The following is a 250892-nucleotide window of genomic DNA, read 5'->3' on the forward strand; positions in this document are numbered from 1 at the left end:
TAACATGCCACTTCTCGGTTTCCAAATAAGCTTACTACGTTTTTAATTAAACTTCTCAGAGCAGTTTGTCAACCTTGGCATTTACACATAAAACACTGACAATTACGTAAAGATTCTTAAGAGATTTGTTTAGAATGTTTCGAGTTAAGAAGCACAGTGCTGGAGAAAGGGCAAAATTAAAGCACTAACGCAGTCTTGTTCACGTAACAGCTCTGGAAACAAAAGCAGTGTGCAGCAGTGCATCCCGCAGAAGGGAATCCTGCTCACTCGTTAGCCCCAGGGGGAGAGAGGGAGCCACGCTGAAAGCACGGCCAGGCACCCTGGCGCTTTTCCTGGGGAACTCTCCTCTTTATTTCTGGAAAAGTACTTAGAAACACCTGTAAGAACTAACAGTATCAACTAGCGGCCTGTGCTTAGAGCTAGCGTCACCGGCAAAGCCCATTAACAATTCCTGGGAAATTAGAGAGTCTGGGTAATAAAATAAAGACTAACCTTTTTGTTTCCTTTTCCTCTGTGCTTAGTTTCACTGGCTCACAGGGTGCTGCATGACGGGGTGTCACACCCGGCACCTGACGCGAAACGACTGCACCAACACCTCAGCTCACCGGGCTGTGCGTAGAAGCGCCGCACACGCCACCTCAGTTCAAGATGGCGGCGGCGAGGCGTGCGCAGAGAGGCTGCGCACCTGCCCTCGATCTGAGGCGGGAGCAGCACAGCTCTGCGGCCTCAGGGGAACCCCGCCCCCCGCCCCGCCCCCGCCCCGCTGACTGTCGGGATCCCCATAATGCAGTCCCGGCCTCGGCCTGTCTGAGAAAGCGAGCCCCCTGGGGTAGAGCTTGCACCTCTCCATTCTTTGATAAAAGAACAAAACTTTCCTTAGCTTCTGAACCAAATTTGGTCTCGTTCTACTGGCACGAGTGACACCAGGCAGGAGGACCCTTGCTGGACCCCAACTGGAAAGGTCGGTAACACTAGCACGGTATCCCTATCGGAAGGATGCAGGCATATGGGGAGGGAGGGAAGCAGAGACAGAGAGATACGACTAATGCTGATACTATGTTCCAAGAAACAAAAATACAGCAGCTTATAAATCTCATTCTCTTAAAGAGAAAGATCATCCGGGTTGTGGATACAGATGAGGTCAGAGGAATAACTGTCACCAGGCAGGTATTGCAAGGCATTTCCAAGGCTCTCTTCTTGCTCTTGTGGACACACAGGCCTGCTCTCACGTGGGCTCCCGGGGCACCGAGCTTCCATCCACTGGCACCTTAAGGGTCCAAGGGGCACCGCCTCGTGGAAGAGGCACCAGGCCGCCTCCCCGGACCTGCGCCCTCCTGTCTGCCATCGCCGCCTCCTCGGAGCCCTCGTAGTGCACTCGGAGCTCTGCAAAGACGGGGAAATGGCTTCCTTCCCTTTCTAGGTGACATTCCGTCAGAGGTGTTCCTAATCGGGGCAGTTTTTCTCCCAGGGACTTGTAGGGTTTGGGTCACAGAGCTGTTGCTGTTTACTTCCAGGCCGCTCTTCAGCACACAGACTTGGGCTAAGAGCTGATCAAGTGAGAGAAACTACAAGCCCTGCTTCGAAGGCCTCTCCTTCTGGAAACCAAGACTCCAGGGCGAGAGAGGGCTGCTGCCTTCTTCTTTCCTGGGTTGAAGGGCCTTGACTCCAACACACTGGGTTCTTGTACTCCCCCCACCCCACCCCAATCCACCAGATACACACAGAGACATCAGAGTCCAGAATTAGGACAAGCATTTGTCATGTGTTTCTCCTCTGTATCTCATTTTAATGTTCTTACTACATAAACAAGAATAGATGTAATGTGTCACACAGCATAATAATAAATGAAATGCCTGTTATAAAACCACCCGACTTAAGAAGTAGAATAGACCCACTACTACTGTGTGTGTTCCTTTCCTATCCCAGCCTTGTGCCCCCAGCAGGCGACACCTTTCTTGAACGTCAGGTTTCTCATTTCCTTGCTTTTTTACATATACATATATGGTTTTATCACATATGCATATGTGTCTTATTCCTAATTTTAAAGCGAAATGTTTCTAATAATTCCTTATGGAAAATCATATTTGTGATTGGTAGATATTCTTTATCAGATTAAGGCAGTTCTCTTCTGAGTTTTTATTTAGAATGTGTTTAGTTTTACCAAATGCTTTTTCTGAATCTATTGAAATGATCATGTGTTTTCCTTTTAATCTATTAAAAAGAATTCCTGGAATAAACCCAGGAATTATAGAAACCCCGTTAGTTTTTTCTTCTTTTTAAAAGTATATGGCTAGATTCAGTTGTTAGTGTTTAGGAATTTTAATCTACGTTCATAAATGTAATTGGCCTGGGGTCTTTCCCATGCTATCTTTGTGTTGTTTTGATATCTAACTTATAACAGTGTCATAGCTTATGTCATGAGGTAGGGAGTAAACTCTTTTTCTGTTCTCTACAGGGTCTCCTGAAACTTTGATAGAACTTGTCTATAAATAATCGGGGCCTGGTTGTTTCTTTTTAGGGATAGCTTTACTGATTCTCTATAATTCAAACTTTACTTTTCTTCTTTCCTCAGTTCTGTTTTTTTTAAAGAAATTTGTCAATTTTATCTAGAATATCAATTTAATTGGCATAAAGTTGTGCACAGTATTCTTATCTTTAAATCTTTCTGTGTCTATACATATGTCCCCCTTTTCATTCCTAACCTTATTTGTGACTTTTCCATTACATGTATCTAATAAAATCAATAGATTCTTTATAAAGAATCAATTGTTGGCTTTGTTAAGTCTGTCATGTTTGTTTTCTATTTCTTTGATTTCTGCTCTTCCTTCCTTCTACTTTTTTTTTTTTTTTTAAGAAGACGTTGTGGGTAGGAGTTTATTAATTAATTTATTTTTGCTGTGTTGGGTCTTCGTTTCTGTGCGAGGGCTTTCTCTAGTTGTGGTAAGTGGGGGCCACTCTTCATCGCGGTGCGCGGGCCTCTCGCTATCGCGGCCTCTCTTGTTGCGGAGCACAGGCTCCAGACGCGCAGGCTCAGTAATTGTGGCTCACGGGCCTAGTTGCTCCGCAGCATGGGGGATCCTCCCAGACCAGGGCACGAACCCGTGTCCCCTGCATTAGCAGGCAGATTCTCAACCACTGCGCCACCAGAGAAGCCCTCCTTCTACTTTTTAAAGAATTATTTTATTTTCTAATATCTTAAGTTAGGTGTTTCACTTACTAATTTTCAGACTTCTTTTCTAATGGAACATTTAATGCTATAAATCTCTAAGTACTGCTTTTGCTCCATCTCATAATGGCTGATATGTATTATCATCATGGATGATACTAAAATTTTAAATTTCCCTTATGATATATTCTCTCAGTCTTCAGATGTATGGAAATTTTAATCTTATCTTTATGGAATTGCAGTCAGAAAACAAAATGTGGTTCACATAATATCAGTTCTTTGAAATTTGTTGAGAATTGCTTTATGGGCTAACAGATGGTCAATTTTTGTAAAGTATCCATGTGTGCTTGAGAAAAATGTGTATTATCAAAGTTTGTGGCCCATCACACTAATTGACCAACATATTGTTTTGTTCAATATTCTGTATCTTTACTGATTTTTTGTTTAACTTAATAATTGAATGAACTGACCTATTAAAATGGATTTGTCCCTTAGTCTTTATATTTTTTATGCTATTTTATTAGTGCACAAATTTAGAATATATATTCCCATTAAAATGATCCTTTTATTATTATGTAGTGATAATGCTTTTTTTTTTATGTAGTGATAATGCTTTTTTGTCTTAAGGTATCTCTTCCTCATATACCTTGCTCAGCTTTCATTTTGTTATTATTTGCTGGGTATATTTTTCCACCCTTTAATTTTCAATGCAGTATTTTTTAAAGCGTGGGTTTCACTCTGATATCAGGGAAGAAATGAACTTTTTTAGCGTTTAAATCAATAATAAAATTTTAGTTTTTTTTAAGAAAACATTTTCAATTATTTTTTTCTTTAACATAAAGGAGTTCCTTATGGTTTTACATGTCAAATGAAGTCAAAGCTACATGGAAACTGATCCAGGACAACAGGTCCATAGCTCACTCAGCATAACACTCTTGTCTGAAAACACCTGACACTGTCTTCCAAAGTCAGTTACTCCATCATCTCCACCTTTGCTTTGATCATTTTCCACAGACTCTTCATGTATCTGTTTTATCAATTAAAAAACTTTGTGACTTTTCTGCTCAATTATTTTTAAAACCACCAATAGTAATACCTATCCCCCAAGGTTAAGATGTCGGATTTCCTTTTGAACTTTATTCCATGCATACACATATATGTACAGACAATATGTGTATCTCTGTAGAAACAGAGAGAGATCAGATTAGGGACCCAGACAGACCTAAATTTAGATCCAGCCTTGTCATTTTCTGTGTGGCACTTCCAAGATTAATGGGTTGTTAAATGCCTTTCAGTTGTCCTGGAATTTTGTCTAGGGCTCCGCGAAAGAACAAAACAATCCGTGACACCCGCGCAGAGTAGAAGATGAAAAGCGCCCACTCAGGAGGCACCCAGACTGTGATTTCACCCGCGGTTCTGCGCGCGTCCCCTGCCGGGCGGGGAGGGAACACTCAGCTCTGCAAGTCAAGTGGGGAGAGGGAGGCAGGGAGGTCAGGGGGACCATGGTGTGACCCGGCAGTACCTGGAATCCGGTATCCGGAGTCCAAGGCACGGGGACCGGGCCTGCAAGGTGAAAAGGAGCCTGTCTGTGATCACCCTTAAAGGGATCCTTCCCGAAGGGCCCTCGAGGGAGGAGCGAAGTCTGGAGCCCAAGGCGTCGGGTCACCTTCTTCTGTGGTCAGGGTCCCCCATGTCCCGGGGTGCCAATACCAGAGGCCATCTGAACCAGATTATAAATTTGGTACATTTGTTATCAGAATCCCTGAGTCTCGGTGGGTTACCTCATTTGTAAATGTTGATAATAATAGTAGTGATACCACAGTTTCCAGGAGGGCTCAAGAGATAATAATAAAGTACTCCTGGGTGCTCTCCGGATTCCCCTCCTCACCTCTGGCTCTTGGAATCCCCCAAAACTCTGACTGATGAGCAGTCCTTACCCTGGCAGGCCTCTTTCTTGGACAAAATCTCTTTTTAAAAAATGACCCCAAGCTATTCCCTTACCCAAGTTCCACATCTGGTGCCCAGGATTCTGTGCTGTGGACCAGCCAGGCCAGCAGACCGGAGGGTATCACTTCTCAGGCACTGCCCAGGCGCAGCCTCCCTCCAGCTGTCTTGGGCCTCTTCAGCTCCCTAGCCTGGGCTAGGACGCCCAGCAAACCCTCACAACGCGTGCGATGGGGTGGTGCTCGAAGCATGGCTTTTGATCTGAGAAAATCAATCCTCTCTTCCTCCCCACACAGTCAGCTATTTTACATCTTCCCTTATATGTAAGATCGCTCATATCTTTTCTGACCAATTCTCAAACCGCACATTCTATTCACAGCAACACCACTTCTGGGCGGGGGCGGGGAGAGGGGGGAGTCTGTATTTTATTTAGTCTTCCTCTGGTCGTGGCTCCACATCCTTGAGCTCTAAACAGCTCTGCACCTTACTCACTGATGTCTAAACACATCAATTTATGAAGGAAGCTCCACTTTTTTTTTTTTTTTTTTTTGCGGTACGCGGGCCTCTCACTGTTGTGGCCTCTCCCGTTGCCATGGCTCACGGGCCCAGCCGCTCCGCGGCATGTGGGATCTTCCCGAACCAGGGAACGAACCCGTGTCCCCTGCATCGGCAGGCGGACTCTCAACCACTGCGCCACCACGGAAGTCCAAAGCTCCACATTTGAAATCCTTCTGCCAAGAAAATAAGCCCCTTCAAATGCAAACCATTTTCTTTTAAATTAGTCACTCTGCATTTGAATGCTCTAGCTTTAGTGAGATTTTTTTTGTTTTTGTTGTGCAGCAGAAAATTTTGTAGACTTAAGTAGAGAAGAGGGGAAATATAAAACTTTACAGGCAAAGAGGGATAATTACTTCTGTTGCATTTGGCTTTTGGATTGGATTACGGTAACTGCGAGCATTATTTCTCCTACTTAAGCTCTACAGGCATATCAAAGTGTCAGGGATATGTGGACCAAAGGTAGCATGAAGTACAAAAAGAAAGCCAAGGGGAGGAAAACTGACACGCATGGAATAGGAGCTAAGGATCAGCGGTTGGAAAGGTCAACGTTTCCAAAAGCTCTAGAGCTCACAGGAAAAATGGAACTGAGAACCAATGTCAGGCAATGAAGGAGGAACCAGAAACTAAAAGAGGCAAGCACACCTGTTGCTAAGTCACTCACTGTGGCAAGTGGAATTTCCTGGAGAGCCACACCAATACATATCCCTTTCCCAGGCTCATCTTACAGTGCCACTGACACTTCTCCAACGAGAGGTGGGAGCTGTATTCAGGACAAATGACAAATGTGAATGTAGAATAAATATATTTTCAGACATTCATATACTCACAAAGTTTCCTTCCCATAACCTTTTCTTTCTTAGGAGCTTACTTGAAGGTGAATTCCAGCAAAGTAAGGAAATAATCTAAGAGGATGACATGAGATCTAGGAAACAGATTCTAAGAGAAGGAAAATCCAGAATGAGAGCTGCACAGAAAGACAAAGCTCCAAGGGAGAGGTTCAGGGGAAAGCACGGGGGTGGGGCTGGGATTCAGGAGATTTATTGTTCTGAGAGTTTGGGACATTTCATTGAAGGCCACTCCATAATACTAGATTTTCCCAACTATGTACATTATTTATAAAAATTAAAAATTTTAATATAAAATAACACTGATATTCTTTGTAATTTGTGGCATACACTTATGGCTGTTTCTTTGCTTAACTCAATATGAAGTTTTCTTGTTTTCTACTTATTTTAATCCTTTTCAATGGTTGCACTGGTATGGAAAGAAAAAGAAGTCTTCTGGTTTTAAACAGTGCGATAAATAAGATTCCATGAAGGTCTATACCCAAGGTATCAAGTTGGGCCATTTAAAAGGAAAAGCTAAAGTTTAACAGGTCATAAGCAGAAGGCACAGGGCTTAGTCTCAGATCCAGGTTTGGTTTGGATTACAGCAGAGATATAATAAATAGGAATCAAAACAGAATCAGTGGTGTGAAGAAACCAGAACCCTGTGCACTGTTGGGAATGTAAGATGGCACAGCCATTGTGGAAAACAGTATGCAGGCTCCTCAAAAATTTTTAAACAATTACTACATGACTCAGATTCCAGCTTCTGGGTATATACCCAAAAGAACGGAAAGCAGGATCTTGAAGAGATAATTGTAGCACTCACGTTCACAGCAGCATTACTCACAATAGCTAAAATGTGGAAGCAACTCAAGTGTCCACTGATAGATGAATGGTGGTTGCCAGGGGCTGGGAGGAGGGGGAAATGGGGAATTATTGTTTAATGGGTATAGAGTTTCTGTTTTTAAAAAAAATAGTTTTGGAAATTGATGGTGGTGCTGGCTGCACACTATGAATGTAACTAATACCAGTGAACTATGCCCTTAAAAAATGGTTAAGATGGTAAATTTTGTTAAGTGAATTTTTCCACAATTTTTAAATATTGGGAAAAAAATCCAACAAGATCAGTGCGCAAGATGAACTATCATTTGGACAATGAGCAATGGTCAGGATTTGAGAAACCACCGAAGGTGGACAGAAGACGGCAACATAGTTTGTATATTCCCTACCTCTGTTCCAAAGCAGTAAATATAATATAGATACCCTAACATACACACACCCACATGGAACTCTCAGTTCCCCATGACTGTATCTTGCTTTTTCAGTTAAATGTATTTTCTTTAAGGACCAACAATTACCCTCTTGTCCAAAAGTGGGTAAAGATCCCAATAACTGAATTACTGATAACTGAGGACTTTATCATCCACAGATCTTTTTTTTTTTACACACACTATTTTAAATAATTTGATTGACTACACTTTGAGGGTTTTTTTTTTAAGCTATTTACTCCCGTTTTACAGATGAGGAAACTGCAGTACAGACAAGTAAAATAACTTGCCTAAGATCATACATCTGTTACATCTGCAGAGCCAGTAAAACGAAAGCTCTGTTATAGCTATTTGTCTACACTTTCCTTTACACCTGGAGTATCACATGGAATGAACAGACCTACATCTACATAAAGTTTCAATAAATGTATTTTCCATATATGTAGTAATATCATTCAAATGTATGTAGATAGGAATAAAAACTTACTGACTGTGGCAAATCTAAAGTTGCCATACAAACTTGGGTATAGCTGAAAGTACCCTTAAAATCCCTTACATCTCCCATGATTTTATATACTTAACCCCAAGCAGTGTTTCCATGCACACTAAAATTTGAGAATCAATGCCCTAAACCTATGAAAGGCACAAAAGGATGTCAGGGTATCCAAACAACTCTGCCTTTAAAATAGCTATGAAAACACTGGTGAATGGAAAATAGGTAGATATTGCTTCTTGCAATATTTACTTCATCTTATTTAAATATTTGCATTTTATACACTTAGTCATTTTTTTTTTTTATTTTTATTTTTGCCACACCACTTGGCTTGTGGGATCTTAGCTCCCCAACCAGGGATTAAACCTGTGCCCTTGGCAGTGAAAGCGCAGAGTCCTAACCACTGGACCACCGGGGAATTCCACTTATTCAACCTTATTATATTATATGCTGCTGAGGAGATTAAAGAAGCTAGTAGAGTCATATCTTTCAGGGGGAGTAGGTTTTAAAATTAGTGTGTAAGTTAAATATATTTGTGATGTGGCTCTACTTATTATGACTTTATATAAATTTTCTCAATGGATACTGAAAGTACAATTTCTACTGTGCAGAATTCAGCAAAACTTTTTTGCCTTTAGAAAGAGGAAAGTTCATAACTCTTACATTAAGTTACAATGCCAGTTAAGGAGTGGGTGAAAAGAAAAACCACTACTGAAAATAACAGACATTCAGAAGGGTAGGAAGAAAATCCTATTCTAACAGTGTCACAAGGGCCAGTCAAAAAGCAAGTGATACAGAGAAGTCCTGGAGAAAGAGGATTGAGAAGAAAGGACTGGATTTGGTCATTGGTGATCTACAATAACAATTCTGTAAAACTGGACAGCAGAAGCCCCCGAGGAACTGAAGTGACTCCAACTTACAGTGATAAGCAGCAGTAGCATAACCAGACTTGCTAAAGATAGTGTTTGTTTTGTTGTCTTTAAAGCAGCCCTGGAAGGCTCAGTCAGAGATGATGCATTAAGTATAAGCTTAAGAAATTTTCATTTCCCCAGCAAACAAAAAGAAAATGGGTAGGGACACAACATAAGTGCTGGAATGAAGATGGAATTCCACTGGATCCAGACAGAAGATTAGGTGCTGGCAACTATCTTCCCTCATAAAATGAAAGCGGATAAGAACACGCACACATACTCCAGATAAATCCACAAGAGAAAGAAACATAAAATTTTGGCAAATTCTGGAAAGAAAAACAAATCTTTTAAGAAGAACCATAGCCCAGAACACATGCTAGAGAATAGCATTGCAAAGGTAAAGTTCAGATGTGGAAGACAATTCGAAAAACTCTAAATATCTAAAAAGAATTCCAGAAACAGAACAGAGAAAATGAAGGGAAAAAAACAGTAAAGATAGCTATATGCTGTTTTAAAATCAGATATAAAACAAAATGACAGAGGGAAGCTTGAAAAAAGGGGTATCAAATATTTGTATCAGTCACAGAACTTCTAAGACCCGAACTCTGAAACATATGAAGTTAAAAAAAAAAAAAGAACTATCTCCTAAACTAACAGGTTTGACAGATGATAAAACCAAGATATATAAATTTAAATAACCCAATAAACAAGCTCAATCTAAAACACACATACATACACAAAAGTTGGTACACAAAACACTGTGAATAAACCTAAATAAACCTTCTTTTCAGGCACATATGGAAACAAACAACAAAAATCTCTCAATACAGACCAAGAAGTAAAATTACACAAGTGACATTCTTAGCCTACGTTCAGTTAAATTAGAAATTAATCACAAAAAGATAACAAAATCACCACCACCATGCCCAACCCTATCTACTCAAAATTTTTTAAAAGTCTGCTGGGAGAAAAAGTCCCACTAAGCTTAAGACTCAAAAGAAAAATTATAAGCTATTTAGAAATTGAATAATAATGGGGAACACTACAAAACAAAACCTTTGGAATGTAATCAAGCCATAGTCAGAAGAGAAATGTATATATTATTAAAGACAGACTAAAGGTAAATGAACTGAGTATATACCCCCAAGAGACTAAAAGAAGAATTAACAAATTCAAATAAATTTGAAAAAAGGAATGAAGATTATTGCAGAAATTACAGAAATAACATGTAACAACAACAAAATGCTCAATCAATAAAAACTAAAGCAGGTTCTTAGTCAAGGAAATCCAAGGATAGAGGGAAAAAAAAAAGATAAAAAAAATTTTTTTGAACCCAGAAAAAATAAATATATAAGAGATGCTGCAGAGGAGATGTACGATATAAAGTAGCCTACTTGAACAGATTTTTAAATCTAGACATGCACAACTGCTACGGAAAACATGAGTTACCAAAATTTCACTTCAGGAAGACTGAAAAACTTGGATTAACTAACCATAAATAAGCTAAAAAGATAATAAAAGCTTCAGCTCTTAAAAAAGCTTTTAGGCCCCAAAGGAGTAAGGGTAAAGGAGTGAGGATAGACTAAGCCAGTGTTCCTTATCCAACAGCAACAATGAGAAAAAGTAATTTTAAAGAAAAATAGAGTTTGCAAGATTGTTGTGAAGTAAACTTTTACTTATGGATATAAAAGACACCAACCAACCCAATTCATGGATGGAAAGATTTCAATATTATAAAAATGACCATTCTCTCCAAAAAAAAAAATTTCTTTTAATTCAATGCCATTCCAGTAGAAATCCTAAGGGCTTCTCCCAGAATTTGGCAACCTGATTTTAAATTCATGTGCAGGTGTAAAAAGACAAAAATAGCCAAAACAATTTTGAACAGTAGTAATAAGGGAGATGCCTTACTATAAAACTACAGTAATGAAAATATACTAGTTGCAGGAGTACTTACATAAACTAATGGAAGACAAAAGAAAGCCTAGAAACATTATAAACATAAATATGACATTATTTTAAATATATTCTCAACATATAAAGGCACTTGGTATATGACAGCTATGGCATTTAAATCAAAGTAGAAAGAATGAACTATTTAGTAAGTAATAGTGCTGAGGTGAATGGCTATACATTAGAAAAAGATACAGTAAGACCCTAACTCACACCACATACAAAGTTAATTTCAAAGGGATTCAAATCTAAAAATTAAAAGCAAATAACAGCTCTTATACACTGCTGGTGGGAGTATAAAGTAAGACAACCACTTTGGAATGTAATTTGGCAATACCTAGAAAGTAGAATACCCATATTCATTAAACTCAACATTCCCATTCAAAATAACCATTTATGAGACAGGAAGGATGCCCACTTTGGCCCTGGCTGTAATAATGAAAGTGTAAACAATCTGATAATAAGAATAAAAATATGAAAAATGATTAACTGCTATAAGAATGAATTAACTGTGGTATAGTCAAACAATAGAATACTTTACAAAAGCAATTAAGAGGAATTTACAGAACTTCATCAAATTTAATACGACATCGTGATTTAAGAAGCATCCTAATTTCAGAGATGTTAAATCGTGAAAATATAGAACAACATGTAACAAACATGGCTATACCTATACCTCAAAGACACAGTACTGAGTAAAAATAGGTTTCAAAATTATAGATACAATGGATTTTTTCCCATAAAATTTAAAAATATACAAAATACTCCTATGCACTTTTTAAAATACACATACGTAAAAGAAGGATGAAAACATGCATGGGAATGATACACATTAATATCAGGATATTTACTGCTTAGTGAAGAAGGGGGGTAAGAATCAAAAAAGGTTATAAGCTTTAACTATACCTTTTAGTATTCTACATCTTAAAAAAAAAAAAAAACAGGAATGTAGTTTTTACATAAAGTGAGTTTCTCCTCCCCATGAAAGGACAGACACAAATGCAATCACTCCACATCATCTATGACACAATTATGGAATGTTTATTCTTAAAACACAATAAAGAAACACTGCTTCCTAAACATTCCTGAGAGATTTTACTGCTCACTGGCAGAGGGAGCAGACAAAGTGTGTGTGTGTGCGCGCGCACGTGCGTGCCTGTGTGCGCGTGCGTGCATGTGTGTGTGTGTGCATGTGCGTGTGTATGCACGCGTGTTGGGGTGGGGGGAGTTATCGAGAATTGAAACAAATATGGTGAAGTATTAACATCTTTTAAACTTGGAGAATGAGATCATGATGGTCTGCTACATTATTTCCCGGATGCTGGAAATATTTTTTACTTGAAAATTGAAAAAACAGAACTAAGAAAAGCACCATGTACAATGTAAAATGTGAGCTCTATCAAGATTTCAGAAAGTAAATAATTCCTACATTATATAAACTGTTTCATAGACAAATAGAGAGACCTTTCCAACTTAATTCTAAAGGCTGGAAAAACCCTTCATACCAATACTGGAGTAAAGAGAACACAACAAAGAAAATCACAAACCAATCTCAATACCCGACATGAATATAAGGATAATGAGTAAAATGTTACCACGCTGAATCTAATGGCATGACCAAGCTGGGTTAATCCTACCAAAGCAAGCAAGGATGATTCTATTTATGAAATCTATTTATATAATTCATTACACTGACAATTATATATTTTTTAAAACATAAACTGCCATGCAAACATGGAATTCAACACACATTCCAGATTTTATTTTTTAATAACTCTGATTAGACAGTAATAGAAACTTTCTTAAACTGAAAGAAGAGAGGCTGCTTTCTATTTAACAATGCTCTGGAAGTGCCAACCAACACAATTAGACCAGAAAAACATGATAAATAAATATCAGAACATCTGAAATACTGACAAAACTCTTTGCAGAGTGTTATCTATCTAACAAATCCAAGACAATTAAATGAAAAAGTCTTACAACTAATAAAAAGTTCAGCAAAGTGGCTGAAAACATACACAGTGGGTATAACCAGTTAGAAAATAGAATAACAATGTTAGCAATAACAATAAAATTCATAAAATATATTTTTTAAGATGCAAAGCCTATTCTTATGAAGAAAATAGTAAAACTATATTGAAAGGAAGGACTTTAAAAAAAATCTCAGTGGGCAGACTCAATATTGTAAAGATGTTGATATTTTGAGTAAGAGAAAATGACAAGAATGGCCAAGAATAACAAATAAGACATTGTTAAAATTAAGGAAAATTTCTCAGACCAAATATAAAAACTTATTATATAGGTATAGTAATTACATTATATATTGGTTATAGGCAGAGACAAAGAGATCAATGAAACATGAGTCCAAAACCAGGTCCAGGTAGATAAAGATATTTACATCATGATACCTGTAGCATTTCAAACCAGTGGAGATAAAGGAAACTACACAATAAACTGTGTTAAGAAAAGTAACTATACACTTAGGAGAAAATTAAGTTAGACCATAATTACACACAATATACAAAAGTAGTCCCCAGGTAGAGTAAATGATTTGTTAAAAAAAAAAGTGTATGTATTAGAAAACAGGAAAATAATTTCAAAATCTTGTAGTAAGCACAAAACTCAGAGGCCATATTGAAAAATACTGAGAGATTTGAGCTCACAGAGAGGAAAAACTCTGACATTATATGACAGAAGACACCACTAAAAAAACCTTAAAGATGGGAATTCTCTGATGGTCCAGTACGTTAGGACTTGGTGCTTTCACAGCCTTGACCTGGGTTCAATCCCCTGTAGGGAACTAAGATCCCCCGCAAGCTGTGTGGTGTGTGGCCAAAAAACAAAAAAAAAGCTCATTGATAGGTGACTAACTAGAAGATATCTTCCACGGACTTAACAAGCAAGTGAATAATGTGAGAATATGTAAAGAGCTCATGGAAAGATCGTAAGCTCACTTTTAGCATATATGCTAGCCAAAAACTACAGTATATTTTTGTAACAAAATGTAACATGGTGTGGCTAAAGTCCACAACCCATCCCTACCTCCTTTCTTTTTACCCAGAGATAAACAACAACGATAAAAAGACAAACAGCTACATAGAAAAATGCGCAAAGAATATGAACAAGGAAATCAGGCACTTCAGCACAAAGACATTAACAGGAAAGATCATTTACTGCATCATTTGTAACAGTGAAAAATGTAAATAACCCAAATGCCCATCAACAGAACAGTGATTAAATAAATCATGGCATACGTATACAATGAACCTTATGCAGTTGTTAAAAGGGTGCAATAAACTCATATGGCTGATAGCTTTATAAAAACATTTAGTAGAGGAAAAAGTTGTAGAAGGGTATAGTATGGTCCCACTTACATAAAAACAAGATATACAGGTATACATAAGCAAGGAAGTGAGACTGAAATCCTGATCAGGTGAAACGAAGGGTGATTTTCATATTTTGCTCTGAATGCCTGTGTTGTTTCTACCTCCTTTCTATGGGAAAGGATTTAGGAAGTACCTGTGTAAGGTTTTAAATCAAAAATGACGTTCAGCTGGCTGTTACTTACTGTGAACGTTGTCTGTTTATTTGAATAATGGAACTACAGAACTCAGGTCTAACAATTACTAGTTATGAACACTTTGAGGCTTAAAAACTAGGTAATTGCTTCTTCAGAGCAAACTACTAAGCTAATCTTACAGTGAACTAACTGGACTAGTTTAGTAGTCCCTTAAACTATATTGTAGTCCCTTAAACTGTATTACACACCCTTCTAAAGCTGTCATGTGAAAAGTCCTAATAATTTCCTAGCTTCCTTCTTTTGCTCTGAAAAATCCATCGGTAGCTCCCTTAACTGGCTTTGTAACTCAAAGCCCTAAACTATGTTCTCCCAAAATACTTCTGCAAGAGCATCTCCCCACTACCCAACCACAACGCAGATAAAGTTCTCCCCTTCAGCCAAGTTGATCTCAATTCCCAAATGAACATGTGCGGTATGCACCCAAGCTCCAAACATCCACATACTATCTATAAGGGGCTAACAGTATTATCACCTCTCCAGGATTTTTTTCATGATAACTAGGGGCATCCAAGGGGCATACGCAGAAGACTACCTAGTGAACCAGTTAAAACCATCCACCAAAGAATGCAAATTATGTAAAGTAAATAAATTTACATTTTTATCCATCACTATCTAAGATTTGTCTTATGCATTTTATATGCTTTCAATAAACAGAAAGCAGCCTGGGTTTAAGTAAGTTATTTGAATTCTAGTCCAAACCAATGGCGTAAGTATTACTTCAGACCATCAACTCTGGCTCTACTCTGTGACCTTTGGGCAAGTCTAGGTTTCTTTATAAAATGTTGATAATACACATTTCTCACAATGGGAGATAATGTAGGGAAACAGGTAACAGAGTATCCAATAAAATGTGGCCAATGCTAGGTTATCACCTTGACTGGGAAATTCCAACATAATTTGAGAATTACATCACTACTTCTTTAAGACTTATTAATATTTATTCAATCAATGTTGGTTTGATGATTAATATTTGAGGTAGTACCAAAAGGGCATAGCTTTGGAGTAAAACACATGTGATCGACCCCTCAGTCATCACTTTAGAGATGAGGAATCTTGAGTAAACCATTACAATCTCTGACCCTCAGTTCCCACATCTGTTAAAGGGCATACCATCAATGACCACAGAGCTACAGTGAGGACTACATGAGATGACAGTGTATGTAAAGCTTTTAGTAAGTTTATCTGGCACAATCAATTAACAGACTTCTTCGTCTTAAATCGAACAATTTTTACTGTCTTATCTACATTTTAATAAAGTTAATTTAGATTATTCAACAAACGTTTTTGAGTACTATGTACACTAGGCACTGTGCTGTGTGCTAGAGATAAACTAGTAAAAAAAAAAAACACCACCTCTGTCTTCATGTCGTTTACAATGTTGTAGGCAGTAGGACAAGCGTTAATCAAACAATTCAAATGCCAACTGTGCTAATAAGCTCTATAAAGAGGTAAACTAAGGGGGCGGATAACAGTGGGGTTTGTCCTGATCACAGAAATCTAGAAAGGCTTCCTAGGAAAAATTCTTACTTGTAGTGTATGAAACAACTAGGTGCAGCAGAAAAAGGAAGAGTGCTCCAGGCAGAATGAATAGACTATTATTTTATCGTTTGAATGTCTATATACCTTTATATGCACCCTAATAACTTGTACCTCTGGCAGCTAGGTATAAGGGGACTGAAAGACTAGCCTAGCTGACAGAGACTAAGAAGAAAAGACTGGCTGGATAGGACTGACCAAAGATGCTGAGCTTTGTAGGGCACATTATCCTAAACGCAATGGTGTAGTGTTATGGGATTGGAGGGTTTATACTGTAGGGTTGTTGCTGTTGCTGCTGCTGACAGGATCACTGTATTTCAAAATATAGTCTGGCTACACTGTGAAAATAAATTTGAGGTCAGGCAAGAGCAAATGTGAGCAGACAAGTTTGGAGACAAAGAAATGAGAACTACTTTTTTTTAATACACTGATGAAAAAAAGTAGAAAAATTCCAGGAATAATCAGAAGGTAAAATCAACAGGACTTGATGACACAATGGATATGAGCATAAGGAAGAGGAGTTGGGAGGTAATTTCTAGATTTCTGATCTGCATTGCTAGCTGAATGCTAGTTCTATTTTCAGATATATAAAGACGACCAGATCCAGGAAGGAAAGGTTATGCACTCAGTTTTAGACATGTTGAGTCCAAAGTATTTTTTTTTAATTAAAAAATAAGAAAGAAAAACAGGTCCAGATCTTGCCACTCTCCTACTCATCAAAGCCCTGCAGTGGATTCCCATCAAACTCTGAACAAAAGTCCCAAGAGGCATACAGGTATGATCTGATTCTTTGCTATCTTCTGAATTTCTCTCCTACCCTTTTATCCCTTGGTCACTTCCACTCCAGAAACACTGCCTTCTTGAAATCCTTGATGTACTTATTCTTCCCTAAGGACTTTTGTACGTACTCTTCCCTCTGCCCATAATACTTTTTCCCCCCATATGGCTTGATTCCTTCACTTAATGGAAGTCCATGATCAGATGTCACCTTCTCAAAGAACCTTCTTTGCCTGTCCTATGTAAAACAGTCTTCCTGCTGAGAGGCTGGGCTGGAGAGAAAAGCTGAATGACATCTCTGGTAGTCTTGCAAGGCGTGTCACATAATACAAGTCTTACTCTCAAGACTTTTGAAACAAGTTTGAGTCTAACAAAAGCTGCAACCCAAGCCCAACTCCACGGATTGAGGTAATCAAGCCCTAAAATGCCTAACAGAAAAACAAGGCAAATTCTCTCCTGGTGGAAAATGACATCAACTTCAATCCTTCAGTTCTTTTATAAACATTCTCCTGCAGAAGGGGAAAAAATTAAAAGCCCTATAAAGTGAGAGAAAGAAGTGTGACCAGGAAAAATGTGACTGGTAATCAAGAAAAAAAAGAACTAGGCAATGGGATCAGATCCACAGATGATGCAGATGTTAGACTTAGTTATATAATTCAAATGTTTGCCAGCTGTATTTTTTTTTAAATGGGAGGAAAGAGTAAAAAGACAGAGACATTCAAAAGAAAAATGAAATCTAAAAAATATAACTGGACATTGTAAAACTAAAAAATACAATATTTGAAGTCAATTAATTGGGTTGATTAAATGGAAGACTGCACAGTGCAGAAGGCAGGCTTGATAAATCTGAAAGATGGGTCAACAGAAAACACCCAAACAGATGCACAGAGAGAAAAAAAAAAAAGGCAGAAAGATCAGGGAAGAAAATAAAAAGCACATGGGACACAAACAGTAAAGTATATTTATAACTGTAGTGTCAGAAAGAGAGAAGTGATAATAGAGTAGAAGCAATATGTGAATGGATAATTTTTCACAAATGATGGAATACTTCAACCCACAGATTCAAGAGCTCAGTAAACCCCAAGCATGATAAATAAAATGAAAAACGTAAGTACGCTCAGCACAGTCAAACTGCTAAAAACAAAGATAAAGAGAAAATCCTAAAAGCAGCCAGAAAAAAAACACACATTACCTACAAAGAACAAAAAGGTTTTAAGGTGACTTACAACAAAAAATATGAAAATCAGAGGACAACAGAATGCTAACTTTTAAGTTGCCAAATAAATAAAACTGCCAATCTAGAATTCCATATCCAAGGAAAATACCCTTCAAAAATGAAGGTGTGATTAAGACCTTTCAAACAAACGCTGAATGAGTTAACTGCCCCCAGGCCTGCAGCATAAGCAATATTAAAAGTTCTTCAGGCTTAAGAAAAATGAATTAAGATGGAAGCACAAAACTACCAAAAAAAATAAAAAATAAAAAAGTGCAAAGAAAAAATGTATGTATAAACAAGTAAGAAAACTATTGAAAGCATAGATATTCCGACATTTATAACCACAAAATATATAACAACTATAGCACAAAGAGTAGAGGCGCAGCAAATGAAATTGAACTGTTTTCAAATCCTTGCATTGTTCAGAAGGTGGCAAAAACATTAATATAGTGCAGACTATAATAAGTGAAATACAGATATTATAATCTGTAGGGTAACCACTGAAATAATAATACAATCGGGTGTAACTAAAAAGCTAATAAAAGAGATAGAATAGTAAGAAGTACTTTACCTAGCCAAAGGAAGGTAGGAAAAGGAGAAAATAAAGGAATAAAGAAAAAATTGGCAAAAAAATAGCAATAAAAGCTACAGTATCAGTGATTATACCAAAAATAAATAGTCTAAACACTCTAATTAAAGAACAAAGATTCTAAGATTGGATAAAAGAACAAGACCAAAGTATAAAATGTTTACATGACATGCACTTTTAAACATAAGGACATAAACAGGTTGAAAATAATGGAACAGAAAAAGTTTTGTCACGCAAACAATAGTTAAAACAAAACTGGTTATCAATTATCAGATAAAGTAGGCATGAAGTATTCATACAGCTAACAAATGATGTTTTATAATTATAAAAGTGTCACTTCATCATAAAGACATTAACAAACCTAAATTTTACTGAATAATGCAGCTTCTAAGTATATAAAATAGCTTCTCCTCCAATCATTTCTACTCTCTATCCTGCTTTCCTTTTCTAATCTCCATACTTTTCACAGTATGACATTATATATTACTTATTGTTTTCCTTAGTCCCCCACCTCTTTGTGGAGAATGTAAGCTCCACAAAGGCAGAGACTTATTCTATCCTGATCACACTATATCCTCTGTAACTAGCCTAGCACATAGTAGGTACTCAATAAATATTCACTGAACAAATTAATAAAACTGTCACTACAGTAACTTATTTTCTTAGTGTTTACTTTTAAAGTTTATATTATACATTTCTTTTCTTCAGTTATGCAACCTTTTAAATAATACTTAGTAAGTCTCTGCCAGCCAAGATGTTGCATGAGAAGTTTAAACAAGAAGTCTGAAAAATGTTACTAGGAAATATATTTCCTCTTTATGAAACAAAGCCTCCAAAATTAAAAATCACTAAAATGTGCCTTCTTCCATTTAGTAAACATATTTAAATATATATAGATAGATTCACATAAATAAAATAATACAGTTATATATTAGCTTTCATGTTTATTCAACTTCACAGAAAATCCAAAAGTGTGTCTGAAAATTGATTATCTATCTAAATACCAACTGTTCATTACGGTGACATAATACTATGTGGTAGGGGAGATATGCCTAAGTTAAACAAATTCTTAAATTCCTGACATTCTTTAAGTGGGCAAAAGGAAAATCAAAAATCAAACTTACAAGTTATAAGAAAATACAGAAAGTAATGTAACCTTTAATACCCGGAACAAGTTTTACAGCCACATTTGTAATTTACATATACAGTGGAGATCACTGAAAAAGCTTCCTGTTGCACTGCAGCAAGAAATTTTATTATAGTGTAGATTAAACGGATTTGCTACAGAGTGCAGCAAGACAACCTCACTGAAGAATCGTAAGATCTTCATAATGGAACTTGTTACAGTGAGTTAAATATTTTCTTAACTTTTTTATACAGTATATATTTTCAAAATGAACATTATCACTGAAGAGTTTGCTAACCACTGTTAGCAATTAACGTTTTACACATACTTAATTTTACTTTAGTTACAGTATGTGGTTCTCCAAATGTTAGTACATGAAATGTTAAGTTTCAACATAATGAGATAATCCCCTAAGATGACTCAGGACATCAAAACTTTGAACATTATTGCACCTATTTTTTCTACAGAAAAATGGAAAATTTACATCATAATCCTCCCAAAAAGTGAACAGACAAGTTATAAAATCACAGACTCACTGTCATTGAACAAAATCTACAATGAACATTTTTTGTGAACTGATGTACAGAATTAAATGTGCAGTGAAATTTGGTTAACTATGATCATGCAAATAAAAATCCTCCACAATCATTTTTTCACTGTTTTATAAAATGGTCTTAAAGATATACTCCCATAAACATTTCCGGTGCAATTTAGTCAACGACAAAAATACAAAGCTATCCCTTATTCTTTATTTTATAGATTTAAAAACATGCCTTTGTACTGCTGAAATAGAAATAGTGTGTTTGGGAGAACTGAGCTAATGACACATTTAAAAACCAACTGTATCTTGGTCCAACATTAGCTGCCTTGATATACAGCAGCCTCCCATAATCACTGGTGTCAGTACTGTTGTAGATGAAGAATAGTTAAATATTGAGAGATCAAGACACAATTCAAAACTTTTTTTTAAAAAATAAAAGGCCGTTTCATAAACATGAAGAAATCTTCAAAAGAAAAATAATCACATCAATTGTGATATACACTGGAAAATAGTAAAATGTCACTTTCCAAAATAGTTTCTTTATTATATCCCCCATCTATTATAACCAACTTGGAAATATACCTTAAACATAATGGCATATTAAATGAAAATGCTCCATTATCCATTGTGATAAATTTAATAAGTTAGAATACGATTTTCTTTTCTGATGGTAACCATGAAAAAATGAAAGAACAGCACCTGAAATACTAAAATGAATTTAGGAAAGCATTAAGTTGTAACCTATATGTTTTGGTTGAAAATACAGTTCATAAAACTGTATAAAGGATGCTGCCTTTGTTTCTATATTTTGTAGATTACAACAAAGAAAAAAGATATGCTCTAAACCCAAATATATTTCCACTTCTCCCAATCTGGACAAAGTGGAATTCCATTCGAAGTTCATAAGATTGTGAACCTACAGTAGCTCATATAGTTGGATATATCACTCCCACCCTGCCCCTCCCCCCCAGAAACAATTTTTGGCTCCAAAATAAAGTACAATAATAAACTCTTGATGAAAAACTATGTTATGGGGCAATCTATCATATACTATGGCTAAATACGAATTTACAGAAAAGAGCACATCCCATTTTCAGCACTTTTTTTCATAAACATGCAACTCACTATAAAATACAAAACACTTGCTTTCAAGAACAGCTTTATAAAGACACACTGCATCAATAAAATTTTTTTCTTTCTGATTAACTTTACACTGTTATGGAGAACTGAAACATTTCTAATGTGTATATATCAGATTTTATATTATAGTGTAACAATTTGCATTTTCTGAATATAATGTTCAAGAGGAAATATCTATACACAATAACATTCTAGACTATTAAAAACTAATTCAAACTGCAGAATTTTATTGATACAGTAGATTAATAAAAACTGAAAAGGGATGATAAAATGGGATAAAGAACTCAGTACATTATTTTTATAACACACTCTTTAAAATTATAATATTTTAAATCTCTCTCTTTTTAAAATTTTCCTTGCCATGAAAGGCCAGAAAATTCTGGGACCAATACTGAGGTGTAAAATAATCAAACAACTTCAGGACTATTCCACAGTTTGCGTGGCGTCCTCCCATCAGAGGCATTGTTCAGGTGTAATGGCAGACAATTTAGCACCTCTGAAGATTAAGGGTGCCCAGGAGTAAACACTAGGTAAGATACACAAGGGAAAGCGATCATTTTAACTCTCCAACAAATTGTGACATCAAGAAAATGACACCATTTGTTGAAAAAAAATTTTCACAGTAAAACTGCAGAGAATACAAATACAAACACTGACAGATTACTGCTTAAGATCTATCCTAACAAACTCTTTTCAAATCAATAGATCCAATAAACAGCTGGGTACTGTCAGTTTAAAGCCGCAGATAAAAGCTATACAAGCACTTTAGAAGTCAGAAACATTAAAAAAAAAGAAGAAAAAATATATTTACAAGTTTCTTCTTTATGTCTACATAGCCATCGCACATTAGACTTTTTCACAAGACTCCATAGTCAATGTTATACCGTGCGCATGGCTAAAGCACGTGACCACAAATACATGAGGTCATCAGAGTAAGGTCCAACTGTCCACTCTTCAGCAGTCCCACTTTGTGCATCAAAGGCTTTACTCAGCCTGAAGCTTGACAAAAAATTATTTTTTTCAAAGCTTTCACATAGAAAGTTATTAATGACATTTGTTCATCGCCTTTCTCTTTTAGAACTTCGCCGCCGTACCTTGAAAGAAATATCACCAGATGCTTAATTAAAATGGGTACATATTAATTAGACACAGCAGTAATTATTATTATTTTTTAACCAATCATTATTCTTACATGTTCTTGATTTTCTATGCTTTTCTTTCCTCAAAACCTTTCTCCTATGTTAACTTCCTGCCTTGACATCACACATTTAGACGTACATAATACATGAATGCCCATAAACAGCCTTTCTCAGGATAGCAAAACAGAGAACTATTTTACTTTTCTATTTAATAATTTTAAAGAGAAATGAACAGAAATCAATGCCAACAGCAAGAAAAACAATCGCAAATATCACCTTTTTACTTATGTTTCTGTAGTAAAAGAAAACATTTAATATTTATGAATTTAGGCTCACAGCTGTCTTTCTCAGAAAACAGCTATTGAGTTTGGATCATAACAACTATCAAATACATATAAATAATCTGAAATTCAGACATATTACCACTTACTGGCAAGTACTAATGAAAGCATAAAACTTTAGTTCAAAAAAGATCAGTATTAACAAGAGGAATACAAATAGAACAGGATTTTAATTTAATTAATTTACAGTATAGTTTTTCTTTGATGAAGACACCAGTCACTATGTACAACTCTTCAGCCTTATTTTTACACCCCCCTAAAACCCTTTACAAACAAGCCCAACTAGTTTGAGACCATAATTCAACATATTTATCTGTGGTCTTAATTCATTCACATAAATGCATCCTGATGCAGAGAGAAGTGCTGATTATATTAAATAGAACAGAGGGGCAGGGATCAACCCTGGAACCTGATCAAAGAACACAGGTTTCTCAAACAAAGATGGCTGGCTGAGCTGACCCAAAGATTCACCATTAATGTTAGGAAGATGACAGCTCTTACTTAAATGTGTTAGTTATATTTCTTCCAAAGAGAAAAAAATCTGAGATGTAACCAGCAAAACCATTCATTTCTTTAAAAAAAAAGTATCTCAGGAAGCATCACATTCCTACCTCTGTAAAAGAAGTGTCTATTACCAATTTTATGAATTCCAAAAGCTAATTTTAGTTAAAGACATGATTTTATTCTATACAACTAACTACTAGTAGCTAGTGGGAAACTCAAACAAATACTTACGAAACAAGAGTATATATAACAGATACAGGAAGAACTTAAATGCGTAAAGTGTTGACATCAGACTGCCACTTGTTCCTCTCTGCATTCAGTTTTAAACTGGGCATTTACACTTTCACTAGGCTACGTCTATTATTCTCACTTGGTTTCAGGTTTTCACAAAGGACATAGTCTCCACTATCTAAGCCGGCAGATGAAACACTATAAACTAATGAAGAAAAATATATAAATATTTAGAATTATTAAGTAACAGCAAGTGCTAAATGGACCTGACCAAATATTTACCAACTCTAAGTCTATATTCCATACTATTACACATGGCACTTTCATAAACACATACATTTACTGCAGAAACTTCTTCTTCCTCTGTTTCTTCCTGTGGATTTTCATCGACAGGAGAGCTACCCTGAAACACATCTACTTCTTCACTTGAATCATTTTCTTTAGTAGCGGCTTGTTTGGAGCGTCCTACACGGCTAGAGTAAAACACATGTAAAATAAAATGAACATTCTGATCCTTAAGTGGTAGGTTACTTCATAACAGGAAATGCTTTAAATATTTCACAGGCTTTCATTTATTATCATTTTTATTCTCAATTACCTTGTAAGCCAAGAAATATTTTTCTTACATTCCGAACCCTAGACAAGCACTTAATCCTAGAATCTTACATATAAAAAGATCTACCAAATAACAAGTCAGTGTAACTGAGACCAATACCATAAAGGATTTTAAAACATAACCCAAAGTCTACTCTTCCTTTTACCTTTCCCAACTCAGTAAAAGGCTGAGTTGCTCAAAGCAGAAATTTTAAGTCTTTCATCATAGTCTACAACTCTTTATCTAGCCCTAAGATTCTACTTATAAAGAAATCTCAAATCCATTCACTTCTCTCCATCTTCATTGTTACTACATATTTCTAAACCATTCTCATCTCTTGCCTCTTGTCTCTACAAGTAATCTTTCAAAAATGTAAAAACAGCTGATGCCACGCCCCCTAGAGAGCCCCCTACGTACTGAGAGTAACTGCATAAACCTCCTTAATACAGTATATAAAGCGCTGCAGACAGGCCTTGCCTACCTGTCCATTCTCATCTCCTTCCACTCCCCAGTTCCCCACAACTACAACACAGCAATATCCTTGTCTTCCTTCAGCTCTCTGAATTTGCCAGGATTTTTCCCACTTCAGAACCTTCCAAAACAGTGTTCCCTCCACCTGAGTTCCTCTCCCTACTCTCTATCAGTCTAACTCCTACTACTCTCAAGGAACCAACTGGTCACTTTCCAAAGAGAAAAAAACTTCCCCAATTCCCCAGCCCTGTCCTTACATTCTCCTACAGCACCCTAACTTTATCCTTCAGGGCACATATCACAATTTACTATTCCATATTTATGTGTGATTATTTAATGACTACATGCCCATTTAGATGGTAAGTCCTATAAGGATAAGAATCGTGCCTGTTTCGTGCCACTATATTCCCTAGCACCTAGTACCCTCTGAAACAGGAGACACTCAAAAATATGTAATAGATGTCACCATTTAATTAAATGTATCTCTCTTGATAAATATTTGTTTTTTAATTAAGAACTTAGCCTATCATTTCTATAAGCAATCGAAAATAGATATTGTTTAATCCATACTCAAACCAATTACTCAAACGTACTTGATTCAGTTTTTCAGAATTAACAGAAGAAAATACAAGGAAAATAATACAATCTTTCTCAATTCCACTGAGGTCAGAACAAGAAAACAGACAAATCGTAACATATGTTATTACATTACCTCTAAAAAGGGGCTTCCCAGTGAAAGGAAGTTAGGTTGTTAAGACAGAATACAGAATCTCTTTCTGTATTGATTTTTTAACAGAAATGTTTGTTTGATTTAGAACACTCATGTGAGGAACTTGTGTAATTTTAGGAGGTAACATGATAATCATCTAAGCCCTTAATTTTATGAGGCCCAAACAGAAACAAATTAAAGTTACAAGCATGAAAGATATTCACCCTGATATATTCTTGTTATAAAATTAACGACGGGAATTTAAGATGCCTTAAGAATATTTTTTTATCGAAAAAACAATGAGTTTCCATGGTTGAATACAAACACATTTATGAAGCTGCCACAAAAATGTACTTACCTTTACTTTTTATCTGAGGGAAAAATTATATGGAAAAAGGCAGGAAGTACTGGCTAGACACTCAGGTAACTTTTCCTCTTCCTATGGAATACACAGGAACAGGAAAAACTTTGAAGGTAACTGAGTATTTAACCAAGGTCTGTTGGCAACTCTGAAAAGTCAAGCTATTCAAGTATGGGATTACTTTCAGAAAAACTGCAAAAGTTCTAGTAGAAGACACGCTATTCTATTTCTACTTTGAGGAGAAAAAAGTGCCAATTTACAAATTACAACACTGATGCCCCTGTCACTTTAATAAGTTTGGACACAGATTTGTTACTGTAACTCTCCTATAAACATGTACATGTGTGAACATCCAAAACTATCTATAGATACAGATGTGTTAATGTGATTAGAAAACAAACAAAATCAAGACATCAAAAACTTGAGATCACCATGTGGTAATTTCTACAGATGTAATTTAAGAAAAATGATACCTGTTACTTTCCGACATGGTTCAAAGAATCAAAGCAAAAGTGTAAAAGCTATTTTTTAAAGCTGTTGAGGAAAGACACGAAGAAAAATTGTAGCATGGAATGACAAGGTAACGTGGTCTATACTGTAATTATTTAAAAATACTTCATCATCTCTTCAGGTACCATAAAGTATGTATTGGAAATAATAAACTATTTGGTATTCATTTATAAAGTTTTGTCTAAAACCTGTAAAAATGTACAAATGTCACCAAAGGTTGACTGAGTATCAATCACCTAGGTAAGTTTACAAAAATGTTATGTTATCTAGTGTAATGGGGCTAAATATATGGGATTTAAATACAGCCCTATGTATATTTAGAAATTTATGAACCCCTGCAAAATAATTTGAAACTGGTTTGAAATTTAATATTATTTACAACTTACACATTTTTGGGGGGTTGTGATGGTGATGGCGTTTTTGATGGTCTTCCTCGTCCTTTCTGTGGTGTGGATTGTATGGATTCAACTGCACTAGTTTCAGGAGATTCTGCTCTGCTTTGGGGAAGACCCAAATGTGGATAGCATCAAATTATGATTTATAATATAGTAACCAAATGTATGCAGTTTAGAGTTAAACATACTTACCTTTGTTGTGCTCTCCTTGAAGTTCGGTGCTGTTTACTTTTTGACTTCTGTTCTGTGTTTCCACTTTGTCTTTCTTCTTCTTCCTCTTCTTCTGCTGTTGAAGGTCCAGGTTTTTTTTTGCTTCCTTTTTTAGAAGTTTTCATTGTTGGCTCTTCTTTGGGTGTACCTCCACCAGGAGGTTTTGGTGGTCGGCCTCTTTTACCTTTTTTTGGTGGACTATTCTGTTCATCCTCATTTTCTAATATATCTTCTTTGAGCCTCTTTTCCTCAGGCCACTGCTGTTCGTCTGATTCTGAAGCCGTATGGCCTCTCTTCCTTCCACGCTGACTGCCTTTAGGTTTCTGTTCCTGTACCAACTTAGTCAGGTCATCCATCCCTAATTTCTCCTCTGAATCTGTTACAGGTGTTTTTTTCCGGCTTCTAGGTTTGTCCAATTCAGACTAGGAATAAAAGCCACAATTTCAAATATAAAACTTAGTATGCATTGTTAGTATATGTATTTTTAAGAATCAAAAAAAAAATCTGTTATCCACTTCAGTCATAAAAATGTACCTAAATAAGGTATAGAGTTCTGAAGTACATCAGAACGATAACTACTTACTTGCCTTTATTAATAATTTTCTAATTTAAAACACTATCTGGGGGTAAGAGGGTACGTTTTTATTCTTACTCAAGCTAGAGAGCCTCAAATGAAACCCCTCAAGATCAGTATTTGATTAGATTATAAATTTTTGGTGAAGAGCTATTTCATAAAAAAGAACATTCTAAATTGAATGCTTAAATAATGGACAACTATACTGAAGTATAATGGATCTGTTTTGAGTCAATTTAAGTAATCCTAATTTTACCACACAATGTATAATAAGACATAAAATATCAACTATGTTATATATATATCATGCATACACATCATAAAAGAACTATTTTTATTTTATAAATGGAGGTTGCAAGATACAAAAGTTTAAACATATTCATCATTTATTAAAAATTCTGAAAACACTTCTGAATCAAAGATATCACTTCTTCCCAGATACAACTAACAAAAAAAATAACTTAAAAATCAGTGACTTTCAAATTTAAAATAAAATACCAGTCTACATTCACTGAATTTAAGCACTGACCAGCAGATGGAGACTGAAGAAATTCTTCAAAGAAACCAAGAATAGTGTATATGAATTTATAATGCTCTCCACAGGTATACACATGTACATAAGACACATAATTTTTTTTTTTTTTTTTTTTTTTTTTTGTGGTACGCGGGCCTCTCACTGTTGTGGCCTCTCCCGTTGCGGAGCACAGGCTCCGGACGTGCAGGCTCAGCGGCCATGGCTCACGGGACCAGCCGCTCCGCGGCATGTGGGATCTTCCCAGACCGGGGCACGAACCCGTGTCCCCTGCATCGGCAGGCGGACTCTCACCCACTGCGCCACCAGGGAAACCCAAGACACATAATATTTATAGTACTAAGTTAATTTCCAAAACGTCTGTTCCAGTTCACATTCTTAAAAAAACAGTGAAAAGAAAAATTATCTAATTACTTATAATTTTTTAATATGTTTAATTAGTCACTTGTGTTTCCTGCCTGTGAACTGCCTAATTATATCCTTGGTATTATGCCCTTTGTCCATCTGTTTATTAAAGTCTGAGTTTTAATCTAAATATTCTACATTTTTGTGTATATTTAAATTTTATTTCCTATTTGTTATGAACTGAATTGTGTCCCCACAAAATTCATATGCTGAAGTGCTATGATACTATACTACTTGGAGATGTGGCCTTTGGGAGGTAATTCAGTTGAGATAAGGTCACGAGGGTGGGGCCTTCATGATGGGATTAGTATCCTTATGAAAAGAGACACCAGAGAGATCTTGCTGTCTCTCTCTCCACCATGTTAAGAACACAGTAAGAAGGTGGCCGTCTGCAAACCAGGAATAGAGCTCCCACCAGGAACTGGAATGGCCCACACTTGATCCTGGACTTCCCAACATCCAGAAATGTGAGAAAATTAATTTGTGTTGTTTAAGCCTCCCAGTCTATGATATTTTATTATGGCAGACTGAGCAGACTAAGACATTATTGTATCTTGTTTTAGAATAGGATGCTGAGTTGAGGTTCTAAACTGTTTTTCCTACTTCCACTGCCAAACAGACATCTAATCAATTTCAAAATCACTTATTTGTAATGCTTCCTTTATTTTGCATTATTTTTCAAAAAATAATGTGGGCTTCCCTGGTGGCGCAGTGGTTGAGAGTCCGCCTGCTGGTGCAGGGGACACAGGTTCGTGCCCTGCTCTGGGAAGATCCCACATGCCGCGGAGCGGCTAGGCCTGTGAGCCATGGCCGCTGAGCCTGTGCTCCGCAATCGGAGAGGCCATGACAGTGAGAGGCCCGCATGCCGCAAAAAAAAAATAAATAAATAATAATAATGGTTCTGGGCTAATGTAACAACAGTGCAATATTTTACTAATTATAGCTAAGTATGTTTGTGTTTGGTTGGGCTGATCTTATTACTCCTCTTTTTTGCATCCATTTTATTCTTCCACATGGACTTAAAATCACACTGGAATTTTACAATGATATCTTCATTTAGAAAGAACTGTCATCTTTTTAACTCATTTTTTCCATGAAGGAATATGGCATGTCTTCTCTCTCTTCTGTTTCTCAGTTTTGGTATTTTCTCCACATAGGTTCCCCCTACCTCTTTTTAAGGTTATGCTTAGATCCATCTATCTAATTTCGTTGTTGTAATGGCTAGTGTTGTAAAGTAAATCCCCTTTCCCCCAAGTGTACATCTGATATAAAGTAAAATTACCAGAGTAAAATTATAGTTACATATATACATACATACGCCTACACTCTTAGTTTTTCAACTGCTTCCCTTATTTTTTTTAAGAGTACAAAAATAAAAATAAATTTGTCTCTTCTTTTTCATTGTCATACTTCTGGCTCCTATTTACTGTCTTTCAGAACTGGTCAAATATTCTAGAACAATTTTAAACAACAGGTTGTTTTGTTCCTGAGTTTTAATAAGAATGTTTCAAGTATTTTGCCTTTAAGAATAATAATTTTGACTAAATCACTGACTACTGATTTAAACAGATAAAACTTTTAGCATGTTAATGAAGTATCCTTCTAGTATTAATTTACAAAGAGTTCATATTTGTCAAGAATGAATTCTAAATTTTATTTGTGTCTGCTTGGCATGATCTGAGATTATCTTGTTAGTATTTTTATTTGGGATGTTGATTTGCTTTTTATTCTTTTTAGCGTTTAAATTATCCTTGAAATCTAGGGGAAAATAAAGCCCTATAAATAATTGGTTTTAATTTGTTAGTATTTATCTAGAGTTTTGTACATAAATTAAAAATTACCTGTCATTACTTATGATGGGAAGAGAAACATTAAAACTAAACCCTCCAATTTTCAATGCTACAATTCATTCTGACATCCAAAGATCTGAAAAAGTGGCTGAATTCATTTATGCTCTGGAAAAGGTTGTTGGCAAACCCGAAATTCAATGTCTGTTTTCTTGAGAATATCATAAAATAATCTAAGCTTCCTAAAGCACTACATTCTCTAATTTTTCATTTTGTACCGTATTGTTTTCAGAACAGAGGGGGTATAAAATTGAGGTTAGAAGCAGGAAATGGAGAAAATATGTTATTTGTAAAGCTAAATATTACAATACAAATGTATATGAAGAATAATTCCTTTGCAGTGAAATTTCAATGTGAAGCTCGTAGTATATAAAAAAGACGATACTCTTTCACCATAATCTATTGGTCTTTAAATTCAACTTCTGTCTCATAATGCTCACCTCTTTGAGAATATTTCAGTTGAAATGAGCTTATTAATAAGGTTCTTCTGAAAATGGATCCAATGTTACACAAAAGACCGCCAAAGGCCTTCATTAATTATATAAATAAATCTTAAAACTCAGAAATTCAAAACTGTTCTATAAAAAATAGACTTCAGGGTTTCCCTGGCGGCGCAGTGGTTGAGAGTTCGCCTGCCGATGCGGGGGACGCGGGTTCGTGCCCTGGTCCGGGAGTATCCCGCATGCCGTGAAGCAGCTTGGCTCGTGAGCCATGGCCACTGAGCTTGCGTGTCCGGAGCCTGTGCTCCGCAACAGGAGAGGCCGTGGCGGTGAGAGGCCCGCGTACAGCAAAAAAAAAAGACTTCGTTCTGCATTGCTCCAAAAGGTAGAACTAGATATGGAATTTATAGGCTAGCAAAATATTAACCATGCTTCCTAATTAAGGGGGTAATGGGGAGGGAAAGGAGGCAGTATATGTGGGTATGGGTAGCCTAGTTGAGGTTTCCAACAAATGAGAGAAATTATAAGCTCTCCACTTAAGGCATTTTCAAGCACCAACTCTCATAAATGATAATGAAGAAATTTCTGCACTAAGTGAGAAGCAGGACTACAAGACATAAATACCTTTTCCAACTCAAAGATTCTTCCATAAATCAGGATAACAGGATTCCTTTCTGGCTAAGCAATCAATTTTTAATTCTGTTTGGGTGAAAATTTTAAACAGCCAATAAAAATCCGAATTTATAGTATAGTTAGGATTTAGTAAGAATTTTAGAATTTTAATTTTTTTAAGTGGAAAGAGAAACAATCTGCTAAAATAAATTACTGGAGAAATCTGAAAAAAACTGAAAATAATTTAAACTTCTTGGGATATGTAAGCTTGGGCCAGTGGAAGACAGGAGTGCAAGTTCTATGTCAGAGAAAGAAAATGTTTTTATTAATAACCTTTTGCCTCTATTAATCGAGTAGATTAAAACATTAACTTTCATTATTATGATAATCATTAATCAAAAATATTAATCTTTATAACAAAACAGCAGCAACAACCATTCATTTGGGCTAATTCATTTATTCTGATAAACCTTACTAGCTAAGTATCCACACTTCACTGATAAAGGAACTCATTCAGGGAACCTAATGGGTTATTCAAGAAATGTTTAGAGCTAACCTCGAAAGTCAAAATATACTCAATTATTAATGCCATCAGGTTGTGTTGCAATACACAACTGTATTCTGTATCTTTACTAAAAGTACCAAATTTGTCTTCAAATGACATTTATAAATTATGCCTATCACACACACATCAACATCATTGCTATTAAGATTTTAAAACTAAACAAGGACTTTATGAAAACAGTAGCATTTCCTACATTTACTAGAAACTTACTTAGTAATTAAAGGCTCAAGAAATCAACTAAAATGAAGGAAACTTTAAGGACCCTCATTCTAGCCTCCTTCTCTAAGGCTAAGCCTAAATTTACTGTGTTTAAAAAAAAAACACAAAAGCCAAGCAGTTCTGAGTATGGAACTGGCATGTTTGATTCCAAAGCGCTAAAGAATAAAGATTGCTTACTAGAATGACAAGAAACACAAGAAGTTCAATATACTTAAATTACATGGTAGAGGATAATTATGAACTCAAATTTGTGAGTAAAATCAGATGTCAAACTTGAGAGTAAAATTAACTGGTTTCAGTGTAAAAATGATTATTTACATAGTAAAAATAATAATTATTGTACTTATTATAAAATCAAACCAAATATCTCACCCTTACAAGATCAGAGTCGTCTCTCTTGTCACTTTTTTTCCCCGGCAAAGGTGAAGACATTGTGTAATCTTCATTTTCACTGTGATCCATTTCAGAGCTATCAAGCCTTTTAATATAGACATTTGTAATTGTTATTACAATCAAATAACCTTAGAAGTTTTTCCTTTTCCCTAGTGTAGCTTTATAACTTTATGAGGAAAAGTTTCATTCTTTTCAAAAAGTATCCGGTTTTAGTATATTTAACACCATTTGGCTATTTTCCATCATCTTCCCTTTTCATCCCTTCCCCAGATTACTATTAGCTGACTCCAAAGTGGCATTTCCTACCTCAATTCTAGTGCCTCTATTCTCCACCAATAATCTGGGCAATCTTTTAAAAGCACAAATTAGACCACTAGACTCCAGAACATCTTCCAGTTTTACTTAAAATCAAACCCAAATTCCTTACATTACCCACAAAGTCCAAACATAATCTGGGTACCTCACACCTTCATCCCTGACCATTATTCTCTCATTCCTACTCTCCAACCAAATTGATCTCTCAAACACACCTAGCTCATTCCCTTAGAAAGAATCTTAGTGAACCGATGGGATTTGGAGAAAAAAAGCAACAGAGGCTGAAAGAAAGTTTAACCAAAAGTAAAGTAGGGAAACTACAAGGCATTTGTTGTGAAAAACAATGGGAGATGAGGACTGGGTAAAACTATATATTGGTCTTGAAAACAAACAAGGGAAGCCAATTAAGATTTCCAAGCAATGGAATAACCTGAAAACATAGCATTTAAAAAAGATTATCTAGCAGTGACATGATATACCATACGCAGACAGAGGAATAAGAAAGGGAAATATCCAAATACTACTGTAATTAAAGAAAGGGAATGAATACGATGATAGCAGAAAAGAGAAATATTAAATAAACATTCTAGAGAAAAATAACTGGCAAAACTTATTAGCACAGGGGAAAAATCAAAGACAATTTTGAGGCTCTTAGCCTAGATGGGTGAATTAGATCATCTTTGATTATAACCAGGAATTCAAGGAGAAAAGCCAGTAATTTAGGAAATGAGTTGCTGGAAATGTTTTTGGTCATGTTAAATATGAGGCCATCCAGTAGAAAAATGTCTAAATGACATAGGTAAAGAACGGTCACTTAGGTATCAGCCACTAATATGCATTAAAACAGGAATCTAGAAAAAACAAGAACTTTAGATGTAATTTTTGTTTTAATTCGATTATACTATATATCATTTACTAATTTATTCATTACAAGGAAACTGATAAGACATTTTAGAATGTCTCCTCCCTTCTTTACTGATTGGTTATGAATAGTGCAAAAGACAACATAATCTTTCATAATAACTTAGCAAAATGAATAAATGGTGGCAGTTTAGCCTTGTACGAGGCTCTGCTGACAAATGGTATGCTAAGCCCCATGCTAAAACCAGTTAAAGTGTGATTTTCCTTTTTTCTTTCTTAAGAAGAAAAAAAAAATCTCCTGCAAAGCATAATTCAAAAGTACGTTTTTAAAGTATTTTTTAAACAAAGAAGTTTATATACGTACATGGTAAAAGAAATTCAAACCATATCAGAATATAAAATCACCTCCCTCCTACACTAGATTATTGTAAACACTATTAAGACGTTGTGTACTGTTCCCCAAATTTTCTATGCATATACAAGCAAATGAAAATACAAACCCTTCTTAAAAACTCAAAAATACTTTACACTGTTCTATTCTTTCCCTTTTTCACTCAATAATATATTGTGGAAACTCTTCATATGAGCTCATACCTCATCATTTTTTAATGACTATGTATTCCATTGTATGGATGAACTAGACATTTAGTTTGGAAACTAGCTTATGTCTACCAACAACAACAAGCTAAAATATGAAAGGCTAAGATGGAGTACCTACCTAAATGAGTAAGCAAATACATTTAACTTATAAATGGCTACCAGTGTTAAAATAGGAATGTTCAGCTATGCACTGATTTTCATTCACTGACATTAAATGTAAATGATGTTATTTTAGGTCTCATAGCCTTGATGGAGTCCTTAAATGTTAAGTATGGTATTTCTTATGTACTTACCTTCCTTTTATTCTTCCAGGAGAGCTTGGATTTGAGCTGCTGCTTGCATTGCTTACAGTTTCCATTCGTGATGACTTTGTCTGAGATTGTTTGCCTGCTGATGAAAGCGGCTTATTAACAGCTCCTAGAACATTGGTTGTTTTAGGCTGAAATGAAAAATGCATATCTTTCTATTTGATTAAAACCAAAAGAAGTTTAGATGTAAAGAAACATAAATAGTACCTGTCAAAGTATTTACATATACAAATCATGAAAAACTTGCCTATCCTTAAGCAAAATAAGAATAAGAATTATAAACTGAATATCACTGAACAAAGACTATATAAACAGAATAATAGTTAAGTTTCTTAGTTACCTGCAGTAAAAGGCTTACATAGGAAGTGAGAGCACATAAAATGTATAGTCAAAAATGAAAACTGATAATTAGACTCTTGCTAGGGAAGGACATAAGAGGATGTCTTTTTACTTTCATATTTTTATCTTAATATTACAAGATAAGATATTTGAAAGAACGTCTCCAGGGTTTTATCATAAGCTAAAAAACAAGTTCTATATCTCAGCTTCCATCTATATAGTAAATATAACTATTTCTTACTAGTAAATAGAAGATAATACTTTTGATATATCAATTTTTAAAGAAATACTAAATAACATAATTATGCCAACAGTCACACTAAAATAAACTACCACATAAAAATTAAAACAATTTTCAAAACATACTTTTCCAGGAGTGAAAAACGATTTCATTTCTGGAGGCAGATAATTTTTGGTGTTACTGAAGTTCTACAAACAAGGGAAAAAAAATAATAGTCAATGACTACTGAAGTACTATATCTAGGAGGTGATTCAAAAGCCAACAAAGCATAGAGCAGCTTTTGTTTTAAAGTACATTATAAAATACGTATTTGTTTAAACTAAACAGTCAGTTGAAACACAAAATTTTAGTCACTGATTTTAAATGCTGTAATAAGCTTAAACTAACCTCGTACTAATTCTAGTACTAACACAACATATTTGAGCTCTAACATGCTAGAGCTCTAAGAGCTCATCAGCAAACACATGCTTATGTAATAATACTCTCCAGGGAAGAGACTTCGTATACTCCTATTATCTTAATCACAAAAAGGTGAATGCTTAAAAGCAGACAGTCCCTTTTATTGGGTGAACTTACAGGACTGTTCTGATCTCTGTAAACTGGGTAAGACGTTAACCGGTATTTTGCTTTAAAAAATAAGAAAAAGGTAGTGGCTGTTTTCTCTCAGTTACTTTAACAGGCTTAGATGCACTATAAAACTCCAAGAGAGATTCTAAAAAACACCTTTTTTAGTATCATACAATATTTGAGTTTTCTGAGAGTGGTTTGGGAACATCCCTGTAGTGTTGCCAGGGTCTTGGGCCTGTTTAGTGTCAGTTCTCTGCTTGTTTCTTCATACCAGTTAGAAATCTCAAGGGCTTATCAGACTATCCCTATCAGCATTCTCCTTCCCATTTTGGATCAATGGCCATTATCTCATAGATTTACAAGCTTTGATCATTTTTGCCTGTGCTCTTAGACTAGCATAAAACTTGGAATACAAACTCTAGATCATCCTAACTCATCTCGGAACTTATTTGTGTCCTCCAGTTTGGCCCATATTCTGGTCTTGAACCACACTGTTAAGACTCACGGCAACCTTTTCATGACATTAGTAGTGTGTCACTTCTTGATACTGATTCTTCGTGATCTTCCCACAACCTAGTGCTGAGAATACATTTTATTTCAACTTATACAAACAAATCCTAAAATAGCTACCTTGTCAGGTTGGGTGAAAAAACGAGCTGGTAGTACTGGGTCTTTAGGAGATTCCAAACTATATGTGGTGCTTTTTGACATAATGATATTCATGGCAACATCACACACAGTATACAGTTTCTGCAATGGTATTAAAAGAAAATTAGGTACTTAAATCAGTATCCTAGACTCTGAGAATTAGTTGTAATTCTAGAACATGCATTTAGTATGCAGTTTTCAGGACAATAGTGTAAGTTAAAAGACTTACTCTATTATTTTCGTTAGTTTACTAGTAACAGCATTATTACTAATTCTATATTAATTCTATGTTAGTAAGTCTAATTACTACTAATATGAATACTACTAACTATTTATTATACTACTAACAGAAAAGACTGATGTTGTCTACAGAAGTTTCATACCCTATACTCAAATGCTTGAAATCAACATGGAATCATAACTATTTACAAAGAATTACATACTTCATTCATTTTTGCATCATCTGGTCCTTGAGCATCTTTTGTTTGTTTAATATTTTCTACCATCTTTCTGATAAATGCATGACTGTTATTTTCATTTTTAGCCATTAATATTTCCAGAACAAACCAAAGACACCTAAAAAATACCAAGAAAAAAAGAAAAAATTCACTGTTAAATACAGATATAATTCTAAATATAAATGTAATGAACTCCAGGAGCAGGAAAAATTAAAAAGAAACAGCTGTAAATCAATAGAGAAAAAAAATATGTCACATACATATCACAACGTATCGGCAATGTACGTGCGAGGTCGTAATACCCCTTCTCAAAGTCTCACTAACTTTCTTAGGGAGGCAGGTTAAAAAGAAACAGAAATGGTGGAAAGAATGAAGTGATCTTAATCCCTGGCTATGACAGGAAGGGAAGACTGCCTAAAGGAATAACTGGGCCATAGATAAAGTGAAGTCTCAAATATTCAAGACTGACTGTAGTCCTGAATGGAAGTCTTCAAGAAAATCTAACCACCTTACTCAATAGTAAGAATCTTCATCAATAAATCTGAGGAAAAAGTCATGGCTGACAACTCTGTATACTGTTTTTGCTTAAAGAAAGAAAAAAATAAAAGAAAGTGTCAGTACCTCAGTTTTAAAGTTAACTACATTAAATTCTACTCAAGAAAAAACTGAAAGTGCTTTGTCTCTGTGTTATGTAGACAGAATGGGACAGAGGGATAGCACAGAGGAGAAAATGGGAGAAGAGAGAAATGTGAAACAAGGTATCATTCTAGAAGGGAAAAAAGTAACCTTTGAGACCTCAGGCACAGGATAAGTTCTTCTGGTGTGGCTCTCTGCTGCAATGGAGATCACTCATGGCTGTACTAGGGCAATTTACAAATACCGCCCAAAATGTTTAGTAAATTCCAAAGAATATTTTATCTATTTCAAAAACTAATGTGTTCCGACAAGGAGGAGTGGCTAAAAGTTGTCATTAGTTATATAATCACTCTAACACAGAATTCATTTTGGGAAAACTAATTGCTTATTTTTTAAAAATAGAAACTGTGGCAAAAAGAGGGTAAAATCGTTTTCTCTTGTCATGAGAAAGTTATCAATAATTTCATTTTATTCTCTTGAAGCATCTCAAATATTTAACTATAAAATATTTCTATGAATCAAGAAACCAAGAGTTATTTTCCTTTAATAAGAAGCTAAAGGCATGAGAAATTAATTTATTCAAAGCCACAAAGGTCATTCTTTATTGTAACAGAAACAGGGTCTCATCCATATTTTAAAGAACTCTGGTAGTCTTACAAAGACTTCTCTAAATACCGTTATATTCCCCTATCCCACACCCAGGCATATATAGTCTTCTGGCCTCTCAACAAGAATCTTTGAAAGAACTGTTAACTGTCATAAACTTTAATTAGACAATCACCAATGAAGTAGTAAGTGGGATCAGTTGCCTGGTTATCAACTTGGCCCATTATTAAATTAGACTATTCTCTATTCCTTATAGAGGAAGATAGTAACTGCAAAGAAAATGTGCTTACTATGTGAATAAAAGAGAATATTAATTCTCCCCACATGAAAATCTATACAGTGTTTCAGAAGAAAGTAGGAAAAGATAAGAACTGGAATGGAAACTCTTAATGGGTTGCTTCAATAAAAAAGAAATGCCAGACTGGTAGAGAAATATGTCAGTAATACAGTAATTATGCTAAGTTGTTTTGGGAAATTATATAAGAAATGAAACATGAAGAGATGGTATGAAAAAAGAAAAATAAGAGAACAAATAAGGTAAAGAACCTGAAACTCCTAAGAAATGAAATAAATTTAATATACTAATTATAACTGAGATTCCATTATCAGCAAGAAAGGGAAAAAACTTTCAGAAAATATGAAAATGGGATGGAAAAAGTCTTACTCTTTAACATCTTTAAGTTGTTCAATATCCTGTACTTTGACATAATCTGGGTCATGTGCCAAAAGGTGAATTGTATATGGAACAACATACTCGGGTAGAAGAGACAATAATTTTTCTGAAAAAGAAAAAGAAAAAGAAAAAACAAAACAAAACAAAACAAAAACAGCCAGGTTAGAAAACCAAATCTTACTCATTCTCTTTCTCTCTCTCTCTGATACTATGTTTCCTGCATCCCAATAGTTTACCACAATATGACTGGAAGAAAAATATATTAAAATGTCCAGTGTTGAGGTACATCATAAATTAAGGTTTATTCATTCATCCATCATGGCCAATATTGATTTCCCTACTAAATGCACCATGTGCTGAGGCTACAAAGACAAATATTTCAATTTTCAATAGATATGGGAAAAAGTGACCCAAACTATATTCAAGACTAAGGAACATAAGATCTATTTTTTTTATTATTAGTAACTCTATGTTCAACACTCCCTTGTAAGCTACAGAGCAAAATGAAAAAAACTAGTAAATTTTTCAGTTAGTATGACACAAAAACAGGAAGTAACGGTTGATACTATTTGCTATTATTTGTAACATAAGAACAGATATAAAGGAATAGACATTGTTTCTAGGGCATTTTAAATAACAAACATCTTTTTAGTTTAAATTCAAATATTTTAATATTTTGACTGAGATCAGCATATTCCATTAGAGGTAGAATGGAAGTCCTAACTAGTTTTAATAAAGGTTACTCAAAAGACTAGGATTCATATTCTGAACAATTCTTTTTATATTTCCTCTCTCAAAATTTTAAATCAGATGTTGAATCTAGAGTATAATAATGTATGTGTCAATAAGGCACCAAGTTTTCTTTATTTCTACTGCTGAACTCAAAGAGAATAAGTTTGTGTGTAATATCATTCAGTTCAAGGTAGGTATAGAAGAAAAAAGTAACAAGGTTCAAAAGTCAGTGAAAAAGTCTGTCAAACATTTATTGAGTGCTTACTCTTTTCCAGACCTTCTATTTTTATTGGGGCTATTTTAAATATAAAGATGCATAAGACTAGATAAAAACCTCATACTAAAGCATGGACAGGACAAAAGCTATACTTCAATGTGGACAGTGCCCTAAAATAAAAATAGCTAACAACTACTGAGTACTTCTTTGGACCATGCATTATGCCAGGTGCTTTATACACATAACTTTTTAATCATAATCATAACCACCATAAGCTATGAGTAAAACTATACCAGTCTTACAAAAAGGAAACTAAAGCTCAGATTGCACAAGTAACCCGCCCAAACACAACCAGTAAATGGCAGTGGTGGGATTTGACTCCAGAGCCCTCATTTTTTCTAAGGTGAGGTAGGAACAGAAAGAAAGAGGGTCCTAGTGATGCGGTAACACCAAAACTGTATTTTAACAGATTCAAAAGGGGCAAACCACTCTCCTTCGTTTTGTTTGTTTGTTTGTTTGGACAGAAGGGGGACGCAATTTCCAGACAGAGTTGACAACAGAGAAAAAAGATGGCGATACAGATTTCAAATAATCCAGAGTACAATGAGCACAGAATTCATAGTCAGGAGTAGCTAGAGAGAAAGCTTAAAACTCAGGCTGAGGGCAAACTAAAAAGGGCCATGCTGATGAGCTTCAACTTGACCCTATGAGCAATAAGCAATCGACAAAGGTTTCAAGCAAGGAAGTGATGTGATCTCATCTGTTTTAGAAAGATAATTTTGACAGCGGTGTGGCACAGCTGGAGGTGGGTCAGAGGCAGGGGAACATTTACAACAGGGAGTTAGTTAGGAGTATATAAAATAATCCAAGTGAAATACAGCAGTGTAGGAGAGTTGAGGAGAAATATTCAAGATATCCAGAAGAAGAATTAAGAGGATTTAGTGACCAACGAGAGGAAAAAAGAAGGCGTGAAGAATGCCTCTGATTTCTGACTTGCATAACTGGATGGATTTTAATGCTGTTGATCAAGTCACAGAAGTCAGAGGGGCACAAAAACTAATAGTGTGGATGGGGTAAAGTGAGCAGATTTTAAAAAGGCACACAGGAACCCGCTATTAATGTCAGCTACAGGTGAGGACAACCAATAAAGATCGAAGACCGGTACTTTTTTAAACTAAAAGATAGTACTTAGACAATCTACATAAATGTACCGCTTACTGTTTTATTTACCTCCAAAGTCACTGATTTTTTTCCCTTGGCCTTTTAGTCAGTTGCATAAAGAGCTATGGGTTGATATTTAAATACCCATGCATTTATATTTTAAAATGACCTATTAAAAGGAAAAGCTGCTATTGAAAAACAGTAACAACTTCTTATTTAATGAGGGCAAGTTAGAATATAATAAATAACAGTAACATCATTTTGTGTTCTATAAAACTGAAACTGGCAGGATGGGAAAGTACACTTTTCATTTTCATATACGCTTACCACTAACAGCTGCATGCTGTTTCAGATACTCGCGTCTCACATTGATATTTTTTACCAGACACTGCCTGGCATGAGCTCTTCTTTCTTTTACAGGATCTTTTGCACAAAGTGCACAAATTGCCATATACTCAAGTGGAAGCCGTAATCGGGAAAGACCTTTGTGCAGTTTCTGAGCAAACACTTGTCTTACTTGATAGCATTCATCCTGAAAGACACAATTATTTAACATATTATCCACATGGTACCAAAGAGTAACAACTTTAGATATGAAATTTGCTATATCAAGTAACCAGAAGGGTAAACATAGCAAGTTTACCCACAATCACTGCTTCTGTTCACAAGACTGAAATGTGATAAGTTAATATCAAGGCTGGAGTGACCACCTGGACCCTAATAACTACCAGCTACCTGGTGTTAGAACATATTGAATGTAATCTTAAAACAGATAACACTAGTAAATATTAATCCATCCTAACTTAAATAAATGAGATGTGTAAAAAAAAAAGTTTGAACACTATCTAATATTTAGCTTTTTCGTTTGCTGAGCAAGATAAAACTGTCCAATTTATATATTTTAGTCCTATCATTTAAAAAACTATTCAGATTAAAATGGACAACTCTGAAGGCAAGAGTTACTAATTTCAGAAACATCACATTACTTTCAGTTCTATAAATGAACCAATCTGTTCATTGCCACTGTGCCGGCTTTCTTCACGCTCCCCACTCTCCTAGACCACCCACCTCCACTCTCCTAGACCTCATCTTTAACGACAGATCCTGTATCTTTCAGAAATCACTGAGGAATCTGTATCCTGCATCCACTTCTGTGCTCCCTTAGCCCTCTGTGCTTATCTCCACCACAGCCTTTAGTATACAGTATGAAAACAACTGGTTTATCTGTCTTATCCAGTGCTGTTTGTTCTTTGAAGATGAGAACGACGTCTTTATTTTTCTTTGTGCCTCTAAACCTAGCACAATATCTGGTACACAGATTATCAGAATTTTTTCTAAACTACAGGGAAAAGCTCATATGACTTTTGAGCCATATACGAGACATACAAAGACCTTCTATGACATAAAAAGACTTTCATTATTACACCTTACACTCCACCAATGAACATAACATGTGGTATGTTTCATATTATTGCAACTTTATGTTTATTTCTTCTATCGAGAATATAAATTTTGTTTTTCTTCGAAACCTAGGTCATAACATCTTGCCCTTATCATTAAATCCCTATTTTGGGTATCTTCTTTCATTTAACTTAAACTTCAGTTTATTACAATACCAAATACCCACTTTTAAAAAAGTAGTCAAGTGCAGCCACTATGGAAAACAGTATGGAGGTTCCTCAAAAAACTAAAAACATAGTTGCCATATGATCCAGCAATCCCACTCCTGGGCATATACCTGGACAAAACTATAATTCAAAAAGATACAGGCACCCCTTTATTCATAGCAGCACTATACACAATAGCCAAGATATGGAAACAACTTAAATGTCCATCAACAGATGAATGGATAAAGATGTGGTACATATATACAATGGAATACTACTCAGCCATAAAAAGAATGATACAATAATAATTCCATTCTTTTTTATGGCTAATATTCCATTGTATGTATGTGTGTGTGTGTGTGTGTGTGTGTGTGTGTGTGTGTGTATATATATATATACATACACACACACACACACACACACACACACACACACCATATCTTCTTTACCCACTCATCTGTTGAAGGACGTTTAGGTTGCTTTCATGTCTTGGCTATTGTAAATAGTGCTGCTACGAACACTGGGATGCATGTATCTTTTCAAATTAGAGTTTTTATCTTTTCCGGACATATGCCCAGGAAAGTGGGGTGGGGGAGGGATGGAGTGGGAGCTTGGGGTTAGCAGATGTAAACGATTATATATAGAATGGAAAAACAACAAGGTCAAGGTCCTACTGTAGAACACAGGGAAATATATTCAATATCCTGTGATAAACCATCATGGAAAAGCATATAAAAAAGAACATATACACACACACACATACACACATACCTGAATCACTTTGCTGTATAGCATAAATTACCACAACACTGTATATCAACTATACTTCAATTATAAAAAAGAAGTAGTCAAGCTTTCACAGAAATATTGTCTATTATCTACCCTCATAATCCACAAAAGGAAGTTAAACTTATCTCATTCCTTCCTCAGTATTACTCCTATAGGGAGAGGAATTCTCAGTATTCAATTATTTATTACAAAAATACCCAATTACAAACTATGTAAGTAAAAGTCAATATATCACAAATATATTCACAAATGAACAGACCATTCATTAAAATATTAAACAAGAGGGAGAGGAACAAATTAGGAGTATGGGATTAATAGATACAAAGTACTATACATAAAATAGAAAAGCAATAAGGATTTACTGTATAGCACAGGGAATTATACCTAATATCTTGTAATAATCTATATAGTGGAATATAATCTGCAAAAGTCAACCTGAATCACTAAGCTGGTTACACCTGAAACTAACACAATATTATAAATCAAATATACTTCAATAAAGCAAACAACAGAAACACTGAATAGCACTCAAACATCCCTCCCCCTATCCCTATCCCCTAGTTAGATACACTAGGGGGATAGAACATGTCATTCTCTCATTAAGCATCGAGGATCCAACAGTACAATGCAAATTCATTACAAAGTCAATTGTGAATCATAGCAAAGGTAGGAGAGTTTCAAAGTCATTAAAGTGATGTTAGAAAAGAACTGTCAAATCATATGCCAGGCAACTGACACATTTAACAACAAAAGATTAGAAAACTGACCACAGTGATGATACAGTATGTACATCAAAAGAGAATCATGTGAATAAAGATTAAAAGATGTGCTCCTGGGAACTGAGGAAGTCTTCCAATGTTTGTTTTTTGCAAAGATTTACCCTTTTCGTTAGGTTATAAAAAAAATATGAAGGACAGATTTATCCCTTTGACTAGGTTATTAAAAAATGTGAAGTAAAGATTTACCCTTTTGACTAGGTTATAAAAGCATGTGAAGTAAAGGATAGAGTGATACAATTTTTATCAGGAAAAATACACTCTCAAAAAAGCACACTTGATACTTTCATGGTTATACTTATAACCAATAATTGGTTCAACATAAAGAAGATGGTGTCTAATACTACAAAATATTTTTCCCAAGGATAAAGTTCTGATCAAAGCTTTTATTCACTACTAAGAAATTAATTTTAGTCTGCATCTTAAATTAAATTTTAATGTCCTTTTTTAAATTGAAATATAGTTGATTTACAATGTTGTGTTAATTTCTGCTGTACAGCAAAGTGTACTTTTTAAGTATAAATTATCCTCAGAGCTACTTCTAGTATCTTGCAAATAATTCAATTACTCTGTGTACTGCACTGTGTTATCAACACTTATTTATATTTTCTGTTCTCCTAAGAGGTTATCTTCTTGAGGGCTGTAGCCATGACTCATCTTTGCATTTACAGAACCTAGAACAATGCATAGCACATAGCAGTATACAGCAAATTTTAATGAATTGCATTCAAATTCTAAAATACCTAAGTAATTATTAAATAATTTTAAGATTATTATTGAATTTCTATTCCTCTATATTTACTTTCTATTCAAATACATGACAAAGGTCACTGAGACACAATATTGCCTTTAAAGATCTCAACTCAAGCAAAGAGAAATAAACCATAGGTACATAACTAAGCACAATGCATGTATGTACCGGAGGACTAGAGACAAAATCTGTAGCTGTAAGAACAAGAGCAAGTTTTGTGGAGAAGGCTGTGCCTGAGCCTTGATTTGCAGAAAGGGTTGGATTTGGATGTGTAGAAATGAGAGGGTGAAAACAAAATTAGAGGCAGCAAACCACAGGTACATAAAAGAAAAAAATGTTCGGCTTTGTTGAAATAAGCATGGGTAAAGGGCAGTGTGCTAAACAGAATTTTTAAATGTATATTTGGGTCCAAATATTAGAAGGGCTTGAATGGCAATGTAAAATATATGCGATTTTTTCTTTCTTACGAGTGTAAGAGCCTAAATATTTTTGACCAGGGGAATAACATGATCAGAACTGTAACAGAGAAATTTAACGAACTACAGAGAATAGCACAGTTGAGAGCTAATGATGGGTACAGCAGTAAGAATGGTTAAGAAGGTATGAATAAAAAGAGATATAATAGATATCAAAGGACAGAATTATCTGTACTTTTGCAACAAGGTGCAACTACAAGCAAATAGTCAAATATAACTCATCATTTTAGGTCTAAGAAATGCCAACCAGCTTTATTTAATGCTTATTGAGGCTCTCTGCAGGTCAGGAAAGAATAGATTTGGGAAAGATTCAGTCTTACCTTCACAGAATATGAAAGTTTGAAATTTCTGTTTAGCACTGGAAGTGGGACTGGAAACTTGAGAAGGGCCAGAAAATGTAGTCGAGAAGCATGACAAAGATCAGGAGACAAAAAACAAAGAAGAGCGTTTCAAGAATAAAGGTGCAGTGAGCTGTGTCAAATGATGCAAAAAGGACATGTATAATAAAAATTAAGATCATTGGGGCTTCCCTGGTGGTGTAGTGGTTGAGAGTCCGCCTGCCGATGCAGGGGACACGGGTTCGTGCCCTGGTCCGGGAAGATCCCACATGCCGCGGAGCGGCTGGGCCCGTGAGCCATGGCCGCTGAGCCTGCGCGTCCGGAGCCTGTGCTCCGCAACAGGAGAGGCCACAACAGTGAGAGGCCCGTGTACAGAAAAAAAAAAAAAAATTAAGATCATTGGATTGGGGGACTTAATTAGACCATTTTTGGAAAACAGTGAAGGCAAATGGCAAAATATGAGTAGTGAGGAGTGAGAGGATCAGAGAGACAAAGATACAGATTACTCTTTCTTGAGGTTTGGAGGTTTAAAAAGAAGAGACAAGCATGTGGTTTAAAGGAAAAGCATAATTAGGAAAAAGTTTTGCATAGGATAGGGTAATCTCATGTTTGTAAGTTGTGAAAATGTGCTAATAATTAACTCTGAACCATTAACACATGTTCCACAGTCAGAATTTCAAAACAATCTTTAAACTTAGGTAATCTGAACTTTGACCTTGGGAATCTGGTGACTGAGATAGTAACATAAAACAAATAGTGTGCTAGAAAAGAAAGTCTCTAGAACTTACCAAGTGTGGATGCTTTTTGCACGTAGTGGACATTTAACTAATGATCTGCACAAACTTATTACACACAGGGAGTTTCAAACAAAGCCCATCTCTTTTAACATATTTTCATACATACCTTTTTAAAAAAAAAAAAAATTTCTACTTCACAACCGACAACACCAATACACTAACAAATACCAGACCAAGAATCCAACAACTCAATGGACTGCAACTCAATGGGAGAAAATATTTGCAAATGAAGCAGCTGACAAAGGATTAATCTCCAAAATTTACAAGCAGCTCATGCAGTTCAATATCAAAAAAACCAACAACCCAATCCAAAAATGGGCAGAAGACCTCAACAGACATTTCTCCAAAGAAGATACACAGATTGCCAACAAACACATGAGAGGATGCTCAACATCACTAATCATTACAGAAATGCAAATCAAAACTACAATGAGGTATCACCTCATACCAGTCAGAATGGCCATCATTAAAAAATCTACAAACAATAAATGTGGGAGAGGGTGCAGAGAAAAGGGAACCCTCTCGCACTGTTGGTGGGAGTGTAAATTGATACAGCCACTATGGAGAACAGTATGGAGGTTCCTTAAAAAACTAAAAATAGAATTACCATACGACCCAGCAATCCCACTACTGGGCATATACCCTGAGAAAACCATAATATCAAGAGAGTCATGTACCACAATGTTCACTGCAGCTCTATTTACAATAGCCAGGACATGGAAGCAACCTAATTGTCCATCGACAGATGAATGGATAAAGAAGATGTGGCACATATATACAATGGTATATTACTCAGCCATAAAAAGAAACGAAATTGAGTTATTTGTAGTAAGGTGGATGGACCTAGAGTCCGTCATACAAAAAAAAAAAAAACCTAGGGGCAGGACAGGAATAAAGACGTAGACATACTAGAGAATGGACTTGAGGACACAGGGAGGGGGAAGGGTAACCTGGGACAAAGTGAGAGAGTGGCATGTACATATATACACTACCAAATGTAAAACCAATAGCTAGTGGGAAGCAGCCGCAAAGCACAGGGAGATCAGCTCACATAGCAGAGGGAGATCAGCTCGGTGCTTTGTGACCACCTAGTGGGGTGGGATAGGGAGGGTGGGAGGGAGGGAGACGCAAGAGGGAATTGATACGGGGATATATGTATATGTACAGCTGATTCACTTTGTTATAAAGCAGAAACTAACACACCATTGTAAAGCAATTATACTCCAATAAAGATGTTAAAAAAATAAAAAAGAGTAAATGTACAGAGATACGAAAAGTTTGAGTTGCCTGACACACGTCCCAGCAGAAGTCAAACAAAGCAATGTTCTGCCTCCCTGCTTCAGCTCTCATTATCATAAACAAATGTCTGTTTGGTGGTCTCTCTAATGCCACATTTTTTGCATTTTTATACTTTTTACTGGTGATTTTGTTGTTTAAAATAGCTCCCATGCATACTGCTGAAGTGCTGTTTCGTGTTCCTAAGAGCAAGAAGGCTGTATGTGCCTTATGGAGAAAATCTGTGTCACATAAGCTTCATTCAAGCATGAGTTACAGCGCTGTTGGCCATGAGTTCAATGTTAATGAAACAACTATACACTAAAAAAGGTGCCATTAAACAGAACCAGACAAAAAACAAAGTTGTGTTCTACTGCAAGTAACAAGAATCAACTGTACTATGTCAGCAACCCACAATTCAAATGACAGTTTTAGAACTCTAAAATGTTTCACATACATAAATTTTCCAAGAGGAGACACAAACATTCAAGATTTTTATCTCTTTATCACAGTGGACTTTCTCCTTCCTAAAAGTCAAAGACCATAGAAAGTCATGTTCTATATAGCCATTTTCCTTACATTGATAGCTAAAGCACATAGCTGATATTGTTCTAATGTGATAATTTCATGATAACAGGGTTCCTGTGCCAGCTTCACAATAGCACTCCCAGCAGCAAGTCTCAGACGTGACATATCTGGTTTACTGAAAAATAAGCAAGAAAGAATGTGAATTAGATTTCTAAATGTCTGCACAAAAACATTCCTACTTTGAATATTTAATTTTATAAAAATTCCTCTGGCCAAGGAAAAAAAAGGGTAGAAAACAATTTAGTGATACTGAACACCATATTATGCTTCCTTCACTTCTCTAAGATGGTGTGTAATGCCACAAAATTCTTCTCTTGAACATAAGTCTAGTCATTGAATTCTCTTATCCCACACAAAACAGCTTTCAGCCAAGCCTAGAACAAATATATTTGTATGTTTAGTTGTTAGGTCTTAAGTCTTCCACTACAGATTTTTTTTTAATGTGTTTACTTATACATTAGGCATAAAATATCCTAAGTTCCTAATCAGTCAACTGAAACTATGGTGCTAAGTACAAAAGAAGTGGAATGAAAGCAGGTGTAGTGGATAAAACATTACTACTTTTAGCTAGTATTCAATCTTTGAAATACCCCCAAGAGCCTATATTTAAGAAATTTTTTGCTAAATGGGACATACTTAAACAATTAGGAAATTCCTGACTAGTAAATATATTTAAACAATCGTTCCTAATACACTGACATGTTAGATGAATTACTAATGTAACTGGACTAATGTAAGGAGGGAAACTGTAACTCCTTAATTAGGATCCCCTATGTAGTTCCATAGTAAAAGATTATTATTTAATATTCATACAACAAATATGTGTCAATTTTATATACAGTACTGAGAGGGACTTAAAAGAGACAAAGCTCATTAAAAGAGACAAAGCTCAGTCTTCCAAGATCTAATGATCTAGTTGGTTTAAGACTCTTCCTTTATCTTTCTAAGGATTTATTTATTGAATGTAAAAATATTTATTGAATGTATGCCAACATTAATAAGGTTCTGAAGTTACAGGTCCCAGAGGTGCTTTTCAGTTCATCAACAGCAATATTCCAAGTAGTTAATATAAGGTAAATCACCCAACCACTGCTAAGGAAAGTCTGATTTTTCTTGTTGGAGTTTTTTTAGTACAAATAAAAAATAAATAATTACAATACTTTACAACTACGTTTTTGAAGACCCAGTTTAAAAACGGAGACCCAGTGAGTGCTCCTGCAGCGGGGACATGTCAGGTCTTAGCAGCTGCAGGCTCTGTGGGCATGTACACATGGGGGCTGGGCCAGGCTAGGGTCTGAGCTGCCTCCATAGCTCCCACAGTGGGTCCAGGTGCACGACTACTGCAGTCCTGAGACCTGACTTCAGTGGATCTGCACTGGTGGCCTTGTGGAAACAACTCCTGAGAGACACCAGGGACAACTGCTGGCATACCCACAGTTGAGGTGGGGCCGAGGGCAGTACCAACAACAGTGTACTTTGTGAGTCTGCACAACAGGTGAAACGTGACACAAAAGAGCACACTCAGTTGAACAGCTCCAGTGGAAGAACACTCAGTGGCTCCTCTCCCAGTGGGAGCATTCCAATCCCACCTACCTTGCACCACAGCTTAGAAACGTTATCTGGGGCTTCTACTCCAACAACTAGGGAGCAGACCCTGCCCCGACAAGGCAATGACAACCACAGAGCAAAGAGAAGGCCCTGGTCAATATCCTGTGCAGGCTCTGGTCACCACAACATCAGTCACACCTCCTATCAAGGGGATAATGGCCAGCATACACTGAGGAAAGAGGTGGCAGGCATCCATACTAAAAACAGCCCTCACACCAAAAAATATTAAACCCACACAGGCTACACAGGGACATTCCCACATAAAAATACCCTCCAAGACCACAGTATATAACTGTTTCTCCTAAACTCATAGAGCAAGAGAAATATAAGTAAAATGAAGAAGCAGAGGAACCATTCCCAATTAAAAGATCAAGAGAAGTCCCCTGAAAGAACAAACAATGAAACAGACTGCTTCAATCTAATAGACACCAAGTTCAAAAAGGAGATAATGAAAATACTGAAGGAATTAAGAAAGGCTATAGACATAGATGCAGATTACTGTAAGAAGGACCTAGAAACTGTAAGGAGGAGCCAAGAAAAAATGGAGAATTCATTTGAAGAGACGAAAGCTGAACTAAAGGCTATGAATAGCAAAATGAATACTGTAGAAGAAGGAATAAGTGATGTGGAAGATAGAATAATGGAAATCACCCAGTTAGAACAGCAGACAGAAACCCAAATGAAAAAAAGAACAATATAAAGCGTGTCAACCTACGCATAATAGGGATTCCAGAACAAGAGGAAAGAGAAAAGGGGATTGAAAATGTATTTGAAGAAATTAAGGCTGAAAACTTCCCAAGTCTAAAGAAGGAAACAGATATCTAGATACAGGAAGCAAAGAGGGTCCCAAACAAGATAAACCCAAACAGACTTACACCAAGACATATTATAATAAAAATGGCACATGTTAAAGATAAAGAGAGGACTCTACAGGCAGCAAGAGAAAAACAAAGTGTTAATTACAGGGAAACCCCCATAAGACTATCAGTTGATTTCTCTACAGAAAGTTGCAGGCCGGAAGGGAATAGCAAGATATATTCAAGGTCCTGAAAGGGAAAAATCTGCAACCTAGGATACTCTACCCAGCAAGATTATCACTTAGAATAGAAGGAAAGATAAAGAATTTCTCAGACAAACAAAAACTAAAAGAATACAGCAATACTAAACCTATCCTAAAGGAAATGCTGAAAGGTCTTCTCTAAGTAGAAAAGATGTAAGGATCTATACGAAAGAGAAACTCATAATTGGAAAGTAAATCACTTAAATAAGCAAGTACACAGATTAACAAAACATCAAAAAATTTCTGTGAAAGCGATGATTACCACAATGAACAGCAAAAGTGTGAACATGAAGATGTAAAAGAGGACATCAAAATCATAAAATGTGGTGAAGTAAGAAAACATACATTTTTTTTTTGAATTTGTTTGAGCCTGTATGACTACCAGTCTAAAGCAAGGAGATATAGGAAAAGTGTTAACGTATTTGAGAAACAGGGCAACCACAAATCAAAAACATACAAGAGATTCACAAAAACAAAGAGAACATAAGAATAACACAAAAGAAAATCATCAAACCACAAAAGGAAAAAGGAAAAGAAAGGGACAAAGAAGAAATATAAAATCAATGGGAAAACAAGGTTTAAAATGGCAATAAATACATATCTATCAGTAATTACCTTAAATGTCGATGGACTAAATGCTCCAATCAAAAGACACAGAGTGGCAAATTGGATAAAAAAAAAAAAAAAAAAAAGAGCCTACAATACGCTGCCTACAAGAGACCTACTTTAGGGCAAAGGAGACACACAGATTGAAGTGAGGGGATGGAAAAAGATATTTCATGCAAACAGAAATGACAAGAGACCGGGGGTCAAAATACTCATATCAGACAAAACAGACTTTAAAACAAAGGCTATAAAGAAAGATAAAAAAGGACACTATATAATGACAAAAGGATCAGTACAAGGAGAGAATATTACACTTGCCCACTTATATGCACCCAATATAGGAGCACCCAAATACATAAAACAAATACTAACACACATAAAAAGAGAAACTGACAGGAATACAATAATAGTAGGAGGCTTTAACACCCCATTCACATCAATGGACAGATCTTCAAGACAGAAAATCAATAAGGCAACAGAGATCCTAAATGATACAACAGAACAGTTAGACTTAATTGATATCTTCAGTACAATACATCCAAAAAAAGAATACACATTCTTTTTAAGGGCACATGGAACATTCCCTAGGAGAGACCACATACTAGGGCACAAAACAAGCCTCAACAAATTTAAGAGTATAGAAATTATTTGAAGCATCTTTTCTGACCACAACGGCATGAGACTAGAAATCAACCACAGAAAAAGAATGAGAAAAAAACAATTACATGGAGACTAAACAATATGCTACTAAAAAACCAACAGGGCAACGATGAAATCAAAGAAGAAATTTAAAAACGCTTTGAGGCAAATGACAATGAAAACACAACCATACAAAATCTATGGGATACAGCAAAAGCAGTTCTTAGAGGGAAGTTCATAGCAATACAGGCCTTCTTTAAGAAACAAGAAAAATCTCAAATAAACAACCTAACCCACCACCTAAAAGAATTAGAAAAAGAAGAACAAACAAAACCTAAAGTCAGCAGACTAAAGGAGATAATAAAGCTCAGCGAGGAAATAACTAAAATCGAGATTAAAAAACAATAAAAAAAATCAATAAAACCAAGAGCTAGTTCTTTGAAAGGGTAAACAAAATTGACAAACCTCTGGCCAGGCTCACCAAGAAGAAAAGAGAGAAGACATAAATAAACAAAATAAGAAATTAAAGATGAGAAATCACACCTGATACCACAGAAATACAAAAAAAAAAAAGAGAGAGAATACTATGAACAATACTGTGAACCTAGAAGAAGCGGACAACTTTCGAGAAACATACAGCCCACCAAAACTGAATCAAGAAGAAACAGATAACTTGAACAGGCCAACCACTAGAATGATACAGAATCTGAGAAAACAAACTCCTACAAACCAAAGTCCAGGACCAGATGGTTTCACTGGGGAATTCTACGAAACATACAAAAAAGAACTTATACTGATCCTTCTCAAACTCTTACAGAAGACTAAAGAGGAAGGAACACTCCCAAAGACATTCTATGAAGCCACCATCACCCTGACACCAAAACCAGACAAACACACCACCATAAAGCAAATTATAGGCCAATATTTTTGATGAATAGACACAAAAATTATCAACAAAGTATCAGCAACCTGAATCCAATAACAAATAAAAAAGGTCATACACCATGATCAAGTTGGATTCATCCCAGGGTCACAAGGATGGTTCAACATACGCAAATCAATCAATGTGATACATCACATCAACAAAAGAAAGGACAAAAACCACATGATCATCTCACTAGATGCAGAAAAAGCATTTGATAAAATTTAACATCCATTCATGATAAAAACCCTTATGAAAGTGAGTATAGAGGGAGCATAGCTCAACATAACAAAAGCTATTTATGACAAACACACAGACAATATAATACTCAACAGTGAAAAGCTGAAAGCCTTCCTGCTAAAATCTGCAACAAGACAAGGATGCCCACTCTCACCACTTCTCTTCAACACAGTATCGGAAGTCCTAGCCAAAGCAATCAGAGAAGGAAAAGAAATAAAAGCTATTCAAATTGGTGGGGAAGAGGTAAAATTATTGTTATACACACATAATATTAATTATCAGAGAGCCCAGAAATAAACACACACACCTATGGACAATTAATCTTCAACAAAGGAGACATGATATTATTATATGTAGAAAACTCTAAGGACTCCACACAAAAAGTACTATAACTGATAAATGAATTCAGCAAAGTAGCAGGATACAACATTAACATACAGAAATCAGTTGCATTTCTTTACACTAACAATGAAATATTAGAAAGGGAATGTGAACAAACAATCCCTTTTCAAACTGTACCCCGCAAAATAAAATACTTAGAAATAAACCTGACCAAGGAGCTGAAAGACTTATATGGTGAGTACTACAAAACATTAACAAAGGAAACTGAAGATGATTCAAAGAAATGGAAAAACATCCCAAGCTCTTGGATTGAAAAGAATTAATGTTGTTAAAATGGCCAGACTGCCCAGAGCAGTCTACAGATTCAGTGCGATCCCTATCAAATTATCCATGACATTTTTCACAGAACAAAAATAAATAATCCTAAAATGTATATGGAACCATAGAAGACCCAGAATTACCAATGCAATCCTGAGGAAAAAGAACAAAGCGGGAAACCCTCCCAGACTTCAGATAATACTACAAGGCTACAGTAATCAAAACAGCATGATGCTGGCACAAAAAGGGACATATGGATCAACAGAACAGAACAAAGAGCCCAGAAATAAACCCACACACTTAATCTTCAAGAAAGGAGGCAAGGGCTTCCCTGGTGGTGCAGTGGTTGAGAGTCCGCCTGCCAATGCAGGGGACACAGGTTTGTGCCCTAGTCCAGGAAGATCTCACATGCCACGGAGTGGCTAGGCCCGTGAACCGTGGCCGCTGAGCCTGCACGTCTGGAGCCTGTGCTCTGCAACGGGAGAGGCCACAACAGTGAGAGGCCCGCGTACCGCAAAAAAAAAAAAAAAAAAAAAAAGGAAGCAAGAATATACAATGGGGAAAAAGCAAGTGGTGCTGGGAAAGCTGGACAGCTGCACGTGAATCAATGAAGTTAAAACACACCCTCACACCATACACAAAAATAAACTCAAAATGGCTTAAAGACAAGATACCACAAAACTCCTAGAAGAGAACAAAGGTGCAACGTTCTCTGACATAAATCATACCAATGTTTTCTTAGGTCAGGGTCCCAAGGCAATAGAAACAAAAGCAAAAATAAACAAATAAGACCTAATGAAACTTAAAAGCTTTTGCACAGCAAAGGAAACCACAAACAAAATGAAAAGACAACCCAGAGACTGGGAGAAAATATTTGCAAATGACGCAACTGACAAGGGCTTAATCTCCAAAATATACAAACAGCTCATACAACTCTACAACAAAAAAAAACAAACAACCCAATCAAAAAATGTGCAGAGGACCTAAATACACATTTCTCCAAAGAAGACATACAGATGGCCAATAGGCACATGAAAAGATGCTCAACATTGCTAATTATTAGAGAAATGCAAATCAAAACTACAATGAGGTACCACCTCACACTGGTCAGAATGGCCATCATTAAAAAGTCTACAAATAACAAATGCTGGAGAGGTGTGGAGAACAGGGTACCCTCTTATGCTATTGGTGGGAATGTAAATCGGTAAAGCCATTATGGAAAACAATATGGAATTTCCTCAAAAAACTAAAAACAGAGTTGCCATATGATCCAGCAATCCCACTCCTGGGCATAAACCCAGACAAAACTATAATTCGAAAAGATACAGGCACCCCCATCTTCACAGCAGCACTATTTACAATAGCCAAGACATGGAAACAAGCTAAATGTCCACTGATAGATGAATGGATAAAGAAGATGTGGTGTATATAATGGAATATTAATGGAATATTACTCGGCCATCAAAAAAGAATGAAATAATGCCATTTGCAGCAACACAAATGGACCTAGAGATTATCATACTAAGCAAAGTAACTCAGAAAGAGAAAGACAAATACCATGTGATATCACTTACATGTGGAATCTAAAATATGACATGAATCAACATTATCTATGAAACAAAAACAGACTCACAGATATAGAAAATAAACTTGTGGTTGCCAAAGGGGAGGAGGTGTAGGGGAGGGAAGGATTGGGAGTTTGGGATTACTAGAGGCAAACTTCTATATACAGGATGGATAAACAAGGCCCTACTGTATAGTATAGGGAACTATATTCAATATCCTGTGACAAAATACAATGGAAAAGAATATGAAAAGATTTTATATATATATATATATATATATATAAATGTTTACCTGAGTCACTCTGCTGTACAGCAGAAATTAACACACCACTGTAAATCAACTATACTTCAGTAAAATTAAAAAAAAAAAGCAGACCCAATGTAATTCAAATACATGTGCAGAATTCAAGTACACACGTGATTTTATTAAAGAATAACATGGATAAAAACAGGTGAGGGACTTTCCTGGTGGCGCAGTGGTTAAGAATCCACCTGCCAATGCAGGGGACACGGGTTCAAGCCCTGGTCCGGGAAGATCCCACATGCCACACAGCAACTAAGCCTGTGCACCACAACTACTGAGCCTGCACTCTAGAGCCCGCGAACCATGACTACTGAGCCCACGTGCCACAGCTACTGAAGCCCACGCACCTAGAGCCTGTGCTCCACAGCAAGAGAAGCCACTGCAATGAGAAGCTCGCGCACCGCAGTGAAGAGTAGCCCCTGCTCACCCCAACTAGAGAAAGCCCGCATGCAGCAACGAAGACCCAACGTAACCAAAAATAGATTAAAAAAGAAACAAAAACAGGTGAGATCTAAAGTGCACATAAACAATGTAATTAATAAATTTAAGACAAAACGTATTAATACTAAGGAAATTTTTCTCTAATTATTATGTAAATCTTGAACGCTAGCATGTAATTATAAGAGTAGAAGGTGAAGACAACTAATTAGACTGAAGGAAGGTAAATAAATGAGTTATACATGTGGAATGCTTTACAGAGTTTTCTTATTATTTGATTTGTTTGAGAAGAATGTGCTACTGTTAATATTCTATGCAAAAAATACAGCAAGAGCAAAACATATAAGAAGAAAAGAAACAAAGATGGAAAAGTATTAAGCAGCTGGCAATCACCATTTATATTTTGTTCTAAAGACTTGAAGCTAAATACATATGTTAAGGTGGGGGAAGTTATTCTCACATGTTTTATTACCAATAAGAGACAATAAATGACACTTGTGTTTTCACAGAGGACAAACTTCTAAATTTTAGCTAACCTTGACATAATAACCACTACCACCATCAATACTTCTAATTACTATGTGCTGGGCAGTGTTTTAAATACATTAAATATACTAACTTATCTGATTATCATAACAGCTAGACGAGATAGGCGTAATCATTATCTCTGTTTTATAGATGAGGAAACTGAGGTACAGAGAGGTTAAAGTAACTTGCTGAAAGGCACCTCGCTGCTAAGAGGTGGTGCCAGGATTTGAATCTGGGCTCCACAGCTCATGTTTTCAGTCACTATACTATACATCTTTCAAAGAAAACAAAATAAAACAAACAAAAAGGTATATGTATTTTTTAAAATTTGCATCAAGTGCATTTTTCACATTTGCATATATTTATACTTCTGGAAACAGATTCAGTAAGTTGCCTTCTATCCAGTCTGTTCTTTTAGCTTTAGACATTAACAAGAATGTAAAACATCAGTTATTGATTGGTACAGTAACATTTTCACATTAGATATTCAAAACAGTAAACATCTATTGTTTAAAATACTTAACATTGCATACCAGTACCTTGCACTAGACATGAGACTGTCATTTTGAAATAACCACTATACAAAAGCGTATTACAATAAAAATATATGCATACCTACAAAGCAATATTAATTATCTTTTAAAAAAGAAACCATCATTCAACAATTACACCAGACATTAAAATAGTGTGTAATCCAAAGAACTCTGAAGTTGTAATTACATACCTAATTTTCCCCTGTTCTGTCAAGTCTCCATCACTATGCAGTATTGTTGTGAGCAATCTTAAAGTAGAAGTTCCTGATTTACTGTGATTATTTTTCATTCCAAGTAGCCATCGAACCATCATTTTAATAGCCTGAATCTATTTAAAATACAAATTGACAAATAAAACATTGCTACCATTTAAAGAAATTCTATATCAGCCCTGAAAAAGAATGAAGAAATGTTTTTAACAGATATTTTTTAAGAAAAGGAAAGAAAAAAATTATTTTTTTCTGTATGTGTGAAGATAACTTTTTGAATGTTTTAAATTAAAGATGTCTCACCCCCAGGTAGTTGACAAATGAACGATTTATCTAAAAACTGGTTCTTTTTGCTTTTTAAAAAATGCTTCCCCAACAAACACTTTACCCTTTAGAACCCATAGTAAAATCGTGCTAACTTCCCTAGTCCAGAAAGATCCCAACTGAAAATTATATTCGATCTTTTGTGTCTAAGAGTTGATACCACCTTACATTTGTACTGCATTTGACAATTATGAAGTACTTAGTACTTTAAAACCTGTTATTGCCTCTAAGGCTTGCAACAGCCCTTTCAAAGGGGTGCATATTATCTCTTTTTCACATATTATCTTAATTTTTACAGATCTGAGGCTCCAGAGCTAAATGGGTTTTGAACAGTGGCATGTGGCTACCAGTCTTAAGATCCTCTTCCTGGGCCACTTTGTAACCATGAACTTAAGCGCAGGCGGCCCGCCTTCTAGTGCAGTGCTGCCCAATTATACAAAACTGCTGCTTGAGACCAAAGCTGAGAAAACAGGTTTATACTGGAACTCAAAATTTTCAAGCATCATTCAATGATGCTAAAGGAAAGACTGCCCTACAGGTCTGGAGAAATAGTATCAGAATCTGAAGCTGCAATAATGTGACAAAGTAGTTCACAATATGAAACATAAACAAATACACATACAATGAAAGGATCTGCAAGAAATTATAATTAGAAAAACAATATTTAATATATTTGTTCCTGGCCTTTACACCTTGGGCAGTGGCTTGATATGAGGTCTACATTACGGAGTACAGACAGTTTTAGTAAAGCAATACTTTACAGCTGTGATGAGCAATCCTTTTACCCATAACTCCTAATTCAAGAAATTACAGGTTGAATTTTCTTTAATAAAAATAAAAAACTATATCAAATCCCATGGAAAAGACGAACAGTCTTAAAACCTGGACGACCATCTTTGCTGAATAGGAGAATGTACCTAAGAAAACCAGCACTGCCCTTTCCCATTAAAAGGTGGATATCTAAGAAGCAGCAACATAGAGAAAGTTTTCAAACTTTGTTTTCCAAACTACATTATGTGCAGCTGCCCACAGGCCTCAAGTTTCTCATTATTGCCCTACACTCTCACAGCACAGAGGATAATGTCATACAATAAATATAAAAACCTGAATGATTTTAATAGCTGTATCTTTATAACAGGAACAGACATTTTAACACCTATAATAATAATGCAGTATATTAAATATATTAAAATCAACAGATCTATGCATATCACTCACTTTGACCATTGTCTCAGGTGAAACTTCTTCATCTGGAACCCAAAGCTTAGTTGTCTTTTTTCCTGGAAGCTAAACAAAAATTAAGGACTTTAAAACACAAATACACATTCTCATGTGTAATTAATATTTAGTGAATGAATGAAATTTTTATCTTCTGCAACAACAGTCATTATACATGACTATGTTTTCTGTTACTTACTCAAAAAGGTTGAAAGGCCTGTCTTCACTAGCACCACAAATGAACCTTATACATCCATCACCAGCTGGTTCTTTGTAGGTGTGAGATAGGCCCAACTTTAACCACTTATATATATACTTCCTTACTCAATCCCCTTTAATCTACTGTTTCAATTATTTAAAGCAGTTGGCAAGGACTAAGATAAAAATCAATGGAGCCAAAAAGTGTACAGATGACCCTTGAACAAGACAAGTTTCAACTGCACAGGTCCACTTTATATGTAGATTTTTAAATGTACACCTGCTACAGTAATACACAATCCACAGCTGATTGAATCAGAAATACCCCGTGGATAGGGAGGAACCACATACAGAGGGCTGACTACAGATTACATTAGGATTTTCCACGACACAAAGGGCTGGCACCTTTAACTTCCATGTTGCTCAAGGGTCAGCTATAGGTCATAAATGATGAAGGAAAAGGTATCTGCAAAACATCTTGAGCAAGGAACAATTATAAAGGTTTGCAGAAGTAACAGAAAACATACATTAGTGTCTTCCTATTTAAATCCCACCAAAATGGCAACACACACACACACGCACATGCACGTAAACACACACCAGTTAGCTGGGCTGAAAACAAAAGGGGCCCCCCAAAAAACCAAAGAAAAATTTCGAAAAGCAAAATATACAGTAAAAAAATATTAACAGAGCTAAGAGGGCTTACAACTCCAGAAAAGCACAGAAGGAAACACCCTCCAAAAAGCCTTTTTTTTTTTTAGCACAATCATAGTATAACCCTGAGATGATAAGCTGAAGGTATTAAGAAATGTGAATTTACAGTAGCAGCCAGGAAATTAAATAAGGTGACAAAAGAGCTGAACCCAATCTTGGAACACTGGAGGTCCCATTTTTACCTCGACCTGACATGAGTAATTTCCAGTTGGAAACAAATCAAAAAGCACCTCAGGTAACCCTTTGGCAACAGGATAGGTAGCTCAAACATCCGGAAGGCAAACTCCCCAAACAGAGCTATTTACAAACAGCTTAAGAATTAATTCTTCAGCTGAGAAATGCCTTCAAAGTGTGAAGTGAAAATAATGAAATAAGGATCTCATTAGAAACATACTGATGAAATTTCTGAACTAAGAATATCCAAAAAATCTCAAAGCTTGCATGGAGGAACCTACCAAAAAAGAAACAAGAACCATATCAACTTCAGATTTCTTTACACACCAAAAAACAACATTCTGAATTTTCTGTTAGCCAAGTGACTTGAAAAATAGAATTCTAATCTTCAAGAATGAGGAGGAAAATATTTTCAGAAATCAGAGAGAAAGCTTCCAAATTACAAGCCATTTTGAACAAATTATTCAAAGATGCACTCCACTAAAATATTTAATTCACAAGAAAATTCAATCAGCATAAATTATTACAAATAGAAAACAAAAAAGTTATCATAAGTAAGACCAACAGACAGGTTCAAACAAAAAAGTTATAAGTAAGACCAATAGAGAGGTTCAAATATAATAAATGAAACCACAACAGATGCAACACAACCAAAGACAGAAAAAATCTAAAACTAATGGACAAATACACTAGTCAAGATCTAAAAGCATTTAAACAGGATATGGATTTATATGGGATACTAATATAAAAAGTATATTGATGTACTTCTCTTTAATCTTACATAAGATATAAAATTCATGAACATCTGTAAAACTAGCAGTTTAATATCAAAACAAACCAAAACAAAAATGATTTTTTAAAAAAAGAACGTCGAAAACTTCATCATCACAGCAGTAGACTTGAATATACCTCTTTCAAAAACTGACAGATGAAGCTGAGATGAAAAAAGGTAAGTACAGGAAATACATATAGAAATATAAGGAAATACATAGAGATAAAATATTTAAGGATTAAAAAAAATCAAAATTGGCCTTTCTCATAATCATGATGAAAAGTAAAGAGAAAGGAGTTTAGCAAGACAAGATGATATGAGATTAAAAACTACAAAATAATTCCCCAAATCCACCACAAAACAAAATAATTTTAAAAACTGAAATACCTAACAAAGTTGTGTAAGAGGAATATTTAAATTTTCTTTACAGAGAAAATTATAAAACTTTAATGAAAGAAAATTGTAGATGAGCAAACAAAGCAATGGGAAAGAATAGAGGCCGTCTATGATATGAATGTTAGCACTGCAGATGACTGGAAGAAGGAGAGATCATTCCATAAATTCTGCTGGGAAAGTTGGTTACCCTAATGGAGAGTAGAAAGAAATGGAATCCTTAAGTCACAGCATACAAGAAAAAGCAAACAAATCAATTCCAGATGTATTAAAATTTTTATTGTGAAAAGAAAACTTTAAAACTTTTAGAACATATGGGAGACTATTTTTATGACAATGGCATAGGAAATGATTTGTTAAACAAGATATAAAAGCATTAACTACAAAGGAATGATAAATGTAGTTAAATTAAAATTAATAATTTTTGTTCAAAGGACACAATGAAGGGAGTAAAAAGACACACCATAAATGAGATTTTATGCATTTTATGAACATACTTCAACATGTACCTGAAAAAATATTAGTGTGTGTAAAGATTACCTATGAGAAAAAGACAACCCAAGAAAAAAAAGCAAAAGACATGAAAAGGAATTTCAGAAAGGAGGCAACATGAATGATGACTAGACATATAAACTTTTTTAGTAACCAGGGAAATGCAAATTAAGACTATACTGAGACACTGTTTTATATCTAATTAAACGGGCAAAAATTAAGAAATCTGACAATAATGTGTGTTATACACTGCTGAGAGGAAAATAAGTTTTAACAACCATCTTCAAAAATAATTCAGCAATAAAGTGAAAAGTTAAATATGTGTACAAACTGATGTTCATCACTATATCACTCTTGTGAATGTAACCTGGAGAAATCTGTGCTCATATGCATCAGAAGGCCTCTGTAAGAAATTCACAGGAGCACTGTTCAAAAGAGGAAAGAAATGGAAATACTCCAAATGTCCATTAGGAGAATAAGAGACATTTCACACAGTGATATAATACAGAGTAATGAATGAATGAACTACAGCTAGATTTGACAACAAGGGTTATTCTAAGAAACATATCCATAATGATAATATCAAGTCACCCAAGAATATATACGGTATAAAATAACTCTTATAAACTTCAAGAACAAGCAAAATTAAACAAGTACATGTTTAGAGATGAATATATGGTAAAATGGTGTTTTGTTTTAGTTAGGGAATAATAAACCAAAATTCAACAAAGTGGTTACCTGGGGCAGGAAAGAAACAGGAAGAAAAGTTTGGAGAATAATAAAACCAGGTGCTAAGAATTCATGGGTGTTGAATCTTTGCAGGCAAAGTTTCAAAAGAGGAGAATAATCAAGAGATTTGAGTCTGGCACTAAAACTGCTTTTCTTATATAAATGATGCCTGATTTTGAAAGTGAAAAAGGTTAAAAGGTTGAGCAATGTTTTCATCACTGTCACAGAGGTAGAAGGAAAAAAAAGTGGAATTCTGAGTTCAATAAAGAGTAGAGTCCTTGTTAAACACCCTAGACTTGTGGGGGGATCCCAAATAAAAACATCCTAGACATAAAAGTGACCAGAAAAAGAATGAGCCTGTCAAAAACTGAAGGCTAGCTTCCAATCACTGCAGTCTTGACTGAATGAATGTGATCTGACAGTAGCTCAACTGCCTGTCAGAAGCAAAAATAAATCCTGTTTGGAAGAATTATAAAATCATCCAGAGCCTCAAATTATCTCTACAATTTTTTGTTCACAAAGTCTACAGCTCAATCAAAAATAACATGTGCAAGATAAGACTTGACCAAAAATCAAGCGAAAAACAGACAAGAGAAAAAGAGCCCCTGGAGATCCAGATATTGAGGCTAACACACATAAACTTTAACATAATTAAAGATGTTCAAGGATTAAATGATAAGAAAAAGAATTTCGTCAGGGAACTAAAAACTATATTTAAAAACTAAAGGAAATTACAGAATAAAAATATATTAAAACTGCAATTAAGAATTCATATTTATAGGTTTAACGTAAGATTAGACAAATCTGGAGAGAATGAGTAAATTCAAAGATGGGTCAGAAGAAAAAAAAACTGAAGCATGAGCAGGCTGAAACAGGTATACCTCTGAGATACTGCAGGTATGGTTCCAAACAACCACAAGAAAGCAAATATTGCAATGAAATAAGTTACACAATTTTTTTGGTTTACCAATGCATAGAAAAGTTATGTTTACACTATAACATGGTCTATCAAATGTGCAATAGCATCATGCCTAAAAAAACAATGAACATACCTTACAAAATACAAAACAATACAAAAATATAAAAAGAAAAAGCTATTACAATAGCAACTATTAATAGTAATGACTATTTGGGTCTTTTGCCCATTTAAAAAAATTGGGTTGTCTTTTTGTTGAGTTGTAATCGTTCTCTTATAGAGTCTAGATGAAACTCTTATCAGATATATGATTTGCAAATATTTTCTCCCATTCTGTACGTTCACTTTTCACTTTTTTTTCAAATTGATAATTCTTTTTTTAAAAAAGGAGACATAGGGCTTCCCTGGTGGCACAGTAGTTGAGAGCCCGCCTGCCAATGCAGGGGACACGGGTTTGTGCCCCGGTCTGGGAAGATCCCACATGCCGCGGAGCGGCTGGGCCCGTGAGCCATGGCCGCTGAGCCTGCGCATCCGGAGCCTGTGCTCTGCAACAGGAGAGGCCGCAACAGTGAGAGGCCCGCATACACCCCCACCCAAAAAAAAGGAGACATAATTGGCATATAACATATTAGTTCCAGATGTACAATGATTCAATATTTCCATACACTATGAAATGATCACCATAATAAGTCTAGTTTTCACCCATCACCACACAATTTCTTTTTCCTGTGATGAGAACTTTTCAAATACACTCTCTCAGCAGAAACTTTCAAATATACCATACAGTATTAATAACTATAGTCACCATGCTGTACATCACATTCCTTGACTTATTTATTTTCTAACTGTACCTTTAGAAGACTCCCTTTACCCATTTTGCACATCAGCCATCCCCTGCCCCTGACAACTACCAATCTGTTCTGTGTATCTATGAGTTTGGAGGGTTTTGTTATTGTTGTTGTTATTCAGTGTTTTTTAGATTTGATTCCGTGTGTAAGAAAGATCACACAGTGTTTATGTTTCTCTATTTCACTTAGCATAATGCCCTCAAGGTCCATCAGTGTTGTCACAAATGGCAAGATTTTTTCTTCTTTTTTATGGCTGAATAATATTACATTGTATATATACACCACTTTTTCTTTATCCATTCACCCAACAGATGGACATTTAGGTTGCTTCTATGTCTTGGTTATTGTAAATAATGATACAATGAACATGGGGGTGCAGGTATCTTTTTGAGTTAGTATTCACATTTCCTTCAGATAAATACTCAGAAGTGAAATTACTGGATCACATGGTACTTCTATTTATAACTTTTTTTCCTATTTTTAATTTTTGGAAGATTCTCCATACTGTTTTTCATGGTGGCTACATCAATTTACATTCCCACCACCAACAATTTATATTCCCACATCCTCACCAACACTTGTTATTTGTCTTTTTTATGTTAGCCAACCTAACAGGAGTGAGGTCCTATCTTATTGTGGTTTTGATTTGCATTTCCCTGATGATTACTGATGTTGCGCACCTTTTATATAATTGTTGATGATTTGTTTATCTTCTTTGGAAAAATGTCTCTGCCTATTTTTTTTGTTTTTGTTTTTTTTTTGCGGTACGCGGGCCTCTCACTGCCGTGGCCTCTCCCACTGTGGAGCACAGGCTCCGGACACGCAGGCCCAGCGGCCACGGCCCACGGGCCCAGCCGCTCCGTGGCACATGGGATCTTCCCGGACCGGGGCACAAACCCGTGTCCCCTGCATCGGCAGGCGGACTCTCAACCACTGCGCCACCAGGGAAGCCCTCTCTGCCTATTTTTTAATCAAATTGTTTTTTTGCTATTGAGTTATATGTGTCATTTATATAATACGGATATTAACCCCTTATCAGATACATGATTTGCAAATATTTTCTCTCAGTAGGTTTCCTCTTCATTTTGTTGATGGTTTCACTTTCTTGATAATGCCCTTTGATGCACAAGAGTTTTACATTTTGATGAAGTGCAATTTATCTGTTTTTGGTTTTTATTTTTTTAGTGTTTGTGCTTTTGATTTCTCATGTAGGGATACACTGCCAAATCCAATATTAGGAAATTCTCCAGGATGTTACTGTTACTTTTGTTCTAAATCATATGTATATAATCGATTATGTTTCATACTTTCTTAATTATTATAACAAGGTGTGATATCTTGTAGCTTAAGTCCTCCAAATGTCTTTAATGATGACTTCTGCTGCTGCTGTTCCTCCTCCTACTACGACTACTTCATCATCATCATCTTCTTCTTCTTCTTCTTCAAGATGATTTTGGCTATGCCTTTTGCATTTCTATTGAAATCTTACAATCAGCTTGTCGCTTCTCCGTATACCACTCTATGCCAACATATACACACATCTGGCTAGAATTCTGATACATATTGTATTGAACTGTAAATCTGCAGATAATTGTCATCATTATAGTATCACCATCCCATTCCATGGTATTATAATACTGACCTTTTCATTTCATGAAGACAGTATATACCTTAGGTGGCCTTTAACTTCACTGAGGAATGTTTCTTAAACATCTGTGTAGAGGTATTGCTTACCTTTCTTAAGTATATTCCTAGGCATTTAACGGTTTTTGATGTTATCGTAAATGTAATTTTTAATATTTATTTTCTGTTTATTATTGGCATAGAAATATAAAGTTACTTCTTTTTTATACTGACTTTGAATCCAGGGACCTTGTTAAAGACAATTTTTAATTCTATTAACTTTTGCATTCTTTTAGGTTTTCTCCGTTCGTAGTAATAACAGCTTTTTTTTTTTTTCCTTCATTCTTAATGGATTTTATTTCTCTTTCTTCCTCCTAGAATGGCCAGAACCTTCAAAACAACACAAGTGGTGACTGGATATTTTTATCCCATTCCCAATCTCAGGGGGAAAAGACAGAGTAACAGTAACTAATAGAAGACTTGAAGACTTCTAAATGTCATATATAGAACTGTACACAACCCAGTTCTGACAAACTTTCTGTCAACTTTGTATTTAATTAGCATATTCTGCTTACATGTTATGTAAATAGTGATTAGGATTAATTGCCACCTGAGGAACTTCCCTGGTGATCCAGTGGTTAAGAATACACCTGCCAATGCAGGGGACACGGGTTCAAGCCCTGGTCCAGGATGATCCCACATGCCGCAGAGCAACTAAGCCCATGTGCCACAACTACTAAGCCTGCGCTCTAGAGCTCGCAAGCCACAACTACTGAGTCCGCGTGCCGGAACTACGGAAGCCTGCATGCCTAGAGCCCGTGCTCCGCAACGAGAGAAGCCACCACAATGAGAAGCCCGCGCACCGCAATGAAGAGTGCCCCTGCTCGCCACAACTAGAGAAAGCCCGCACACAGCAACAGACCCAAGGCAGCCAAAAATAAATAATTATTTTTTTAAAAAACTGGCCAAAAAATAAAATAAAATAAAAATTTGCCACCTGATGTTTTTTCAGTTTGTTCTATCAGTTCTGTGTTCATTTTCATCTTCTTCTTGCCTTATTTTTGGTAAAATAGTTTTATTCCATTCTCCTCTTTACTGGCTTATTCGTTTTATATTTTCCTATTCTTTTAGTAGTTGTCCTAGAGAGTAGTGGCCTTAACTTATTGAAGGCCAATTTCAATAATTCTGTCTTAAACTTTCAGAACAGTAGTAGGTTCAGTATTCTAAGAAAACTTAAAATACATCAACTCCCTTTATACTCTGATGCTTACTGTGCTCTTGTTCACACAGGACCATTACTGTTCTAATTTTATGCAGTTAATATTTATTTAGACTTACCAACATATTTTCCTCTTTCTCTTGTTTTTCACTCTGTTTTGCCTCTGTGATAATTTGCTTTCTACCCAAAGAATTAAAGTAGAAATTCTTTTAGCTGGGATAACTGCTAATGAACTCTTCCAGTTTTTGTTTGTCTGAAAATGTCTTTATTTTGCCTTCCCTTTTTTTTTTTTTTTTTTTTTTGCGGTACGTGGGCCTGTCACCGCTGTGGCCTCTCCCGTTGTGGAGCACAGGCTCTGGACGCGCAGGCTCAGTGGCCATGGCTCACAGACCCAGCCGCTCTGCGGCATGTGGGATCCTCCCCGATCAGGGCACGAACCCGTGTCCCCTGCATCAGCAGGCGGACTCTCAACCACTGCACCACCAGGGAAGCCCTTGCCTTCCCTTTTTAAAGGATATTTTCTCCAGGTTTAGAATTCTAGATTAATACATTTCTTCCACTCGATAATTTCAAGATATTATTCCATTATCTTCCATTTTCTTATCTTTTCTTTTGAAGTCAAGTGACAGTCTTATCCCTTTGAAGGTTTTCTGTCTTTTTGCTGTAAATGCTTTCAATCTTTTCTATTTTGATTGGTTCCAGTTTTACTATGATGTATCTGGGTGTGCTTTGTGTTATATTTATCCTATTTGGGGCTTCTATCTGATCTTGAATGTACAGCTTTGACGTCTTTCACAAATTTTGAAAAATTTTCTGGCATTATCACTTCAAATACTATTTCTGTTTCATATTCTCTTTCCTCTCTTGCTGTAGTTCTAATTACACTCTAAATATACAGTATTTTTTTTTTACTGTGACCCAGCTGTCTGACATACTTTTTGTATACAGACAAAAATTGTTTCATTATGCTTCACAGATACTGCATTTTTTACAAATTGAAGGTTTGTGTCAAGCAAGTCCATCAGTGCTATTTTTCCAACAGCATTTGCTCACTTCATGTCTCTGTGCCACATTTTCATAATTCTTGAAATATTCCAAATGATTTCATTATTATTACATTTGTTATGGTGATAAGTGATCAGCGATCTTTTTTTTTTTTTTGCGGTACGCGGGCCTCTCACTGTTGTGGCCTCTCCCATTGCGGAGCACAGGCTCCGGACGCGCAGGCTCAGCGGCCATGGCTCACGGGCCCAGCCGCTCCGCTGCATGTGGGATCCTCCCGGACCGGGGCACGAACCCGTGTCCCCTGCATCGGCAGGCGGACTCTCAACCAATGTGCCACCAGGGAAGCCCGATCAGCGATCTTTAATGATACTATTGTAATTGTTCTGAGGTGCCATGAACCACTCCCACATATCATAGTGAACTTAATTAGTAAATGTGTGTGTTCTGACTGCTCTACAGACTGGCCATTCCCCCAACTCTCTCCCTCTCCCTCAGGCCGCCCTATTCCCTGAGACACAACAATGCTGAAATTAGGCCAATTAATAACCCTACGATGTCCTCTATAAAGTGTTCAAGTGAAAGGAAGCATTGCACATCTCTCACTTTAAATCAAAAGCTAGAAATGATCAAGCTTAGTGCCGAAGGCATGTCAAAAGCTGCAATCAGCTGAAAGTTACACCACTTGTGCCAGTTAGCCAAGTTGTGAATGCAAAGGGAAAGTTCCTGAAGGAAATTAAAAGTGCTACTCCAGTGAACATGTAATGATAAGAAAGCAAAACACCCTTATTGCTGATATGGAGAAAGTTTTAGTGGACTGGAGAGGAGATCAAACCAGCCGAACATTCCCTTAAGGCAAAGCCTAATCCAGAGCAAGGCCCTAACTCTCTTCAATTCTGTGAAGACCTGGCGAGGTGAGGAGGCTGCAGAGGAAAAGTCTGAGGCTAGCAGAGGTTGGTTCATAATATTTAAGGAAAGAAGCCATCTCTATGACATAGAAGTACAAGGTGAAGCAGCAAGTACTGATGCAGAAGCTGCAGCAAGTTATCCAGAACATCTAGCTAAGATCATTAATTAAGGTAGCTATGCTAAACAACAGATTTTCAATGCAGAAAACAATCTTCTATTGGAAGAAGATGCCGTCTAGAACTTTCATAGCCAGAGAGAAGTGAATGCTTGGCTTCAAAGCTTCAAAAGGACAGGCCTACTCTCTTGTTAGGGGGCTAATGCAGCTGGTGACTTCAAACTGAAGCCAATGCTCATTTACCATTCTGAAAATCCTAGTTTTAAGGTTTTCTTTTCACACATATGTGTATATATCTAAAAACACAAAGACGTGCATAAAACTCCACGTAACTGTAAGGGGTCAATTCTCTAAGACCCAACATGTCATGCCCTACCCCAAATACTCACATACTGGAGACAGAGAAAATCACTATTTCTTTCCCAATGTTTTCTCCCAAGGCTCTTTTAATTCTCTCTTGTATGCATGAAATGCAACAACTACTATCATAACAACCATATTATAAACTAACCTGTCAGTCTTCACATTTTTTAAAAAAGATGTCATTATAAAAATTAAACCCCTATAAAGTTAAAATAGACAGAATCAGGTAATATTTTGTATTTATGAAGGAAAGTATTCCAGGTCATAGTCCTATGCTCAACTAAAGAGATGTTTCAATGTTGTTTCACTTACAATGGAGATACAGCATGTTAAAAAGATAGGAAAACCTAAAATAAGTCAGCCAAATTGAAGTGTTATTTACATCATTTCACTTCTCTCTTTGATGCATAAAATTTTAGAAGATAGCATTATGAAGAACACACAACTAAAAAATAAAAATTACCCGATCATTCATGAGAAGATCTTTCACAATGAAAGTAGCTACCAAAGACTTCAAAGGAGCAGCAAACTGATCCGGTGCAAGGAGAGCAATATGACCAATAGTAACCAGTGGTGTTATGAGATGTTCCAGGTTGCTTGGATCCAGGCTCTTATGCAGAGGCTGAAAATGAGGAAAGGAAAATGATCAACTCCATAAACATGCAAATAAGCTGTTCACATATTTCACCTTCAAATTTTAAAAACTACAAAAGTTCCAATACATGGTTTAAGTAGTAGCTCAAGCTTACGTTTAAACTTTTATAGGTTATTTATGTAGAAGGCATCATATTTAAATATTTTCAGTTTTGCCCAAGTTATATTTTAGAGGTTATGTATAAAGAACATTTCAGCATGAAGAATCATATTATGTATCGTATATTTTATGACCACATATATAAGTATGTTAGAGACTGCTAAGGCTCACCAATATCCACTTCCATTCAAGGATGCCTATATGTGCAGTTAGGTGAGGATGTGAATAAGTTCTGGTTACCAGAATGGGAATGAAAGTGAGGTATGCCATGCCTGTACTGAGGCAGATATGAGCAATGTTTCTTCTCCACATTCTCTCTCTTTACTCACTGGCTGTCTTAATACCAAGGATCCAGTGGGACTCAAAGAGAAGCCACTGGTCAAAAAGGGTCTGTGTGCCTAAGCCACTGATTAGAATACAATCAAAGCACCCAATTAGACTTTTTTCAGGACCAAGAAATAAGTTTTATTATGTACAGTCACATGGATTTTTGTGGATTTTTATAGCATCAAATATTAAGTACCATAACTAATAAAATTATTTTTATTATTCTAATAGGAAACCCAGCCATTAATATTCATTTTGCCATGACAAAAGCATGAGGCTCCTTATATACTCACATAAATTGATACCTAAAATATATTGTTAAATTTTTTAAATAGGAAAATCAGAAGAGTGACTACAGTATACTATCATTGGCATAAGGAGAGGGGGAAGGGACAAAATATGTGTGTATTTTGTGTATTTACATTACTTGCATATGAATAAAATCTCTCCAGAGAAGTACATTAGAAACTGATAACATTGGCTGCCTCTAAGAAACTGGGTGGCTGGAGATATGCGGGTGAAGCAAAAGAGAAAACTCTTTACTCTTTAGTATTTATTACTGGATATTTGTTTTGTATCTCTTGATTTTGAAGCAAGTGAATATATTATCTATTAAAAATTTTAATGACACATTTTAATGAAGAATTGATGCTCTATCCTCCTACACTGAACACCAAGAATTCTAGGCTTGAAAAACAACACAAAACTGTTCTTCCCAACACACTGGGGCAATATGAGAGGCTTAGTTTAGTCAAAAGTATACTTAAATGAGTTTACTTCTTGCTATTCTTGATGACCTCCCTCAGTACCTCCACTGCACATCTAAGTGATAACTTGTTTACATTATAAACAAATACCTGATAGTGTACTTTTTTCAATTCATTTATTATAATGTGTAACAATTTTCCACAGTAAGATAATAAAATCATTTCTGAAAAAGCAAAATAAATGGCCAGTCCCTCGATTAACAGTAACCTCATAAAGGCCATATGTCTCTATGAGACCTTTTCTCAGAAAGCCAGCCAATCCTGTATGTCATAGTAGAAGGATTACCAGTTAGGTTCTCATAAAGATAAGTAAAAGATATCAAAAATGAAAATAAAAGTACCCTAAAAATTCAAGTTATTATCAGCATTATCCTCCTCCTCATCATCATTGGAAGGAACAAAAAGGAGATTATTCAAGAAAAACAAAAGCTTTCTAGAAATCAACATGAGTTCATTGAAGTCAGCCTCTTATTTAAAAAAAAGACTATAGAAAGTATTTCCACCCCCAAATTTAAAATATATTACTATTTGCTATCTATAGCAAAGATGCTGTTTAATAAAGAAAACTTTTTTTCCTCCTTTAGGTCTTTAACATAATATATGAAAATATGACAAAATTAGCATAAATATTTCTAAAACAGAGATAACAAGTCTAAGTATTTATGGTGGGTTAGTTTCAGCATAATTTCCAAATTGTTTTGACTTCATTCAAAGCTCCTAAACTAAAATTATAAGTTAGGATTTTATAGATTTTCTGCTTAGCTTCTATTTGCAGGAAGAATGCTAAAGACAGCCCCTGATTATAATAGCTTGTAATGAAATTGCAATGCTTAGAAAGGATAATAGTAATTCCAAGTACAGAAAAAATAATATAAAATACATATTGAAAAGATGGTCAGTAGACATTTGGTCCTATCCAATACATCCATAAGACGCTTGGTCTACACACAAAGGTCCTCGATATTTGTTCATATTTGGTCCTGTCCAAAACCATTTGGCATGGACCAAATATGCCCACAGACATTCTGGAGAGCACCAAAATATCAAGAACCTTTTGGTGTGGACCAAATGCTCTGCAAGGGAAAAGGCACATTTTAATCTGACATAAAATTATGTCAGTCACTGAAGTACAAACTTATACTTATTTACCTTACATTACAAATTAGTATGGATTTATAGAACCCCACACTTCAGTAGTATCTCATATATAGAAATCTAACTTTCAAATCTGTAAACTGATAATCATCTACTACCTACTATCAGTAAGTAGGATTTTATATGTAATTACTTACTAATGAAAAATAGTTTCCTAATACTAAATGTATAAAGTAGTGTCAAAAAAATATTATACAACTGTTTGATTTCTGAATCTGAGTTAGCATTAAACATCTGAATAATCAGATATTTTCTGATTTTAATCGCCCATCAATATTGATTATACTAATTCAAATTTTGAAAATAAACTATAAAATGATACATATCCAAATGTGAACATCCTATAAAATCATTCATATTTGTTTTTTAACTATAACATGAAACAAACAAAAAACTTTTCTCTTTACCTCAAATATCTGTGCAAACTGTGTCTCTTTACTAGAAAATATTGCATGGATACAATGAATAGCATATTTGGCTTGACGGGGGGGTCCTTTCTTAGATTTGTGATGTAAAACAGGAAGCAAAGCTCTAAAAAAAAAAAAAAATTAAAGAAAAACAATTAACCAGAAAAAACAACATGACTTCCACTAGATAGCTTGTATTTTTTAAGTAATGTTTTGTAAGAACAAAAAAAGTCATAACATCTACTCAGACATTTTCAATCTATAATTTCGCTTTATAAATATCTATATTAAAAATATAATCCAAATAAAGTATTTTTTACTTAATAATTATAAAAACAAACAAGGATGGTGACCCATTTCTTCTTTTTAATGTCATTCCTTTAGCCTTTTCTATTTCATTCTCACTGGTACCACTTCAGCTAAGCTTCTGCCACCTTACACCTTCTTTCTCCAGGCTCTTCCTCTTCCAATTCACTTTTTACTTTGTGCCAAAACAACCTACATGAACAGAAATTTGATCATTTAACCAATACAAATTGAGCACTTACTATAGTGCCAGGCACTATTAAAAGTCCCAAATCCTTGCCTTCATGCTACCAGCATATTAGGGATAAGACACATGATTATACATAAATTAGCAAAACATATGTTATGTCAAATTGTGGTAACTCCTGTAAAGAGAAAATAAGAAGCAGAAGAAGAAAAAGAAGACAGGAATAGGGAATGGGGCTAAGTGTGTGACAGTGTTACAATTTTAAATAGGGTGCTTATAGATGTGCTTATAAAGTAACATTGGAGCAGAGTTCTGAAAGAGGTAGGGAATGGGTCATATAGCTACCTGGAAGAACATTTATGTATCATATCATTCCACTATATAAAAACTTAAAATCCTGAATAAAGCAGAATCTCTTAGCTCAACTATTATGAATACATCTCACAGTGAAAGCAACTTCTGAATCCTCCCCCTTCCCCAATAACAACCCAGTGCTCCAGTAGAAAAAAAAAATTAGAGATAAAATAATTCATTATAATAATATCAGAGTCTCAGAAAAGATACCAACAGCAAAATATAATAAAAATAAATAAATGACAAACTGAAGGGAAACTTTGCATTTCATGTTACAGGGAAGGGTTAATATCCCTAAAATGTAAACATCTACAAATAGAGAATGAAAAGACCAACAATATCACAGAAAAATGGGTTGGATTTAACAGAGCAGAAAGCTCGTCAAAAGAAGATAAACAAATTACCCAGTTATGTGTGAACAGATGTTTACCTTCACTCCTTTAAAAACATATATAAATACAAATTAAAACTATACTCAGAGGACTTCTGCTTCAGATTAGGACAGTATATCTGAGACTGGGTTTACTCTTTTACCTTAAACAAGTAGAAAACAAGATAATATGTTAATGGTTTCAGACACTGGACAATAGGAAGCGCAGTGCGAAAATCCGTAAAAGATGGGAAACAAACTAGAAGAGCCCTACATCTGCCCCCAATTACTGCAAGGAGGTAGTTTCCAGACTGCAGTACAAGGAGAAGTAGAGACCCAAATAGAGCCTGGTGGTTGCATGCAGTTGAGGGAGACAGGAATGAGAATTCAGGGAGGCCAAGGGAGCTATACTTTCTACAGCAAAGCACCACAGAGGAGGGAGCTACAAAGAGAGAAAGAGAGCTTGAGTTCTGTAGACCTGAAGAGGGGTATCCCTGAGTCTTTGGCTGAATAATGATCCGCGTCACGCAAGAGCAAAAACTACCTAAGACCAGGAAAAGAATGTTAGAAAGAAGTAGGCCAAAAAACTCCCTACCACACACAGGGCTGGTAGCAATTCATGTTTCCACCAGCCACAGCAGAAAGACCTTCAAATATATAATCAGGACAAAATTAATCAATAGACGCAGTCCCCGAAATGGCACAGGTGACAGAATTAGCAAAGACATAAAAACAGTTGTTATAAATATGCTCCATATGCTCATGAAGGTAAGAAGAAAACATGAACGTGATGAGGACAGAAGTGAAATATATATATATTAAAAAGACCCAAATGGAACTACTAATTCTGAAAAATATAATACCTCAAATTAAAAATATATACATAGAATAAAAGCAGATTATATATGTTATAGAAGAAATGATCAGTGAACTTGAAGACATAGCAATAGAAACTATGCAAAATAAAACAAAGAGGGGGGGACAGGAAAAAAAATAAGAATGGCACATCAGTGACCTCTAAGACAATATTAAGTAGTCAAAAATACATGCAATTGGAGTCCCAGAAACCAAGGGGGTGAGAAGGGGAGAACATTAAAAAAAAAAAAAAAAAAGAAAGAATGAATTACCAAAACAACTCCAAATATGATGAAAATAAACCCACAGTCCCAAGAATCTCAATAAACCTCAAGCAGAAGAAACATTAAGTACACCATTCCAAGGCACATCAGTATCAATTTGGTGAAAACAGCGATTAAAAAAAAAAAAATCTCAAAACCAGTCAGAGAAGACATATTATGTACAGAGGAACAAAGAATGAAAGATCACTTTTCATCAGAAACTATGCAGTCCAGAAAATAAGAGAGTGACATCATTCAGGTACTGAAAACCAAAAGAACTCTCAACCTAGAATTCTTATTCCAAGCAAAAATACTTTAAGAATGAAGATAAAATAAAGACTTTTTCAGACAAAGAAAAGCTAAGATAATTAATTATAAGCAGAATTATACTCTAAGAAACATTAAAGTTATTCAGGAACAAAAATGATACCAGCTGAAACTATGGATAGATATCCAAAACATGAAGAATGGTAAAAAAGGTAAATATATGTGTACAAATCAAAGAAATATGCTATTGTTAATCTGAGATATATCAAAGTGTTTAGGGCAAAAATATCAGTAACATATTGTAGCATTTATAACATACATAGAAACAAAATGTATGACAACAAAAGCACAAAAGCCTGGAGGGGGAAGGCATGGAAGTATACTGCTGCAAGATTTTTACAATATACATTAAGGGGTATAATTTTATTTGAACACAGATAAGCCAATAAAATAAAATCATTAAAAATAGTCAACCTCAAAGAGGGCAGAAATAGAAAGAAATGGGAACATATATTAAGATGGCAGCTTTAAACCCAACTGTATCAACAGTTCCATTAAATGGTAAATGGTATAAACATTCCAATTGAAAGAGTGTGTCAAATTGGATTAAAACAACCAAAATCAAAACAAACCAACAAAAACAAAACAAAGACCCAACTCAAACTATAGGATATTTACAAGGTATTTATTTTAAATATTAAGCCCCAGGAACATTTACAGGGAAGGAAGGAAGGGGGGGGAGGGGACGAGGGAGGAACGGAATGAAAGAATGAGAGAACTGGGACTTCCCTGGTGCCACAGTGGTTAAGAATCCGCCTGCCAATGCAGGGGACACGGGTTCGAGCCCTGGTCCAGGAAGATCCCACGTGCTGCAGAGCAACTAAGCCCGTGTGTCACAAATACTGAGCCTACGCTCCAGAGCCCGCAAGCCACAACTACTGAGCCCGCACGCCACAACTACTGAAGCCTGCGTGCCTAGAGCCCGTGCTCCACAACAAGAGAAGCCACCGCAGTGAGAAGCCCACGCACTGCAACAGAGTAGCCCCCGCTCGCCACAACTAGAGAAAGCCTGCGCGCAGCAACGAAGACCCAACACAGCCAAAAATAAATAAATAAATAAAATTTTAATGTTAATAAAAAAAAAAAGAATGAGAGAATAAAAGACTGAAAGAAAGAGATATGCCTGGCAAACACGAATACAAATGAAAGTAGATGCTGCTCTCAAAGACTGCAGAACAAGGAAGCTAACCAGGGACAAGGAGAAACATTTCATTAACAACATAGTCTGTAGACAAGGCTATGGGGAAACAAGTACATTCGTACACTGCTGGAGAGAATGCGAAATGGTATAACTACTACAGAGGGAACTGTAACAATATCTAGTAAAATTATGTATGCATTTATTCTATGATATATCCACAAAATAAATATTTCAATGTGGAATAACTGCTAGTATACATAAAGAGAAAAAAAGCAAGGTGGAGAAAGGCATGTATAGTGTACTTTTTATCATTCTTCTATCAAAGAGGTCATGTGAACACACATACATATACACATACGCACTGAAACATATCTAGACCGACATGCATGAAAAGACTTCTTTTAAGTTTATCTATAGGTAAGAAGGAATAGGGTAGAGTGTTGACGAGTACAAGCTAGACTTCTTAGAATATATCTTGCTTTTTCAGCTTGTCTTTAAAACCTGTGAATATTTCATATAATTAAGAAATGAAAATTTTTTAAAGTAACCTCAAAAAATAAAAAGAAACAAATGAACGAAAGTGTGCATCCATTTGGTGGCATAACCACACAAAGAATCATTCCAAGTAACTTTAAAACACAAGAATTTGACTGTAAATCCCTAGTGTGATGCACCCTAAATACATAAGAGAACTACATAAGGCAAACAAACAGCTGTTTTTAGGAATCACACTGGTGGTGCTACTACTATTCTGAGACTGTTCTGTATTTATTATGGGATAATTCAAATGAGTTATTATGTAATATCATAGTTTTATCATCCTGTATTAGCTCGGCATAGGGGAAAAGATAAAAATGTAAAATTGAAGAGGCTCAATAAAAACCCAATTTGAACTGGAATAATCAATATAAACATACAATGCATTTTATCTTCCAAAAAACCTTTTTTTTTTTTTTAAGCTGTATGCACAGAATTGTCCTGGAAAAGTGACCCACACATTAGCAATTAGTACACACAAGACTGACATTCTGATTTCTTAATACTATTCCCATTAAAAGGAACCAGGGCTCCTCAGAGAAATGGCTGAATCCAGGTCTGGGGCAGGACATGTACAAGATGGGTCTGGAACATTTTGTCATACCAGGTTGCAAAGACATTACAAAGATTAGTGGAGTTATTCAAAAGGATTCAGAAGTCAATCTGAATAGCCTATAGATGGGACAATGTGAGCATCGAGTGATCACTGTAATTGACTGAAACACAAATATGAGTAAATCCATCAGTTTATAATGATATTTTTAAAAGACGACAACAGAGGATACTAGTAAACTCCTCACTCTTTATTTTGAACTCTGTTCAATACATAAAAGAATCACCCACTACTTACAGATATGGAAAACAAACTTATGGTTACCAAAGGGGAAGTGTGGCAGGGAGGGATAAATGAGGCGCTTAGGATGAACATATACACACTACTACATATGTATAAGACAGATAACCAACAAGGACCTACTGTAGAGCACAGGGAATTCTACTCAATATTCTGTGATAACCTATATGAGAAAAGACTCTAAAAAAAAAGAATATATGTATAACTGAATCACTTTGCTGTACATCTGAAACTAACACAACATTGTAAAGCAACTATACTCCAATAAAAAAAAGATTATTCATGATGTTTAAAATAAACTGATAAATTAAATGAAAAAAAAGCATTTTAATTTTTCTTTATGTGCTTTAAAGTAATGTTTATGTTTCTGCAAGTTAACTGACTTAGAGCAAAACGAATAATATTAGGTACAGAAAAAAAGCCTGAATAAATAACTTCTGACGCTAAAAAAAGAAAAAAGGAAAAAAAAAAAGTATCAAGCACTTATCCTGCCAAAGAATAGATGAGAAGTTCCTCTTTATAAAAGTATTCAGCTAACAAGTGATAAAGGAATGACACAGTATCATTACTGATTACTAAATATGATCAGCTGCTAACATCATAAAAGAGAAACAGCCAGGTATTACATTCCTCCTGACAGAAGAGCATACCACCACCTGCAAAGTGGTCCTGTGACGACAAAATAGCTGAAGCAGAATCCAATCAGGCCTCTGGATTCAACTATCACTTTACAGAAAACACAGGAAAACGTTAAAGCATGCCAAAGGCACACAATTAGCAAAAATCAAAAGTCAGTTTATGTGAAAGTATTCAAGATAAACAACCTGGTTTCTTCATCAAACACAAAGAGAAGAGCTAACTGGAGGGGGAACCTACAGGAGAAAAGGGACTTCAGAGACCTATCAAGCAGTAACAATGCAGAAACCTCACTTGGATCCCGATTCAAAAAAAAACCAAACTGTTAAAAAAAAATTACTATGTTTTAATTGGATATTATTATTAGGAAATTATTATTAACTGTGTTTACGATAAAAGCATTGTGATCATTTTTTTAGAGTTCTTATCTTTTGGAGATACTGAGATGTACAGATGAAAATACAGAGTCTGGGATTTGTTTTCAGATATAAGGGGAATGTGGGGAGTGGGCAGAATTATAAATTAAACAAAGTGGCTTTTAGTTATTTATATATAAACGGGTTGGTGGATACATGGGAGTTCACTATTATATTCTACCTCTTCTTTATATGTTTGAAAACTTCAATAATAAACTATGTAAAAAAACAATTCGAGCCTCACCAAAATGCCCTCTTTTTAGTCTGTGATTTGTGGCTTCCTTGTGAAATGAAAAATTATTATTTTCTGGTTACTTCAGTAACTGAAGTCCCCAGGGAAGACCTATCATCTCATAAGTCACACACAAGTAAGAAGCAACTATGGTGGGACGTTCAAAGATAGCATAAGAAATTTTAAGTTCATCCAATGTTCTGCATTCTCATTTCAACAGAAAACAGAAATAAACCAAAACAATAAGGAAGGGAAAAAAAACAATTTCAAGAATTCTAAAGCCCTAGGCAGACTGAGAAGTTAATGAACGTAAATGAAGCGACTACCTTCTGACTGCTTTTTATATTAATAAGTTTCTATTAAAGGAAATCCTTTATTCCCTCATTAAATTGATTTTTCCCCTTCAAATTCAAGGGGAAACCCCCCTGCCGCCCCACTTGCGAACAAAACTGAAAAACACATTAAAAACACTAAAGAAAAAAACTCCAAATCCTACTACCCTGAAATAATTAGTGTTAACATTATTTTAGAACTACTTCTAAAATTTCTCTGTACATACATACACATATTAAATAAATGAGAATACAAAACATATATTTGGAAACTTTTTTTTTTTAAAGGTCACACAGGTCTTCAGTGTCTGGCTATACCACAATTAATCTAACCAGTCTCCTACCACTGAACATTTAGATGGTTTTTTTTTTTTTTTTTTTAAATCTTGACAACAAACAATGAACATCCCTGTGCTAGCTCTTTATCTAGTGTCTCTGAGCTTTATATCCTATAATCTGCTCTGAGATCCTGGAGCTGTAAATCTGCAAATTACATTTCCCAGACTCCCACAAGAGCTGGTAGGTTCTTCCAACAAGAGACACCACAGCTTCTTTAAGGCCTTCTCTGCAGTAGCTGTGCTGCCCTGCAGCAAGAGCCAGGCCACCCCTACTCTGACAGTTAGTTGGCACAATGTGGACAGGCTCTTCCACCCATTGGGCAGTCCTTAACACCGCTTATTCCCAGTTGTTCCACCAGCCCTAAGGGTGGTAACTGCTTCCGGCAAATCATAATCTCTGAGCTGCCAAAGCAACTTTTTGCTCTTTCAAGCTTCAAACATCTGTATTAATTAATTTATTTACGTTTAAAATACCTGGAATGGTTTCTGCTTCTGACTGGACCCTGAACCATATAACCACTATGTAGACGTATTTTCTAATTATCTCTGGGATAAATACCTCAAAGTGAAACTACAGTATTAAACACCACACACATTTTAAGTTGGTAAGTATTACCACATTACCAACTCAGAAAAGCTGCATCTGTTTATATTCCAACTGACAGCAGCACTGGCATGCTAGCTAAAACTGGTTATACAGCACGTGGGTATTGTATTTTCCTCCAGCACTCTTAGCAGGCATAAATGTCCTTTCCTAATGTGATGAAGGACTTCCTGTTTGTAAATTTCTTATTTATTCCCTATGTTAGTATTCTACTGTGAGATATGTCTGTTATTCCTTTGTTAAGAATCTTAATACATTACAAATATTAACCTTTTCTAAAGTCATATATATTGAAAATAGCTTCCCAGCATACCAGTTCTGTTTCCAATTTATTTCATGATTTTTGCTTTTGTCTAAATAGTATTCTCCCTCACTAAAATATAAGGGCAGAGACTTAACCTGTCCTTTTCATTTTAACATCCTCAAGTACCTTATACACAATGAAGGCTCTACAAATATTTTTTCAATAAATGAATTTTTAAAAATCCAACCCATCAATATTTCAATTGTGACTTGGCATCAGTGTCCCTTTCACCACAAAGTAAGAAGTTACAAAAAATGTACTGGTTACTAATACGTTTATTAATTAATTTTATATATATTTGAAATCTTAGATATATGAATAATCTTTGACTCATCTGGAATACATGTAAAAGCAAGTAAGCAGTCTACATTAATTTTTCTTTTTAAAACAGCTTGCCAATTATTTACTCAATAATCTAAGTTTTCCTAATTTCTTTGTTAAATATTATACCCCTCACTATTACAGGGTTGCAAATTTCTTATACACTTTACTTCTAAATCTTCTGATTTCTACTCATATAATATTTTCTAAATGATTGTTAATGGTATACAAAGAAAGCTTTGGATTTTTACATACTTATTTTGCCCATCTTATTTTTTAGTATTTTACTAGTTCTGCAGTTCATTCTCTTGAATTTTTCTTAGAATATGATAACTTTGCTTCCTCCTTTCCAACGCCTCCACCTCTTGTTTTCTTATGTAATTATATTGGTTAATGCTTCCAAAACAATGTTAAATCATAGCAGAGCTAGTGTATTTTCTCATCTTGCTCCTGATTTTACTGGGAATGCTTCTAGTGTTTTACCATATGATGGTGTATACTGGTTTGAGAAGTATGAAGGCATTAAACCGTATTTTATTGGGTTTAATTATAAATAGCTGATTTTTTCTTATCAGAAGCCCTTTCAGCAGCTGTCAAAATGATCTATTGTGTGCCCTTTCCCTTTTACTCATTTATACAATGAATTATAACATGAATATTAGGCTTTTTAGTAGTAACCCTTTTTGTATTCCTGGAATTAATCACATTTGGCCATAGTATATTCTTGTTTTACTGTAGTAAACTCTCTTTTTGATAATATTTTATGTACAATTTTTGCATCAACATTAGTAAGATTTGTCTTAGTTTTCTTTTGGAGGGATATCTTTTATCAGGTTTTAGCATTCCTGTAGTTACCTTGGCTTTATAAGAAGTAATCTAAATGCTTTCTTTTTCCCCCATGCTCTAAACAACTTAAATAAATTAGAATTCCTATGTGGTTTATATATATATATATATATTTGAAATACCTCCTTTAACACACACCTTTTATTTGCCCTTATTATTATTATTAGAGGGTAATTTTCTCTAATTCTTTTATAGTTATAGTCTATTAGGTTTTCTTCTTCCCTCTACTTGACCCAATTTTATTTATTTACATCACCCTTAAAAAAAAATTCAGGTTTTCAAATATCTAAGACATAGATATAGCCACATCTAAAACTTAAATAATGAAAGTAAAATGATGAGAAAAGACAAATCAGAGAGATGCAGACAAGAAGAAAACAAGAGTTTGATTTAGGGGCATAAACTAAACTGAATGCAAAGGGGAAAAAAATCACACAACTTGGTAGACAGAGTGACCTCACGATAAAAAGGGGCTAGGGCTTCCCTGGTGGCGCAGTGGTTGAGAGTCCGCCTGCCAATGCAGGGGACATGGGTTCGTACCCTGGTCCGGGAAGATCCCACATGCCACGGAGCGGCTGGGCCCGTGAGCCATGGCCGCTGAGCCTGCGTGTCCGGAGCCTGTGCTGTGCAATGGGAGAGGCCACAACAGTGAGAGGCCCGTATTAAGGGGCTAATACATTCCTTAAGTCCTTGAATCCTAAATAATATCCTTCATTTCCCCTTATTTAAGCACAACTTGGCTAGTTAGGAAATGCTTTAGATACATTCTTTTTGTCCATCAGAACTCTCTAGTTGTTGAATCATTAACTTTGGAAATCTTTTGTGGTTGAAAAGAAATAAGTCAGCCTCATTACCTTTCCATTGTACATGATCTACCTTTTTTTTTTCCCTTGATGTTTATGAAATCACTTCTGTAATCTCTGAAAAGTCAGTAAATTCCATCACAATATTTTCCTAAAACATGAGCACTTTTAATCTCCAGATTCATGTTTTCATTCATTCTAAACAAGTTTACTATTATTTTTTCAAAATGTTTTCCATTTCCCATTATTCTGTTGTCTTCTCCACAGAAACTAATCATGGCTTTTCACTATCTGCAATTCTCTCTAACTGCCTTCATTTCTTTGCCCACTGTATCTACATTCTATGCAGTTTCCTCAAGTTCAACAGAACCCTTCCTGGTTACATTTTCAATATTGTTTACTCTGCTCCTTGCTGTTTATAATAAATTACTTTCTGTAATACAAATATGTTCCTGCTCTTCTTTACCCTTAGTTCTGCCATTTCTCTTTTTATGTTATCTTATTTTTGTTCTTTTTTTTTCCAGATGTCATTGGCTGTTTAATTTTCTTGGCAGTTTAGAACAACTGTCTAAAATTTTCTTTTTTCCTAGAAAAATACAATTCTTCCAAAGTGCTGATCAGCTATCTTTTGAATGCTAAATTATCCCCATAGGATTCATGTTTGTTAATTTATTTGTATTCTGTTAATTCATCTTTGAATAAGAGAAATTCTCTCTGGCTCCACCATTTAAACAAAAATGCAGATAGTGTCTCCCTGAGGACTGAACATTGGGCACTTGTTTTAAAAGATTAACATCAGAACTCTCAACTCAAACTACACTTGCTTAATTAGCTGGATAAACAGCATGGAGGAAGAAGTTGGGACTAAATGTATCAAGTCCTTTTTTTCTGTGTAATTTCTAAGTCTGCTTAAGCTCCCCCAATTGAGAACCAGCTCCACTTGGACTATGACCACAACTTATGCTGTAGGGGACTCTCAGTTTTGGCACATCTGCCTACTTTAGGATGAGCCAGATTCCTGAGAGACTTACTGAGTCATAATGGAACCCATAATTCACCATAATTTTAGTTTAGTGGGTCAGCACATAATTTTTTCTGTTCCTGTAAAGTTGGTGAGACGTTTGCTTCACAATTCTACTCTAAGCCTTACCTCACCTGTAAGCTTTGCTCCTCCTGTTAAGCCCAGAGAAAAATGGTATGACCACAAAGTCTCTCCTTTAGCTCTATTCCAGCTGAAATTAGATTTTCCCTATTTCTCTCAAAGCTGCCCATATCTCAAACTCCTCCCTCTAAATGAGCTAATGAAAGAACACTTATTATACATTCCCTTAAACATCTGATTCAGGGATACATTTATCAACTGTCAATGTTTTCACACTCAATTCAGTCTAAATGGCTTATCTAGCACCAATTCTGTCCAGCATGTGGTAGCTTCTACTTAGATACACTTTTCTTTTAAATTATTTTAGGGAATTCAAGGGAAGATAATTTAATAAACATTCATTTAACTCTATCGTTTTTCCTCAACATCAACTCACCCAATTTAATAATTTAAACATAAAATCTGCAAACATATTTTATCTCCTGGAAGACATATACTATGAATTACTTCATCGAGAACAGTGTGTACACACAGTAGGTATTCAATATCAGCTGAATTAATTCTCCTCATGAGAGATATCTGAAATATACTCAGCATATATATCAAATAACTCTAAGTACTTCAGTTCCATATTAAAGCAGAGTATGTTTTAAAATGCCCTCGTGTGTTCTAAAATGTCCACCTTTCAACCTTGTTCTCGTAGTTCTCCTACAAATATATCAAACAATGTTTCTTTAAAATATAAAGCGTACTAGGAAAGACAGTTTAGAATGAAAACTAAAACCTCCACTGAATAAATCAAACTAAAACTTGTTTAAAGCTCCAATTAAGAAAGGAACTGTGGGGGCTTCCCTGGTGGCGCAGTGGTTGAGAATCTGCCTGCCAATGCAGGGGACACGGGTTCGAGCCCTGGTCTGGGAAGATCCCACATGCCGCGGAGCAACTGGGCCCGTGAGCCACAACTACTGAGCCTGCGCTTCTGGAGCCTGTGCTCCGCAACGGGAGAGGCCGCGACAGTGAGAGGCCCGCGCACCGCGATGAAGAGTGGCCCCCGCTCGCCGCAACTAGAGAAAGCCCTCGCACAGAAACGAAGATTCAACACAGCTAAAAATAAATAAATTAATTAATTAATTAATTAAAAAAAAAAAAAAAAAAAGAAAAGAAAGGAACTGTGCCATAATGGATATGGTACCATAAGCACTGCAAACAAACAGGCCTATATTCAAATCTTCACTCTGCTATTTGCTAGCTATGTGACCTAGAACCATTTACCTCAAGTAAACATTAGGTTCCCCATTTGGAAGATTAGGATAATTCCTACAAATCACACTGAATTGTTACAAGGTTTAAATGAGATAATACAATAAGTGGGCATTCAGTATATGGTAGAGTTATATACAGTTTATACATATAGTGTGTGTGTATACATATATCTCCAAATTCTGATCTCTGATCTGGATAGGAGAGTCGCAGCTCCATTCCAAAGGGAAATTTATGTTCTAGGCTCCCTTAAAAATTAAGAAGCCAGTTCTAAACAATAAAGTTTCTTATCCTTGCTAAAAAGTATACTGTTACAAAATTATTTTATGTTTCAATTATCACTTAAATAATGCTTTTGTCCTATATATCAATAGTTTCTAGAATTAAGTTTATGCAAGTAGAAAGTAATAACAGAAAGTATACCTGAGCCTCTAAAAGCTAGCTTTGTCCAAGTCTCTTTCTAAAGAAAAGAGCCGCAGGCAATTCTTCAACATGAAGAAGCACAGTACCCCAACCTCAACTAACTAGACCAAAAGTAACGAGCTGGAAGTAAAACCAACCACCAGTGACTATGGCAATATCAAGACCAATTATCAGCTATGCTCTCCAGGAACAGGGAGGAGAGATGCATACAGAGAAGTAAGCAGGGATTCATAAAGAATGAAGACTTATTATTTTTGAGCTATTAGAGAATTTGAGCTATTAGAGAATCTTGAACAATAATCAACCACTATTAGAGATCACCAGGATAAGAGCACAATTTCCAATTCTTGGAAATACTAGAACACACAAACACACACACATAACACACTGCTGTTAGGATGCTTATACCATGCTTCTCTGTTTCCCTGTGCCAAATAAAGCAATACTTCTGAAAATTTTCGAGTCAATACTCATATCACAGGAGAAAGTAAAGAGTGCTATGGACAATCCTGCTGAAATGCCTTTGGAATTTCCCATTGGATCTTAAATTTTCATGAATTACTTATCCTGTGCCATAATATGCCAAGGAACTGTTTTACTGTAAAACTGTTTTCATTAAAATCTTTAAGCACGGGCTTCCCTGGTGGCGCAGTGGTTGAGAGTCGGCCTGCCGATGCAGGGGACACAGGTTCACGCCCCGGTCCGGGAAGATCCCACATGCCGCGGAGCGGCTAGGCCCATGAACCATGGCTGCTGAGCCTGCGTGTCCGGAGCCTGTACTCCGCAGCGGGAGAGGCCACAACAGTGAGAGGCCCGCGTTCCTCAAAAAAAAAAAAAAAAAAAATCTTTAAGGGCTTCCCTGGTGGCGCAGTGGTTAAGAATCCGCCTGCCAATACAGGGGACAAGGGTTCAAGCCCTGGTCCGGGAAGATCCCACATGCCACGGGGCAACTAAGCCCGCGCGCCACAACTACTGAGCCCACATGCCACAACTACTGAAGCCTGCGTGCCTAGAGCCCGTGCTCCACAACAAGAGAAGCCACTGCAATGAGAAGCCCGTGCGCCACAACGAAGAGTAGCCCCCACTCACCACAACTAGGGAAAGCCCGCGTGCAGCAATGAATACCCAACGCAGCCAAAAATAAATAAATTTTTTAAAAGTATATATACAATTCAAAAAACAAAATCTTTAATCAAAACTGATGCTTCAGAAAGAAACGCCATGCTCACCCTACATTTTCATGAATCTTCTAAAACCAATCAATGCTTTCTCCCAGGAAATGAGAATCTAAACTGAATATTTTAGACTTAAGATAACCCAGACATTATTTCCTCAAAACTGAAAAGATTCCAACTATTACATAAATCAAGAAACAGTAAGTATTTTTCTGTCTTCCAGAATATTTATCAGAAAAATCTCAACTCACGATCTGATGTGTGGGAAATCCTCTTCAATTTTGCTTCCTGTGTTTTTGAAAATTTGGAGTGCAGCTTCTGCTACTTTTTCATCATCCATTTTCAGACAAGCCAGGAGAGATTCAAATGTTTCAGCAGAATGAAACGAGATGGGATGTGTAAATGAGAGTACCTAAAAAATGATCATAAAAAATGATCTGTAATCCTTTTCACCTTTATAAATCTGAAATGTTACATATTAGAAATACTACAAATCCAAGTAAATACAAAAATAATTATGCTAAAAAATCAATAAGAGCACTATAAATAAAATTTAAAACTTACTCAAATATATAACAGAAATGTTCTTGTGTAGGAAGACTGTACAGTCTAAAGAAACAATTACCTTCAAAATTAAATTACATGTACCATAATTCTACTCAGAATAATCTGGATTTGGTTAATGTTTGGAGAGGGGGGTGGTGGAGAATGAAGGTAGGAGAAAAGGAAAATGAGAAGAGAGAATTTTAAAAAATATCTCTATGATTCTAAACAAAGATCATTAGAAGAGACCAGCTAATAACATTTTCGGAAAAAAGTAATCTAGGGAAGGGGGTAAAACACCAGACAATAAACGATATTGTAAGGTTACAATAATCAAATCAACATGGTACTAACATTAGAAGCAACAACAACAAAAAATAAAGCAATAAATAGAGCTTACCGTATATATGCACTTAAGATAGGGTGTAATACATTATAAAGATGGTAACAGAAAATAAATGAGAATGGATGGAATTTTTATTTTTAATAAATAGTCCTGGTAAAGGTGGATAGTTATTTGGAGGAAATCAAATTAGACCCTCCCCTACAATACACAATTTCAAAATAAATTTTAGCTGCGTTGTTTCAAATTTAAAAATCACAAACAATAAAAACCCCTCTGAACATGACAGGACTTTTAAGCTTAAAATAAACAATTAGACTCAAATGTAGAATGTAAAAACAAGCAAGTAGTAGAAAAACGTATGAGCATAATGCCATATTTGTAAGACTGAGAAACAAGCAAAATAAGTGATGTTATTTAGAGATATAGACATAAATGGAAAATCTATACAGAATAGTTAAGAGAATAATAAACTCCAGATTCAGGACAATCAGACCTGGAAGATGTGGGGTAAAAAGCCACTCAGTGAACTTCAACAGTATTAATATTCTATTTAATTTGAGTTCGCATTCCTTTTACTTTCTATTAGTATTCATTTTATTACTATACTTTATAACTTAAACAGAATACATTTTATTTTTTTATATATCAAATATGTCCTATAAAAAAGCCAAGGAAGTTAAAAGCACACTTAAGTCAGTTAAAAAAACAAAAGATTGAGATGTCAGTATAAAATGAACACAGGATAAAAGCAATGAATTCACTATAGAGAAGACACTAATGATCAACATATGAAAGGTGGATCTCACTAGCAATAATTATATAAATTAAAGCATTATTTTTCGCTTATCAGATTAGTAAAACTTTTAAAATTTTATACTATTCCAAATTTGTGAAGATAGGAGATAGGCACCTTCATACACTGTTGACTGAATTATATATACTGTATGAGTACGATTTCTCTGTAAAGGAATTTGAATACACATATATCCAAGAATTTTGAAAGTGGTCATTCTCTTTGACCCAGTAATGTCCTTCTAGTATTTAAAAAAAAAAAAAAAAGAAAGAAAGAAAGACATTAGCAGGAGCTCTTAGTTACCTTAGCAGTAATAAAATTAGAAAAATCTAAATATCCAACAATATGAAAGTAGTTGGGAACACTATGATATCTCCAAAATGAACTAATCAAAAAATAATGTTTATTATTATTTTTAGTATGAGCCAGACACTCTGCTAAGACATTAAGTACATGATTTAATTTAGTCCCTGTGAGAGAAGTACTGTTACTAACTCCATTATAGATGAGGAAACAGAGGCAATTAACTTAAAGCATACATCTAAAATAAGATCTGTTTTTTGACACTTAAAAATACTGTCAAAAAACACTGAGAAAAATGCTTATAATTTATTATGGGAAAACAGTCAAGATACGAAATTGTATTTTCAGTCTGATCTCAACTATATAAAAGTGTACATTTTTCTAAAGATTAAAAGGAAACAAAATATATTTATGAATGATAGGCTTCTCAATGTTTTCTTATTAGTTTATATTTTCAATTTTATCAACAATTAACTGATATCTTTGTAATCAGTAAAAGGTAAGTAGTATATTTTAGCTAACAAAATAACACATAAAACAGACTTTAAAATTTTGGTTCTTCCTGTGGTAGGGGTAAGCAAGTTCTTTGTTTACTAATGAAAGCTTCAAATTATAATCCTTAATATAGTTAATACTAGGTTATATTATACAATTTAAACCTGAGAATATTTAGCTTACATGTTAGAATAAACATGCAATTTCCAAATTACCTAAAAATGATTAAGAAAATTTTACTTCAGGTTCTATAAACCTAAAGAAGCAAATCTCAAGTCTAAAAAATCCAAACTATATATGTTTAACAATTGTCTAATTAGGCACTTAATTTCACCTTAAGCATATTTACCTTAAGCAGTTCAAGACCTGCCCTGATGGCTTGATCAGTTGGAACACCCTCATCTTCATCATCTGCTGTTCCATCTATTGACTTGTTTACTTGCTTTATAAGAGCACTAAAGCATGAAAAAAAAATTTTTTGTCATTTTTTTAACTCTTCTATTAGCAATGTCTAAGAAAAATAATCCTGAATATTTTCTATATAGACCACAACTAAACCACATAAAATTTGATACAGCTGTTGCCCAACCATTATGGCAAAACAGAAAGCTATAGTAAATATAGCTTCTTTCTGAAATGATATTTTCCTTTGTCCATTCAAATGAGGTCAAAATGTTACCTGATTTGCTGTTTATTAATGCTATATTTTTATTCTTGTATTTTCCATGTAAAGTTTATGCCTAAACATGTGAATGATAATAGATGTTTTCTAACTATCTAAAGTTCGTTATTACTCCAGTAAGTAGAAAAACGTACACTGAAATAAAGGATAAATGGCAACATTAAGCACTTTCAAACCATCTAGCAAATATTACTGTGTCTGGGACTGTTATGAAAGCCAGAAAGGCCTCCTCCTGAAAGGTGTAAAAATGCCACATAACAGACACACAATAAATCCTCACTAGAACATTCAGAATATATTAAAAAGGAAACACAATGTTTTGAAATTTTCTTCTAAAAACAAGCTTATGTAATTTTAAAATAATTATTTGTAATGCACTGTCTATTATCGAAAATAATCATTCACTCTGGTAGGTATTTGTTCTTTTTACAAAAAAACAAGTAATAGACACCAGGTTAGAGACATAATACATATCAAAATATAAGAAAATTCAATTATTCAATGTTCCTTAAAATGTTTAGTAGATCTACATTTCTACAAAAACATTATGTACTCAAATCTAAGGTCAAGCTACAAGTCAAATATACCTGTCTTCCTTGCAGCGTCCTCTTAAATTTATCATTCCTTAACAATTAGTATCTTTGAGGATGTTTTGTCCTTTTCTGCCCATTTTCCCTGATTAACTGATTCTCATAGCTCCAACCACCCCAAATAAAAATCTTCAGCCTGAATCCTCTTCCCATATTTTCATCAGTCCCAAGGTTTCATTTTTACCTAGATGTACCATAGGAATGAAAAATACCATATACCCAAAATTAAATTCATTATTTTCTTCCATGAGTAAGAGCATGAAGCTCTCAAGTCTAGCGAGGGAAGGCCAAAGGCCAAAAATAAGCAAACAAATACATTAAAATCAGGGAACAATAGGACTAGAAAGAAGGCCAAGACAAGAAGACAAGACCCTTGGTTAACCAGGGCAGTCAGGAAAGGCATTCCTGAAGACGTACAATTGAGCTAGTAACCAAAGAACAAGAGCCAGTGATATAAAAAAAATCTATGAGGAAAAAGCATCAACCTGGAAAACCAAAGGGAATCAACTGAAAAACTATTACAAAATACTGATAGTTCAGTGAGGTGACACCAATAAAACACTAAAAATCGACTGTGCTGTTCTGTATTAGCCAAAGCCACCTAAAAAATACAGGCGGGTAAGGGGTAGAAGAAATCTATTTATAATGACAAGCCAAAATATACAAAATAACTAGGAATAAAAAGTTTTAGGGGCTTCTCTGATGGCACAGTGGTTAAGAATCCGCCTGCCAATGCAGGGGACACGGGTTCAAGCCCTGGTCCAGGAAGATCCCACATGCCGCAGAGTAACTAAGCCTGTGTGCCACAACTACTGAGCCTGTGCTCTAGAGCCTGCAAGCCACAACCACTGAGCCCTCGTGCCACAACTACTGAACCCTGCGCGCCTAGAGCCGGTGCTCCACAACAAAAGAAGCCACCGCAATGAGAAGCCCGCGCACAGCAACAAAGAGTAGTCCCCGCTCACCACAACTAGAGAAAGCCCACGTGCAGCAACGAAGACCCAACACAGCCAATAAATAAATAAATGAATGAATAAACTTATTTTAAAAAGTTTTAAATGCACAGAATCTGTACATAACTTCTGAAATTATATTAAGGGAGCATAAAGATTTGAAAAAATCAAGACAAGCATGGAAACACAGAATTACACAAATGGTGTTTTTCACTACATCTCAGAGGAACACAACTTGGTGTAGGACAAGATTCAACAGACACATTCTATAGCTCATTTGGAAAAATTAATTAATGTTTGGGAACATCTAGTACATTTTAGGGGAGGAGGGATGAAAGAATTTTCTCAATGAGATAAAAATGTATCATAAAAGCCTCAAAAGACAAAGAAACCAAGGCAAAAATCCAGTAAGACCCCAAATGTAAGAATTTATGCTATAATGAGGGAACATCTCGAATCAAATGGGAAGGAATCAATTTTTCAATAAATGGAGCTGATACAACTAGCTATCAGGAATTTAAAAAAGGATGGATCTCTATCTCCACCTTACAACGAAATGAGTTCCAGACCAATTAAAGACTAAATGTAAAAAACATAACCATCTGATATGATACCAAAGGCAGAAAGAAATCATAAAGGAAACAAATAATAGATTATATAATTTAATATTTATTAATGTCAAGCACAAATTTAAAAGGTAATCAAACTGTGTTACTAGCCTTACTTTATAAAGCATTCATATAATCAATAAGACAATTCCTCTAAGCCACTCACAGAAGAATAAGAAGAAACACAATTAGCCAAGAAACACATAGGGAAAAAATGTTCAATTTTATTCACAATTTTTTGTTTTTTTAAAAAAATAGTACCATCATTCACCTATAAAAAGGCAAAGACTGAAAAGGTTAAGTCACTATCAGGAAGAGTTAGGTGAACTGGACACTCATTGACTACTGGTGGGGAACAAGAGTGGAATCTTTCTGCAGTGTGGTGGCTAAAGCAAGAGGGCGCTGGAGCCAGACTTCCTCAGTTTAAATGCCGCTAGCTATTTCCCAGCAGTGGGAAAGTTACTCAAACACCTGTGTAGCTCACTGTTCCTTACCTGTAAAATGGGAATAAAAATATTTCTTGCCTTATAAAGTTAAGAAGTAAGTTAAAACACGTAAAACACAGAGAATCAGCCCAGGCACATTATAAGCACTAATGGCTACTACCTGTTACTATTATTTATGTTTGAACACTTCTTCTGTAACACCATGACCTACTAACTGCTAAAGTCAAAGACCTGTTTTGGTCCTCAGTCTTTCTGTTCATCACACATATTACTGCTGGAAACTTTTTCTATCCTAAGTTTCAAAATACTGCAATAACCTGGTTTTCTTACCTTTCTGTAATTTTTCTACTGTTAAAAAAAATTTCAAGGTTCTGTCCATGATCTTTTGATCTTTTTAACTTTTCTCTACATAATCTTGCTCAGGGAACTATCTATTCTCACAGTTTCACTTTAAATTTAATTTGCCTTGATTAAAAAAAAATTGCGTCCAAATAAGCAGCGCATCCTTTCTTACCAGCTCCTTTCATTCTTTTCATGGTAATACTATTCATCATCTGGACTTCACCCCGTATACTTGTGACTCCTCCCTTTTATTCCCCATTTCCAGTAAGATGACCCATTTTTTACGTTGTTCTTTTAAAACCTTCCTCAAATATGTTCTTTCCCTTCCATCCCACTACCACCATCCACAGACAATTATAACAACACCTTAGCAGTCTATCTTTTTGACTTCCCTCCTCCTATCCATCATCAATCATTCCTGGTTCTCAACAGAGCAAAGAACAAAGTAAAAGCTCTGAAGTTAGATCTTATAGCCTTTCCACAATCTGATCCCAAATGCTTTTTTCTGTTGTGGCCTCTCCCGTTGCGGAGCACAGGCTCCGGACGCGCAGGCTCAGCGGCCATGGCTCACGGGCCCAGCTGCTCCGCGGCATGTGGGATCTTCCCCGACTGGGGCACGAACCCGCGTCCCCTGCAACGGCAGGCGGACTCTCAACCACTGCGCCACCAGGGAAGCCCCCCAAATGCTTTTTTAGAATCACCTCATAACACTTTTACACTTCTCCATATTGTACTTTAAATAGATGGCAATCATTTTCTAAATATCCTTGTTCTTTCCTATCCCAGTTAGCTTGGCTTATATTAATCTCAATACCTAGAATACTCCTCCCATTTCTGTAGAAATACAATCTTACTCCATTCTTCCTCTTAGGTCAAATACTACCCCCTTTGAGAAATCTTCTTTCAGTCCTCTGAACACTATCTGCACCAATTTTATAGAACTATAATATAATTTCCTGATTAAAACTCTCTATTCCCTTACTCAACAGAAGGTTGATGAAAAGCAGAAAATATGCTTTGCCAATATCTAACTAGCATCACTTCAAATATATTGTAGCAGGCATGGGATTATTTATTTAATTAATGAATTTCAGTCTGATTCAGATTCTTCCTTGTACTAATATAGAAGTTCTGGTTTTTTGTTCTGTTTCCTTTTGTTTTTCAAACTGAAGAACCCTTTCTTCAAATGAAAAATGATGCAAGAGGAGTCCAAAGTGACAAATGGGCATCCAAAGTAGGGTCTGTCTCCCTACTCTATGGAGGGTCACAAGTGAAAAGCTACACCCTATGCCCTCAAAAAAAAAAAAAAAAAAAAAAACCCCAAAGGGGCTTTACTGAGTACAGAGTGTACCATTATTATTATTTATTTTGGAATCCAATAAAGCTCTGAAAGGTACTACTGATCACTAATAAATCAGTGTGCTATATACATATTTTATAAGTACTTTCTTTTTTCAACCAATTGAAAGATTTAAGGAAAAGCTATTAAAAAAAAAAAAAGAAACGGGGACTTCACTGGCGGTCCAGTGGTTAAGACTCTGTACTCCCAATGCAAGGGGCACAGGTTCGATCCCTGGACAGGGAACTAAGATCCCGCATGCCACATGGTGCAGACAAAAATAAATAAATTAATTAATTAAAATAAAAACTAAAAAGAAATAAATAAATAGAAAAGAAAAGAGCTCTTCCCACATTCTATAAAACCAAGTACAGATATAAATAGAAAGTATTTTCCAAGATATCACAGTCAGGTGATAAAGTTTCAGGATGAAGGTTGTTTTAAAAATAACATTTTCAGTTCTCAGATATCTGTGAAAATGCATCATATGTTGTTTTACAACATATTCACTTAGTTTTCTTTTCCTGAGAACAGAACTGCAATTTGTTTCTATTAGTTAACCTATGCAAGCTAACTAACTAGTATACTAGTAACAGACAAAAACTAGGCTTGGATTGACAAATTCTCATCCAAGTTGAAAGAGTACCTAAATTAAAATATATAACAAGAAAAACTAAATACATACATATATATATACAGAGGAGTGTATGTATATATACAAACATATACATATATATGAATAGATCTATTTACAGATATCTACAGATTAGGGTATAGCCATTATGTATATACATAAACCTATACTATGAGTGCCTTACTCAATAATGAGCGCAGGTACCCAATAATGATTGACTACTAAAGCATGAATGAATTAATAGTAATGAAAATTCAATATTTTAATATACAAATACCTGATAGATTCAGTATCTATGTGCACAGGTGCTATCCTCTCCAAGAGAAACTTGATCATTTCCAGAAAAGGATTTGTAGGCTGTTTGGGGTTGCCCAACTTCTTAGTTATTTCTCGCTGTAATGTAGATTTTTAAAATATTAAAAAAGTATTTTTAAATAATTCATTACATTAAAATGTTAAGAACCTATAATAATTAAAACCACATAGTATTGGTGCTGGAATAAACAAATCAATAGGAATAGACTAAGAATTTAGCATAGGAGAAAGGTAATATTTCAAGTAGGTAGGAAAAAGGTAGATTATTCAATATATTGTTATATTGAAATACCTGAACAGACATTTAGAATAAAAGCAGAGTTATATCCCTATCTCACACCTTACACCAAAAATATTCCAAAACGATGAAAACAAATACGAAAGAATAAAACCAAGGGTCAGTGGATATACAAACTTCAACAAGCAAAATTATTAGGGGAGCCCATTAAAACTACAGATTCCTGGGTCTCATTGTGAAGATTCTCGGTTAGTCAACCTGGCGTAGAGCCAAAAATCATCTTTTTTAAAAAAGAATTTAGGACGATGCATGGGCAACAGATTAAGAAATACTGACATCAGGGACTTCCCTGGTGGCGCAGTGGTTAAGACTTCGTGCTCCCAATGCAGGGGGCCCGGGTTCAATCCCTGGTCGGGGAACTAGATCCTACATGCATGCCGCAACTAAAAGTTCGCATGTCACATCTAAGGAGCCTTAAAGCCGCAACTAAGGAGCCCGCGTGCTGCAACTAAGACTGAGCACAACGTAAATAAATAAATAAATATTAAAAAAAAAAAATACTGACATCAGTAAACATTTTCATTGACCTGCAACAGAATGGGATTTCATAAGCAGGACTCCAAAGACAAAAACCTTGAGGAGACTGCTGATAGACTTAGCGAGATAACAAAAGTATAGTATGTAAAGGACATCATAAACAAAATGAAAAGGGAAAACTACAACAGATAGAAAACTATATCTGCAGCTTAATTAACATACAGTGCCATGACATACTAACAAATGAGATAAAGATAAATATTCCAGAAAAATAGGCAAAGACTAAAAAACACACAATTTACAAAAGAAATAAGAATAGCTAATATACTGAATGAGAAAAAATGGTCAGATGACTAGTAACCAATTTTACAAATCCTATCAAAATAATGATGTTTTTGTTTGAGTTTTGCTTGTTCCCAACAGTGATAACTGGCCAATAATGAATTTATCCTAAAGAAATGAAATCAAGACTGTGTAAAATTACTTAGCTATAAAGATTAAGTATTCTTTACATTAATCAAAAACTGGGAAAAAATTTAAATGTGTAACACAAGTGGGCCGTTCAATAAATTATGGTACACGTATTCAATGGTGTGCTATGTTGCTACTAAATATAATACTGCAAAAGACTAATTAACGAGAAAGTAAAATGTACGAAGATACATGTATAATATAAACATACACCATAATATTAACCACTGTCTCTATAGAGGAATTACAGTTTAATTGTATTGTTATTTTTGTGATATTTTCTAAATTTTACATAACAAATTACAAAAGGGGACAAAAAAGATTTGGAGGTTTCTCCAAACATGAGCTCTTTTTAAATTTCTCTCCTTACCACACAACCTTCAGCCTGTTTGCAGGAGCATGTTGGACTAACAAGTACTTCTAACTGTTTTCTTATTTTCTCATCATCTTCTAACACCTGTGTGAATTTCTTCATGAAATCCTGAGCCTTACCAGGATCTGGCAAATTTCCTTAAATTAAATTAAAATTCAATTAAAATACAATTTTAGAAATTTATCAAAATAATAAATGAGATCAACATTTTTCATTCCTTTTATTACTTTGATGAATAATCCTAACTTACAAATTCATTTAATTTAATGTGATAAAAATTGTAGAGCACCTTCAATAATAAATTTTCACAAATAAAAATCTGTTTCCTAGAAACATAAAATAAGATCATTGTGAAGGACCATCTATGCAGAGAAAGACCAAACTGGCTATTTCTAAATAACTCCTTATAATACTTAAAGGCATTACATGTCTACCTGAGTAATACCAATTTTATTACTATCCCTTGAGCTTGTTGTATACATTGTTCTTTTGCAATTCAGAGTAAGAGATGAAGATCAGTCAGTTTTACCTAGAAGAAACCATTTTCCTGTACTGCACTGTTTACTGTTAAACCATCCAGAGATAATGCACACATGCACGCATGCTACTTGGCACCAACCCATGCTGAGCAACACGTTCCAGGTGTTACTGCTGGGTAGGCCATTATCACATGAGAAAGGATGAGTTCTTGTAGAATCATAGATGAGTTTTATACTACTCTTCTAATACATCATGTATCAAAACACTTATGAAAGCTAATAAAATATTCATCCTAGAATCTTTTTTTTCTGGCTACTCACAACTGTGAGGGAGAACAAGACTAGGTAGGATCCTTCTAATAACAGAAATTATAATATAGAACTATGGACTCTAATAAAAGTAGTAGAAATGTGTTGAATCTTAAAATATGAATACAGTAAATGCAGTCTTCAAGTTCATATACAACTCTGAAATTCCATTTTAACTCTTGGCTAGATGACTGAATATAGTAAGAACAAATTTTCCTCCTAACTACTTGACTGTATGACATTTCCATATTTCTAGAATACAAAAATTCTACTGTACTGTTTGTCAACAGTTTTGGAAAATGTCACTTTACAGCCCCTCCATAACATATAGGCATCATATTAAAGGCTACAATAAAGCATACCATTTAAGAAACAAAACAAAAAGAAAGTGAAATGGGGATAGAGGGAGAGGGAGGGAGAGAGAGAGGAGGGAAGGACAGAGATGGAGACAGGGAGGAAGGGAAAAACAACAACAGAAAACCCCTTTATTTCAGGATTCTACAAACGTACTAGACCATGGAACTCTTTTTTCTGATGATACTATTAACACCTGCAGGATACTGGCATTCTTCACAACAGAATTTGGGAAATACTGTACTTGTTGTAAGAAAATGGATAGGGGGTTAAAAAAAGAAAGAATATAGGAGACGATCTCCTGTAGGGGACAGTGTCTGCAGCCAAACAACCAGAGAAATAGTTGTTAAAAAGCAATAGCACAAAATCACTTGCTTTAAGTTATCCAAAGGGACTGAAAACTAATTTATGTTTAACTACTCAGGACTAAAAGACATTTTGGTCTTTTTGGGAAATTTCTACTCATGCTAAAACTTCTATCACTTAGTCTAATACCCAGTGAATTAGGTTACTGTTCTCTTTGGTGTCTTAGCATTACTTCCACACACATCTCGGAATATTTGTTAACACCTCAAAAATCCGTCTAAGAACTCTTCATTACTACCACATGGAAGCTCAGTAGAAGCATTCCTCCAGGTGTTCCTGATTTTCCCTCCATCCATATGCTATACACAGTGATCCCTGAGGTGAGAGGAAAAGCAAATGACCTACAAAAACCGCTACTTTTTCCTACCCCTGCCCTGAACAAAGGAGATGTGCTACACAATCCTTTAGTATTTACTGTTAAAGGCAATTAAATAACATTTTATTTAAAATCACTGAAAGTAAAAAAGCAAATTAACTTTTTTTTCAAAGAAGCTCTCTTGTAGTTATTAGGTATATCTTTCATTGTAAATTTTGACTCAGGATGAAATTAGCTTCAGATAGATTCACATTAGACCAAGCAATACCAAAGCACACATGCAGTTTTTAACAGCAAGGTTACGCAGTAATTTGAATGTATTCTCAAAAATAAATTTATGTAATAAAACCCAGCTTTTGCTCGTATCAACACACAAAATAATCCTGTGTAGTATGCAAAATAAATGAAAATCAGGGAAAAAAAGGAAAGCTGGGCATGTTGGGGGAAAAAAAAAATCAATCAAAAAACTTTAATATTTTCCTATATTATCATAGCCTAAAATGGAACTCCAAGAAACACTTTATATTATCCGAAAGAAATGTTTCAAATAAACCTTAAAGTTTACATATATTTGAAATAACTTACTTGTAATAACCATCACTTTTGAAAATATGGCCTTGACACTGGCATCTGTCTGTAAATCACACAAAAAATGCAAAATTAGAACCTCCTGTACCAAGTATACCACACTAAAACAAGATGTAAATAATAAGGGAAATGGGGAGAGGGTAGGGGTATATGTAAACTCTGTACTTTCTGCTCATTTTTCTGTAAACCCAAAACTACTCTTTTAAAAAAGTCTTTTAATTTTAAACAATTAGTAAATAGCAAAAAAAAAAAAAAAATCTCCTAACAATAATCTTCACTGTATTCTTCAGAAAGTTAAGTAAGTAAAGTTAAGTTAATCCATTCATGCTCTCGGCCCACGCCCTGACCACCACTATATGCTCCTTCTTTAGCCATGTTTAAACTCCAGATGAACCGAATGAAAGGTAGAAGTGAAGTCATACTCCACTGTCGTTGCCTCTTCCCTTGTCCTGTTTTGTCAGCCTCCAAAACAAAAACAGATGACTGCTACATCAACCTTTTGGGACACAGAGATATTTTGTTTTTCTGAAGTACTCAAAGAACAGGACAACTAAGTTTAAAAAAGGAAACTAATCTGGAAATGTTGGTTTTCACATTTTTAGCCTATCTCAAACAAAAAGTTGACAATTAAGTATATAATTCTGATTGAACCGAGGTATTCCTAAAATCGTTAACCCTGAGGATTATAAGGCATAGTCATGAAGCCACTGGGAAGACACTGGATGAAGACAATGAAGATGCCACTGACAGGTACAAAAATTTTCCAAGAGTGCTAGTTATTTGTTGCATCAGGGTAGTATTTCAGTGAATGAATGTGTTCATCACATTGTGCTGCACGTAATACACTCTGTAAAGTCACATGTATAAAAGATGTTTCTAAGAATACTAGTTATTCATTCCATCAGGTGTTATTAAAAAAAAAAGTCCCTGAGCAACTCTGCATAAAATACTGAGCTAGAGAAACATTGGGGTGAAAGCAACAAATCAAAAAATAAACAAATAAACTGTCCCTATTGAGAAGGAGCTTTCTAAAAGGAAGGAGAGACAAAGAATAATAGAATAGCATACAAGAGCTAATTCCCAAATATTTGGAACTTAATAGATCTGACTAGAAACATAAGATTTCTATTGTTTTTCAATTTGGGGGGAAAGAGGTGGTGCTGGCCTTACTAGAAGTTGATCCACATGAAAAAGAAACATCACCAACAAAGTACAATACTGCAGGGCTTCCCTGGTGGCGGCGCAGTGGTTGGGAGTCCACCTGCCGATGCAGGGGACGCGGGTTCGTGCCCTGGTCCGGGAAGATCCCACATGCCGCGGAGCGGCTGGCCCATGGGCCATGGCCCCTGAGCCTGCGCGTCCGGAGCCTGTGCTCCGCAACAGGAGAGGCCACAACAGTGAGAGGCCCACGTACCGCAAAAAAAAAAAAAAAAAGTACAATACTGCAAACTATAGAGTCACTTTGAGTGACACTGAGCAAATCAATTTAGTTACATGAAGTAGAAGGGCTACATTACTAAGAAAGAATAAAAACTATCTTAATCAGAAGGAATAATGAGGAAGCCAACGAAACATGTACTGATTATTATATCTAAGAGTCTTCCTGGTAAAATAGGCAGAATTATAAACAGCCAAAAGTTAAACACAGCTTTGTATTTTTTTTCTAACTTTATAATATCTACTACAATTCTCAGTATAAAGTGAATATTAAGTAATAAGAGACTATGAATTCTCCTTTCACTAGAATTCCACTTTAGAGTACTATCCTCCTCCATTCTGTTTCTTCTTCATCCCCCACCACACATGAATGAGAATTCCCTCTTTGATTTGGATAAGTTGTTAATTATTTTAAGATAATTTAAAGGAAAATACCACAAAGTAGAAGGGAATAAAACATTGTAACTGAATTGAGATTGTATTTTATTTCATGTAGACTGAACAGGAATGTCATGAGACCCTCCCAAGTTTTTATGAACAGGCAAAGGACAGAAGCCCCCACTAAATAAAATTTAAAGGGACAGTGAGAATCAAAAACAAAGTTATTTTTGGTTACCGTCTCATACATCACACTGTTCAACATATGATCTACACACTTATGCTATTCGGCTGCTAATGACTTCAATAATGCCTAAAATCAGGAATAATTTTATACACATGCAAATAAGAACATTCTTGCAACTTTACCTAAAGGAAGTAAATTAACAAGTCCCTAGGTGGCAAAAAAGGGCACTTTAACCAGAGCTTATTATCTGAAACACATCAACACTGCATTATAACACTGACTAACACACGTTTATTTGGTTGAAACACACTAACTTAACTGGGATTTTCCAATTTTCCTCCTTTGCACAGAACGTACTGAAATAGCAGAATCTCTAAAACTAGTTTTAAGTCATTGACTATAAGGAAGAACTTCTTCTAGCAGGTTCAATATACTCAGGAATCACAGAAGGTTAAATTATGTTCAATAAACCATAAACAAAGAGGTCATTGTTAGCCTATAAAACAAAAAAACTACTCAGTTGTAAGCTTCAATCAGGCAAACAAGTGGTATGAAATGCCTTATTACTAGTGATTTAGAGGTTAAGAAAAAAGTGAGGTCACTAAAAACCACTCAAACAACTACTGTTAGCTTACTGATTTTTAGGGCAAACGGCAAGATTTACACCTAGGAAAACTGGAAATTTTCTCCCCTTAGATGAAAACAACTCCATTCTGTTGACCTCTGTCCTATGAACATGAGGTGTATGTCGGGGGGGGGGGGGGTGGTCTACTGTGCTTGAAAAAGAAACAAAAAATAACACTACACTGTTTTCCCTGGATGCAATTTAAAATGACCAGGCACACTGATTTTTAGATGAATTATACTTTTTATAGGCCTACATACAACATTCTCAAACAACATCAACTGGATGAATAACCACCATTAAATTATAATTATGAAGACCAGGTAATACATTAAAATTACCATATTAATTATAAGTAAAAATATCATGATACTAAACTATAATTACATGATATTAAAACTTTCTATAACCACAAGACTATATAAAGATGATGGGAGCATTTCAGTATAGCAACATTAAGTGTAATTTTACTGTTTTCTATGCTTTCAATAATGCTGAGTTATTGTTTTGGTTTTATTTTTTTAATTTTAAAGCTACCAAAAAAGGCTTCATTCTGTGTACACAGAAGCACATTCTCCTTCCTGTTGGGTATCACCTTTTGCAGATATAGTAAATTTAAATTTTTCTAAGCAATAAGTTTCTTAAAAATTTCAGTGTTCTAAGTTAGAGATCATAGGTTCTAGAGTCAGAAGTGTTCCACACAGAAATAGTTGTTCAACACATAGCAAAAATGTTGATAACTTACTTTGGGTTGCTTAATTAAGTCAAGCAAATCCTTTACTTGATGTCGGAGCAGATTTTGACATTTCCACATTTCATTCAGTGCTCTGAAAAACACATACATAAATTTAAATAACAAAACAGGATAAACATCCTTCCAGAATATCCCAACCATGTTAATTTTTTCTAAGAGTTCAAATTACAAATGGAGATGACAGAGAAGGGTAAAATTTACAGGACTAAGCAACCGATGATACATGAAGAGAAAGAGAGAAGTCAAATATAAGAGATAATAACATTTGAAGAGATGGCTATATCAAAAGAAAGGGATTAGTGGTGGTTGTTTTTTCTTTTGTATAAAAATAGCGAAAATCTATCATTAACTGGAACATGTTTGTAGGCAAGGGCATAGCAATGAACTGCAGAGATTACAAACTTAAGAAATAAAGCAATATTTAATGGAGTAAGGTCTTGTATTCAATAGCAGGCCGGATGAAAAGGAATGAAAGACACAAACGGAAAAGACTGAGCCCTGAGAGAATGGAGATACTTTTTCCTGAAACAAAAATATTATAATTTTACATTATATTATATACTTTTATTTATAAGTAATATTTATAAATTACATTATATGTATATAAGTGAACATTCATTTTATATGGCAAAAATTTTGATCACCATAACACTTCTATTGTTCTCAGGCAGAAATTTAAATCTAAAAAAAATTATATAGGTACTCAAAAAAATATACATAAATCACAGACAGCAGTTAATGTTATTTAAATACTAAGTTATAGAATATCAGAACCACTCACATTTAAAATTTTAAAAAGGAAATTTTCCAAAACCAAATAATACTTCTCATTGTTTTCAATTATCTATACTTCTATTAACCTCCATTATCACACATATGAAGCACTGCCATAAGAGTAATTTAATATAGAAGCATATAAAACCATATAAAAACACACTTTTTCTTTTGATAGACAAGGCAATTGTTTAATATTTTCACCCTCCTCAGCAGTATGTTTTAAAAATATCTTTGCATTTTTTAAAGGAGACAAATTAGCTTAAATTTGGACAATTCCTTCATAGTAGTCCCTTCAACATGGTACTGGCAAAACAACAGTACTGGGGCATTTTCATCTTGAAATAGCTAAACTTTACTGTCTTCCAGTTACTAAAGTTCCACAAAGTTTAACTGGCACACTTTAAGAATGTAAACATTAAAACAAAAATGACCATTATCCAGAGGACTGTAAATAATTTTCAAAGAAACAGAGTAGTCATCTGTGAAATTACTTGTGAACTCCAAAGTCAATGAATTCTCTCCTTACCTATACATTTTATCACTACTTAAAACTTTTGAAAGCCCTGGATTTTGAAACTTGCTTTCACTTAAAGCAGAAAAATAAAGCAGAAATTATCTTATTTATTAACTTAAAGATGAAATCTTAAGCAATTCTAAAGCTTATTATAAACTACCATGGCTATAGCTTAAATCAAAAAGTGACCATCACTGACTAAGAATTTGTATTATAACATTCAGGGGGAGCATCCTCTTGAGCATTTCAATTAAATTATATTAAGCAGCAAAGACAATTTGTCCTTGTGCTTTGCCTTTCTAAACAGTACTTAAGGAAAAAAGGTTGTACTAGTAGAAGCAGTATTACTACAATAGGAAGACAAATATCCATTTATTTAACATTAGCCTGAATTCCAGCTCTGTCACTAAATAAACGTGAAAAATCTGGATAGAGCCTTGGATACTCTTCCATTTGTTAAGTGACATTTTAAGTAGACAACTAGTTCCCTCACTATGGCTTCTTGTTTGCACCAACATACCACAGGTTTGCGTCAGTTCAAAGAAACAAACGACTACCATTGGGCTGCAGTCAGAAACCTGTCCAAATGTTGAAGAGAAACTCTCCTCCAACCTTCTACTCCCAACTGGCAAATTACCCATCAGACTCCACAGTTCAAAACTGTCTAGATGAGAGCCTGATCAATGAAAGAGAAGATCACAACCAGGACACCTGATACTACCACTTACTCTTGTCACTGACAGTTGTTCTGGGGAACTTGGGGGAAGTAGAAATACACACCATGATCAGACAGTACCCAAGCTTGCCTCTATTCTCCTTTCCAGTAATCAGTATACTTACAGTTAACCTAGGGACTTACCCAAAAGTGGGTACACATCAAAAAGTCTAAAATATAGGAAGTATTTTGTCTTCCCCAAAAGAACACAGATATAGAATAAAATATATGGCTCTTTCAGTAAATAAGAAAAATCCTTACCAAACAAGTTCTTAGCAGGAACCCGCCTGCCAAGCAGCTATTTTTTTTTTTTTTTTTGCTGTACGCGGGCCTCTCACCGTTGTGGCCTCTCCCATTGCGGAGCACAGGCTCTGGACGCGCAGGCTCAGCGGCCATGGCTCACGAGCCTAGCCGCTCTGCGGCATGTGGGATCTTCCTGGACTGGGGCACGAACCCGTGTCCCCTGCATCGGCAGGCGGACTCTCAACCACTGCGCCACCAGGGAAGCCCCCTAAGCAGCTATTTTAAAATACTTTTCAAACTAATTAGAGGTCACAAAAATTCAAATGACTTTCTGGGCTAGAATGGTAAGGTAAATGAATGAAGTAGGACAGGTGTTATAATACAGAGTATTATATACAGAGGACTGTGGTGAAATTAGAAACATTAAGTAAAACATCAATATTATTAGTATTCAGACCAATGAAAAAAATGAGAAAAAATGTGACCCCCAAAAGATTGGCAAAAAATAAGATGCCTGATAATGTTTTGGAGTAAGAGTATAAATTAGTATAATTATACTGGGAAATAATTTGACTAGTTTATAATGCTGAAAATGTGCATCCTCAGCAATTCCAGTCATAGCTGTATACCAGTGATCCTAAACCCTGGTTACCCATTACAATCTCCAGAAACGCTTTCCTAAAAACCCCAATGCCCACACTACACTCCAGACAAAATTAAATGACGATCTCTGAGGATGAGATTCATGTGTCAGTATTTTTTAAACCTCTCCACGTGATTCCAATGTGCAGCCAAATTTGAGAACCATTCATAACCATACGTTAGAGAAACCCTTGCATGTGTACACTAAATTGAAAAATGTTCACAGTAGTACTATTTGTATTATTAAAAAAATGGAAAGACACAAATGTCCATTCTTTGCACTGACTCAGATTTGCAATGCCAAGATGATGGAATAAAACTGTGGTTTAATGACAAAGTAATTCAGTACCACAGTGAAAATGAATGACCCACAAGCTATACATATAGAGTAGATGAAGCTTAGGAACGTAATAGAGTGGCGTGAAAAAACAAGTCACAGAAGAGTATACCCACAATTATTCCGTTTTCATAAAGTTCAAAAACAAGCAAAAATTAAAAATATATTATTAAGGGATACATACATACATATGATAAAACTTTTTTAAAAGGAAATGAGAAACACAAAATTAAAGCTAGTGGTTTCCTCTGGGAGGAAGATAGGAGGATGAAAGAGAGAAGTGTTCACAAGTTCATACATAGTTTTATTTTATTACTATGCTTCAAAACTCATGATTTGTGTGCATTAAATACTTCATGATAATAAGTGTAAAGACTTTTGGAGAAAATAATCACAGATAAATGTAAAGTTAAAGTGTAAGTAATAAAATGTTAAGAAGCACTAGGTGTATAGTTGGTCACTTAATTCCAAGAAGTTGATTAAAATAAAAAGTAATTTTAAAAACATTATCTCTCTCTCTCTCTCTTTTAAGTATTTTAACTTAAAAGAGATAAATACTCATTCACTCACCAACCATTTCTGTAGAATCAATTGATCCACAGATTGGAAATTACTTTCAGCTTTTCCATGACATTATCTTCCAGTATATCTCCTATGTCACCATTTTTTCTTTTTAATTCAATCAAATGGACTTGTCATTTAAGTGATGAATGCTATCTGATAAAAATATTTAGTTTTGAAACTGCTATTTATGTTTTGTGTATTCTATTTTCAATTATTTTTTATTTTCTTTTCCACTTCTGGTATTAAGGTTTTCATTAATTTTTTGCTCCTATGGGTTTAGAAGTTATACATTCGAATTCTATTTTTTTAGGGGTGACTCAAAGTTTTAATATGCACACTTGATTCATGGTCTAATTAATCAACATGTCTGTCCTCACTCTTATATGACAAAAGAACATTAGAACACTTTACCTGCCATCTTAACATGTTGTTATCTGACAGGGTCTACCCTGGCATGGGGCAGGGTATCCTAGGGACTCTCAAAAGAGTTCACATATCATTGCAGTGGTGTACACTGGCACAATATCAGCCTAGATGATAACCTACTTTTTAATCCAGACCCCAACCCCTTGTAAAGAAAACTTTATCCTATTCCTTCCTTCTGGATTCAATTTCCTTTTTTATTCTTTAGTAATTTTTTCAAGTAGGATTTATGAGTGGTGAACTCTCATTTTTTGCTTGCAAGTGTCTTTAATTCATTTTTACTCCTGAATGACAGTTGAACTGAGTCAAGGAGTCCAGATTGGGTGTGATTTAAATAGGTTGTTTCAAATGGGATATATACATATCCTATCTCATCCATTCTAAGAGGCCATCAACTGCACCATGAAGAAAAGGATGCATTACAATTCCACAGATGCTAGCATATGAAAATTTTATGTTTTACAATTAATTATAGAGGTAACATATTTTACTATACGCAGTGGAAAAAGAATGAGCTTTGGAACCAGGAAGAACTGAGTTCAAATTCTGGCTTTGGGGCTTCCCTGGTGGCGCAGTGGTTGAAAGTCCGCCTGCCGATGCAGGGGACACGGGTTCGTGCCCTCAGTCCGGGAAGATCCCACATGCTGCGGAGCGGCTGGGCCCATGAGCCATGGCCGCTGAGCCTGCGCGTCCGGAGCCTGTGCTCCGCAACGGGAGAGGCCACAGCAGTGAGAGGCCCACGTACCGCAAAAAAAAAAAAAAATTCTGGCTTTGTCTCTTATTACTTGTGTAATTTTGTGCAAGTTCACTGATCTCTGTGGGATTCAGCTCATCATGTGTAAAACAGAAAAAAAAATCATTTATACTGGGAGTTTCCAAGCTTTTCCTATAAAAGGCCAGAAAGTAAATATTATAAGCTTTGTGGGTCATAAGGTCCCTGTTGAAACTACTCAACTCTGCCAATTGTAGCAGAAAAGCAGCCACAGTTAACACATATTCCTGTGCCTGAAGTACAGTGGGTATCAAGAAATGTACATTTCTCCCCCTACAACCCTTTTTCTCAACATTCCTATGAAAGATATAAATAGCATACATAATAATTTCCATGTGGGAAGTGCAGTTAAAAGTCCCATTAAGCTGTGGTAGGAATGAAAATTATATACAGCTCCGTATACTTCTAATTTCTGAATATTTAATCCCCATTAGCTGGGGATTAAGTTACACATTCACTGGAATACTGATGATCTAAACTTTCTGAAACCTAGAGCATATCCATCTCTAGGCCTCAATTTCCTAAGCCTCAGTACGATTCAATTAGCAATGCCTCTCCCATGTCCAAAATGCCAATTCCCTACAAAGCCATACAAAAGCACTTTTTGAATGAAACATGGTCATAAAAATGTATTTGTGCTTACCTTTATATCAAACTATAACACCATGTTGAGGCTATGCAGCACAGAAATATGTATCCTACTGCCCTACTCTATAATTCAAATCAGTATCAGGTGAAAATAAGAAAGTACTAATTTCACAATATGGACCTTTCTAATGCCTTAAGGAATACAAACAAAAACAAAAGGTACATCAGCATTTCTTGAGACAACAATATGAAAATCTGGAGAGAGAAAAACTAAATCCTAAAAGATTCCATGTCAATCAGCTCTGTTTTTTAATTAGTTACAAAAATCCTTGTTAATCTCATGTTAATAGCAGTACTTTCTGAAAAAATATCCTATCCAAGTATTTTATTGTGTCTGACCATTTAAACAATGTTTGCACTACATAAATTGTTGACATTTAAAAATACAGTTGTTTTCTTTTCCATAAAATCCAACATACTGCAAAAGACGGAAAGAACAGAGTTTAACATTTGAAACATACTTCACAGCATTTAAATCCAGTGTGGCATACAAATAATATAAGCATTTCATCCGTTCTGTAGTTTCCAAATTGTGGGGGACCATGTATTGAGCAAAGATCCGTTCAACAAGCAATCTACGAAAAAACATAAAGTACTATATTAATTTCTTTAAATGTACGTATTAAATATGTATGTAAATTTCCAAAACACATAAAGAACACATATAAAAGAGCATCTTCTTTCTGAGTAGAGATGAGATTTCCAAATCAAAGATTTCTTTCTATAAGAAGAAGAGCCAAAGAAAAAATTTTAGCTGGATGTACTGGAAACAGTCTTATACCTAACTAAGATTAACTACTTCTGCATGACCTTGGGCAAGTTATATACCAGGGACTCAATTTCATTGGCTAAATAATAAAGGGTTAAAAAACTACACCAGAACCTTCCAAGTGACAAATTCTAAACATCTATAAGTTAACCATAAAGAAATGTTTAAGATTCTTGACTTTTTGTAGTGATCATCATGAAAAGAGACCTAGATAAAAGTAAAAAAAAGAAAAAAAGGAGAAAAGAAAAATTAAATGGTGGGGGGTGGGCTATGAAACCATAATGCAAATCTCTGTGCACTGATGCCACACGCTCAAAAAGCTTAAAAACGTCAATTTTCTAAAAATAATAACTATAAAGTCTCTTAGATAATATCAACCTAAGATACTCAGTTTCTGCTTCCCATACCTCTTAAAATTGTAAGATGTCCTACTGGTTCTTAATTTTCTCATTCTCACCTGTTAATAAGCAAGATCATTTGGACCCCACTAAAAATTCATCAAATCAATGCAGACTGCAAGCAGAATTTACAGTTCTACTAACTACTAAATCGCTAGGTTCCATATAAGATCTAACCTTACACACTGGAATAGAAAAATACAAAGATTATATTCAGATAATGTGTTTTTATATAAATTTATAAACTAGTTTTTTTAGCCTTGAGTAGGAATTGTTTGTATTTAAAATGTCTAAATCCAAAGGTTGTATACTTATTTTAATTTTATTTGAAAAAATGAATGTGAATCCTTATAACACAATTATCTATGAAACAAAATTTAAATAATTACATACACTCCTACTTTCAAATATTACTCTGTTAAAACACAGTATACGAAAATGACCATAAAAGACGTATCCATCCCTAAAGTTATATGTACATTACTACTTCATTTATGGCTTTGGTGGGAAAGCAACTAGTCACTCACTACCTTTAATTTGCAGTAAAAACTGAGGAGGGAGTTTAAAGTTATAAAGAAAATAGTTAGCCTAAAACAACAGCTCAACAACAGTTATATAATACCAAAAGCACTAAACATTTTACATGTGGTGTCTTTAACTTACCTATCATCAATACTATTTTGATAATATATATGTAGCAATTTGTCTTTGATCCATGAAATCTGTTTTGCAGCATCTTTCCCAGCTGCTGATTGTAAAGCATATTTCTTATAGATCTGGGCAAGTCCCATCATGGCTTCTTTGCGCACTCTCCACTTAAAAAAAACAAAAATTTTTCTCGTAATTTAAAAATGCCTCCGTTATATTAATTCAGTAAAGTCTAGTTTCCCAGTTTTTTTATTTACTTTATACAATTTATTTTCATCATACCTCAGTTCCTGGATGTCAATCTGTAATGACTGTATGAAAAAACACAACTATCATTTTAATATATCTACTATGTCAAGCACAGACATCTATTAACGTGTATAAAGAATTTTAATGCTTTGATATCTTATACCCATTACCAATCCCTAAAAAACAAAACTCAATCACAATCTACTTAATGTCACTTAGAATGAGTGAGGGAAAGCATGCTACCAAATTGTAAAAGGCAAAGACAGTTAAGTGGATAAACTGTGAGCTATTCCTTATAGAGTTTTTTCCAAATTATGGTCTATATTAAGCATACGTGTATTAAAGGTATACATGACAATGGCTTTATCAGATGCTGAATGCAAAGACACATCAGTGGTTCATTTTGTATATCTGGCAAAGACGTTCAGGTATAAAGGTATTCAACTATTTTCTAAAATAAATACATATCTGTTATAGTATACCTAACATTAATTATCTTGGTATGAGTTTAATCTTAAATTTTACATAAACACAGCACTATAATCAGTAGGGTGTAAGTAATATTAAGAACTTCATGAATCTGCGAAGATTATTAATTTTTCCTTTGCAGTCTGTCACTCACAGCAACATTTTTCTCTTGGTTTCTCTTTCAATTAATTACAGTAAATAATAGTCCTTATTTCATCCATCCACTGCATACATATTGAAATAAAAGACTTCAAAAGCTTTACTCATAAAATAAAAATTCAATATGTTTGTAAAAACTTTATCTCCAATTCCCTATCTTATCTCTAATTCCCGAAAGTGCTACTTTAGGGAAAATTTAAAGATATAGATAGAGCATATTCTAATACTGCCAGTAACATAAATATATTTAATTATTTTTTGGTACTCAATTAATATTTATATGAATGAACCAAGCAGTCCTATGATGAACACACCATGATGATCAAAAACATACATGAATTATGATCCCAATAATACACAAATACTTAGCTTAAATTCTAAGTTTAACTATGAAAAAGTTTACTTGAACACTTAGAAGGCTGTTATCCTACCATGATGCAAACCTCCTTTTCCTTCTTTACAGCTTTTGGCCTTTTCATTGTTTAATACCGTACTGAAATATTCAATAACAACAAGTCTAAATTTATCAACTAAAATAAGTTGCTCTGAATACCTATAGATTTGGAGGGAAAACCATGCAATTCCTGTCCATGTATTCTCCATCCACAACCCACATGATCAAAGAGAGAATTAAATGATGGAGACAGCACAATCGACCATACAAGTGACTTTCAAAATGTTGTGAAGTTTTTACCTAGTTAGAGCTATTAATATCTACCAAGAGGCCTCCCACTTTCTTTGCTTATTAACCCCTAAATACACCAAAGATTTTCATCCTTCACCAAAATTACTCTTAAGTCTAAGTCTGTAAAATCCATGCCATCAAGGAAAGGCAAAGGGGAGGAGGGGAGAATAAATATTCACTGAAACACTTACTGAGTGCCTAATACATTCTAGGCAACATGGAATACAAATGTAAGACACAGTGCCCTCTTCAGAAGCCACTAACTAAAGAGTGGAGCTGTTCAGTGCTCTAGAAGGAAGATTTGGGGTCATGGGAGATAGGCTCGAAGCATGCTGCTCTGCTGGGGTTAGCTTTGCCATGTTGAAAACATTTTTGGGACTTCCCTGGTGGCGCAGTGGTTAAGAATCCGCCTACCAATGCAGGGGACACAGGTTCGATCCCTGGTCCGGGAAGATCCCACATGCAACTGAGCAACTGAGCCCGTGCGCCACAACTACTGAAGCCCACGCTCCTAGAGCCCATGCTCCGCAAAAAGAGAAGCCCACGCTCCTAGAGCCCATGCTCCGCAACAAGAGAAGCCGCTGCAATGAGAAGCCTGCACACCACAACAAAGAGTAGCCCCCACTCGCCACAACTAGAGAAAGCCTGCATGTAGCAACAAAGACCCAACACAGCCATTAATTAATTAATTAATTAAAAGAAAAAAGAAAACATCTTGTATTTTCCATTCCATAGAAATTATAATACAATCAGCTAGAGGACTATGAACTGATACCCATATGAAAGGAAAAAGAGAAAAGAGAAGTTGTGTTCAGAGGCCTTTTCAAAGGTCACTTACTAAAATTAGTGTACAGGTTAAACATCTGATTACTCTACCATTTAGAGCTGACCCATTTTGAGGATGAGAACAAATAATCCTAATAAAGAAAAACTAATAAAATTTAATGTAACAAAAAGTAAAATCTTCTCATAAACATTATTTTAGATATTAAAATGCCTCCCCCCCAAAAAGGGCTAATTACATTTAAATCTCAATATTTTCAAATGAAATACTATTAAACTTCAAGTATTCAAAATGCAAACCTACTAATAATTATTAACCCTACTTACCCGTTTGTCTAATGTTCTCTCTCTCACAAAATTAAGTAAGTGATCATTGACCAGAAGAATATCCTTTTTAGCAGCTGTAACTATAGACACAATAACATCATGTCTAATAGCTTCCTCAGGGTCATGTGACCTCACTTTAAGATACTCTGAAAGATAAAATTTTATTTGATTAAAATGAAACTTTGACAACTAAAATGTTTGAAAAGATTGCATAAGATCTTTGAAAGTAAACCACAACAAAAACAAAACCTAAGTAGAAGGTTCAATATTTCAAAAACATTAGGAGTAGGTAAGAGAGAAAGGGAGAAAGAGAAGGAAGAAGGAAAGAAGGTCAGTCCTTCAGGCAAAATACAGTAGTTTACATGCAACTGAGGAGTAAATCCCCTCCCCATTTGTGGGACAGGGTAGTTAACTAAGGAGTTCCTAAACTCATTAATTCAACAAACCATATAAATGAACCAAGAAGTATATCAATGTTAAATATTTCACTTTTGTTTTTTAAATGGTTAAAATATTCAAGTCAAGTGGTTCTAATCGGAAAAGGCTAGAGAATTCAAGTTTCTGTCCCTTAACTACGTAAACCCTTAGTGAGGTTATTGAAAGAGTAAAATTAAGGTAATGGCAGCCAAGAGATAGGATTACAGGAAAGACCATAAGGCAATTCTGTTTAACTGAACTAAAAGGAAGGCCAAAGGGAAGACAGAAGAAATGAAACACTTAACAATTACGAGTGACTAGAGGAGAATCTTAAAGTCAAAAACATGGAAGTTCAGATCTGGCACTGAGAAAGCTGAAAGAAAAAATTAACAATCTTCAGTAATGATATATTAGGTTTAAAGAAGAGGTACCACAAGTGAACATAAATTATTATTCAGCTTTTTAATTATATGACCAGTAAGATAAAATTTCGTTGTTTGGACCTGGAGTAACATACATAGCCATGTCTATAAACAACAAACAGAGCTTATGATTGTGAATGGATTTACTTCTCAATAAATTAACAGTTAACAATATAATGCAAAAGCTCATAAAATCAATGCCCACGTCCTAAGCCCCTCCACCTTGAGCATTCTCTACTAACAGGAACTATTTCAAAAAGTGTTTAAGACAATATGTCGCTAAAAAACTTCTGAAGAAATGGAAATATTATTTTATGTATCACAGAAAACAAGGTTATTTTTAGTATTGATTTCAAACGCCCCATGCTAAATATATCTCAAATTCATTTACCCCTCAAGATAAAGACAGGAGTTTTTATCTTTCGCTGCACTTGTTTCAAATGTAATATGTATTATTATTTCAGGTGTCACTAAAAAATGGAAAAACCAATGACACACCATCAATTTTCAGATACATCCTCATTTCACTAAAACAAATCATTCATATTAAACAGGTATACACAAGAGCTATTAACCTATAGATATTAACTGTGCAGAGGAAGAGAAAACAGGACAAAGAAGAAATTCTCAACAGTTAGCATGATGCAGCATCTAACAATACTCTTCCCAATATGGCTACGTCCCTCAAAACTTGGCTGAAGGCACAGGATGAAGCTCACAAACACACTATGGAGAAAAGAAGATAAATGTATGTTTTTAACATATTTATTTCAGCTCACTCCTGAAACCCTCAGAAAATGTCTTTTAAAAGGGACAAGTAACAAGAGAAGAGATCATAGCAGAAGAGATTTCTCACCAAAATTTTGGCAGATGGATGACTGGTAAATGCCCAGAGACAAAAGAGAAGGATGAAACCTAAAAGGGAAAGAAAAGCCATAGACAAGCTCATTTCCAGGGTAGAAGAACCCTGAAATTCAAGGCACCAAGCAATGAGAAAGGCAGAGATGAAGACAGCAGCTGAAAACATGGAATGGAGTGGTTGAAAATCTGCATTAATAGTTAGACCCCTAGATTTTTCAAATCTGTCTTTTAGCCAACTCTAAAAATTAAAATGTGCCAGGAGGCTAGAGACTAGGAAATACATAACAAGATAAATGTTTCATAAAAAATGAAACTGTACACTATCCTTTGATAAAGCAAAACATTCAAAACAATGAGAAGGACTAAAAAGGTTATTGGTGAAATTATTCACATGTAAAGTATATTTCAGACAGCTATAAAAAAACAAAATATCTATTATTTAGCCAAGAGTGAACAATGCACTGAAGTTCTGACTATGGAAAAAATACTTTAAAAAGATACAGACTATGTACAGAACTACTACAAATCAACAAGAAAAAAAAAGACGAACAAGCCAATTAAAAAAGAATGGGTTTAAAATTTAAACAGATACTTCATAAAAGAACATATGTATCAATATGCACATAAAAAGATGACTAATCTCATTAGTCATCAGGAGAATGCAAATTAAAATCAGAACAAACATCAAGACCTATGAGAATGGCTAAAACCAAAAAGACTGACCATACAAAATGTTGGCAAGGATGCTGAACAACTGCACCCTCAAACATTTCTGGTGCAAGTGGGAAATAGTATAACTACTATGCAGAACTTGGTCATTTCTTATAAAGTTAAACATACATTTACCCTATGACCAGCAATTTTACTCCTAAGTAGTTCCAAAGAGAAATAAAAACATAAATCCACAGAAACACTTATACAAGAATACTCACTGTAATCTTAATCATAATCACCCCAGACCAAAAACAACCCAGATATCCATCAAAAGAAAAAAAAATGGATATAAGCAAATTATGGTGTATTCATACAATGAAATACCACTCTATAATAAAAAATAAAGTAATAATACTTGGTGTCCCAAAGACACAAGCAATTAAAATTAAACTCCTGGTAGGATACTCTTTTCTGGGGAATCTGAATAGCCAAAGAGAAAGTATCTAAACTAAAGGTTTTCCAACAAACAACCCACCCTGATCACCCTACAGTGAAGTTCAGAGTGAACAATCCCATCCATACGCTCAGGGCTTTCTGAACAGCTTTTAATTTAGTCCCCCACTCTTAATAAAAGCCGACAGTCATGGATTGCCAAGCATTTGAGGAAAGCCTCTAACATGGAAAATACAGACAAAAGCAAATAAAAAGTGGGAAAAACAAGTGGGTGAAACAGACATTTTTAAGAAAACGAAAACTCCAAAATACTATCATTAGTATTCTCAGAGAATACTGTACCCATAACACAAGAAAAGGGTGCTCCAGAGTAAAAGAAACATCCAGGATAAAAGAGAAGGAGGAAGAGAAAAGGAAGAAACAGACAGACATACACAGACACACCCATGCACGCACGCGCACACACACACTCAGGGTCACACAGAAGGGGGGAGAAAAGAAGGGAAGGAGAGGGGGAAGGCAAAAGAGAGAGGAAGAACAAATCATCTTAAGATGAATGCTATAAATCAGAAGCTCACACACAGCGAGCAGTCCAAGTTCAGGTGTCAGCAGGTAGACAGAGGGTTCTCCAAGCAGGATATCTCCCAGAAAAAGCAGTTTAAAATGTACTACAAGTTGGTAAAATTTTAAAAAGAGTAAATAACTAAATAATAACAAGCAATAATATGAAAGATGGGAAGGTAGTGCTCAGGGGTAAACCATTCAAGGGTCCTGGATTGCTCAGAAAGAAGCTAGTGTTCTGATTAATTTCAGACTTTATTAATCAACTATGCAGTAAAAGCATGAAGGAGAATGTAACTTCCAAGCCCGTATGGATAAAAAAGGAAAAATGAGAAGAAAACTAATCAGTTGGGCAGAAGAGAAGAAAAACAGAAATAAAAGAAGCAAAGAATAGGCATGCAAAATAGAAAACACAAGATAGTGGGAATAAGTTCAACTATATCAAATTCAAATTATTTCAATAAAATTTTCAAATCACATAAGAATACTATATATAACTTATGTACAGATACACATGTGACATAGATAGAAAAACATGAACAGAATGCACAACAAATTTAATAGAGAGGTTACCCTCTACAGAAGTAGGAATGAGAGGAGTTGTGAACAGCATTTCAACTGTATCTACAATTTACTTTCTTTTTTTAAACTCCTAAGCTAATACATCAAAATGCTAACATTTCTGAGGAAGACAGTGGCTGCTGTATTCATCCGTATTCTCTGAACTATTTCATAACTTTAAAAACCTTAACAGAGCAGCAACAGTCAGATACACAGTATTTTCATTACTATAAAAATGCAAAGTTCTGAAATACCTCATCAATATACAGATTTCAGAAAAGTTACCTCCATTAAGCATGGTTAAATTAGTTCATAAATTAATGACTCTCACCTAAGTTCTCAAAATATTAAAGACGACTGAAGTTCCATAATCTATTCAAAGTCAAGACCTGTTCAAATCCAAATGCCTGAAATACTTGTAGAATTGTTCTTAAATTAAGAAACCGATATTGTCTCTGATAATGCTACTTTTTATGTAAGTGCTTCTAGCCTATGTAGGTACTAGGAGGTAAAAACTGTAGCTTCACCATGATGATGAACTGAAACAAGAAGACTTCACTGAGAATAATCACAAAAAACAACCAAAAATAAAAAGGTTTTTTTCCCTATATATAAAACCAATTTTTTTCACCAAAGAGCATCTAGGAATATTTGCCATTATAGGTATACAGTACCTGTTAAGTCCTTTGCTAAATCAGGATGGTTCATGAGACAATGGCTAGCAAATTTCACACATTCCAGGCGGATTGGTACATGGATATCATTAAACCTGATAAAATATAAAGTCACAGAGTAATCTTTAAAATACGAGAGAGAGATAAGTGTTTATCCTGCACTTACTTTATATTTATTTCTCTAATTAAAAGAAAAAACAATTTATACAGGATAATTCAAAGCAGAACCAGACTATTTTAACAAAGTTTTTGATATACTATGTATGTAAGAATGCTTTGGAACCTCTATATTAAACTAGGTCAATCTCCTGTGAGAACTATGTACTTTTAATGAGGATGTTTAAACAGTACACATTTGGCTCAAATACAAGAACTGGAATGACAAAATTTTTCCTATAAATAGTATACTTTCTTTTTTGTTATATATAAATTTATTTATTTTATTTTATTTATTATTATTTTTGGCTGTGTTGGGTCTTTGCTGCTGCGCGCAGACTTTCTCTAGCTCAGGCGAGCAGGGGCTACTCCTTCATTGTGGAGCCCAGGCTTCTTATTGCGGTGCCTTCTCTTGTTGTGGAGATGGGCTCTAGGCATGCGGGCTTCCGTAATTGTGGCATGCAAGCTCAGTAGTTGTGGCTCGCAGGCTCTAGAGCACAGGCTTAGTAGTTGTGGCGTATGGCTTAGTTTCTCCGCAGCATGTAGGATCTTCCCGGACCAGGGCTCAAACCTGTGTCCCCTGCACTGGCAGGCGGATTCTTAACCACTGTGCCACCAGGGAAGCCCTATAATTTCAAATGTATCTGTTTATGCAAGTATATTGTGTATACATAATACACATATACATTATTAAATCCCACACTGAAAAGAAAGCTTTTCCTCAAATTATTCTTTCTTAAATACAGAACATTCACAAATGTTTGGTAGATCTTGCACTAAACCCTGTATTACTTTATATGACTCTAAAATTGTGCCGAAATTACTCCTATCTATCATAATTATTTCCACTAATATCAAAGCAAATTTTTACATGTATATGTAAATACCTTAGTATGTATCTCTAAAAAGTTAAAACTCTTTCGTTGATAAGTCATTTAAGTATCTTTTACTCATATTTTTTCCCTCTCTATCTTTTTCTTTTCCTTTGTAATCTGGTGAAGCAACTGTTTTGTGTTTGTGTGTGTAGTGTTTTTCCACAGTTTAGATTTTGATAATTTTATCATTCTGATGTCAATTAACAGGTTCCCCTCTCTCCTAAATCCTGCACATTAGGAATCAGGTCTCTAGACTTGATCATATTCAGGTTCATTTTTTAGCAAGACTACTTGATAATGGCATTGTGTTCCTCCACCAGGAAGCACATGACGCCTAGTTGTCTCTAAACCATTGATGTTCAAAGCCTATACACATAAGTTCACTGTGGACTACAAAGCAGTGTTTTTTTTTTTAAATCTTAAGTAACAACAAGAACGTTAAAGTGAAGCAAGAATTTTCCATTTGACATTTTCATGTCTTAATTCTCGAAGACCAAAAAGTCTCCAAATCTTGTATCACCTAATACCATAAGAAACAAAATTTAGCATCAAAAAGAAAAAAAGTCTTCTGAAGGAGCAACAAATTACTCATAAAAGATTATTATTAGGAAACAAACTGCTTTATGAAGTACACTCAAAAAAATCTAGTCTATAAAATCTAGTCTCTGGGGTTTCCCTGGTGGCGCAGTGGTTGAGAGTCTGCCTGCTGATGCAGGGGACACGGGTTCGTGCCCCCGTGCCCCGGTCCGGGAAGATCCCACATGCCACAGAGCGGCTGCACCCGTGAGCCATGGCCGCTGAGCCTGCGCGTCCGGAGCCTGTGCTCCGCAACGGGAGAGGCCACAACAGTGAGAGGCCCGCGTACTGCAAAAAAAAAAAAAATCTAGTCTCTGGTCTCATATAGTTTCCTGAGTGTTCTGAACCCAAGTACTCAATCCCTATACACTTTAACCTTTCTCAACTAAACATGTACCAAATAACCATTAAAAGACATCTTTAAAAAAATACTCTAGCTCCCTAAAATTGGTAATAATGTGCAAGTTTTATGTCATTAATAAAAGAAGGAAAAATTACAATGTAATCAAAAGGTAAAAAGTTTAAATTAGAATTTTTCCTCCTAAAATCCTATAAAGTCTGGCTAATCCAAGTCCTGATTTAAAGATATATTAAATGTCTATATGTAAAACTGTATTTGTTTTAGCACATTAAATAAAACAGATTTTGATTTTAGTTGCACAGTTTAATTAAACAAACTATTTTGCCCTCTTGCTCATTGTATTTAAGGGGAAAAAGTCTAGAAATCACACTCAAAATGACAATGGTTTAATATTTATTAGTTTAACACACCTTGTTAAATATTATTATTGAGCTACATAAGAGATAAGAAAACAGAGTAAGAATTTAGGGCTTAACATATAAAGGCTTATATGATTTGACAAATTAGAAAAACAAGACCAGAAGAGATTATCTTTATCATAATCATTGATAGTTCTGGTAACAAAATGGAAAGAAAAGTGGTGATGACAATGCAAATATTTCAATACAAAGAAAACAGAGTAAGAATCTCAATCCTATTTACTTGTTTATTTACAACTTAATTGCATGATTTGTTATAAGCATAATTATAAAAGGGAGAAAAAATCCTCCTCTATCCTCAGGGTCAAAGTAGGTTTCAGCCAGGGTACTTGGAAGTGGTTTTAACATATTCAAGGTCGGGGTATCTTTAGAAAAGTAATAAAATAAACCCCTCTCACAGAAAAAATATAGAAACACATTCAAAATTTTGCAACCGATTTCAGGAGGTTTGTGGATCATTAAAAGCATATAAGAAGCCCAGGTTATCATTTCCTCATTATCATAAGAAACGTAGAAAGGAGGTTAGTAGGAGGAATATACATAATCATTTATTTATTCATTCTATGGATACCCTTTTATCTTTACAATGTCTCCAAATAATCTAATTAAATATAATTTCTTTGTGGAGAGGCTGTATCTCACCATGATGTATTTCTGGTTGGAATTAATCAATCACTGCTATGTAACAATACACTTCAATTTCATGATTATAATACTTTGTGAGATAGTTTTTTAAATGTATCATCTTTTAAAAATTAATGAAGACAAAATAAGAAGGGGAAACTGTAAATATGGCCAATCACCATCAGCATTCAAGAATTTCAAAATATAAAACCCCTCATTTTTATGATTTCAGAAAACAATCTTAAATGTGGGTGCTGTTTTAAAATAGTAAGTAGATATAAACACATATTACTGTTAAACAGGACACCAAAATCATATACCTGCCCAAGTAACACTGCCAAAGTGGTTTGTTTTGAGAAGCCAATTCTGAATCCTTTGCCCCAAACATTTTTGCCAGTAGTTTAACAACTTGAAGGCGTTCCTCATTATCATTGCTCTAAAACAAAACACAACCACAGCTTTAAAACCATGAGGTAGATATACTGAGAATAATTTTTCCCCTGATTTCCCTTAATCTCCAATTCCACAGAAAACTTTTTATTAACTTCAGCTGAAAAATTATACATAAAAATGTTTAATATATTTTTCATAAAATTAAATGTTACCTTAAATATTCTAATCATTTCAAATTACATTAAAGGAGTACTCTCCTACATGAAAATTCATCCCAAAGTCTGATTAAAATTTAGTGGCCTCTCCTACAACTGAGGCTTGTTTCCATTCAAAATCAAAATCAAAAACTAACTTGCATCAAACCTACTTGGGACCCTTGAAAAACTATTCATGGTCTTTAAGAATAGACACTGATAGAGGCCAGTCCTACAGTAAACAGAGACTTATGTATGAAGGTACTTGTTAAGCCCTTTGTAGAAATAAATATGCACTAAATCTCCCAACAGGAGAGTCCGTTCATCTACATACACCAGATTCATAATGCAGTTCAACGACATGAGGAAGCCTTACACATGCAAAAACTAAAGTTTCCACTTTATATAGAAAATGGGTACTCTGGGGATGAGAACTCAAATTTTATTACTGCTTTTGGTACCTCCAACAAATGACAATATTTAAATGAATGAGCCAGCTACAATACTAGACTTGAACACAAAATGTGACAGAGATTGTTAAATGCACTAATATTCAAGGTACTTGGATGGCACTGTACAGATCTTTTAAATTTTAAACCAATGCCAAAGCCCAGCATTTAAAGCCCCCATGATATGACCCGACTCATCTCTATTATTTGATTATTCCTCTAAAAAAGTACGTTTTAACCCTGGCTGCACGTTAGAATGACCTATAAGGCTTTTAAGAAACAACAAACAAACAAACAAAAACTCATGTCTGGACTCCACTGCCAGAAATTCTGATCTGGGTTAATGCCTGGACATCTGTTTGTTTATTAAGGCTCCACAGATGAAGATTCTAATGGGCAGCCAGGAATGATTTAAACTTACTTTATGCTACCATGCAACTGTAATTCTTTGTGTTCTGCAAATTCACCCAGCACCTTCCTACCTCTATATGATTCTGCATGCTGTTTCCTTTGCTTCAATTGTATGCTGTCTGTATCTTTTATGATACTTATAATATTTGGCCTCTTATTAGATATGGATTTTTTCCTCTTCCTCCCATAATAGATGTTAAATTTGCTGAAAGCAGGGATGATAATTCTTATTTTTGTATTTCTTACAGTATTCAATATTTTTATTAGAGAAAATCAAAGCAACAAATAATTAAAGGTATGACTGCCTTTTGCCCATCAAAATTGCTAACTACATGAAAAAAGGGGGTAGAGGAAGGCCAGTGAATCAAATGTTTCACTTGAGAAATACACCAGAAATATGCCCCAGCATAAAATGAGAATAATTATTTGCTGCATTTTGGGGGTATTTACACTACCAACATAAACTGTTTATTTTGTAGTTTTCAAAGCGACAAATTCAAATTTTTAGAAACAAGAAATACAACACAGAAATCATTTAAAAACTTTTCTGGGTGGTACAGTGGGGTTCATCAAACAGTATTAATTATAACCAGATTTATTTAATCTTTATGTAATAATTTGAAAGAGAAAACATGCCCCAAATCTGCAAATGAAACTCAATTTTATGGCATAATTTAATGGCAAGGCAATAAGGACGTTACCGAAAGATTCCAGAAAGCCATGTGAAAAGCAAAGGAGCTTTCAAGATAGGCTAGGCAAGTACAAGATAATATTCATAAAGGGAAAATATTTCACCCTATGTGGATAACAGATCCTAAACTATTTTTATGGCACATCAAGGGGTCTTGGGAACCACTATAAACTATGCCTTAAAAATGTAAAAGTTTGATGTATACCCATGACCTCAAAAGTTAGTCACAACCCAGAATTTATCTGGAAAACATCTGAAGGAAAATATCATTCTGCTAACCATTAATTCATCAGATTTTATCTGCTAGGCACCATGCCAGGCACTGGAGATACACAAATATGCAAGGCACAAACATGTAAATAAATAACAGTAATACCACCACATGGGTAACATTCAGTTAAAACCACTATAAGGATTAAAAATCCACAAATAATGTGCTTTGCTAATCTGGCTGATAAAACCATATTATTTTTAGAATAGTTACCTTCAATTTAAATTCAAGCTGGGGTAAAACTGAGAGCAGCAAATGACTATCAATATTATAGAGCTCCAAAATTAAGTCAAAGACATGCTCTGACAAATCGCTGATAGATGTTTTCCCAAGCATCAGAACCTGATTAAAAAACTTTTGAGAAAGAAAATTTATCATTAATAGAAACAACATAGATAAAGTGAATTTTCTGAAATTTTATTATTCAATTAAGTTCATTATCGTTCTATACAGAGTCAAAACAGGCATACTAAAACATTTTCTAAGAAGGTGGGAAATCACTACTGGCTACATAAAACATGGAATTCACCTCATACATATTAAAAGACAAGCAATTTGTACTGACTCATCAATTAGCATATCAATAAATACCCTACCTACCAAATACACTTTATTCCACATTATGGTACTTACCATATTTTATCCTATATTACAGTTATTTGTAGACATGTCTTAGTTTCTCTACTAGATAAATTTCTTAAGGGCAAGGGATCACATTTTGTTCACCACAGCAGTATGGGAGACAACAGTATGGAAGACAAAGCCTTACACCTTCATAGTAGAAACCAATTCCATTTTTAAAATACGTAATTTTATATTTACAAGGCAAAACAATATCTTTCTAATACTTTGTCTTCTTTTATATTCTGATAATGTATATATACATACAAAGTTTATAGCACTAATTAAAGTCCAATTAAAAGCACATACAAACACAAGGAAAATCCAAATGTGAACAATTTTTTTCTATAAGCAGCCAGCACTAACTAGTTTGCACACTCATTCATCATATTATTACTGAAAATGGTAAAAATACATGGCATAATGATCAAGTTCCTTTCTATTTAAAGTCTTCCAAATATGTAAAAAATTAACCCAGAGCATATCCCACATATTCTCCACAGTATCTTTTATCTCCTTGAAGAAGGAATTAAGGATTCTTTACACCACACAAGCTGCCCTGATCTCTTCTTTCTGTGACAGTTAATAAACAACTTGGCTTAATCAGGTTTTCTATCTGGAAAGTACAGTCAGGACTATACATTTCAATGTCTCCTCTGATTACTTTTAGTTCCTGTGTTGTTCTTAAGTTTTTTAGATCTATGAACCTGTACCAACCACCTAGCCATGAAGGGATAAAAAGAAAAAAATTCTATTCTACTATTCTTTCTTTATTGGTTTTAAAAATAACTTGTCTGTCCTCCATGTTCATCAATTTTGTGGGAAAAGAATTTCATGACACCAAAGGTTAAATTCTCATTCAAGTTGAAGATAAAGTGCCTTCGTTGTTTCCATTTGAAAAATTTCTCCTGTTTAAAAATGATAAATCTACCTTTCTTAACAGAAAATAATCCTTTCCAATCTGGCCATCTTGGTGATCAAACCATCCTCTTCTTCTATCAGTCTGGGGAAAACTCATTTGAAAATGGGAAAAAACAAAACAACAACAACAACAAAAACCCAGTGTAACGTCCTACAAATTCCATCAAAAACATTTATTTGACACTTATAATCTCCATCTATCTCCAAATCAGTCTTCACTGTATAACAAGAACCTGATATACTGCCTGACAGAGGTATCCAAAATAGATTCAATAAATGAATGAATGATATGTAACAGGTACTATAATACAACTATAGGTGAAACAACCTTCCTGAGGGTATGCAATTCAGTGAAGAAGCAGATATAGATTTGAATAAAGTATTTCCTACCAAAAAACATTAGTCTTTTACTTACAAATGGTAACTAATTTTCACATAACAAATTAAATTATAACAACTGCCTCCTAATGAAAAGAGTAAGAGGAGTAAGTTAAAGGTCGATAAGAAATTCTACCTTAGATTTAAATGATCAATTTTAATTACAAAAGTGCTTTCACATCAGTTAACACATTCTCTACCATCAACCCAAGCATTATTAACTCCAATAACTAAGGCTAAGTGAGATTAAGCAAATTAACCAAATTTTACCTACATCAAGACAAGCTTGATACATTTTTTCAATCCAACAAAATACTTTTGTGCTATCCCCTAAAACTTGTGATTAAAAAGATCTGGTAAAAAATAACAACGTTACCAAGAAGTGATCCATGTAGGATATTTTTTGAATTGTCACTATATACTTTTCGTTTTGATACTGTTGTACCTTTTATATATATATATATATATATGTGTGTGTGTCTATATATATATATATATATATATATATATATATATATATATATAGACACACACACACACACTTTAGTTTCATGAGTTGTCAAGTTACAAAAAAATTTATTTTAAAAAGTAATCTAGGGCTTCCCTGGTGGCGCAGTGGTTGAAAGTCCGCCTGCCGATGCAGGGGACACGGGTTTGTGCCCCGGTCCGGGAAGATCCCACATGCCGCAGAGCGGCTGGGCCCGTGAGCCATGGCCGCTGAGCCTGCGCGTCCGGAGCCTGTGCTCCGCAACGGGAGAGGCCACAACAGTGAGAGGCCCGCACACCGCAAAAAAAAAAAAAAGTAATCTATAACGCCACAGTGACTTCTTAAGTTCTATATATGTAAACAACATTGTATATAAAGAGGAAACTTGAATGTGTCTATATGCATGAGACTGAAAAAAGACACAAGTAAAAAAGAGATAGAAGTGGGGTTATTACTACCTTGACATGCTACCTCTATTTCTGCTTGCTAATTCTCTACTAGGAAGATATATGAATAATGGCTATTACATGTACAAATGCAAAAAGGCTGAGAATGAGTTTTACACTGTACTAAAATCTCACAAGGAATTAAGCTCACCATAAAGTATTTTACATGTAACTGTAGATTTATAAGGGAGAAGAGGAGGAAAAAAAAAGCAATTCTTAATGACTTCTTAGCTAACTCTCAAATAAGTCAAGGGACAAGAAAATAGGGAAAACAGAGAGAGATAAGAAAATAATGACAAAGTAATGGGAATAAATAAATATATAACTGAAAGTGTGCTCAGACTATTCTACTAATCCTTTGCCTCTTGCCCCCAGCCCCAGCTTCTGATAAAGACATAACCAAGTATGGATGGGGCTGTCTATTTCTGTAGGTAAGGCAGGAAATTAACATGAGGTTTAAGTGACAGTGAAATGTTTTTACCTTGATTTACCTGGGAATGCTAAAAGTATTTCCTTCATCCTTCTATCTTTCTTTTAATTTTTATTATAAATACTTTCAGACATACACAGATGTTGAGAGAATAGTATAATGAACCTAATCACCTCATTCTATCTTGATTTTTTTTCTTTTATTACCTAATCAAATATTTATTTTCCCAATCCTAGGAAATATATCAACGTAGTATAGTGTTAATTTCTTATTTTTATGCCAGAAAAAGGCATCAGAAAAAGGTAAGTGTTCCCCTAAAAAACATCTGGCTCAGCAATATCAACTTAAATAAATGACCACCAGGAGGAGCTCACCTAAGTGTATCTAATGGCCGCAGAAACAGTCATTCACAGGCACTTGAAGCAAAGGAAAAGGCAAGGGGCACTTAATAACAGAATGCTTAAATCTGGTTCTACAGATTTCAAGTGCCATTATGTCATAACAGAAAGAACTCAATCCACTCAATCTAACCAATTTACTGCAGCCAATACCCAAGACTCACAAAACTTGCAGAAATCAATATTTAGAATTCCCTGGCAATCTGACTGGACCTATTAAGACAGGTTACACAATTTAATTCTGCAGATTCTGAAAGTCCACCCTCCAAAACAATTTCTTTACAAATTAAATACATTTTTCCAAATCATCATGTGCTCACAACTATTTAAGGTCATAAGCCAGTAACAAAAACTGGAATTTACCATAGTACTGTTCCATAAAGTATGTTAATTTTCAAAGTACATCTTTTCATGATGTATTTTTATATACTAAATTTTGTATTTCTTCAAGAAAAATTCTCCAATAAACTTCAGGAAAATTAAGTACATAAGTAATTATAAAAGGCTTTCTTTCTCACTTTTTTCAAGAAGACAGATTTACATGTTTAGATGTGGGTAAAACTGGAAAGCAGGTGGAGAGACAGACCAGCTACACAATTCCAGAGGCCAACATCAAGACTGCATTCTAGATTTGTTCCAGTAGGTACCATTCACATGGAAAACAATGTGAATGGTGCCACCTAGAGTTGTGCAACTCAACAGAACTATGGGGGAAAGATTAAAACTTATAATAAGTTTCTATCAGTGAATCTATCAGATAAAATACATTTCTCCTGAAAATAAATAGAAGATCGTTAACCATAAATAAGTAGATTTGAGATGATAATGAAAGGGCTCATTTCATTGCAATTCTTCCCCCTTCTCAGAAAAGGTAGATTTATATGGAATCTACCCCAGGGAGAGCAAGATAGGCAACTTTCACCACACCGCTGTTATTCATACTTGCCTTCAATTTTTATGTCTTGATACTAGTTCATATCTTCTTCTTATACAAATCAATTTAATTTCCAAAAAGCTGTAAGCAACTTCTCTGAATAATGATAAGTTCCATAAGATTTATCTAATTACATTTAACTCCATTTCCAAGAACAGAAACAGTATATCTTGCTAACCAAAATAAAAACTGTTTTAGTTCCTAGGCAATTTGAAAGAGAGAAATGAATGAACAAATATGAGAGCTAATTTTCTAGAAAGTATTAACCAATAATAATTTTAAATAAGGAGAAAGAAAATACACTTAATTATTAAAACAATACGAAATGTTAAAGTATGTATCACTTGCCGAAATTCTGCTTCTAGCAGTGTTTAAAATTTTGGCTAATCTTTCTGACAACCAATTGGACAAGTAAAACTTACATTGGTAATATATGGTTCAATAGCTTGAGCTGTCCTCTTCAGTAAAGCCTTTGCCAAATCATATGCTTGCTTGTTTAAATTCTGAAGAAAAAAAAACAGTATCTATATTATACACCACTAAATATGAAAAAGGAAATATTACCTGTATTCAAAAAGCTACTGTTAAATCAATGAATGAGAAAACTGTTTAAGATTCAATTCGAATAAAAGGGCGATGGCAAAGTCACTTTTCTCCTAAGACTAACTGATCTAGTAGATCTTAAGATCCCTTCCAAGCAAGGATAATTATATTCTCTTCATATCTTATTCACAGCATAAGGTAAACCACATAGAAAAGGTCAATAAATGTTTATTAGACAGAAAAGGAGATACTGAGTCACTGTAAAGCTAGTTGTAAAGTCAAATCAGTTCAGCTGAGTACAAATACAGGCTATTTCACTCCAAGACCAAAAGAACCAAAACATCATAAGAGAATGAACTGGGTCCTAGTGCGGGCAGAAATGGGGAATCCTCAGGTGGCTGAAGACAAGAGTTTGGGGCAGCTATGGGAAAGCAGATTTTCCCGAAGCACATCTCAGAGCATAGGGAAGCCCAAGGATATAAGAAACATAACAAGGGAATCCCCTGGCCGTCCAGTGATTAGGACTCAGCGTTCTCACTGCCGGGGCCCCGGGTTTGAGCCCTGGTCAAGGAACTAAGAAACCACAAGCCATGCAGCACTGCCAAAAAAAACCCAAAGAAACATAGTCAAGTATGAAAAGAAAAAAAGTACAAGAAACAATACCTTAAGAATATATGTTTCTAAGAGATTTTGATGATGGAAAGAATCATGACCAAAGATCTGAAATGGAATCACTACTCCAGTTCAAACATATTACAGACAGCAGGAAAATTGTATATATCCTGAAACTCACATTCAGCGTATTTTTAGATTTATCCGCATTGACGCTTTGTATTGTATCATTTCATTAATATCTAACTGCTGTTTAGTATTTTCATATATAATATGCTACAGCTTATTTACTCATTCTCCTATTCATAGACATTAAGCTGTCTTGTATTGATACATGCCTCCTTGTGCATATAAGAAATAATTTTCTATAAATACTACCTTTGCCATTTTTCAAATGAGCTGTTTTGTCTTGTTCTTATTTGTAGAGTTTCTCTATACACTAAACATTTGCCAATTACATGCACAACATATCTTAGAGCCTATACCTATGTTTTTACAATGCTTATGGTATCTTAGGACATACAAAAGTTTTCATTTTAATATAACCAAATATATTAATCTTTTCCTATTTGGCTTGTGCACTCTCTATATTTTTTAAATTCTTTTCTATATTGAGGTTAATTTGTTGTTTTATATTTTCAAATAAAATTTCAAAGATTTGCTTTTCAGATTTAGATCTTTATTCTGCCCGTAATTTATTTTTATGCATGGTGTGAAATAAGAATCTTATATTATTTTCCATATGGATATTCAAGTCCATTATTCCCTCCAATGACTTCCCTGTAATACTCACACTCTCAAGTTTCTAGACAACCATGTACCATTTGTAAATTTTCCATTACTTCCATATGTCCCTTTGTCTATTACTGCCTGATTACAGTCAAAGAGACATATGGAAATAATGTCTTAACACCAGGTAAGATAAGTCCCCACTTTCTTATTCTTCAAAAACCAATTTGTCAAACTACACACACATGCACATATACACACGCAATACACATTCACAATTTCTATTTTGATTAGGTTATCTATTAGTATGCAGAGGAATGAAATTATTGTGATACTGAGCTTCCCATCACATAAACAATTATAACAAATCATGCAACATATTTAAGTCGTCTCTTACACTTCAACAACAACTGTAATAACTTTGAACATTAAGGTCATGCACATTGTTAATAAATTTCGAAGTAGCTCAAGTCTTTGTTAAAGATACAAATAAAAATTTTTTGAAATTATACTGACAGATTTTTGTATATTGATCTTATATCTAGCAACTTTGCAGAATTTTCTTATTTGTTCTAGAAACTAATCTGTACATTGTTTTGTGTTTTCTGCACAGGCAGTCATAACATCTGCAAATAATTTCAGTTTTGTCTCTTCTTTCTAATCCTTTTATCTTTTCTCTTGTTTTACTCCACTAACTTAAGGCTTCTAGTTTAATGCCAATTCGAAATAGCATACTTGACTTTTTCCTGAGTAGAAGTGACATCTTGACAATGTTCCTAACTTCAAAGAAAATCCTTCAGCATTTCACCATTAAGTGCAGTTATCATACATAACCTTATCAATTTAAGGAAGTTCCTTTCTATTTCAAATATGCTAATAATATTTTTTATCATAAGTTATACTGAATTTTATCAAATGGTTTTCTTATACATCTATTGACTATTTTTTCTCTTTGTTCTGTTAATTTCCACAAATAATTTTTAATGTTAATCCATCTTTGAATTCCTAAAATTTAGCCAATTTGCTCATTACCAATATTACTTTATATCATTCTGGATAGTGTCCACTATTATTTTATATTGGATTTACATGAATGTATTATAAATTAAATTAGCCTATTATCCTCCTTTCTTGAACTTGGTTTTCTCTAGTTTTCCCTATGAAGACTATATTCTGCTCATAATGTGAACTGTGGAGCATGCCTTCCTCTTCTATAATCTGAAAAAGTTTGCTGAATATCATGATTATACGGCACTTAAATGATTAAAAGAAATCTCCTGGTGATGTGTTTAAATTCCTTCATACTTGGTTTGAGTTCTGCTGCTGTTGCTATTATTACTGTCATCGTTGTTTAGGAGGAAATATTTTTGTTTGTTTTATGGATATAGTTTTTAAAACCAATTAAATTTCTTTTATTGGTTAAAGGTTATTCAAGATTTTCTCTCTTGAGAAAAATTGGCAAGTTTTATTTTCTAGAAATTTGTTTTGTCCAACTCCAAATATGTTAGCATAAAATACTGTTCATGGAATTGTTTTTTGATCTTTTTAATGCCTGCTGTTCCTCATTTCATTCTAAAATTGTATATTAATACCATCTCCCTTTTTCTGATTCAAACTGCCAAGGGTATGCCTATTTAATATACTTTTTGAATTACCAACTTTAGGTTTTTCTGAAATGTCACTGTGTTTTCTATTTCATTCATTTCTGTTCTTCACGGTTTACTTTCTTGTACGGACTGTATATTCTAACGATACTTTTATAATTTCTTGAACTGGACACTTTAACTATAAAGTTAGATTAGGGCTTCCCTGGTGGCGCAGTGGTTGAGAGTCCGCCTGCCGATGCGGGGGACGCGGGTTTGTGCCCCGGTCCAAGAAGATCCCACATGCCGCGGAGCGGCTGGGCCCGTGAGCCATGGCCGCTGAGCCTGGGCATCCGGAGCCTGTGCTCTGCAACAGGAGAGGCCACAACAGTGAGAGGCCCGCGTACCGCAAAAAAAAAAAAAAAAAAAACTAAAGTTAGATTAAAACAACATTTAAGTTGAATCCCACAGGTTTTAATATGTATCATTTTAATTATTATTTCTAAATTTTTTATAACTGCCATCATGATTTACTCTTTTGACAGATTAATTATGAATGCTAGAGGCTTGTTAGTTTTTTGTTTTAAAATCCTCAAGAACTGTTGGTCTATTTGACTTATAATCAACTGGAAATGTATTAAAATGGCCCACCAAATTGTGAGTTTGTTTCTCCTTATAATTCTTCCAATGTATGCTTTATATATTTTGAGCCTATGTGAATACAAGTTTAGGCATCTTCCTGAGAACTAAAACTTATCATTGTATAACTCCCTTCTTTACCGGGTAAAGACTATAACATCTAAAATCAATACAAGTTATTTCAGTTTTCCTTCAGTTATTATGTGCCTGGCACGGCAAATCTTTTCTCCATCCTTTTAGTGACAACCTTTTTGTGACAATATTTTTGTTATCTCTTATTAACAATGACCAGTTGAATTATTTTTAATCTAATCTGACAACCTGAAGTAGTAAATTTGGGCCATTTACATTTATTGTAATTCTTCCTTGCATTGTAATCCTTAAAATTTTAACATGAATACTTCATTTAAAGTTCAAAGTAGGGCTTCCCTGGTGGCATAGTGGTTAAGAACCCACCTGTCAGGGACTTGCCTGGTGGCACAGTGGTTAAGAATCCGCCTGCCAATGCAGGGGACATGGGTTCGAGCCCTGGTCCGGGAAGATCCCACATGCCGCGGAGCAAATAAGCCCATGCGCCACAACTACTGTGCCTGCGCTCTAGAGCCCGTGAGCCACAACTACTGAAGACCGCGCACCTAGGGCCCATGCTCCGCAACGAGAAGCCACCACAGTGAGAAGCCCACGCACTGCAATGAAGAGTAGCCCCCGCTCACCGCAACTAGAGAAAGGCCGCACACAGCAATGAAGACCCAACACAGCCAAAAATAAATTAATTTTAAAAAAATAATAAAGTTCAAAGTAAATCAATAGCTCTGTACTCCTAATCATCAACAAGATCATATCACTCTTTGACTGTATTAGGCCATTCAATCTTACACGTTATTTTTATCCAGTGGTTTAGGACCATTTTGTTAAAATCCCTTTAATTAATCATTATAATTATTATTGCTACTGTTTTTGTTTTATACATCAGTTCTTATTTAGAGCATTTCATTGTTCACCAATACTTCTTACATTTCACTTCCTTCAAGTTCAATTGCCATTATTCTGAAGTACTCAAATAGTAGTTCTTTCAGGAAGGATCTATTGACAAGTTGTATATTTAATGTCTTAATTTCACTCAAATTGGATAGCAACTGTGTGCCAGCATATACAGTTATTTTATCTCAGTACTTTGGAAATATAGGTCCATTATGTTCTGGCATCTATCCTTGCTACTGAGAAGTCAGCAATCAGTTTAATGTTTATTCCTTGTTAAGGGCTATGTCTTTTCCCTCTGGATGCTTTATAGATTATTTCTATTTTGTCATTTTACAAATTCTCCAAGATATGCCTACACTGGGATTTATTTTTATTTATTCTGTTCATGACACTTTTGTTACCTAACTCATAAATTTACGCTTTTCGTCAGTTCTAGAAAATTTTAAGCAAATATCTACTTGAATATCATCTCTTCTCCATTCTTACTCAGTGTTCTGCATCACTTTTAAATATACTGGACCTTTTCATCCTATCGTTTATGTTTTCCTTAACTTTACCTCACTGTATCTGTACAATTTCCTCAGCGCTACCTCCTAGTTCTCTAAATATCTTTTATAATCCAAAAAATATTTTGATGTCTATGAACATTTTTCATTTCTACTTTTCCTAACCATAGCTTCTTCTCCTTTCAGATGTCTAGCTATCATACTTTTTAACTCTTATGCTTCTAGAGATTAAAACATAAAACTGTTATCTTTAATCCTTTTATAGGTATTTAATGTTTTTATCTAATAAATATATTATCTGAATTTTTACTTAGTGTCTGATTTTCAGTATTGATGGACTTCTTAAAAGTTTGGAAATTTTGGATTATGAGGTCATTTTTAATGAAGCATTATATTTGTGAATGCTGTGTAGCTATAAATTTAAGTTATATCTTTCCAGAAAGGTCTTAATTTTGCAGAGACCTTTATACTGGTGAATCACAGAACCATATTTCCAACTGCTTACTAGAGTGTTAGTCATTTTCAAAGAACGAAACATACAAAAACACACACAACACCCACACAACTTGATTAATATCACCCAGGCAAGAAATACTTGTGTCATCAACATATCCTTTTCTCCAAGTTAGTAAAGACTTCCCCTTTCTTTGTGTGTTTTTTTTGCAGTATGCAGGCCTCTCACTGTTGTGGCCTCTCCCGTTGAGAAGCACAGGCTCCGGACGTGCAGGCTCAGCGGCCATGGCTCATGGGCCCAGCCGCTCCACGGCACGTGGGATCTTCCCGGACCAGGGCACGAACCCGTGTCCCCTGCACCAGCAGGCGGACTCTCAACCACTGCGCCACCAGGGAAGCCCAAGACTTCCCTTTTAATTTCACCCCTCCCCGCCATCTACACCATCACTGTCTTTTACCTAAGGCCTTATTTGTGTTCCTTGAAACATAATCCTATACAAAACTGAGTTATTACAGATACTTTATCACATGTACTAACTCTGTTATTTCTTCATTTAATTAGTGACTAATAAGTGTATCATGTTTTATTAAACACAAGTGATGTACATTAATATTAATCAATAAAAGTCTCCAGGGCTTCCCTGGTGGCGCAGTGGTTGAGAGTCCGCCTGCCGATGCAGGGGACACGGGTTCGTGCCCCGGTCCGGGAGGATCCCACGTGCTGCGGAGCGGCTGGGCCCGTGAGCCATGGCCGCTGAGCTTGCACATCCGGAGCCTGTGCTCCGCAACGGGAGAGGCCACAACAGTGAGAGGCCCGCGTACCGGAAAAAAAAATAGTAATAATAAAATAAAATAAAAGTCTCCAAAACTATAAAGCAGGATAAATTGCATTTTAAACGTAAGCAAATTCTGGACCCTAATATTAACAAGCTTTTGATACATTTCAATATATATTGCTACTTACCTTATGGGCAGGTACCAGATTTACCAAAACTGTATCCAAAAGCTCCTGAGATACTGTATCACCTTCACAAATAATAGAACTCATGAGATCCACCATATGCATATGAACTTTCTGATTGTGGCCATTGCTGAAATTCAAAATTGATATTTCATTTAAAGTATATCTGAAATTTATAAGATTTAATCATAACATAGAACATTACACTTTATTTTAAACTGATACTCAGGTATTAATTAAATCAAATTCTACATATTCATTTAAAGCTTCCCTCTCTTCCAAATCTTACAATAGCATCCAAAATATTTTTTAAATTACATTTGCAGGATTACTTTTTCCTAATTTTTACCAGTCTCACAATCAAAAGTAATTAAATCAAATGCAACTTTAGTTTTGCCTTAAATTCAGAAAATCAAACTACTTTGCGGAAGTTAATTCTAGTAGATAAATTTAAGGAATACACAAAGAACTCAACTATTCACATGAATTAAGGAGTCAGTAATATGTGATTTAAATAAAAGAAAATAACATAAGCCAAAATAAATTTTATATTGGCTATAGATTACCTTATGCCACTCTTATATTATTCTCTACAGTACAGAATTAAGCTGTATTCACTGTCCAAACATCTATAAAAATTATGTTAATGAGTTCTTAAGTTATAACTCTTAGCCTTCCAATATTCATCATAGTTAACAGTTTATGCAGATTCACCTGTAAGTTAAAAATTCTTTACATTTAAAAAAAGATTATATTCTTTGTAAAGTAAACTTACTTTATAACTGAAAATAATGTTCTGTATAATTGGGTAAAAATTTCATTACTGTCTTCCAACTCAAAGCATATGTTATATGACTTGACCCAAGCAATGTTCTAAAAATAAGACATAAAAAAGGAAAAGGGTAAAATTTTAATTAGTAAAAATATACAAGCACAAAACCCAGTTTAAAATGTCATCTCAAGATAGAATATATTGCTTACCTCAAGTAAATAAAAATACCTATTGAATTGTGGGCTCTTTGTATCCTCTAGCCCCTTCAACTGCCTTGTTATAAACATAAATATATCCTTTAAAAAAAAAGACAAAGTTTTGTTTAGATTATGAAAATATCCACTAAATTCCTAAAGATGATTCAGCACTCATGTGTATCTATCATGATAAATTGTAAAGAACCAGTTTAAAAAAATTCTACTTGGCTGGAATTTTTTAAATGTGCATCATCATGAAAACACCAAATATCTTACTGCCCTTTAAAGGAAAACGGTAAATCATTTACTATGATCTTAAAGTAGAGAAAGAAAAACACCTTACTGTAGGTTAAAAAAAACAGACCTGAAAATGGAGTAAACTAAAATTTATGCTGTCATTAAAACAAACAGGTTGCAATGACTGAGAGCTGAACTGATCAGGTTTGCTGGAATAGCACTATATATGGTAATTATATAGCAAGAACATGGTTTAGGAAACTTGAAATTCCAAAATAAAATCACCAAGTGAGAAGACAATAGATTGCAGAAGCTTAGAAGTTTTAAAAAGACCCACAGAAGTTAACTCGTCAAGCTTCCTACCTTGTCATTATAACTACTTGTTCTCCCCTACCATTTATCAATCTATCCCCATCTCTTGCTTTCGGTTTTTTACTGCACACCCCTTTATACCTGGGTAAAAATAAGTTCAATATCACTTTGAGTCAAATTTTTATGACGATAGTTTTTGAAAAATTTGGAAAAGGTTAAAATTATTAAAGCTAATTCTACAAAGGAAGCATGTTAATCAATCAAAAAGAAAAAGATGTTTCCCTCATAAGTAAAACGATAAACAAGCATTTCTTAAAAGGGAAGAAATAGGATATGCAGATTACTGAGTAGCTTTTCAAGAAAAATACTATCACAAGTACATCCTTCAAAAATGGTTACTTTAAAAAAAGGTACAGTTACTTTGTTAGTAGTACTGCATTAAATATGTCCTCCATGAACGAACCCTTTCTGGTTCGACTAAGAGAGAACAACTGCTGTACTGAATCTACCTGGAGATGGAAAGACAATATTCATTGATCATCTCTCTAACAAGCACTGACCTAAACATGAAGCTGGGTATATAAAAAGGGTTTTCTGATGACAATAACAAACTGACAGTGGAAAGGTAAGGATCAAAGTGTCACAATTTTCTATTATTACTACTGTAGACAAAAATACAAACTTGATACTAACCAAAACAGAGTGAAAACTATTCTATAAGTATTCAGAAACACCCTCAAATAATTTTTAATACTACCCCAATAAAAGAAAAAAGTGGCATTTAAAATAAGAGCCAAAAAAATTGACCAGAGGGGGAAAGCGGGTGGGGGGAAGAGGGGTGGTGGGATGAATTGGAAGATTGAGATTGACATATATACACTGATATGTATAAAATGGGTAACTAATGAGAATCTCCTGTATATAAATAAATAAATTAAATTAAATTAAAAAAAAAACTGACCAGAAAAAATAAAATACTTAAAAATTTTAAGCTAGATTCTAAAAACTCTAATTTAATCATACCTCTTCAATATTCTTCTCAAAAACTGTCCTATTATTAATAGAAAAGATTTGTAGCTATTCTTTTGGGAGGACTTTCATTACCCCAAACCCTTGAGACAGATCACTGATAACGCAAACTGAGAAATCCACAAGAGAGGTAGAAGAAATCATGTAGCAGCACTCTTAAGTTAGACTTCCCTCTTCATGAGAATGCCAACAAAACATCTAGTGAGGACGAGCCACAGCCCACAGTCAACCAAATACAATTACTCCTTAAACCAATTAAGTACCTCAAATTAAAGGTTCACAATTAGAAATCAGGATATACATCTGGGTACACAACTCCACAGGCCAGCTCATATTATCTACTTTAAGTCTCTCACCATTCTCAAATCTTACAATTCAATTTTACTTGTAGATGACAAATATTGTCCCCTACCTCCCCCATCCTAAGATATATGAAACAAGCGTGTCCACGGCAGTTTGGGCATTCCTTACTGGAGTCTTGGCTGACTTGATCAAATGAGCAGGTTCCTCACTCCAGTTTTTAAGAAGCAACTCCCTGAGTTCAAGAACTGAGTCTGGGTTGTTTTTCACCAAGGTAAACCCAGTTCCTGACATATAATAACTAACATCAATATTTGTTAAATGAAATAAACCTAAATTGTCTTTTTGTTCCATACTGGGTAATCTTCCTAGGGACTCATTTCCTAACCAACAGTTTCCACAATTATCTTTTATTATTGTTGGCTTTTCTAATTTTCTTATAACTTGCCTCATTCAATAAATTTTTGCACAGCTCTACTTATTTTCATGCTTTCTACCCACTGGATTAATCATGCTATTCTCCTTCTTTTCTCATCTTTTAAAAATTATTTCATTCACATGCCTTTACTTACAACTACCATAACCAAGTACTAAGTGTGCTTTCTACCTTTCATTAAAATTTTGTTCATTGTATTTTCTTCAAAACAATTCTCATCACACCTTACATTAAGTGAATTAGGATTCATATATTATAAATTCAGACTTACACTAGATACTGTGTTTTAAATAATGAACATGGTCTTCAATATGAATTTTTAAAAAGGAAAAGCAAGTGTCCCCAACTGATACTGAAATACCACTAATGATGACATAATATAAAAAGTATAGGGAATTCCCTAGCGGGCCAGTGGTTAAGACTCGGCACTTTCACTACTGTGGCCCAGGTTCAGTCCCTGATCAGGGAACTCAGATGCCATAAGCTGTGTGGCATGGCCAAAAAAAAAAAAAGTATAGAAAACACTTTACTAATTAACTTCTTATTCTGAAGATCAGAAATTGTTTTACAAAATTAAATACTAATGGGGGGTAGGAAATTCTACAGAAAACAGAAGTACAATAGTTTAACAAAAGACTGCTGCAGCTAATGTCAAAGAATCTAAAGAAATAATCGAAATACTTTAATTCCCATTTTAGACAGAAAGATAAAGTATCAGTCAATCTTGGCAGTTCTTTTAATCAGTACTTGCCTTTAATTTATCAGGGGATGTGTAAGGAGCTTCAGGAGCATAAATCCTAAAAATATCAGCAAGGCAGCAGGCTACCAGTAATCGAACATCTTTATCAGGATGCTTGAGGAAAAAATCTGAAGCAAGATGTAAAGCTAGGTTTAAATAGAGCTCCTTTTCTTCTTCAGAGTCCTGGTCCATATCCATGAAAGTTTTCACAACCATCTATATAAAAACAAAATAATCAAATAATGAAATCCTCCATGTAAAAATATATTTATTTGAAATAAAAGCCATATTAATTACAAAGGTTAACTTCCAATAAATACACTTTCATGTTTCCCCTAAAAGTATCTATCTGAGAGAACAAGACCTTTCTGAACTATAGGGCAAATACAACTTTTCTTTAAAAGACTAAATAGGGCTTCCCTGGTGGCGCAGTGGTTGAGAGTCTGCCTGCCGATGCAGGGGACACGGGTTCGTGCCCCGGTCCGGGAGGATCCCACATGCCGCGGAACGGCCCGTGAGCCATGGCCGCTGAGCCTGCGCGTCCGGAGCCTGTGCTCCGCAACGGGAGAGGCCACAGCAGTGAGAGGCCCGCGTACCACAAAAAAAAAGACTAAATAAAATACTTTTCATTTACCCATCACACCTGCTAACCAGATTTTAAAAGTTTAAAAGTAGCTTAACATAGTACTTCTAGTCTCACTTTTACAACACTGAGCTAAAAAAGAATATATAAACAGATTCAAGAAAGGATGACAAAGATGAATCCCTAAACATTAAAAAGCTACCATGAAGTAACTACTGTAGCATCCAATTAAATATTTCTTGTACCACAGTTAAAGACAATATGAGATGGACAATTCATTAGTAGGACTCAATGGCATGTATGGAGTGAGCAGAAGAAAGCAAACATTTACATAAAAGAAGTGGGATGGAAACTACAATGGTGAAAAATCATGTAGTTTGAATTCTGTGAAGAGCTTTCTCTAATTTTAGTATCAGCAGTCACAAGGAAGCCTCAGTCTGTACTATTCCTACTTCACGTAAGACTTGACAAAATTGCTGAACTCGTCAGGGACATTTAAACACAACTTTAATGCAAAGGTGACAACCTGGCATCCACGAGGTGGCGCTACAAATACTAATCAACAAGTAGGGCTGGACTTGGTCTTTGAGACATAACTGCATGGATTTCCACTCTGCTGTAGAGTTAGACTTCTGAGTAATGAATTGTCCAATGTATTACTGAATTCTCAGAGCAGCTGTGGGTAACAGCGTTCCTCACAGAGCAGACCCTCAGTTCTACTACACCAGAGGCCAGAACCATCAGTAGACTAATCTTTCCAGTCTGACACTACAATTAGTTTAAGGGTACAATGTCCAGGGCTACTCTCCTAACTTTTTAATTTTATTACTTTTAAGATATATGCTTTGATGGCTTTGATGTATTATGAAAAAAGACCAAAAAAAAAAAGCTATATGCAAGGAACTCTTTCTTTCCCTGGAATCGCTTCACAAGAGTGAGAGATTCAGTATATTTTGAATAAAATGTTATAAGAAATTCTAGAAATTATATAAACAATGACACTTTACATATTAGCAAGTTTTTATAACTTATAAAACTTATACCTGTACTTGTACATATCAAAAATTACCATCATCCCACATTAAATCCTTCCTATATTTCTCCAAGACGGTTGCTATAAACAGTGGGCAGTGTAAATCAGGAAAAAAGAAAGAGAAGAAAAGTAACCAGATTATTGCTGAGCAGAAATGTCTACAAAATAATGAAAGCTTACTACAAGCACTAAATGTGAGCACTGTGGAAATCATTCCACCAAAACTATCAATAAAGTTTATTCAAGGACTAGATAATGGGAACTCCTCAATACTGTGACCAACTCAAATGGTGTTATAAAACTCACGAATAACTCATATATGAGTCCTCTAAATTAAAAAAGATGTCTGAGAAAATAACATCCATAAAAGACACTAAATGCTAAATGCTTGTAAGTATAGTCTCTGTGTTCAATGTTCATTTCTTAGCAAACAATAAGGATGATATCATTGCTGAAATATAAACAAATCTGAGGAAATAAATGTATTCTTTCTCTAAAAACTTAATAGGTCAAGAAAATCTAAATACATAGAAATGAAAAATTTCATATCTAGGGTTTGTAGCTTAACCATTTTTTTTTTTTTTTTTTTTTTTTTTTGCCATACACCAGCCTCTCACAGTTGTGGCCTCTCCCATTGCGGAGCACAGGCTCCGGACGCGCAGGCTCAGCGGCCATGGCTCACGGGCCCAGCAGCTCTGTGGCATGTGGGACCTTCCCGGACCGGGGCACGAACCCGTGTCCCCCGCATCGGCAGGCGGACTCTCAACCACTGCGCCACCAGGGAAGCCCTGTAGCTTAACCATTTTTAATAAAATATACACAGTTCCCAACTAGATATAATATCCACATATTAGTAAATTTAATCTGCTCAAAGATGTCTTTTGCTTTGAATAACAAACACCTTATATCTGACATTCTAATACTTTATGCACAGGATATAATACTAAGACTTTATGTGAAACTTACAATAGTACTAGGGTCTTTTTCCTCTAATAAATAAACCATGCAACAATAAAGTAGTACTTCAAGGCTCCTGGGTCTTCAATGATTAATTAAGGTAAGTCTTTTACACTTGAAATACTGGTAAATATTGATAATGATATAACAAGCAACATGTCTAGGTAGATACAACATTGAACTGAAAAAAATGCTCAAAAATAAAGACCATCTGAACTAGTCAGCTTAACAATCTTCTTGGCCACTCTGCTCTCTTAACCATTTTAATCACGGAGACTATCACTGCCTCGAAGACAAAGATGAAATATTATTCAAACAAATGTGAAGAGAGTCTAACCATACAGTGACTGCCTCACGAATGGAAGTTCACCATCAGTCTTGACTCACTGCTGTACATCAGAAGCAGAGAGCTAAAAGTAAAGCTCTTTAACCTACTTTCAAAATACAAGAAAGTAAAATACAGCCTTAGTATTCAGTAGAATTAAAATTTCTTTTCTCAAATTAAAATGGTTGCTTTTATGAAATAAATGAGATATAGGAGGAGACAACTTTCTAAAGATAATAATGAGTATAAGCGTATTGTGGGTTTGTTCTTTATACCCAAGTATAGACAGCCCTAGAAAATGTAAGCTTCACCTTTCTAATTGCACTCCCATTAACAATAGCTAAGGAAACCCTACAGTTCTTTATCTACTCCACTCTCTTAGCTCCTAATTACAGCTAATTAGTTTTGGCCATGAGACATTTTCTGCTTTGATTTGCTTGAAGTTGCCCTAACAAGATACAGCCCTATGTGATTTCCACAGGTGTCCTCCACCAGCTCTGCTTATCCTAAACAGATGTGCAAAGGACATAACCCAATTTTACTCACCTTTAACCGTCTCACCATTTCCTCTTTAGATATTTTATCTGAGATTTCCTTGACACCAGGAGGATAGGTAATTTTTCCATCATTGGTCCTTGTCTTTGAATGAGCCATGATGGAAATATCTTTACCCCTAAAACGAGAAAACTATTAGATGCAAACCAAAAAATAAGTATCAACAACATTCATAATAAACATGAAAAGGAATCTCTCCCTACAAAAAATAACTACTTCCTAATTTATAATAATTCACTTATCTAATTAATGAAAATCATTTTACTGAATATTTCCCCAATTTTTAAAATTTTATTTTTACTTTCCATTAGTGGCAAGCTAGGTTATTTGCACTGACCCTCCAACAAAAAAACTCTAAGTGATTTTATTTACTTACTTATTTACATATATATAAAATACACACAGCATTTTTTTTAATAGCACCACAAATTACTTGGGCCAAAATCTAAGGGAATTCAGGAACCCAGAGAACTAAATGGAACTTTATATCCACTTACACCCTGAAGGCACCTGCCAACCCTGTCAAATCCAGAGTTCAGTTTTGCTGATCTTATGGAAAAAGAAGGACAGAGTCCTGTCAAGGAAGAACATCAGAGACCCTCCTGACATTAATGTAGAATACTACCCCAACCCAAAAAAGATAATACCTGCAAAGGAAAGAATTAAACCAAGTCAACATGTGCCCATGCTGCCATTACCACCCACAGGGACAGCAGAGAAGGCTGCCTTGGTATTAAGCAGAGCAAAGTAATAGCAGATACAAGGGAGGAACAGCTAATTAGTTTTGGCCATAAGCCTACACATTTGCTGAGGTTCACACTGCCTACGTAGTCCAGAGAACCTCAATACAAGAACTCAGTGACCCTCAACTGGTAACACCCCCATAATATAAGTACATTCAAGCCCTCCTAGAGGAGGGCACCTTCATGCTACACTTCAAATAATCCCCATATGATGTTTCTAGGACAATAAGCATTATCAAGTCAAAAATAACCAAGCATCTAAGCAAGCAAGGCACAATGAGCAAGAACCAGCAGAAATACCAGACCCCCCAAAACTTCAAATATTACAACCATCAAATGGAATATAAAACTACTATACAACTGTAGAGTAGCCCTTGAACAACATCGGTTTGAACTGCATGGGTCCACTTATACACAGAACTTTTTCAGTAAATACTACAATACTACACAGCCTATGGTTGGTTGAATCCGTGGATGTTTGTAACAGTGAATACAAAGGGTCAAGTATAAAGTTACACGTGGATTTTGAACTGCGGTTGGGGGGGGGATCAGCACTCCTAACCTCCATTAGTTCAAGGGTCAAATGCATTTATAATTTTAAAGAAATAAAAGATAAGTTTAAAAATCTACAAGGAATAAAAAAATTATACAGTAAATTAAAAGATATGAACAAAAAAGACCTACTAAAAATGAAAAAATACAAAAATTGCAAGTAAAAACTTAATGGATGAGTTTATTAGCAGATTAAGAAAAGCTATGAGACTTAATGAGCTACAAAAGATGTCCGAAGAAATTATCCAAAAATACAGAACAGAGAAACAAAAAACTGCAATACACAAAAGAAAAAGTAAAATAGCTTAACTTATGATTCATGGGAGTACCAGAAGAAGAGGAATAAGGCAGAGGCCTCTCTATGAGGTGAATATCATAAATACCAATTCACAAATTCAAGAAGCCAAACAGAAATAAGTTCAAAATAATAATTCCAAAAAAACACACAAAACCTTATAGAAGACATATTACCTTCAAAGGAACAGTATTTAAACTAATAGTGACTTCTCACTAGCAACAATATAAACCAGAAGACAGCAAAATGTCACCCACAATGTGGTTAAAGAATATAATTGCAAAGCTGAAGTTTATATCCAAGGAATATAAGTTTTAGGAATACAGTGAAATAAGGACAAATGAGCCAGACAAAACTTGAAATGTATAATAAATTACTATATATAGTACTTAGAACAATATTTAACATATATCAGTATATTATAATATGGTATATATGGTGTACATGATCACATTAAAAGATCAAGATTTTTAAACTTCAATATAGAGAGATTACAAAAAAATTTTTAAATAATGATATGAGATACTGAAAGTAAAAGGATGGAAAAAAAGGATGCAAACACTAAACAAAATAAAGCACTTAAGCTAAACATAAATTAACAAGCATAAATAAGTAGGCCCCAAGATACACTCCTTGGTATTTACTCAACGGAAACACATACCTGCGTCCACTACAAGACATAAAGATGTTCATAGCAATACCATTCATATTAGTCAAAACAGAAAACAAAAATACCTATCAACAGTGGAATGAAGATACATTGTAGTATAGTCATACAATGAAATACAACACAGTTATGAGGGTGAATAAGCTACTGCTTCACACAATATGGATTAACATTACAAAGAAAGTTAGGTGAAAGAAGCCAGATATAAAACACTATACATAAAATATGACTACATTTCCAGAATTCAAAAATAAGGTAACCTAGCCGATGATGTTAAAAGTTAGAATAGTGAATTCCTTTGGTGGGAGATGTAACTTGAAAGAGGAGTAAGAGAATATTTCTTGGGTACAGGTAATGTTCTACTTATATATCTGGATGCTGGTCACACTATTGTTTTCACTTTGTATAAAGTCACAGAGCTAGCCATTTATAATTTTTATACTTTTCTGAATTATGCTATACTTCAACAAAAAAAAAGAAAATCTCCAAACATTTAAAAATGTAAAGTGCTTTCTAAGAATCAATGAATCAGGAGTAAAGAAAAAAAAATAAGCGTAAGATCAACGAAGTAAAAAATCACAGGCCAATCTTACAATTTTTGACATAAAAACATTTAAAAATTTAGACAAACTGGAGAAAATCTATACCTTACCAAAATTTACTCAAGAAGAAAAAATGCCACTAAGAATGAAAATCAATAATCAATAAACCTTTCCACAAGGACAAACACCGAAGGCTACATGACTTTACTAATGAGTTCTACCAAATAACTGAGGAAGAAATAATTCCAATGTCATATAAATATTTCCAAGGACGAGAAAACAAGGGAATCCTTCCCAACTAATTTTATGTAACTAACTAGCATAACCATGGTACTAAAACCCAATGAAAAAAATAAGAGAAAGGAAAAAAAATCACAGACCAATCTTTTCTGTGTTTACAGATACAGTATTTTTAAATAAAATATTGAGAAACCAAATGTAGCTACATATAAAAGACTGAGTTTAATCCAAGGAATGCAAGGTTGAATTCATCATATTTACAGATTAAAAAAGAAAAACCGTGTGATAAGGTCAAAAATGAAGAGACAATGATAAAAATTCAACATCAATTCTTGACTATAGAACAAAATAGAAGAAAAAGCTCAACAAACTAAAATTTATATGAAAGTTTCCTTTATCTGAGAAAGGTAGGGTGCTATAAACACCCTACAGCATAAATCACATTTATTGATGACCTTTTGAAAGTGTTCTACTTGTTTTTAGGACCTGTAAAAACATACCTGCTATCATGACTTCTATTTCACACTGTAATAGAGATGCTAGTCAACACAGGAAGAAAAAGGCATCCAGTATAAAGATACAAAGTAAGGAACAAAACAGTCATTACCTGCAGATTACGTGATTATGTATACAGAAACTCCAAAGATTTATAGATAAAACATCAGAATTAATAAAATTGAGTTTAACAAGGTTGTAGAGTAGAAAAATCAACATGCAAACATCAATGACCTATAGCTAACAAAATACTTCACGGCAAAAGACTGAATAATTCCTCTCAAAATCAGAAACAAGACAAGGATGTCTGCTCTCACCACTCTTATTCAACATAATACTGAAAGCCCTAGCCAGCACAATATGGCAAGGAAAAGAAAATAAAGGCATACAGATTGGAAAGGGAGAACTAAAATCGTCCTTACTTCCAAATGACATGACTGTCTATACAGACGATTCCTGGGGAATCTTAAAAAAACAAAAACTAGTTCATCAAGATTACAGGATATATTGGACTTCCTTGGTGGCACAGTGGTTAAGAATCCACCTGTCAATGCAGGGGACACGGGTTCAAGCCCTGGTCTGGGAAGATCCCACATGCTGCAGAGTAACTAAGCCTGTGCGCCACAACTACTGAGCCTGCACTCTAGAGCCTGCAAGCCACAACTACTGAGCCCATGCGCCACAACTACTGAAGCCCGCGCACCTAGAGCCTGTGCTCCGCAACAAGAGAAGCCACCGCAATGAGAAGCCCACGCATCGCAACGAAGAGTAGCCCCCGATCTCTGCAACTAGAGAAAGCCCACGCACAGCAACGAAGACCCAACACAGTCAAAAATAAATAAATTTTTTAAAAAAAGATTACAGGATATAAAGATCAACATAAAAATCAATTTTATTTCTATATACTCCCAAGAAACAGAAACCAAAGTTAAAAGCACAATACTACTTTCAATCACTACCCTCCCTAATATTAATAGAACGTTTTAGTGCAAACCTAACAAAACATATACAGAAAAAAAAAACAACATATACAGGACTGGTATGCTGAAAATTACAAATCACTGATGAAAAAAAACCACAGAAGATCTAAATGAATGGAGAGATATACTATGTTCATGGACCGAAAGACTCAAGATTCTTCCCCAAACTGACCTATGGATTTACGGATTCTAACAACATCCCCGCAAGATTTTTCATAGAGACAAGCTTATTCTAAAAGTTACCTAGAAAGACAAAGGAACCAGAAGAGGTGAGCTAATTTTAGAATGAAGTGAGAGGAACTCATTCCACTAAACTTTAAAATTTCCTATATAGCCAGAGTAAACAAGACAATGTGAATTTGGCAGAAGAACAGACACACAGATCAATGGAACAGAACAGACAACCCAGAAAGAGATCCACACAAGCACGTCCAACTGATTTTTTTTTTACAAAGATACAAAAACAACTGAATGGAGCAATAACAGACTTTTCCACATATAATGCTGGAGCAACTGAATGTAAAGACTAAAAAAACAAAATAAAAAAAGACCTAAATACCTCTTTTTTTTTTTTTTTTTTTTGCGGTGTGTGGGCCTCTCACTGTTGTGGCCTCTCCCGTTGCGGAGCACAGGCTCCGGACGCGCGGGCTCAGTGACCATGGCTCACGGGCCCAGCCGCTCCACGGCACGTGGGATCTTCCCGGACCGGGGCACGAACCTGCATCCCCTGCATCAGCAGGCGGACTCTGAACCACTGCGCCACCAGGGAAGCCCCCTCATACTTTTATACAAAAATTTTATATAGATCATGAACTTAAATATAAACTGTAAAGCAAACAAAAAACTTTTAGAAAAAAACAGAGAAGAAAATCTTCAGTACTGAAGCCAGACAAAGAGTTTTTAGAAATGACACCAAAAGCAAAATCCATAAAATTAAAAATTGATATATTGGACTTCAAAAATTAAAATCTTTTACTCTGTGAAAAACTGTTGAGAATGAAAAGATAAGCTACAGAATGGGAAAAATATTGAAAATACATATATGACAAAGGACTTATATCTAGAACTCTCAAAAGGATACTATAAAAAACCAAACAACCCAATTACAGGATGGGCAAAAGACATGAACAGACATCTGAACAGGATATACAGATAGCAAATAAGCACATGAAAAGATATTCAACATCATTAATCATTAGGGAAATGCAAATTAAAACCACAATGAAATATCACTATATACTATTAGAATGGCTAAAATAAAAACTAGTGATAATATCAAACATAGGCAAGAAAGCAAACAAAATGAATCTATCACACATTGCTGGTAGAAATGTAAAATAGTACAGCCATACTTAAAAACAGTCTGGTAGTTTTTCATAAAACTAAACATGTATTTACCATACAAACCAGAAAATGCACTCTTGGGCATTTATACCAGAGAAATGAAAGCTTCTATTCAAACAAATCTGTACAAGAATGTTTATAGCAGCTTTGCTCATATACCTTAAAACTAGAAGTAATCAAAATGCCCATCAATGGATGAATGGTTAAACAAACTCTGATAGATCTGCATAATGAAATACTACTTGGCAATTAAAAAAAACTGTTTTACTGATAAATGCAATAACTTATTACTGAAAGAGCCAATCTCAAAAGGTTATATACTGTTATGCTCCCATTTATTTAACATCCTCAAAAACGACAAAACTATGGACATTGAGGACAGATTAGTGGTTGCCAGGGAGCATGGATGAGCATGACAAGTAGCACAAGAGAATTCCTTTACAGTTCTGTATGTTGACTGTAGTGGTGGTGAAATGAATCTATACATGGGATCAAACTACACAGAAGTACACATACACATACAGGGAGAGAGAAATAGCGAGGGCAAGAGCGAGCAAGCATGGAAAAAAGTGAGAAAACTAAGGTCTGTAATCTAATCAACAACACCATGCTAATGTTAATTTCCTAATTTGATATTGTGCTACAAGTTACGTAAGATGTCACCACTGGCAGAAGATGGATGAAGGGTTCACAAGACTCTAGGTAGTATTTTTGCAACTTTATGTCCATAATTATTTCAAAATAAAAAGGTTTTAAATGCAAAACAATCAATTATATTTATATAATAGCAACCAAAAACTTTAAAAATACAATTCACATTGAAATGCATAAACTACCCAGGAATTAATCTCACGAAAGATGTGTTTTACAGAGAAAAATCATAAAGCTTTATTAGTAGAAGTTAAAGAAAATTTAAATAAATAAAGAGATATCTTGTTCACAGAAGTCTCAAATATTATAAAGATAGCAAATCTTCCCACACTGATTATGGAGTCACTACAGTCCCAATCAAGCCCAGGTTTTGATATTTAAAGAAAGATGACAAGTTTAATTTTTTAAACTCGTAAATTTACATGACATGTACAGTCAAAAGGCCAAGAATAGCAAGATACTGAATACTTAAGAAAAACACAGTGAATGGACTTTTCTACCAGATATCAAATCCCTTTAGAAAGCTAAAGTAATTTAGATGGTGTGGTATTGGAGCAGAAAAAGATCAATGGGAAATATTAGCCCAGAAATAGACCCACACAACGTGAATGTAATATATGAATACAGTGGCATGGCACATCAGTGAGAAAAGGAGAAAACAAAATTAGAAGTTCTAAATATTGCTTAATATTTTAACAATATTAAGTCTTCCAATCCATAAACACTGGATGTCTATTTATCTGTCTTCTTTTATTTCTTTCCCCAATGTACTGTAGTTTCCAGTATGTCTTTTACCTCGTTAATTTCTAAGTAATTTGTTCTTTTTGATGCTATTATGAAGGGATTCCTTTGTAAAATTTTTTTTCATATAATTCATTGTTAGTACATAGAAATGTAACTGATTTGTTCATTTTGTATTCTGCAACTTTACTGAATTTGTTTATTAGTTCTAAGAGTTGTAATAGGGTCTTTAGAATTTTCTACATATAAGATCATGTCATCTGCAAACAGATTAAATTTTACTTCCTCCTTTCCAACATGCATGCCCTTTACAGTTAGCCCTTCATACACGAGTTCCACATCCTCACAGTCAACCAACCGCAGATTTAAAATATTCCCAAAAACATTCCAGAAAGTTCCAAATGGCAAAATTTGAATTTGCCACATACAGACAACTATTTATGTTGAATTTATGCTGTATTAGGTATTATAAGTAATCTAGGGATGATTTAAAACATATGGGAAAATCTGGTTATATGCAAATACTACACCATTCTATACAAGGGAATTAAGCATCCTTGGATTTTGGCATCCAAGGGGGATCCTGGAACCAATCCCTGACGGATACCGAGGGATGTCTCTATTTCTTTTTCTTGCCTACTTGCTCTGACTAGGGCTGCTAGTACTATAGTGAATAGAAGTGGCAAGAGTGGATATTCTTGTCCTGTTCCTGATCTAAGAGGAAAATTTTTCCATTTTTCACCACTGAGAAATGCAAATCAAAACCACAATGAGGTATCACTTCACACCTGTTAGGACAGCCAAAAAAAAACACGAACAAAAGATAAAAAAGTTTTGGCAAGGATGTGGAGAAATGGGAACCCTTGTACATTGATGGTGGGAATGTAAAATGATGCAACCACCATGGAAAAAACAGTATGGAGGTTCCTTGAAAAATTAAAAATAGAACTATTATATGATCCACCAATCCTAATCCTGGTTATATATCCAAAAGAATAGAAATCAGGATCTCTAAGAGATAACTACACACCGATGTTCACTGCAGCATTATTCACAATAGCCAAAATATGGAAACAACCTAAATGTTCAACAGATGAATGAATAAAGAAAAAGTGGTGTATACATACAATAGAATATTATTCAGCCTTTAAAAACAAAGAAAATCCTACTATTTGCAACAACATGGATGGACCTGGAAGACATGCTGAGTGAATTAAGTCAGACACAGGACAAATACTGCATGATTCCATTTACATGAAGTATCTAAAATAGGCAAACTTATACAAGCAGAAAATAGAATAGTGGTTGCCAGGGGATGCGAAGAGGGGGAAATGGGGAGTTGTTATTCAACAGATATAAAGTTACAGTTATGCAAGATGATTCAGATCTAGAGATGTGCTGTACAACACAGCACCTATAGTTAACAAGACGGTATTATGCACTTAAAAATTTGTTAAGAAGGTAGATCTCATGTTAAGTCTTCTTACCCCTTCCCCACCCCCAAAAAAAGGCAAAGGACACAAGGAAACTTTTAGAAGTGATGGCTGTGTTTATTACCTTGACTGTGGTAACAGTACCATAGGCGTATACATATTATGCATATGGCTGCATGTCCAAATTACGTGTATGTTCAAGTTGCATACATTAACTATGTGCAGGTTTTTCTGTGTATCAATTTTACTTCAATAAAGCTGAAGAAAGAGGGGAGGGGAAAAAATGAAGAAAGGAGGAGCGGGGAGAGGAGGAAGAAGAAGAAAAAGAAAAGAAAAGAAAGAAAGAAATGGCCAGTGGGCAATTAGATCTCCAGAGAAATGTCTGAGCTAGAGACAGATTTGAAAATCCTCGCTGATAGATAAAACCAGGGGCACATGACAGCATTCAGGAATGTTTTTATAAAGTGACAAGAGTGATAGGCCAAGGAAGAGATGAGAGAAGACCCATCTTTGAAATGGGAAGAGGAAAAAGAGCTTGCAAAACAATCTGAGAATGATCAAAGAGGCTGGGGCTTCCCTGGTGGCGCAGTGGTTGAGAGTCTGCCTGCTGATGCAGGGGACACGGGTTCGTGCCCCGGTCCGGGAAGATCCCACATGCTGCGGAGCAGCTGGGCCTGTGAGCCATGGCCGCTGAGCCTGCACATCCAGAGCCTGTGCTCTGCAACGGGAAAAGCCACAACAGTGAGAGGTCCGCGGACCGCAAAAAAAAAAAAAGAAAAAAAAAAAAAGAGGTGGGCGGAGGACCCAGAAGGAAGCACTGTCAGAAAGGAAGGAGCACACCAAGTTTCAAGAAAGGAAGTGGCCAAAAGTACTGGATACTGCAGAGAGCTCAAGATGAAAGCTTAAAAAGAATCCAGTGACAGATTAATTATAAATTGGCATGAGAGATATTACTGGACTGATAAAAATATTCTAAAATTCGATTATGGTGATGGCTGCACATCTCAGTAAATTTTATGGTATGTAAATTACTCCTCAATAAAGTTGTTTAAAATTTTTTAAGTTCTGAGACACTTTCATATCTCTATGGAAAAAAAAATGACATTGTACCCATTATCTCACACCATATACAAAACGAATTCCAGGTCGATTAATGACCTAAATGTTGAAGCAAATGTAAAAGCTTTTAGAATATAATGTAGGAGAACAACTTCATGACCTCAGATTAGGAAAAGCAAGAATCAAGCCCACAGCTGTCTGTGTTCCTTCAACCAAAGAAGATATTCAGCAAATGCAACAAATCATTCCACAGGAAGGTAAGTATAAACATGACAGGATTCCCAGTTTTCCACAGAACCTGGAATAGAAGGAAGTCTCTCTGCCTTACCTCAACAGGAGCAAAAGTTGTTCATCTTCCATAACAACAGATATACCATTGTGACCACAGATCGCAGCTAAATAATGTAGACATGCTGCCTTCGTAGAATACACTGATCCATATAGTCAAAACTTTATCAAGTGCCTATTACTTGCATGACTTCTTAGCAGTGACTAGAGGGCAAAATGAGGTAAGATAGATCTCAAAATCTACAAAGGAAATAGACTTTCCCCCTAAATAATTAAATCACAATGAATTCTGAAGTTACCAACAGAAATAACAAAAAATGAGCTTGGAAAAAAAAGACTGAAAGAAAACCCACTTCCATACGTAGATGGGGATGAAATATTAATAATATACAGAACAAAAGGACAGAGAAAACAATTTGAATAAATCTTAGAGAAGAAAGTTCAGAATTTGTTACTGGTCTAAAACCATGACAGAAGGAAAAAGTAGAAGGAAGTAAAGAGAGCTAAGAAGGAAAAGACAGAGCCAACAGAGAAGCAGGTTACTCAGTTTCTACTTCAGTTTTATAAGCAATAGTATTGTAAGCAGAGGTTTGAAATACATCTGTGAATATTCACAGGCTGTTTCCTCAGAGTAAGATAGACTTAACTGGCCTCTCTCTACCAAGCAAACTCCATGTACATTAAATTCTCAAGTCTATGTTTAAACTTCCCCTGACCTCTCCAGGCAGAGCTAGGCTCCTTTCCCTACAGCTAGGCAAACTCTGAACATATCATAATTAGCATTTATCACATCATATTTAGTAAACTTATTTCTATGTCTGTTTCTCCTACTAGACTGTAAGCTCCTTAAGACGAAGAGAGTATGTATCATTTTAGGCATCCTTACAGAGCCTAGAACAAAGTAGGTGCTCAGGAAATACTTGCTGAATCAATGACCAGAACTATTTTAAGAGATGGTGGCTCCAACAGGAAGTACAGACTAGACAGAGGAGAAATCAAATACACTAAAACCAGTTAGGAAATTGCTACAAAGTTCCAGGTAAGAACTAATAAGGTGCAGACTGCAGGCAATGACTGGAAAATAAGAAAACTGATGCAAAGACCATGAATGATTATTTGAGAGAAGTAGAAGATGATTACAAGATTCAAAGCCTTTGTTCCTGGAAAGTCAATTACTGAAATATTTACCGAGATTTTACTTGGTGTGATATAGCACTCTAGGCACTAGGAATACAATGGTAAGCAAAACACATACAATATATGCCCTCATTATAGCATAGATAGGGAAAACCAGAGAGAGATCAAATCAAGCCTTTGGAAACATTAAGTTTGGAATACAAGGCAACTGGAGATGTAGCGCTGAAGTTCTAGAGAAAAGTCAACGACAGAAAATATTTTAGCTCATGTTTTGTGGGCTTACAACATCAGTAAAAAAAAATGTGTAGGGTGAGCTGAGATACCAAGACTGAACTTTGAACTTTGAGAAATATCTATATTGATGGGGGAGAAGGGAATCAGGAAAGAAAAGAGGGTCAAGAAAGACAGAAAAATAGTTTTTTTTAAACTAGAAAAAAATGAAGATTAAGAGGTGGTATATAGGGTTAGTTACTTCAGAAATACACATCACTGGTACAAAATAACCTCAGCAAATACTCCCTTGGACTTGGTAAGTTGATCTCTTTAAGAACTTTCTGGAGAATAACAGGAATGAACACCAAATTACAAGGTAAGAGAAAAAGGGAAAGGAGAAAGAGAGAGACGAAGGGGAGCAATGCAGAAGAAGAAAGGAAGGTTACAGGAAAGAAATAGGATCTTCAATTGTTATCTGAAGTCAAAGGGAAAGATACATTAATATACAGTTGCTCCTCTGAGGTAAAATAGTGTCAAAGAAATTTTTTGACATTCATCTTTGTGGAATTTCAATAATATACATTATGGTAGAGCAGATACACTGATAATGAGAAAATGATAACTTAAAAAATTATTTATATAAAACTGACCTGTGTCAGAATCCATTTATACACAGCATATAAATGTATATAGTATATATGTATATATTAATTTCAAATATCATTATATGCATGTTGTTATAAATATTTATATTTTGGGGTCTGGAATGAAAAAGAAACATCAGTAATTTTAAAAATCATACTAACAATCCTAGAAAAGAAAAAAAAAATGAAATCATCATTCTTCCTCTGATACTACCAGATGTAAATAAATGTTCACAAGATGAAACTAATAAAGACTGCAGTAAAAATATTTAAGATCCTTTCAATGAATGGAAAAAAAGAACAAAGCATTCACTGGATTAAAGAGCAAGGGTAAGAGCAATAGCAATAGTCATTTTTTAATTGATCTGGGAATAAAGAAGGTATCTGCCATTTTCATGATCATTTTTCTTAAAAATCCAATATGTGACATGTTCAGAGACACAGAAATCAAATCAAGCCACTACTAGAATCTCTACTTGGCCACGTTTATGAAAAGCTGTTTTTCCTCCTGGGACTTTACTGCAGGTTTAAGGTGGAATTAGAAGGAAGGTGGAATTAGAAGGAAAACAAGATTTTGCGAAGAGTCTTACAATTGCAAAAGGCAGGCTTCCCAGAACCGGTACCTCTTATAACCAGCAGATGGTGCCCTCCATAAATACAATGCTTCCAGTACATAGTCATTACATAGTATAAGAAGTTGGGTTTATTCTTGGCCAGAGACAACTAAAAAACTAACGAGAGTGTGTTCTAAGAAAAAATAGACAAAATAAATTACGTTATTCTCCCCTAAATATATAACCTTAAGACTACATTTACATATTTTCCAACTATTATAAAAAGCTTTTTTCCATATAAATGGAAACTCACCATTCAGCTTGAATTATCTTTATTAATTCAAATTAAGTATATTTAATAGTTATTACTATATGTTCTGGTAATACAAAGTAATTTTTAATGCTTTAGGAAGTCCTTTTAGAAAGCAGGCCCATTTTGTTCATATTTTTAGTGTTTATTTATAAAAGGTTAAACATATGGTTACTCTCTTGCCTACATTCTTTTTAAGGACCATCAATGTTACAGACAGGAGTAGTATTAAACTAACTGGTTCAGACAGAAAAAGAGCCTCAGGCCCTAGAACTCCTCAACTAGCTCCAGTTTCTAATAACACGAAGTGTTGTATCAAATCCCTTTAAAGTAGTATTTTTATATAAATAATGATAATATCTCTCATTTACTGAATGATTGGTATTTTGGAGTTAGTAGTCAGCTCAATGTCCCATTCATTGACAGGATAAAATTATGTACTTTCTCTATTCACATCAAACCCCAAGCACACATTCTTGTACAACCCCCCACTATCAGCAGACTGCCTCTACTTCATTGAGAAAACAGAAGCTCTGTCAAACAGAAACTTCCCCAGTCTCCCACTACTAAATCTACTTGCCTATCTACATTTGTACCTATTCCCTTCTTCCTTTATGTTACCAAAGAGTTGGTAAGCCTCCTCACATCAAAAACTAATCCCTTCTCAAGTGCACAGAATCCCATCCTCTACAGGTCTCTCAAAGACTTTCACTTCATTAGTTATCTCCTCTTTCCTCAGCATCAGCATCCTCCTTCCCTCAGTATTCAGTGTAAGTACTCTGTTCTTGAGTGGACAGAAGGCATTCAGGCAGGAAGGGAGAGAAAGTACAACATGCCTGCTTAGACTACAAGTACCCTTCCAGCTACTGTCTTCTCTCTCAAATTACCTTCATACCCAAGCTTCTCAAAAAGTAATCTGCACTTCTTCAGTTCCCATTAGCTTTTCATACTAATCCAATCTTGTTTCCAGGATCCTCCATCACCAGCAATAATGCTTTTGCCATAATCAGTGTGACCGACTTCAAAAACGAGAAAAGATTTTTCTCTTCCCTGTATCTACACCCTTGCAATGTGACTTTGTGGATCCTCCCATCAAGAAGAGTGTTTTTCCAGCCCTTGAATCTGAGATGGTCTTATGACTTGCTTTGGTCACTGGGACACTGGCAAGCTTAAAAAGTGCTTGTGCTTTGGAGTTTATTGACTTACTGTTCTTGGAACTCTGCTCCTAACAAGTGCACAAGCACAGAAGTTATCCCACTAGAAAGTGAGAGCTATAGAGAGAGTCCCCAGTTATCCCAGCCATGATCATGATGAACGAACCCAGCCCCAGACAAACCATCAGGTGACGACACTTACCTGTAGATATATGAGCAAGCCCAGGTGAATCAGCTAAGGCTAACCCAGATGAGTAGGACCACCCAGCTTAAGCCAAACTCAAGCTGCCACCCTGAAGAACTGGGAGCTTAATAAATGATGGTTGTTTTAAGCCATTAAGTTTTGGGGTGATTTGTTATGCAGTAATAACCAACTAAAAGTCATCACTACCCTCCATGTTGCCAAATCAAACGAACACTTTTCTAATCCTAATTTTATTGATCTGAGCAGTATGACACACAGTTGACAGCAGCCTCCTTCCTGAAACACTCTTTTCCTTTGATTTCTACTACACTTTACCTTTTCCTGATTTTTCTCCTACCTTTCTGGCCACTGTCTCCTTTGTTTCTTTCTCCTGTATCCAACCTCTACATATTAGCAATTCATCAGACCTCAATTTTGTCCCCTCTATTCACTTTTTGGTCTTTGTGTTTTTCTTCCAAGGCTTAAGCCCTAAGCTTTCTTAAAGCTACTCCAAAGACTTTACCCCACCAAGAGCTCTCTTCTGAACTCCAGTCCACATATACAACTGCCAACTTAACATTTCCACTTAGGTATTCTTAAAGGCATCTTGAACTTAAAAAAACTCAAAACCAAACAACAAATCATCTCCCAATTTCTTCCCCCTCCAAAAAACACTTCTTCGATCTTCTCTCTGTGTATGGTGTCTTAGTGTATCCAATTTGTTACCCACAGAAAACTGGCAGTGACCCTTGAAAATTCTCTTTCAACCCTTAAGAGCAATTATCAAGTTCTGTAAATGCTACCTGAAAACATAAATGGAATTCACCTTCACTTGTCCATTACTTCACCACAACCTAATCGAAGCCACCTCCAATTCATTCTTCATACAGCAGCCAGAATGATCTTAATATGCTAATCTCTTCATATCCCTGCCTTACCTAAAACTCTTAAATAGGTTCCCACTGACCTAAAAATAAGTTCAACATATACTAATCTGACCACTTTCTCACTACACTCGAGTCATACCTCTATTCCTTAAAGGCTTCAAACCAAAATCCTTCTAAGTGTGTGCTATTCTTTTCCTCCTCCTCTCTGTCACTCTTTCCCCTCATGCCTGACTAACACTAATTTTCCAAGTCTCATATGTCAGTTCCTCAGGGACACTTTCCCAAATCCGCCCAAGCTAAATTAAATCTCTACTAGATGATCTCACACCACCCCTGTACTTTTCCTTCAAAGAAGTTAATCATAACTGTAAATATTTATCCTCTAGTGTCTGTTTCCCCTTCAAAACTACAAACTGTAAGAGAACAAATATCCTATTTTGTTCACTGATGTATACCTAATGCATAACACGATGGGCAAAAAGCACTCAACAAATTTTCTTCCCCAAATATTCTTAATAATAAGATGAATTATATATTATGCCCATTTTATAAATGAGGAAACTGAGGATCAGAGAAATCAACTATGCTAAAGTTAACCAGCAACTAAACTGGAAATAATCTCTATCTGATTCCCAACGCCTATTCCCTTAACCTAATAATTTCCAATCTCTGGAGCACACTGAATCCCCTAGTATTCAGGCCCAAACCCCTGCATCTGAAAAAGTTCCATGGGGATTTTTACTAAGTTTAGCAACAAGCACCCTAATAACCAAAAAGTGTAAACAATCCAAATATTTATTAACTGGTAAATGGATAAACAAAATGTGATATATCCATACAATGGAATACTAATCAGGTGTAAAAGGAAACAAATTACTGATATAGAAGACAACGAAGACGAACCTCAAAAACATTATTCAAGTAAAAGAAGCCAGACACAGAAGACTATACATATATGATTACATTCACATGAAACATCCATAAAGAGCAAATCTGTAGAAACAGAAAATTAGTCGTCGGCTAGGGGTGAGAAATGAGTGACTACAAATGGGCATGAATGATGTTTGGAGGGCAATGACTAAAAATCACTGACTTGTACATATAAAATCAATGTTTTAAAGGAAACAAATGAGGGAACAATTCATTCTATCAAAGACAGTAGAGAAAGTTGTCAGCGGCACATCACAGAGAGTTGGAATTTAATCTAAGCTGTGGAAGACAATACGGTGTCTAAGTGAGGATTCAGGGCAGAGGAAACACTGAGCCACGAGCAAAAGCACAAAGACATGCTGGGTCTGAGAAAAAGACAACCACAGGTATCTGTTACAATATAAGTGTGTTCCTAGAAAAACCTCACATTCTGCAAAATCAACACTTAAAAATAACGGTTATAACAGAACATTAGCAAAACAACAACAATCCTAGTAAAATACTAGCATGGTCAATATCCACTGGCAATTGTTCCCAGCATCATAATCAAACTCCTCAGCCTTAAATCTTGGAGCTCAGGCTTTCCCCTTCAAATGGAGGCTCTTGAAGGTACTTATTTCTAACAGGAAAAAATTTAGCAAAATTAAAAATGCAATCCAGTGACAGCCTTCAACGTTTTGTTAAAAGTGGGGAAAATAGCCTCACAGATATTTCACCTACATTTGCAGCTGTAGCAGACAGCGTAACAGAAAGATTAGGGATTCTTGATACTGTTAAATCTTCTGCTTATAATAAACAGAGGCAATTTTTCATCTGGATTTTCAGCTTTTTTCTTTTTGCACTCCACCTATGGATCACTTACAGAACATTTTCCTTCACAGCACAAAAAATTTAAACAATCTTTTTATCAATCATCTAGATCTAATATAACTTCAAACATAACATCATCCCACATTTTAAGATTTCTTTTTTTTAAATTTTCACTGAGATATAATTGACATATAACATTATATTAGTTTCAGGTGTGTGATATAATGATTCAATATATGTATAAACTGCAAAATGATCACCACAATAAACCTAGTAAACATCCATCACCAAAGAGTTATAAATTTTTTCTTGTGAAGAAAACTTTTAAGATCTACTCGCTTAGAAACTTTCAAATATACAATATGATATAAACTACAGTCACCATACTGTGCATTGCATCCCATGACTTAATTTATTTTTTAACTGGAAGTTTGTACCTTTTGATCTCCTTAATCCACTTCGTCCAACTCCCCAACCCCTGCCTCTGGAAACTATCAATCTGTTTCCTGAATCTATGAGTTCGAGGTTTTGGTTTGTTTTCAGATTCCACATATAAGCGCATTCATACAGTATTTGTCTTTCTCTGACTTATCCATCCATATTGTTGCAATGTGAGGACTTCCTTCTTTTTTATGGCTGAATAATATTTCTCTGTGTGTGTGTCTCACATTTTCTTTTATCATTCATCCGTCAGTGGACATTCAGACTGTTTCCACATCTTGGCTATTGTTAATAATGCTGCAAGGAACATGGGAGTGCATGTATCTTTTCAAGTTAGTGTTTTCATTTTCTTGGGATAAATATCTAGAAGTGGAGTTGCTGAATCACAGAGCAGTTCTAGCTTCAATTTTTTGAGGAACCTCCATACTGTCCTCCAAAGTGGCTGCACCAATATACATTCCCATCAACAGAGTACAAAGGGTTCCTTTTCTCCACATCCTCACCAAGAATTATTTCTTGTCTTTTTGATAATAGCCATTCTAACAAGTGTGATCTGATCTCACTGTAGTTTTGATGTGCACTAAGGATTTTCAGCTCTTATCTGCATACAACATTAAAATATTATCTTTGGAAGAAAGATTGCCCTTGAATGCTTCAAAACACTAATGTGCTAGAAAAAAAGACATTTATGACCAATGATACTTCCACATTATACTTAAATCATTCCTCTACTTATCACAGAGCTAATTTATGTCACAGAAACATGTACTGCAACAGTGATGTTAACAGAGTGATTTAACTGGAATGTGCATGTGTGTATGGACATATGTGCACATACAGGTGAAGAGAATTATAAAAGAAATTGAGACCAGTTAATTTCAGGTTCTTCTATATCCCTGATAAGGAGTTTGGTCTTTATCGATCACATAAGGCAGTTATTGTCTGTTTTTCTTTGTTCTCTAAAGAACACAGAGAGCAATCAGATTTGTATTTTAGAATTTCCAAAGACAGAGACATACCATTTAGAACATAAGAAGACTGCTAGGGCTTCCCTGGTGGCACAGTGGTTAAGAGTCCGCCTGCCAATGCAGGGGACATGGGTTCAAGCCCTGGTCCAGGAGGATTCCACATGCCATGGAGCAACTGGGCCCGTGTGCCACAGCTGCTGAGATTGCACCCTAGAGCCCGCGCACTCCGCAACGAGAGGCCAGCACAATGAGAAGCCCGCTCACAGAAACGAGGAGTAGCCCCCTCTCGCCTCAACTAGAGAAAAGCCTGCACACAGCAACAAAGACCCAACACAGCCAAAAACAAAATAAATAAATTTAAAAAAAAAGAGTGCTGGAATATATGAGAGGCTCATAGACATAATACAGGAAGAGAACAAAACATTCAAGGGAAGGATATGATAGAAAACAGGAGAGAAGTACAGTTTAGTGGGAGAAAATGGTTAAGACAACAGTAGGCAAGCTCTACCCCTGAATAGAGAGCATCCTGACCCTTTCTGAGACCAAGACAGGTATGGTCATTTATCTCCATGGCATCCCTGTTACTGTCCCTAAACCTTCCCTCACCTAGAGAAATCTGATTGAAAAACTGTTTACAAAGAGTCGCTGTGTTCAGTAATAAGGTGCTCAGTGTAAGTAAATTAAACAGTGCCAACTCAGAGAGACCTATGCTTTCAATCCAAAACCCAATATATCTTGCATAATGCTACACTTGTATCTCTTTTTGACTACAATGAAATGGGCATAAATGTACCATCCATACTGATACCTATGGACCATACCACTGTGTATACAGAATAAAGTATAATTAATTCTATTTAATTAAAAGTAATAGGACATCCAGAATAATAATTAACAAATTTGCTTCAAAAGTTATATACTTCCTGTACTGTAAACTTAAAATTTTAAGAAGGTAAATTTCATGTTAACTGTACTTACCATGATAAAGTTAAAAAAAAAAAGTTATGTATTTTGTAGATAAAACATAATGAATAAATTGGGCAGGGGTGGGAGAAATTGGAAGATAAGTCTGGATGTAAAGTCTACCAAAAAGTTCAACTTCATAAATTGCTCAGTAAATTTCTCTTAATGGTAAGACATACCAAAACCATCATAGTACATAAGCATTTGAAGATATTCCTGAAGATATTAATTTTGAAGGTATGCACAAGCATTTTAATCTAGTCTCATTAATACTTTTTTCAGTGATTAACTGAATTATGTCTTATAATTCCAGATTTCCAAATTTCTTTGCCTATTTAGGATATTTTCCAACTGCACCATCCTAACTGGGGAGCTGCTTCTCATTCCATGGGAGAATTACAAAGATTTTTCTATGATTATGATATGTAACCGCCAACAGCTATCTTATATTCTTCCTGGCTAAAATCAACTCAACTCTGTTCTGTGGCAGTGCTGTCCAAACAAGGATGCTTGTTTTGTTTTGTGTTTATTTGGTTTTTGTTTTCCTAAAACAGCTTTACTGAGATATAATTCACATACCATACAATTCACTTTCCACGCTTTCTGGTTGAAGTAATTTTTGTTTAAATTCAACAGTTTTAATACATTATTAGTTTTTTATTGTGGTAAAATATATATAACACAAAGTTTTCCATTTTAGCCATTTTTATAACATTCACAATGTTGTACAACCATCACCACTATCCATTTCTAAAAATTTTTCATCACCCCAAACAGAAACTCATTAACCATTAAGCAATAACTCCCCATTTTCTCCTCTCCCCAGCCCCTGGTAACCTCTAATTTCCTTTCTGTCTCCATGAATTTGCCAATTTTAAGTATCTCATATAAGTGGAATCACACAGTATTTCTCCTTTTGTGTCAGGCTTATTTCATTCAGCATAATGTTTTCAAGATCCATCCATGTCTTATCATGTATCAGAACTTCATTATCTTTTTTGATTGAATCTATTCCACTGTATGTATATACCACATTTTGTTTATTCATTCATCTGTTGATAGACACTTGGGTTGTTTCCACTTGCAGCTATTGTGAATAACATTGCTATGAACAGGGTGTACAAATATCTCTTCAAGACCCTGGTTTCAATTCTTTTTGGTATATACTTAGGATCTTATAGATACTTTACAATCCATAGATTCTAGAGAAATGTCTGTTCAAGTCCTTTTCCTGTTTTTTGTTTTGTTTTGTTTTGTTTTGTTTGCGGTACGCGGGCCTCTCACTGTTGTGGCCTCTCCCGTTGCGGAGCACAGGCTCCGGATGCGCAGGCCCAGCGGCCATGGCTCACGGGCCCAGCCGCTCCGCGGCATGTGGGATCTTCCCAGACTGGGGCACGAACCCGTGCCCCCTGCATCGGCAGGCGGACTCTCAACCACTGCACCACCAGGGAAGCCCCTTTTCCTGTTTTTTAATTAGGTTGTTTGTTCTTTTATTGTTGAGCTGCAAGAGTTCTTTAAATATTCTCGATATTAAGTCCTAATCAGATATCACCTGCAAATTTTTCTCCCATTCTGTACGCTGTCTTTCACTTTCTTGATGATGTCCTTTGAGGCATAAAACTTTTTAATTTTTATGTAGTCACATTTATCCATTTTTTCTTTTACTGCTCATGCTGCTGTTACCATTTCTAAAAATCTATTATCACACCTCCAAAGTCATGAAATTTTACCCCTGTATTTGCTTCTAAGCATTTATGTTTTTAGCTGCTTAGGTCATTGATCCACTTTGAGCTAATTTTTACATGTTGTTTGAGATGGGGTCCAACTTCATTCTTTTACATGTGGAAATCCAGTTGCTCCAGTATCATCTGTTGAAGACTATCCTTTTCCTGTTTATCTGGTGTTTTTTTTTTAATTGAAGTATACTTGATTTACAATGTTGTATTAGTTTCAGGTGTACAGCAAATGATTCAGATATATATCCATACACACACACACACACACACATTCTTTTTCAGATTCTTTTCTATAGATTACTACAACATACTGAATAGAGTTCCCTGTGCTATACAGAAGGTCCTTGTTGTTTATCTATTTTATATATAGTAGTGTATATCTGTTAACCCCAAACTCCTAATTTATCCCCCCTCCCCCATGCTTTCTCCTTTTGTAACCATAAATTTGTTTTCTATGTCTATGAGTCTGTTTCTGTTTTGTAAATACGTTCATTTGTATCATTTCTATAGATTCCACATACAAGTGATAAAATGATATTTGCGTTTCTCTGTCTGACTTACTTCACTTAGTAGGGTAATCTCTAGGCCCATTCATGTTGCTGCAAATGGCACTGTTTTGTTCTTTTTTATGGCCGAGTAATATTCCATTGTATCTTGTAATATTCCATTGTTTACTTGTTTCTAATAAAGATATCCTGATCTATCCTCTAGAAATTTTGAGTCAGTAGGTTTGGGGAGGAACTTCAGATTCTACACTTTTAAGGAGCATCTTAGGTAACTGCCATGGTCAAACAAGTCTGGAGAGCAATACAGAATACAACTTCAGGTACTTGACTCATATTCTAGAGAGGCTAAAAAACAAATTTATTTTTTTAATCCTGGCTTAGCCATCAGATACACTCTTAGCTTATGCTACCATCCAGGTAAGGACTTAGGTAAAAGCCTTAATTTTCACAAGAGGTGGTCAACTCTACCATCTGCACATCTGATCTCTGAAACATAGGGCTTTACCAAAATAAACACAAACTTGCCACAACACAGGCTCATGCCATTCGCTCTTTCAGCAACAAACATCTGAGCATGTTATCACACCCCAGCACTGTTCTAGCCACTGGTGATACAAAAGTAAAGAAAAACAAAGATTCTTGCGCTCATGAAACTTACTTAAAGTTGGAGGGAGACAAACAACAACTAAGTATGTGTGTGTGTTAGGCAATGTGAATTGTTAAGAAATAAAGGGTAAGTGGGAGGTGACAATTTGAGCAGAAACCTGGAAAAGAGAGAATAGGGCTTCCCTGGTGGCGCAGTGGTTGGGAGTCCGCCTGCCGATGCAGGGGACATGGGTTCATGCCCCGGTCTGGGAGGATCCCATGTGCCGCGGAGCAGCTGGGCCCGTGAGCCATGGCCGCTGAGCCTGCGCGTCCAGAGCCTGTGCTCCGCGACGGGAGGGGCCCCAGCAGTGAGAGGCCCACGTACCGCAAAAAAAAAAAAAAAAGAGTAAGAGAATAAACTATGCAAACACCTGAGGGGAGAATATTCAATACAAAGTGAGGCCCAGAGACTACAACCTTGAACTATCTACTACCCAACCATCAACAAAGAAACCCAAAGGAGAGTTACATTTTTGAAAGAGATCCAATTCATCTCTTCCTCTGATCAGGGTTTCTCAACCTCACCATTATTGACGTTTTTGCTCAGAATTCTTTGTTGTGGGAATAGGGGTATTCCTATGCAAGATGTTTAGCAGCATCCCTGACCTCTGCCCATTAGACGCCAGTAAGCACACACATGATGCCACCACCACCCCTAGTGTGACAACCAAAAATTTCTCCAGACATTGCCAAATGTCCCTGCAGGACAAAAATCACCCCAGATTGAGAACCACTACTCCAGACCAATTCTACTGAAGTTCCATGTAGGAAACCCATAAACAGGCCTCAAGAGGTCTATGAAGCATCTACTCATCTGAAACAGTACATGAAGTTTGCATACGTGTGAAAATGTGCAATTTCCTGAGGTGAAGGTTCAGAGGTTTTAATTCCTAAAAAGGTTCATGAGATGCCCGCGTACCGCAAAAAAAAAAGAACCCGCCTGCCAATGCAGGGGACACAGGCTCAAGCCCTGGTCCGGGAAGATCCCACATGCCGCAGGGTAACTAAGCCCGTGCACCACAACTACTGAGTCAGCGTGCCACAACTACTGAAGCCCGTGCACCACAACTACTGAGCTCGCGTACCACAACTACTGAAGCCCGCACGCCTAGAGCCTGTGCTCCACAACAAGAGAAGCCACCACAATGAGAAGACCGTACACCACAACAAAGAGAAGCCCCCACTGGCCCCAACTAGAGAAAGCCCACGCACAGGAAGGAAGGAAGGAAAGAAGGGAGGGATATTTCAAGTGGGTTAAACAACATCTGAAGCTCCAATTCTGAGCCACATTTGTCTTAGCCCCACATATTCGCCTTTGGTGGGTTGCATTTTGGCTTCTTCTTTTTTGAGGCTTCCATCAAGAAACCCATTAAAAGCCTATAAAACCAGTCACTGAATTTACTAGAAAATGTTTTGAAGAAATCATCAACTCCCATTCTATTATCATCCCTATTTAATGAATGAAGAAACCAATGTCAATAGAAGTTCATTTATCTGCCCAGGATCAGAAAGCTCCTGAATGACATAATCGGAGCTACACCACAGCTGCTTACATGGTTATGTGACTGGAAACAGTCACAGGAGCACAGCTAACTTCTTGGTTTTACTTAAGACTAAAATATACAGCACTGTAATTATGGTACATAACAAATAACCACTAACAAACTATCTTCAAAGAACATCAGATGAATAAAACAAACAGAAATATCAACTATAAGATGAGCAACGTCCAAGAGTTGCTCAAGAGGAAATGAACCATTTTCTGAGTCTTCACTGAACCCTCACTAGGTCAATGAGTGATATAAAGGATAACCCAGTAATGTTACCTAGAATAAGCACAAAAGTGAGTTTTAGTTACTTATTTTTATCCCTCAATGCAAGCCAAAGTACAATTCAAACTACTTAAAGTACGATTCAGTAAAAACACTCTACAGGAATGGGGAGCCAAAATATAAGGCACCCAAAAAATCAGTGATCTCAATATCTAATTTGATCTAGGAAAAAAATCTAACTACACAGAGCAATGATTCTTCAGGCTTATTTTAATAACGAAACTCATTCTTCTAACCAATATTTTATAACAATGTCCAATATATTGAACAGATTAAAAGAAAACTGCTCTGGTTGAATTTGGGGGACGGGTACCCCAATGCCCTTGACTCTTCTTGTCAAGAAAGTCCCCAGGGAACAATCTGAAAACGACCGATTTGTCAGATGCTGTTGGAAATGTGAATTATTACAGCCTGTCTGAAAAGAAATGTAATAATTATATCTATTAAATTTTAATGACATATTCCCTTCAACCCAGCAATACCTCTCTTCCAACTCTATCCCACACAGAGTTGAATGAAAATGTGATATAAATGTGTAAGAATTTTAATTCAGTGCTGTTTATAGTGAAAAAACATGGGGAAAAACCTAATGAAATCGACAAGGAAACAGCTAAAAGAAATGTAGTAAACCTTTACTATGGAATATTATGCAGTCATTACATAGAACAAGTTGTATCAACTCATCTATACTAACACTGAGGAGTGAGAAAAGCATTATTCTCAAATGTGTATGTGCATGCAGATATGGGTATAATAATGACACTTTTGTAAAACAAGCACCACTACAACATACACCAAAATTAAAAGCACCTCTGGGAAGAAGTGAAATAAAATAGAAATATAGGTACAGATCTAAATTAATGGGAAATAAGAGAATTCAAAATTATTCCTACTGTACATAAAGATGAAATATAGACATGATTTGAACTTGGGATTGAAGACAGTACTCTTACAGATGTGTTATTTCAAAGTACTGGTAATAGTTTTAAAAACCAATCCTTAAAGAAAGAAAACAAACCAATTATCTATAGGTATTATGAACTGCCTATCCTTCCAGCTCTTCTTAATTAACATTTTTTTCTTAAAACTGAACTTTCGGGCTTCCCTGGTGGCGCAGTGGTTGAGAGTCCGCCTGCCAATGCAGGGGACAAGGGTTTGTGCCCCGGTCTGGGAAGATCCCACATGCCGCGGAGCGGCTGGGCCCGTGAGCCATGGCTGCTGAGCCTGCGCGTCTGGAGCCTGTGCTCCACAACAGGAGAGGCCACAACAGTGAATGGCCCGCAAAAAAAAAAAAAAAAACAAACAAACAAACAAAAAAATAACTGAACTTTCAAATGAAGAGTAGGCAAAGATATTCAAGGTTTTATACTGTGGCAAGAGTCAAGAATGCAAACATTCTTAACTGTCAAAGACACCTCTGCCTGTAACAAGAAGAAAATCACAATCTCTCTCTCACAAAGCATTCCTCTTCCTTCCTCCCTCGCTCCCAACCAATCTCCCTCCGCCTCCCACCGCAAGATCCTAAAAGGAAGTGAACTGAATTCAATTCAATTAGATGATGCAATGAATTCCATTAGATGACCCAATTCTCATCTCCATCCTCATTACACCTCTCTTCTGATCTAAAACTCTACAATTCTATTATCCTACTGTATCATATACTCCTAGTTATCTGCAATTCTTACTATTCAGCTCTCCAACAATATCAGTTAAATATGACCTGTTCACAGATCCATTAATGCAGTTACTCACTTACTTGCTTAAAATTGATTTTTGATCTTTCTTTTAAATTTTCTCAGGAAAACAAGCTTGCAACAGAAAAAATGTCAATACAGAAAATGGTTTTATCTTTCACTTTGAAAGAAGATATTTCTTTCCAATCCCCTGGCAAACCAATTTTCTTCCACTAAAAGGATAAAAACTCACAGAAAATGAACTACATTTTTAAAATACCAATCAGAAATAAACTTTGAACTACAGACTTTCTTCTTAGATGCAAATAGACAGCTCAGTATATTAGCCTTGTGCAAAATATCTATAGCTTATCCTACAAAGATGGCTCCATTTTCTCTTCTAGAAAATGTAGATAGTAACTATTTGCTTAAACAGTATATAAACTGTAAAGCACTACACCTACAATTACCAAACTGTGCACCAAGACATCTCAAACACCCTAGACTTCATAGCAAACTCACAGGTACTGTAGGATATTTTTAATTATCAAGGAAAACACAGCTCTTCTCAATAGCTGTCAGACACCATGTGAACTACTAGCTCGAAGGAGTTCCATTTCAACGTGAGATCATTCTAAATGCATTTTGATGGTTACCATATCTTTGAGAAACTGGGTTTAGGGCAGTGGATGTGATAAAAAGTACTGCATGGAAATCAATGTAAAATAGAAAATGCAGGTGGCAGTGTCTAATCTAATTCTAAGACTTCAGAACTTGCACATGCCCAACAGACACACATAATCCATCAATAGGTAACTGTCGTTATTTAATAATAAAAAGGAATGTTTTTTCTTTCAATGAAAATGTAATTCTTAGACAATAAATACTTATTAAACTATCTGTACCTATTAGATATTATTTTTTGCCTCTATGAAAAAATAATGAAATGCTAAGGGCACCGTGAACCAAGAACTTCTGGGAACCTCTCACTGTATGTTTACAAGGGATTTTCACAGACATTTGTAAGTTGCACCATGGTGCAATATCTTTATCCTATCTTCACTGGTGTCAGGGTGAAGAAAATAAACTGTGAAGATTGAAAACACAGCAAAAAAGAGTAGGATGATGACAGGCTGCTCAGTGTCACATTTCATTCTAGAAAAGCAGGAGACAAAACTAAAGGTTGAATACAATGATTAATAAGAAAAAAATATCCAAATGTTGCCTGTATTATGTTGGTTTATTTAAAGACAAGGGCTAATTTAGTTTCAAAACCTTGGTTATCTAACAATGGTTTTCAAACACTCTTTAGCAGATGAGCTCTATTTTCAAACAAAATCTCCCACTGTATTTTCTAAGTTACAAAATATCTAAAAAGCATAAGTCTCTGTTTGTAGCTGATGAGTAGCCTAGGACCACAGTCTGGCCTACCTCCTCCACACCTGTAACAGTATTCACTGGAACCACTAGGCTTCAACAAATAGTTTTAGGTTGCTGCAGGGAAGAGGAAGAGGCCTTTCCTGACCTTCAATCGCTTTACTGAAGATCTCATTTAAATAATGGATTCAAGGATGCACGGGGTACAATTCATAGCCTAAAGCTAAGACAATGTCTTTCAAAATTTTTTTTATTTGCAATACAACCCAGTACATAAATACACTTTTAAAAAAAAAAATCTCATTAAATAATATTCTTGTGTGTGATTCATTCTGAGATTTTCTATACAAACTGAAACTTGGTTTACAAAACTCTGACCTAAGAAATCACCTCAGTGACTTCTCAACCTGCAATAAATAAATAGATAGATATTTTAAAGTGAGTTAAGAGAGAAGGAGAAAGGAAAGAACAAATTTCTTACTCGGAAATAATACAACAAACAAACAAAACCCATTAAGATTTCCACCTCACAGTGCATGCTGAAAACCCAACAAAAACAACAAAAGACAAGGGGAGAAAGGAGGAAATAGGAAGGAGTGAACCTGCATGAATAAGTGCTGAATGTAAAAAAGTAAAATCATCAAAATCTTATCTCTAGTTAAGAAGGAACTTTTCAACCTGAAAATAAGAGTAAACCTTTAAATATTTTTCAGTAGTTTCTGATTTTACAGTGGTCAACTTCATAATAACATTTCTCTCTCCTCTTCCCCGAATCCATTAAAATGGCCAAAGAAATGAAAACTAAGGTGAAAAAATGACAGCAGTGTTAGAAATCAGAAGATCACTGACAACACTGATAGTCAACACAAGCAAAACCAGGACTCAGTAAACCACCCCAACTCAGAATTAGGGGGTGGGGGACTCAATGAAGACAAGAAGATAAAGTTCCCTACGTTTGGGCGACCGTAATTAACAAACAAGCAAACAGAATCTTCCAATAGTATACTCTTACCTCTACAGCAACTCCTTTCCTAATTCCTGTTAATAACCTCAGCTCAAAGAACACAGAAAACAATAGGATTTTTTTTTTAAGTAAATTTATTTATTTATTTATATATTATCTTTGGCTGTGTTGGGTCTTCGTTGCTGAGCACGGGCTTTCTCTAGTTGCAGCGAGCAGGGGCTACTCTTCATTGCAGTGCGTGAGCTTCTCATCGCAGTGGCTTCTCTTGTCGCGGAGCACAGGCTCTAGGTGTGCGGGCTTCAGTAGTTGTGGCACGCAGGCTTCAGTAGTTGTGGCTCGTGGGCTCTAGAGCGCAGGCTCAGTCGTTGTGGCACACGGGCTTAGTTGCTCTGCGGCATGTGGGATCTTCCCAGACCAGGGCTCGAACCCGTGCCCCCTGCGTTGGCAGGTGGATTCTTAACCACTGCGCCACCAGGGAAGTCCCAAATGATAGGATTTTGAAAGTCCATCAGACACCAAAACAGAATTAAGATAGGTAAAGACTTGGCACCTGAGCTTTTCCTGACTTGGCATAGACTGCAAGATAAATCAAGTTGGGATTTTGTGACCCAAATGCTCTCACAGCCATCTGTCTTATTCACAGGAGACACAAGCCCTATCAATGTGCTCCCCACCCACATACCCTAAAAATAACCCTATTTTTAAAGCCTGTCTCAGTTAATTTACAATACTAGGGATAACCCACAGAGAAAGAACTATGGCTACCCATTCCCTTGGAAGGACCCATCCAGACAAAATAATCTTAATTTGTACAACTGCTAAAGAAGCCCACACCTGCTACCAATAATGACTAATTTAGAATTCCATTTACAAATATAACTGCATAAAGAAAAATCAACAAGCACATCAGGAGACTCAGAGTACAAAACAGGTACACAAAATGAGAAGCAGAGCAAAAAGGCCAAAGTTAATATAAATACACAACAGAAATACATTTTAAATTTTTAGTTAGTACTGTCAATGAAACGTGGATACGTATGTATAATAAACGAAGTAAGCTTGTATGAAAAGTAGCAACAGTAAAACAAGAGAATTCTAGTGACTTGAGAGCATGATAGACCAAACTGGAAGGGATGAGGGGAGAGAGAACTAAATATCACCAGAAGCAGTGAAGAGCCCAACAAGCACAACTGAAAAAATTGAACATCCGTATCAATAGAGTCTATATATTATGAAGGACCCAACTGATCCAGTAGAAAACTGTTATCATATTGCTGAACTCATACAAAGAAAAATATACAAGGACATTTCCACGCTCCAGCACTTCCATGCTCCCCACCTCTCCATCCCCATAAAAATAGAATGAGTTGAAACTTGGGCAGTAGGCAGTACGCACATGGAGATGCAAGAGGGTAAACGTCCATATCAGCACTGTGCCAGTTATAAGGAGGAAAGCTGAACCTGAGAGTCATCCTTGAAGCATGAACCCTATAAAGTTCCCAGAATATAACAAATCCTGTATCTTAGCAGATACAAAAGCAAATCCTCTGTGGGCTTAAAAAAAACCTTCTCAATGTAGTCTCCCAAATTTCCCAAGTATTAAATAAGCTCAACAAAACTTGAGCCCTACTCAAGGATCACCAAACACATAAGCAAATGAACACCACATGTGAGATGCATGCACCACTGAATTCAGATATTAAAATTTAATCACCAAAAGGTAAGACATGGATAAAATATTGAAGAAGTTTTTAAAAATGAAATTACAAAATATGCTAGCAGGAAGAGGCTGCTGAGAATAACCAGAAAGACTGGGGGGGGGGGGCAGAAAAAACAAAAAACTGTAATGAAAAGTATGGCTGATTTCAAAATCTCACTGGACCACTTAAACAGATTAAAGATGGACAGAGTCATAAAAATTAGCAATTTGAAGAAACTATCTAAAATGCAGGGCTAAGAGACAAAGAGAAAAGAAATTTAAAAGGAAATTAAGAGATACTGAAAGATACAAAGAGAACTGTGAAATCCTGGTAGGAGAAATTTTTTTAAAAAAAAGAAACTGTAGGGGAATTCCCTGGCAGTCCAGTGGTTAGGACTCTGAGCTTCCAATGCAGGGGGCACAGGTTCAATCCCTGGCTGGGGAACTAAGATCCCACAAGCCGTGCGGCACGGCCTAAACAAATAAACAGAAGCTTAAAATCACCTTTAACAAAAAAGAAAAAGGAAGAAGAAACTATAAACATGAAAGCAGAATACAAACAAGCACTGTACACAGTAACAAGTCTCATTTGACTAAAATGCTGGGCAACATTATCATGAAAGTTGGGGGGGTATTGATCAGAGTAAAAGAGACTTTTTGTGTCATCTTTGAAAAAGGCTAAGGTATTCATCTTAAAATTAACTTTAAGTATGCAAAACAGAATTTCCAGGGTACGAATTTTTTATAAAAAGTGACTTCCATATGAAAAAGAAATAAGAAACGGAGGGTGACATCAGCATCGTGGAGGCATGAGTCATTCCTCTTATCACTCCCCTTCTATTTACAACTAATCAGAACATCCATAACCCAAAAAAGTACCTCTGCGCAGCACAGCAGGACACCCAAGAGATCCAAACATCTGTTCACCCAACAGTGAGTGGACCTTGCAGGAGGCTGGGAAGCAAGGGCAGTGGTGGCAGGTCCAGCAGAAGGTCAGCAAGACCTTTCTGGCAGAGAAAGTAAAGGTCTGCCCAGCCTCTGCAGCTGGAGGAACCCATTGTTCTGAGGGGAGACCATAGTGACTGGGGGTAGGGAAACAAAAGGGAAGGTGGCAAAGAAAACTGAGGGAAAGTGTATCCTGCTATCTGCCCTGAAATTCTGGCAAGATATTTGGACCCATGGACCTCTGAGCACGCACCAACCCCTGCTACCCCAACTCCAGGATCACCCTACTGGGCTGTGGGCACCCTCAAAGCCCCAAGTGCTGAGCACACACCTCTTCCCACTCTGCTGCCACTCCTTTTCCTCCGCCAGCTTTTTTTATGCACAGGCTCCCAACCTTAGCCAAGAGTCAGTGATGGTAAGAAAAAACAAAAACTTGTGCTATATAGCGCCACCTAGAAAACAAAAGACTCCTAATTACCAACCTACTGAACTGTTAGACTAAAAATAAACAAAGCCTTGCCTAAATAAGGTGTTCACGACTTCAAATGCAACGACAGAAACACTTGTCATCAAACACTATGAAAAAAACAAAGGAACACTGTATCACAAAAAGAATGACAATCTTCCAGCAACAAATACAAATACATGGAATAGTGTGATCTGACTGATAAAGAATTCAAAACAGCTATTATGGAGAAATTTGACAAGCTGTAAGAAAACGCAAAAAAAAAGCAATATAACAACTTGATGAATAAAATTGATGAACAGGAGTACATTACCAAAAAAGACTGAAATTCTAAAAAAAGAACCAAACAACTTCTGGAGCTCAATAAATGAGATGAAGAATGCATTAGAAAGCAATGGAAATAAAGCAGATCAGATGAAGAGAGAATAAGTGACACTGAGGATAGGAACAGAGAATTCAGGTGAAGAGGAGAAGGAACTAAGATTTTTAAAAACTGAAGAAACCCTAGGAGAACTATCAGACTCGATTAGGAGAAGCAATGTAAGATTAACGGGTATACCAGAAAAACAGAAGGAGAAGGTAATAGAAATTATGTTTGAAGAAATAATAGCTAAGAACTTCCAAAGCCTGGGGAAAGAACCGGATAAAAGAAGTCCATGAAGCTAATACACCTTATTATCTAAATGCAAAAAGACCTTCTCCAGACACATTATGTTAAAATTCTCAAGTCAATGATAAAAAACTTTAAGGGCAGCCAGGGGAAAAAAAAAGACGGGAACCCCCTCTCTGACCCCAATTAAACTATCAGCAGATTTTTCAACAGAAACTACACAGGCCAGGAGAGAATGGAATGACAAAGTATTGAAACATTAAAACTGCCAGCTAAGAATACTCTATCCAGCAAAATTACCTTTCAGATATGAAGAAGACATAAAAGCTTTCCCAGACAAACAAAAGTGAGTTCACCACCACCAGACCTGCCTTACGAGAAATGTTGGGATGAGCAATTTAAACTGAAACAAAAAGACAAAAGTACACAAAACTCTAAGGTGATAAATAGAATTAGAAAATTTTTACTTTTTTTACAAAAATATATAAAACTCTTGATTATAACATCAAGGTTAAAGGAAAAGAACACTGAAAATAACTATAGCTACTACAACTTGGTAATGAAATCACAGTATGAAAAGATAATTTGTGACATCAAAATTATAAAGAAGGAAGAGTAAAAGGCTGAAACCTTTATAGATGAGTGAAAATAAGTTGCTATCCACAGAAAAAGGACTATTTACTTATGAAATGGGTTACGTAAACCTTATGGTAACCACCAAGCAAAAATCTAGAACAGAGACACAAAACATAAAAGAAGGGCGGGGGGTGACTGAGCAAATCGCCATGGAAAACCACTACATACAAAGGTAGACAAAAACAGAAAGAAAATGGAAGGACAAAATTACCAGAAGGCAAAACATAAAATGGAGATAGTAAATCTTTACATATCAATAATCACCCTAAACGTAAATGAACTGACCTCACCAACCAAAAGACACATAATAGCTGGATGGATAAAAAAACAAGACCCAGGGCTTCCCTGGTGGCGCAGTGGTTGAGAGTCCGCCTGCCGATGCAGGGGACACGGGTTCATGCCCCGGTCCAGGAAGATCCCACATTCCGTGGAGCGGCTGGGCCCATGAGCCATGGCCGCTGAGCCTGCGTGTCCGGAGCCTGTGCTTTGCAACAGGAGAGGCCACAACTGTGAGAGGCCCGCGTACGGAAAAAAAAAAAAAAAAAAAATCTCCCAATACAGAAAACTCCAGAACCAGACATCTTCACTGAAGAATTAACACCAATCCTCCTCAAACTCTTCCAAAATATTGCGGAGGGAAAATGTCCTAACTCATTCTATGAAGCCAGCATTACCTTGATACCAAAACCAGATAAGGATACCACAGGAAAAAAATATATAGACCAATATTCCTGATCAATATAAAGATGCAAAAATTCTCAACAATATATTAGCAACCAAATTCAAGAATACATGCAAAGGCGTATTACACCATGAGCAAGTGGGATTTATCCCTGGTATGCAAAGAATGATTTAATGTATTTACATCAATAAGTGTAATACATCACATCAATAAAATAAAGGGCAAAAATCACATGATCATCTCAATATTTGCAGAAAAATTACTGACAAAATGCAAAATTCTTTCATGAGGAAACCCCCCAACATACTGGGTATGGAAGGACTATACCTCAATATAAAGGCCATATAGTCAATGGAGAGAAATTGAAAGTGTTTCCCATAAGATCCAGAACAAGACAAGGATGTCCACTCTCACCACTCCTAATCAGTATATTACCAGAAGTACCAGCTAAAACAGTTGCACAACACCAACAAATAAAAGGCATCCAAATCAGAAACAAAGTAAAACTGCTGCTATTTGCTGATATGATCTTACACATGGAATCCCCCCAAAAAAAAAAAAAAAACAAAAAAACTGCTGGAATTAGTCAACAATTTCAGTAAAGTGCAGAATACAAAATCAACATACAGAAATCAGTTGCAGTCCTTTACACTAATGATGGAGCATTTGAAAAAGAAAGAAAACTATCTAGGTTACCATAGCATCAAAAATAATAAAATATTTACAAATGAATTAAACCAAGGAAGTGAAAGGTCTGTATAATGAAAACCGCAAGACTGCTAAAAGAAATTAAAGTCATAGATAAATGGAAAGATATCCCACACTCATGAAACAAAAGAACATCGTTAAAATGGCCACACTAACCAAAGCTATCTACAGTTTCAACACAATCCCCATCAAATAAAAGGCCATTCTTCATAGGAATAGAGGAAATAATTCTAAAATTTATGGGACCCACAAAAGATCCCAAACAGCCAAAGCAATTCTGAGAAAAAAAGAACAAAGCCAGAGATATCACACTTCCAGATTTCAAACTATACCACAAGCCATAGTAATAAAGACAGTATGATACAAGCACAAAAATAGACACATCAGCCAATGAATAAGGAGCCCAGAATTAAATCCCAGCACATAAGGTCAACAGATATTCACCAAGGGAGCTGAAAATACCCAACAGGGAAAGAACAGTCTCTTCAACAAATGATGGTGGGAAAACTGGAGAAATACATGCAGAACAAAGAAACTGGACCTCAATCTAACACCACTCACAAAAATTAACTCAAAGTGGATCAAAGACAAACACAAGACCTGATACCATTTAACTTCTAGAAGAAAATGTAGGGATGAAGCTCACCTGGTTTTGGCAATGAATTTTTAGACTTCACCAAAAACAGCAAAAGCAAAAATCAACAAATGGGACTACATCAAACTCAAAAGCTTCTGCACAGCAAAAGAAACAGCAAAATCAAAAAACGTACAGAGAGAAAATTTACCCAAACCATATATTGGATAATGAGTTAATATACAAAATATAAAGAACTTAACAACAAAAAATCCAATTAAAAAATGGGCAGAAGAAATAGACATTTTCCCAAAAAGAACATCAAAATGGCCAACAGGCATATGAAGAGATGCTTGACATCACACTAATCATCAGGGAAATACAAATCAACACCACAATGATATATCCCCTCACACATGTTAGCATGGCCATCACCAAGAAGACATGAGACAACAAGTGCTGGCAAAGATGTGGTGAAAAGGGAACTCTTATAAATTGTTGGTGGGAATGTAAATTGGTCCAAGCACTATGGAAAACAACATGATTGTTCAATAAAAACAACATGGCTGTTCCTCAAAAAAAATAAAAATAGATCTACCATACAATCCAGCAATTACACTTCTAAGTATATACTCAAAGGAAATAAAAACAGGATTTTGATGAAATTCATGCACTTTCATGTTTATCACAGTATTATTCACAATAACCAGGATATTGAAAAACCCCAAAGGCCATCAATGGATAAATGGATAAAACAGAGGTGGTATATATACACAAAGGAATATTATTCAACCATGAGAAAGGAGGTTATCCCGCCATTGCGAAAACATGGATGGAACTTGAGCACATTACGCTAAGTGAGGTAAATCAGGGAAAGACATGTTATCGCTTATAAGTGGAATCCAAAAAGTTAAACATATAAAAAACACAGTAACATGGTGGTTGCCAGGGGATGCATGGGGTAGAAAGAATGGGGGATAAGACTAATGATGTTCAGGGGTACAAACTTGTAACAAGTAGTAAATAAGCCATATAGATCTATGCACAGAATAATATAGACAATAATGTTGTACTATAATTATGCAATGTGATTAGTACCACTACTTCAGCAATCATATTACAGTATATGAATGTATCAAAGTAATATGCTGTACACCTCAGACTTACACAATGTTACATATCAAGTTTATTCAATTAAAAGAAACTTTAATAAAAAAGGAAGAAAAAGAAATGGATTGTGGTAAAATAAAAATAAATCTTTAAAAAGAAATAAAAGCAAGCAAAGAAAAGGGAAAGGTTGGGCAAACAGAAAATGGAAACTACAAGAAAAAGAAAAGTGGGTACCTACATTATTATCAGACCAAACAGATTTTAAAACATAAAGAGTTATAAGACATCATCATAAAGAAGTCATCACAAAATAATTAAAATCGTGTAATCACCAGGAAGGTAATTTTAAATTTATATGAACTATTAAATGACATTAAAATACAGCAAAAATTGATAAAACCACAGGGATAAACGTATATATATCCATGAACAGAGTACAAAGAGTTTTAACACCTTTTCCACTGCTGACATACACTAGAAAAATTAACAAAGATATAGAAAACTTAAGATAATTAACAAGCTTGACTTGTTGGTCATTTATAGAACCCTGCACCCTTACACATTCTTCTCAAGCACAATATATAACACTTAGAAAAATTAAGCACGATCTGGCATACAACAAATTCAAAAGAATCCAAATCTCACCGACCACATCATTCTGACTAAAATGTCATCAATCAGTAGAAAACAAAAAGATAAATATGTCCATGTGTTAGGAAATGTAAAAACACACAAATAATAATTATAACAGAGATATAAGAAAAAATAGATACAAAACTTGTAGTAATTAGGGAAAGTAGTATAGAAAGGAAAATGGAGAGCCTTTTATGTTTATACTGAAAAGAAAAAAACGGTTAAAATAAAGAAGTTAAGCATGAAACCTAAGGAGCCAGGAAAAGAAAATAAGAATAAAACAAAAATGAACCCAAAGAATAGAGGAAAAAAATAATAAAGAGCAGAAATTAATTAGGAGAATACATCTAAACAGCCAAAAATTGGCAAATTTCTGATAAGGCTGATCAAGAATAGAAACTTTTAAAATTAACATTAGGAATAAAAAAAGAATGTAACTACAGACATTAGTATGGGTATTAAAAGCATGATAAAGAATACTTTAAGCCAAGGATTGGCAAAGTTTTTCTTAAAAGACTAGACAATAAATGCTTTTGGCTTATGGCTCATACCTTATTTCCTAACTGCACTTACATCACTAAAGCAATCACAGACAATATGAATGCGTGTGGCTGTATTCCAATAAAACTTTATTTACAAAAAGAGGCAGGCAGCCCATGGGCAATAGTTTGCTGACCCCTGCTTTATGCCAATAAATCTGGCAACTCAGGTGATATAATTTCCTAGAAAAACAACATAAATAACAAAACCTTATTCTAGAAGAAATTTAAAAATCTAAATATACCAGTAATCATTAAAGAAACTGAAAACTGAAATCTTCCCACAAACGAAACATCAGGCTTAATGAGCTGTTTCAAATTTTCAAAGAACAGAATGGTTCCATCTTATACAAAAGCTTCCAGAAAACAGACACAGAGAGAATATTTTCCATCTTTCTGTGAAACTAATAAAACTCTGACATGAAAATCAAAAAATACTACAAAGACTCATAAGCAAACATACATACATGGATTAACCACATAACTCCAGCAACGTATCTTAAAAGACAGCTATATCACAGCACTGCTCAACAGAACTTCCTGCAATGGAAACGCTCTATAATTTGCACTGTCCAATATCATAGCTGCTAGCTACAATTAACACTTGAAATGTGGTTGGTATGCCTAAGAAACTGGATTTTAATTTTGCTTAATTCTCATTAAAATTAAACTGCCATATGGGGCTAGTGGCTTCTATATTGGACAGTGTAGCTATCTTATGACCAACTTGGGTTTATCCTAATAATGCAAGGTTGGTTTATAACCAGAAAAATCTATCAACATCATCTACCACACCAACACACTGAAGGAAGAAAGAAAACTATCTCAACACATGCAGAAATCAATGCCCATTTGCTAAATATACAAGAAAAGAAAATACGCTTACCTAAATAAAGGTTATCTACCAAAAACCAACAACGAACATCATTCTTAATGGTGAAACGTATCAAGTATTCCCTCTAAAGCCAAAAAATAATAATAATTCCACTATCACTACTGCTCTTTAATATTTACCAGAAGATTCTAGCTAGTACACTAAGAAAAGGAAATCAGTGTATAAGGATTAGAAAGAAACTACAGTCTCATTATTTGCAGGTGATATAATTTGCTATGTAGAAACTCATAAACAGCAAAATATTGGGAAACAAAAAGCTTAATAAGGTAGGCAGATTAGTATGCAAAAATCTACTGCATTTCCATACACCAGCCAAAGCAACTGAAAATGTAAAATTAAAAAAAAATTTCAAGGTACATTTTAAAGCTCTAACCAAACATGTTTAAGACCTATATGATGAAAAACTGTAACACCTTACTAAAAAACATTATATAAAATCTAAATGCTTACAAAGATATACTATGTTTATATCATAAAGACAGCAATTCTCCCCCGAAGTATCTTATAGATAAATAAGTCAACAGAGCACCTGAAAGACCTTAGCACCAGATTTTAAAATTATTCAGATGTGCAAAAAGCTAAAACACACATGAAAAATGAAGTGGGGAGGAATTTGCCCTAACAGAAAGCATAAGTTATTACAGTGAGGACAGACATAGATCATGGAACAGAAATGAGTCTAAAAATAGACCTACACACATATGGTAACTTGATTGTGATAGAGTTAGTTTTGCAGATCAATGCAGAAAAGATGGACTCTTTAACAAAGGAATCTGAATATTCATAAAGGAAAAAATGGATTTCAATCCCTACCCCACTACTGATGAAAAAAAACAAAAGCATACCCAGTGAAATGAAATGAAAGACAAAGGTTTAAAACAAGAGACATTTTTTATTACCCAAGTCTGGAAAGATTTCTTAAACCAAACTAAATATAAATAAAAAATAAACCATGAAATAAAAGATTAATAACCTTTACTACATTAAAATTAATATCTCAATATGGGAGAAGGTATTTACAACTCAACTTTTTTTTAAAGTTAGTAACCAGAATATACACACGTACAAATAGGGAAGAAACACACAACCAAACAGAAAAAAAGTGTCACTATCAGGTGCATTACAAAAGACGAATAAATATCCACTAAACGTTTGACAAGTTGTCCCCTCTCTCCTTTGTAATGAGAAAAATAAAAATTAAGACCACAATAAGGAAGGATTTTCACACAATGAATTAGCAAAAATTGAAACAGGTAATAACACCATTATTAAACCAGATGCTAGCAACGGAAATGAAACTGCCACAGTTGGTTTAAACTACTCTTATTTAACCCTTGTGGTTCACTAGGGACCACCCTCCTCCCAAGCACATGTAACAAACCTGAGCTCCATTTGCAAGAAAGAAGCTAACCACACTGTTTGCCACATTGGTCCCTTCCTTTCAGATATTTGTATCTCTTACTTATCTCATATTTTCACAGTCAAGATACCCAAAACAATGTGGGTATGTGCCTGCCTCCCCTACAACCATTACACCCCTCTTTGATAATGTAGCTGCAATGAATTTAGGGTAGCAGTAATATCTAACTCCATTAAATAGGCCCTAACTGCCCTAGATAATCAGAATAACTCCATCTCCCTAAAAAGTAAATACATGGTTTACAGTAAAACAGATTTAAGCTGATGGGGATATGCCAATTCTCCAAGCCAGAGGTACTGATACACAGGTGGTTCAACCATAGATCAGGAATTTGTTTTAGCTGAGACAAATAATAAATATGCACATGAGGGATTCCCTGGTGGCGCAGTGGTTGAGAGTCCGCCTGCCGATGATGCAGGGGACATGGGTTCGTGCCCCGGTCCGGGAAGATCCCACATGCCGCGGAGCGGCTAGGCCCATAAGCCATGGCCGCTGAGCCTGCGCGTCCGGAGCCTGTGCTCCGCAACGGGAGAGGCCACAGCAGTGAGAGGCCTGCGTACCGCGAAAAAAAAAAAATCCACATGATTTCACTTCTCACTAATGTACAATCTCTCTCTTGCAAATGAGTTCTCTCTGCAAAGACTGTCAACATCAGAGAATCTATTAATGAATGAATTATATTGACAGGCAAAAGAAAAAAAAAGCACAAGACCATCTAAATTAAACTACTCCCTATTCCTGATTTATATAAATCTCTCTTAGAACAAATCAGGAAAAGAGGAGAGATTCTTTAATATAATGAACAGTACCTTTCAGAAGTAAAGAGCAAATAATTAAACTTAGTTACAAAACACGAGAGCATTTCCACTTAGACAAGTGCAAGATAAGAGTGCTCACAGGGACTTCCCTAGTGGTGCAGTGGTTAAGAATCCGTCTGCCAATGCCCTGGTCCGGGAAGATCCCACATGCTGCAGAGCAACTAAGCCCTCGGGCGCCACTACTAATGAGCCCTCGCGCCACAACCACTGAAGCCCGCGTGCCTAGAGCCCGTGCTCCGCAACGAGAAGCCACCACAATGAGAAGCCCGTACACCGCAACGAAGAGTAGCCCCCACTTGCCGCAACTAGAGAAAGCCTGCGCGAAGTAACAAAGACCCAACGCAGCCAAAATTAAATTAATTAATTAATTTAAAAAAAAAAAAAGAGTGCTCACAGTATCCATTTGGATTCGTGAAGTGTCAAGGAACAAAATTTCCTACTCCAACTACATTCAACATCAAAAAAGAGTTTATTGTCTTGGGGAAATAAACAGTAATCCCAAAGTAGAGAAGGCTTTCGGTATGGTTCCATTACTGCTTTTGACTCTAATTCTATCCCATGTCCTTGACTCTGTCTTCTCCACATGCCAGTTTGAACCCCAAGATACCAGGCAATGGCAACATGGGCTACATTTTTTTTTAATATATTTACATGCAGAGACGAGTGTGACAGAAAAGTATGTAAAATTACATGCCCTACAACAGTAAAGTTAAGCAATTTTTGGTATAAACATACAAAACTAAACGTGATGATGCAATTTATGTGCTGACCCAGATCAAAGTCCAAAATACATCATTAAATTGAAAAGGCAAAACAATACATATAGCATGACCTCCATTTGTATTTTTCAAATATAAATTTTAAATAAAAAAAGTAATTGCCAGTTCTAGCTTAGCACTTTGAAATATTTCTAGAACTCAAGATGTAACTACTAAGGAAGTCTTTGGCTGCAGGCAAGTACATTACGACAATAGTATTTTGAAAACAAAAGGCTACTTTTAGATTGCCAAATTATTGTATTTACTACATAGTAAATGAAAGAATAAAACTAACATTCATTGAGCATCTATTTGCCAGGAACTACATAAATTACTTTTACGTATTCAATACTTGGTGTTACTCATCTTTCTAGCAACCCTGAAATATATGAGGTTCATGCTTATAAAGGATTAATAGAAGCAACATGTCCATAGCCCACAGGTCATAACTCTTGTAATTGACAAAGCTGGAATTCAATTCCAAATTTAATTCCAATAGAATATTATTCTGCCATTAAATGAAAGAAGGAAATCCTGCCATTTGCAACAACACAGATGGAACTGGAGGGCATTATGCTAAGTGAAATAAGTCAGAGAGAGAAAGACAAATACTATATGATCTCACTTATATGTGGAATCTAAACAAAACAAAAAACTGAATTCACAGATAGAGAGAACAAATTACATTGGTGGCTGCCAGAGCTGGAGGGTGAGGTGGACAAAATGGGTGAACGTGGTCAAAAAGTACAAACTTCCAGTTATAAGATAAGTCATGGGGATGTAAGTGCAGCATGGTGACTATAATTAATAATACTGCATTGTATATTTGAAATTTGCTAAGAGAGTAAATCTTAAAAAGTTCTTTCCAGGGCTTCCCTGGTGGCGCAGTAGTTGAGAGTCCACCTGCCGATGCAGGGGACACGGGCTCATGCCCTGGTCCAGGAAGATCCCACATGCCGCGAGCAGCTGGGCCCGTGAGCCATGGCCGCTGAGGCTGCGTGTCCGGAGCCTGTGCTCCGCAACGGGAGAGGCCACAACAGTGAGAGACCCGCGTACCACAAAAAAAAAAAAAAAAAAAGTTATTTCCATAAAAAAAAAAAATGTGTAGGTGTGGTGATAGATGTTAACTATAACTAGACTTATTGTGGTGATCATTTCACAATATATACAAATACCAAATCATTATGCTGTACACATGAAACTAATATGGTATATATCAATCATATCTCAATTTTTTAAACATTTTTTTAAAGATTTTTTTAATGTGGACCATTTTTAAAGTCTTTATTGAATTTGTTACAATATTGCTTCTGTTTTATGTTTTGTTCTTTTGGCGACAAGGTATGTGGGATCCTAGCTCCCTGACCAGGGATTGGACCTGCACCCCCTGCACTGTAAGGCAAAGTCCCAACCACTGGACCGCCAGGGAAGTCTCAATTTTTTTTAACATTTTAACTTTACTAAGTAGCCCTTATCGTCCATTAATTCCCCATATATTTAACTTTCCACAGTTTGCCACCCTTTGAAACTCAATGTCCTTTTCCTTCATCTTGTCAGTTCTCTAAAAATGCATTGCTCTTTTGTCAGTCTAATTTGTAGGGTCCCAGCCAATGAATTTAGGATGGATAGAGGAAACAGATTTTTTCCTCCTATACAAGAAATTAGTAAAAGTCAGATTTTTATTCACGTATGTATGTATAGGAGTTCACAGAAAACTGTGACTCAAGGAGACATTTAAAATCTGAGGCTTATATGGCATCTTAATAGGAGATGGGCATTGATAGGAAAACAAATGACTTTTTGAAAAGATAAGTGGGCCCTGACAAGAACAAATGGGAGACAGGGAAGTTTTGTGACAATGTCTGTTTAGGTGTGGTGTGGAGACTTCTCATCTCCAGTGATAAGAGTCAGTCTTCCATGGCTGCTCCAGGAAGGGTATTTATGACAATTGAGTTCTTTGGGGAAGCTATGCTTTTAGGCAGATAAGAGATTTCAGGAACTCAAATGCCTTCTTCTCAAAATAATTTTTATGCCATGATAGCTTATTCTGGACCCCTTCAAGTGTCAAGACTATAGCAACAGAGGAGAGAGACTGGGCTCAACTCTGAATACAACAAGGATAAGTGGGGATTTATATAACAAAAACAAAAAACGTTCGCGCTTCAAAGGGTAACATCAAGAAAGTGTAACAGCTACCAACAGAATGAGAGAAAATTTATGTAAATCATATACATATCTGCTAAGGGGCTTGTATCTAGAGTATACAAAGAACTATCACAATTCAATTTTAAAATGGCAAAGGATCTGAATAGTTTTCCAAAGATACACAAGTGGTTAATACATACATGAAAAGTTGCTCAACATCATTAACCATCAGGAAATGCAAATCAAAACCACAATGAGATACCAGCTCACACCCACTAGGATGGCTATAATCAAAAAGACAGACAATAACAAGTGTGGGCAAAGATGTAGAGAAATTAAAACCTTCATACACTGATGGCAGGAATGTAAAATGGTGCTGTAGCTTTGGCTTTTCCTCGAACAGTTAAACCAAGTTAACATATGATCCAACAGAAATAAAAACATGTCTGCACATAAACTTTTACACGAATGCTCATTATAGTATTACTCATAATAGCTAAAGTGAAAACAACCCAAATACCCATCAACTAATGAATGGATAAAATATAGTCTAGCCATATAATGGAATATTTGGCAATAACAAGAAATGAAGTACTGACATATACCGCAACACAGATGAACTTTGGCAACATTAAGTTAAAGACACCAATTACAAGGGACCAAATATTAAATGATTCCACTAATATGAAATGTACAGAATAGGCAGATCTATAGAGACAGAAAGCAGATTAGTGGTTGCAGAGGGGAGGGGAAGGGAGATGAGACGTTAGGGGGTGTTGGCTAAAAGGTGTGGGTTTCTTTGCGGGATAATGAAATATTCTAAAATTGACTGTGGTAACAGACGCACGACTCTAAATATACTAAACCACTGAGCTGTACACTAAAGTAGTGAACTGTATTGTATGTGAATTATATCCAAAAAAGGATGTTTAAAAACACCAATGGGGGGCTTCCCTGGTGGCGCAGGGGTTGAGAGTCCGCCTGCCGATGCAGGGGACATGGGTTCGTGCCCCGGTCTGGGAAGATCTCACATGCCGCGGAGTGGCTGGGCCCGTGAGCCATGGCCGCTGAGCCTGCACGTCCGGAGCCTGTGCTCCGCAGCGGGAGAGGCCACAGCAGTGAGAGACCCGCGTACCGCAAAAAGAAAAAAAAAAAAAAAAAAACACCAATGGGATAAAAGCTATAATAAATCATATACCAATCCAGGGAAGAATCAGGAGTCTGAAAGTATGTAGTAGGAATAAGGAAACCTTCCCTGAAAAATCACACGAGCTAAATCTTTAAAAAGATGTGCAAAGTGTGCCAACAGAACAAACATACGCAGAGGATTTCACGTGAAATTAAAAGCACACGCAGATGCACAGACATGTAAGAGAATGTAACAGTCCTGGATGATTTCACACAGCAGAAGTCAGAAATTCTGTTGCAAAGTAACTAAAAATTCTGCTGGAGAGGGAAGCAGACACAGATTCATCAAGAGCCCTGAACGCTCAACTTTATTTTTTCTTGCAAGCAATGTGAAGTTAACATTTTAACCAAACGAATAAAATCATCAAATGTTTTTTACATAAACTATCTTGACAGTCCCTGGAGAATGGATTGGGAAAAGGTAAGAACGGAGTTAAGAGACTGATTAGGAGGCTTCTAAACTAATTTAAGAAAAAAATGATGAGCTCTTTTTTTGCAGAACCTCAGAGCTGGTCAGCTGCTTCAGGATGAAACTGAACATCTCTTTCCCAGCCACTAGATGCCAGAAACTCACTGAAGTGGACGATGAATGCAAACTTTGTACCTTTTATGAGAAGCGTATGGCCACAGAAGTTGCTGCTAATGCTCTGGGTAAAGAATGGAAGTGTTATGCGGTCAGAATCATTGGTGGGAATGACAAACAAGGTTTCCCATGAATCAGGGTGTCTTCACCCATGGCTGTGTCCATCTGCTACTAAGGGGCAGTCCTGTTACAGACCAAGGAAGACTGGAGAAAGAAAGTGCAAATCTGTTCAGGGTTGCATTGTGGACACCAGTCTAAGTGCTTTCAACTTGGTCATTATTTAAAAAAAAAAAAAAAAAGGGAGAGAAGGATATTCCTGAAGTCACTGATACTACTGCGCCTCGCCGACTTGGGACCAAAATCGCTAAAATTCACAAACTTTTCAATCTCTCTAGAGATGATCATGTCCACCAGTGTGTTGTGAGAAAGCCCCTAAACAAAGAGGGTAAGTAACCTAAGACCAAGGCACACAAGATTCAGTGTTTGTTATTCCACGTGTTCTGCAACACAAACATCAGCATATTGCTCTGAAGGAACAGTGTACCAAGAAAAATAAAGAAAGGCTGCAGAATATGCTAAACCTTTGGCCAAGAGAATGAAGGAGGCCAAAGAAAAATGCCAGGAAGAGACTACCAAGAAAGGGAGGCTGTCCTCTCTGAAAGCTTCTACCTCTGAGTCCAGTCAAAAATAAGATGTTCTAAGAGTAACAAATAAATAAGGTCAGATAAAAAAAAAGAGAAGAATTTGCACTAAACCAAAAGCAATAAGCATAAAGGAAAAGAGTGTGAGAGATAACAGAAATAGTAAATTTAATAACTGGAGAGAGAAAAATGAAAAACCAATTAAGTAATGAAACTTAGGAGTGAGGTCAAACTTCAGATGTTGATTTGAGAGTAACCAACATTAAACAGAAGCCACAGAAATGAATGACATTGTGCAAGAAAAGCTCAGAAAAGGAGAAAAAAAACAAAGTACCATGGAATAGTTTTTCCTCAAATTGAAATGTCCCCATATAACCAAATCACATCAGTAAAATCCATAATTACTCTATTAGGAAACTAACCGTAAAGATTAATACTACTTCATGAAAAAATTAGATGGCTCTAAAAAGAAAAGGGTGATAACTTCAGCCTCGTTTAATATTTTCAATAAGAAAGGCTTTTAAAGGTTTGGACTAAAGGCAGCATAGTGTAATAAGAAGAAGAAAAGGAATAGCATATAGAGTACCTACCTAGCCTGTGCTTGTAGTTCTAAACAATGTATATTAATTCATTTAATCCTCACCAACAATGGTGGGACGTAAGCAATCTCCTTTCCTAAAAAGTGAGGCACAAAGAGGTTAAGTAATGTGTCCAAGGCTGAAAGCCTAGTAAGGTCTGGGACAAGGACTCTAACAGTTCCAGAGCCCCCATGTTTTACCACTGTACTGGCTCTCAAAGGCCAGTATTAGGTTTTCAAAGCAAAAACAAAAAACCTTGGCTCAACGTTGGGTCTACCACCAACCTTGGCATACTGGTAACTTAAGCAATTCAGTCTGTCTCCTCAGCTATAAGAAGGAAATCATGACAGCATCACAGGATTATTATGAGTATTTTAGTCATGAATATAGAACACCTAATCATTACAAGTAATAATAATAAACATTTACTGAGCACATATTGGCATATATTAAGGCACTACCAGAGACACTTTACACAGTTTACTTTACCTAATCTTCAAAATTGTCTCAAAAAGAATCGTTACTCTCCTAGCCATTTTTACAGGTTAGGGAACAGATTCAAAGGGATGAAGAGACTTGTGCATCATCATGTTGTATGGTAAAATGCTTATACAATGGCCCCAATTCTCCATCCCTCCTAGTACCCACACCCCTAGCAATGTGACACTGCAGCTCCTCCCATCAAGAGGTAGAGCTCATTTCCCCACATCTTGAATCTTGTCTGGCCTCATGACTTGCCTTGAACCAACAGAACGTGGCAGAAGTGATGTTGTGCCAGTTCCAAATGCAGACCTCAAGAGACCTTGCTTGTTTCTACTACCTCTCTAAGAATCCTGCCACCACCATGTGAAGAAGTCCAGACTTGCCTGATAAATGATGAGAGCCTCGGTCACCCTCCATCATCCAGCAGAGAGTCAGCCAACAGCCAGAAATGTGAGAAGCCACCATAGACTAGCCAGCTTCCCGACAATCTGCCAGGTGACCACCGATGTTATGAGTTATCCTAGATGAAATCTGCCAAATCTAGCCCAAGTGATCAGAACCATCCACGTGATCTACAGATTCATGAGTAATAACACACACTCATTTTAAGCCACTGAAATTGCGGGGACGGTGGGGGAGGGGCTGTTGTTACAAAGCCATAGTTAACAGAAATTCATGGTAAGCAGAAGAGCTGGAATTTAAAGCCAGGTGGTCTCACTCCAGGCTCACCCTCCTCCTTCTAGTTTCAGAGTAGATATGACAAGCAACGTTACTGTAGTATTTTCATTTGTGAAAATGAAGTCATTTATGTTCACTCTTCTATATTCTTTAAAATTAACTTATAAAAACTCAAAATAGTAAATGTAATTCTTATTTCCTCCTTTAGGTAAACAAAAAATCCAAGAAGTATATCAGATCTAAATTCAAAACTTGGGACTTTACTGGCGGTCCAGTGGTTAAGACTCCACGCTTCCAATGCAGGGGGCGTAGGTTCGATCCCTGGTCAGGGAACTAAGATCCCACATGCCGTGTGGCCAAAAAAACAAACAAAAAAACACACAGATTCAAACTCAACTGCTACCAACCACCTGCCCATTATTAAATATGGGATAATAAAAACGAAAAAACTATATGCACGTTCTGAATATATTTACACTTCTTTCAAAGTAAATATTTCATATAGGGTATCCCTACTAACTCCACAAGTATCGTGAAATGTACTATATTAATTTGTATTAACTCATTCTCACTCTAAACAGATTTACTTTGCTTCCCAATTCACTGACACATACAACACACCACATCACTTACCCACCTATATCCATCTATGCCCATATAGTCCCTTTGGAAGATCTTAGTTTCCACCAAGGGATGCAGAAATGATTCCATTAAACTGGAAATTCAGACTGCCACCCAGCCACTTTGGGTTATTCGTGCCAATGAATCAACAGACAAAGAAGGGGGTTACAGAACCAACTAGGGTTCTCATCTCACAATCAAGGGGAAGTCAGGTTGCTACCACACAAGAGGGGCTAACAGAAAGTATGTCTGGAATGCAGAAGTTCCCCTAGGAGGCCACTTAGTATTTCCATGTACTGTGATTAAAGTCAGTGGAAACAATCCAGGCAGGACTGCTAATGACCCAGACCCTTAAGGAATGAAGATTTAGGTCACCCCATCAGGCAAGAAACCACAACCAGCTGAGGTATTGCCAAGAACAGAGGGACTGTGGAATGACAGCAGAAGATAATTATAGACAGCAACTACAACCACATGACTAGTTGCAGAAATAAATATTCTAATGAGTAGTTTTTCTTTTTATGATATAAAAAATTTGTATATATATTAACAAACTTATTTCTTATCTCCCTTTCTACAACCATCTGATAGTAGCTAATCTCATATCTCCATATTTAAGTTACAGGATATTAAGTAGAAAATGTGACACAGGTAGAAAAAAAATTGGTACCTAGACACAGGTAGAAAAAAAATTAACCCACCTATGGATAAAGGGATTTTGTATCCTCTCTTAAGGAGGGCATTTGTATGTTATCAGGTGAACAAAGGATAGCTGCATTATGTTCACCAAAAGTATACTTTTGTAATTGTCTTTATTTATAAGGTAAATATGATAAAAAGAGGTGTGCACTGGTGCCGTGGTGACAAGTGATGGTCTGTGATGGCTTTTTACCTTAGCCGGGTTGCAACTACACTTTCCCAAACACGATTCATTCCCTGCATGGTTGTGGGTTAGGGTTGGCCTCAAAAAGAAAAAAAAAAAAAATTCCCATGAGATTAGAAGACAAACGTAAGGCAGCCACCAGGTTCAGAATGTAAACCTAAAGTCAGGTGTTACTGCAGTAATCACACAGTGTCATGGAACTTTGGGCTCATTGGCATGGGGCAGCAATTGAGCCTACAGCTCATTCAGCTCCTGTCAGAGCTCCACCTTTGCTTTTCCAAATAATACTGGGGCAGGTTTGTGTGCAGCTCCATGGTGAGGTGTGCCACACCTACTGCAGATTACCTACATCATCAAGGTTGAAGGTTACCTACATCATCAAGGTTGCAGGTGTGGAAGCAGTGAGAGCCATGAAAGTTCAAGTTTGGGCTCATAGGTTCTAACTTATTGCTAAAAGTTCTTTGCAGGTTCCAGTCTAACCTTCCTCCCCCTGCTTCATGTCCATGTTCCCTTTCCAACTACTAGCCCTGCTAACTTCAAGCCTAGCAGCAGATTCAGGTGTGTATAACTAGTTCCTACAATTGGTAAAAACCAATCACAACAATAATCTTACTTCTCTAATCAAACGCTAACTGACAAAGACAGAAATGTTATTGAGAGTTTGACTACTGTAGAAAGAGCTAAAGGTATCCACATGCCTCTTATCTACTTCTTATAACACTAAATTAAAGATAAAAACTCAGGGGCTTCCCTGGGGGCGCAGTGGTTAAGAATCCTCCTGCCAATGCAGTAGACATGGGTTTGAGCCCTGGTCCGGGAAGATCCCACATGCTGCGGAGCAACTAAGTCCATATGCCACAACTACTGAGCCTGCGTTCTAGAGGCTTCGAGCCACAGCTACTGAAGCCCATGCGCCTAGAGCCTGGGTTCCGCAACAAGAGAAGCCACTGCAATGAGAAGTCTGCACACTGCAATGAAAAGTAGCCCCCACTCGCCGCAACTAGAGAAAGCCTGCACACAGCAACGAAGACCCAATGCAGCCAAAAATAAATAAGTTTATACAAGAAAAAAAAAGTCAAATAGCACATATTCGGGTTATAATATACCTCATTTACCTTCCATCAGCAAAAATATTTAAGAATTTACCTGAAGTATGTTAGGTTTGAACACACTTACTTTCTAAATTTATTTATTTTTATTGATTTGTTTTCGGCTGCGTTGGGTCTTCGTTGCTGTGCCCGGGCTTTCTCTGGTTGTTGTGAGTGGGGGCTACGTTGCAGTGTGCAGGCTTCTCATTGCAGTGGCTTCTCTTGTTGCAGAGCACGGGCTCTAGGCGCAAAGACTTCAATACTTGTGGCATGTGGGCTAAGTAGTTGTGGCTCGCAGGCTGTAGAGCACAGGCTCAGTAGTGTGGCACACGGGCTTAGTTGCTCCGCGGCATGTGGGATCTTTCCGGACCAGGGCTCAAACCCGTGTCCCCTGCATTGGCAGGCGGATTCTGAACCACTGCGCCCCCAGGGAAGCCCTGCACTTACTTTCTACAGAAGCCAGTACAAATTTTAAAATCTGTCTCTTACTAAATTATATTTACATTAAAACAACAAAATAACCTTGTTCAATTTCAAGAAAACAATTAAAAATCAACACATCTTAAAATATAGACTATATTAGACTATATTAATGTTAACCTTAGACTTATGCTAAGCGCACAAGACAATCAATTTATTAGATGTATGTGCCATCTTTACAATCAACGCATCCAGTTCCCTCTTGGACACACTTTCTTTTTAAATATATTTTGCTTAAAAGTCAGAGCCATAAAGTCCAATTTTTGTAGAATGATTCTAAAAGGCCCCCCGGACCAGAGCTAGTCCTAGAGGACCAGAGCTCGTCCTAGATAACGATTTAAACATAAACAGATGTCCAACAGGCCTATCATGAAAATGAATTTTGAGACAGAAGCAGCTGAGACAAACATTTACATTTTACTACTTTTTTCCATAGAGTAGAAATACCAAGAAAAGTAAAAGTCAAAGACAGGTGAAAAACAACATTTTCTTCCAGTATCATCTGGTCGCATGTGTCTCACTACCTATCAGAGGCTGGCGCTAATAAAGGGGAAAAGAAACGGCAGTAGAAATATGGCTATCCCTTTCACCAATCTTTATAAGCATTCTTTAACTCTAGGCTTTTCACTAAATAATTACCTACTTAAATCAAATACATGTAATTGAATTAATAGGGAGTTTCTGGGGCCCTGAACAAAGATGGCGGAGTAGAAGGACGTGCTCTCACTCCCTCTTGTGAGAACACCAGAATCACAACTACCTGCTGGACAATCATCAACAGGAAGACACTGGAACTCATCAGAAAAGATACCTCACATCCAAAGACAAAGGAGAAGCCACAATGAGATGGTAGGGGGGGCGCAATCACAGCAAAATCAAATCCCATAACTGGTGGGTGGGTGACTCACAGACTGGAGAACACTTATACCACAGAAGTCCACCCACTGGACTGAAGGTTCTGAGCCCCACGTCAGGCTTCCCAACCTGGAGGTCCAGCAACGGGAGGAGGAATTCCTAGTGAATCAGACTTTGAAGGCTAGAGGGATGTGATTGCAGGACTTCGACAGAACTGGGGAAAACAGAGACTCCACTCTTGGAGGGCACACACAAAGTAGTGTGCACATCGGGACCCAGGGGAAGGAGCAGTGACCCCAGGGGAGACTGAACCAGACGTACCTGCTAGTGTTGGAGGGTCTCCTGCAGAGGCGGGTGGTGGCTGTGGCTCACCATGGGGACAAGGACACTGGCAGCAGAAGTTCTGGGAAGTACTCCTTGGTGTGAGCCCTCCCAGAGTCTGCCATTAGCCCCACCAAACAGCCCAGGTAGACTCCAGTGTTGGGCTGCCTCAGGCAAAACAACTGACAGGGAGGGAACCCAGCCCCACCCATCATCAGTCAATCAGATTAAAGTTTACTGAGCTCTGTCCACAAGAGCAACAGTCAGCTCTACCTACCAGGTCCGATGGAGAAATCAAAAGCTTTACAGACAAGCTTTATGGACAAGCAAAAGCTAAGAGAATTCAGCACCACCAAACCAGCTCTACAGCAAATGCTAAAGGAACTTCTCTAAGTGGGAAACACAAGAAAAGAAAAGGACCTACAAAAACAAATGCAAAACATTTAAGAAAATGGTCACAGGAACATACATATCGATAACTACCTTAAACGTGAATGGATTAAATGTTCCAACCAAAAGACACAGGCTTGCTGAATGGATACAAAAACAAGACCCATAGATATGCTGTCTACAACAGACCCACTTCAGACCTAAGGACACATACAGACTGAAAGTGAGGGAATGGAAAAAGATATTCCATGCAAATGGAAATCAAAAGAAAGCTGGAGTAGCAATACAAACATTAGATAAAATAATCTTTAAAACAAAGAATGTTACAAGAGGCAAGGAAGGACACTAAATAATGATCAAGGGATCAAATCAAGAAGAAGATATAACAATTATAAATATATATGCAACCAACATAGGAGCACCTCAGTACATAAGGCACCTGCTAACAGCTATAAGAGAGGAAATCGAGAGCAACACAATAATAGTGGGGGACTTTAATACCTCACTTACACCAATGGACAGATCATCCAAAATGAAAATAAATAAGGAAACAGAAGCTTTAAATGACACAATAGACCAAATAGATTTAACTGATATTCATAGGACATTCCACCCCAAAACAGCAGATTACACTTCCTTCTCAAGGGCGCACGGAACGTTCTCCAGGACAGATCACATCTTGGGTCACAAATCAAGCCTCAGTAAATTTAAGAAAATTGAAATCATATCAAGCATCTTTTCTGACCACAATGCTATGAGACTAGAAATGAATTACATGGGAAAAAACGCAAAAAACACAAACAGATGGAGGCTAAACAATATGTTACTAAAGAGCCAAGAGATCAGTAAACAAATCAAAGAGGAAATCAAAAAATACCTGGAACAAATGACAATGAAAATATGACGATCCAAAACCTATGGGATGCAGCAAAGAAGTTCTAAAAGGGAAGTTTATAGCTATGCAAGCCCACCTCAAGAAACAAGAAAAATCTCCAATAAATAATCTAACCTTACACCTAAAGGAACTAGAGAAAGAAGAACAAACAAAACCCAAAGTTAGCAGAAGGAAAGAAATCATAAAGACCAGGGCAGAAATAAATGAAATAGAAACAAAGAAAACAGTAGCAAAGATCAATAAAACTAAAAGCTGGTTCTTTGAAAAGATAAACAAAATTGATAAATCATTAGTCAGACTCATCAGGAAAGAGGACTCAAACCAATAAAATTAGAAATGAAAAAGGAGAAGTTACAACAGACACCACAGAAATACAAAGCATCCTAAGAGACTACTACAAGCAACTCTATGCCAATAAAATAGACAACCTGGAAGAAATGGACAAATTCGTAGAAAGGTATAACCTTCCAAGACTGAACCAGGAAGAAATAGAAAATATGAACAGACCAACCACAAGTAATGAAATTGAAACTGTGATTAAAAATCTTCCAACAAACAGAAGTCCAGGACCAGATGGCATCAGAGGTGAATTCTATCAAACATTTAGAGAAGAGCTAACACCCATCTTTCTCAAACTCTTTCAAAAAACTGTGGAGGAAGGAACACTCCCATACTCATTCTATGAGGCCACCATCACCCTGATACCAAAACCAGACAAAAATACTACAAAAAAAGAAAATTACAGACCAATATCACTGATGAACATAGATGCAAAAATCCTCAACAAAATACTAGCTAACAGAATCCAGCAACACATTAAAAGGATCATACACCATGATCAAGTAGGATTTATCCCAGGGATGCAAGGATTCTTCAATATGTGCAAATAAATCAATGTGACACACCATATTAACAAACTGAATAAAAACCATATGACCTCAACAGATGCAGAAAAAGCTTTTGACAAAATTCAACACCCATTTACCATAAAAACTCTACAGAGAGTGGGCATAGAGGGAACCTACCTCAACATAATAAAGGCCATATACGACAAACCCACAGGAAACATCATTCTCAATGGTGAAAAACTGAAAGCATTTCCTCTAAGATCAGGAACAAGACAAGGATGTCCACTCTCACCACTATTATTCAACAGAGTTTTGGAAGTCCTAGCCATGGCAATCAGAGAAGAAAAAGAAATAAAAGTAATACAAACTGGAAGAAGTGAAACTGTCACTGTTTGCAGATGACACGATACTACACATAGAGAATCCTAAACAAGCCATCAGAAAACTACTAGAGTTAATCAGTGAATTTGGTAAAGTTGCAGGATACAAAACTAATGCACAGAAATCTCTTGCATTCCTATACACTAATGATGAAAACTCTGAAAGAGAAACTAAGGAAACATTCCCATTTACCACTGCAACAAGAAAAATAAAATACCTAGGAATAAACCTAACCAAGGAGACAAAAGACCTGTATGCAGAAAACTATAAGACACTGATGAAAGAAATTAAAGATGATACCAACAGATGGAGAGATATACCATGTTCTTGGATCGGAAAAATCAATATTGTGAAAATGACTATACTACCCAAAGCAATCTACAGATTCAATGCAATCCCTATCAAATTACCAATGGTATTTTTTACAGAAGTAGAACAAAAAATCTCAAAATTTGTATGAAGACACAGAAGACCCCGAATAGCCCAAGCAGTCTTGAGGGAAAAAAACGGAGCTGGAGGAATCATACTCCCTGACTTCAGACTATATTACAAAGCTACAGAAATCAAGACAATATGGTACTGGCACAAAAACAGAAACACAGATCAATGGAACAAGATAGAAATCCCAGAGATAAACCCACAAACCTAAGGTCAACTAATCTATGACAAAGAAGGCAAGGATATACAATGAAGAAAAGACAGTCTCTTCAATAAGTGGTGCTGGGAAAACTGGACAGCTACATGTAAAAGAATGAAATTAGAACACTCCCTAATACCATACACAGAAATAAACTCAATATGGATTCGAGACATAAATTTAAGACTAGACACTGTAAAACTCTTAGAGGAAAACATAGGAAGAACACTCTTTGACATACATCACAGCAAGATCTTTTTAGATCCACCTCCTAGAGTAATGGAAATAAAAACAAAAATAAACAAATGGGACCTAATAAAACTTCAAAGCTTTTGCACAGCAAAGGAAACCATAATCAAGACGAAAAGACAACCCTCAGAATGGGAGAAAATATTTGCAAATGAATCAACAGACAAAGGATTAATCTCCAAAATATATAAACAGCTCATTCAGCTCAATATTAAAAAATAAACAACCCAATCCAAAAATGGGCAGAAGATCTAAATAGACATTTCTCCAAAGAAGACATACAGATGGCCAAGAAGCACATGAAAAGTTGCTCAACATCACTAATTATTAGAGAAATGCAAATCAAAACTACAATGAGGTATCACTGCACACCAGTTAGAATGGCCATCATCAGAAAATCTACAAACAACAAATGCTGGAGAGAGTGTGGAGAAAAGGGAACCCTCTTGCACTGTTTGTGGGAATGTAAATTGATACAACCACTATGGAGAACAGTATGGAAATCCCTTAAAAAACTAAAAATAGAATTACCATATGATCCAGCAATCTTATTACTGGGCATATAACCAGAGAAAACCATAATTCAAAAAGACACATGCACCCCAATGTGCACTGCAGCACTATTTACAATAGCCAGGTCATGGAAGCAACCTAAACGCCCATCGACAGATGAATGGATAAAGAAGTTGTAGTACATATATACAATGGAATATTACTCAGCCATAAAAAGGAACGAAATTGGGTCATTTGTTGAGAGTGGATGGATTTACAGACTGCCATACAGAGTGAAGTTAAGTCAGAAAGAGAAAAACAAATATCGTATATTAACGCATATATGTGAAACCTAGAAAAATGGTACAGATGAACCAGTTTGCAGGGCAGAAATTGAGACACAGATGTAGAGAACAAACGTATGGACACCAAGGGGGGAAAGCCGTGGGGGGGTGGCGGGGGTGGTGGTGGTGTGATGAATTGGGAGATTGGGATTGACCTGTATACATTGATGTGTACAAAATTGATGTCTAGGGCTTCCCTGGTGGCGCAGTGGTTGAGAGTCCACCTGCCGTTGCAGGGGACACGGGTTCGTGCCCCGGTCCGGGAAGATTCCACATGCCACGGAGCAGCTGGGCCCATGAGCCATGGCCGCTGAGCCCCCGCTCCACAATGGGAGAGGCCACAACAGTGAGAGGCCCGCATACCGCAAAACTGACAGCTAACGAAACTGCTGTATAAAAAATAAATAAAATTCAAAAATTTTAAAAAAGAAAATATAGAGTTCTGTCTTATTCTAAAAATGTGTAAGCCTGACACAAGGTGTGTGTTAAGTTAGCAATTGTACTTAAAGGGCCAGTTTGAAATGAATGAAAATCAGCCTGAAGAGTTCTAATAATGGTGGAGTAGTTTTTGTCAACTCATTAAATTAATGCTTCCACAGATAGCAATTATAAAAAACAAATAAAAGCTGTGGATAAAACACTTTTAAGAATGACTTGAAGGCAGAACAAACCATCAACAGCGGGAAGAAATTGGAAATTTGACCAGTGAAAGAAGGGAAGTACACTGGAAAAGGTTCAAATTTACACAGCTTTTCCCCTGAGGGCATTCCTAGTCTGCAATAGCATGGGCTACTAGAACTCAAGCAGAAAGTTGCAGTTTTATTAAGTTCATGGCCACAAAGTGGCTAGAAATAGAGGACAAATTCAGGAAAGGAGTGAGTCACAGCAGCAGAAGCCTCAAAAACTAATATAAACTTCAAATTCTTCACTGAGCCCTGAGGTGAGTATGCTCAGGGAAGATTTCAAGGAGCTCAATGGAAAACAACTGGAAATCTACAAGAACTCATCAGCGATCTCAGCTGCTGCCCACTGGAGAGGAGACATGAGCCTGTCCAAGTTACAAGGGCTTAAAAAACACCTCAGGCTTTCTACAGACCCATCTTAAAGACCAAGCCTCCACAAGTTCAAGGTGATCAACCAGTTATTTAACTATACTCATCAGAAGATAAAGAGAATTTAGAGATATATCACCCACAACGTCCCCTCTACAATTAAAATTTTCTAGACATGAAAAGCAGCAGGGAAGTGTGACCTACTGTCAAGAATGAAAATAAAACAATAAATGGAAAAAAACAATGAAATAATTCAAAGGAAGAAATTAACAAGCAAAGACTTTAAAGAAGCTACTATAAATTTGTTCAAGGACTTAATGGGAAACATGGTCACAATGGGGAATCTCAGCAGATAATTGGAAATAGTTAAAAAATGAAATACTAGAACTGAAGAGTATGTTATTTCAAAGTGGGCTTAGAGATATCTGCACCACCATGTTCACTGCAACATTACTCACAACAGCCAAGACATGGAAACAACCTAAATATCCATCAATGGATGAATGAATAAACAAGATATAATATTCAAGAGAATATTCACCACAATAAAGGAGATACTGTCATTTGCAACAACATGGATGAACCTTGAGGACATTATGCTAAGTGAAATAAATCAGAGAAAGATAAATGCTGTATGATCTCACTTATATATGGAATCTAAAAAGGTGAACTCATATAAACAGAGAGTGGACAAGGGCTGAGGGGGGTGGGGGGAATGGGGAGATTTTTGTTAAAGAGCATAAACTTTCAGTTATAAGATAAATTAAGTTCTGGGACTCTAGTGTACAGCATGGTAACTATAGTTAACAATACTGTATTGTGTACTTAAAAGCTGCTAAGAGAGTAAATCTTAAATATTCTCACCACACACACAAAGTAATGTTAACTGTGTGAGATGACAGATGTGTTACCCCACCTTATTGCAGTAATCATTTAACAGTACATACATGTATCAGATCATCACACTATACACCTTAAACTTATACAATGTTGCTTATCAATTATATCTCAATGAAACTGGAAAATAAGTAAATAAATAAATGGGGGGTGGGGAATGGGCTTGACAGCATATTAGAAGCAAAATAAAAAGGAATCAGTGACCTTGAAGACAAATCAGTAGAAATTATTCAATCTGAAGAACTGAGGGCAAAAGATTGAGAAAAAAAATTAAAAATAACAAACTCACAGACCTATATTACATTTTTAAGCAAAAGAACAAGAATCTCAGAAGGAGAAGAGAGAATGGAGCAGAAAAAGCATTTTGAAAAATGGCTAAAAATTGGTGAAAAAACCAATCTGCAAATCCAATGAGCTCAACTCTAAGCAGAATAACAAAAAAAAAAAAAAAGAAGAAAAAAGAACACATCAAAGTGCTGAAAATTAAAGACGCAAAGGAGACCAGAAGACAATTAAGAAGAACCTTTAAGTCAACCAGAATCTATGTCCAACAAAAATATTCTTGAAAAATAAAAGCATATATATATATATATATATATATAAATACATACACTTACTCTATCTGGGTGTGTGTGTGTATGTGTGTGTGTGTGTGTGTGTACATGTACACACGTAAGCTGAAAACTTTAATCACTAGACCGGGACATTACGCAATGTTAAAGGAAACTCAAGCTGAAGGGAAATGACATCAGGCGAAACTTAGATCTACACAAATAAAGAAAATCCGAAACAACTATGTAGTTATATACAAAACACTCTCTTGTTTCTCTCCTTAAATTCTTTAAAAGGCAACTGACTATTTAAAGCAAAAACAGCATTGTGTTGAAGCAAAAATTAACACACCAATAGCAAAAAGATTAAATGTAATTATGCTTTTTAAGGTTCTTTCATTTTACATCAGGTGGCATAATGTTAATGCTAAATGAACTTTAAAAGTTAATCATGAATACTGTAATCCCTAGAGCAGCCACTTATACAAAGCAGTACAGTTTAAAAAGCCCATTAAAGATCTAAAATATTTTTCAAAATTTGACCAACATAAAAGAAGGCAATAAGAGAAGGAAGAGAGGAGACAAACTGACAAAACACAGAGCAAAATGGGAGAATTAAACTTACCCGTATAAATAACATTAAATGTAAAGTTAACAAGTCCTCCACTCAGAGAGACAGTTTATTAGATATATTTACTATTAAAAGAAGGGAGGGAGGAAGGAAGGGGAGAAGGAAGGGAAGAAGGAAGGGAAGAAGGAGAGAAGGAAACCCATTAAATACATGCTGTCTATAAGAGACACACTTTAAAAACAAAGACACAATCACATTAAACATATAATAAAAAATTATACACCATAAATATAAATAGTAAACATAAGGGAACTGGTATAAGTAAACTAAAGTCAGAAAAAATTATCTTCAGTAAGAGAATTATCAAAGGTAAAAAGGTCAACTCATCCAGAAGGCATAACAATCCTAAATGGGAATGTATCTAATATCAGAGCTTGAGGGGAAAACTACATGGAGGAAATACATGAAGCAAAAGCTGAAAAAGTTACAGGAAGAAATGAACAAATGCACAGGTATATTTGGAAACTTTAATACCCCTCTCTCAGCAACTGAAATGGATAAAAAACAATCCACAGGCATATAAATCAGGGGTCAGCAAACTGCAGGACCTCTGCCCATCTTTGTAAATGAAGTTTTATTATAACACTGCCATGCCCATTCATTTACATATTGCCACGGCTGCTTTTTGCACTACAAGGGCAAAGTAGTTAAAACAGAAACAGTATAATTCACAAAACCTGAACTATTGTCTATACAGCCCTTTGCAGGACATTTTCTGACCTCAGATATAGGTGATTTAAAGAACACTACTAACCAACTTAATTGTATGAGACTATATACTACACCATACAATATGTCTCACATTTCAAAAGACAGAAATCTTACAGAGTATGTTCTGTGACTACAAAAGAATTACATAAAAAAATCAATTTCAATAAGCTATCCAGGAAAACCCAAAATATTTGAAAATTAAGCAACACACTTCTAAAAAAATCCATGAGTCAAAGAAGAAATCACAAAGGAAATTAGAAAATATTTTGAACTGAAAATGAAAATACAACGTATAAAAATGTGGGGGAAATTATAAATTTAAGTGCTTATATTTAAAAACAAAGTCTTAAATTTAAATATCGAAATTCCCTAATTAAATACCTAAATTTCCAGCTTAAGAAGCCAGGGAATAAAAAGAACAAATTAAACCAATTGAAAATAAGAGTGAAGGAAATTATCAAGATAAGCACAAAAGTCAATTAAATTATTGAAACCAAAAGCTGTGGAAAGAAAACTGCTAAACCTGTAGCAAGAATGACCAAGGAAAGAAGAGTGTAAAGAGGGGTCACTACAGATCCTACAGACATAAAAAGGATCACAAGGGAAAATTACACTGTTTCTGCCAAAAGGCTTGATAACTTAAATGAGACAGATATACTGCTTGGGGGGAGAAAGACAAAACAGAAAATCCATATAACCATATATTTACCAAAGAAACAAAACCTGTTACCAAAAATCTTCCCGCACGCACAAAAAAACCTCCATGCCTAGATGGTTACCAAACGTTAAAGAAATTATATCAATCATATACAAACTATTTCTGAAAACAGAAGAGGAAACATTTCTTGGTTTCAGAAGGCTAGTCTAACCATGCTATTAGAAGGCATTACAAGAAATGGCAATCATAGACCAATATTCCCCCTGAACACAGACACTTAAATCCTCAACAAAATATCAGCTGACCAAATTCAGAAACAGATAAAAGGACAATACATCATGACCAAATGAGATTAACCCAAGATTGCAAAATTGGTTTAACTTACAAAAATCAATAAATATAATTCACCATAATAACAGAATAAAGCATAAAATCCATAGTCGTCTCAATAAATACAAAAAGGGGGGGACATCTGGCAAAATTCAACACCCATCCATAATTTAAAAATTAAAATCTCACTAAACTGGGAATAGAAGGGAACACGCTCCATCTGATTTCTTTTAATCTACAAAAAAATCACTGCTGACATTCTACTTAACGTTAAAACACAATGTTTTCCCCTTAAGATGTGGAATAAAACAAGAATATCCATTCCCACCATCTCTTCAACATTAAATTGAAAATGCTAGACAGTGCAATAAAGTAACACAAAGAAATAAAAAGCTTATAAAGATGGGAGAAAAAAGAACAAAACTGTCTTATTCACAGATATGATTGTTTTTGTAGAGAAAATCCTAAATCTACAAAAAAACTATTGGAACTAAATGAATTTCAGCAAAGTCAAAGAATACACACACAATTTTTAAGACAACTACTGTATCTGGATATATTATCAGAAAAAAATAAAAAAATAAAATTTAGAAAATAGCATCAAAAAGAAAAATCTTTAGGAATAAATTAACTGCAAGATCTCTATGGAGAACATTAAAATGTTACTTTACATTGTATGTATATATGTTAATATGTTAACAAAATCATATTACATAATTGACATAGTAACATAACATTAATACGGAAAAACCTACTTCGTTGAGCTGGCGTAAAGATCTTGCACAGATACATAGATACATAAATATAAATTTGTTTATAGTACGTATCAAAAAAAAGATGACCTAAATAAAAGGAGAGGTGAACAACTGTACTAATAATCTACTGCTGTGTAATAAACTACTCCAAAACTTCAGCAGTTGAAAATAACATTTATTTTCTCACACAGTTTCTAAGGGTCAGGAATCCAGGAGCAGCTTAGCTGGTGTGTCTGGCTCAAGGGTCTCTCATGAGGTTGCAAACTGTAGTGAGGTCTACACTCAACTGAAGGCCTGAGGATCCACTCAAGGCTACTAGCAGAAGGCCTCAATTCTTTGTCATGTAGATGTCTGGAGACAATATTCCACTGGTCTCTTGCATTTCTTTCTGCACATCTTGCAACTGAGGATCTCACTGCCCTTTGTTCCAGATTAACTTCCCAAAGGTGTTTATAAAGTGAACAGTTGTGGAAGATAAAGTCTCCTCCAGAGCAAAGAACAGGTATGCTTACCGCCCATTAAAAAAATATCCAGGTTCCCTATGTTCGGAATTCCTCTCTTGTAATGCAAGCACTGCATGTGCAGTTGTCATCTGACCCTCTTCATATCAAGTGTGATTTGGAGCTTGAGGAACTGGTGCAAAAATGCTGAAAGTACCCTGGCTACTACTATAGCTGTGACAATAACCTGTCTTTCGACGCAGACCCAAGAGTCTCATGTCTTCTATCAGCATCCATGAAACTGCAGTAGCCTAATTTGTTAGCTTGCAAGTAGGGTAAAATCTCAGCTCCTTCACAGGCTTGACAATGGGCCTCTCTACAACATGGCAGCTGTTTTCTCCTAGAGTGACTGATGAGAGAGAGAAAGACTAATACACAAGCCACTGTGCCTTTTACAACCTAATTTCAGAAGTGACTTCAACTATATTATATTGGTTACACAGACCAACCCTAATATAATGTGCAAGGTGACTACAAAAAGATACAAATACAACCAGGCAGAGATCAATGGGAAGCATGTTAAAGGCTGACTACCAAATTCCATATTGTTATAGGTCAGTTCTCCCTAAATATTTTATAGAGAAACACAATCCCCATCAAAATCCCAAAAGGTTCTTTTTTTTTTCTGTAGAAACTGACAAACTGATTTTAAAATTTATATGGAAACACAAAGGAACTAGACTGGACAAACAATATTAGAGGTTTCACACTATTTGATTCCAAGACTTAAGGTGATAGAGACAGTATGATACTAGCATAGCAGAAACAATTAGATCAAAGAAACAAGAAAGTCCAGAAACAGATCCATACATATATGTGTTCAAACATTCCTGGACAGGGCTTCCCTGGTGGCACAGTGGTTGAGAATCTGCCTGCCAATGCAGGGGACACGGGTTCGAGCCCTGGTCTGGGAAGAACCCACATGCCGCGGAGCAACTAAGCCTGTGAGCCACAACTACTGAGCCTGGGTGTCTGGAGCTTGTGCTCCGCAATGAGAGGCCGCGACAGTGAGAGGCCCACGCACCGTGATGAAGAGTGGCCCCCGTTCGCCGCAACTAGAGAAAGCCCACACACAGAAACGAAGACCCAACACAGCCAAAAATAAATAAATAAACAAATAAATAAAAACATTCCTGGACAAAAACACAAAGGCAGTCCAGTGCAGAAAAGAAAACAAAATTTTTCAAACAATGGTGTTGGGACTGGATAAATGCATTTGTAAAAATGAACCTCAATACCTATGAAACTTGTAAAAGAAAACAAGGGAAATTATTTCAAGACTTGGGAGTAGGCAAAAGCTTCTTAAAACTCAAATCTATTAAAGAAAAAAATTGATTAATTGAACTTCGTCAAAATTAAAAACTTTCGCTTATCGAAATACACTGTTAAGGAAAACAAAAACTTACAAACTGGGAGAAAATACTCTCAATGCATTGATGTGACAAAAAACATATCCAGACTATATTAAGAATTCTTACACATCAATAATAAAAAGATAACCAATTTTTTTTAATGTGCAAAAAACAGGGATATTCCACAAAAGAAAATACACTAATTATTGACAATTGTCAATAACCATATGAAACATCATTAGGTCGCAAGGAAATCCAAAATAACACAAGATACCATTTCACTTCCACTAAATAGCTAAAATTTAACAAATGATTATCCAAATGCTGGCAAGGATGTAGAGCAACTAGAACTAACACAGAGTCACAGTGAGAGTATGTAAGAGAAAACTAAAAAACTACACAGCAGTTTTTTATATAGTAAAACACACATCTGCCTGTGAACCAGCAATTTCAATCCTAGGCATTTACTCAAGAGAAATGAAAACACATGTTTGCAAGAAGATCCCTGCAGGCCTTATTCTTAACAACAAGAAACTGGAAACAACTCAAATATCCATCAACAGAAGAAAAGATAAACTCTGGTATATTCATCTAACAAAATACTACTCAGCAATAAAAAGAACTCTGACACATCCAACCTCATAGATGCATCTGGAAATATATGTTAAGCAGAAGAAGCTAGATGCAAAAAAGCACACACTGTATGATGACCAAACAAAATAATCTACATTGTTAGAAATCACAGTGCTTGGGAGAGAGGAGAACGGAATGGAAAGGGCAACCATTAAACTTTCTGGGGTGATGAGAATGTTCTTTATCATCTTTTGGTTATCAGTTACACGGGTATAACTGTCACAACTAAAAGTGAACAGCTAAAATCTGTACATTTTATTGTATTTAATTTACATCTCAATATAAATAAATTAAAACAAATTTTAAAAATAAATTTGAGCTCATAGTATTAATTTTCCATTTTTTCTTTGTCTTGGGTTGTCCACATATATACTTAGTGTGTATATATATATATATACACACACATTTATGGGTTATCCGTAATTGTTACTCATCTACTATGTGCCAAACATGATGCTTGCTTACAAAATAACTGTTAAGTTCATGCCTCAAGAGGATAACAATCTAAAGCAAGGAAATACACGATAACAATACACAATGTGAGGGTTTACATTATAAAGATATACACAGGGAGGACTTCCCTGGTGGCGCAGTGGTTAAGAATCCTCCTGCCAATGGAGGGGACACAGGTTCGAGCCTTGGTCCGAGAAGATCCCACATGTCATGGAGCAACTAAGCCCTCGAGCCACAACTACTGAACCTGTGCTCTAGAGCCCTCGAGCCACAATTACTGAGCCCGTGCCTAGAGCCCATGCTCCGCAACAAAGAGAAGCCACCACAGTGAGAAGCCCATGCACCCCAATGAAGACCCAACACAGCCAAAAATAAAAATTAATTAATTAAAAAAAAAGATATACACAGGGACTTGTGAGAAGGAGAAAAGGGCACCATACACTGCCTGAAAGAAGAGTTAGGTAACAGAAAAGCCTTTTCGTTAGGTGAAGGATGAAAAGCAGGACTTCGGACATGCAGACAAGCAGGAATGGATCATTATAAGCAGAGAAATACCACGTGCAAAGACACAGAGGCAAAGAGTCTAAAACAACAGGGAGCTAGGAGCAGTTCAGTGTTTTTCGAGTTTGGAGAACCTATGGAAAAAAGGGAAATGCCAGCAAGGTAGGTAGGTACCATTCTAATGTTAAGGCATTTGCATTATAGAGGCAGTGAAGAGCCACTGAACAGGTTTAAGCAAGGGAAGGACACATACAAATCTGCAACTACAAGTATCACTCTGCTAACACTGTGAGAAAAAGCCTAAAAGAGAGTGAAAAATGGAAGCAGAGCTACCTGTAAGAAGGCACCTGCAACAAGCAAGTCATGTTTCCTTTTAGTAAACCAATCGCCGCACATGGACTGAAGAGAAATTCAAGAACCCCCAAAATGGACAGGAAAATGAGTGAAAATTAAAATCAGAGTGTTCACAGAAAAAAAAAGAATGATCAAAATGGCCCAAACAAAGGATACTCATCTTCACTCATAAGAGAAATGTAATGACATAAATCACAGCAAGATCCTTTCTGACCCACCTCCTAGAGAAATGGAAATAAAAGCAAAAATAAACAAATGGGACCTAATGAAACTTAAAAGCTTTTGCACAGCCAAGGAAACCATAAACAAGACGAAAAGACAATCCACAGAATGGGAGAAAATATTTGCAAATGAAGCAACTGACAAAGGACTAATCGCCAAAATTTACAAGCAGCTCATGCAGCTCAATGTCAAAAAAACAAACAACCCAATCCAAAAATGGGCAGAAGACCTAAATAGACATTTCTCCAAAGAAGGTATACAGATTGCCAACAAACACATGAAAGGATGCTCAATATCACTAATCATTAGAGAAATGCAAATCAAAACTACAATGAGGTATCACCACACACCGGTCAGAATGGCCATCATCAAAATGTCTACAAACAGTAAATGCTGGAGAGGGTGTGGAGAAAAGGGAACCCTCTAGCACTGTTGGTGGGAATGTAAACTGATACAGCCACTATGGAGAACAGTATGGAGGTTCCTTAATAAACTAAAAATAAAACTACCATATGATCCAGCAATCCCACTCCTGGCCATATAACCTGAGAAAACCATAATTCAAAAAGAGTCATGTACCACCATGTTCACTGAAGCACTATTTACAATAGCCAGGACATGGAAGCAACCTAAGTGTCCACTGACAGACAAATGGATAAAGAAGCTGTGGCCCATATATACAATGGAATATTACTCAACCATAAAAAGAAATGAAATTGAGTTATTTGTATTGAGGTGGATGGACCTAGAGTCTGTCCTGTCATACAGAGTGAAGTAAGTCAGAAAGAGAAAAACAAATACCATATGCTAACATATATATGGAATCTAAAAAAAAAAATGGTTATGAAGAACCTAGGGACAGGACAGGAATAATGACGCAGATGTAGAGAATGGACTTGAGGACACGGGGAGGGGGAAGGGTAAGCTGGGAAGAAGTGAGAGAGTGGCACTGACATATATACACAACCAAATGTAAAATAGATAGCTAGTGGGAAGCAGTCGCACAGGGAGATCAGCTCCGTGCTCTGTGACCACCTAGAGGGGTGGGATAGGGAGAGTGAGAGGGAGACGCAAGAGGGAGGGGATATGGGGATATATGTATATGTATAGCTGATTCACTTTGATAAACAGCAGAAACTAACACACCATTGTAAAGCAATTATACTCCAATAAAGATGTTTTTAAAAAAAAGAGAGAAATGTAAATTAAAACTACACTGAGGTACCATTTTTCACCTATCATATTGGCAAAAATCCAAAAAGTATCATTGTATGCTGTTGCGGCAAGGCTATAGGAAAACAACTACTCTCATGTATACATTACTGTGACAACCCTCACAAAGGACAACGGAACTATATCTATCAAAATTATATCCTACAACCCTCATGAAGGACAACTTAACAGTATCTATCAAAATTGTATCCGCTTTATTCTTTGACCCAACAATTCCACTTCTAGGAAGTTAATCTACAGACACACTTGCATGTGTACAAGATGATATATGTACAAGGTTGTTCATGCAGTATTTTTATAATAGCAAGAACTGGAAACAATTTAACTGTCCATCAGTGGGCTAGTTAAATTACGGTCCATAAATGAACACTCTGCAGCTGTTGAGAAAGAGAGCACACATACTAGAACTTTATATACTAATACAGAAAGATCTCCAGGGTATACTGTTAAGTGACATAAATAAATAAATAAAAGGCAACATTTCCAACATTAGTGTAAAACATGTGTTGGGGTGAGGGGAGGCATGGGGTGGGATACATATACTTGTACAGCGTTGTATTTTTTAAACCCCCAGAAGGATATATAAAAAACCCAATAATACTAGTAAGCTATTGTAGAGGAGTCTGGGAACTTTACAGATGAGGAAGGGTATGGAAAAGAGACTTTTTTCTCTTTTTGGTTCTTTACTTTTGAAGTATTACTGTGCAGATAGTGTTAAAAAAAAAACAACTTTGAACTACTGTATCAGAATCAACAGGCTTTGTTAACTCATTTGATTTGAGAAGTAAAGGAGACAGAGAGATCAAGATGACACCCAAGTTGCTGACTTAATGACAAACCCAGCCATTCAACTTAAAAAAAAAATTGTATTAACCAATGCAGATGTTAAAGGATAAAGGAAGGCAGCTCAGTTTTGGACATGTACTGGAAGTGTTGTGTCTGATGGCATATGAGAAAAAGATAGGAAATTGAGAAGAAACGTTAGGGATATGGCTGTTAATAGAAGCCTTGGAGGAAAAAAAGGGAAAACATTTTATATGAGCCTAATTTACCTAGGAATTATTTATTCTGTAAACCCAATTAACCCAGAAAATAAAACTAAAAAGGCAACTAACTCAAAGTGACAGCATAAGGCCACACAATCGTACCCTTTTCTCACAGACACCAGGCTCTCACTAAAAGCTTATTTATTTGTTACATTTAGATAACTTCCCAAGTTCACAACAGATTAGAAACATCAAAAAAGGGTGCGGGTGAGAATTCCCCAGCTGTCCAGTGGTTAGGACTTGGTGCTTTCACTGCCGAGGGCCCGGGTTGGATCCCTGGTCCAGGAACTAAGGTCCCTCAAGCCTCGAGGTGTGGCAAAAAGTAAATAAATAATTTTTTTTTAAAAAGGGTGCAGGTGGAGCTACCAGAGGCAACCATTTGGCAGCAGCATGAGGCAGCAAAAAAAAAAAGATGAGAATACCACCAATACCTCAAAAAAGCACAGCATTCTTCAAGTGCTCTTCACAGAGCCAGAGTACCATATTTTATCATCTAAGACTTGGCCAAAATGGTCCCTCCTTTAAGAAGTTTTTCATGGTTCCTACACTCTTAACCTAAGTAATTAATCTCCCTTTAACAAATTTCCAATTTCAAGTATGTTGTTTACACCTTCCTGAAAGCACTTTATTCTGCCTCGTTTTATAATTATTTTACAATTATAACTGGTATTTTGTGATACCAGTCTCCTTCTTCCCACTTGAATATAGATCTCTTAAATAAAGGTGTATCTTTCATCTTTATATCTCTGAGCACAATTTCCTTACATAGTATAGCATGCAAATATCCATTCAACAAATATCCATCTTTGCCTTCTCTAAAGTGTTGTGAATGGACCTGCCACAAATAGAGTCTCCCTGCCCCAAGTTATAGTTTTCTATTAAGTACTTACATACTTGTCACCAAGGGAAGCATCTGGCCTGCCTTATATCAAAAACTAATTTAAGGGGTGACTGGAAGTGACCGCTAATGGGTTTAGGGTTTCTTTTATAAGAGACAAAAATATTCTAAGAGCAGATTGTGGTGATGGTTGCACACACCTGCGAATGTACTAGAAGTTGATGAGTTGCACAGTTTCAATAGGTGAACTGTATGGAATGTGAATTATATCTCAATAAAGCTGATTTTAAAAATGAGATACCTGCTATTATTCCCCACTTCACAGATTTAAGAAACTGAGGCTTGGCAATTAGGTAATTTATCCACGGTGACACAACTAGCTAGTGATGGAGGGAGGATAAAAACCCAAGCAGTCTTGACTCTATGTCTATATGCTTAACCGCCATGCTCTTCTGCTTTCCTCAGCAAAGGACTTCACTTATCAAGCATCATATTAAATGCCTAAATATGTTCCTACTGCTGTTCAAGTCTTCAATGCTAGTGACCTTCCAAACTCCACGTAGGACTGCAAAGCCTTGACCTAATTATGTTACACCATGAAGGCAGAGGAGAAGGAAAGCAAAACGCTGAAAAGAAAGGGACCAAAGAGACAGAGGAGGAAAAAAATGTACTCAAGATCTATATTTCAAAGCTTTCCATTCTGAGCATAAGACTACATGAAACATTACTACTGCTTGACTGCTATCATCAAAGTTGGTGGGCAGGCCTAATTCACCTGAGCTGGGAGCTTCCTGGACTAGGTCTGCTGAATCCAGGGTTTCTTGGCAAAAGAGACATTTTAGGCCAGATAATTTTTTGTTGTGGAGGGCTGCCCTACACATTGTAGGATGTTTAGCAGCATCCCTACCTCTACTCACTAGATACCAGTAGCACCACTCTTCCCGCCCCCCTCCCCCCACCCCCAGTTGTGACAACCAAAATGTCTCCAGGCATTGCCAAAGGTCCTTGGGCGAGGAGCTGGGGAAGGAAGCGGTGTTCAAAATCACCCCCATTTGAGAGCCGCTGGCCTAGACTAAAGGTAAAGTTGAAAAAGGGCCAGCCATTTGATATTAACTCGTGTATATAATAACTGGAGACAAAAACTTTTTTTTAACCAGCTTTACTGAGATTCTTTGACACATAAAAATGTAGATATTTAAGGTATACAGTTTGTCTTTTGATATATGTATGCACTGTGAAAAGATCACCACAATCAAGCTAATTAACACATCTCTACATACTTACCATTTGGGGGGGTTGGGATAGGGGGTAACAGACAAGAGCCTTTTAAATCAATTGCCTCCCAAACCTACTAAGAAAAAAAACTTATTTCATTAAAAAAAAAATGTGAAGCTGGGATGGGGGCAGCATGTAGGGATTAAATAGGAACAAAGCTCATGTAGTCATGCCAACTTCTGCACAGGTCAGCATGTAAGGTCCCTGACACTAGCAGAATATCAACTATAAAGAGGGACTACTAAAGATCAAAAAATAGATCTAAAGAACATTAGAAATGAGAACTGCTCCCTTTGGTTTGAAGAAAAATCAGTTTCCCTTATAATAAAAACTAAGTGTTCCTCATCTCTGGAAGAACTGAAATATCAAAGTCAAGGCTGCCACCCCACCAGGGAAGAGGAGCAAGTCAAATGACAGTATAAATAAAAATGAAATGACAGTTGGGGCACAAGGGGGGAGTGGTGAGACAGGACAAGTAGGCAGTAGGAGATAGAGCTTACCCTATATGAAATTACTTGCCCTGACTCTCAAATCTCCCTTCCTGCCTTTATATAATCTTCCATTAAGACCAAGTTAAGGGCTTTCAATACTTAACCTCTGGTTATTGTTCAAAGTCTAGCACTGCAGCCTCTCCATTCAGAGCACTGCTCCCCCTCAACGTGCCATGGGCTCTGAAACCTTATTTCTCTCTAAAAGTTCCATCTCCCTCAAACCATTTTAGATGGGGGGGAGGGGTGCACAGATAACTTAACCTACTCAATCTAAAGTGTGCGCTGCAAGTAACCTCTGCCCAATAAGCATACAAAAATGTTTTCCCCTCCTCATAATCAACAAAATGCAAACCCAAAACAAGATACAAACTTCACATATCAAATCAGCAAAAGGCATAAAGTTTAATAAAGCCCAACGTTGGCAAACATGTAACAGTCATAGTCATATACTGTCGGTTTGTGTAAGTAGTTACAACCTACATACCACTCAAAAGGAGTCAGAATAAATTGTGGTGACACATGCATATAATACTCTAATCATTGTTTAAATTATGTTGATCTATATGTGCCAATATGAGAAGAGCTACATGACATCAACTACAGAAAAAAGTAAATTTCAGGAAAAAAGTAAACAATATAGCTTTTAATAACAACAACAAAAAAAAGCAGTAAGTATAATACTATTTGCATCAATTTTTTGAAAAGTAAATTTTCTGAAAACTGTTAACAGTGGATTACCTTTTAGGGGGAAGAGATAAAGTAGCTTTTATTTTTATTTTCTGTACCACAAGAATTTCCTTATCATATACATGTATAACTTTTAACTTAAAATATACAATTCTTTAAAGTACTCTGTTCCCGCCAACCTTAACAACAACTCTCACTACCAACTCTCCATACACACCCCAACCCCCATCCCAATGTCTGAAGGTTAGCTGAAATTGCCTGGCGGAATTTCAACTACTTAGGGATGCATTCTGTAAATACACTTTGGATATATATCTGGGACTTTTCTTTAAAAATCTCTTCCCTTACTTCTCTAAAACCACCTCTGAGATGAAAGGGAAAAAGAATCCCTACACTGCCCAGGGAACCACAAACTCTTGTTTCCTTTTGGGCCCCCTAACCATTCTCTCCAAGAGAGAGACAATGCTTGTGGTCATAATGTCCCCTCCTTCACTCTCCCACATAAAGAGCAACCTCAACTGTCACTGAAGAGGGAGGAAGGCCTGGCCATGGTAGAATCACTTAACAGCAGGGATCCTACTCTGGTTTTTCTCAGCTCTCATCACCTTGGTGCAAGTGGCAAACCACCACTCGAAACTTCTATAGGGCAGAGTCTCAGTCCTGTTTATTACATCATCCATGGTACAGTATATATATGAAGCTTAGTATTTGTTCATTTTAACTGAATCAGGTCAGAGCAATCTCTGTCAAAGGGAAGCAAGTTAGTGGAGTACTTCTAGATCATGGTCCTTTAAAGATGCCTCAAATTAGCTTCCTGCTTATCAGTCTTTCCTCCACTCCCCTTGGCTAACTTATAAGTGTTACACAGCTAAACCAAGTATTTCTAATTACTGCTTATTACTGATGTCTAATCATTAGAGCACAATAACTATCATGGATATTTTTAAACATCTCAGAGTAATGGCTTTAAGATTTAAACAACTAAATTTAACTAATCTGAGTTTAATCTTCACGATTTTCTCACAGAGCATGATCATCCCTATCAACTGAAACAATTACAGCAAACTTATCCTTAATTTTGAACTAATTAGTGAGAAAGAGTTATAAAACCTTTTTAAGTATTGGGGAAAATGGTTATAATCAGGTGGTTCATGACAGTACAGTGTGAGGAAGAACTGACCTCTACACTCCAAGGAAGCACAATTTTGAACCATTTGGCAACTTCTTAAATAAACTAAAAAAGTAAATATGTTCTCAGAGAAATTACTGGGTTTATTGTTAGACTAAGTATTTTTGGAATTTTTAACATTTCCAAACAGGAATACTCAAACCAAATACAATTTTCTCCAAACACCTACTGTAACTGGAAGCAAATGACTTGTGTAGCAAATTGAGTTTAAAAGTAAAAAAAAAGAAAGTAAAAAATAAAAAAAAACACATTCATGCACACATGCATCTTATAACAAAATAAAGTTCAACACTAACTTCCAAATTACCCTGGCTTACAAGTTTAACAAAGAATAAATAAATGCCTTGTCAAATACTGTTACACAATGAAAGATCAAGCAACTCCAGGAGACAGAGACATGCAAGAGGTTATCTTCTGAGACAATTTAAGTGGACCGCATCCTGGATAGAAATTATTAAAACCAGACTCTGAAACAGATGGTTAACCTCGAAACTTTCTTGGTTGAATGAAAAAAAGGGGGGGAAAGGAGAAAGAGAATAATATGCTACCTGGCAATAATTTTAAATATTGCTTAAGTCCTGAATAAAACAATACAGACCACGTGGATACTTCTAAGCCTCCAGGAGATGTAAGGGCTGCCTCAATTCCACAAGAATATGACTGTGACTTTGAATAAATCAATCAAGTTACAATCTGAACCTAATTTCTCATGCATATAATGAGTTGGAGATCATCTAAATTTCCTTATAGCTCTCTAACACTAATAAAGGAAACACAAATTTATTCTTTTCTAACATAGATTATATACAGTACTTGTCATCCAAGCGAAATCACTGAGCTCTCCTGTTAGTTCTAGGCACACATGATCAAAAGAAGTAGCACTGAAGAAGCCACAGGACAATCCTAATCTCCAAGAGGGAGAAGCAGAAAGAACACAATCTCCCAAAATATTCCCCTCTACACAAAGTTTTGGGTACCATTCAGTCTTCACCAGGGTAAGCCCTGTCTAATACAGCGTATCACTTTATTTTAGGCTTAACAAATTATTGACAAAGCCTGGTCCTCAAAACATGACTCTTTGTATCCATTAAAGTTGCAAACCATTTTAAAATAAATTTAGAAATTAAAACTTTTATCCAACAGCCAACTCAGTAGAACTACTTGTCAAATATGCTTAGTACAAAACATTCCACGACAGCAAGGATCACTATCTTCACCACGTTATCTCCTCTAATTCTCGGGAAAAGTGAGGAAAAAGGCATAACCAGACAAGAATGAAAGTGACAGGAAGAGTCAAAAGCCACTGTAAAAAAACAAAGTTAACACAAGGAGAATCAACCTCAACAAAAAAGGAGAAAATAAGAAAGGGCACAAAAGTTCTTTAAGAAAAAATAAAGGCCAATACAAACACTACCTTGTCATTTAAAATACTCACACGTTCAAGTAAAACCCAGAGTATAATTTTTTAAACCATCAAAAAAGCACACACAAAAAATCACTATTTCAGTAATCAAAGAATATCTAATGTGCACCTTTTCTATATACATTCGTACATTTATTTTGAAAGAATAATGTTCTCATTTAAGGTTTTTTTTTTTGAAAGAATAATGTTCTCAATTTTTTTTTTACAGTTAAGGTTTTCAAAATAAATCTACCTTTCTACAAGAAGTTCCATGTTGAAACTGTCACCTACATATTCATCACTATAAATTTTAATTAGGTTTTCTGCTATCACCAGACGACAGCAGATTAATCGTTCCACAAACTGACCTGCACACACCAGAGGCATGCTCATCTTATTGTCTAAAATTGCTAACATCTCCGACATATGTACTGCATAAATAAGTGTCCTTTCTAGCCCATATTTTGCTTGATACCATGTTTGTGCTTTTAACTATTTTACTTGACTACTGCTTACGTAAGTATAGAAAATGCTCTATCTTGGAACTTCATCTACATGTGTTGAGAACAATGATTATACTGCCATTCAAGTTTTAAATAATTATGACTTACAGCTCGCCTCATATATAAACACACTTGAACTTTTAGAAGTTATTAGGAAGACAGTAGAAGACCTCCAAAACTCACTCAAGACCACAGACCAACCTTCGAACGTAAAGGCTACATCCACAGTCTCCCAAACGGTTTAACAAACAGGGTTGGGTAGGGTCGTTCAGGACAGTACTGCCCATCCATCATTTCATAACAGAAGTGTGAGAAGAGCGTTCAAAGCATGTCCTTCAAAATCAAATAAAGGATTCCCTTTCGGGAGTTGGTTAGGATGCCTAAACGTGTCAAGTAGGCAGGGACCTGCTCTTTCAAACCCTACCCCGAGTTTACACCGGCCGCGAAGGAACGCAGGAACAGGCAACTCTGAAGCCGACGAGGTGCAGCGTTTCAGGGTTCAGACTCATTCCCTCGAATAACTGTACCGCGGCTTAACGTAGCTTCAACGTATATACCAATAGGCAACAGCAGCAAGAAACCACAAACAAGCGTTTCCTCTCGACTAGAAACTTTTCAGGTGTCACTAAGATAAGAGACTGCAAAAATGTCAACTGTACAGCTGCACACCGTTTGCATGGTCGCTCCGACTCCGAGGCTTCCGAAAGGAAAACTAGAACTCAGTGGTGGCCCGGGAGAAGCCACTCCAGCCCGTGCTGGACTCTTCCTCAACTAGGTCCTCGGGTGCCTCCAGCACCAGCTCCAAGAGGCGCGGTAGGCGCGCTTTATCTCCCGCGACTGGCAAGTAACAGGATAAAAATGTCACTCGGTCGGCCCGTTGTCGTCGCCCGGAGCGGAGGCTGCACGGCGCGGGCGACCCAGCGGCGGGGGCGAGGGCGCCGAGGCCCGCACACCGCCCCGAGGTCAGCCCCGACCCGCGCTCCCCGCCCCTCGCCCGGAAAGGGGAAAACCCGCCCGCGGGAGGATTCAACAGGAGCGCCGCGCCGCCCGCCTGCCGCCCGGGAAACAGCCGCCGGGCTGCCGGGCGCTGGGGGAGGGGCGGCGGGGCGGCGGGCAGCCGGCGCGGACCCCCGGCCGCGCGCAAGGTCACCGCCCGCCGCCCGCCGCCCTCGTCGCCGCGGGCGCCCCAGCCCTGCCAGGGCGGCAAGTTTAATTTCCAGAGGCTGCGGCTGAGCCCGCGGCGTGGAGGGAGCGCGCCGGCCGTGGGGCCCTCCCCACCCCCACCGCAGAACCCGGCCCACGCCCCCGGCCCGCGCCCTACTCCTCCCGGCCCCGCCGCCGCCAGGCAGCCAGCGGCTGCAGCCCCCGATGCCGGGAGGCGAGTCTCGGCTGGCAGGCGGGCGGCGCTTGAGCCCCGCCACAGACTCAGCCGCGGTGGCGGGCGCTGAAAAATGGAGCGCGGCGACCAGAGGGAAGAGACATTTTCTTCCCGTTAACTGAATTGCTTCCTACCTCCGGGTGGCCGACTCGCTACTCCTCTCCGCTGCTCTCCGGGATCCGCCGCTGCCGCCGCATCCAATCGCCTCCTCCCCCCCCTCCCCTTCCGCAGCCAGCCCGGCCGTTCCTCCTCCTCTCCGCTTCAAAATGGCGCCAAGCGCTATTCGGCGGCTGCTCCAATCGAACCGCCGCGGACAGCACCCGGGGGCAGGCAGAGCGCCGCGTGGGTGCGCAGCGCCCCCTGCCGACCGGACAGCCTCGCGCGCGCGCGCTCGCCGGCCCTTCCGCCCCGCCCCGTGCGCGCGCGCGTGCCCGCCTCCGCTCCGCCCCGCCCCGCCCGTCGCGCGCGCACGCAGCCACACGGGCACGCCGCCGCTGTAGCCGCGGTGGCGGCGAGACCGGTAGCTGTCAATGCTTTCTCGCTTCCTTGACGTTTGCCGAAAACCACATAAATTGTTATATATCTCTAGCCTTACAGATAAAAGTTGGGAATTTTTTAAAACAGTGAAATTGAGTACTAATGTTGTGCGAAGTAAATAAAATTGGTGTTTACTTTGCTCCTTACTTGGGAACTCTGACCTAGTGACCTCAAAATGCCATCAAATAGCTTTTTTCTGCACTGTGTGTGTAATGTCTTTACTTAATCCCACAGCTTTCCCGTTTTCAGGTATTGTTTAGGTAGCGGGTGGGGGGACGTAGTAATTCCATCTGTAACAAAGCATTCCATTCATTCGTTTTATCACAGTTGTCCTTATCGGGGGAGAAACAATCTAAAGACCACAAGGATGCTTTCCAGAAGGTGGGTTTTCTAACCCCCTTCACCTCCAGGAGGTGCCACTCCTCCCTGCTGCAGCTGTGAGGGAATATGTTAAAAGTTATCTGGTGATTACTGTTAGGATGGAGAGAGGCAAAAATCTTTAAGGCCTCAGTGAAGTATAGCTGCTAACCAAAGAGACTATGCTTCATGCAACAGCAAATGGATTTACAGAAATTAGTAATCTAAACCTTCATTTAAAGCAACAGTCTAGGAAAACTGGAATCTGAAGTTGGTAATAAAAGAAAAATAAATTTCTGTGTTTAGGGCTTTAAAAAACAACCAAATGTGGGGGCAGGGTGTACATGGGAAATCTCTGTACCCCTCTCTCAATTTTGCTGTAAACATAAAGCTGATCTAATAAAAGTAAAGTCCAAAAAATAACCAAGTTGTAATTCATCAGGAGCAGTATGTGGCACCCATCAGCCCACACTTCTACTGGCTTTACACTAACAAAAGATTATTTTCCTTTCCGTTGAGAGAGGCACTAGGATTTCCAAACAGGGAGAATAGCAAGAAGGGAAAGGATGCCACAAAGGGAAATTAGGGTAAGGGTTCTGAGATGACCTTTGCCTACAACACAGCTCAATGCCAGAGCCAGAAAATGTAAGCCAAGGCAGTTTCCTGCTGACTTTCTTTCTTTTTAAACATTGTTTTAGAGGTCTCGTCTTGTTAAGCACATTTAGTTCCTTAAAGAGTTTTTGGACCATCTTCTTACCTACCTAATAACTAATGGTACTCCCGATCTTCTATGCAGACACTAGACTGAAATTCTTAACTTTTTTATTCTGAAGAACTCTCTGGGATCTTTGGGGATATTGTGTGTATGTGTGTTATCGAAGATCATTTGGGTAAATATACAGACTTGTTAAAGTCTTCTTGGTTTCCTTGGAGTTATAACAAATAGCATAGGTCACCATTGTGACTAAGGTTCTGAGCTGCTGGCTGAGAATTCCTGAATGCACTGGGCAGAACAGCCAAAGCAAAGACTGTTCACTCTTATCCATGGTCAGCACTCAGCAGTGTGTGCAGTCCATGGGCCTGATTTTGGTTAACGGGAGGAAATTGCATTTAGTTACACTGTAAATCCACACTGTCCAAAAGAAATATGATGTGAACCAGGTATGCAACATAAAATCTTCCAATTTTAAAAAGTGAAAAGAAACCAGTGAAATTAATTTTAATAACATTTTATGTTACTAAACAGTATATCCAAAATATTGTCATTTGCACATATCAATATAAAATTTTATTAATGACATAATTTACATTCTTTTGTTCATCTTGTGAATTTTACACTTAAAGCACATTTCAATTCCCATTAGTCACGTTTCAAGTGCTCAATAAGTACATGTGGCTAGGGGCTTCCTATGGTGAACAGCACAGCCAGTAGACTCTGGAATCAAAATGCTATTTTTTAACAACTTATAATAAATATCCAACATTGTTTCATAGTGTCTTCTTTGCAACTGTTGAAGTTTGTTAAGAATTATGCCAGTACCAGTTGAAGTGCATGTATTTAAATATATATGAAAAGAAATTAGGACAATTTGAGACCCCTGGGACAACATCAAGTGTACTACTACTCTCATTATATGGGTCCCAGAAGGAGAAGAGACAGAGAAAGGGCCTGAGAATATATTTGAAGAATAATAGCTGAAAAATTCCCTAACCTGTGAAAGGAAACAGTCACCCAAGTCCAGGAAGCACAGAGTCCCATACAGAATTAACCCAAGGAGGAACACACCAACATATATTGTAATCAAAATGACAAAAATCAAATATATATGTATATACATATACTCATATAGCATTATATATATATAGTATAGTATATATATTGTTATTTTATGCTCATGTTTTTATTTTGACATAGAACAATGACTTATTCTAAATTTCATATTTATATCAAGTATATCATTGGCTCAGATATGTAAGAAAGCAAATGAGAACTGATTTAAAGAGCATTATGGAGACTTCCCTGGTGGTCCAGTGGTTGGGATTCCACACTCCCAATCTGTGTTCGATCCCTGGTCAGGGAACTTGATCCCACATGTGTGCCGCAACTAAGAGTTCGCACACCGCAACTAGAAGCCTGCATATCGCAACTAAGGATCCCACATGCTGCAACTAAGGATCCCGCACGCCGCAGCTAGGACCTGGTTCAGCCAAATAAATAAATATTTTAAAATAAATAAATAAATATTTTTAAATAAATAGCATTATGATTAGCCATTAGAATGAGCCATAATTCTCAGCAAGCAGTTTAACTTAATACCAGAAGCATACTTATAGTAATACATGAGCTTCTTTAAACACAGTTTCATCTAGAATAAAATTTCTTTATATGGTGTTAGAAGTCATGAGTAATAGAACAATCTGGCCAGATGACTGAATGGAATAAAAGTGAGGACTCTCTCCCTGACAGCCTATTTATATTTTGATTTTACTGAACTGTCCGGTATCCAGGGCAGATCCTGCTACTGTTGATTAGGTAGGTCTGAGGCTACGCAGCGGCCTACCCCTACTTATTCAACCAGACTCGTTTACTTAACTTAGCCACTTTAATTTACTTCTCATTACTCCATAATTCTCCACTTCCCACAACCATGCTGCTTTGGCCCATGACTTCCTTTGCCTGTAGACTTACCCTTCATCTTAATTTTCTTTTCCTCTCCATAGTCTTACTGCCTATTTACAACTGTAGAAAATGTTTGCCTCACTATTTTTTAAAAGGGCAAAAAAGGAAATACTCTATATTCTTTTTTTTTTTTTTTTTTTTGCACAGGCTCCGGACATGCAGGCTCAGCGGCCGTGGCTCATGGGCCCAGCCGCTCCGCGGCATGTGGGATCGTCCTGGACCGGGGCACAAACCTGTGTCCCCTGCATCGGCAGGCAGACTCTCAACCACTGCGTCACCAGGGAAGCCCCACTCTATATTATTTTCCAAAGATTTCAAACTGCTCCCCAAGCAGGGTATGGATACTATATTAATTCCATATGTATATGCATATTTTAAAAGTCTGCTCTTTGTAAGTTCATATCACATCTATCCATTGTAGCGGGGAGACTTACTTTATATAGGATCAAACTAGGTGTGATTTCTTATACAAAATATACCTAAGAGTCCTTTAACTACTTGATAGTTGCTTTCTAAATTTTATTATCTGTTTCCTTATATATATATTATTGCATTAGAGCTGGTTAGGAAAGGGTGTCAAAAAGATGCCATGAAAATATTTTGAGAATTTTAGGGTTCATAGAGCATAGAAATGATCACCTCTTTCAATTCATTTTACATAAAAAAACTGAGACAAATAGCTAAGTAATTTGTCCAGGGATCCATAGTCAGGGGAAATTTTTTAGTGAATCTCATCATCTTCCAATTAATTTAGAAAGTATGTAATTTTAAAATCCCATTTCATCTTACAATCATGTTTGAATCTCTTTTTAAATTAAGTCCCATGTAAATCACAAATAAATATGATAAATTTGTAGAAATACTAATTGACTTATGAGGAGACCAGAAAAATGGATCAGCTCGATGCTTTGTGATGACCTAGAGGGGAGGGATAGGGAGTGTGGGAGGGAAGCTCAAGAGGGAGGGGATATGGGGATATATGTATACATACAGCTGATTCACTTTGTTGTACAGCAGAAACTAACACAACATTGTAAAGCAATGATACTCCAATAAAGATATTTTTAAAAAATATCTTTTAAAAATATATACTTTAATATATACTTTAAAAAAGTATAGTGCATGCTTCAATATGTTCTCTCAAACTTGTTATACATATAAATATATAAAATATATATATATATAAATATCACACATAGAATATATATTTTTTAGACTTTACTTTTTTATCGTGGTAAAAAAAAATCATAAAATTTACCATTCTAACATTTTTAGGTGCCCAGTTCAGTAGTGTTAAGCATATTTACATTGTTGTGAAACAGATCTCCAGAACTTCTTCATCTTGCAAAACTGACACTCTATACCCATTAAGCAACAACTCCTTTTCTCCCCAGCCCATGGTAACTCCCATTCTACTTTCAGCTTCTATGAATCTGACTACTTTAGACACCTCATATAAGTGGGATCGTACAGTACTTGTCTTTTCATGAATGACTTATTTCACTCAGCATAATGACAGATTTTACTTTTTAAGAGTTCCAAAGCTAGATGATTGAGAGACTTTTAAACAAAATATAATACCTCCTGTTACCATAAAAAGAGAAATGCATGTTAAGGAAAGCATTTATCATCAATTCAACTTCAGGAAATAATAAAGAGATATGGAAACAAGAGCAATTTCACTTCAAAATAATAAGAATGACATAGGACAGTTTAGACTGCAGCTCTGAATATGAATGCAAAAGTATATGAATTCCTACAATATGATATATTTAATACATATCAATATTCAACCACTAATCAATGTTTTTATTTTACACAATCAACAAAATCAGCATGCCAATGTAAGATAGCCAAAAACATCAAACCAATTTTTCAATGTAATGTTTCTGTTCTAGGCAAACAGTCTATTTTTGTGTATGGGGTAATAGCTTACTCTGTATCCAACCAAATGTGTATCAGGTGAATTAACTTGACTGCAGATACTTCTCTTCATAGATATATAAGAAGCATCCTTTGTTTTAATAGAGGAATTCTATTTCTTGTCCTGGCTACAGTAAAAACAAATACAGTAATATTTGAAAATTAACTTTATTCAGCAGCCAGCAGATGGAGCTATTGAAAAATATTGCCGTTACTGAAAAAAAAAAAATTTACTGAAATAAAACCAGTTTAAGTATATATTTTTTTAGTGTAAATAATGTGTTTATTATAGAGAAATCTGGAAATGCAGTTAAGATTAAAAGGGAAAATAAACCATTTATAATCATGCCACCAGAGAAAATTACCTTTAATGCTTTAGTATATATCAGTCCAGAATACATTCTATTCATATATTTACACTTAAATATTATAAAAATGTAATTTTATATGTATTTTAATATAAATTTAATATATTAAATATATATTTATAATGTTTTATAATCTGCCTTCTCTCCTTGAAAACATCAGATGTATTTGTTTATATAGAAATCTCCACAAGCCTCTTAGATAGCCTCATCCACCACAGGGCAGACAGCAAAAGCAAGAAGAACTACAATCCTGCAGCCTGTGGAACAGAAACCACATTCACAGAAAGGCAGACAAGATGAAAAGGCAGAGGGCTATGTACCAGATGAAGGAACAAGATAAAACCCCAGAAAAACAACTAAATGAAGTGGAGATAGGCAATCTTCCAAAAAAAGAATTCAGAATAATGATAGTGAAGATGATCCAGGACCTCAGAAAAAGAATGGAGGCAAAGATCGAGAAGATGCAAGTAATGTTTAACCTAGAAGAATTAAAGAACAAACAAATAGAGATGAACAATACAATAACTGAAATGAAAACTACACTAGAAGGAATCAACAGCACAATAACTGAGGCAGAAGAACAGATAACTGACCTGGAAGACAGAATGGTGGAATTCACAGCTGTGGATCAGAATAAAGAAAAAAGAATGAAAAGAAATGAAGACAGCCTAAGAGACCACTGGGACAACATTAAACGCAACAACATTCGCATTATAGGGGTCCCAGAAGGAGAAGAGAGAGAGAAAGGACCAGAGAAAATATTTGAAGAGATTATAGTTGAAAACTTCCCTAACATGGGAAAGGAAATAGCCACCCAAGTCCAGGAAGCGCAGCGAGCCTCAAACAGGATAAACCCAAGGAGAAACACACCAAGACACATAGTAATCAAATTGGAAAAAAATTAAAGACAAAGAAAAATTATTGAAAGCAGCAAGGGAAAAACGACAAATAACATACAAGGGAACTCCCATAAGGTTAACAGCTGATTTCTCATCAGAAACTCTACAAGCCAGAAGGGAGTGGCATGATATACTTAAACTGATGTAAGGGAAGAACCAATAACCAAGATTACTCTACCCAGCAAGGATATCATTCAGATTCGATGGAGAAATCAAAAGCTTTGCAGACAAGCAAAAGCTAAGAGAATTCAGCACCACCAAACCAGCTCTACAACAAATGCTAAAGGAACTTCTCTAAGTGGGAAACACAGGAGAAGAAAAGGACGTACAAAAACAAATGCAGAACATTTAAGAAAATGGTCATAGGAACATACATATCGATAATTACCTTAAACATGAATGGATTAAATGTTCCAACCAAAAGACACAGGCTTGCTGAATGGATACAAAAACAAGACCCATAGATATGCTGTCTACAACAGACCCACTTCAGACCTAGGGACACATACAGACTGAAAGTGAGGGAATGGAAAAAGATATTCCATGCAAATAGAAATCAAAAGAAAGCTGGAGTAGCAATACTCATATCAGATAAAACAGACTTTAAAATAAAGAATGTTACAAGAGACAAGAACGGACACTACATAATGATCAAGGTATCAATCCAAGAAGAAGATATAACAATTATACATATATATGCACCCACCATAGGAGCACATCAATATATAAGGCAACTGCTAACAGTTATAAAAGAGGAAATCGACAGTAACACAGTAATAGTGGGGGACTTTAATACCTCACTTACACCAATGGACAGATCATCTAAAATGAAAATAAAAAAGGAAACAGAAGCTTTAAATGACACAATAGACCAGATAGATTTAATTGATATTCATAGGACATTCCACCCAAAAACAGCAGATTACACTTCCTTCTCAAGGGCGCATGGAACATTCTCCAGGATAGATCACATCTTGGGTCACAAATCAAGCCTCAGTAAATTTAAGAAAATTGAAATCATATCAAGCATCTCTTCTGACCACACTCTATGAGACTACAAATCCATTACAGGGAAAAAACTGTTAAAAAAACACAAACACATGGAGGCTAAACAATACGTTACCAAAAAACCAAGAGATCACTGAAGAAATCAAAGAGGAAATCAAAATATATCTAGAGACAAATAACAATGAAAACACGACGATCCAAAACCTATGGCATGCAGCAAAAGCAGTTCTAAGAGGGAAGTTTATAGCTATACAAGCCTACCTCAAGAAACAAGAAAAATCTCCAATAAACAATCTAACCTTATGCCTAAAGGAACTAGAGAAAGAAGAACAAACAAAACCCAAAGTTAGCAGAAGGAAAGAAATCATAAAGATCAGAGCAGAAATAAATGAAATAGAAACAAAGAAAACAATAGCAAAGATCAATAAAACTAAAAGGTGGTTCTTTGAGAAGATAAACAAAATTGATAAACCATTAGCCACACTCATGAAGAAAAAGAGGGAGAGGACTCAAATCAATAAAATTAGAAATGAAAAAGGAGAAGTTACAACAGACCGCAGAAATACAAAGCATTCTAAGAGACTACTACAAGCAACACTATGCCAATGAATTGGACAACCTGGAAGAAATGGACAAATTCTTAGAAAGGTATAACCTTCCAAGACTGAACCAGGAAGAAATACAAAATATGAACAGACCAATCACAAGTAATGAAATTGAAACTGTGATTAAAAATCTTCCAACAAACAGAAGTCCAGGACCAGAGGGCTTCACAGATGAATTCTATCAAACATTTAGAGAAGAGTTAACACCCATCCTTCTCAAACTCTTCCAAAAAGTTGCAGAGGAAGAAACACTCCCAAACTCATTCTATGAGGCCACCATCACCCTGATACCAAAACCAGACAAAGATACTACAAAAAAAGAAAATTACAGACCAATATAACTGATGAATATAGATGTAAAAATCCTCAACAAAATACTAGCAAACAGAATCCAACAACACATTAAAAGGATCATACACCATAATCAAGTGGGATTTATCCCAGGGATGCAAGGATTCTTCAATATATGCAAATCAATCAATGTGATACACCATGTTAAAAAATTGAATAAAAAACATATGATCATCTCAATAGATGCTGAAAAAGCTTTTGACAAAATTCAACACCCATTTATCATAAAAACTCTACAGAGAGTGGGCATAGAGGGAACTTACCTCAACATAATAAAGGCCATATACGACAAACCCACAGGAAACATCATTCTCAATGGTGAAAAACTGAAAGCATTTCCTCTAAGATCAGGAACAAGACAAGGATGTCCACTCTCACCACTATTATTCAACAGAGTTTTGGAAGTCCTAGCCATGGCAATCAGAGAAGAAAAAGAAATAAAAGTAATACAAATTGGAAAAGAAGAAGTAAAACTGTCACTGTTTGCAGATGACATGATACTATACATAGAGAATCCTAAAAATACCACCAGAAAACTACTAGAGCTAATCAATGAATTTGGTAAAGTTGCAGGATACAAAATTAATGCACAGAAATCTCTTGCATTCCTATAAACTAATGATGAAAAATCTGAAAGAGAAATTATGGTAACACTCCCATTTACCATTGCAACAAGAAGAATAAAATACCTAGGGAGACAAAAGACCTGTATGCAGAAAACTATAAGACACTGATGAAAGAAATTAAAGATGATACCAACAGATGGAGAGACATACCATGTTCTTGGATTGAAGGAATCAATATTGTGAAAATGACTATAGTACCCAAAGCAATCTACAGATTCAATGAAATCCCTATCAAATTACCGATGGCATTTTTTACGGAACTAGAACAAAAAATCTTAAAATTTGTATGGGGACACAAAAGACCCCGAATAGCCAAAGCAGTCTTGAGGGAAAAGAACGGAGCTGGAGGAATCAGCCTCCCTGACTTCACACTATACTACAAAGTTACAGTAATCAAGACAATATGGTACTGGCACAAAAACTGAAACATAGATCAATGGAACAAGATAGAAAGCCCAGAGATAAACCCACGCATCTATGGTCAAGTAATCTATGACAAAGGAGGCTAGGATATACATTGGAAAAAAGGCAGTCTCTTCAATAAGTGGTGGTGGGAAAAGTGGGCAAGGTCTGCAGGGTGACAGGGAGGGGCTGGAGTGCCCAAGAAGGAAGGAGAGTACTCAGGGGGTCAGGAAAGTGACCATGTAACACCTTATAGAAGTATTTTATTATTTTAATAACTGATACAGCCACAGCAATGCACAGCAGCTGAACTATCAGCTCTAAAATATTTGGAAGAATATACAGACAGTCCCTGACTTAAGATTGTTCAACTTATGATTTTGAGTTTGCATCTTTTCCCAGGCTAGTGATATAAGGTACAACACTCTAGGGATGCTGGGCAGTGGAAGCAAGCCAGAGCCATACGATAATGTGGGTAAATAACGAATATACTTACAGCGATTCTTGACCCATACAACCATTCTGTTTTTCACTTTCAGTACAGTATTCAATAAATTACATGAGATATTCAACACTTTGTCATCAAATAAGCCTTGTGTTACATTATTTTGCTCAACTGTAGGCTAACGTTAGGTGTTCGGAGCACATTTAAGGTAGACTAAGCTAAGCTGTGATGTTGGGTAGGTTAGGTGTATTAAATGCATTTTCGACTTACGATTTTTTCAACTTATGATGGGTTTATCAGGATGTAACCCCACTGTAAGTCGAGGAAGATCTGTACAAGGATACGCAAACTTAGGGGACCTCTAGGAGGGAATCTGAGTGGCTTGGGAACCATGGTGGAAGAGAAATATTTCCCTGTGTTCCCTTTGGTACCATGATTATGTATTTAACATTAAAAATGACTTAAATATCATGAATAACTTTCAGGTGAATAAATACACATATATCATTATTTTTAGGACTATATACTACTATTTCCTATGTAGCTATACCATAATTTTATTTATTTATTTATTTATTTTATTTATTTAATTTATTTATTTTTGGCTGCGTTGGGTCTTCGTTGCTGCGCACAGGCTTTCTCTAGTTGTGGTGAGCGGGGGCTACTCTTCCTTGCAGTGTGCAGGCTTCTCATTACAGTGGCTTCTCTTGTTGCAGAGCACGGGCTCTAGAGCGCAGGCTCAGTAGTTGTGGCACACAGGCTTAGTTGCTCTGCAGCATGTGGGATCTTCCCGGACCAGGGCTCGAACTCGTGTCCCCTGCATTGGCAGGTGGATTCTTAAACACTGCGCAACCAGGGAAGCCCCCATAATTTATTTAATGAACCTCTATTGTTGAACAGTTCAATGATGAATCGTAACATAAAATATGTTTAAACCCATGCGTTCATATATTTTTTTAAATTTATTTTTTAAATTAATTTTTATTGGAGTATAGTTGCTTTACAGTGTTGTTTTAATGATATATTTTTAAAATAAAAACAGTCACTGTTGAAGAGATCTATTTTGAGATCTGGCAAATAAAGAGAAAGAATCCATCCCTGTTCTACACAAACTATAGCAGTAAATAATCAAATAGTTTTCTATGAACAGAAGTAGTCCAGCTAATAAATGAAGAAGGAATGATAGAATTAGAATATCATCTTTTTTCTTAAACCCGAATGAAAATAATAGATCCAGACATTGAACATAAATACCTGCTAATATTACACAGAAAGACAACTAAATATTAGATGCTCCCTGATGGAAGAACAAAGCAGCACCTATGCAGTAATATTTCCGTAATAATCCAACCTGAATTTGATCAAGTCTCTAGATGCAAGTACCAATTTACAAGAAATACGTAGGAACATGACATGGTTTCTTAAATAAATTCCAAGGGTCACACCAAAACCAAAGGAAACAAAAGCAAAAATAAACAAATGGGACTACAACAAACCAAAAAGTTTCTGCACAGCAAAGAAAACCATTAACAAAATGAAAAGGCAACCTACTGAATGGGAGAAAATATTTGCAAATCATGTATCTGATAAGGGATTAATACCCAAAATATGTAAAGAACTCAGACATCTCAATAGTAAAATATTTTTAAATCTGATTTTAAAATGGGCAGAAATTCTGAATAGACATTTTTCCAAAGAAGACATACAGATGGGCAATGTGTACATGAGAAGATGCCTAACATCCCAAATGATCAAGGAACTGCAAATCAAAAACACAATGAGAGGGCTTCCCTAGTGGTGCAGTGTTTGAGAATCTGCCTGCCAATGCAGGGGACACGGGTTCGAGCCCTGGTCTGGGAAGATCCCACATGCCGCGGAGCAACTTGGCCCGTGAGCCACAACTACTGAGCCTGCGTGTCTGGAGCTTGTGCTCCACAACAAGAGAGGCCGCGACAGTAAGAGGCCCGCGCACCGCGATGGAGAGTGGCCCCCGCTTGCCGCAACTAGAGAAAGCCCTCGCAGAGAAACGAAGACCCAACACAACCAAAAATAAATAAATAAATAAAATTTTAAAAAACAAACACAATGAGATATCACCTCACACTCGTTAGAATGGATATAAGAAATATTAAAAATAACATGTTGGCAGGGATGTGGAGAAAAGGGAATCCTTTTGCACTGTTGGTGGGAATGTAAATTGGTACAGCTGCTATGGAAAAAAGTGGGGAGCTTCCTCAAAAAATTAAAAGCAGAACTACCATATGATCCACCAATTCCATTCCTGAGTATTTATCCAAAGAAAACAAAACCACTAACTTGAAAGGATATCTGCACCCCAATGTTCACAGCAGCACTATTTACAACAGCCAAGATATGGAAGCAACCTCAGTGCCCATCGACAGAGGAATGGGTAAACAAGATGTGGTTCACATATATACAATGGAATATTATTCTTCCATAAAAATAATGAAATCTTGCCACTTGCAACAACATAGATGAACCTTGAGAGCATTATGCTAAGTGAAATAAGTCAGAGAGAAAAAGACAAATACCATATGGTCTCACTTTTACATGGAATCTAAAAAAACAAAACAAAACAGACAAACAAAAAACCAAGTTCCTAAACACAGAGAACAGATTGGTGGCTGCCAGTGGTAGGGGTTGAGGGGGTGGGTGAAATGGTAAAGGGGGTAAAGGGTACAAACTCCCAGTTGTAAAATAAGTCATGCATATGTAATGTATAGTTGGTAATACTGTATTGCATATTTGAAAATTGCTGAGAGTAAAGCTTTTTTTTGTTTTTTTTTTTGCGGTACGCGGGCCTCTCACTGTTGTGGCCTCTCCCGTTGCAGAGCACAGGCTCCAGACCCACAGGCTCAGCGGCCATGGCTCATGGGCCTAGCTGCTCCACGGCATGCGGGATCTTCCCACACCGGGGCACGAACCTGTCTCCTCTGCTTCGGCAGGTGGACTCTCAACCACTGCGCCACCAGGAAAGCCCTGAGAGTAAATTTTAAAAGTTCTCATCACAAGAAAAAAAAAATTCTGTGACTATGCATGGTGACAGATGTTAACTGAATTTATCGTGGTGGTCATCTTGCAATATATATAATATAGAATCATTATGTTGTACACCTGAAACTAATATAATGATGTATGACAATTACACCTCAATAAAAATAAAAAAATAAATTCCGGACATCCCTGGTGATGCAGTGGTTAAGAATCCACCTGCCGTCTACTGTATTTCTGGCCCTATGTAGGGACTGAATAAACAGAAATGACTAAGACATGGTCCCTGTGCTCAAAGAAGATAACCTAATGGTGTACTTTCTTCTGAAATATGCTGATATTGTTACCATACCAGAATCATGATTATGGTTGGTTAAACACATTGGTTAAATGTAGTCATTCTTTTGGTTGAAGCAACAAAAGTTGAGCCTCTTTAGTCAGAGGATAATTTTTAGATGAGGTGGGACCTTAAGGAAGGATGTGAATACATCAAAGGGAGAAAGAGTATTCCACATGCATAGAAATATGGAAGCGAGAAAGAATCTAGCTTTTAGAAGACAGCATGGCATCTGCCTGACCTGACAAGGAGTCAACGTCATTCACTGAAATCAAGTGGGAGAAAAGGGGATATCTGCAATGCTTAAAGTGTAAATAAAGTCTTTGGAAAGGGCTTCTCTGTTGGCGCAGTGGTTGAGAGTCCGCCTGCCGATGCCAGGGGACACGGGTTCGTGCCCTGGTCTGGGAAGATCCCACATGCTGCGGAGCTGCTGGGCCCGTGAGCCATGGCTGCTGAGCCTGCGCGTCCGGAGCCTGTGCTCCGCAATGGCAGAGGTCGCGACAGTGAGAGGCCCGTGTACCGCAAAAAAGAAAAAAAAAAAAAAAGTCTTTGGCAAGAGATTTGGCCAGGAAGTCAGGAGATCTGGATTTACTTTTGTAATGTTGAGCCAATCAGCCTTAACCTAGCAAGTATTAATTCTCCTATTCATAGAATGAGGGCAAAAACACATATTTGTGTATCATGTAATGCATATCTTCTTCACAGAAGGGTTTCTAGACTGAATAAGAACATAAAGCAAATTGCTTTAAGCTCCTAGAAGAAAGATGCTCTTCAAATCTAAGGAATTATATTAAGATTTTATATTCATTCACTTTTATATGTGGTTTTGCTAAAAGAGAAAGATTAGTTTGAAGTTTATCCTGCTGTTTGGGTAAAATGGTAAAAATGCTTCCTGATTATTTTCTGAGCATAAAGTAAAACTTATTGTCCTCGGCTAAGTAGATTACCAGCCATTTTCTTTGAACATCCAGAGCTCAAAAGTAGCATCTGTCTTATTCATATATAACCTAAAAAATAACACGTAAACTTTTTAATTTAAAGATAAGTTAAATGGATGAAACAGTTTTCAGTTCCAAATTTGTTTTTTCCTTTCTGTGTAATATAAACTAAATCTTTCTTAATGTTAATTTTAGCAGTTTCCAAAAAGGTTAATACAAACAAGTTTCTTTCAAGTATAAAAAAAGAATCCACCTGCCAATGCAGGGGACACGGGTTCGAGCCCTGGTCCGGAAAGATCCCACATGGCACAGAGCAACTAAGCCTGTACGCCACAACTACTGAGCCTGTGCTCTAGAGCCCGTGAGCCACAACTACTGAAGCCTGTGTGCCACAACTTCTGAAGCCTGCGCACCTAGAGCCCGTGCTCTGCAACAAGAGAGGCCACCGCAATGAGAAGCCCGTACACCACAACGAAGAGTAGCCCCTGCTCACTGCAACTAGAGAAAGCCCACGCGCAGCAACAAAGACCCAACACAGCCATAAATAAATAAATAAATAAATATATAAATAAATAACAACTCCAAGGGGGAATAAATGAGAGATGGAAAGGGAACCTAAACACTAAAAGAGGTTAACCAATGAAACAATTGCAATATGTGGACCAACTTGCATTCTGATTCAAGACAATAAACTATAAAAAAAATTATGACATTTATGAGACATTTGGAAATTAGAACACTGGATATTTAATATTATTGCTCAATTTTTAGGTATAATGGTTATGTTAAAATTTTTAACTGATATGAAGTATTCTGTTTCTTGATCTACGTATTAATTACCCAGTATGTTTAATTTGTGAAAATTTGGTGAGCAGCACCTGACTAAAAAATGGGCCAAAGAATTTAACAGACACCCCACCAAATAAGGTATACAGATGGCAAATAAGCATATGAAAAGATGCTCTACATCACACGTCATTAAGGAAGTGCAAATTAAAACAATGAGATACCATTACACACTTATTACAAAAGCCAAAAGCCAAAATACTGACAATACCAAATGCTGACGAGGTTGCAGAACAATAGCAACTCTCACTCATTGCTGGTAGGAATGCAAAAATGGTATGACTACTTTGGAAGACAGTTTGGAGGTCCCTTACAAGACTAAACATATTCTTGCCATATGATCTAGCAATCACACTCCTTGGATTTACCCAAGGGAGCTGAAAACTTAGGCCCACGTGAAAACCTGAATACAAACATTTATAGCAGTTTTATTCATAATTGCCAAAACTAGGAAGCAATCGAGATGTCCATCAGTAGCTAAATGGATAAATGAACTGTGGTACATCCAGATGATGGATTATTATCCAATGCTAAAAAGAAACCATCTATCAACTCATGAAAAGATACTGTGGAACCTTAAGTGCATATTACTAAGTGAAAGAAGCCATTCTGAAAATGCTACATACTATATGATTCCAACTATATGACATTCTGGAAAAGGCAGAACTATGGTGACAGTGAAAAGATCAGTGGTTACCAGTGGTTGGGGTGAGTAGGGAGGAGGAACAGGTGGAGCACACAGGATTTTTAGGGCAGTGAAAATACTCTTACAATACTGTAAGAATGGATATATGTCAACATTCACTTGTCCAAATCCAGAGTGTACAACACCATGAGTGAACCCTAATGTAAACTACAGACTTTGGGTGATTATCAAGTGTCAATGTAAGCTCATCAATTGTAATCAATGCACCACTCTGGTGGGGGTTGCTGATAACTGGGGAAGCTATGCATGTGTAAGGGCAAAAATTATATGGGAAATCTCTATAACTTCTCTCAATTTTGCTGTGAAGCTAAAACTTCTCTAAAAATAATCTTTATTAAAAAATTTGATGAGCGGCCATGTGTATGTACATTACACTTCAATATAAAAAATATAACTACAAATAAATAACAATGACATCAAATGATTTTCTTTAGAAAAAAGAAATAATATGATATCTAGAATTTGCTTCAACATAATACAGACACAGGGAAAGTGGATGGAGTATATATGTAACAAGATTGACCCCAAGTTGATAATTGTTGAAGTTGGATGATGAACACGATACTTCATTATGCTCTTCTGTCCACTTTTGTATATATTTAAAATAGTCTAGAAAAATATGTTTTTAAATGTATAGATTTAAATTTTTTGATACATATTGCCAAACTGCCCTCCAGAAAGATTGTTCCAATTTTTACTTTACTAGTCATGTAAATCAACACGCACACATACCAGTATTAAAGCAATTTTATAAAAACAAAATTAGAGATAATGACATCACTGGGTATCTTAATTCATACACCAGTTAGTTTGGGTTTTTGCTTGGTACAATGTTATAAAGTCCCACAAGTATTTTAAATGATCATATTATTTCTTTTCATTAAAGAGTGGCTAGTGAATTAAGTCTAATGTTTAGAGATAGCCTGAAATAAATTAGAAAGAAGCCTAATGAAAAAGATGAGTTAGGGCTTCCCTGGTGGCGCAGTGGTTGAGAGTCCGCTTGCCGATGCAGGGGACACGGGTTCGTGCCCCGGTCCGGGAAGATCCCACATGCTGCGGAGCGGCGGGCCCGTGAGCCATGCCGCTGAGCCTGCACATCCGGAGCCTGTGCTCTGCAACGGGAGAGGCCACAACAGTGAGAGGCCCACGTACCGCAAAAAAAAAAAAAAAAAAGAGATGAGTTAGCACATCAAAGTGAAAAGACCTACTTAAAGTATATGAGGACATACACATCTACATACAAAGGCATGATAGTGTTGTGTAAAGAGAGTGGATTTTGATATCCCATGAACCTAAGTTAGATCTCAACCCCACATTGTGAACTTTGGGCAAGTTACTTAACCTTTCAAATACTCGATTTAATCATCTGTAAAATCTAAATAATATTATCAGCCATCTTTCAGAGATGTTGTGATAATACATTATATGTGAAGCCCCAGATACTATTTTTGGGGTGTTGTAGTCACCTAATAAATTGAAAATATTATTAAATTCTATAGGTAAGTAATTTTATGTTCTATAAGAAACCTCTTAAAATAAGCTAAGATTGACATATTGTTATCACTATTTACAATATTTTGTAAACATGGCAAAGAACAGGAGTTGGTAACCTTTCAAAGATGGTATGGAAAGTCTTCATTCATTCAACTCCTTGGCAAAGACGCTGCAGTTCTTTTTTATGACTTGGGAGCATCACCAGGCTGCTGAAGGCACTGCTAGCATTGCAAAGGCATTTCCTTTGAAAATGCAGAGCTTGAAGTAGAGGGGATGCTGGCGATGCGGAGACTAAGTTTAAGTCAGCAAACAGCTTATCAGTTGCTGAAAAAAGAAAGATAAACTGACTGCCAATGGAAAGGAGACAAGAGTGAGTCAGAGGCTAGGCACCAGGGGGAGAGTCAAATATATAAATTATTTTCCCCAAGATCTGCATTTCTATGTCTTTACCTCCTACCATCATCAATGCAACAGCCTCCCCTTTCCAGCCCCATCTCCTTTATAACCAAATCCTCACAAAGTTCAAAAAAGCAATTCTAATTTTGCCCATTTCCCTGCTTCCTTCCCCTACCGGTCAAAGCCCAAACTCCTCTGTATGTTTTTTGTTTGTTTGTTTGTTTTTGCTGTACGCGGGCCTTGCGGGCCTCTCACTGTTGTGGCCTCTCCCATGGCGGAGCACAGGCTCCGGACGCGCAGGCTCAGCGGCCGTGGCTCACGGGCCCAGCCACTCCACGGCATGTGGGATCTTCCCGGACCGGGGCACGAACCCGTGTCCCCTGCATCGGCAGGCGGACTCTCAACCACTGCACCACCAGGGAAGCCCGCCTCTTCATGTTTCATCGAGTTTTCTGTGATTCTTACCCTGGCTTATTGTTCTAATACAATACACGGTCTATGCTATGAGGCTCTGGCCATATAGAATTACATGCAAGGTCCTTTCTCTTGCCTTCACTACTTTGAATGTTTTGTGCTTTTCTCCTCTAGAAAAACTCCCAGACATTCTTTAAGACTCAATTCAACTGCCCCCCTTCTCTGAGAAGCCCATCATAATGCCCAGGGAGAGTTCGGTGGTCCTTTAACTATGCTCTCCACAATCCCTGCCTAGTATAACTTTATTCTCACTCTAATTACCCTGTATTTTGTTATTTATTAATTATATATTTATATCCATTACTAGAGCATGAGTTCCTTGAAGATAACCATAATTTATATTCTCATTCTCAACTGTTAACCCAAAGAGCATTTCATATATATTACACAAATGAATGAATGTGAATGACTATGGAATATTAAAGATGACTGTGGTAATATTTGTGTACTAGAAAAACAATCATAGGCAGAACAACAGACTAGACAAAGCTGGGTTAGAAACTGGACTCCAGGCTTAGTAGCTATATGATCTTGGGAAATACATTCAGTCTTTTTGAGTTTCATGTTTCCTCATTTGTGAAATGTTTTATAACTTCCACAACAGAACTTTATCATTTTTCTCTACATTGAGTAAATTCCAAAATGAAAATCTGACTGAATGACTTCCTGGCAATAGTAACATCTGACTGCCTTCAGGATAAAGTCCCACTTAGAATCATTACAAGATCCTTAATGATCCAGTGCCTGCTAACCAGATCAGCCTCATATTTTCTCCTAAGCCTTGATTGATGTGGCTTGGAGTCCTTTGAAAGACCAGCACACTAAACAGCCACTACCGACTAATTCCAGTGGTCCCTTGAGATGAAGTCTATTTGACAACCTCGGTTGAGATATTGCCTTCTCCAACCCCTCAAGTCTCAGTTAAGTGTCCCATGTACAGGCTTCCATAACACTCTAAACTCCCTCCATCACAGTACATATGTATTTGTCAGGGTTCTCCAAAGAAACAAACTCAATAGGAAATATATATATGTACATATAGTGTCATTAAATTTGAGAAGCAAAACTAACAAGAGGAATGGGCCCTGTCATGGAGGATAGATCATGGTGAATTCAATTTTGTACATGGCACATACGATTTGCCTGGAAGATCTCCAAATGGTAGTGTTGAATAGATATATTTGGCTGCATTCACAAGAGGGGCAGAGATGAAGATACTGGGGGTTTTCAGTAAGGAAGAAAACTAGGGGAAGCATTAGACTTGGAGGAGCTCAGTCAAAGAGAATATGGGGACTAAAAGAAAAGTCAAAGGCTGAGGTCAAAATCTTCAAGATCACTGATAATGGACAAGTGGGAAGGAAGAGGATTCTGCAAAGAAGGAACAGAGAGAGCAGGGGAAAGTATCAAAAATAAGGTCGAGGTCAACGATGTCAAATGCCACAGGGAGAGAAAGACAAAACAGAATCCATGGAGCTGGGGATGAAGAGCTTACAGGAGATATTAGAGAAGGTTTTCATGGCACAGTGGGAGGTGGAAGCCAGATCACAGCAGCGTTCAATGTGAGTAAGAAGTGAGGATGTTTTCTTAAAGCACAGCTATGAGATTGTTATGATGCCTGTCATTTGCTTTAAAATAGTTCACATAAACACTGTGAAATAAATGTGTTCAAGTAACATTCTAGATGCAGCTAGCAATCTGATCATTCATATGACAAGGGGGAGGGAGTCAAATAGCCTTACACCAAAAAGGGTGGTTTCGTGTACCACAGCTACTGAGCCCACACACCACAACTACTGAGACAGTGCTCTAGAGCCTGCGAGCCACAACTACTGAGCCCAAGTGCCACAACTACTGAAGCCCGCGTGCCTAGCGCCTGTGCTCCACAACAAGAGAAGCCACCACAGTGAGAAGTCCATGCACCGCAAGGAAGAGTAGCCCCCGCTCACTGCAACTACAGAAAGCCCACGCGCAGCAACAAAGACCCAACACAGCCAAAAATAAATTAATTAATTAATTTAAAAAAAAAAAAAGGGTGGTTCCCACCACCCTGCTGGCTCTTCATACCTCCATCAATACTATTTTGCTAACTAATGTGAGAAATGAGTTTTCATAGTTAGTGGCTTGTAAATATCACGAAGGATGTTAGAAATGGATTCTTACTGGTAGGATTAAAAATATTCAAACAAGTGTCTTGGAAACACTCCCCACATTTACATGAACTAGCGATGAGAGTAAAGTGAGACCTGGAGTCTGCACCCTCTGGGATGGTATTCAGTCATAGGTCACGAGGATTTCTTGTTGTCTAATGCCAACTATAAAGAGCAACAGAATTTTGCCTCTGAAACACTATTGTATCTGCTTCAAAGGAACCTTTCATGCAAGGTGGTGGTCACAGTACTAAAAGAACAAAGAACAAAATTACAGAAAAAGCTCTATGAATTCTTCTATGACCACTGTCTAAACAAAAATATTTGTTAGCAAATGTCTGTGAGACAGAAACTTGCTTTCAAGGTTATGGGGGAGCAGGTAACCCTTTATCGACTGACCATTGAAGACAACTGTTACCTATGAAAAAAGAAGCTAAGAGTTAGGTATTACTAAATTTGCTCAGGTCAGCTCACAATAAAAATAAAAAGAAGGATGGGGGGCCCAGTAGTAGGGATTTTAGGGCTTTGAGAAGGCTCCATCTCTATGGTACCAGCTGCTTTGCCTCACCTGACTGTCTTGGCCTTACCATTCTCAAAGGCATAACCTGTTCCACATGAGACAGACGATTGATTTTATCATTGCCTGGATGGCAGACTTAATCAAAATTCTGTGACTTATTCCCCCAGAAAGAGATCCCAAGGCTTAAAAAGTGATGGGTTAGCTAACTTGTACTTATAAATGACAAAATGATCAGTATTACCATTTTATTTTACCACAATAAAAAAGTGATAGTGACCGGGAGATCTAGTAACAGAAGAAATAGGTATTTTCAGGTTCTTGGATAGAAAGAAAATTCTTCGAAAGAAATTAGACGAAAAAAATGGAATTAAACTTGAAAATAATTTCATGTAAAAGTGCCAGCAGAGATGATAGATAACATTTTTCTGCTTCTAATTTGTTCTGGTCCTCCATTAACTTTTCTGAATAAGGGAACCAAGGAGGTTGCCCAATCTTGGAAATCTTGGGATTTCACTGTACTCAAATCAATGGCACGATCTCTCTTCTGATGTTTCACCGTACACGATGTTCACAGAGCGTAGTCCCCTCCAACCTCCGGCGATAAGACATAATGCTTCAGAGGGGCCTTTACCTTCATGCATGTGTTATAAATTACACTTAAGAGTAAAAATTTCACATCTTCCCTTCAGTGTCATTAGAATGAGAATTTTAAAAGCAAGAAAAAAATAATCTTCAGTGAAAATGAAAAATAAAGTATTATTATTTGACCAAAAGGCAAGCTAATGAAAGTTTCCTTCCTCTCACTGTTGGACCCCATAAACAGGGCTGGCTTCATGGACATGGGGCCTGCACAGCAGCACAGGGACCTGTGCTCAGAAGGGCCGGCACTTGATTTAATGCTCTGTTGTCACCACCTTGAAATGCTTAATAATTCTTTAACAAGGGGCCCTGCATTTTCATTTTGTACTGGGCCCCACAAACTATGTAACCAGTCCTGCCCATGAGCTTTCTGCTTCTGCAGTTAAATCTCTGACTGCTTGGCTGCCACTGGTCTGTCCCAGGCTCCCTTTGGGCCCTGCCAAGGACAGTAGTGTCAGCCAGTGCCAACCGTCCCACTCTATCCCTCAGCATCAGAAAGGGAGACACCCCAGTTCCCCCTTCCTCCCAGACAAATACAAAAGTGCCTTTGGTTTTATGGATTTTCCTATTAATAATTATAAGGGAAACAGAATTACCAAAGGGACCACTCCGGAGGTTTCAGTTACACAGTGCCACAGTGACGTCCCTCGATGTGTGCCGTTACAGTGTCCCTTCTGCAATGGCCACAGGATTATCTCAGCCCTGTCCTATTTCCACTCGCAGACCTAGACTGTTAGGTGGGCAGGATTCATTTCTCTCCACAGGTCCTTCTGCCCAACACAGGTATCAGAAGAGGGGATTTCCAGAGAGCAACTGGTACACTACCAAAGTGAAATGTTTCCCACCAAAGGATTGGAAAAAAGCCAGCTGCAAGAGCATGTGTACGGGACGATCCCATTTTGTGAAAAGGAGCAGAAAGAAAAGAAGAAGCAAGGAGGAAATCCCATATATGTGTGTATATATTTGTACAAACACAATGAATGATGTGGAAGGAGACATCGCACGACGTTAACATTGGTTACCTCAGAGGATTCAGGTGGAATGAGGGCTGGTGGGGAATGATTAGCTTTTCTTTTATATACCTCTGTATTTTTGTCCTGTTACAGTGAATGTATATTATGTACATTTTTTGCAAGCTCAAGAACATTTTACAGCATTGTTTTATAGTGATCAAACAAAAATTTTATAATAATTTTTACATGAACACAGTGAAATCCTCCTAAAGTTAAGTTTACATATTATCTACAAGACATACTTCTGCTTTAAGTTTAGAGCCAACATAGTTATGTGGACCCTGAAGGCAGGTTGCACAGTTTCAAATTCTGGCTCTACCTCTTACTAGCTCTATGACCTTGAGCAAGTTATAGCTACAAAGCCCTTCAGAAGCTCAGTTCCTTGGTTTGTAAAAATAATAGCATCTACTTCATAGGACTGCTCAAAAGATTCAATGAATCAATTAAGTAATGTATTTAGAATAGTATCTGGTACAGAGTAAGCACTATGTTGGTTATTTTTAAGCTCTCTGGGTTGAGAACCTATCATTTATGAATGAAGATCACTGTACAAAAGCTGAGGGTTTTGAAATAAAGTATTATTTATTGCCACAGTACTAAAAATCTCCATAGTAATACATCTGGGCAAATGCACATAAGACTGCTAGGCACTATGAATTTTAGGTAATATGCTATCTGTAACAAGTTTACTAAAAGCTTGACTATTTACTAGGATGTTTAAATTACTATAAAAGGAAGGTTCTCGGGTTATAGTGTATGAATAATAAACATGGAGTAAAGGAGGCAGCAAGAACACTTTTACATGAAAATCAAATCTGTCACAAGAAAACGTCACTTGGTGTTAAAGGATTATAAAATGGTCCAGCACTGTGGGATGGGCTGGGGGAAGACTCTGGTAGATGCAGAGATGTGGATGTGCTGAGGAGGTAACAGTATGTAGGCTTGGTGCTGCTTTCTAGAACACTTCACCAGATTCTTCACAAGCATAAGGGTGGAAACAGGTCCTGACACAACCAGGCAAAAGACATTGCCCGTAGACTGTCATCTGATATCTGATATTGTTCCCATAAATTCCCTTCTGCTTAATCTAGTCAGAGCTGGCGTCTATGGGTAGCTCCAAGCAATGTAACTTCTCTATCCTTTCTATATTTCCACATTTTTGTGATAAAAATCACTTTAATAAGATGGAAAAACTTTAAATAGGAAAAACACTACTGAAACATCCATCAATCACTCTCCTCTCAGAATCTTAGACAATGATTGAGCTAAAAATAAATTCAGCTTCTGCATTTCTAGGTTCTAAAAAAAATCATCTTTATGCAATGAAATGTCATCGTTTTTTAAAATAAGTTTTTCTGCATGATAACTACAAACATTTATAATGGAAAAATCAATAGATCATATCACTGATGGGAAATTAGTGAAACCATAAAAGTCACATACGAGGTTTTATTGAAGCTGCATATTTTTTAAAAAGCAAATATATTGACTAGTTCTTCTGAAAGATTGCCTACAAGGTATAATTTCCAATGACTCTGGCACTAAACAGTCAAGAAAGATGTTATTTCTGCAACTCAATTACTAGCATAAAAGGCTTCATGTAGAGAATCAATAAAAATTGTGGGAATTAATTACATTCCATGAAATAAAACTATAAAGTATTTTACTGCACAAGTTAATTCTTTCACCCAAAACCCTGAAATTTCTTGTTCTAGATATAAAAATTACCAAATGCAGATTTTCTTTATGAATAGGATAAAAACTCATGTGGCTTTGTAGCAAGATAGTTTTATTTTAAGAGAAGCTTCCTTAAGGTTCATTGAAAATAACTGCTTATTTCTTCTTCCAATTTTTAGTATCATTTTATTTGTGTGAAGTCTGGAATGCCATATCCATTGTAAGTTTTGTTTTTTCTGTGAAGACTGACGGAAAGTGGGGATAATAACAACCACTGCCGGAGACCATACTGGTTAGAAGAGGTAATGGTGGGCAGACCAAGGCCTGGCCCAACTGGAGAAACTAGCTGGCCCCTGCCTTGGCCTCATTACCTGTGTCCTTACCACCTTCCTTGCTATCACTCCCGCTAGGGAAAAACTTTCTCCCTTGCTTCTCTGTTTAGGATTTACTCACTGCTACCTTCAGGGACAAGTGCACTAATCACCATAAGAAACAAATATATTATTTTCTTATTTACAAAATGCCTCCTAGTGTCATCATTTTGGGAGCAGGGCAGTACAAGTCAGACAGGCAGGATAAATGAACGTGGGGCTTGGCTTGTGACCTGCTGTAAATTATCTATAGTTTATTTTCAAATACTTCAGCATAAATAATGTGATATCATTGTGTGTGTGCTAGTTTAAATCTACACCATAAGGGTGCTCTGTACCCTATTCAGGAATATATATTTTAGAGATGGTTAGCTAAAATTTAATAAAATGGTTACATTCTAGAGATGACTCCTATATCCACGTTAGCTCTATTCACCTCTGATCAATGCCAGAGTTTTGCAAATTAGCATACTTGATGCTAGAAATGGATTTTTGTTGATGAAATTAGTGGTGTTTAAGATGTATATGTAAATATAGAGAGAGATAGGTGTGTTGAAATATAGAAACAATCCTCACCCTTGCATTAGCAGGGTATCCTTTGAACTGGTATAAAGTTTTATTCTGAAAAAGTTTGTGTTCAGCCACTAATTAGGAGGATTCCTATTATCTTTCATCTATAAAGTAACAATTCACCTCTATCATTGTTGTTTTCAATGAACTCTTCATGCAAGTTGTGTTGGCACATTTAAATGACAAAGTTGGGGCTTCACTGAATTTACAAAATAGGTAAACTGCACCCATATAAGATGGCAAACTTAATTGATAAATGTTGTGCCTGTCCTGACTGCTCCACCAACAGGCTGCTCCTCCACCTGCCCCCTCTCCTACGGCCGTCCTATTCCCTGAGACACAACAATATTGAAATTAGGCCAGTTAACAACCCTGCATTGGCCTCTAAGAGTTCAAGTGAAAGGAAGAGTCGCACGTCTCTCACTTTAAATCTAAAGCTAGAAATGATTAAGCTTAGCGAGGAAGGCATGTTGAAAGCTGGGAAGGCCAGAAAGAATGTCTCTATGTGTATAACTGAGTCACTCTGCTGTACAGCAGAGAGTGGCACAGCACTGTAAATCAACTATACTTCAATTTTAAAAACACTTTTTTAATTTTTAAAAAATTAAAAAAAGAAAGCCTGGGGACTTCCCTGGCAGTCCAGTGGTAAAGAATCTGCCTTGCAATGCAGGGTACGCGGGTACTGAGCTCACGCGCCTCAACTAGAGAGCCTGCGTGCCACCAACTACAGAGCCCGCGTGCCACCAACTACAGAGCCCGCGTGCCACCAACTACAGAGCCCACGTGCCCTGGAGCCTGCGCACCACAACTAGAGAAGAGAAAACCTGCACACCACAACTAGAGAAAAGCCTGTGCACCACAACGAAAGATCCCGCATGCCTCAACAAGGATATCACCTGCCACAACTAAGACCCGATGCAACCGAAATTTAAAAAAATGAATAAATAAATAATAAATAAATCTTTAAAAAAGAAAGAAAGCCAGGATAGGCCAAAAGCTAGGCCTCTCGAGACAGTTAGCCAAGTTGTGAACGCACAGGCAAAGTATGGAAGGAAATTAAAAGTGCTACTACAGTAAACACACAAATGATAAGAAAGTGAAACATCCTTAATTGCTGATACCGAGAAAGTTTTAGTGGTCTGGATAGAAGATCAAACCAGCCACAGCATTCCCTTAAGCCAAAGCCTACTCCAGAGCAAGGCCCTAACTCTTCAATTCTCTGAGGGCTGAGAGAGGTGAGGAAGCCGCAGAAGAAAAGTTTGAAGCAAGCAGAGGTTGGTTCAGGAGGTTTAAGGAAAGAAGCCGTCTCAGTAACAAAAGAGAGCAAGGTGAAGCAGTAAATGGTGATGTGTAAGTTACAGAAAGTTATCTAGACGATCTAGCTAAGATCATTCATCTAAACAACAGATTTTCAATGTAGATGAAACAGCCTTATACTAGAAGATGCCATCCAGGACTTTCACAGCTAGAGAGGAGAAGTTAATGCCTGGCTTCAAAGCTTCAAAGGACAGGCTAACTTTGTTAGGGACTAATGCAGCTTGGTGACTTTAAATTGAAGCCAATGTTCATTTGCCATTCCAAAAATCCTACCCCTTAAGAATTATGCTAAATCGACTCTACCTATGCTCTATAAATGGAACCAAAAAAAGCCTGAATGACAACACATCTGCTGACAACATGGTTTAATCAATATTTTAAGCCTACTGCTGAGACTTGCTGCTCAGAAAAAAAGGTTACTTTGAAAGTATTACTGCTCATTGACAATGCACCTGGTCACCCAAGTGCTCTGATGGAGATGTACACGAGATTGTTTTTGCCTGCTAACACAACATCCATTCTGCATCCCGTGAATGAAGGAGTGATTTTGACTTTCAAGTCTTATTAAAAAATTCATTTTGTAAGGCTACAGCTGCTGTAGACAGTGATTACTCTGATGGATCCGAGTAAAGTAAATGGAAAACCTTCTGGAAAAGATTCATCATTCTATGTATCATAACATTCACGATTCACTGGAAGAGGTCAAAATAATAACATTAACAGGTGTTTGGAGGAAGATGATTCCATCCCCTCATGGATGATTTCAAGACTTCAGTGGAGGAAGGAACTGCAGATGTGGTGGAAATAGCAAGGGAACTAAAACTAGAAATGGAGCCTGAAGATGTGACTGAATTGCTACAATCTCTTGATAAAACTTGAAATGATGAGGACTTGCTTCTTATGGATGAGCAAAGAAAGTGATTTCTTGAGATGGAATCTACTCCTGGTGAAGACGTGAAGATTGTTGAATCTTCACATAAATTTAGTTGATAAAGCTGTGGTAGGGTTTGCGAGGATTGTAAAAATTTTGTAAAAAGTTCTACTATGGGTAAAATGCTATCAAATGATTACAGAAAAATTGTTGGTGAAAGGAAGGGCCAATCCCTATGGCAAACTTCATTGTTGTCTTACTTTAAGAAATTGCCACAGCAGCTCCAACCTTCAGCAACTATAAACCTGATCAGTCAGCAGCCATCAACAGTGAGACAAGAATCCACTCCACTGGTAAAAAGATTACTACTCACTAAAGGCTCACATGATGGTTAGCATTTTTTAGCAATAAAGCATTTTTTAAAATAAGGTATGTACATTAGTTTTTAAACATATGCTGTTGTGCACAATAGATGGCATTATAGTATAAACATAACTTTTAAAAAATAAATTTATTTATTTTTATTTATTTATTTTTGGCTGTACTGGGTCTTCGTTGCCGCGCGCAGGCTTTCTCTAGTTGCGGCGAGCGGGGGATACTCTTCGTTGCGGTGTGCGGGCTTCTCATTGTGGTGGCTTCTCTTGTTTTGGAGCATGGATTCTATGCATTCGGGCTTCAGTAGTTGTGGCACGCAGGCGCAGTAGCTGTGGCTCGCGGGCTCTAGAGCACAGACTTAGTAGTTGTGGCGCACAGGCTTAGTTGCTCCGTGGCACGTGGGATCTTCCCAGACCAGGGCTCGAACCCGTGTCCCCTGCATTGGCAGGCAGATTCTTTTTTTTCCTTTTAATTAATTAATTAATTAATTTTTGTCTGTGTTGGGTCTTCGTTGTGTGTGCAGGCATTCTGTAGTTGTGGCGAGCATGGGCTACTCTTCGCTGCGGTGCAGGGGCTTCTTATTGCAGGGGCTTCTCTTTGTTGCGGAGCGTGGGCTCTAGGCACATGGGCTTCAGTAGTTGTGGTGCACAGGCTTAGTTGCTCCACAGCATGTGGGATCTTCCTGGACCAGGGCTTAAACCCGTGTCCCCTGCATTGGCAGGTGGATTCTTAACCACTGCGCCACCAGGGAAACCCTAAACAGAACTTTTATATGCAGTGGGAAACTAAAAAATTTGTGTGACTTGCTTTATTGTGATATTCACTTTACTGCAGTGGTCTAGAACCACATCCATAATATCTCCAGTGTATGCCTATGTGTGTATATATACTAACATCTAATATGAATATATATATATATTTATCTAATATGAATATATGGATATATATTAGACTATATATATATTAGAAAATACATATGAGAATATATATTAATCTAAGGCATATATATATTAGGACATATGTGTGTGTATGTGTGTGTGTGTGTATATATATATATATATATATATATATTCTAAAGCCAGAATCTTATTTAATGGAGAAACACTAAGACATTTCCACTAAAGTCAGGAACAAGACAAGGATTATCACTATCTGCATAACTATATTGTGCTGAAAGTATTAGTCAGTGCAGTTAGGCAAGAGAAATCAATTAAAGGTATAAGAGTTGAAAAAGAAAAAGAAAAAAATGACCTCTCTTTGCAAATGACATGATAGTACACTTGTTAAATTCTAGACAATCAATGCTAAAACTAAAATAACAAAATAATTCAGTAAGATAGCAGGATACTAAATTAATATGCAAAACAACAGCCTTAACTTATACAAATAATAACCAGTGAGAAGAGCTCATGAAAGAGAAAAATCTCATTGATAATTGTAATAAAAAAGATAAAAATACTTAGAAATAAATTTAACAATAAATGTTCAAAACCTATGTGAAGGAAACTATAAAATATTCCTGACACAAAACTTGATTTGAACAAATTGAAAGATATCCTTTCTCAGTTATGATGTGTCAACATTACCTATATATCAGTTCTCCTTTAAGTTAATTTATGAATATAGTGCAATCCCAGTTTTAAAAATACCCAAAAGTTTTTTTTAGAGCTAGGTAAGTTGATACTAAAGTTTACATGAAAAAACAGACACTTAAGAATATCTAGGATATTACTAAAAAGAGCTATTTATAGGAGAGGGGGTGGATAAGCATAGCAAGATACAATTTAAATAGTGTAGTACTGGTATGTGAATAGACAGAAAGACCAGTTGAATAAAATAGAAAACCTAGGCTCATGTGTACATTTAAAATACTATAAAAGTGATATTGCAAACCACTGGAGCAAAGATGGACTGTTTAATAAATCACGTTGGAGAAAAAAATGGAAATTAATTTCTTATACCATATATATGTATAAACTCCAAATTGATCAGAGATCTAGCAGAAAGTTTGAATGAATTCCTCTTTACCCTGTGTTATGCTTTGTGGCTATGACTTAAAGTCCATGTGCAATAAAGGAATGATGAGTTTTACCCCCATAAAAATAAAAAACTTTTACATGGAAAAAAAACCCCAAGCACAGTAAAAAAAAAAGACATAAATCAGGAGAAAATATTGCAAGAAATATGCCAGATATAGGGCTAATATCCCTAATATATAAAGACATTTTTTAATTGAGTAAAAAAAAAGATTTAAAAATTCCAATAGAACATGGGCCAATGACAGACAATCCACAAAAAAGATACAAAAATTGTCCCCACTCAAATTAAGAGAAGTATACATTAAAACTACACTGACATACCATTTCTCATTCATTACATTGGCAACAGTTCAGGTAAACTGACACTATCATATATTGCTGGTGGGAATGCAAAATGATACAACCTCTGTGGAAGACAATTTGACAATATGTAGTACATATGGATTTACCCTTTGACCTAGCAATCCTATCTTTAAAGATAGACCTCCTAAAATATAAAAACAGAAGGTTATTTATTGTAGCATTATTTATGATTGCATAATATTGGTCGCTACCTAAACATCCAAGCATCAGATTTTAAGTGAATAAACTATGGTACATCCACACCATGGAGTACTATTCAGCTGTAAGAAAAGAATGAAGAAGATCTCAATAAGTTGATGCAAAGTGATCTCCAGAAGATATTGTTAACTGAAAAAACCAAAATGCAAAACAGCATATGTGGTATGTTCACTTTGGAGGAAGAAAAGAGGAGTAAGAAAACATATATATCTACTTATTTTTGCAAAAAGAAACATAGGAAGGATACATCAGAAACAATAAAATTGTATACATAAAAAAAGGTGGCAGGAAAAAGTGTTCAAGAGATAGGGAAGAGGGACTTCCCTGGTGGTGCAGTGTTTGAGAATCCACCTTCTAATGCAGGGGACACGGGTTTGATCCCTGGTCTGGGAAGATCCCACATGCCGCGGAGCAACTAAGCCTGTGGGCCACAGCTACTGGGCCTGCGCTCTAGAGCCTGCGTGCCACGACTACTGAGCCCGCCCGCCTAGAGTCTGTGCTCCGCAACAAACAGCAGCACCCGCTTGCCGCAACTAGAGAAAGTCTGCGCTGCAACGAAGACCTACTGCAGCCAAACATAAATAAATAAAAAATAAATCAATTTAAAAAAAAGAGAGGGAGGAGAGTGATATTCCTCTGAATATATCTTTTTGTATGGTTTATACTTTGGCAAGCATATTATTCTACATATTCCAAAAGTAAAATGGAATTATCAATAATGGAAGGAAAAATAAACTAAAACTGGAAATAGAAACAAATGAACTCAAGTGTATTTCAAATGACTAACTTAAAACCACTGAAGAGGGATAGGGTAGGGCGAGAGAAGTAATCCAAGTCATTTTTGCACCTAGTACTTCGATTTTCAACCCTCAGTCTGGGGAAGAAAAACTACCTTTTTAGTAGACTTGCTTATGTAATTATGTGAATGTATAAATTCTGAAACTGTTTTATGGGTAATTATGTGAATGTAGCAATTCTGAAACTATTTTATGCAGGATTAGGCAAATAAGTAAACGTGCTGTGAGGAAACAAGGTTCTCACTGCTGAAGAAGGCAGACACAAATATGAAATGGGGAAGGCAACAAAGAACACTGTGGAATTCGATTGGAATTGTATCAACATTCATGATTTCTTAAATGAAAAAAAAAAATCTATTCCCCTCTCCCTCACCTCTGTCTACTGAGATGACCTGAAAGCAATAATACCCCACTATCAATAAGCACTCTTAGTGCCAAGGTCTTAGCTTCTAAATACCATTCTCCAAGAAAAAAACAAAAGATACCAAGACTTTTGGAGAAATTGTTGATTCTAGGGTAGGAGTAATGAATGTACAGGACAAGCCTGGAAAATCTTGTTGTGCCACAAGATAAGGAAGTGTTCAATGTGTAGGTCAAAAGGAGCCAACCTGAAGCTAGCCAAATCTCAGATAATTGGAGCATCAAAATAAATAAGGGTGGGAGAGAAGAGGCAAATCTCCCATGCAGAAGAATTCCAAACGAATTATGTAAATACCCTAATGAAGGGAGAGCACTACAGGAATGTGTGCTGGGCACAGCGACTTCCTTCCAAGGAGTACAGAATGGAAGGGGGACGGGGGGGGGGGGGAGAGTAACTTTACAGTGGAAAAACCTGATAAACACGACTTTAATGATCAAATGCAACATAAACAATCATAAATTATGTTGGTAGTATGTACACTTGTTACAATGTGATGAAAATGACACTTTACCTCTGTGGTCTTCCCCTCAAAAACCCGTAACCCCAGTCTAATCATGAGAAAAGCATATATAAATTCCAACAGAAGAGCATCCCACATGGTACCTGACCAGTTTTCCTCAAAATTGCCAAAGTCATCAAAACCAAGTAGAGTCTGAGGAACTATCACAGCCAAGAGGAGCCTAAGGAGAAATGACAACTCCATATAATATTGTATCCTGGAAGGAATCCTGGAACAGAAAGGACATTAGGTAAAAAGTAAGGAAATCTAAAAAACTATGGACTGTACATAATATTACTGCATCAATATTGGTTCATTAATTGTAACAATATACCATAATACTGTAAGAGGTTAATAATAGGGGAAACTGTATGTGGGGTGAGGGGGATATATGGGAACTCTGTACTATCTACTCAATTTTTCTCTGAACCTAAAACTGTCCTAAAAATAGTCTATTAATAAACAAATAAATGAGAACAGCAATGGATTATAACGCCTTGAACAAAAAAGAATTCATAAATTCATACTGATAGTAAATAAGTAAGGAGCGCTTTACTTTATAGTAGCATCAGGACTAATAAATGGGGAGAGCTTGAAGGAGCTAGGGGGGAAAAAATCAACATTTTGTAACTATCATTGCAAAGATCAATTGCAGTAAGGATCATCAATGGAGGCAAAACCTTAGAGTTTGATTGGGAACAAGACAGCTTGGTCTCAAAGTATCTTTTCACAGATTGCTTATGAGTTGCAAGGGGGAAAACAAACAGCAGAGAAACTGGACAACACCTTGATCCGGTGATAAAAATCAATATCACCTTATAATGGACAGACAGACATCCTGTGCCTCCGGATGTAATATCCCGAGGAAGGACACAATTTCACTTATGTGGTTGTTTCCACCGATGATGCATAATTTGAATCTAATCACAAGGAAAGATCAAATAAAGGTCGATGAGAGAAATTGTATTTGAGGACGAGTCTTTCACTGTAAGGGGATGGATTGCTTTTGGTGAGCCCTCTTGGTCGTAAGGCTGTTAAGTAATCAAATGTAAATATTCCAGACTGTGGTTTTAACTATTATATTTATAAATTAAAACGCTATCGCAACGGGTTTATTTAAATACGTATAAAAAGATTAGCAGTTTCCCTTTCAGGGACAGGAAAGAATGCATGTGAAGGAGCGGGTCTAGAGAGAGTAGGAAGGAGGTGGGAAGAGGGAAGGGACCCTCAACTGAAGATTGCCAGTTGTTCGGTTTATAGTTATTTGTCATTTAACAAACACTTACAAAGCACTTATTTTTACCAATCGCTGTTCTATAGAAGCGCTTTTCACAAATCGACTTTTTTAATGGGAAAGCTCAGTAAACGGTCTTTACTTCCTTAAACAAAAGACAGCTCAGTAAACGGTCTTTACTTCCTTAAACAAAAGTGATTTTTCTCATAAGTACTCTTCTCTGTTATCAAGGCTCTGCTGCAGCGATTCTCTTCTTCGATAGAAAAACCTGAGCCTGCAATTACTGACTGGCATTTCATAGAAACGTCGGCAACCCTAGTTGACGAGACCAAAAGTTAACTGCCCTTTAAAAAGACTTTAAAACATGCA

General features: G+C 36.2%; 1 protein-coding gene and 1 pseudogene across 7 annotated transcripts; one reads left to right on the forward strand and one right to left on the reverse strand.

Moving 5' to 3' along the window:
* Positions 1-19737: 19737 nt before the first annotated feature.
* On the reverse strand, positions 19738-217347 carry PDS5B (PDS5 cohesin associated factor B). 7 transcript variants are annotated; one of them, XM_067713457.1, is made up of 35 exons: positions 217203-217347; positions 142187-142313; positions 138755-138958; positions 135702-135788; positions 135496-135593; positions 134724-134850; positions 128136-128216; positions 123312-123452; positions 121010-121125; positions 117679-117773; positions 113076-113221; positions 110420-110571; positions 109051-109164; positions 102946-103027; positions 99571-99619; positions 97159-97298; positions 95505-95620; positions 89983-90088; positions 87405-87565; positions 73169-73292; positions 70222-70380; positions 59292-59360; positions 57732-57868; positions 48429-48552; positions 41368-41572; positions 38922-39036; positions 37001-37133; positions 36540-36659; positions 35468-35530; positions 34748-34893; positions 32664-32763; positions 27074-27513; positions 26873-26980; positions 24178-24313; positions 19738-22719 (listed from the first exon to the last, which is right to left on the reverse strand). In XM_067713457.1, exons 2-35 carry the CDS (start codon positions 142292-142294, stop codon positions 22684-22686), a joined length of 4338 nt encoding a protein of 1445 aa, XP_067569558.1. In that variant the 5' UTR covers positions 142295-142313; positions 217203-217347; the 3' UTR covers positions 19738-22683. The 7 variants fall into 7 exon arrangements, with proteins under 7 accessions (XP_067569558.1, XP_067569557.1, XP_067569556.1 ...); XM_067713456.1 differs by having other exon boundaries at positions 26873-26983; XM_067713455.1 differs by having other exon boundaries at positions 32658-32763.
* Positions 186507-187253, forward strand: LOC137210993 (small ribosomal subunit protein eS6-like; annotated as a pseudogene).
* Positions 217348-250892: the final 33545 nt, after the last annotated feature.

This window comes from Pseudorca crassidens, chromosome 18, assembly GCF_039906515.1.
Source record: "Pseudorca crassidens isolate mPseCra1 chromosome 18, mPseCra1.hap1, whole genome shotgun sequence".
NCBI lineage: Eukaryota > Metazoa > Chordata > Mammalia > Artiodactyla > Delphinidae > Pseudorca > Pseudorca crassidens.

Bases quoted from the DNA above. Each gene is read 5' to 3' on its own strand.
- PDS5B (XM_067713452.1), bottom strand. From the start codon at position 142,294: ATGGCTCATTCAAAGACAAGGACCAATGATGGAAAAATTACCTATCCT. The intron at 135,594-135,701 runs GTAAGCAATATA...TCTTATTTTTAG, and splicing joins GGTATTTTTATTTACTTGAG to AACATTGCTTGGGTCAAGTC. The intron at 87,566-89,982 runs GTAAATATGCTT...ATCATTTTTTAG, and splicing joins CAGGTCTTGAACTGCTTAAG to GTACTCTCATTTACACATCC.